Source organism: Sphaerodactylus townsendi, linkage group LG01 (genome assembly GCF_021028975.2).
Source record: "Sphaerodactylus townsendi isolate TG3544 linkage group LG01, MPM_Stown_v2.3, whole genome shotgun sequence".
In the NCBI taxonomy this organism is placed as follows: Eukaryota; Metazoa; Chordata; class Lepidosauria; order Squamata; family Sphaerodactylidae; genus Sphaerodactylus; species Sphaerodactylus townsendi.
Window position 1 is genome coordinate 171,795,531 of NC_059425.1, and position 286,527 is coordinate 172,082,057.

The 286,527-nt window shown below is 49.3% G+C and overlaps 4 protein-coding genes across 13 annotated transcripts; 2 read left to right on the forward strand and 2 right to left on the reverse strand.

Moving 5' to 3' along the window:
• Positions 1-3,723: 3,723 nt before the first annotated feature.
• MATR3 (matrin 3) lies at positions 3,724-36,337 on the reverse strand. Of its 6 annotated transcripts, none has more exons than XM_048499874.1 (16): positions 36,215-36,337; positions 28,529-28,630; positions 24,405-25,463; positions 20,283-20,344; positions 16,434-16,475; positions 15,253-15,356; positions 14,522-14,568; positions 13,813-13,938; positions 13,170-13,295; positions 12,813-12,983; positions 11,797-11,928; positions 10,513-10,556; positions 10,057-10,426; positions 7,218-7,581; positions 5,950-6,071; positions 3,724-4,767 (listed from the first exon to the last, which is right to left on the reverse strand). In XM_048499874.1, exons 3-16 carry the CDS (start codon positions 25,299-25,301, stop codon positions 4,717-4,719), a joined length of 2,658 nt encoding a protein of 885 aa, XP_048355831.1. In that variant the 5' UTR covers positions 25,302-25,463; positions 28,529-28,630; positions 36,215-36,337; the 3' UTR covers positions 3,724-4,716. The 6 variants fall into 6 exon arrangements, with proteins under 6 accessions (XP_048355831.1, XP_048355825.1, XP_048355838.1 ...); XM_048499868.1 differs by lacking the exon at positions 36,215-36,337 and adding an exon at positions 35,585-35,722; XM_048499881.1 differs by lacking the exon at positions 36,215-36,337 and adding an exon at positions 35,240-35,260.
• A 59-nt stretch (positions 36,338-36,396) lies between these two features.
• Positions 36,397-126,226, forward strand: SIL1 (SIL1 nucleotide exchange factor). 3 transcript variants are annotated; one of them, XM_048499922.1, is made up of 12 exons: positions 36,397-36,542; positions 38,191-38,317; positions 41,670-41,780; positions 44,362-44,503; positions 45,376-45,496; positions 58,181-58,289; positions 62,985-63,176; positions 65,494-65,615; positions 97,580-97,676; positions 101,530-101,618; positions 105,070-105,268; positions 126,059-126,187. In XM_048499922.1, exons 3-11 carry the CDS (start codon positions 41,676-41,678, stop codon positions 105,230-105,232), a joined length of 1,140 nt encoding a protein of 379 aa, XP_048355879.1. In that variant the 5' UTR covers positions 36,397-36,542; positions 38,191-38,317; positions 41,670-41,675; the 3' UTR covers positions 105,233-105,268; positions 126,059-126,187. The 3 variants fall into 3 exon arrangements, with proteins under 3 accessions (XP_048355879.1, XP_048355885.1, XP_048355895.1); XM_048499928.1 differs by lacking the exon at positions 105,070-105,268 and having other exon boundaries at positions 126,059-126,226; XM_048499938.1 differs by lacking the exons at positions 97,580-97,676; positions 101,530-101,618; positions 105,070-105,268 and having other exon boundaries at positions 126,059-126,226.
• A 50,490-nt stretch (positions 126,227-176,716) lies between these two features.
• CTNNA1 (catenin alpha 1) lies at positions 176,717-261,438 on the reverse strand. Of its 2 annotated transcripts, XM_048499958.1 has the most exons (19): positions 260,862-261,438; positions 256,663-256,793; positions 251,600-251,706; positions 250,924-251,119; positions 247,747-247,913; positions 246,684-246,803; positions 246,047-246,313; positions 241,002-241,205; positions 209,797-209,877; positions 209,060-209,212; positions 200,403-200,495; positions 199,311-199,467; positions 195,729-195,929; positions 194,100-194,251; positions 187,931-188,041; positions 186,659-186,840; positions 185,398-185,503; positions 179,996-180,130; positions 176,717-178,151 (listed from the first exon to the last, which is right to left on the reverse strand). In XM_048499958.1, the coding sequence occupies exons 3-19, from the start codon at positions 251,702-251,704 to the stop codon at positions 177,864-177,866; spliced, it is 2,718 nt and encodes a 905-aa protein (XP_048355915.1). In that variant the 5' UTR covers positions 251,705-251,706; positions 256,663-256,793; positions 260,862-261,438; the 3' UTR covers positions 176,717-177,863. The 2 variants fall into 2 exon arrangements, with proteins under 2 accessions (XP_048355915.1, XP_048355906.1); XM_048499949.1 differs by lacking the exon at positions 256,663-256,793 and having other exon boundaries at positions 260,862-261,437.
• LRRTM2 (leucine rich repeat transmembrane neuronal 2) lies at positions 221,414-224,279 on the forward strand. Of its 2 annotated transcripts, none has more exons than XM_048499970.1 (2): positions 221,414-221,833; positions 222,076-224,279. In XM_048499970.1, exons 1-2 carry the CDS (start codon positions 221,830-221,832, stop codon positions 223,620-223,622), a joined length of 1,551 nt encoding a protein of 516 aa, XP_048355927.1. In that variant the 5' UTR covers positions 221,414-221,829; the 3' UTR covers positions 223,623-224,279. The 2 variants fall into 2 exon arrangements, with proteins under 2 accessions (XP_048355927.1, XP_048355935.1); XM_048499978.1 differs by having other exon boundaries at positions 222,504-224,279.
• Positions 261,439-286,527: the final 25,089 nt, after the last annotated feature.

Below are 286,527 nucleotides of genomic sequence, written 5' to 3' on the forward strand. Positions count from 1 at the left end.
AAATAAAAAAACATTCCTGCCCCAGCACAACGCAGCAGCCAATCAGGTTAGCCCCTGATCGGATCGCGTGTTTGATCCGCTGACAGTGGGTACTCTTGCCTGGTTGCTGCGTTGCTGCCACTTATGGGGCAGAAGCTGCAGTGGGGACATTGAAACCGTGCTCAAAAGGCATGTGCTCAAACCTACCCGGTTTGTATCTAGTTTCATTTTTGAAGTGGGGAATTGACCTTTCCCTTTCACCTGCTCCTTTATAATACCCAGACTGCCCTTGGGTGTTTGGGAGCTACAGTTTAGCCCGACTGCAGTTACCAGGTTTGTTGAAGAGAGTAGCTGGCTCCAAAGAAGTAGTCCTCCATACTGGCTTCCAGTTGCCTTCCAGGCTCGATTCAGAGAATTGGTTTTGAATATAATAGCCTCAAATGATCTTGGGCCTGGTCTACACGTGCAGCAGAGTTGTAAAATGGACTGTACTGCTACAGACCTCAGATGCAAGATAACATTTTTCCCAGTCCTCCTACTTAGCATCAACAAGCATCAACAGCAGGCTCTAATAGAAGTGCCTATGCCGGATCCTGACGATCCGGTATTATGACCACATCACTAATGAAGAGGCGCTCCAAAGGAGTGCCATGTGCAGACCCCATAACCATTGATTATTAATTAATTATTGAATTTGTTATACTGCCCACCCCCGAAGGGCTCTGGGCTGTGTACAGAAACACATATTAAAACAAATAAATCACACATTAAAATTTTGAACCATACCAAAACAACCGATAAACCAAGATGGCAATTCAATACATTGTCTATATCCCTTCACCCTGGGCAGATGGGACACGATGATGTTGCATGGCCCTCTATAACAGTGTACAGGGGGTGGCACCTCAATGACCGCCCTCCCCAAAGGCCCAGTGGAAGTTTAGTTTTGCAGACCCTGCGGAACTGCTCAAGGTCCCGCAGGGCCTTGACGATAGTGGGGGAGAGTGTTCCACAAGGCAGAAAAAGCCCTGGCCCGAGTTGCACACAGAAGACTTCGATTGGCTGGCCACATCCTTTGCATGGAGAATAGTTGGGATACCAAAGAAGCAATGATGTGGACACCTCCTGATGCCAAACATCAGTGAGGATGCCTCCAAACACCTGGAGAACATTCAAGCAAGACCTGAAGGCACTGAATATTGCATGGGAAGAGGCTGAAACACTCGCCCAAGACCGGAACAGCAGGAGAGCAATTGTTGCCCGGTATGCTACTTAGCATGGGAGGATCTAATGAACTAAAAAGTTCTCCTATGTTCGTTATATCTTTTAAGTGGAAAAAGAGCACAGTGTGCATAAGATTCTCTACAATGCACACAAGGGGAGGACTAAAAATCTGACTCCACCTGCAGCTTGTTCTCCCATTTCATTTGTGCTGCACTTGGTGATGATACCTGCATACTCAGGTCAGCTTCAAACGCTTCTTTTCCCTCACTATTGAGGTGCAGCGGTTTGTGCAAGCGATATCGCCTTTTTGTAGGAACACTGAAGCCGAGAAATTCTTTAGTTCAGGTGTTTCACTAGGGCTTTTTCATTTCCTTTTTTTGGCACAAATAGCTTTGGTTCAGAAGGTCTGTGGAGGCAACACTGCTGAAATTTTATTAGGCTTTTTCCTCTAATGCTTTGTTAACACTGAAAAACTGCCTTATATGATGGCTCAAGTTTGCACTGAAACTACCTTCTGGCTCCACTGGGGAGGAATGGCAGGCTATGCTTTAAAATAAAAACAAAAGCACGCATGGTCGTCTTTCTAGGCTATTTTCCCAGTGGAGGGGTTAGCACTGTGACTGTCGTTTCTACAGATCTGTGTTTTGTGCATCCATAGGGCTCAGGTTGGCAGCACGCGTGTCTTCCTTGATGGTGTCCATCCATCCTTTCTTTGGCCGTCCATGTGGTCGTCGTCCTGCTGTCTCCAAATGTAATGCTGTTTGAACTGCTGATGTTGGTTGTCTTCTCAGGACACGACCATATCACCGTAGTCTGGCTTCCTGCATTTTCTTGCTAATTGCTTTTATTCCAAGTCTTTGACGGATGTCATCATTTGGCACATGGTCAAGAAATGTCAGGCCAAGTGTCCATCTCAGCATTTTCATTTCAATTGTGTTAAGGGCTTGTTCGTCATCATTTTGGCACATGGTCAAGAAATGTTTGCTGCTGGCCACCACTCTGCCCCATAGAGGGCTACTGGGCGAACAACTATAGTGTAGATCTTAGCCTTGAGTTTTTCAGGCATTTTAGAGTCACTCAGAATGCCAGTAGTTTGCCGCCATTTCAACCATGCTGCAATTATTCGTGACTGTACGTCTGGCATTGTGTCGCCATCTATGGAGACCAGGGACCCTAGGCATTTAAATTGGGTGGCCTTCTTCAGTGTTTGTCCATTAATTTGAATTATTGTTCTAGTTTGAGAGCCACATTGTAGCTACTCTGTTTTGGGTATGTTCAGGTGAAGTCCATTTTCACTGAGTTTATCACTCCATGCCTGCAGCTGTCGTTGAAGGACTGCATGTTTTGTGACCAAGTGCAATGTCATCTGCATATAGGAGTGTCCAAGGATCAAATGTTTTTTCGAGATCAAGGAATGCAAAATGCAGTGGTTTCTTTTCCCCCCCAATGAGTAACCAGGCAGCATATATTGCATCTGTTGTGCAGCACCCCCTGACAAAGCCACACTGATTTGGTATAGCAGCTGTGTGGCTTCTTAGCCTTTCATCCAGTATTCTTTCATTTCTTGTTGTGACTTATTAGAATTGTTTTGTTTTGACTTATTAGAATATTGATCTCACTGAATGACTGGCAGTAATTCTGCATCTCCATGGGGGGGGGGGGGGCTTTTCTTAGCCACCTAGGAACACTATCTGTGCAGAGGGGCTGAACATGGAAACTATTGAATCACCTTCCGTCAAGCTTCTGCCTTCAGCAAGTTCTCAGTCCTTGGTCCCTCTACTCTCTCCCTGTTGCTTAATTTCTTCTTACCTATGTGTGGTCTTCTCCACCCCCCAGATCCAAGCCTCTTTGTTGCCTCTTCACCTTGAGACTTACAGAGCAATTACCAGACTTGCAGAGAAAAGATTAAAGATTGTTCATCAACCGAAGCTTTAATACCGAAAGAAATATTCTATGTCACAGTGTTTCCATATTCTCTTATTCCAGGAATTTTTGCAGACACAGTCCACAATTTGCAGTTTTTATGTTTGTATGGCTCTAATTTGGAAGGCTACAAATATAAAAGCTAGGAGAATTTTCAGACCTCTACTGGAGAGTTCCCTGAATTTATAATAACCCAATTTTAAGACTGAACTGTTCAGATGAGAATCTCAGGATTATAATTGCACAAATATTTGTCATGTATGTTCACTACATCAGTGTGATAACTGACCTCAGCTTTAGTCCTCAAGGCTGGGCTATTAGTACACAAGTGTAAGGGGCTGCATATGGGAAAGGAAAAACTGGAACCCTTCATTTCAGCAACACACCAAAACTCTTTGTATCTCCTTGCAAGCAGGAAGATTGGCTATAAAAGGCATTGTTTTAACCATGCTGTAGGTTTATGAACAGCCCCAGAAATCAATGAGCTCCATGACAGAAGGCTAGGAATGACTTTAGGCCCAGTCAACATGGCTAATGTATCAAAGCTGCCACACATGCAAGATGCACACATTTAGAAGCTCACAAAAATCCCACAAATTTTGACCCGGTTTTTTATGGTTTATTGTTTTGTCACCATAACAAACTGAATCCACATATATGTAAGCTGTTAAATCATTAACAAACTACATGAAACAGGCTACACACACAAGCTCCCGTTCACATCAGCCACATGAAGGTACAACAAAAGCACAATCCTAGGATTAAACCAATTTGAAGTTGTCTGCCCCCAATTCATAAACATGTTACTTTGAAACAAAACCCAACAGTTCCAGTGGTACCTTTGTCACAAGGTTTAGATTCAGAATTGGAATAGTTAAAAAAGTCACAAACATAAAAAGGTAACTATTTACAAGTCAGGGTTCAATGCTGCTTTTGCTTATACTGGAGATGTATGCAAAGTACTAAATTCGAGCAGCAAGCAAGAACAACTCCGAAAAATAATACTGGTCAGGGGAATAAGAATTTATTTTACACTACGGCCATGGAACAGAAACGAGACCTAAGGGGAAAGGGTCACAAGAGTTTTTGTTTTTAAAAGTTGGCTATCGGCTTTCCCGTTCTCGAAGTATCACATCAACACTAAAAAGAGGCATATCCAACCGTTTCTTTTCTTTTTTAAAAAAAAAAACCATGTCAACTTTCATGTACAGAATTCTCAAAAGTGAACTGAAATCATGAAACCTTTTAAAAACAAAGTATCAGCTGGACAGAATGGAATGTTCCAGAAAGTAGTAACCACTACTATTGAACGGAACAGAGTAAAAGTTTACAGATTTGCTCAGAAGCCTGGAAAGATCAATAAGGTGAACTCTAATGTTCAAAATATTTCGTTTCAAGGTTCAACCTGCACAGAAAATTCTGTTTTTCATGAAACAAAGATTGTGTTGATTTAAATGTGCCATAACATTAAACACACTAACAGAATTATACTTCTATGGTATTCCACTAAAAGCTACTTAACATAGCATATCCCTAATTGTACTGTATTAATAAAAAATAAAACCATTTTTCCTCAAGCCTTTATTGCATTTAAGCATCCTTTTTCTGCTTTTGTTCTTCAGCCATTTTCTCCATGTGTTTCTATAACGAAGGGAAATAGCAAAAAGTTAAATCAAAGTTGTGTCAAGGAAAGTCTCAACAAATTCAGAAACTTAGAAACTCAGGCCAATTTCTCTTTTCAGAGCACTGTGCTCTGAATTGAGATTCGGCCATGACGAGAATTTAAGGGTTCAACACAACTGCCACACACAACTCCATGAATACAACCTGTTCCACAAAGATATGCTTGATGTATCTCTTGAACTAAGTGTTACAGGCCACAGCTGAGTGCTTTAAGTTCCCCTGATTTCAACTTCCTCTGGCTGAAGTCAACTAGATTACCAACAAGATCCTAAGCACATCTACTCAGAAAAATTGTTACATTTGTCCTGTTAACTCTTGTAGGACAATTATAACAACCACAATACACATGCACATAAATTCCTGCTCATCAGTCCTTGCACTAGATGGGATTACTGGATAAGGTATGCTACTTGTTTTTCAATCCTTGTTGGCATCCTTCTAAAAGAACCTTTTCAAGAAGAAGAGTTTGGATTTACACCCCATTCGTCCTCTCCTGTAAGGAGACTCCAGGCAACTTAAAAAGCCCTTCCTCTCCCCACAGGAGACACCTTGAGAGGCAGGTGGGGCTGAGAGAGTTCTGAAGAACTGTGCCTAGCTGAAAGTCACCCAGCAGGCTTCATGTGGAGGAGTGGGGAAATCAAACCAGGTTCTCCGATTAGTAACTACTGTTCTTTACTACACCACGATGGCTCCATAGTGTGGTGTAGTGTTTAAGAGTGGTGGACTCTTAATTTGGAGAACTGGGTTTGGCTCCCCACTCCTCCACATGAAGCCTGCTGGGTGACCTTCAGTTAGGCCCGTGGTGGCGAACCCATGGCACTACAGATGTTCATGGACTACAACTCCCATCAGCCCCTGCCACCATGGGCTGATGGGAATTGTAGTCCATGAACATCTGGAGTGCCATAGGTTCGCTACCGAGGTAGGCACACTTCTCTCAGAACTCTCCCAGTCCCACCTACCTCACAAGGTGCCTATTGTGAAGGTAGGACAGGTGATTGTAAGTAGCTTTGAGATTGCTTTTGATAGAGAAAAGCAGGGTATAAATCCAAATCCCTCTTCTTCAACCTATACTTACGTTTTTCAATATCTAGGAACTACACAGGGGACAAAACAACACCCTACATAGGTTCACCATACCTTCAACTTTTGGTAGTGGGAAAGACTGCTGCAATGGGTCTTTTTTGCTGTCTCTTCATTGGTGTAGAATAAAGAACACAATCGGCAGTAAAATCCAGATCTGGGCATTACAAAGTTGACACCTAGCAGGAAAGAGAAACATAAGATAGCTGTTCTGCTCTACAATATTCAGTTACCTATGTGTGTATTTAAGCTGCTTTTGCACTGAACAAGGGGTATATTCCAAGTTAATCCAGTCATCTTATATAAGCTACAAACATCTTTTTCGTTATATATTCTTTAACAATCTGAGATACGCAGATGATACATTACTGGCAGAGAACAGTAAGACTTGAAATTACTGTACGATCACAGTTGAACATCAAGAAAACTCAAGTAATGTCTGAGGATAATGTTAAGGTTGATGATGAAGAAACTGAACTTTTTCTCTCCAATATAATTAGAGTCTTGTTCCTCGTATAATGCAGATCAAAAAACTGAAATGGTTGAAGATTTTCTATTCCTGGGCTCTATGACCAACCAAAAGGGAGACTGCAACCAAGAAACCAGAAGGAGACTGAGAAGGATAGCCATGAAGGAGCTAGAAGGAATCTTTAAGTGTAAGGATGTGTTACTGGCAATCAAACCAAGATAATTCACACTACAATATTCCCTATTTCTATGTACAGGTGTGAAACTGGGCAATAAAGGAAGCTGGCAGGAGGAAAGCAAATTACTTTGAAATGTGTTGCAGGAGGAGAGTTTAATGGATACCATGGACCACAAATCAATGGGTTCTGGACCAAAACAAGTCTCCTACTTTGAAGCTAAAATGACTAAACTAAGGCTGTTGTACCTTGGTTCCATTACAAGAAGGCAAGAATCACTAAAATGCTAGGAAGGGTTGACAGCAGTAAGAAAAGAGGAAGACCCAACAAGAGATGAATGGACTCTACACAGCCCTCAGTTTGCAAGACCTGAGCAAAGATGTTAATGATAGGATGTTTTGGAGGGCATTAACTCATAGGGTCGCCATAAGTCGGAAGTGGCCCGATGGCACTCACACACACACAAATTAAAATCAGGAAGTCACTCTACTGCGAGCTTTAGTGTTAGCTCTACCAATATTTGTGCCCATAGTAAAAGTCCAATGAGCGAGCATGCATAAATTATTGATTCTGTCTCCTTATGGAATTCATGCAAGGAAACCAATAAAAGAACACAATGAAAAGGTAGGACTGAATAACGCAGACTGTGCTGGAGGAGGAGGAGGAGGAAGGAAGTCTTACCAACAGGAACATTTGGCTGATATGGTCCAATTCTGTATTCATCCGGAACAGCGGGTTTCTCTTGGGCAGTTTCTTGCACATCTGTACTTTCTTTTTTCACTTGATCCAATGCTGCCGTATTGTTGGTCTCGTCAGAGGTTTCCTGGTTCAAGTTCTCAGTTTTGGCACCGTTCTCCATTGCTTCATTTTCTGTCCCGCTTTCTTCAGTTTTAACAGCTTTGCCCTCAGCTGTGCCGCTCTCGCTCTTCAGAGCAGATTTCAGCAGGCCAGCTTTCCGTAGCTTCTGATCGGAATCCTCCTCGTCGCCAACTTCGTCTAGAGTGACAAAACCTTCCATGCTTCTCGGAAATCCACCTACGTGTCTCTGTTGACACAAATTTAAATGACTATAGTCACAGCATACTAAAATGTCCATATCTCAAGTCCAATTGTGTTATTCTACCTGATGCTCAGCCACAAGCACCTGCAGAAGGGGTAGTGGTGGTTAGTCTGTGGAATTCAAGAATGCGGAGGCCACAGATTATCCCACTGCAGCAATGGGGAAGGGGGGGAGAGATCTCTGGGGGCTTTGTTCTTCCGTTGCTTAACAGGGATGGGCTTCTACAATACGGCACAATCCACCAGAAGGGGGACACATTCTCAAGGGGTAGGTTAGTGGTCTACCTTGCACATGGTTCCTTATACCATTAATAGTTACTATTCTTAAGGTGACACAATGTTCAAGGAGAAGTCCATTCACCAGGGTGTGGGTTTGAAGGTTCACTTCTATAATTCTATTCTACTCCCCTTTCACAATGCTTTGCCCCCCACTTAGTCTTCTCTAAGCCCTACCTTCCTTAGCTTTACCTTTTCTTAACTTTACCTTTCATAAATATTGTAATGATATATATTTTGTTAAGGGATCAAAAGGAGACTTTTAGAAAAGGGAGATACAGAAGAAGAAAGAACTAGGAATTATATGTACTATGTATTATCCCCAAAATTTCTATATGTTCCCATGAGATCAGGTCTCAGCAACAGTAATGTTGTATCTATCATTATGTTATTGTTGTATTCTTTTTTGTTGAAAATTAAATAAATGATTTAAAAAAAAAGTTACTATTCTTTAGCAAGGGTGCCTGGATAGACCCCAACAACCAGGTATCTTCCCTACAAGCAATTGTGTGAATTGTCCTACCACTACAATGAAAGAAAGGGGATCACAATGAAAGGGGATCTTTAAGGGCAGGTGTAGAAAGTCCATTCTGTGCTGATTTATTTTTCTTGCTGCCTTCTGCTCTGTTTAAAGTATGGTTTAAATCATGGTAAGTATGACAAAACAAGGCACGTGCCAATCGGCCAGTCAAAGGGGTGGGCAATTTGACCAGGCGCAAAATATTCCATTGTCAAAAATATTGTTACACATTAGATGGCCTATCATTGCTGTTCAAACACTGTTGTTGTGGGAGATGCCCAAACTATAACATTTTATAGATTCCACCCCACCCCCACAATGAACCAAATACAAAACGTGTTGAGATTTTAGCATGCGATATGATTAATTCTTCCACTGTGTTGACTGCTTTAAAGGGTTTCCTTGCTCTCCAGTGCTGCTGAGGCATGCCCTGTGAACAAAGATTAGCTAAAAAAGACACCCTCGGCTCTTTGCTGCAGCCACAATCTTAAATTTCATGTAAACAATACTGGTCACCACAGGGGCTATCCATAAGATTCCAGGTGCCCAAGAATTCTTCTAATTTTTTTTGTAAATGACAGATATTTATGTTAGCACAACCATGTTATTTGTATAGTAGAGGGAGGGGGGAAAAGGGAGGGGTGGAATGCAAGGGAAGGGGAGGGAGTAAGGGGTGGCATGCAAGGGGAGGGGCCCCAGCATCTCCACACGGCCCACCCACCCTAGCAGAGGGGGAGGGAGGGGGAGGGGTGGCATGCAAGGAAAGGGGAGTGAGGGAGGGGAGGGAGTAAGGGGTAGCTTCGGTCATCGTTTCAGAACCATTACCTCATTTCAGCTTTCCTCATTAGAATAAATCCCTGCACTTTTTGTTACTTAATGCTTTAAACCTTCAACTGGTCTATTTTTCCTATAAGAGGCTTTTGCTTCCAGAGGACACATCAGGATTGGCAGAACAGGTGCTGGGACAAGAAGCAGCAATATAGAAGCTTCTTTTTTCCCCATCACATTACATGTACAGACACTACATGATGCTCCGCTTTTTTCCATATGCCTCTGGATTTTGGCAGCAGACCTTCCATGGACCCTCTATTTGCCTTAATTTGCACATTGTGATGAAAATGCAGGCTAGGAAATATTACCATGGACAGAGAGGTGAATTATTTTGTTCCCTGCTTCCACCAACAACATCCATGACCACAATGTCTCCGAATCAAAACTGTACCTACAATACTGTGACCCTTTTCTGAGGGGGGAAGCAAACAGGGATGACTCTGAAGTCTCAAGGATCTGGAAGTCTATTGCGTGCCAACTGGTGCCCTATATACAGGACTACCAAGGGGCAACGTGACAACTGTGAGCTGCTGTGTGAAAATGCCAAGCCAGCTTTCAATTCTGTCAAATGCTTGTCCTACCAGAGAGGAAAGCACCAGACAGGCTATTACGGCTGACTACATACACCCGTGACTCCAAGGCACAGCCACTATACTTTTCCACACTATTGCCTACAGGCCCTCCTCCTCTCAAACCCCAATCGTGATACCCAACTATTCAATAGTTGCTTTTCAGGAGGAGAAACATGAAACTTTCCCCCTTACCAAGTATGTGCAAATCTGAATGTTGCTGTGCTCAACCCAATTTTCCCTGGCAACATTCTCTGAGCCATACCTTTTTGAGTTTCTTTCCTGGTGTTGCAGTTCCAGCATTCCCTTCTGGTTTGACACTACCATCAGCGTTAGCCGTTGTGTCTTCTGTTGTTGCTACATCGCCCAAGTTGGCAACGTCAGCATCCTCAGCTGCTGAACTGCCGCTTTCTAGTAATGCCGCCGCTTCCTCCTCGTCTACTAACAACTCATCTTCCGATTCAAGAATTAGATTGGAGTCGTCCTGGTCTGCTTGCTCGTCACCTTTGGTATCTGACTCTTCTCTCTTCTTGTCTTTATCTTCAATACTGCTAGTTTCATTTTTATCACTGTCGTCGGTCTTGGATTTTTTTTCACTTCCAGAATCTTTACTGTCTGGAGAAAGGCCTCTCTTTCTATAAAAAGCAAAAAAAGAAAAGCTTGATTTCCTGTTGGAAATTTTATTTTTTTAAAATTAAATGAAATGATCAAAAATTATTACCGGGGTTTATCTTTTTTCAACAAATCTGCTCCTTTGTTAGGAATCTGAAAAAAAGAAAAGAAAAGAGCCCACGGCTTTCAAAATTATACAGGTCTTCTGGATTTCTGCATTAGGCTACTCAAAGGATGCTTTCAATCTTCAAAACATCTCAAAGGACTGTGGTCAAATAAAGAAAACGGAGCATCTTGCCACTGTAAAGAGCAACACATACTGTAGCTGAACCTTTTGGGCCCTACTCCACTGAAAACCGATCTTAAGACATAATTCAGTAAAAATAGAATGCATGACGAGGACTCATTTCCAACCAATTGCCATGAGTTCCATCAGGGCCTGGTGTCCCAGTCCCCCACCTGCTTTTCCCCTCCCCCGTGAAAGAACAAGCAAAATTCTACAGATGCTACTAATTCCCTTGACAGATACTCCATTGCTGAAGTATCTTTAGTTCTGTTATCAGAAGCAGGGACCTGAAAAATTCATGAAGAGGGAAATCCTTATTAGATACCCAGAGCAGAGTGGCATAGCAGGTGCACTCTACTCTGGAGAACTGGACTTGATTCCTCGCTCTGCCACTTGAGCTGTGGAAGCTTATCTGGGGAATTAGATTAGCCTGTGCACTTTAACACACGCAAGCTGAGTGACCTTGGGCTAGTCACAACTCTTTGGAGCTCTCTCAGCCCCACCTCACAGTTTGTGGGGAGGGGAGGGAAAGGCGATTGTAAGCCCCTTTGAGTCTCCTACAGGAGAGAAAGGGGAGATATAAATCCAAACTCCTCCTCTTCTTGGACCAGAGGACCAAGCAGAACCCCCCTTGCTGAACTGTCCCAATCCAAAGCCATAGAAAGCCAGGCTAATTCGATGCTGGCAACCTGAATTGCCATCCCCCAGGGAGTTGGGTCAGACCTGAAAGGGCACTCCTATCTCCAGGCTACCGGGTATCCACATGGAATCGTTGTCCAAAGCAAGGGGGACTTGCCTAAAAAGGCTACAATAAAATTATTTGAAATGCCTAAATTTACACAATATAAGAAGTGGCAATTGCCAGAGGCATCAACAGTCTTCTAAAAACCAGCCCTGCTAAACTTAGCTTAATCTGTACACCTTTCTGTAGCAAAACCCTTCTCAAGTTAACAGTTATAATCCTCAAATTCCTCACAAAAAATATTCTACAATGTATCCGTAGAACAGGTGTGTCCAACTCCGGCACTTCAGATGTTCTGAAGTGCCCGAGTTGGACATCCATGCTATAGAGTAGTAAGCAAAAATTTATGTCCACATGATACTCACCCTTAATACTAATTTCTTGTATTTTTCTGACAAGTCTACTTTCACACATCTGCCCTGGAACCAAAGGGCTTTGTCGGTGCAGTTCTCCATCATGGCAACAGCAGCTTCTCTGGAATCCATCTCTATGAAAGCCTAGAGACGATCGACAGGAGATTTCACTATGCAGTGTTACGGAATGGCTCTCAAGTCCCTCCATTCAAGGGTTAACTCCTAAAATTACCAGCTGGACAGGCCACAATCATTCACTTATGTCAGGAGGCTGTCGAACAGACTTTAATGAATCTGTCTCACTGCTGCTAACACTTTTCTGCCCTGAAACTGAGCAAGAGCACAGAGAAAGAGCAGCTGAAAGGCTCTAGACATCACCGAGTGACGACCCCAGTCAAGTGCTCACCAAATGGTGAAACTGCATACCAAAAGGGGATCAACAAAGATGAGTTACGGAGGACTGGGCATGAAGATGTCCCCACCCCTTTCCTCCATTCATCTCCCCAGCTTTCCTTATGAGCTGATCTACACATGCCACATAATGTGGTAGAATCTGGCAGTGGCAAAATGGCCTGTACCACTTTGGATTTAAAGAAATATTCTCATGGCTCTCTCATGTAAAAACTCCCTGCAAATAAAAAAAAGTGTCACTATATCAAGAAAACAGCACAGCATGCATGCCAAAGACTATTAGAACCTGGTTTTCTAGTTAAGAGAATTATTAATGTAGGGCAACTCTGAAAAGTATAATTCCTCACCTGCAGTGCCCTCATTACCCCTGCACTCTCTTGCGTGTCAAGCACAATTCTAAGCCCTCCTACTGCCTTTCTAGCCACAGAATGATGCACATCCATACAAATAAAAAAGGAAACACGATCAGTTCAAATATATAGCAAAATAAGGACTGACACAAAGCTTCTTACATCTACGTTAGTTTTTGTGTGTTGTGCCCAACCCTTGGGGACTAAGGCCTGATTTCCTGAATCCCTGCACTGTGACCCCCTTTTGTGACTGACCATATACACTACCTGGCTCTTCATTCTCATCAGTATGTAGTTCTTTATTTTGCCATAGGGCTCTGCTAGTTTGAGTACGGCATTATCAGAATATCCCGAATGAGGCAAATTGCTGAGATGGATCACACGGCCAAGCTCTTGCTTGGGAGGTTCGAATTTTTGGTCAGGCTTCACTTCCGGTTTCTTCAAAAAACAGAAAAATGGGTGGTGGGAGTTAGAAAAAAATCATTTTTTATTATTCCATTATACCAAACATAAAGCCTTAATTTAGCGTTGCAAAACCAGATCAAGAATGAACCAGTTAAATGCTACAAAAGGAAATGACAGGTACAAAAGAACGAGACAGTTCATAAATAAAGCTGATTTTACCTTTATTCTTTTATACTTCTGTGATAAGTGTACTCTCACAGGCTTGCCAAATACTAATGCTGGTGTTGAGGAGTAATATTCCACTACAGCCTGAGCATCTTCAGTGGTAGACATTTCAATGAACGCCTGAAATTGCAAGATAAATAACTCATGCATTCTTCTAGGCAGGAAGAAATGTGCAAAAATACAAAGGTAGAGAACAGCCTTAAAATCTTCAAGGGAGCATCACTTTGGGGTAGATTAAAGGATTCAGCCCAATTACAAAATGCAATGGTACTAGTATAAATTTTAATCATCAGGCACATGCTGAATGTCCAAGTATGCTTCCTCACAGCATATGCCAATTATATGATGCTAAAACTGGTAATATTCAACAGCAAGCTCTTGCCAACCACAATGGCAAAAAACATACTATTTTTTGACATCATGAAGCACAGGACTCTCCAGAACCCAAAAAAGATCCCAAAAGGATTTTTATGCCCTTGCATCATAAACTCCTGCTTAAATTCTGTTCTCTTGAAAAGGCATGGGAAACTAGTTTGGGAAAAAGGAATGATAAATTGTTTGCTGAGGCACAATAAACATTCCTATAATTCAAAATAATTTAGAAAAATGTTAGTTGGACAAGGTTAAGAAAACATACCTCATTAATTTTGTTTAAGATCAGGTGATTTGTGATTATTCCAAAAGGTTCAACAAGCTGCAGAAGTTGGTATCGCAAGTTTTTTCCTCTCTGAAAATCCATAATGTGAACAACTCTGCTTGTTTCCTAATAGTGGCAATAATAATAGTCAACAAATTAACAAAATAAGCAGAAGAAGATGATTAAATGTCCATCATAGTCATTTTGGTAGTGGATCTTTTAATTAGTTTTGAGAAGAGCTAGTCAGCACAAGCATTTTTAAAAAAAGGATTGCAGAGTCTTTCATCCCAGATTAAATCCAATTACTTTGAAAACAGTCTGAGAAGAGAGTTTTGTGTCTGTTTTCATCCTTTAGGCAGTTCTGACACGTTGTCCTGAGTATATGCTTAAGGCAATATGCCAAAAATAATGGCCATCTTAAAGGGCACACACACCCCTTTATTAGGCATAGAGGGAAGTTAATATACTAGTGAGAAAACTACATAGGAACTCTTCTTCCTAAAATATTAGTTTATCTCAGTATGAAAGGAATTGCATGTTATTGAAGAACATTCTGTCTCGTAAATCCCCCCAGTTTGCACTGTTACAGTACAAACACAGGTTTACAACCTCAGTGACAACTAAGCCATTATATTACTTCAGTAAATTACCATCCAAAGCAAAGGGAGGCTCAATGTGCATATCTGCATTTTTGTAGCCCGATACTAACCAGTCTTCCCTTCTGCATGTGTCTTGGTCCTTGCATACTTCCATTTCCTTGATACAAAGTAAAGCAAATACATAGTTACATAATTAGAAGGACTGTCAACACTAATAAACGAAAGGCAGAGTCTAATCATATTACAACACAGAACTCTTAAAACTTCAATGGAAAGTCGCCAAAAAGAGAGTGTTAACAATCAGTTTAAGGCTTATGAGGTAATACAGCCTTATGTTCTAGCATTACAGACACTTACTAAAGTAGCCATCTTTAGCTGGTGGATCAGAACCCTCATAAGAAAGGGCTTGCTGGATCAGACCAGGGTCCATCTAGTCCAGCACTCTGCTAACTCGAAGTGGCCCACCTTTGGGACCTCACATGCAGGAAGTGAAAGCAATGGCCTGCTGATGCTGCTGCTCCCGAGCACCTGGTCTGCTAAGGCATTTGCAATCTCACACAAGTCATGGAGTCACTCCTGCTGGGTTGCAAGCTTTGACAGAGCTACCCTTTTTAACTGCCTTGTTGTGTGAAAATAAAGGGGCCAAGCCTCTCAAGCCTCTTGCGGTCAGTTCACACAGGAGTGAACAGCACTCTCTGGTTCTGTTCCTTAGGTTGTTCCGCAATTCAGTACACCTCCTGGTACTTGTGTTTCCTGTCCCCAGCTCTTCTGGCCGATGGCCCACGATCCCAGCCTTCACACATCAGTAAGGCTGCAACTCTGATATGTTCATTCCCATTACCTCTTGATCCAATTGGTGGCCCTCCGAGATGAAAAGGAGGTGGTGGGGGTCCCAAAATCCCTGGGGCAGGATTTGTAGACTGGTGCAACATGAAGGGATCACTCCTGGGAACACACAAATGTGACGTTACGCTTTTTTAAAATGTAAGTAATAAAAGATCAGACCAACGATACACAGGAAATAAACAGGATTTCCACCCTAGAGTTCACTTCCATGTACATTTACATAGCATGGATTGAACAAGGCCTGCTTTTGGAATTAACAATGTATTTACTGAAGCTGAATTATCTCCAAAGACACTTCCAAATGTCATTCCAATGGCTAATGGCAGCAAGCCAACAGGAAACTACATTAAAAAGTTGCTTCCCATTGGGGGATTTAAGGATACTCTCGCTGGTTTTGTGCATACACTTTGCTGTTGCATTAGGATGCCTGGACAAAGTCACAAGGCAGACATTTCAATATGTCCACTCAAACAGTGAGGACTACTAGAACTGTTGTAGAAGAAAGGAGAAGCATATTGGGAAGTGAATCTATTTTCTTTGATGGAAAGACCCTCCCCTCTGTACAACTGGTTGATGTGTAAGACTTGACTGAAATGGTTTCCCTTCTGCTATGGGTACTCAAAGTCTGGTTGTTCCTGGTGGCTCAAGTCAGAGCTCTCTCAGCCCTAAGCTCACAGTCTAGAATGAGGAAGAAGATCTGCTAGCAGAGGGAAAAAGACAAGCTTTGCTTTCAGAAGCCTTTGCTCCCACTTTCTCCTGTTTGGTCCTACTCTATTTTCTATAATGTAAGCTGCCTGAAGAGAATTGCTATTGGAGAGCAGTTTTTAAACACAGGAGTAAGAGGAGTTTGGATTTATATCCCCGCTTTCTCTCCTGTAAGGAGACTCAAAGGGGCTTACAATCTCCTTGCCCTTCCCTCCCCTCACAACAAACATCCTGTGAAGTGGATGGGGCTGAGAGAGCTCTGAAGAACTGTGACTCGCCCAAGGTCACCCAGCTGACATGTGTTGGAGCGCACAAGCTAATCTGGTTCACCAGATAAGCCTCCACAGCTCATGTGGCAGAGCGGCGAATCAAACCCGGTTCTAGATTAGAGTGAACCTGCTCTTAACTACCACACCACGCTGACTCTCACAAGCAGGCATTTCCTTCCAATCTGCCAGCCATTTTACTTACAGCCCATGTCCAGAATCGCTATCAGGGTTCCACTCCGGATATCTATAAAGATAAAAAAGAAGTCACCACACAGTTCCTTGCAGCTCCAGTATTATAGTTGAAGAGGCACTGTTCAATTAAGACTTTCATCCCAGCAGCTAAAATCCAAATACCTCAAGTGGAAAAATTCCTGACTATTGCAGCTATGGGATCAAACAGGAAAGGACACTAGCCGCTTTGATATTAGCTCCTATTTTTTGTGTCTGAAAACATGTGGTTCATCTGGTCTGATGCTGCTTGATGCGTTTCATGAACAATGAAGTCTCTCTTATTAGCGAGCATATAAATTACTTCAGTTCCAAAATGGATCCCATGCTGACTTGAAAGTACCACTGAACTCAATAATGTGGCTTACTTCAAAGTGAACATGCTTATGATAAAATTGAAAGAACCGCAGCAACATACACACATTATTCTCAGCGTGGTCCTCTCTGTTAAAACAGGATCAAACATTCCAGTGTTGTCAGTATTGCCCCACACCTAGACATTGTATGACCATCTCAAAGACTATTTTTGGTCTGGCCAAAAAAAAAAAATTATGATGAGGGAGAAGAAAGGCGTGGGAGATTTAAATGTGAATGTTATCAATATTTAGAGCTATTCTCACACATTCCAGAAACATCTAGAACTCTGAGTCACCAAAGTACTATCTACTCCCAAGAAGATTAAGGATGAAAAAAACAAGGTTGTTCTTTAAATATTCTGTGCCAAGATTTCAGATTAATAAAGCATACTAAGAAGGCCACTAACTCAAGGTAGCTTAGAGGAAATTTAAAGAAGCCTCATCAAAGTAAATGTAACTCTTACTTTTCTGCAATTCCTCCCATTCTTCTGGACCAGGGGTATGGAACCTGCGGCTCTCCAGATGTTCAGGAACTACAATTCCCATCAGCCTCTGTCAGCATGGCCAATTGGCCATGCTGGTAGGGGCTGATGGGAATTGTAGTTCCTGAACATCTGGAGAGCCGCAGGTTCCCTACCCCTGTTCTGGACAGAGTTCATGGATTGGATTGCTGCACCCCCCTTGAAGCCCCCCTATGACCCCTCCCAAGGTGCTCTTGTGAAGAGGAAGACCTCAGAACCAGCGGGGGGGGGGGGGGGCTGCCAGCTAGGGGGAACTGGCAAAAATTGGCACTCCCCTGCTGCGGTATGAGTGGGATTCCTGAGGGGTGATTTCTGCCAATTCTGTCCTTCTAGTGCCACTGCAATGCCACATCTGAGGGGATACCAATCAGCAGATTCTTCAGGGAGCACCCAGTGCTGTGCTAGGAAAGTGAGACTCAGCCCTTCTGCAAACATGCCCCCTTCATGGAGGATTTGAATCCAACATTTAGAAAGATAGTTATTGCTACACTTACCCCAGGAACAAAAAGTACAACAAAAAAGGAGTTACTTATATTATTATACTCCCTTCCCCAGAAAACCATTTAGCAACAAGCTAACATTCACTTAAAAAGTTCTAACTGTAATAGCTTTAAGCAGGATGGAGCCAAGATCCCATTAAAAACCTTACCTTGAACTACATATTTTATACGTTCAATTGTTAAATATTGTTGGCAACACTACAGACACAGCAGTTTAAAAACAGCTAAGCACATTATTTGAAATGTGTAAAGGCAAGTGAAAAATTATTCAGCAAGAACAGCTAAGTTCATCATTTTAAAATGTAGTCTTTCAGCAAAAACATTTACTGCAGCACCATCGATTTCATCAGCCCCAGATAAATAGATACTGAAGATTGTGCAACTTGCCATTCACACAACTGTGCAGGTTAAGTAAATAAGTATAGTGTGTAAGTCTTCTGATGTAACATTTAAATGTGTTCAATTTTTTCAGACAAAAAGTTGCAATTCTTGTTGGTGTAAGATTGGAAATGTGAAATATTTAACTGTCTTAAACAAGCAATAGAAAAGGTACAGTTTAAAACAGTGGTTCTCAACCTTCCTAGTGCCGCGACCCTTTAATACAGTTCCTCATGTTGTGGTGACCCCCAACCCTAACATTTATCCATTTTACAGATGGAGAACACTGATGCAGAGAGTCTTAGGCGACCACTGTGAAAAGGTCGTTTGACCCCCAAAGGGGTCGCGACCCACATGTTGAGAACCACTGGTTTAAAATGACCTGATCAAATCCGAATAAGTGTTCTAAGCATAGTCCACAGTGAGGAGGTAGGGGAAAAAAATCAATGTCACCAGTACAGACACTGTGGCCTCAACTTATGAGTGTCTTGAAAGAGGGGCATGGGATGGACAGGTCAGGCTCCACCTCTCCCTAAAAGCAACCAATAAGAGCTGATGGAATTTTGGGGGAGGGAGAGTTGGAAAATCCGATTAAAAGAGCAGTTGAGAGTTGACACGTAGGGAGTCAAGAGGGTATAGAGGATGTGTGAGTGAAATTATGGAGCAGAGCTGCTTATTGTTGGCTGAAAATAGTCAATTTGTAACAAGGAACACAACAGCGGGAAGAGGACAGTTCAAAAGTTCAATGGACATGAACTGTAATTTCCACCTTACTTTCTTCAGTTATGTCCAAACAAAAAATAACAGTTCTCCTTGTTTAAATCTGCAGGCTGTGAGACTTAAAATAAATACCAATGCAGACATGAAGACCTTTGTCTGTATGTATCAGGAAATGAATAAACAGTGGCAGCATGGGAAGAGAACAGTGTATAAGCCCCAACCCCAAAAACTCTGTGTGAGAGAGGGCTTGTTATTAAAAAGGGGCTAAGCTACTCTGTCTGCTGATGTCTTTGTAAGTGAGAGCAAGAGGACCTTTTGTGTGAAATGATCATGGCACTCCATATATTACAAAAGAGATGAGGGCAGCGAATGAGATGACCTGATGTACTTGTATCTTGGAATCTAGGAGAGCTTGCTGAGGGTGGTAGGCACTCTACACAAGAAGAGTCACACATGGTTTCAGAAATTTTGGGGATATCAACTTGAATTCTGAGATTCTGTAATATCATTCAAGTTCTAACACGGATCATAAAAAATATCACGTTTGAAGCAACTGACGTCAGAAGCCAAAACAGCACAAAGAGCTTTAGCACTCCTGCTCGAGGGGGCAAAACTATTTCTGAGAACTGTGGTAAATACTACCAAGAAAATGACTGTATATATTATCCAGGAAAGTCTGACGTCTTTTTGGTCTTTGTTGGTTAATCAAAATGCAAATTCACCAGTAATGAAAGCCTTTGGTCATCGTTCTCCTAGGCACCTATCATTTTTTGGCGGGGTGGGGAGGAGGGAGAGAAGAAGAAAGAAATTGCTCCTTCCCAAGAGCAAATTTTCCCCAAGCCTTTTAAAAATGCTGTCATCAATAATTTGTTCCTTTAAAAAACCAACAGCAGCTTTTTAGGAAGTCTAAGTCTACAGCACTGCTAAAAGCATTTTTAACCCCCCCAAGTAAATAGACAGATGGGTTTGTAACTTTTCTGCTTTTATTTGCACGACTGGTATTACAGATGGTATTTATTTAATATGACTGAGTTACGAAGCTAATGAGAAGCGATAGTCTGAGGCACTGCGCTGCCACGTGTACTGCTTGCAGTATCCCGCAAGAGGAAAAAATGGCTTAATGGACTTTTTATGAAATTGGTTAAATCAATTTGATTGGGCTTCAAAATGGTATGCAGACAGCTTGAATACACAGTGCATGCTTATTACTAACACTTAAACTGAACACAGAATAAGAGATAATTGTTTTAAACTTTTTAAAGGGAGACACTCGTGTTTTCTGAAACAACCACCTAAGATATCGCGATTATAACAAAAAAGAATCATTTAAAAAAATTTAGTTCCATACATTTCAAGGAGAAGTTGACAACGTCGACTATGTGTTGCTCCATTGATATGCTGGCCCCACTCCTGCAAAGCACAAAGTCAAAATTATCAGGTACTCAAAAGCTGACTTTTTAAAAACCACGCATGTCAAAGTTACAACACCCACAGAATCATATGCATGTCAATCAAAATCTCAAGGAGAGTCACATAGGGGCATTGAAATGTGTTTTTCTGACATCAACCAAGGGAGCTGGCTTGTTGCATTTCTGAAAGGGGGGGGGAAGAGCAGAATACTGTGGTGGTTGTGAACATGGGGCAAAATGAAAGTGCTATGTGCAGAAAGGGGTATCTCCTGCCCCTTAGTTTTAGGGATTTATTAATCAAAAAGCATTAACAGTCTGACTTCTCATTCCATGACTGAAGTTAATATGAGATTCAATTAACCTGATGTGAAGCTTGTATTTCAAGACTGTAGAAAAGAAGCAATAAGTCCTCCTTTGCAGCGACTGCTTGTGTCTGTCTGCTTCGTCCAACTCTGGCAGCATATGCCCTGTCTGAGCAACCAGCCCATTCTACCTCTAACAGCTATGGCTTGTGCAAACGTAACCATGGCTAAAGGACTGGGAAAGACAACAGTATCTTGCTGTCTCTTCTCCCCCTTGCCCTGGTGCCAAAACCTCTCAATAGCTTTAGTGAGGTGCTAATATTATACTTAATTTAAACTGTGATTAAGTAACCCTTCTAAAGCATCTTTAAGACCTGGTTAGCATTACATGTGATTGGCAGCCATGCTGATGTCACTTTTCATCACTTCTAGCAATGAAATGGGTGGAGAAGTGAGGACATGTTCCCACAGCCCATCCCCAGCACTTACCTACAATTATAGAACAGGTTGGCTCCAGAGGCAACAGCTAAAAGTACCTTAAAAACTGAAAGCATTTCTAATTCTGCTGTTCCTTCTTCAGGTTGTGCAGCAAAGTAACCATTTTGCAAGGCTCAAGTTAGCGTCACAAACAAACCAGTTTGCTCGTGTTGAGAACAAGCTGGGGCTTACGATTCATTCCTCCCTTGGCTGCAGAGCCAAGACTGAAGTCTTCTCCCTAACTATTTCAGCTGTGACATATCAATACAATTGCTATGAGGAACTAGTATCTCCGCTCCACAAACTAAGATTAATCTGGCGTTCAGAATCCTGATTTGTAGGCAAGAAATAAACTCCTGATCAAGTTGTACAGTAAGCTGTGGTTAGTCTTGACAGGTTTCTAAACCAGCAAGTCTTCAATTTCCTTGGACAAGTAGAAAAGAGATGAGGCACGTGAACTCAAAATTAAACTGGGTTTATTCTCAACATGAACTTCAATACAGCCCTGGTTTCACTGCTAATTGTGTGATGGCAGAAATTAAAGAAACTTGTTTAGCAACCCTCATACTGCTGCTTTTGAGCAATTTTTTGAGTATTTTCCACAAGCACAGAATTAGTCTTCTGAAAACTACAGCTTTGTCCCTTACAAACAAATTTGCAGGCTTGCAGTTACAAAAGGATGCTTGGAAAGCATGAACAATGCCTGGTGAAATTTAGAGCCATAAGGGGACCCAGTAAAATTTCCTGGAAACAGATTCCAGCCCCTCCCATGGTCTCCAATACAGAATTATTCAGCTTAACATCAACATCTACCATATCAGTATGACAGACGTAGGTTGAAGAATTCATTTCTTGATGCAGGATGAGTTAAACTGAAATTACTTTTAGGATATTCAAAGTGATTTTGAAAACCATAAGGCACTGAGAAAGTCAACAGAACTGTTCTTTCTCAAAAGCATAAATTAAGGTTACCAGACTTAAAATTTTCAATTAGCCCATAGTTAAACTACTGGCAATATAAAGAGATGCTCTTTCCAACTGTATAAAAATCAGCCTACAACACAGCATTGAACATTTGCTGTCCTTTACTGCCAAGCAGAGAGCCTCCAAATAGACAGGACCCTAGCTGCATGGGAAGTCAGACAGATTTCCCTGGCTCCTTTCTTAGTTGGGAACAGAACCCCAGCAACAATTGCCTAGGCATAACCAGAGATTATCTTAGTTTTCATCTATGGCTGCCAGCAGGAAGCATCAAGTGAATAAAACTTCCCTTAGTGACCCAATGCAGAAGAGGGAAAGGTCATTCCAAAATTAACAGTCTCAAAACGAAGCTTCCATTCAAACCTTTTAAAAATGTGAACATGAAACTGTGTGTCTCATGCCAGCTATCCTGAAAGTTCAAGTAGCTGCTCTGACTTGTGCTGTTTGATCACTCTAAACTGAACTGTGATTTTAGAATATAGGAGAATCTGAGTTCGCCTCAATCTGAAGCAAAGCACACTTTAAAAACATGCCAATTTAAAACGATCTTTAGGAGGGTGCCTTCTTTTTAAAGCACATTTCCTTTGCACAGTATGGTCCAAATGTAAGGGCCAAAGCTAAGAACGGCTCTCATTTGGCAATCTGGAAAGCATTTCTTACAAAAACACATTTAGGACCAGAAAGAAAAAAACTGTAGAAAGTAGAAATCTCAAACGGGGGGGGGGGGGGGGGAACCTACCAATGATACAAAACAGGATCCTAATATCCACACTCCCCCATCCCATTTCTCCCGCAGAACTATTTGGGTTATAGGGGGGAAATGGCAAAGTGGGAGCTGTCACAACTCAAGGGGTATTTCAGCATGTTTCTCAATTAGATGCGGTTCTAGATGAAGACTCCATAACACTGCACATGCTTTCTTCTGGGATGAGTGTAAATCTCACTGCAGTGATTGGTTCCTTAGAAATTCTGGGTTTAGAATTCAGGCTAAATGAAAACTTCGCATGAAAACGCCTCAGCTACTTGCATCAGAATGGTCAAAGCATAATCTCAAATGCATGCATTTCAACTAAAGATGCTAAAAAGTAAAATGCTTAACTTTTGAAACAGGTTGGTCACTTAACATTTGCTCCTAAAAGATTACAGATTTTAGTTTGCTGAAAAGACAAGATGTTTTGAGAAGATCTTCTGTGCAAAGCAGCAGAGCAGGATTTGTAAATGCCTCTTCCCAGAGAGATTAAATCTTATAAAAGTGATTTCCAATACTGAGATTCTATATTGCTGTTTTCTTTTTAAAACTTATATTAGTGTTTTAAGAACAGCTTTGGGTCACTGAGATATTTCCCAAGGGTAGATATGCACAGGACTCAGCACCTTACAGATGTTACTGTGAAGGAAGTGTTAATGACAAAACAGAGCATTGTAATGACAATAAAGCACAAAACAATTTTAGGCTTACAATGTGTGCTCTTACCTGCAATATTTTTGTAACATGTTCTGAAACAGGTAAAGGACAGAGACACCAATAGCCAGTTTTAATAATCAATTGACAAAATCAGAAAACCTTGAATCAAGCCACACTTGCTACACTGAGAACCACGTCATGAAGAGAAAACTGGCCAATGGCTACTCAAACAAGTAAAGAATGCTACTGAGAGCCCGCCACTGGGGAGCAACTGGCTGATGTTTCTGAGATTCTAAAGGGGCAGATGCAACATACAATAAAAAAGTGAGCCTGAAGTGTTTTAAGAAGGTTGAGAAAGGGGAGGGGAGAAATGAGAAGTTTCAGTCATAGCATGAAAACAGTTCAAGTGAATTTCACAAAAGCAAGAATGAATTTAAAAACATGAGCTACGTCGTTGCCACTGTTTCTCCAGGATTCTACATTAACTCTTGGGCCATAAACAAGAAAGGGTGGGTGCAGACCTGTGCAAAGATGCACCTGATCTACACATCAATCGGCAATCAAGACAGATGGGAAGGAATGCTGAATCTAAACCGCCTGGATAAGTGGAAAACAAAATGACAAAAAAACCTGCCCCAAACTAAGTTAAGAGAATATGTAGATGCAAAATATAAATTGACTAGATGACAACGGACGGCCTTAAGCCAGGTGAGTGAAACAGTTATCAATAAAGTCTGGTTCGGCAGGTTTGCTAACAATGCCTTGAACAATAAACCAGTCTTTTCTATTTCTGAGACCATAGTATTATGTATAATCAGAACACAGAAACTGAAGCAAAGAAACAGGCAACAGGGACTACAAAGTAAAGAAAAATAAGCATCTGATGCTTAACTCACCTTATTAGAATGAACGGGCAAATCACAGATAGAGCACAGATGGGGATAACCCTTCGGTAAGAGTCCATGGAAGTCTTCAACATTGCTATTTGGAGGAGCACCTCTCTTTTTCTCAAAGAGAGATCTCTCAGGGCCACGACCCCCTCTGTCATACTCACTGTCAAATTTACGATATTTATGCGATGTCTCACCATAGTAAGAGTCATCCCTACACCTTTCTTCATCTCTTAATCTGTCCTCTTCGTAATCCAGTCTGTCATAATAAACAGAATCTTGAGACCGACTTCCATGATCATAATCAACCACTGGGTTGAGACTAGAACCACGTTCGTCAAAGCTATCTCTTCTAAAATGCCTTTTCTCTTCCCAATCATCCCTAGGTACTCTGTACGGAGGATCCCGTGCAGCTGATCTGCCATCTCTACCATAACTCAGTGAAGGGCCTTCTTCAGCTCTCCTCCTTTTAAGTTGCAGAAGAATTTGAGGCAAGTTTTCAGGAGTGATCTTGTCCTCAGGATAGCGACTCAGTTCATCTAAGTCTCTAGCAGTCAGACCAAAGCTGGCCAGAATGTTAGTGGCCTGCTCTGCATCTCCACGGTGCTGAGAAGACAAAGGGAGTGGGCCTCTATTTCCAAAGTTAAATATAGACTGTAAAGTATGGGAAGATGCACTAGCAGAAGACAGTGCACTATGAGATCCTTGTTGATTCAATGAAGAACTCATTCCAAGATTCATTAGGCTAGCAAGCCGAGCAGTACCCTGGTTCATCCTTCCAAGAGATGCTGGCACACTTAAAGACTGGGTAGCAGCGGCAAGAAGGCCTATTCCGGCAGTCAGGTCACGCCCATGACCTTGGGAATCCCTACTTAGAGATGACTGCTGGAACGACTTGGACATTGCTGAGCTATAGCTTGTCTATTACCGATCAAACGTTAGAGATGTCTGAAAAGAAAGCTCACGCTAGAAAGCTAGGTAAACTTCACTTCAAAAAGGTAACGCCAAGAAAAGGGATCAATAATGACCGGAGATCTTCTTCAAGCTGAGAAACACCAGACAGGTCTGTAGAAAAACAAGCAGTTTTAGTCATAAATCCCTTTATGCAGATGCAGTTTTAAATATTATGCATCGTGTCAGCTTACATGGCTTTTGTTATGTAATGTCAACAGACTGAAGATGCACCCAGAACTACACATTCCCTCCCCCAGATATGCACCAATTTCTTTGGGCAGTAATGTGCAATTTTCTGTAGAAGATCAGCGGTATTCAGGTACTAGATGGCTAGAATCTTCTTCTATTCTCAAGTTTCATATTAAATAGTAGGGTGCATATACCATGTTACTGTTCTAAACTCTAGAAAAAGACCACAATACAACAATCGTGGAAGCAAGAAGTGTAACTCTCATTTCTTGGAAGTTAAACTTGTGCCACTTAGGGGAAAGGATAGAAAGAACTTAAAAGTATTTGATGTTTGGACAGTGTCTTGTGAAAGAGATATTTCTATTCAGTAAAACAGAATTACTGATAAGACTTTTGTAAGGAAAAACAAGGTAATAGTTTAACAGAATCCCACAAGACCTTATTCAAGGCATGGTTTACATTCTGTTAGCACCACATACCGTCTGTATCTGCCTACGCTATACTGTGCACAAGGCATAGTTTATTGCAAGATCTCGAGCCAACCAAGGTTATACCTCATCAGTACTTGATCAGGGAGACCCTACTATTTGCTTGAAGAAGAGAAAACCTAAAATGCTACTGGTGAAGGGAATGTTGACTCCTGAAAACGTATTATCACAAAAATTTGGTTTGTCTCTAAGGTACCACTAGACTACTGAATCTAGGTCTTCTGTGGTGCTATTCCAATTAATCTAGGCATTCAGGGATCTGTGCTGGTATCTTTGAGATGGGACCTGACATTTATACTAAAACCACAAGTAGTCATAAGATTCCCAAGACCATATGACGTGAATATTCTTTAATCATCCCTTCAATCCTTGCACTGCTTATCTGCATCACTGTGCATTAAACCATAAGTCACCTTAAAAAGCCCAATGCACCTCTCTGGAGTGGCCTTACAAGAACCGAAGAGCTCATGAGATTTTGCTAAAGTACCCAAGAGGGTAAGCTCCAATGAAAATTGAAATCTCACTTAGGCACTTTTGAAAATCCCACTAACTAACGTCTCCTAGTACCCAGACTGCTAGAGAGAAATAATTTAGGATGAGATAGCAGCAGTGGCAGGCCACTACAGCAGGAACAGTGGAAGAAAGGAAAAAGCCTACTAGAACATATTAAAGCACACACCCTTTTTGTCGGCAAGTAAAACAACAGTTGAAGCCATTACTTGATGTTACCAAAAGATCATTGTTAATTTCAATTTTTGCACTGATAAGATACTGTATGAGATGCATAATGTTATCGTCTGAGAACTTGTGTAATCTACCCATATTACATAAAAATAACAGAACGGGGCTATTTCAACATGAAGTTCTCAGATTTGATGTCTCTAATAATTGCTGACTGAGAATTGATTAATCTGTAGCCAGTTCTGTCTAGCACAAAGACAAGTTCCGCTGCTAAGTTTTTTATAAAGTTAAACAACACGTGGATGAAGAAAAATGCAGAAAAGCATCAATGGAAGGGTGGAACCAGAAAGATGGTCCAGACACTGCAGACCTAGAGCAGGGATCAACAGAAGGGAAGAAAAGGGCAAATGCCAAGTAACAAACATAAAAGCATCCATAGCATTGGCTGAATATACAACTGTTTAAAGCAAAATGGTAATTTAGTAGTCTACAATTGAACCTGGCAGCCTCATGCTCAGCAACAACACTGCACAAAACTTTGTTAACAGGAACATGAAGGAATTCCTTTGCCTGCAAGCACCTCAACCAGGGAATGTAACCTGTCCCCAGACTAGCAGGTACTGACTCAGAAACATATATTCACAGATCTTCACTGTGAATTGTGACCATATTAAAGAACAGTACAGGACTGCTTATGTGTATACAGACAGTTCATTTAGTGAGGCAGAAGATTTCCACCGATGTGCAAACAACCTTTGCTTAGGGTTTTTTTCCTGCCCAGTTAACTACAATTGGTAGAGATCCACTGCAATATTTGGTATTCTAACCAGTTTTTATGTCCTTTTCATTACCTTTAGACTCCTGCTTGCTTGCATATTGACAGAGATTGGACCTGTTAAATTCATGCAAAAATTCATGTATTTGTACTTAACAGAGGGCTGGAGGAGACCATATAGTGAAAATTGCATGTGGTTTATTCATGAGCTTTGCAAGACTGCCCGCTTCACAGATGTGTAGGCTGTGTATGATTAATTAGTGGTGGAGAAAGGATGTTTGCAAGCACTCTTTGTCAAAGCAAAATTCTTAGGCTGAGACCCTTGAACTGAAAAAAATGGATGCTCGGACAGTGTCCAAAACTCTACTGGGATTCCCATGATGCACTGCAAAACTCTACTATCAACAGTGATTATAATACAGGTGAGTGGGAAAAGAACATTGGTCCACTTTACCAGCCATGTGGATACATGGAAGGGAAGCAACAACCTATGCCTCATTCAAATATGGTCATAGCCTCAATTTATACTTTCTATTTATTTTATAGTTTCTATTTATTTTAAAGGGCTAATACTAGAGTATTTTAGAAAATCTATTTCCCAGATGTGTGTTCATGCAGCAGGAAGGTTGCTCAGTTTCAAAGCTATATGTTCCAGGGTTGATTCCAGGCAGGGCGAAGTGGTTCGGCACCAACTGAAACACAGCACTGAATACTGGTGGTAGAAGGCACAGAGATTCAGCGACTTAAACTGCCAAGCCTTGACAAGAACAATTCTTACTGTGTCCGCTTGCACTTATTAGCATTCTTCCACATGTTCCAGCAGGCTGATTTTCATGTATGCTTGGCATGAGCTTCTCTAAAGCTACAAGGCAGGGAAACAGTAAAAATGGGTGTTTTTGTTCTTATTCTTGTAATCTCACAATAGTTGCTTTTAACTTGTGGATTTTAAAGTATTGATCATAGCATTTATCTAGATTCTGAAAAGCATTCCATCTATCTACATCTTTTGTACAATATCAGCCCCAGGAGCATCTGAAGAGTACCTCCTGATACAGAGATGGCCTGTACAGTAGATGGTTTCACTGCATAGCCTGGTTTCCACACAAGCTGCACCAGCTCTGGCTTATTATGAAAGCGATGAAAACCTACAAGGAAAAGGGAGATATCAGAGAAGCATGTCTTAAACAAAGATCACTGAAAAGAAGAAAGACTTGGAAAATACCAAATGTGGGGTATTAAGAGATGAAAGAACAACAGCAGTATTACCCCACAAAAGTAGATCTTAACATTACTTAACTATAGTCCCACTAGTTCTGTTTAACTTCAACAATATGAATTTGACAGACAGTAGAATGAATACCTTCTGTATTTGATAGAAATTCCCTCCTTCATGAAGAGCATAACGTTAAAAGTCAGAGCCATCTTTAACCACAGACATTAGCATGATCCTCAGAAAAAGAGTTTGGATTTAAACCCTGCTTTTCTCAACCATATGGAGTCTCAAAGCAGCTTACAAATGCCTTCCCCTCCTCTCCCTACAACCGACATTTTGATGTAGGTGGGGCTGAGAGAGTTCTGAGAGAACTGAGTGGGCCACTGCGAGTAGCAGAGAGCTGGACTAGATGGACTCTGGTCTGATTCAGCTGGCTTGTTCTTATGAGACTAGCCCAAGGCCACCCAGCAGGCTTCATGTGTAGGAGTGGGGAATGAAACGGTTGGCAACACATTCATAAATGTTTTAAATAACTAAAAACAGCTCAACATGTTAGGCATTCAAATTTCCCCTCAAAATCCTGACTTTCTGCAGGTTTTTGGCTTAAACCCTTAATCCAGCATGGCCAAGTGGCAGGGCTGATGGGAATTGTAGTTCATGAACATCTGGGGGGCCATAGTTTGAAGACCCCTGCTCTAAAGTAACAGACAAGTTCTAGCATGTACAACTGCATTCACCCTTCTTCATTCCTTGTTAACATGAGAGTTTCTCCTTCCTCTCCTCCTACTGTCTTCCTCACTACTAACTTCTGTTAGTAAGCCCATGCAGGAGCAGGAACCATTACTTGTTGTAAAAAATTCTAATGCACCTTGTATACTTACGGCAGTACATAAACAACTAATTGCCCCAAATAGACTTTATAAAATTAAAGTTTACAAGCTTTAAGCATTTGTTTCTATACCATGCACTGATGTATTTTTCCCCCATAGTTAATTTGACATTTTGGATCACACTGCAGATCCATGTCTACTGATAATATGTTCTGTTTGTTCCAGGGGCACACATCTGCAGTACGTTTTTGGTTTATGGCACAAGAATTAAATAAACACTTGTGTAACATTCAAAAAGTAGGATGCCATGAAAGCAGGGCCAATTCTGTGGATTTTGGTGGTGTTCCGGGCTGGACCAATGTATGGACCAATATGGCTGGGAAAAGCCCGGAAAACCCATCACAACCAGTTGAATCCGGTCGTGAAAGCCTTCGAAAATACAATTCTGTGGATGTTTACTGGTCAAGATGAGGGCCAATTAGATGGAAAGGATCCCTTTGATCACAAGGATCCTTCTTACTGAACTGTTCCTTCCGATCCTGGCTAGGTAGCACTGACCGTTAAAGACACAAGTAATTGGCTATGCCGACACACTGTCTGAACTTTCAGCTCTCACCACAGAAAAAAAAAACCCACCCATGCTGCTGCTATAACACCTAAAAAGCACCATACTGAGATATGGGCTGTATTGTTTGATTCAAAAAGCCAGACAGGAATACAATACAAGACTGAAAGACTAGCTAGTCTATTCTTTCAGCTCATGAGTAGATCAAAAAGTAGAGTCATTTTGACTTTGGGAAATGGAGAATAGCAGTTATAGAACTTTCCCTCAGTGTTCTGTAACTCCAAACACTTATATCTCTTAAGTTTAATGAGATCAATTGCCCTATAATATCCTATGACCCCTTGTAATTTATATGAATTGCATCTACTCTGACAGCTTTGGGGTTATTTGTATCTTCTTCTGCACTGGACGTAAAATCAGCACAATGGGTGAAATGAACAAAATTGTATTATCTTTTTATATTTTCTCCCTGGTGCCTTTGTTCTGTTCTTGAACTGCTAAAAGGTAACATTCACAAAATGTAGATTTTTTTTCTTGACAACTGATGACATTCAATGAACCCTCTGTCCCCTCCATTTCTAGCACTTTCTCTGGAGTCCGCTCAGCCTCCCAGATCAGCACATTTTTGTTTGGTGATGTTAAACACCAAATTCAATCTATGCTGGCAACTGTTAGAACCAGGTCACTCCTGAGGTGTGACTCAACACCTCACCAATCAAGTAAAGCTAACTGCTTGCTTCTCATAGGGGGTCAATGCAAGATGAGACCTTAAACAAGAGAACCTTATATGCTCCTATCTTTTTAAATTTTGTAATAGCGAGCCTAAGGAATAGTTCTAGTGAGCTTGAAAGCCTGTACAACATTGTGCCAATTTGGTTGGTCCCAATAAAAGGTGTTACACATACTTATTTTTGGATTATGTGTGGACTAATATGCTTTACATTTTTTCTATAATTAGACAAAATAAATTATGTATATAAATATATATATTAAATTGTTTACATGAAAGGTAACTGAGAGATGAAGCCATATATATTGACTTTTAATCCCAAGGTCAAAACAGTTAAAAATGAAATTAACCTCAAACTAAGCAACTTAGTTTGAGCATCATAAATTTAATCTGGGCATACATAAACTTTGACAGCAGGGTGGTGGGTGCTTTTTTCCTAAATGATGTTCATATATAGCTAGAATCCTGAAAGATAAATGATTCACTTCTGACATTGCTATCAGATAATATTGCCCAATTAAAAAGGAAGGTTATCACTTTCACAAAGGCATTCTTTGTTCAGGGAATGTGTGATTATGACCAGATAGTAGACAACTGAGAGCTAGTGAATATCCTAATGTCAAAACTATATAGCCATCCAAACGTTATGGTTTGTAAACATTCCTTATATGCAACAGATGCCAGAATCAATATTCAAATAAAGGATATAATAAAGGCTGGATAAGATCTGTGGTAACTGTAAATACTGCAGAATGGAGAATTGATTCAGAATGGAGAAGTTTTTGCTATATGGGCTAATAATCTGTATAAAGTTGCTTTGTTATGTCATTCTGTAAGAAGTCACTGCAAATAATGGGAACAATGAGATCAGCACAAAGAACGAGGTCTACAAAGTTGGTGATGGATTACACCTAAATGTCTCCACGAGCAATTTACATTTGCTGAGTTTCATTTTCCTATATATCGATTAGACATGCAAGGTCTGAGTTTGAAAAACTGAGTTTGAAAAAATCAGCTTTGTCATGATTGCTACTTGAAGTGGTCCAGGTGTGATAGCAAAAGCTTCCAAAAGCCCAGAGCAGCAAGTAAAGCCATCCTGATATCAACAGCAACAATGCAATCAGTCATATAGCCTCATTTCAGGAAAAATAAGCAGCAGGTTGAGAAAATTAGTAACAAAAATGCCAATCCCAGCGGCTGGCAGACCCAAATTCTCTTTACTAACCTACCAATTGCCAAGTCATATAAAAAAATCAACCACTTCATGTATCTAGGAGGTAAGCATAACGGCACTGAGAAAGACAGCCAGAATTTACAAGGTTTCATTTCTTGAAACGTTCCATTCAAATGCATGACAGTTGGGGCAGGTACTTTTCAGTATCAGCAAAGCTACAGCATGAAGAGATAAAGGCTACAATAAACGGCCTTTGAGCCAGAAATGGTTACACAGAACACCTGTTAGTATAAGTAGAACACCAGAATCATGAAATTTAAAATTCAGTCAGATCTCCAGAAAAACTGTTAAAAGGCAGAAGCTGCATCTTGCAAAAAAAATAAATTTCTGAGATCAAATTGGCTCTATGAGTTTAATAAGGAAAAAATATAACCAGGGTTGTGACTCATCTTGTTGGGACCCTCAGGATAATAAATCAACCATAATATTATCTTCTCAAATTCATTCTCTGACAAGCCAGAGCACTTGTTTTCAAGTCCGTGCAAGACAGTCTCTTGCCCACTTCAACTCTCTCAAGCTTTTCATCATTCTTCTCCTTTGGCACTCCTCCCAGTAGTTTAATTTATTTCCAGGAACAGACCAAACAGAGAGTCAGGCATTTCAATAAGAGTAGGCAAGCAATATTCCCAGAAAGATGGATGTGAAAAGGAGCCATGACAATTTCCCCTCAAATATGGAAAAGTTGAAAACATTGGATAAAACTCCCTCCATATCTTGCAGGGCACAAGACTCTGAGATCCTAAAGGAGTGTGATCTGGGGTTCTTTCAAGTGTGTTGCTTGAGCCACATAATAACAAGGCATCTGCCACTGGGGGAGGGGAGGCATCAAATCGCAGTTAACCTGTGATGACTGTGTAGGGCTCATAAGGCAAGAGATGTTCCGAGGGGGTTTGTCATTGTCCCCCTCCATGTCAAGACCCTGGCATTAATTGGAAATCTCCTATTCAAATACCTGCCAGGGTCGAGGCCAAGAGAGTATGACTGGCCCAAGGTTACACAGAAGGCTTCCATGGCCTACATGGGAATCTGAACCTGGTTTCCTAGGTACTAGTCCAACAGCTTAAAACATTACATCATACTGGCCCTCCCAACTGATGGAAACACTAAAACTACTCTGGGACCTCAAATAGATTCTGGACTGTTAACTTTTAATTCGCATCAAATGGCAACTATTGAGGTTGAAATTACACCACTTAGTTTTAAGCATGAAGAACTATCACTACTGAAGTCACACCAGACACTCCCCACCCCATTTGGTACCCCTTAATGACTTGATTCTCTTTGTCTTTTCTATTAGTGCAGTCCTTTGCACTGTGACCTCAATGGGCTGGGTTTACATTGTGGAAGATTGTACTGTTAAGTCTCAAGCTCTTTTATAATTAAAGTGCTGCAATGCCACTCCTTTGAATAAATTTACCGGAAAAAATTGAAGAATTCAAAAGACACAGAAGCAAAAAGCACCTTATTTCATCAAAATGACAATATAGCTGTCACTGATTTGAGTTATCATCTGAAGAAATACAGCAGATGAATGATCCACTTCATTCTTCTCTCTGCCGGCTGAACATCTGGAATAACCATTACTAAACTTTTGACCGCTTTCACAACATAGGCATGTTGTAGAAAAGGGAACTCATTCTGAAAAAAGAAGCATCTTTTAAAATGGAATACAACTCAATTTGATGGAAAGATGTATTTACGATCTTAATTGTAAAGTCAGCAACTATCTCCTGCACAAACTAGAAAGGACAGCTCCAAAATAAAAGAGTAAACTTATTAACTTATGGTAAGCTTTAGATGTTTTGCCTGAATAAATCCTGATTAAAGGTACGTCTTGTCCACATTGGAGCACAAGAAAAAAATTACAATTCAGGTAAAACTGAACAGTTGTTTAACTCACAGGTCTTACAAACACACAGGACATGCAGATAAGCAAACAACTACACCTCACTCATCTCCATTTCCCAACTCATAACTGACTTTTAATGTAACACATTCCTTCTCACATAAGAGATGCATTAGACTTTCCAATCTTTTCACATAAACAAGGATCCGAAAGGATCACACGATGAAGTTAACACTGCTATATTATAAAATAGCCTTAATGTATTCTCCTACATAACTCCTCCTTCATTTCAAGATCCACTCAATCACTTCAACACAGCTTCACCAGACAGCTAGTTAAGTGATTCCAGACAATAGTTCACACACCTGTTGCTTGGTTACTATGTTTATCTTCTATGCATAAATAGTGGTTTTCTCAGTTGAAGTATTTCTATCTGATGCCTAAAAACAGAAGCCTGAAATATTAGACAGAGATTATAGTAACGCTTCAAATCTAGCTGATATTAACCTGTTTTCATTGACAGACAACCTATGTCTTGCACCACTGTCATTACAGTGTGCGGGCTCACAGGATGGAATACTTCTTTAAGCAAAATAATGCCTTTTATATTGAGAAACAAGGGCTACCTGAGAGAAGAATCCTTGCCTAGAATAATGAAGATTTACACTTTGTTTTTATTAAGTTGATAATTCTCTCTTGCAAGAAGGTGCATTCCATTGTGTGAGCCCTCTTCTGAGCCTTAAATAGTAAAACCTGGATACAAGTAAACCACCTTGGCGAGAACAAGACAAAGTTTACTGGAGCAAAGCATGTTACAAGCTTAACGGGCCACTTTGGGAAGCTTCTTGCTTGTGAACTAGTTTATCTTAAGTCCCATGTAAAAGATCTTATCCTGCACCGCCACAACAATAGGAGACAACGCAGCAGTAGACACTCCCACTCTGCCAGATGTATTTAATATTAATAATGTGTCTGGGAATAAGCCCCAGTAATTCTTAAGCAAACATGAATAGGGTTGGGCCGTAACTGCAGGCAATTCCCAGGAAACTCATTCCAACAAACATAGTTGAACTTACAACTGAAGTCCTTCCACAGCAACCAGCTCTAAAGTCCCTGTCTCAGTAATCTCCACTTACGAATGGTGCCAACAACTGAAATAAAAACGTCGTGTGGCAGTGGGAACATGAAACTTTTCAAGGCGCTAAGGTAACCAACGTGATTCCAACAAGCCTTTATGGAAAGGGCAGGCTCTTCTTTTCCCCCTCCAGTTTGCTCGCAGCCCTACCACCTACTCCCAACAGAAAAACCCTCAACGCGAAATCAAGCCTCAACGAACCAATTAAACTCGCAGTCTCAGGCGCACCTCAGGGAAATCATGGCGGACACCGAACGGGCCGAAAAACGCCTCATCTCCTCCGTAAGCCCCCGCATGCGCACGACCACTCAGTCGCGGGGGGGTTTGGCTCGCGCTCCCACCATCTACGCATGCGCAAGGCCACCCCTCTCGCTTCAGGGCCACACGCGCTTACTTCCCCCGTTTGCGCACGCGCAGACCTACTCGTCCTGCTCCTGTACCGCTATCTGCCCCTCCCCCCGTTTCCAACGGTCCAGGCCACACACTCTCAAGGTGCAGAAAACGACACTGGAGCGACCCAATACTACCTCCATATGTCCGTCTTACCTCAGTCGCAAAATGAGCCTCACGCTTTCACGCCGACCCCTTCACAAAGATAAAAGGAAAAATTGCGCAGATATCGGACGCCCACGGCTCCTCTAGCAGATCTCTAATCTACGCAACGCATGCGCGCTTTGCCCAGCGCAGACGTGTTACATGCGCATGCGCATCCTCGCGAGAACATACGCCTTACAAAGGCGCCAACCTTACCAATTACCGGGGGGGGGGGGGTATTTGATATCGCGAGACTCCAGTTGGTTTTTGCTGAAGCAGACTTGGTGTTATCCTAAAAACACATTCTTGGGAACAAGCCCCATTAAATTAAAGAACAGCTTGCTTCTGAGTAGAACTTTTACGGTCTGGGCCCTATTAGAATCCTGCTTGTATAAATTTCATGGTAAAAAGTAACTGTGCTACAGTGCAATCCTATGCATTGTTACTCTAATTTTAGCCCTTTGGGTTTACACTAGATGAAATCACACCGTTAGTCCCATTGCAGCGAAATTAAAAAGGAATCTGGCGGCCCCTTAAGAGACTTAAAAACAAACAAACAACAAATTGGCTTTTGGCGCACGAAAACACGCTATAATTAGTAAAAATCGTTATGGTACCATTCGAGTCTGTTTATTTATTTACCTGAGGAGAGGAAAGAAACCGCTTCGCAGTTTGCAAAACAGCCTTGCAGGACTACTACACGTGGTCACCACGCCCCCCTCCGGTTACAGCATCCGGGAGCCGCGGCAAGGACGTCACAGCGTCACAAAGCAGCGTGGGCGGGGCGTTGCCGAGAAACGCTTTTTGACGCAGCCATAAAGCCCAGGCGTGGGCGTGGTTACTATTCAGTGGGCGGAGCAAGAGCTCTGAGCTTCTGAGGAAGGGAGGAATGTCGCGGCCGTACCTGATTGGTCAATCGCTTTCCTTGCTTGGCGGCGGCCTCTTTGCTGTAGAGGTCTCCAGCCCTAAGGTAGGAGTTGAGAAGGCAGCGGTTTTGGCCCGTCCTGCTTCGTAGGTAGCACCCAGTCGTTTCACCCATCGTTGCTCTGCCGGCTCTCTGTGCGCTTCCGCACCCACCGTTGCTCTGCCTCTTGGCCTGTGCAAAGGTAGACAGGGGCACTTGCTTCTTGGTCGGGTGAGCCCACCTGTGCTACTTGCAGGCTGTCACCAAGAGCGAGAAGAATACGCTCTGCACTAAAAAAAAGTTATCTGCATGTTGGAAGCCTGCCGATCTGGCAAAGAAATCGGAATAACGTGCATATAGGTGTCAAACTCGCGCCCCTCCAGATGTTATGGACTACAGTTCCCATCATGATGCTGGCAGGGGATGATGGGAACTCTAGTCCATAACTTCTGGAGGGCGCACGAGTTTGACACCCAGTTAAACAGCTTTCTTTTTTTGTAGCCACAAAATTTCTGTTGGGAGTAGGTGGTAGGGCTGCGAGCAAACTGGAGGGGGAAAAGAAGAGCCTGCCCTTTCCATAAAGGCTTGTTGGAATCACGTTGGTTACCTTAGCGCCTTGAAAAGTTTCATGTTCCCACTGCCACACGACGTTTTTATTTCTTGGAGAGCAGGGATGGTGCTTGTATAAGCTCTTGAGAACTGTCATAAAAAGGGTCATCCTTGCCCCAGTCTTCAGAGAATAACAAGTTGTCATCACTACCCAGTCTGGGGGACCCAGCCTCTCCCTCCCTAGAAGAGGTATTAAAGGGATCTGTGATGGCCACTCCCTTCTTGCCTTGTGAATGAGTGTGGCATGTGAAAAAGACTATCCATTTCTTCCTTATGTATTTCTGCTGCCAAGAATTTAATTTCAAACGCCTTCTTGATTCCTCCTAAAACAGTGGGTCTGAGCTCTAAAGCAGGACTACATGGTCAAAGGGCAGTGTAGTGCAGAGAAAGAAATCCACATAAGTTATCGATGTAGGATTCCAGGTTAATTTGAACAAATTAAAACTTTATTTGTATATTTTCTTTAGCTTAATGGTAACAAGAAATAATTTATCTTATCTCTACAATGGGTAAAACAATCTGATGCAATAATTTCCAGCTGAGGTGACTTTCACTTCATATTAGTCTACTCTCTCATTCCTTTATAAGAAGACGAATTTGGATTTATACCCCACCTTTCTCTCCTGTGAGGGAACTCAAGGTGGCTTACAAGGTCCTTTCCCTTCCTCTCCCCACAACAGACCACTTGTGAGGGAGGTGGGACTGAGAGAGTCCCGAAGGACTGTGACTAGCCCAAGGTCACCCAGCAGAAATGTACCTCTGTGATCGTATTAGGATTTGACTTCATTTCAGGTTTCCCAGCGTCTTCTACCTATTTATTTTGCCAGTTTTGCACATATTTAACACTTGGAAGGATTCTGATCAGAAATCTGATTTTGAGGTTGTTAACATCATACTGTTCTCAGTTTGTTTCAGTCCCTCCTCCCTCTCAAATTATGACAGATGCTCTCTTTAAGACAAAAACCTTTTCCTACCTCTCTCAAGTATCAACCAGTCACCTCACTTTTTCATTCCCCTTTCATCTCCCTTCCTTCCAGCACGTACCTCTTGTTTAAAGAAACATGTTTTAAATTGTTACAGGCTCCTACTGTGTTCATTTTTACAGATTCATGTTTGGCCGCGTCAAAGCATCTGCGAGAGAGAAGAGAAGGAAATATTTGGAAAAACGAATGAAAGAAGAAAAGAGCAATAAAGAAGGCATTAAGGAAGAAGACATTTAGGACATTGGGAAGGTATGGAGAGAAGGAAGGGACATGATGGGAGAGCCAGAGTGGAAGAGATGGAGGAGGGAAGCGTTTGCAGGTTTTGCCACTCTGGGAGTTTGGAGCGTGACTGGTACAGTTTCGGTGGTACCGTAGAAAGTGCTGTCAAGTTGCAGCCTGCTTACAGTGACTCCTCGTGGGACTTTCAAGCAAGAGGTGTTCAGGGGTGGTTTGGCATTGCCAGGCTCTTCGTAGGACCATAGACTGCCTTGATGGTCTCCCATCCAAGTACCAACCAGGGCCTACCCTGCTTAGCTTTCGAGATCTGATGAGATTGGGCGTGCCTGGGCTGTCCAGGTCAGGTCAGGTCAGGGCAATCCATCCATCCATCCATCCATCCATGCATCCATCCATCCATCCATCCATCCATCCATCCATCCATCCATCCATCCATCCATCCATCCATCCATCCATCCATCCATCCATCCATCCATCCATCCATCCATCCATCCATCCATCCATCCATCCATCCATCCATCCATCCATCCATCCATCCATCCATCCATCCATCCATCCATCCATCCATCCATCCATTCCACTTCTAAACCGCCCTACCCCGGGAGGGCTCAGGGTGGTGTACATACTCATAAAACAATTCACATTCACATAAAACAATCAATACAATAAAACCACTTAATATAATTTAATTCAGATCAATAATTCCTATGTTAACTGATGGCGACCTTCCTACCCTGTACCCGCCCACGGGAGACCAGGATGGTATGAGGGTCTGGTGGTCACCCCGGCTGGCCAAAAAGCCTGGCGGAACAGGTCCGTTTTACAGGCCCTGCGGAAGCTCTGCAGATCCCGCAGGGCCCTAGGCCCTTTCCCCACTTACCGTTTGCTGCGCGCTACTGTCCCCAAATAGCACGTGGTCCAGCGGCGCTCCCCATGAGTTTGGGCAGCGACAACGCAGCCGCCCTGACTCTGCACTCTCACGTCCCCTCAGCACGCGTCATTTCTGACGCTGAAGAAAAGGCACCTTCTGCAGTGGGGAACACAATCCCCCGGCGGAAATCGCTCTCGTTGAGAGTAGCGCGCAGCAAACCATAAGTGGGGAAAGGCCCCTGGTCTCCTTAGGGAGCCTGTTCCACCAGCCAGATCTGATTTGGGCCAGGGATTTCCAGCAGGCGCTCCTCCGTAGAGCGGAGGGCCCTATTAGGACAATATGGGGTTGTGTACCCCTATTAGTTGTGATTCTTTTTGTTTGCCAGATGCTTTGACCATCTTGTGTGGCAAAACCAAGCATCCCAGGCCAAGTCCCACTGTCCAGGTTAAGCAAGACTGAATTGACCCTCTTTTGCAAACCTGGCTTACCCGGTTATGATTCGAAAAAGTCTTTGGTAGAATTTCTGCATTAAAAACCTTATACTTATGCTTCTTGAAAAAGATTTATGTCGTCCTGAAAGATAAGTATACCCTTGAGTCTCCATTTTCCTCCCTCCATTTATCCACCAAACCCAAGTTGTCCGTCAAATCTACAAAAGTTCTCATGGATTTGCCTCGGTGTTTTTAATGTTATTCTCAGAAAATCTATTCATTTGTGGCGGTACCATTCCAGTCTTCCAGCAGGCACCAGCTTGTGCATGGAAAGTCTATAAGCTTATCAGTAAGATGTTTATAAAATGCTCCTTTGTTCTCATTTGGAGCATACATTCCCAATTAGCTTTAAAAGGGGCTTGGACAGATTTATGGAGGAGAAGTTGATCTTGATCCTCCTTGATTTGAGATTGCAAATGCCTTAGCAGACCAGGTGCTCAGGAGCAGCAGCAGCAGCAGCAGGCCATTGCTTTCGCATCCTGCATGTGAGCCCCCAAAGGCACCTCGTGGGCCACTGTGAGTGGACTAGATGGACTCTGGTCTGATCCAGCAGGCTCTTTCTTATGTTCTTAATTCTATAGTTTTAATTCCAAGTAGATTAACTTCCACCCACACAAATCTACTACCATCATTAGTTAGTACCAATACATATACAAATACCAATACAATACAAATTTTCTTTTTACTACTGGCTGAAATAACATCTTCCCCTACAGATTTTTGAGACTTACGCCCTTGTCATGGCTTTCCGGTCTTGATTCCACCACAACATTGCTTGTTTGAGCAGCCTGGTCCCACAATGGGTGCACCTCTTTGCAGTGATTTGCATTTCTGTCATTTGCTGTGCATGGTATTCTGAAGCAGAAAGCACTACTTGTGGCAGGCAGAGGAAGCTGATTATACCCTTGGCCAAAATCCCCAGAGGGGGATCATTCATATATTGCCATTTAGAGAGAAGTACACTTAAGTGAGGAAAATCCACCTTTATAACCAACTACGGAAACATTACCCTCACCACACACACAGAATCACACTCTGTCTTTCCAAACGAACAAGGAAAACAATACATTAAACCACTCTTTGGGTCAGCATACATATTGTACAAAGTGCACTCGGCTAGCTGCATTGGCTCTAGATCAAGTTCAAGATTCTGGAACTAACCTTCAAAGCCCTAAATGGTTTGAGGCCTGCATACTTATGGAACTGTCTCTCCTGGTATGACCTCTGAAGATAGTTGTTTTCAGCAAATGTAAACCTACTGGTTGTCCCTGACCCAGAAGAGATCTAGCTAGCTTCAACCAGGGCCAGGGCTGTATCTGCTCTGGCCCCAGCCTGGTAAAATGCTCTGCCTGGTGAGATCAGGGCCCTGCGAGGTCTGGTGCAATTTCGCAGGGCCTAAAAGATAGAGCTGTCCCAACAGGCATATGGTTGATGCAACTATGGTCTCCCATCATTTTGGCCTCCCTCTCTTTCATTTACCTTTATTTTCCTTCTGTAGGTTAGTTTTATATTGTGAGGTGTACTTGCCATCTGATTTTAAATTGTTTCATTGTATTAATTGAACTTTTGGAAGCCGTCCTGGGCCCATGAGGGGAAGGGTGGCTTAGCTTGTGCGCTCCAGCACATGCCAGCTGGGTGACCTTGGGCTAGTCACAGTTCTTTGGAGCTCTCTCAGCATCACCCACCTCACAGGGGGTTTGTTGTGAGGGAAGAAGGGAAAGAAGTTTGTAAGCCCCTTTGAGACTCCTTACAGGAGAGAAGGGGGGTGGTGTAAAAATCTAACTTTCTTCTTCATTCTGTAATGCTTAGTGCATGTTTATAACTTATTCCTATGAGATTTACTCACTTTTAATTGCCTTGAGAAATGCATCCTTCTGATATAAGCTTTGGAGGGGTCATATTTACTGCTTAGTAGCGTTTTTAGGTGCTGTGAAGCATTGCTAGCTAGTAAAACGGTAGAATGCGGGGACGATAATGTCATTAACCAAATGTCATCTTGCAGGTTGCGATGTCTCCCGGCATCTGTTTGCTGTCTGTTGTGTCCAGGCTCAACTTGGTGGTCTTGCTGTTTTCTGCAATAAGCTTGCCTTCATGCTTAAGCGACAGAGTCGCAGTAAGTGTCCTTAATGATCGCACTCTGAAGGAGGTTGTGCAAGAGAAAGTTCAACCATCAGCATGATTTCAAACTGGCAGGATAGGTTGACTCTCAAGTTTTCTCCCTTCTGGAGTTAACCAGGAGTTTTAGCACAGCTTGCTTAATTTCTGGATCATTAAGTGCAGCTGTCCCCCTGGAAAAAAACATTGTTTCAGCGATGAAGCTGATTACAGTACTGTTTTTTTTCCCCTCTACATATTTTGAACTTTTAGTAAACTTGGGAAAGGAGAAATCCTTTTACGCTTAAAATAGCTGCCGGCTCATTTAAGAAGTCAAGGGGAAAGAGGTGAAAAATCTAAGACACGTTTCAGCTTTACTGCTCGTGCCATGTTGTTGTTGTTGGGTAATGATATGGTTCCTTTTCCCCATCTTATTTCTCTGCTCCAAATCCCTCCCCCACACGTGACTTTTCCTCCCACCTGTTACCAATTGCGTGTCTTCGGGCAAAGGAGAAAGTCTCTGTGTGCAGCTTGAATATGGGGCAGAAGAAAGCATCAGTAAAACATTTCTGCATCAGATTAGAGATAAGCCTCCATTGCCTTCCAAGTTTTATTTTTTGAGGGAGCGGTTGTCAATTTCCCCGTTCAGACAATAACTCACGATGGGTCAAGGATTTTATTGCAGACATGAGAAAGACAGAAGAAGCCAGTTCTGGCGAAAAGATGCCAAAGCAGCTGATAATATGTTGCAGCAAACCTCCACCCCCGCATGTGAACCAAGACAGTTAGCAAAAGTCCAGCCTGAAGGCTCGTCCCAGCCGCTGAGCTCCAAGGCCAGGGAAACAGATAAAGCAGCACCTGCAAAGCTAAAGCTCTCCCCAGCAATTCCCCCCTCCCAACAATGGCATCCTGACAGAGATAAAACAAGTGTCAGGTTCTGAGTTTCATTTAAAGAAGCAAGCATGTGAAAAGTAACGAAATTTCTGTGGGTTAATTTAGAACATGGAGATGGGAGGTACCAGTCATGTATTATCAGGAGTATGCTGAGGGCTGGGGGAGGGTCTCCTTTTACCCTCTCCCACTATTGAAAATTGTTTGTACAGTTTGCAGATTGTTATGGGAAAATCATTGAATATTTTATGCTCTGTTGGAGTTTCTAATGGCTCTTGGACTCCAGTTAAAGAGATCCAGTGGTAGGTAGTGTGAGAGACCACTGTCTGGGACCCTGGAGATCTGTTGCCAATCTAATTAGCCAATACTGATCTTGACGGATCTTCTCAGAAACATCCACTCCCTTCCCCCAGCCTGTGTTCCTCCTGATTTGCAATGGGAGTTTGTCTGCCACCCCCCTTTGCTTCTGCAGATTGGGTTAGCACAGAAGTGGATTGGGTTAGCGCAGAACTCATTCGAGTGAAGCAGGGAACCGGCTGCAAACAGGCACTGGGCCCTGTAAGCTGTCAGAGCACATTGTCACAAGTGTAGTAGAGCCAAGACACTTTGGAGCTTGGTATGGAACGGGCCCTTGCGCCGGCCAAACCCACAGTGTCAGGTAGCAAGGACAACATGAAAAGGGCTTGATTCATCCTGAGAGAGCCGTGTCCTGTGGCTGATAAACCTGGCATTACCCTGAAGCCTGGAAGCCTTTTGAGGTATTTCCCCAAATCTGTTTCAGACCATGGACCTTTGCCCGAGATTCTAAAATAGGGCCAAGAGAATGGCATCACGTCCCTGCTTGAGCTTCCCCCTCTCCCCAGATTCTATTCTTTCCAGGCTCCGCCCCCAAATACGGAACATCCACATAGGTCAATGGGCTACAGTAAGGAGGGCAAAGGGCAGAGGTGGGATCCAGCAGGTTCTCACAGGTTCCCGAGAGTAGGTTACTAATTATTTGTGTGTGCCGAGAGGGGGTTACTAATTGGTGATTTTGCCATGTGATTTTTGCCTTAGTTACACCCCTCCTCTCAGTAGTAGCACACAGAACTTGAAGCAGTCTAGCAGGAGGTGCGCCGGCATGCGTGGCAGCCTGCGCCTGCGTGCATTCGTTTCCTGCCCAAGGACCAGCGCAGTGGCTGCGTCCTTGCCACAGCCCCACCCAGGAATGCCCTGCCCCAGAATGCCCAGCCACTCCCCCATCGTGCCCCACCCAGCCCCATTAGTGCTACGCCACAGTTTGAATCCCACCACCATGGGAACCTGTTACTAAAATTTTTGGATCCCACCACTGGCAAAGGGAGCATAAAAATGCCCATCTTCCATCAGTGGAATGGCACTGAAAGAAGATAAGGGAAGGGCATAATGTCTCTGTACCCCCCTCCCCCCCTAACCCCGTGGCTGTTACTCCATTCAGATCCCACAACCCTACAAATCTGCTTTCCCAGCATCAGAAACTACTGCTGTTGGAAGGGAAGGTTGGGAAAGATCCGCAGCCCTCAGTTCCTCCCCGGCAGATCAGCGGATCCATTCCTGAGCGTCTAATTAGGACTATTTAAAATACTTTCTAATTTACGTAAAAGTTTGTAATGTGGGGGGGGGGGGTGTTAACCAGCAAATAACCTGTAAGCATTTGCAAAACAAAAGCTGTATTTTATTTTATTACCAAGGAGTTTGCGCTCACCACAAAAGAAGAGAATAATTTAAAAGAACAGAACCAGGAAGAGGCAGCAACGGTGGAGGAGGAAGAGCTTGATCTGGAAGATCTGGAAGCATTTCAACCGACACATCAATGGCAAACAGTCCGGCCAGGTAAATTAAAAGTGGCTTTGTACAGGTCTTTTGAAATGATATATTGCATTATTTTATTTTATTCAACTTAATATCCTGCCCTTTTGCATCTCCAAGGCAAGTTCAGGGCAGCTAACCACATTAATCAGAAACAGTACGGAAACAAGACGAGGCTGCAAAGATGTAACTGTCATACAAATACATTTCACTTCCAAACCCTGATGTTCTGTTCAGGTCGCCAGGTTGAGATTTTCCTTGTCTGTAAGTAAAGCCAATTGCAAAAGCCAATGACTGAGCTGGAAAGAAAATTTATGAACATATACCAAATGGGTAAAAAAAACAGAAGTTATGAAAAAATAAAGGGAAGTTATAAAATATGAATAATTTCACATGCTGTATCGCAGTGGTGGCGAGCCTTTGGCACTCCAGATGTTGTGGACTACAATTCCCATCAGCCCCTGCCAATTGGCCATGCTGGCAGGGGCTGATGGGAATTGTAGTCCATAACATCTGGAGTGCCAAAGGTTCGCCACCACGGCTGTATCATCTGTTCAAAAATCACACCATAATACCAAGTTCTCATGGCCCTGGCAAGCGGCACCAAAGGGCTTTAATGGTGCTAAATGTAACTACATAAGTAAGTAAGCATATGCATAATTTAGTTAGCTGTACATCCTGCTTAATTTAAGAGGGTTTAGTTCTGGGGCAGCATTCAGAGCTGTAATTTTTGTAACGCTGAAATAAAAAGACTTGTGCCGTAATACAAATCCTGAGAACAACAGCACCATAATCCTAGGCAGAGCTATACCCTTTAAAATCAACCGAGTTAGGGGTTTGACTCTGTTGAGGATCGCACTGTAAATACATCGTATCGTTCATCCTGTTGTTTGCAGGTCAAGCTCTCCCTGCAGGATTACATGTGCAATTAAATCTTCAGACGGGAGAAAGATTAGCCAGGCTCCATGAGAATGACAATGAGAAAAATGATGTGAAAGATCCTCCAAAAAATAAAAGGTACAGTAGTTTAAAAGAGGTACTCGTTCTGGTCTGTTTTTTAGATTGAAAGTTAGACAATTTCTGATTCCCTTGTCTTTATTTGAAGACACATGTTGCATAACTTCTTTACACGGTTTGGTGTTCTGGAGTTGCTGAATAACCTGATTCTCCCTGGTTTTATTTTGAGTTTTCAAGGTTCCACCCTTCTTTGGGCTAGGGCAGTGATGGCGAACCTATGGCATGGGTGCCAGAGGTGGCACTCGGAGCCCTCTCTAAGGGCACGCGCACACAAAGTTCGTTATGTGGGGGCGGAAAATCACCCCCACCCCCCCACCCCACACACACATATCTAGACTGGCCTGGGCAACTGAGCACGACGTGCACGCACTGCGGTGAGCAGGGAGAACTTGGCTGGCAGGCCTGGTGCCTGTGCTCCGGGTGGTTGCTGTCCGAGGGGGGTGGGTGGTGCAGAGGAGGCAGAGATGCTTGAGAGGCACAGAGCGGTGTGCGCGGGACTTGCTGCAGGCTAGAGCAGGCTAGAGCAGGCTGGTCCCTGCTCGAGCAGGTGGGGCGGAGGAAGAGGGAGCCAACCAGTTTTTTTCTAAACTAAAACCTCAGCATTCAGGTTAAATTGCTGGGTTGGCACTTTGCGATAAATAAGTGGGGTTTGGGTTGCAATTTGGGCACTCGGTCTCAAAAAGGTTCGCCATCACTGGGCTAGGGGAAACAAACTTTAGTTCTAAGCTACAGTGGTAACAGCATTTTATTCTTTGTTATTTAAGAATCCCATGACGTGTCAAACAGATACTGTTTATTTCTAGAAAGCCTCTGCGTTGATTGGTTTTTCTTAACTTGGCAACCTTATTGTTTAACTGACCTTCAAGCTTGTTACTGATGGAATCTTATTCATGTACTTTAATCCTGGGAAACTCTAATGAAAGGACCAGGGAGTATAAGAGTATATATAGGGAGGGTTCTGTGGTAGAGCATCTGCTTGGGATGATGAATATCCCGGGTTCAGCCCCTAGCATCTTCACTGAAAAGGTTCAGATCACTGGAAGATCTCTAACTGATATGGAAGATCTCTAATGGAAGATCCTGGAGAGCCTACCAGTCTGAATAGGCAATACTGACTTTGGTGGACCAGTGGTCTGATTCAATATGAGTCAGATTCATGGGTCCTCTTTCCCATAGTCCTCCTTGCTCTCTTTCTTCAGTCCCTTCCATATCGCTGCCCCCTCCCCCTGGCCACTCCCAGTATGGCTTCCTTGAGTTGTACAGGAAATAAGTGTGTTCAAGATGGTGCTCGATCATGGGAGAATCAGTGTAGTGAAACGGCCAGACACTGTAGTCCAGTTGCATCTCAATCAGAAGTGAATAAAGTGAATACTCAACCGGAAGTGAATACAGCAGTGCCGTAGTGGTTAAGAGCAGGTGCACTCTAATCTGGAGGAACCGGGTTTGATTCCCCGCTCTGCCGCTTTTGCTGTGGAGGCTTATTTGGGGAATTCAGATTAGCCTGTGCACTCCAACACACGCCAGCTGGGTGATCTTGGCATAGTCACAGTTCTTCTGAGCATTCTCAGCCCCATCCACCTCACAGGGTGTTTGGTAGGGGGGGGGGAAGGGGAGGGAAAGGAGATTGTAAGCCCCTTTGAGTCTCCCTTCAGGAGAGAAAAGGGGGATATAAATCCAACTCGTCTTCTTCCCCATTTCCCATAATTTCCTGTGGACAAAAAAATGGTGTCTGTCTGCTTCTTGAAAGAACATGGGCAAGGGATATGACCCTTTGTACTATCCCATACGTCCAACCTGAGAAGCCACTGGTATATGAGATTGGGATAAGTCAGTGCCTATGTAGGTAACTGTTGTGGATTGGGTATATGTGATGACACCCAGACCTAAAAAGTAAGATCTCCAGACCTAGAAAGTAAGATTTCAAATTTCATACCTTACAAACTTCTTTTATCCCCCCCATTCTTTTATTTTTGTTGTTTGAAGTTGTTGGGCATAGCTATAACTACCTAATTCTGCACCCAGGGTTCGAGTATAATATTGCACTCGCTATATCTTCATGGGAGGGAAGGCAGCATGGTATAGTTCAGTCTCGTCCAATCTTGGAAACTAATCAGGGTCAGTACTTGGAAGGGAGACCTCCAAGGAAGACTCTGCAGTCAAAGTCACTGGCCAACCACCTCTGCTTCTTGTTTGCCTTGAAAAGATCTTTGCTGGAGTTGCCATAAATTGGCTACGACTTTACAGCACTTTACATAACGACTATTTTTTTTACAATGATACTTTTTGTCCTTTCAATGACAATTGAACAAAATGTAGTATGTTTTTATTTTTAAGCTCTGTTTTGTGCTGTCATATTTAATTCTGTTAATGGAGAACTAATGTGATCCCTGCCTCCTCTTCAGAGACAGAGTACTGGGGGGGTGCGCATTGCACCATGTGCGTGCCTGGAGGCGGAAAATCACCCTCCCCCCCGCAGCACCTCCCACACACACACTTACCTTCATGAAACAGTACAGACTGGAGAAGTGGCCTGTTCCCTTCAGGCTGAAAACAGCCTGGTGGGAACTACACTTCCCAGGAGACCTTGCGAACCCCAGGGTGTCATGGGAAGTGTAGTTCCCACCAGGCCGTTTTCAGCCTGAAGGGAACAGGCCGCTTTTCCAGGCTGAACTAAGGTAAGGGGTGGGGGTGGGGGCAGACGCCAGTGGGGGGGGGGGGCAGAAAACAGAGTGCGCACTAGGCGCACTCTGGCCCAGCTATGCCTCTTCTCCTCTTCCAACCATCTTTAGCCACCACTAGCCACACGACTATTTAGTAATAGCACTAGTTAGGCTTGTCTTTCAATTTTGTACTTTATTTCTTTTATACCCACAACAGAACAAGCTTTGTTAAGTGAACGAAACGTACTGGACAGTTGAGAACAGAAACTGAACTGTTATAACAAAGCCTGATGGACTTTCGGGAACTTCTGTGTAAAAAGTTAAAAAGGAAAAGTCAGACCTACGTAGATTGTCATGGGTTGTCTTTTTTGACACCTGTCCTGGAAGCCTGCATCAACTCAGTGTCCCCCATCTTCCAGTTGATTGCAAACATCACCCCAAACCCCTCTTTTTATCCTTGGTCAGGCCAAATGAGCCAAGAAAAAAATCAACCCCACAGATCATCAACAACTTGAGTTCCCAACTGATGGTGGGCAGTTGCCTGCCGATTGGGGATGCTGCCTGCCAACCCCCAGCTGGTCAGCGGGCAGGAGCAGGCTGGCTGAAGGGGGGTAGTGATCTATATCCGCTATGCAATGATGTCACTTCTGGCTTGATGTGGAAGTGCCAGCATTGCCCCAGGAGGATGCTCTATCCCCAGAAACTCCATAGAAACCAGGGGGAAACTATAGAGTTTTGAGGCAAGTGCACCATTTCCCCCAGTATTTTTCAGGTTTGAGTTCACTGGACCTGAAAATGTTTTCAAAAATGAAAGGGGAAAAAAAAGCCAAATACCCATACTGGTAAATAGTTTTTTTTTTCTTTCAGATATCTGAAAATTTTCAGCTCCTTTAAAATCTATGGGGATTTTTTGTTCTGGGCTCTGGAGGTGGGTGGTGTTTTTCAAAGTCAAGGGACCAAATTTGCAGCATAGCTTCACGTGATTCACCTAAGAACCCCTAAACTTTGTACTGAACGCTTTCAAACCTGTATCTAGAATGAGATCTACTGGAAATAGATGTTTTTTTTTATGTTCTTTGGCCAATCTCAGGAAAGTTTGAAAGAAATCCAGGCAAAACATCTTCTGTGATTGGCCAAATAGCAGTGTGATCCGTAACCTGAAATCCTATTGGCCGCTCTAACTTTCTGCCCCCACTTCCACCCTTCCCTCTCTAGAGATTGTTTTAGTCCATGCTAGGACTGCAGCAGCCTAGCAAAAATGCAGCGCAAAATGCATTACAGCCATTGACCAAATAGGAAAGCTCCAGTGAGCTCTCCATTTTGTTCCTTCAAGATGCTTCTCTCCCTTTCTCCTGTTGCCCTGGAAACTGGGCAGAGCAGGAAAAGGGCGAGAGGAGATTGCTCTTTCCAAAGCAATCCAGCAAAAGGGAGAGGGCCCCTTTGCGAGCCCAGCAGAACCTACCTGGAAGCCAATTGCCATTCTCGTGAATGGGCTTTGAATTTTTAACTTTTCCTCCCAGTGCCCTAACCTAAGCCATGGGAAAAAACCCCAAAGCCAGTTTTTCTCAGCTTTTTGGCTTTTGGTTTTTTAGCATTATTTGGTTTGTTATAGCTGAACTCATGCCCCTAAGTCAGTGGTGATGTTCAGCAGGTTGAGGTTCGCACCACTTTGGCAGAATCGGTTGTTAAAATGGCGCTTGTAAACAACCAGTTGTTAAATTATTTGAATCCCGCCATTGCCCTAAGCGCAAGTGGAAGAGTGTCTCCCCAGTATGATGCTTCTGCATCAAGCTGAAAATGACATCATTGCACAGGGGATGCAGATCGCCACCCCTAAACCTACCTCCCTAGAGCTCCTCCTGCTTATATGGAAGGACCAGGCAACCCTATCAACACCAACAAACTCCCATTTCTTCCCTCTTCCTTACCAGACAGCACGGCAAAGACCTGGGCTCTTTCAGAGAAACGCAGCAAAAGCCCCCGAGCAGCAGCCACATCCATTGGCTGAACTTTCATTTTTCTTTCCACTGCTACGGTTGGGCAGATTTTGCTACCCTTGTGTGTCTCTGATTGGTCCACAAATTCTGTAAGTCTCCATTGACCAAAACCTGTCAGTCTTTCCTTATTTTAATATGCCTTAACCTGTTTCTGTAGTTTTGCATTGAAGTAGCTATGAGCTTTGGCCCAGAAAAGATCCTGTGTCTTTAAGAAGGGTATGTGTTGGATTGGTAGTAAGTTCCATAAAGTTTACTTTTACTTTTACTTTACTTTTACTTTTTAAATAATTTTTATTGTATCATTTGAATATTACATTTATATTAATGCTTTTCTTCATTCGTTTTCAAACAATACATTTTCCCCCTTTTTTCCCCTCCCCCTATATTTTTTCATAGTTTTATCAAACAAACCGCAGTAAGTTCATTCTTTGTAATCTCTTCTCCCATTTCTCCTCATTGACTCCAGCTTCTTTCATCCAGTCCGCGTATATGGTCCATATCTTCAAGATTTCCCTCTGTTTATCTTGCCACAGTTTGTTATTATTTCGAAAATGTCCAGTGTCACTTGTTCCCAGATGTATTCCAACCATTTCTGGATTGTCCATTTTTTCTTTTCTTTCCAGCCTACATCTATTGTTGCATGTGCTGCTTTGATCATTATTTTATACATATAGCTATATTTTTTAAATCTACCCTTCTATCCTCCATTACACCCATGAACATTAAATCATTATTTATCTCAATATTAATCTTCACTAGTTTCTCGATATATAACATTACGGTTGTTCAAAATTTTTTCACTTCTATACATTCCGTCCACATATGGCTATAATGTGCCTCCTGATCTCCGCAATGCCAGCATTTAGGACTGAGTCCTTTAATCATATATGTGAGTTGTTTTGGTGTTCTATACCATTTCAATATCACTTTTCTTTCCAATTCCATATATTTCTTCTTTTACTTTACTTTTCCAGCAAAGAGCTGAGCTTGGTGGGTGCTGCCTCTTTTCTCCTAATGGACCAACCACCCCTGCTTAGTCGGTTTGTTCAAGTTTACAGGAATGTGCCCATTTCCCATTGGCATGGGGGCTTGAAATAGTACATATTTTATATATTTTCCTGCCCCCCTCATGTTTGTCAGCCTGAGTCAGTTGCCCCATTTGCATTCTCCTTGTTACGGCTCTTTGTTATCGCTTTTATGGTTCCGTTTTGGGGCCTATTAGTCCTCAGTGAGGGCAGTGCCTAGCCTCTGGGACCTACTTGGCCTATTATGAGGAGATTATAGGCTTGAAAGAACCACACTGCAGGCTTGATGAGAACAGCTAAGAAACAGGTTTCTTTCAGCGGCCTGGGTGGCTCGGTTGTTTCTTTGTTTTCCTCTTCTGCAACCATTCACAGTAGCAGAGTCACTGGAGCTCTTAGGCCCAAGAAAGCACAACAATTACCAAGCAGGTTTCTTGTTCAGCTGATTTGGACTTAACGACACAGAAAATAAAGGCTTTCAACTTTCAAGTGTTTTGACAGGAACAGCACCCCAAATCCCGCCTACCTTCATAAGACCTAAAGACTCCCTGCCTGGTAGAACTTCTGGCCCTTCTCCCACCCAAAGCCAACAGCAGCCAACTCTGTCTGCTCTGTTGAATTCCTCCTGCCCCCCTGCCCCAACATTGCAAGCCCCCATTGCAAGCATTTGGCTGAGGCTCCTGGTTGACAGAACTTGAAACCGTCCCTCACAGTTTACACAGGCAACACAAATGATGGCTTGGTTACAATTGACAATCTGAGGTTTTATTGTTAGTCTCTACGAAGGATGTGGAGCTGTTGTGGCCAAAGTGCAGCTCGTGAGCCACATGTGGCTCTTTGCCACGTAACGTGCGACTCACAGCCGGGGAGACTTTTTGGTAGAGTGGGTATCCCCCTCTCCTGACCTGTCTCCTTCTGTGTGTGTCTTTGCCCCCGGCTGCGCTGCCATACTTTGCTATAGGACAGCAAGACTGGAAGGGGCAGCAAGAGTCTGGGTGCAGGGATTGGAGACAAAAGTGTCTTTCTTTCAGAAATTGACTCTGGGAGATAGCAGTTTATGAAATTGACTCATCTGGACCATGGGGACGGCGGTTCTCCTGGGGCCATTTCAGGTCAGAAAAACAGCATTCAGGGTAAACTCCGCCTCCACATCATACCAAGGTCTCAGTACAAATTGGGCTCCCTTGTACCCCAAATTAAGTTTTCCATTATTGCTGCGAGGCTGTAACACAACATTTTGGAGCATGTCTTGTTTGGTTGTGAAACCCCAAACCAAAGACCTATTTTACATTTTCCCAATGAGCTTTTGAATATTTTTCTTCTTCTAAAACAGCCGACTCTTTAGCTTTAAAAGTGGTTTACCATGTAGCATGTGTAGGTAGAGGGATTAATGTTTCAAAAACACAAGCCCCAAGTCCCTGATGGACACACAGAAGGCATTCTAGTTACCATCTACTCTTTACAATGCAGCTCCTTCTAAATAAAGCCTATGGCCAAATTGTGATTGCAAGCCGCTTTGGATCTCCTCAAGGTTGAGAAGAACAAGGTCTAAAAACCAGCTCTTCTTCAAATTTAATTTATTCCCATCTCTGCTTCTCACTCTAATGATGATACATACAGAAATAGAAAATGCAAAAAGAAATTAATTTTATAAACATAATTTCTGTGAGGTATCATGGCAGAAAAGGTGTTCCTTGAAAACAGGAATCTCTGGCAGTCTGTTTTATAGGGCCTTTCCCCACTTACCTTCTGCCCCGCGCTACTGTAGGCAAGTAGCGCGGGGTCCCCTGGCACTCCCCACTACAGGGGCGGTGACAACGCAGCCACCCCGACGCTGCTGCTGTTGCGCCCCCTCAGCGTGCGCCATTCCTGGCGCTCTTCCAAACGGCGCCTTTTGATGACCCCGTGGGGAAGCCCAGAGGCGCGGCAGAAATGGCGCGCGCTGAGAGCAGCGCACGGCATAGGGGGGTCGTGGCAAGTGGGGAAAGGCCCATAGAGTCAGTTCCCAGCGTTCAAAAACCATCCAGCAGGGGCTCCCAACATTTTTGAGCCTGCAGACACATTTGGAATTCTGCCACGGCACAGCAGGTCCAGGGAGAAAGTGGCAACTGCAAAATGGCTGCTGCTGGAGGCGGAGCCCACAAAATGATTGCCGTAGCTTAACTTCAACAACACAATACAAATCCTTGTGCTGTGGTGGCACTCAAAGCACCATTAAAAAAAAATCTGCACCAACAATTAAATCCCCAGTAGTCAATTAGAAGCCTTGCTTGCAGCAAAGATGGAGACTCCAATATTTCTAATAGCAGTAATCTGGACATGGCCCACTCACCCTAGTGGAGGGAGGGGAGGAAGGGGTGGCATGCAAGGGGAGGGAGGGAGGAAGGGAAGGAGGGGAGGTAGTGAGGGGTGGCATGCAAGGGGGGAGGGAGGGGGCAGGCACCTGTACATGGCTCACCCACCCTAGCAGTGGCAAAGTGGCTAAGAGCAGTGGCAAAGAGCAGGTGCACTCTGATCTGGAGGAACCGGGTTTGATTCCCAGCTCTGCCACTTGAGTTGTGGAGGCTTATCTGGGGAATTCAGATTAGCCTATGCACTCCCACACCCGTCATCTGGGTGACCTTGGGCTAGTCACAGTTTTCCGGAGCTCTCTCAGCCCCACCCACCTCACAGGGTGTTTGTTGTGAGGGGGGAAGGGCAAGGAGATTGTAAGCCCCTTTGAGTCTCCTGCAGGAGAGAAAGGGGGGATATAAATCCAAACTCCTCCTCCTCCTCCTCCTCCTCTTCTTCTTCTTCTTCTTCTTCTTCTTCTTCTTCTTCTAGCGGAGAGAGGGGAAGAGGGAGGGGTGGCATGCAAGGGAAGGGGAGGGAGGTGAGGTAGTGAGGGGTGGCATGCAAGGGGAAGGAGGGGAAGAGGTAACTGTAATTAGAGGTAACTACCGTGTTTCCCCAAATATAAGACAGTGTCTTATATTAATTTTTGCTCCCAAAGATGCGCTATGTCTTATTTTCAGGGGATGTCTTATTTTTCTGTGTTCTGTTCGTCGGGCATGCTTCCAAACAAAAAACTTTGCTACGTCTTACTTTTGGGGGATGCCTTATATTTCGCACTTCAGCAAAACCTCTACTATGTCTTATTTTCTGGGGATGTCTTATATTTGGGGAAACAGGGTACCTCTAATTTACATACTTTTCTCCACCTTCTTACTCCACCTTCTGCAGCTGTCTCCCTTAAAGCGCTTGCTTTGATGTGGCTGAAGAGTTAGGGCACTAATTCTTCTTGTTAAGCTCGGTGTGAAGGACTTTCCTTCATGCATCTGATGAAGTGGTTCTCCATTTCACCAAAGTTTATGCTGGAATGAAAACTTGTAAGTGTCTCAGGCTGCCCCCAAGCTCCTGTTTGTTCAGCTGATTGGTTTCGCTGGGTGTGACAGAAGTGAAGGAATGTTCTCTGCTCTGTTCAGCCTATGTGTCTATTGTCCTTCTGTTTGTTTTAGCGAGAGCCGGGGTAGTGCAGTGATTAGAAACGTGGATTAGACTCAACTTCCTCCTCAGCGATGAAGTTCATTACATGAATTTGGGCTAGTCATCTTCAATCCCCCCCCTTCTTTTACTTTCAACCTAATCTAGCTGAGGGTGGTTCTGAGGATAAAAATGGAGATGGGAGAACCATGCTGTTCGTTCTGGAGACGGAAGGACCGTGCCATCTCTTCATTGGCAGAAGGGTAGAATAAGGAGCAATCCTTTCCCTAGTCAGTGGTGGCAAACCTATGGCACGGGTGCCAGAGGGGGCACTCAGAGCCCTCTCTGTGGGCACGCGCAAACACAGTGCCCCCCCCCCCAACGCATGAAGGCTGGCTTGGGCCACTGGGCTTGATTATTAGCATAAAGCCTAAGATTTAGTTTTCGGGAAGCAGTGTAGGTAATTATGTTAAGCGCTGTTAAACCCCACTGATTTTCATGCGAAGAACTAAAGCGTGATCCTTTACCTGGGAGTAAGCTCGGTTGCTGGCAATAGGGCTTGCTTCTGAGTAAACCCTCCTAGGGTCATGATTCACCCATTGGAAGAGTTGCACGGTTGCTTCAAAGCAAAGCCACCGACTACTACGAAGCTTCCTCCCAAGTAATGCACGCCTCGGAGCCAATAGTTTTTTCTAAACGAAAACCTCAGTATTCAGGTTAAATTGCCGTGTTGGCACTTTGTGATAAATAAGTGGGTTTTGGGTAAGGTGACCAGATGGTCACCTTTGTGAACCGGGACAGGCGGGCGGCCACGCGCATGCGCAAGTGGCCACAGGAGCGCACTGCCTTCTGGGGCACTCCCGTTTCCCGCCCCGTGACAGGGCAGAAAACGGGAGCGCCCCAGAAGGCAGTGCGCTCCTGCGGCCGTGCGCGGGAGGCTGCCGCACTGCCTTGCACCCCAGAAGGCAGTGCGGCAGCCTTCCAAAAACCGGGACACTTGAAAAAACCCGCGGGATGTGGGACAAGTTGTTTTAAGGCAGGACTGTCCCGCCAAAAGCGGGACGTCCTGTCAGCCTAGTTTTGGGTTGCAGTTTGAGCACTTGGCCTCGAAAAGGTTCGCCATCACTGCCCTAGTGGTATTTAACCTCTGTATGCACCCTTTGGCTCAACTGGGCCAGATTTTCAGACTGGGTTGTCATCAGTATGCTGATGACACCCTATTGTATCCATTGATGAGCAGCCATCCAAGTCTCACCTTGGATAACCAGACCAGTTGTCCGGAGGCTGGAGGCAAAATGGAAGAAACAGAACCCACTGAAGTTGAATCCAGGTTTTTATGTACAGTCATAAACAAACGATCTTAATTTTCGCTCTGTATTTTATCCTTCAATCTCTGTATTTTATTTTAAACCCTGTAACTCATGCCAGTAAAGGTTATCTAAAAAAAAAGTGTGATGTATATGAAATATAGTTAAATTAGTTCATGTATGCTGAAACTGTTGGAGATTGATTGATTGACTGATTAATTTACTTTATTTTTCCTTTATGTGAACAACTTGCATAATTTTCTTCTTCTCCATTTTGAACAGATTTAAACTGCAACGTAAAATGATTTATTAACCTGAGCCAAGTTATTTATGATTCAGCTGTCTCAGAATTATTCATTACATTTTTTCTTTGCCGTCATATCACAGCTGACTTGTGGTGATCCCTAGGGCTTTCAAGGCAAGAGACTTTCAGAGGTGGTTTGCCATTGCTTGCCTCCAGATCACAAACCTGGTTATTCCTTGGTGGTCTCCCTTTGAAATACTGACCAGGGCCAACTCTGCTTAGCTTCCAATATCTGGTGAGCTCAGGCTAGCCTGGGCTATCCAGATCAAGGCATTACATAACATAACAGATGAGAAAATGATTGTTGTATTTTAATGGTATAGGTCAGGGGTCAGCAACCCGCGGCTCTGGGGCCGCATGTGGCTTTTTCGTCCTTGTACTGCAGCTCCGCAGCAACGACACCAACAATGGCAAGTTGCACTTGGGACGCGGCGAGCGTGCCTCCTTCCCTGCCCCCTCCTTTCTTCCTTCTTCCCTCCCTCTGGCGTCCTTTCCCCTCCTTCCCTCGTCTGGTGCCTGGGAAGGAGAGGAAAGGACTCCGGAGGGAGGAAGGAAGGAGGGGGCAGGGAAGGAGGCGCGCTTGTTGCGTCCCAAGTGCAACTTACCGTCGTTGGCATTGCCGCCGCTGTCTATCCCGCCCACTTGGCTGAAGGCAGGGCTTGGGGAGGCCAGGGGCGGGGCTTGGGGAGGCAGGGCCAAATGGCTCTTTGGGTGCTAAAGGTTGCCGACCCCTGGTATAGGCCAAGGGTCCTCAACTTTGTTAAACCTGTGGATACTTCTGGAATTTTGAGAACAGGTGGTGGGTGCCATAACCAAATGGCTGCCATGGGGAACAAAATGGCTGCCATCATGGTGACACCAGTCACGAAATGACTTTTTATTGTGGGGTAAAAGAGACTTCAAAATGGAAGGAACAAATGGCATCATGTCAATCACAAGAGCCACATTGGAGATCACTAGTATATGTCATAGTCAGGTTGGGAGTCATGAGATTGTCTTCATTCTCGTGTTCCTCCAGCAGTGGTGTGATTGTTATTACTGAGGAACTCTTTTTGTGGAACTGTGCTTGTGTACTGAAACAGAATTCACACCTTAGCAATTATCGCTGCTTCTGCAAGTTACAATAGGGTGTCTGCTATTCGTTATCTGGCGATGGCCATGATCTCTTTTGTGTCCTTATGCAAAAACATACGCTGCCAGGTCAAGTTTTGGACTGCTCCTCTTCGCTATATGAGCAGCAAAGGAACCTAAAAGAAAAGAAAAACTGAAGCTGTGTTACCCTGTTTCTCCGAAAATAAGACATCCCCTGAGAATAAGACGTAGTAGAGATTTTGCTGAAGTGCTAAATATAAAACATCCCCCGAAAGTAAGACTTAGCAAAGTTTTTGTTTGGAAGCATGCCCGTCGAACAGAACACCAGAGCATGCAGCTGCGGAGCGGAAAAATAAGACATCCCCTGAAAATAAGACATAGCGCATCTTTGGGAGCAAAAATTAATATAAGACACTGTCTTATTTTCGGAGAAACACGGTACAGATTGAAAATGCTTACTGCAGGTCTCAGTTTTAAATGTTCTGTGACACTGACAATGTTGTGAGAACAGCTGGCTTTTGCTGTAGAGGTGTGACTTCAGTGTTATATATTCCCAGAAGACAGTGTGAGAAAGGGATAGAATTGGTATGATTTTAGCGTACTCTCCGTTTCTGTTTTTGGATTGTAAAATCCCAGCTTTTGCCCATGCGAGTAGAAGAAAAAAAAATTAAAACGTCAGTTCTAAAATAAATGCCAGAGTGCAGCATTGGCTTTGTGGCTGGGGTTAAGTTAAATAAACTGGGCAGGATGGATGTTTGTTGCTAGGCAAATGTTCTTTGTGCAATCTTTCAAAGTGGAAAAGTTGTTCATCGATGTAATGCACATTTTATTTTCTGCAAGGTTGGGCCCAATTGATCTCGACCCGAGTTCATTTACAGCGCAAGAACTCAAAAAGGCATTGGCTAAAATGAAGGAAAGCGTGAAGGCGGATGATATGCTGAAACAAAAGGTATTTTTCATGTAGGAAAACATTACTGAAAGCATAGCAATTACGCATTTGGGTCAGCTTGTGGAAAACAAAATTTAGGAAGCCTGTGACGCAGATTTGGATTGAGAAGAGAGCCCCAAGTTTAGAAATATGCAGCAAATATTTCCAGCTTAAAAGCTCACATTAGGTTTGTGTAATTGTCAATGGCTACTAAAGTGGATTGGCTTCTGTCGAATCCAGAGGTTCTTTGTTTTTAACTTCAATGTGGTTACCTTTTCCAAGGAGATAAACAACTTCTAGCTTTAAAGAACAAATTGCTTGTTAGCCTGTAGATATCTTAATTTTCTTCTTTCCGTTTCGCTGTGGGTTGTCAATAGATAGACCTTTGAATGTATCCATTCACTGTGTATTAATGGTGAGTTTTATGAATCATGAATGTCAGGATGCTTAGAGCTGTGGATGTTTTCTACCTCCCTCTTTCTCTGGTAGCCTCCTGAATGCTCCCCAAAGCTGGTGCTTATGGCCAAAATACATGGTACACATGGCACAAGTCAGGTCATGGGGCTCCGTACCAGCTTGTATGATTGATGGCACTTACTTTCAAAGCAGCAGTTGCTCTGTTTGGCTTGGGAGTACAGCATTGGGGTGGAGGGGCAAACAACCCCCAAGGCCATGTCTGCCGGTGAAAATGGTGCAGAAGGGAAGGCTCCCATAACACTGAGGCCGTTTATGCATGCACTACTTACCTTGCAACTGTTTGCTTCACAGTGGGTTTTCCCATGGGTTTTTCTTTGCATAGAGATTCTCCCCCTGTGAAGTATCCCTAGCCAATCTGATCTGCCATTTAGCCGATAATCTTCTTCCTTGTTCTGTCCATGCAACCTTCATTTGTTCTACCATGTTTCCTCGAATATAAGATAGTGTCTTATACTAATTTTTGCTCCCAAAGATGTGCTATGTCTTATTTTCAGGGGATGTCTTATTTTTCCTGTGTTCTGTTCGTCGGGCATGCTTCCAAACAAAAACTTTGCTACGTCTTACTTTCGGGGGATGCCTTATATTTCGCACTTCAGCAAAACCTCTACCATGTCTTATTTTTCGGGGATGTCTTATATTAGGGGAAACAGGATAGCATTGCTTTGTTAGACCTGGTCAATTCCATGTCAGTTTCATGCGTTAAAACAAACAAAAAGAAAAAAAGAACACCCTTCTGATCATTCTAAAACGGTGCTCCGAATAGTGGGAAAAGATGCTGTTATATGGGCGAGGGAAGGTGGGGAAGAGCAAGAAACCCTGAAGAAAGCTTAACACACAGTGATCTCTGTTGATTTCCCTGCGTAGAGAGAGTAAAAGTCGCATTTTATCAGCGTTCGGAAATGATGGGGATTCTCTGGTCTGAGGGCGCTGTAAGTTGTGAAGAGGGGAAAACATGTGCGAATGTATAATCAATGCAAAGGAGACCACAAGTGCAAAAATGGCTTGTTCATTAGCTTTACTGAGGAGTCTGCTGGGCTGGGGGAATCTGTGATTGCAATCTATTCATTTTTTCTCATATTTATGATGGAAATAACTTCTTTTTTTGTAAAATTTGGGGAAGAGTGGTCTGAAAGAGGGCTGTTCTATCCCTTGGCCAGTTCCTACCCCTAGAATACCTTACAGTAAAGTTTCTGGGTGCTTCTCAGGAAAACGTTCTGTTGTTCTGCAGCTCTCTAAAAATTATTGGACCAGCCAAGTGGCACTGTGTAGCTTTTTCAGAATGTGTCTGAGCTGTTCTTTTCTGAGTTAGTTGCTGTTCAGCCCAAGAGAGTTTGGGATGCTAGACCCGTGGAGTTACAGAACAAGCCTAAAGAGAGTTATGCTCTTCTGCGGCCACTGACTTCATTCATTCATTCATTCATTCATTCATTCATTCATTCATTCATTCATTCATTCATTCATTCATTCATTCATTCATTCATTCATTCATTCATTCATTCAACTTGTTATAGTGAATTTTGAATGGTGTATCTTTATTTAGAATTACACTAAAGGTCATTATTCAGGGCTCTGCTAAGGAAATTAGCTACCCCTCCTATTTTGGTGTCATCTGCAAATTTGATTAGCATGCCCTCTGTTTCATCCAAGTCGCTGATAAAAAAATTGAATAGCACTAGGCCCAGGTCAGAACCCTGTGGCACCGCACAGTAGAAGAGGGGAAGTGGGAAAGATCCATTCCTCAAGAGAAGAATACATTCAAATGGTTAGATCCTGACTGAAGTCCTGCTTGTGCAATTTCCTCCTGGTTTGTAAGTCAAAGCCCCTCCTGAGGTTTCATTTGCAGAAGCTTTTGAAGGAGGAAAATCCATAAAGGGCGATGGAAAGGGGAGGGGATAAGGGTATGATTGTCGGATAACTATCTGAAGTGTTTTAAACTGTAAACCGTCTTGGCTGAGCTACAAATTAATGGAATCTAAAGAACAAAACTGGTAAGCAACGAGGACTGTCCTTGACGGTGACTGTAAATCACACTCTCCCAGTTGCTTAAGTCAGCACTGCAGTGATTTCACCCTGTCTTAAGGTTAGCGCTGCCTCTTGAATCAATCTTAACTACTCACAGAGATGACCTGTGCATGTTGACAGTGTGACACGTTGGTTTGGGTTCCCTGAAGCATTTCTAAGGCTGGGAGGATTTTCATCTGCAGAGCGTGGCTGTCTCCCCTCCATCCCCCCTACTGCCACAACCCCAAATGCCCCCTGAAATTCTGCTTCTGGTGAGGTGGGGAGTCCCTGTTCCCAAGAGGAGGGGGTAGGTAAGGAATTCACACTTGGCAGGTGAAAATCTTTCTGTCTGCAGAAACGCTATGGCAGTAGTTCTCAACCGTCCTAATGCCGCGACCCTTTAATACAGTTCCTCATGTTGTGGTGACCCCCAACCCTAACATTTCTCCATTTTACAGATGGAGAGCACTGATACAGAGAGTCTTAGGTGACCCCTGTGAAAGGGCCGTTCGACCCCCAAAGGGGTCCCGACCCCCAGGTTGAGAACCACTGCGCTATGGTGAATCCCATATTGGGGTTTTTTGGCCCCAAGTTGAAGATCTGTCATTACAAACCGGCCTGCTTCCTGAGCCACTGACTTACTGGTTCCCATGTGGCGGCTTCTTCCGTCCTGGTTCTCCCCCCCCCCCCCATCATAGCTGGTTCCTACTGCTAAATGCTCTCCCATTTTACAATCTAACACTGGGGGAGCTGACTTTTAAGTGATCGTTAAATAATTTCTAAATGGGGGAACATCTGCCACATTGGTAGATTTAAAAGGTTTTAGATGGTTTTCTTGGGTTTTTACATTTATATTATCTAAGAATGAAATGCTTTAAGTGGTTGTATTTTATATCTCTTGTTAGCCGCACTGAGCCCTGCTGTGGCGGGGATGGGGGACGGTGCACTGGCGTAATGCCCATTGGGCAAGGTAGGCAGCTGCCCAGGGCATCACCTTGTGGGGGGCATCAAAATGCTGGGTTCATTTTTGGGTATTTTAGTGGTTTTCCATTTTTGGCCTGCAGGGGGCGCAGTTTTTAGTCTAGCAGCACCAAAATTTCAGCGTATCATCAGGAGACTGTCCTTATGCTACCTCCCATGTTTGGTGAGGTTTGGTTCATGGAGTCCAAAGTTATGGACACCCAAAGGGGGTGCCCCTATCCCCCATTATTTCCAATGGGAGATAATAGGAGATGGGGGCTACAGTTTTGAGGGTCCATAACTTTGGCCCCCCTGAACCAAACTGCACCAAACTTGGGGGGTATCACTAGGGCAGTCTCCTGATGTGACCCTGAAAGAGACCGTGCCTTCAGAAATGTGCCCCCCACAGCCTGCAACCCCCATTGACAGCAATGCAGAAAACTCAATGCAGAACAAAGATTCTTGGGCAAATTTCTAGGATGTTCCTGCAGGGGGTGCATTTTTGGATGTATCGGCACCAAAATTTCAGGGTATCATCTGGAGATGATGGCACCCCCCCAAGCTTGGTGCAGTTTGGTTCAGGGGGGCCAAAGTTATGGACCCTCAAAACTGTAGCCCCCATCTCCTATTAGCTCCCATTGGAAACAATGGGGGATGGGCACCCCCTTTGGGAGTCCATAACTTTGGACTCCTTGAACCAAACCTCACCAAACTTGGGGAGTAGCATAAGGACAGTCTCCTGATGATATGCTGAAATTTTGGTGCTGATATGTCTAAAAATGCACCCCCTGCAGGCACCAATGTCCTGGTGCAAAAAATTTTTTGGTCATGGTGGAGTGGTCGCCCATGGGGGCGGGCATCCAACTCAGGTTTTGTCCAGGGCTACAGTTTTCCCAGGGCTACCTCGTTACGCCCCTGGGACGGTGGGAAATACATTGAAAGAATAAAAATAAATAAGTAAATAAAAATCCCTGTTCCACCAAGCCAAGCTATGGAACAATGTCATTTCCACCCCAGTATTTAACAGTGTTTTCATCTGAGAGGGTAAATGTGCAAATCAGAGATGCAAGATAATGCTAGGCCTTTTATCTGACTACATAATTACCTGCGTAATTAAAACCACTCATGTTTGTGTCTGGCGGCAATTACTTGTGTATCCTGAAAGATGCTACTGCTTTGAAAGGATTTTTTTTTTCAGAAGCGAAATATTGGTAGAAATTGGTGTTTCCTCTTTTTGGAGAATGTGCTGTTCTAGCTTTGCTTTTCCTTCTTTCTCAGGCTCACCAGGACGATGTCAGACGGAGGTTCCGCCCTATTGAAAAACTCAAGGAAGAGTTCAGGGAGCTCAATATGCAGCTGGAAACAGATTTTGAAATTATGTCTAAACTAATCAACAGATTCAACAGCACCGCTTCGACGTTGGAAGAGAAAATAGCGGCACTTTACGATCTCGAATATTACGTTCATCAGGTAAGAAGTTTTTTTTAAAGCACCAGCAGCTGCTGTGCTATATTCTGGGAAGGAGGAATCATAAAAAATATAACGTTGTACCAGATGTTACGTAATTGGGGCACTGTTTATTCACACTTGACACTTTGCCAGCACAGCTGTGTGTGGTCATAAGGGGACAAATGTTGTTGCATATGAAATTGTATTTGGAAGTTGTAACCAAGTGTGGAAGCTTCAGTAATCTCCAGAATACCGCTTGAATACATGTTCAAGAAATCTTTATGTTCTGTGGAAGTTGACCCAGGCTTTCCAGGGATCGGCCGTACTCGGGCTGGATGCTAGAATCTGATCCAGAATTGCATTGGTCTAGGGTTCTAGTTCTGAACATCTTTTATTTGAAGGCAAGGTCTACTGAAGTTCAAGTACCTTATTGTCACGTAAGGATTTCAAATTTGAGTTATCACCAAAATTTCACTTGGAAGTTTTTCCGATTGCACGAAAACATGTATCAAGAAAAATCCAGAGTTGTAATAGAAACAGTTTCAAGCAGGGGAGGTTTTGTATGCCTCTAGATTTGACCATACTTTGCGTAAAGGGAATACAACTTGTATTGGAAGTTCCTCTTCAGATAAAGCAACTTGAGAGTTTTGATGCGACTTGCAAAATTTCTCACAGCAAACAGCATCCCCTTCCCAGTAATGACCTTCTAAAGAAAGAAGAACTTTATTTTCTTTTGCTATGTTGTTCCTTCTACTGCAAATTGATTATCTGGGGAAGGTTTTAATCGCATTCTTTGAATTTTCAGTGATTTCTTCGGTATTTGATGGTAGCCATAGTGGTTGCTGTTATATGGTTTCTGCAAATGTGAAGTATTGCCTGTGGAAGTGAAGCAGTTTTGTATCCCTGGAGGAAACAGCTCTTTTTTGCTTTTTGCCTTCTGAAGGTTTTTAAAGTTAGATAGTCTTTTGGGTAGCTAGAAGGTATGATTGGATTTAGTGGCCTTTCCTTCCTTCCTTCCTTCCTTCCTTCCTTCCTTCCTTCCTTCCTTCCTTCCTTCCTTCCTTCCTTCCTTCCTTCCTTCCTTCCTTCCTTCCTTCCTTCCTTCCTTCCTTCCTTCCTTCCTTCCTTCCTTCCTTCCTTCCTTCCTTCCTTCCTTCCTTCCTTCCTTCCTTCCTTCCTTCCTTCCTTCCTTCCTTCCTTCCTTCCTTCCTTCCTTCCTTCCTTCTCCTCCTCCTCCTCCTCCTCCTCCTCCTCCTCCTCCCTCCCTCCCTCCCGGCCCACACAGAATCTTGACGCAGCCTGATTGCAAAGGGGGGTGTTGATCCTGCAGCTTTCATGGGTGCACCCTAAAATGGTAATATTAAGGAGAAAGCCATTTTGCTTACAGGGCGAGGCCACTAAATATTTTACCTGATGATTTCACCTATTTGCATGTTGAGGTTCTGTGGGTGTCAACCTGCAAATGGGCAAAATTAAGAAATGTCTGTACACATGTTTTCTCTGTTGTGGCACTCACCTTATGGGATGGCCTGCCCATTCTCCCAAGATTTCCACAAATATGAAAAGTAATTATTCAAGAGGGCTTTTCATTGAAAATGCTGGGGGGAAGAATTAGGACTAATAAAAGGAAACCCTTCTTCACACAACGTGTGATTGGTGTTTGGAATATGCTGCCACAGGAGGTGGTGATGGCCACTAACCTGGATAGCTTTAAAAAGGGCTTGGACAGATTTATGGAGGAGAAGTTGATGTATGGCTACCAATCTTGATCCTCCTTGATCTCAGATTGCAAATGCCTTAGCAGACCAGGTGCTCAGGAGCAGCAGCAGCAGAAGGCCATTGCTTTCACATCCTGCATGTGAGCTCCCAAAGGCACCTGGTGGGCCACTGCGAGTAGCAGAGTGCTGGACGAGATGGACTCTGGTCTGATCCAGCAGGCTAGTTCTTATGTTCTGTGCAAGTAATAGGGCTGCACTGTACAAAACAGTTCACAAACTTGGATAAATGATTAGGAATGGTGGTCTGTACTGCTGTATATAGCATATTATGAGTAGGATCCTAGTGTATAATCTTTGTATGCTTCATGTGTGCTTTAGCTCTTTCTGGTGTTTCCATATTTCTGAAATCCTAATGCATTGGTTGTTGCATGACCCATATTTGTTCATTGTACTGACTCATTATGTGTAATCCACCTTGAACCCCTATGAGAAGGGTGGAATATAAATAACATAAATAAATACATTTGTGGTGGGGGTGTATTTGTAGGGTGGCTTGAAGGCCATCTCTCTCTTGAATCAATAAATATCTTTTAAAATGCCATTTTCATGCATCTTTGTAGGTGGATAATGCCAAAGATCTGCTTTCCCTTGGTGGCTTACAACTCTTGATTAATGGGCTCAACAACACGGAGCCGTTGCTGAAGGAATATGTGTCCTTTGTGCTGGGTGCAGCCCTCTCTAGGTGAGCCTCTTTATTCTGTGCGCGTGTGTGAATTCTGTGGCAGAACTGGAAGACCGACTTAACAAAGCAAACAGTATTGGGCCACCTCTAGGACAGAATGGGCATGGCTTCTGGGGGGAATGCCACATGGCCAGCTGTTCGAAAGCCCTACTGTCAGAATAGGTCAACCCAGAAAGGACTAGGCCTGTCCTATGGTTGCTAGGCAACCTCATGGGCCTTCTCCTCTCCTTTGGATTGAGCTCAGTGGCTCTCCAACAACTGTTGTGTGGCTGCAGCAGGAATGAATTAACCTTTCCCTGATATCTAGAGAGAGGCTTTTGAGACACTAGAGTAGAAATGTGGTCTTTGCAGATTTCTGTCCATCCTGCAGGAAGTATCGACACGAAATACCAGCCAGCTCATGCATGCCTCTCCCACACTCTTCTTTTAATCATGCTACAGATGCCTAAGAATAGGGCATACAGAATTAATCTCTTGCAACTTAAACCAAGTTTAAAATAATTGTATAAATTAGAAACCACAGTAAATTTCCTTTGTCAGGAGATTGACTCTATCAGACCAATTTGGGGGGTGGGGGAGGGGAGGGAGGCAAAGTGGTTCCTGGAACCGACGTGGGGCTGCGCCGGTGCATTTGCCCACCCCACTGACGTAAGTGGCACCTCACCAGTGGGGAGGGCAATTGCGGAGACGGGTTGGTCCCGCGGACGCACAGCCTGGAAGAGGTTGCCACCTGCAATGCTGTGGTGGTCTAAAGGAGTACTCCGTCGTGGCGGGGGGTGGTGGTGGACTGGGGGCATTCCTGGAGGTGGAGTGACTTTAGATGGCTTCCACCAGACTTTTGGCCCAGGAATGTCCTCGGTGCAAGCCTCTAACCTACGCCACCTGAAAGAGTGGTAGAAGTCCATTTTTGGCAATGGGGGCTTTTCAGGTGGCAGGGGATTCTCTGATTTTTGCTGCCGTCCTCCGTCGCCTGGAAGTCCTCTGGAGGTGGCGCGGCTGTGGTGCTGTCCCCAGCCATGGCGGCCTTTGTGTCAGGCTGTATAAATCCTTCCCCACTCTCATTATTCCTCCTGAGTGGGTTCACTCAGAGCAGCAGTGGGTTCACGGGAGCAGCAGCGGGTTTACGGAGGTCAAGAGCTCGTGTATCTGATCTGGAGGAACCGGGTTTGATTCCCAGCTCTGCCGCCTGAGCTGCGGAGGCTTATCTGGGGAGTTCAGATTTGCCTGTACACTCCCACACACGCCAGCTGGGTAACCTTGGGCTAGTCACAGCTTCTCGGAGCTCTCTCAGCCCCACCTACATCACAGGGTGTTTGTTGTGAGGGGGGAAGGGCAAGGAGATTTTAAGCCCCGTTGAGCCTCCCGCAGGAGAGAAAGGGGAGATATAAATCCAAACTCTTCTTCTTCTTCTTGTATGAATTTGCCAATACAGGTTTCTCTAACATAGTTGTCTGTCTGTCTGCTTATATGTCATCTTCTCCCCACTCCTCTAATGCACCAAAACCAAACATACTGATTTGAGCAGGTTTCTTAAAATGCTTTACAATAATCGTATATTATGCCTAAACTTGTATATCTTTTTATGCTACACATAATCTGTTTCTGTCATGGTCATACCAATATGTATTGAACCACAATTCCAGGCGTACAGTCTCTGAAAGCACTTTAATAGTGTACAGTTGAAAAACTCTTAACTGTTTTCTTGGTTGTTGACTAGTTTTTTTGTTCTGCTAGGTTGGATATAGCCATATCATTAGCGGCATAGTGACCTAACCCCAGCAGACAATACCGTAGACATTTTCTTTACCATTCTAGTCTATGTCCTCATCAGTTGTAATGCATAGCTATGTGTGAAGCATTCCTAACGAGCTTGACTGAGGCCCCTTCCGCACATGCAGAATAATGCACTTTCAATTCACTTTCCCAATTGTTTGCAAGTGGATTTTGCTATTCCGCACGGTAAAATCCAGCTGCAAAGTGCATTGAAAGTGGATTGAAAGTGCACTAAATTATGCATGGGGTAGAAAATGTTGACAGAGAGAAATTTTTCTCTCTTTCTCACAATACTAGAACCAGGGGGCATTCATTGAAAATGCTGGGGGGAAGAATTAGGACTAATAAAAGGAAACACTTCTTCACGCAACGTATGATTGGTGTTTGGAATATGCTGCCACAGGAGGTGGTGATGGCCACTAACCTGGATAGCTTTAAAAGGGGCTTGGACAGATTTATGGAGGAGAAGTCGATCTCTGGCTACCAATCTTGATCCTCTTTGATCTGAGATTGCAAATGCTTTAACCGTCCAGGTGCTTGGGAGCAACAGCCGCAGAAGGCCATTGCTTTCACATCCTGCATGTGAGCTCCCAATGGCACCTGGTGGGCCACTGCGAGTAGCAGAGAGTTGGACTAGATGGACTCTGGTCTGATCCAGCTGGCTTGTTCTTATGTTCACTATTCTGCATGTGCAGAAGGGGCCCTAGTTGCATATAATTCCAGCTTTCAGACAAACCATCCATGTTTTCCCAAACAAAAAATGATATCTTATGCACGTGTCATAGTACAACGGGAGTAGTTGAATAAGAAGAATATGATGGATTTTGGCATTTAAGGCCATGCATACTCTGATTCTGGTATTTCTGTCACTGAAGTAGAAGATTCGGCAATGGGATATCTGTTCATCTAGTGGTGGTGGAAAGTACAGTCAAGTTTCAGCTGACTTATGGTGCCCTCACAAGGTTATCAAAGCAAGAGACTTTCAGAGGTGGTTTGCCATTGCCCGCTTCTGCATAGAAACTGTTGACTTGGGTGGTCTACCATCCAAATAGTAACCAGGGGCAACCCTGCTTAATTTTTCTGATGAGATCAGGCTAGCCTGGGCCATGTAGGTCAGGGCAAGAGTGATACGTCTAATGCCAAATCTCTGTTCATTCCTGATCCAAATCAAGTGTTGCCAGATTTAAAGTGGCACTGTGCAGATCATACTTCTAAAAAACGTTGTACCTTTTGGAATGACACCACCCAGAAAATGAACCTCTTACTGTGATATCATTTGAATTGTATGGTGGCTGGATCAGGTTTTTAAGGGGCACAGTGTGAATTTTCTCGGTCAACCAAGTAGCCCATACTTTGAAGTTCCCAAGTTTGGTTGAATCCCCCCCCCCCCCCCCCGACTTCAGCAAGCGACTACTATTAAAAATAGCAGCTTTGGGTAAGAAGATGAGCATCCCTTTTTCTTTTGGACCTAATCTATAAATGTTTGGAGATAGAGTTTAATTTGGCCTCATGGAAGCCATTCCTGGGATTTCACCTACCTGTGGTGGCGACCCTTTGGCACTCCAGATGTTATGGACTACAACCCCCATCAACCCCTTCCAGCATGGCCAATTGGGAATTGTAGTCCATAACATCTGGAGTGCCAAAGGTTCGCCACCACTGAAGCTGTAAGGTGTCATGGAGCCTTCCTGCTCCCATTTTGGCAAGGAATTCTGGGAAGAAGCCATGTGTTTCTACACTCACCTGGTAGAAGCTGCAATGTCTACCGAGAAAAGGAACTGGAAAGAAGACCCAGCAGGGGGACGACAAGTGGTCAGCTAGATAGGGCTGTAAGGTTCGAGACCCTTCCTTCCTTTTGTCACCTCTTGTCTGTCCTTAGGGCTGATACTCTCAAGCCTGACTTCCTCCTCCTCCTCCTCAGTTGTTGTGTCCTCTCCCCTCCCCTAGCTAGCAAGAGAGCTAAAGAGAGCTATCCCTGTCACCTTCCCTATCTGAAATGTAGTTGCCGGATAAACATTTGCCTTTATCTTTTCATCGCAGTTTGGCTGCGAAGAAAATAAATGCATGTTTTCTTCAGTAGTGTTTCTGTTCAGGAAATCACGTTTTATTTTGTGATGTTATCCAAGTGGGAAAATAAGATTTCCCACCTATATGAATCATGGCAGTTCTCCACCAACTGTGTCAAACCAGCTTATGTTTCCAGCCATCTGGTTGATATTATGCGATTGGGGGTGGGGGGAAGAGGTTGGTAAAGAAGCTGTTCTTTACTTCACGGGCTTTAGATTCTGGGGAAGAACACCATCCAGGCCTCCAGTATGCCTTTCCACCAATCTACCTTAACCTTGCTGTGGTTAGTTTTTTTTAAAGCAAGCACAAAAACTAGGGCTCATTCCGCACATGCAGAATAATGCACTTTCAAACTGCTTTCAATGCTCTTTGAAGCTGTGCGGAATGGCAAAATCCACTTGCAAACAGTTGTGAAAGTGGTTTGAAAACGCATTATTTTGCGTGTGCGGAAGGGGCCTAGGTTTTCTCATTTTAGTCAGAGTAGGTGTACTCTAATCAGGAGGAACCGGGTTTGATTCCCCGCTCTGCCGCTTGAACTGTGGAGGCTGATCTGGGGAATTCAGATTAGCCTGTGTACTCTAACACATGCCAGCTGGGTGACCTTGGGCTAGTCACAGTTCTTCTGAGCTCTCTCAGCCCCACCTACTTCACAGAGTGTTTGTTGTGGGGGGGGGAAGGGAAAAGAGATTGTAAGCCCCTTTGAGTCTCCTTATAGGAGAGAAAGGGGGGATATAAATCCAACTATTATTATTATTATTATTATTATTATTATTATTATTATTATTATTATTATTATTATTATTATTACCGTATATACTCGTGTATAAGCCGACTTTTTCCAGCACATTTTTAATGCTGAAAAAGCCCCCCTCAGCTTATATTCAGGCCGGCTTATACTCGAGTAAATATGGTATTTGTATACAACTGTATGTGCCCTAGTTTGTGCTGATAACCTCACACCAGTTATAGCTGAACCTCTGTTTGGACATACAGATGATGATGAGGAATCCAGTTTTGAGGGATTTTAACTCTTGTGTTTTAGCTTGGCTGCTGAGTGAGCTAAGGTTTTTGTACTTTTAAAGTTATTGTTGATACCATATTGTTTTTGTTGACCCTCTTTTCCACTTAACAGAGCTAGTTTACTGTTTTTTCTTTGAAATAAATATTCAAAAACCTACTGATGCCTCAATTAATGTAATTTTATTGGTATCTATTTTTATTTTTGAAATATACCAGTAGCTACTGCATTTCCCACCCTAGACTTATACTCGAGTCAATACGTTTTCCCAGTTTCTTGTGGTAAAATTAGATGCCATGGCTTATATTCGGGTCGGCTTATACTCGAATTTATACGGTATTTGCTTGTGGTCTTCCAAACCCTCCATTACCGGTATATTTCTTTTGGTTGTCAAGAAAAAAGTAAGCAAGAGCATTGACTTTCTGATTGTCTTCCGATAGCAGTGCATTTACCAGAATGCTTATGGGTGTGCCTTGCTCTAAGAAAGCTATGTCCCATTTATGGCTGCGCCAGAGAGATCAGACCAATTCACTACATCAGTCTTGACCCCAGAAGGATTGTGTCTTTTTAATGCATGGCTGGGGTTGCCTCTCTGGGTTGCCGTCTTCACTTTAGAAAATGTACCTAGTCAATTTTCCCCCATTTTACATTTCACATTTTTCTGCTTTCCACCGCGCCTTTCCGCACAAACCTGGGGGGGAGGGGCCCCCCTGTGCAACCGCTGTAAAGGATTCAATGGTGTTGATGAGAGGGGCAGCCGCCTGGCCTTGATTACATTCCACAGCTCGGGCGATGGGCCAGCTTCTCCGGCGGAGACCTTATCTCTGCGAGGGAGATGAGACCTCCGTTCCCATGGGAATCCGGGAGGGGGGATGGGATGGACAGAGTTATAACCTGTGTTTCTGGCGGGAGATCTTATTCCTGCCACTGCGTGTACTTGAGCTTTCTAAGATGTCTGAATAAACGGTCTTTACACCAAAGAGCCTTTTATTTCTGCTTCTATGGAATTCCTTACATTGTGGCAGGAATCCTAATTCATCTATATTCCTAGTGCAGTGGACCTCTGGTGTCTCGGCATGGAGAGGTTGGATGTTTCTGGGGAAGGTGCGGTAGCCCCCAAAGAGGGCTCCGACCTTTCCCTTCTGGACCTGGAGGAACCAGCGGGAGAACGGGTCTCGCTGGTGACTCTTTCCCGCCCCTCATATCAGCACGAGTCTTCCTTTACTCCGTTGGAACGAGGGACGTGAAGAGCGACCATGGGGACTTACATGAGTCGTTTGGGGCGCTGTCTATGGATCGAGCGCCTGTGGATCGGATATCTACCCGTTTTCGTATGGATTACAAACCTCAGATGCAACCTGTCACGGAGGAGACGGGCCTGACCACCTTTCATGCGGCAACCCAGGAGTCCATTGAACGATTCCTGGACTCGTATTTTGGTGATGCTCCCAAAGAACCACCGTGGCACAGCACTGGGGCCCGTCCGAAGACCACCAGTGACACTGGGACTATACCAGGAATTGGGAGGGGTATCCGTACCGTCTTCCGATCGGACCCCCCTGATCCCGGACCAGCAGCTGCACCTGAGATGCCCCGTGGAGCCACCGGTGGGCACGATGTCTCGCGTCCAGACGACGAGGAGTCCGGAGAAAGCCTGCACTCCCAACCGGATCTGTTCCCTCTCCCGTCGAAAGAGAGCTGGGATGAGGAAGTGGGCCGACTGCGAGATGCCCAAGAAGCATGGGCCCGTGAACGCCAACTATGGGAAGAGGAATGGGAACAGCTGCAGCAAGAGCGTGAAAACCTGCAGAGAGACCGGGAGCAGCAGCGCAAAGAAGTCCAACTCGAATTGGACCGGGCCAAAGAGGCGCTCCAACGGCAATATGCGCAGAATCTATCAGTCCATGATAAAGTCCTGGAACACTCCAAACTGAACTTACAGCGTCAACACGAGAGTGTTCAGGCCTTGCGTACACAAAGTGAACTTACTGCAGCTGTACAACGGGACGAACTGGCTAAATTGGAACGGGAGAAAGCAGCCTTGCATGCGCACCAGGATGCATTGACTCGCAAGGAGAGAGAGCTGGCTGCCTTGGAGAGGGAACTGAAGAAGCAGCAGACCAGGACAACCCAAGTTGGAGTCTACGCTGTCACGGGTACAGCCGGCGCCAGAGGGGCGACGCTGCTGGGTCCAGCCACCTTCCAAGGACCGGCTCCCACCGGAACACCAGCGGCACCGGCGTTGATACCTCCACCGATTCCGGCCCCCCCTGTGCAACCGCTGCCTCAACCTGCTCAACCTGCGCAACCGCCGCCCCTGCGGGCGCCAAGGGCCGTGGAGAGGGGTTACTACAGACCTCCAATACCTGCCCATTTCGATGGGACCGCTTCCAAACTTCCCTACTTCATCTTGCAACTCGATGCCCACATGGAGGACTATGATGATTTATACCGGTCTGAGCGCGAAAAAATACGGGACATCGGCTCAGTCCTGGATGGGGCAGCAGCCGACTGGTTTGTAACTCTTTTGAACCTGCAGGATGAAGATACTCGCACGGTACCTGCATTCCTCCAAGCCTTGAGGGCTCGCTTCCAAGATCCGGGTGCGGAAAATGAAGCTATCCGCACCATCAAAACTATTCAGCAAGGCAACCACTCGTTTGCAGAATTTGCCCGCGGAATTTCGTGCGGCGGCTGCTCGACTCCCTCCTGAGTGGCCTGAGCGCATGAAATGCGAATACTTCTCGGATGCTGTCGACGGCAAGCTGCGTGAAACGGTGTTTTTAATTCGGGTCCCCGCACTATTGCTGATTGGATTGAATTGGGATCCCCAAGTGGCGTCTCGCTTAGATGCACGCTGCGTGCCGGAGGCCGCCCACGCCCGAAGCCGGCCACCGCGTCCACCAAGCCCAGCCCAGCCGCCCCTACCGAGACCACCTCCGGCGCCGTCGCCGACTGGGATTGTGTCTTTACTGCGGAGGTCCCGGTCATCTAGCCGCCAACTGCCCTAAAAAACAGAAGCCAACCACTCCGGCCGCGCGCACCCCATCTGCCAAGCCACCACGCCAAATCAGGGCCGCCCCAACGGGCTCGTCTAAAGCAGTTATCGAAGGCGACCCGGAGGAGGGGAAAGCAGCTGTTTGCCTTTCTTCAGCCCCAATGGACATGGGTTCGACTCCAGACGCGGTGAGTGAAGGCAGCGCTCCCATTACAATCCAAGCGTTTCTGGCCAACCCCGCTAAGCATACTCAGATTATAGCCTCAGCCCTTGTGGATTCTGGCTGCTCCCATTGTTTAATGCGGCCCCAGGTGGCGGAGGAGCTAGGTCTAGACCAAGTCCCCTGGCTAAGCCCATACCTTTCACCCAGATGGACGGCAGTCCTCTCGGGAGCGAAGGACCGGCCCAGTTCAAAACGCAACCGGTTCTCCTCCGCTCGCCGACCATTGGGAGAAAATTAGTTTTATTCTGGCGCCAGTGGCCAAACACTCCATAGTTCTGGGCATGCCATGGTTGTTGTTACATGAACCAAAATTCCTTTGGAAAGAAAGGATCTTGGAATTCACTGACCCTCCCTGCGGGGAACACATGAATTGGGGAAACTTCGACTTCTCCTGACACGGCTTCATCAGCGATTGCTCCCGATTCTACGGCATCCCACCGGCGCAAGATCTAGCCAGAGTATTTCAGGAGCAAGAATGCGATCAGTTGCCACCCCATAGAGACACTGACTGCAAAATCGTAATACAGCCAGAGCAACTGCCCAAAGGTAGAATCTACCGTGATGAGTCCCAATGAGGAGAAGGAACCCGTGCCTTCTTAGACAAGAACCTCGCTTGCGGGTTGATACAGCGGGCTACCACACAAACACATGCTGCTCCTGTATTGTTTGTAAAAGAGAAAGATGGGCCTTTACGGCTCTGCACAGATTACCGAGGTCTCAATGCAGTCTCCTGTCCAATAAATACCCTTTGCCTTTGATCAAGGACCTTTTAGACGCATTAGGCAAAGGACGCATCTTTACTAAGTTGGACTTGAGAGAAGCTTACTACAGGGTCAGAATTGCTGAAGGCTATGAACACTTGACTGCATTTAACACAAAGTTTGGACAGTTTGAATACTTAATAATGCCATTCGGGTTAAGTGGGGCCCCCGGAGCTTTTATGGCCCTTATCAACGAAGTTCTCCATGATTTATTGTACAAGGGAGTAGTGGTGTACTTAGATGACGTTTTAATTTATTCACAAACCATGGAGGAGCATGAAGCATTAGTTCGGGAAGTATTGAAACGCTTGCTCAACAACTCCCTCTTTGCCAAACTTTCCAAGTGCTGTTTCCACCAAACCTCTATTGACTATTTGGGTTACCGGATCTCGCCCGAGGGCCTAAAAATGGATCCTGCTAAGATTGATGCGGTCCTCCAATGGCCGGCCCCCACCAACCGAAAAGAACTCCAGTCTTTTCTAGGTTTTGCTAATTTCTATCGTGACTTTATACCCCAATTCGCTGAACTGACTCTCCCTCTCACAGACCTCTTACGCACTAAGGGTAAAGATCCACTGACCGCCAAGCCCGGGGCCCCCCTTTCCTGGTCTGAAGAATGTCAGACGGCCTTTCAGCTTTTAAAATCTGCTTTTACCACGAACCTATCCTAAAGCACCCTGACCCAGATCTCCCGTTTGTGGTTCACGTGGATGCCTCGGACAAAGCGCTTGGGGGCAGCCCTGTTGCAGAGAAATAAAGATGATAGGCTGGTTCCGTGTGCTTATTTATCAAAGAAATTCTCGGTGCTGAACTCAACTGGACTGTAGGGGATAAAGAGACTGCAGCCATCAAAGTAGCACTCTCCACTTGGCGCCACTGGCTGGAGGGCTAAACACCCCTTCCAAGTTTGGTCGGATCACAAGAACGGCCGCCCTCTCCACCCCCCTCAAGATGTCCCGCGAAGCAACTTCGTTGGGCCGATTTCTTTGCTCGTTTTTTCTTTCACGGTCCATTTTCCCCCCCCCGGAAAAAGCAATAAACTGGCTGATGCGCTTTCGCGCCTACCCGGGGAGGGGGGTGGAGCTGCCTTACGGGACATTCCGCGCACTGTTCTCTCCCCCTCCCAATTGGGGCTGGCTGTCACCCGATCTCAGACATCCGCTCCTCCTCCTCCGCCCATTCCCAGCCTGGTCTCTCCTTTCCTACGGGAACTCGAGGAGGCGGGGCTGCGCGAGCCTCCGGCGGAGGAAGGTGACTCTCAATTGCGTTTGGAGAATGGCGTTTGGCGGCGGGGGGATTGTTGGTACGTGCCTCCCCTCCGTAAGCAGGTTCTCGAGGCCTGTCATGATCCCCGCTCGGCTGGACATTTTGGCTTTCTAAAAACTCTGCATTTGGCCCGCCGTCAGTTCTGGTGGCGCGCGATGCGCAAGGACATTGAGACGTATATTAAAGGTTGCTCTGTTTGTGCAGAAGCCAAGACCGTTCCGGGAAAACCCCATGGTCTGTTGAAACCTCTCCCGGTGGCCTCCTGCCCCTGGGAAGTCATCTCCATGGATTTTATTACAGATTTGCCAGACAGTCATGGCAACACGGTCTTGTGGGTGGTGGTGGACTTATTTTCTAAACAAGCCCATTTTATTCCCTGTGCTTCCATCCCCTCCGCTCCTAAGTTAGCTCGTCTGTTCATTCAGCATATTTACCGTCTGCACTCCGCCCCCGTTAAGGTGGTCTCCGACCCTTGACCCCAATTCATTTCAAAGTTCTGGAAAGCTTTTCTAGGATTGTTAGGGGCCGCCCCGGCGATTGCCGCCCCCTACCACGTTCAAAGTGACGGTGAGTCGGAGAGAACGAACAGAACCCTAGAGCAGTATTTACGTTGTTACACCAACTACCACCAAGACAATTGGTGCGAGCTAATTCCGCTTATGGAATGCGCCTATAACAATGCGGTTCATAGCAGTACAAAAAAAACCCCCTTCGAAATTGTGTCTGGTCGCTCCTTCCCGCCGTTGCCGCAACTACCTGCGGAAGCATTGGATCCTCCAGAGTTTCAACAATGGATTTCATCCCTGGCCGAGGGGTGGAAAACGGTCCAGACTGCCTTACAACAGGCTAAAGACTCCCAAAAGCTGCAAGCGGATAACCACCGCTCGGATTTCCCTCTGCGTGTGGGCGCCTGGGTGTATTTGTCTACCAAAAATCTCAGAGACGTGCATAAATTTTCTAAACTAGGCAAAAGATTCGTGGGACCTTTTCAGATTACTAAAGTGATTAATGATGTCACTGCCCGATTGGATTTGCCTAACTCTCTTAGTAACATTCATCCTGTCTTCCATTCCAGTTTACTCAAGGAGGCTCCGTTTCCGATGCCTGGCACGACCACCGGAGAGGCCCCCACCGACTATTATTGATGGCCACAAGCATTCACGTAAATTGACGCCATCCTGGACTCTCGCTTTAATCGCAAACGCTTACAATATTTAGTCTCTTGGGGGGGGTATTCCTCTGGGTATAATCAATGGGTTTATTCCGAAAATATTGACGCCCCGCCCTTATTTCTGCTTTCCACCGCGCCTTTCCGCACAAACCTGGGGGGGAGGGGTCTTCTTTAAGGGAGGCAGAGTGTAAAGGATTCAATGGTGTTGATGAGAGGGGCAGCCGCCTGGCCTTGATTACATTCCACAGCCCGGGCGATGGGCCAGCTTCTCCGGCGGAGACCTTATCTCTGCGAGGGAGATGAGACCTCCGTTCCCATGGGAATCCGGGAGGGGGGATGGGATGGACAGAGTTATAACCTGTGTTTCTGGCGGGAGATCTTATTCCTGCCACTGCGTGTACTTGAGCTTTCTAAGATGTCTGAATAAACGGTCTTTTACACCAAAGAGCCTTTTATTTCTGCTTCTATGGAATTCCTTACACCAAGCCTATGCAAAGGGTCTTTGGGGCAAGGATATATTAGGCAAAGATTGAGATACGCAGGTGGGCAAATGAATCCTGCGTTCCTTAACAGGAAGAGGTCTTAGGTTCACAAACTGAGATGGACTTAATGCTGCAGGTGTTGCCCGCTCTTGTTCTTATATCTCTGCGTCTTCCCACTTTGTACCCAGCAGCTGGGCTGGGGACTATGAATGGGGCTCCTGATTATATTGATGGCTAATTGTTATTTTCTAGTAGCAAACTGTGAAGTCCAGTCCCACAGCGATCAGGTGTGGATAGACTTTCTTGCCTTTGAAAGGGAGATGTGGGCTGGCCTTCACAATGACTTTGCAGCAATGGAAAGGTAGGAGCTCAATGTAAAAAAAAAAAATCAAACATTATGAACTTGATTGTAATTTGGGCAATTTTTTCTGTAGGTGGCAAGCACCATTAGGTAGGGGTTACTTTTGTGCGAGTATGTGATTGCTGTGTTGAGTTGAACATCGAAAAAGTTACATTATTTTCTCAGGCTCGTTGCTTCTCCCAGTGTTCCCCCTTCACATATTTCCTATGCTTGCTTATTTAGAAATAAGTCCCATTGATTTCTGTGGCGCTTAGTCCAAATCAATAGTGTAGTAGGCCAGGAGCCTCTCAGCCTACCATGATTGGGCCCATGAAATAAAGTGTGTCTCACTGTACAGATTTCTCATACAAAAGGCTAGAACTTTATGTGACATTTTTGGCCAAGTTCCTGTTGTGGAGTGGGGGAGAAACTGTTTCAACCACCCACTCACAAAGATCAGAAGCTCAACTGCTCATTTTGACTGTACCAGTCACCTGCCAGCTGTACCAAGGACAAAGAGATGTAAAGGATGTGGACAGAATGGAGCAGGTGCCGAGGGGAGTGACGTGGATTTGGGAATGTTAGTCTGGAGAATAGAATATTATAGAATCAAAGAGTTGGAAGAGACCTCAAGGGCCATCAAGTCCAACCCCTTTGAATTCAGGAACACACAATCAAAGCACTCCTGACAGATGGCCATCCAGCATCTCTTTAAAAACTTCCAAGAAGGAGACTCCACACCACTCTGAGGTAGTGCATTTCACTGTCGAACAGCTCTTACTGTCAGGAAGTTTTTCCTAATGTTTAGGTAGAATCTGCTTTCCTTCACCTTGAACCCATTACTCCTGGTCCTAGTCTCTGGAGCTGCAGAAAACAAGCTTGCTCCCTCACCAACATGACATCCCTTCAAATATCTAAACATGGCCATCATGTCACCTCTTAACCTTCTCTTCACCAAACAAAACATTCCCAGCTCCCCAAGTCTCTCTTCATAGGGCATGGATTCCAGACCTTTTATCATTTTGGTTGTCCTCCTCTGGACCCATTCCAGCTTGTCAATATCAAGGAGGGGACATGATTCCTCTCTTGAAGTATTGGAAGGCCTGTTGCTTAGAGGAGAGCAGGGAGCTATTCCTGTTGGCAGCAGAGGATAGAACTCACAGAAATGGGTTTAAATTACGGGCAGAAAGGTTCCAACTGGATATTAGAAAAAAAATTGCAGTAAGAGTTGTGCAACAGTGGAACCAGCTTCTTAGGGAGGTGGTGAGCTCCCCCTCACTGGCAGTCTTTAAGCAGCGGCTGGCCAACATTTGTCTAGAATGCTCTAGGCCAGTGTTTCCCAACCTTTTCGAGGTCAGGGTACCCTTGACCTCACTCTTCATATCTCACAGCACCCCTGCTGCCACCCTCCACCTTCCCCTCCCATTGCCCCTGCTTGCCACACCCCTCACCTTCCCCTCCCAGGGTGAAGGGTAGCACTGGGGGGGGGGGGGTGGCTGCTGACCTTGTGGGCCAGCTCCATGTCCTTGCTGGGTGGTGGTGGGAGACACCACAAAAATGAGGGGGGGCAGTAGTGTTGCCGCGGTACCCCTGGGACATGCTCACGGCACCCCAGGGTACCACTGTACCCTGGTTGAGAATGGCTGCTCTAGGCTGATCCTGCTTTGAGCAGGTGGTTGGACTAGATGGCCCCATCCAACCCCATGATTTTATGATCTTATGATTCTAAGAACCCAATTGGCAGCTAGTCGACACAAACATTTTCTGACATGTCCTTCATCAGACCAGTGATCCCTCTGGTGAAGCAGCCTCTTCAGCGCAATGGCCAACCATTTGCCTTGGAAGACTCAGAAGCAGGATGTGAGAAGCCAAGGCTTTCCCCTGATGTTGCTTCTCGGCATTTATAGGATTGCTGCCTCTACATATGGAGGTTCTTGCAGTCACCATGGCTAGTAGCCACTGATGGACCTCTGCTCCATGTGTCTGTGCGGTCTTTTTTAAGGCCATCTGGGCAGCAAGTGCCCATCACGATACTCCATCATGATGGAGAGCCAGCGTGGTGTAGCAGTTAAGAGCAGGTGCGCTCTAATCTGGAGAACCAGGTTTGATTACCTGCTCTGCCACTTGAGCTGTGGAGGCTTATCTGGTGAACTAGATTAGATTGTGCTCTCCAGCACCTGCCAGCTGGGTGACCTTGGGCTAGTCACAGTTCTTTGGAGCTCTCACCTACCTCACAGGGTGTTTGTTGTGAGGGGGAAGGGAATGGAGTTTGTAAGCCCCCTTGAGTCTCCTTCAGGAGAGAAAGGGGGTATAAATCCAACTTGTTGTTGTTGTCGTCGTCATCATCTTCTTCTTCTTCTTCTTCTTCTTCTTCTTCTTCTTCTTCTTCTGCTGCTGCTGCTGCTGCTGCTGCTGCTGCTGCTTCTTGTCAGTGAATTCAACAACATACTTTTTGAGTGAAGAAATATTTCCTTTTGTCTGTCCTGGATCTATTGCCCATCAACTTAATAGAGCACTCTTGAATTCTAGTATTAAGGGAGAAGGAGAAAGAGTGTTCAATATCCACTTTCTTCACCCCGAGCATAATTTTATAAACGTATATCATGTCTCTCCCGCCCAGCCATCTTTGGCTCTAAATTGAAAAGCTGCAATCTCTTGGGAAAAGATTGCAATCTCTTAGGCAACTGCAATCTTTTAGGCAACCCCTTAATCATCTTTGTTTGCCTCTTGTGCACTTTACCCGGCTCTGCAATACCTTTTCTTAAGTTGCTTCAAGCAGGGCTGTACTCCGTATTCCAAATGAAACTTCGCTGTAGATCAATATAGGGGCATGACTACCATGGCTGTTTTATTCTCAGAACGGAGTTTGCCTTTTTTTCTTTCTTACCATACGTGTGGAGTCGACATTTTGATTGAACTGTTTGCCACAGTCCCAAGATCGTTCAGTCCTGTTTCTGCCAGAAGTCTAGGATTGCTAGCTCTGGATTGGGAAATGCCTAGAGATTTTTGGGCTGGAGCCTGAGGAGGGTAGAATTTGGCGGAGGGAGGTTCTTTAATGAACTATAATTTCTTTCTTTCATTTGTATCCCGCCATATCTCCAACGACTCAAGGCGGCTCATAGTAAAACATACATAATAAATACAATAAATATCATAAATATATAAAACATTCAAAACATCAAAATTACATCAGTTTAAAAACCAAATACAGAGATAGCATAAAAACCCCAACGTGGGGGCACAAAAGAAACAGATGCACGCGCCATATCCAATGAGGTCCAGAGATGGTTTAGAATAAGGTGACCAGATGGGTGGGCCGCCATGCACGCACGCACGCACGCGCGCAGCCGCAGAAGCGCACTGCCTTCTGGGGCGCTCCCGTTTCCTGCCCTGTGACAGGGCGGGAAACGGAAGCTCCCCAGAAGGCCGTGCCCCTGCGGCTGCGCGGGAGGCTGCCGCACTGTCTTGCGCCCCAGAAGGCAGTGCGGCAGCCTTCCAAAACCCGGGACATTTGAAAAAACCTGTGGGACGCGGGACAAGTTGTTTCAAGGTGGGACTGTCCCGCCAAAAGCGGGACGGTCCCGCCAAAACCGGGATGTCTGGTCAGCCTAGTTTAGAAAGAAAGGGAATGTTCGGCTGGCTCAACCGAGAAGGGCTGGCGAAATAGCTCAGTTTTGGAGGCGCTGCAGGCTCCACAGGGCCCAGATTTCACTAGGAAGAGTGTTCTACTAGGCCAGGGCCAGGGCTGTAAAAGCCCTGGCCCGTGTCAGTCAGCCGAACAGTTCTAGGGTCTGGGACCACTGACAAATTCCCCTCCATGGTCCAGAGGGGCCTCTGAGGGAAATATGGGGAGAGGCGGTCATGCAGATATGATATAATATCATAGAGTCCAACTTTCAGAATGGCCATTGTCTCCAGGTGAACTTTATCTCTGTCACTTGGCGATCAGCAGTAATAGCAGGAGATTTCCAGCCACCTCCTGGAAGTTGGCAACCCTACCGCCAGTGTTATCATCCCACGTGTGATCTGAGTTGTGCTGCTGGATTAAAACGTGCAATCACATTTGCCCCAATGCATTTTTTTGGGTAATAAATCTTTACTGAATTTCCACCAACATATCCCAATACATCTCAAATCCGTTCCACTCTAATCTGGAGAACCGGATTTGATTCCTCGCTCTGCCACTTGAGCTGTGGAGGCTTATCTGGGGAACTAGATTAGCCTGTGCGCTGCAACACACGCTAGGTGGGTGACCTTGGGCTAGTCACAGTTCTTCGGAGCTCTCTCAGCCCCACCCACCTCACAGGGTGTTTGTTGTGAGGGGGGAAAGGCAAGGAGATTGTCAGCCCCTTTGAGTCTCCTTACTGGAGAGAAAGGGGGAATATAAATCGAACTACTCCTATTACCTTCTCCTTCTTTCTTCTTCTTCACCACCAAGCAACCTATACATCATTCATAAAACCACTATATACAATTCGCACAACCATAAAAAACAACAAAACAAACAAAAGCAATACACATCTGGTTCACTTTTTATTAGCCTCGCATTTCATCGTAATGTCATTGCTGTCAATCCTTATTCTAGATTCTTACAGTTTTCTAAATTAGTATGTAAACTATTCTTAGCAACTATTTTTAAATTACTCCTCCTGTACCACTTTATATTACACTATATTACATTTTGTGGCCCTCCCATTTACGGTGCTTTGGGGCCTCCTATCTTCCAAGCTGTTTGGAAGTCTTGTTGTTTAGGAATCCCCATGAGCTGTCCTCAGCAAAGCACGGTAGACTGCCTCTGAAGTCTCCCTCTTATCGTCTCATGGGCATGTTCATTCTCATACCTTAAGATTTCATGATATGACCACATCGCTGCAAACATCCCAGTGGCGAAGCTGCAAGGGGACAGGGGTGTGTGCCATGCACCGGGCGCATGCCTGGGGGTGCAGAAAATTGCCCCAAGGCCCCTCCCCCTTTCCCCTTCCGTGGTGCCCCCCTTCCCCCACTTACCTTAGTTCCTTTCCTTTTTGAGAATTTTTTCAGGCTGCAAAAGGCCTGTTCGCAGTAAAAACGCCCTGAGGAACTACAGTTCCCAGGAGACCTTAGGGCTCACAAGGTCTCCTGGGAAGTATAGTTCCCATCAAGCCGTTTTTACTGAGAACAGGCCTTTTGCAGCCTGAAAAAGTTCTCAAAAAGGAAAGGAACTAAGGTAAGTGAGGGAAGGGGGGGCACGGAGGGGGAGCGGAAAATATAAAATGCGCACCGGGCGCAGTTTGGCCCAGCCATGCTTCTGAAACATCCTGCGATTTATTTTACCTAAGAAAGGGGACGCCACAGTGTTGATGCAAGGGAACATTTGTGATTTCTTTTTTTTAATTTTTTAGCTGGGAAGAGTTATCAAGCCACTTGATTTTCCCCCTGGAAATTAACCGTGGTTGAAGATTAGCAGATGCAGATTAATGAAGCAGGAATTAGCAAAGGTTCTACTCAATTGTGTTGTCGCTTAATGAAATGCCAAAAGCAATTTAAAGTTGAAATATCTTCCGCGGTGCCGTGATGGTTTTTCATTATTGCGTGATTTGGTGTTTCTGGAACGGCTGGATCCAGTTTTCTGTGGGCTTTGCATGTTAATAAAATGGTGATGTGCTTAATATGGTGCAGTCATGAAAACATAATTTTAATTGTTGCAGCCCTGAGTAAGTGAATTGGGCTAATTAACTGGAGAGTCAGCGTGGTGTAGTGGTTATAAAGTGTTGAACTAGGATCTGGGAGACCCGAATTTGAATTCTCCCATTGACTTTGCAGCTCAATTGGTTACCTTGGCCCACTCACATACACTCCGCCTGACAGGATTGTGGTGAGGATAAAAAATTTAACATGTCATTAAAGAAAAACCTTTACTGAACAGACCCAGTAACTGAATGAACATGTTATAAAAGCAAATCTGTCCTTCCCCTCCCGCCCATTCTTAGTTAATCTTAAAAATTAAGCATACTCAGCGCTGTAAATATGGGGTTTAGGGTGTTATTGCTTTGGAAACATAAGTGCCCATGAAACTGCTTTATAAGAGTATTAATGTGCTGCCAGCAGGCAGGGGCGTGGCCAGGGCTGACTCCACAGGGCCCAACTGGCGGCAAGCACAAGTGTTTTCAGATCACAGTCCAATAGATCAAGGCAAGTAGCAGGCAAGGCATTGTCTAGTCACAGTCCAATAGGTCCAGGCATGGGAGAACCGAAGAGCAGGCTGGGAATCAACAAAGAACCAGACACACAATGGCAACAGGTAACACACTTGTTGCACCCAGGCCGAAGCAAGCTCACAGCAAGCCTTATTTAGGGGGCTGGGATTCTGCAAGGAGTTAATCCTCATCAGCTCCGGAGACTTCTAATCTCCCATATCATGCTGTCAAACGAGCACTCCTTCTTGGCTTCTGCAGCAGCAGCCTTTGCTTCTGCTTCCTAAGCACAGCTGGCTCATCACTGGGCTCCCTAGGACACAGGTGTCAAACTCGCGGCCCTCCAGATGTTATGGACTACAGTTCCCATCATCCCCTGCTAGCATGATGCTGGCAGGGGATGATGGGAACTGTAGTCAATAACATCTGGAGGGCCACGAGTTTGACACCTGTGCCCTAGGAGGATCTTCAGAGAGCACCAGTGGTGTAGTGATTAAGAGCAGGTGTACTCTACTCTGGAGGAATTGGGTTTGATTCCCCACTCTGCCACTTGAGCTGTGGAGGCTTACCTGGGGAATTCAGATTAGCCTGTACACTCCAACACATGCCAGCTGGGTGACCTTGGGCTAGTCACAGCTCTATGGAGCTCTCTCAGCCCCACCCACCTCACAGGGTGTTTGTTGTGAGGGGGGAAGGGAAAGGAGATTGTAAGCCCCTTTGAGTCTCCTTACTGGAGAGAAAGGGGGGTATACATCCAAACTTATTTATTTCCTCCTCCTCCTCCCCATGCATGCATGCATGCATCCATCCATCCATCCATCCATCCATCCATCCATCCATCCATCCATCCATCCATCCATCCATCCATCCATCCATCCATCCATCCATCCATCCATCCATCCATCCATCCATCCATCCATCCATCCATCCATCCATCCACCTGTATGTCTTCAGGCAGGAAAGGGCTGGGCATTGGCTCTGCTGCCTGGTCTTCCTCAGGAGCAGCCAGCTCTGGCTGTACTGTGTCCTCAGGTTCTACCTCAGAGTCATAGAATCATAGAGTTGGAAGAGACCCCAAGGGCCATCAAGTCCAACCCCCTGCAATGCAGGAACACACAGTCAAAGCACTGCAACATATGCTGATCCAGCCTTTGTTTACAAACCTCCAAAGAAGGAGACTCTGTGTCAAAGAAGGAGTCCTCTGTGTCCTGATAAGTACCCATGGGCTGGCTCATGACAGTTGGTTTATGTGGACTGTTATCGTCTACTCTGATAAGCTGTGACTCTCCAGGACTTTGGGCAAGATATTTACCAGGTGTGCTACCTGAGATGTCTCATCTTGAGAAGCCAGGGGTATTTGGTGCAGTCATAAGTGTGTATGGTCTGAATTGAATTCACACTGCTCTGACAGTGTGCTCAGGATTGTACTCTGAACCTGGGATCTTCTGTGTGCTGAGCATGTGGATGGATGTCACTGTGTTTTGATTTTGTCACACGCTCGCCCAACTCCGACATCTATTACCTCTTTAGTTGCCAGAAACCAGATGAGACAATTTCTCTTTCAGGATTTTTCCTCCACAATGTAAGTTCTGCTGACTCTCCTGAGGTTCTCTTTAGTACACGTCTCTGATGTACAATGAGGAATTGACCCTTTCTTTTCCCGATTCTCCCATGAACCCACAGGGGGAAAAATAAAATAAAAGGATGTCGCTCTGATTCATACATCTGTGGGAGGTAAACATTTTTCTTCCCTTTGAACTAAGAACAAGCTGGCTGATTTTCTTCGGCGATGAGTGCATACTCCTAGTTCAGGTAGCTGCTTCAGTATATATTGTTGGTTGCTTTTGACAAGCATTTGGGCTGTATACCAGTTAAAATTAATTATATCTGCATGCCTAAATGTGCTCGATGCTGTGTGGAGAAGCTCTCAAGTAAGCACGTTGCAGTTCTGGGACACGCACGGGTCACCCTTGCTTGTAAGTGGTGCCTGACCGTTGCTTAGAGGATGGGGGTTGAGGAGAGAAACGGGGCCCCTTGCTGTCTGTGAGTAGCCACAGTTGTGGCTGAGGTATCTGGCAACAAAAGTTCCAAGGTTTTTTTTTTAATGAAAAAATCAAGGCCAGCTTCCTTCGTTTTAAAAAGCACAACCTGTGGTAGCTACCGGAGGAGCTCTCCATGGTTAGTGGTCTCAGATTATGCCAGTGGTGGCGAACCTTTGGCACTCCAGATGTTATGGACGACAATTCCCATCAGTCCCTACAATTGGCCATGTTGGCAGGGGCTGATGGGAATTGTAGTCCATAACATCTGGAGTGCCAAAGGTTCGCCACCACGGGATTATGCCATCAGTTACAACCAAGGAACAAAGTATTTGAGGTGTCTTTCCCAATTTTAAACTGACCCAATCTCTGATTGGGGATGTGCTGTTCCTTGTTAGACCTGGCCAGGAGTCTTCCCCCTATTTTATTGTACTCTCAGGTTTGGCTTTGGTTTACGGTGTCCGTCTCCCCTCCCAGATGTATTATAGGTACGTGGCTTAGGGCAGGGGCGTACCACCCAGGGGAACATATGTCCCCGGGCTGCAGCCATTTAGTCACATGGGGGTGGAAAATAACCCCCACACCCTCCTCCTCCCCCCAGGTTCTATAATGTGATGGTGACTTTGAGATGACCTGGTGCAAAAAAATGTTGTTTGGGGGGGGCGCCAATATGGGGCAGGGTGGTGGTGGAAAACTCAGATTTTGCACTGGGCTACATTTTACCTAGATACGCCTCTGGCTCAGGGGAGCGTAGAGGAAAATGTCATACAGATGCAATATGGAACCACTTACTGTGCCCAGGAACAGTATTCATCAGGTTTGTGTTTTGCCCTGTTATGACCTTCGGCAACTGACTGGCATGAGAAGTGGCGGTTTCCCATAAAGGATGGCTTTGAATATAAGTTCAATTTTTAGATAAATGCTTTATTCCCTTTAGAAAGCATTTGTTCCCCTACACCAGGGGTAGGGAACCTGCGGCTCTCCAGATGTTCAGGAACTACAATTCCCATCAGCCCCTACCAGCATGGCCAATTGGCCATGCTGGTAGGGGCTGATGGGAATTGTAGTTCCTGAACATCTGGAGAGCCGCAGGTTCCCTACCCCTGCCCTACACGCATTTACCCTTGTTTCTACTGTAGAAACAGTAATCTGGCGCAGACCGGAAGGTGATTGAACGGAACAACAAATAGCAAGAAAATAGTGCAGACCACTGGCTTCGATAACCAGTTGGGCCATTATTTATAACTGCGGCCACATAAATAATAGCCACTAGGACCAATCCCGTCTTCGCGGGCCTCCCTTTCACAAATGCACTGAAGAGTAATAGCCATGGCAACAGTTGCCGAGGGCAGGCCTTCATAAAAAGTAAAGATAGAGTAATGCTTTGCAGGGAACAATAGGACCTACTTTGCAATCAAGTTGCATCACACTTTGCTGGAGGAAGGAGGAGAGGGGAGATGGAATCCGTGCCGAGCAAAAGCCGAAAAATCGGTGAGCCGAAGCCGAAAAGCCAGTGACCCGCTATGCTTCGCAGGCCCCCCCCCTTTTAGAATGCTTTGATTGAGGTCGGTCTCTATGATCCCATTCATAAAACGATTTGGAGGCTGAAGGATGTAACGTTTATTTGTAAAAGCACGATTGCAAAAAAAAAAAGGAAACAAAACTCATCCATCACACACGTCTCTGCGTGCAGCTCGAGGGAGGAGCTCGTCGAGAGGCCAAAGTTCTCGGGAAGGAGGTGGAATCGTCTCACCAAGGCAAGGCTGAGTGGAATGGCAAAGCAGATCGGATGTACCTTCTGGCTGTTGATGCAAATCACAGGTGGAGCTGCTGCAAGGCAGGCAGAGTGCAAAAAAGGGGAAGCTGGTTGGCGGAGGGTGTGCCAGGCAGTATCCCTCTGTGGGCTGTATTTGTACACGTAAATCGGCCTTACGCTGAATCACATCATCGTTCCATCGTCATCAATATGGTCTGCTCAGGCTGGCCGCTGCTTGCCTGGGTCTTTTCACATCACCTACTATCTGGTCCTTTAAAACTGGGGATTGAACCCGGAACGTTCCGCGCTTCCTCTGAGACTCTGCCCCTCCTCACAGGGTACAGGGTACTTTTCCTTTGGAACCATCGTGGTATAGTGGTTAAGAGCCATGGATTCTAGTCTACAGAACCGGGTTTAATTCTCCACTCTTCCACATGAATGGCAGACTACAATCTGTTGAGCCAGGTTTGTTTCCCTGCTCCTACGCATGACTTTGGGCTAGTCACAGTTCTGTCAAAACCACCTGCCTCACAAGGTGTCTGTTGTGGTGAGGACTGTGGTGGGATCTAAAAATTTTAGTAACAGGTTCCCATGGTGGTGGGATTCAAACTGTATGTGAAGCCAATGGGGCTGGGCCCGAGGGGCAACGCGGCGGGCGTGACAGACGGGCATTCTGGGGGCGGGGCATTCCTGGGCAGGGCTGTGGCAAGGACGCAGCCGCTGCGCCGGTCCTTGGGTGGGAAACGAATGCACGCAGGCGCAGGCTGCCACGCACGCCGGTGCACCTCCTGCTAGACTGCTTCAAGTTCTGCGCGCTACTGCTGAGAGGAGGGGGTAACTAAGGCAAAAATCACGTGGCAAAATCACCAATTAGTAACCCCCTCTCGGCACACACAAATAATTAGTAACCTGCTCTCGGGAACCTGTGAGAACCTGCTGGATCCCACCTCTGGGTGAGGGGAAGGGATTGTGATTGTAAGCTGCTTTGAGAACTAGGTAGAAAAAAGTGGGGTATAAATCCAAAGCCATTGTCATCTTCTAAGAATCAGAGCAAGGAGGGTGACTGCCAAAACTGAATCTGTCAGATAAAAACATTCCAACTCAGAGCTGTCTGACACATTTTTATCCGTCCCATCTTCAGTGAAATCGGGTGTATGGTTCTCCCATCTCCTCTCCTGCCCTCACAACAACCAATGGAGGAGCCACTTATAATCAGAGGAAAGACGTCTTAGGCTGAAGGAAGGTTTCAGATATAAGAACATAAGGACAAGCCTGCTGGATCAGACCAGAGTCCATCTAGTCCAGCGCTCTGCTACTCGCAGTGGCCCACTCCCAGAGTGACATCTCTTCAGATGTCATGGAGAATGAGGGATGGAGGGTGCCAGCCTGAGGCGGAGGGTGCCAGCCTGAGGCACCTCTCAGCAGCACCACCTCTCAGCAGCCTCAGCAGCCCCCACCTATCAGACATTGCTCAGTGGGGTGGTCAGATAAGGGATCATTGCGGAGGGGTAGCCATATTGGCCTGTCTTCGCTAAGTAAAGTCAAACGGCACCTTAAAGGCCAACAACATTTATTTCAACACATGCTCTTGTGAAGTGAGCTCTGACTCACAAAAGCTCATGTGGAAATAAATGCTGTTAATCTTTAAAATGCTACTGGGCTTTTTTTGTTAGTTTCGTTTTAGCAGGTCGGGGATATCATCTACCCCAGTATGTGTGGAGGCAGGGGTGGTCCTTGTTTCTTTTCTTTGGTCGCTGCACATTGCCGTAACCCACAGCTCTGAGAGTACTTAGTCGGATATAGGTTCCATTAAGCAGATAAGGCAGAAATCGTTCTCCTCCCAAGAGGCTGAACTGTGCATTTCAGCTCGTTCTTTTCTTTTTAAAGGCAAAAAGTGACAGCGCTAATTATTCACGCACCCACCCCAATCTGTTGTGCATGAATACAGTTGCATCTTGTTGTTCCTGGAACAGAGTGGGCAAGAATACTCTGCCGGGGACAGATTGCCACTGGGATGTGTTTAGCTCAGTCATGTGAAAAAGATCCTAAACATCCCTCGAGTGGAAGGTTTTCTATGGACCATGTACTTTTGCAGACAAAAATAACTTCTGTAATAATCTCTGCCAAGGAGCTGTTGGAAACGTAGTTAAGGGAAGGAGCGGATTCTTCTCACTTTGTCCGCTGCGTTCTCGCCGAGGCTTATTTTGAGCCGGCTTCTTGTAGACTAGATGCAGCCCAAGTTGAGCTATGTTCCCCAGGATTGTGCAACTAAATGTTTGGTCTACAACCCATCAAGCCGTATGATTTTCCTCATGGAAGCACTTGCTTGAATGAACTGATGGGTCAAATTGGGGGGCTGAGGCGTTCTCAACAGTTGGGAGCCTGGCCTTCCTCATTCCAAACCCCAATGCTTGGACATTTCTACAGATTTTTTTTGAATGTTTTGGTTTTTAATATTCAATTTATTTATTCAACTTAAAGGCCTCCCTCCCCCTTGCAGGCTTAGGGCAGCTTACAAAATCGAGTTGTAAACAATAAAATCAATAGAACATCCTCGTCCATATCTGGGCACTGTTAACCTCCATTGAGGGATTTAAAAAATCAATTAACTATACCCTCAAAATCTACATTCATACTATACATGGCCCTCGGGGGCATGACCGCCTCCCCGCCCAGCTCCCGCCCCCCCCCCCCGCGCCCCACTTATGGGAGCCAGCAAGGAGGCCGGGGGAGGCTGGGGTCAGGGGGTCAGCTTGGACTGGTACTACAGGCTCCCGGAGTCCTGCTCCCCGGCCTGGGGAGGGCAGGAGCTGGCCTGCAGGAAGGCCAGAGGGGGCAGAGCTTGACGGCAGGCAGTTCGGGTGCATGCCATTTCATCATGAGGGGGGTCGCCGGGTGTGACAAAACGATGTGTGCCCGGGAACATGGGACACCCCATGTCCCCATTAGTGGTACACCACTGCACTAAGGAAGAGGAGGGGAAATGTAAAAAGATAGGGATAGTGGAAGGAAAGGGAAACCAGCTAGATGAATGCTGTTTCTATCCTGAACCTCAGGCCTGGCAGAATGGCTCCGTTTTCACAGGCCCTGCAAAACTGTACTGTGTCACGCAGGGCCTGGGTCTCACTTGATGGAACGTTCCCCAATAAGCTCTTTTCCTGGTTGAGGGTAGCCAGACAGATTTTAAGCCAGGGACCACCACTAAGTTGTTACTTGCCAAACATAAAGCTCTGTGGGGAACGTATTGGGAGAGGCTGTCCTGCTCTTACTTATTGGGGGGCGGGTAGGGAAAAGAAAAGCACTGCTGTGCACCATAAATACATTTGCACTATCCACTGGCCAAATCTTGCCACAGGAAGCAACTGTGACGTCTGCAGTCCAGGTTCTTTTCCTTCGCAGTTGAGAATGTACTGCAAATGTGTCCAGGGGCGTCAGGACTGGCTGGCTACCCTGCTGCTTGGCAAATGGCAGCGTGTTGCCTAAACATTGAACCTCCGTTGAGGGATTAAAAAAATCAATTAACTATACCCTCAAAATCTACATTCATACTATACATGGCGCTCGGGGGCATGACCGCCTCCCCGCCCAGCTCTCGGCCCCGCCGCGCCCCACTTATGGGAGCCAGCAAGGAGGCCGGGGGAGGCTGGGGGTCAGGGGGTCAGCTTGGACTGGTGCCACGGCCCCCCGGAACCCCGCCCCCCGGCCTGGGGAGGGCAGGAGCCGGCCTGCAGGGGGGCCAGAGGGGGCGGAGCTCAGCGGCAGGCAGTTCGGGTGCATGCCCACCTGAGCATGACTGTTGGTTAACTTGAGCCACTGCCGTGGTAGCCTATTAATTCTTCTTGTGATGGTCTCTTCTTATGGGTGTCTGCACTGTGTATCAGGAAAGTAAAGTTCAAGTATGTTGCCCATTTCACAGTAGCCAATTAATTAATGCATGACCTGGTAAACAGTGAGTCCCTGTCCACGTAAAATTAAACAAGATGTCAGTAACATCTTTAAACACTAACAAACATTTATTTCAGCAAACACATTCATGAGTCAGAGTTTACTTCTTCAGATGCGTTTAGGGTGACCAGTCTCCAAGTGAGGACTAGAGTTCTCCTGGAATCGTAACTGATCTCTAGACTATAGAGATAAGTTCCCCTGGAGAACATGGCTGCTTTGGAGGGTGAACTCTATGGTATACCATAGAGACTAGGAGAAACAGAAGCCCTAGAATGACATCATGTCATTGCTGAGCTCCCTCCCCAAACTCCCTCCCACAGGCATCACTCCCCAAAATCTCCAGGGATTTCCAAAGCTGAAGTTGGCAACCCTAAATGTGCTAGGAGCATCTCACAAGTCTATGCTGAAATAAATGTTAGTCTCTGAGGTGCTGGTGGACTCCTAGCTAACTTGTGGGCTAACTCACCTGCTTCACTGGGATTTTGTTCCTATGGAAATTTAATTCTGCATTCAAAATGCATGCCTTGCTTTGGCCTAAGTCCTGAACCGTCCAAACGTGGATCGCTTTGTGTGGAGATTTGCCCGTGTCTAATCCTTCCCGAAAAAGCTAAGGCGTGACAAATTCAGAAGCGAGCACCAATTCTCTGTGAGCCAAAGCCCGGTCCTTCAAGAGAGGCTGTGCGGTAATGGATAATTGTTTAAATAAATCGCCGTGCTAATAGAAACAGAAGAGCCAGGGGAAAGTGGAAAAATGAAAGTGCTAATTAAAGAAAAATAAGGAACAGCTGTGACATAAAGTGAGCAGATTATTCCATTAATCTGTGTGAACGAAACTCAAGGGAGGAGACGGCGCAGGGAGAAGAACCTTCTTGCGAAAGATGCACCCGTAGGAGGCTGTTCCATCAAGTCACGTAAGGATACTCGACAAGTCCAGCCAAGATGCCTCATTCACCCCTCATGTCCTACTCTGTATCTGCCATTGGTCCCCGTTACATTAGTCACATCCCGCTTCGCCACTGCACTGCTGATTTACACTGAAGTTTTTCAGCTCCCATCTGTCATTTCCACAGCATCCGTCCTGAAATGTTTATTGCGGCATGGTATTAAGTTCACATATTAGTTGGCATCAGTAGCTAAATTAAAAGGCACGCTTTCTCCATGCTGTCATTTTTTTCCCCAGATGTCCCGCCCCGCAAAGCTTTTTTTTGAAAATAATTGGGCACGTCGGCCTCATCTAACAGGAAGCCCAAAGTTGCAGAGGAGGGGGGCGGGGTTTGCTTCCTGTTCAGTGAGATCCTACGTGCTCACCTTCTGTCTCTGTTGGCAACACGCTTTTCCACAGAGGCTTTGCCAAAAGCATCGCAGAAGAATTCTCCTTTTGCCCACGGCACAACGGAAGCTGTAGTTGTGTGTGCTTAAAATACTTAGCTAACTACATAGAGCAAAGATCCCTAAACTTGTTACACCTGTGGGGAACTTTGGGATTTTGAGAACAGGCAGTGGGCATCGCTGAGAACCAGCGTGGTGCAGTGGTTACGAGCAGTGGACTCTAATCTGGAGAACTAGGTTCGATTCCCCGCTCCTCCACATTTGCAGTGGACTCTAAACTGGTGAACTGGATTTCTTTCCCTGCCCCTCCACATGAAGCCTGTTGGGTGACCTTGGGTTAGTCACAGTTCTTCGGGACTCTGTCAGCACCACTTACCTCACAAGGTGTCTGTCGTTGGGAGAAGGAAGGGAAAGGAGTTTGTAAACTACTTCGAGACTCCTTGTGGTTGGGCAAAGTGGGGTATAATGTATTTTTGAAGGCGTTCACGGCTGGATTCAACTGGTGGGTTTTCCGGGCTGTGTGGCCGTGGTCTGGTGGATCTTGTTCCTAACGTTTCGCCTGCATCTGTGTCTGGCAAAGTGGGGTATAAATTCAAACTCTCCTTCACTGTGAAATAACTGACTAGGTCATGAGGTCAACCATCAAAGGAGCGGAATGAGGTCAACCACCAAAGGGCTTATGTGGGAGCAGGGGGCCATCACACGGTGCTGTATACTCTGTCTTAGAAAAAGATGTTAGTACAGTCAGTTGAGGTGCAGCGGTCGAGAAAATTGTATGCTTCCACATTAGTCCTGAACGAATATGAGAGTTATCATTCATTTTTACGTGCTGCCTTTTGTCAAAACCATTATTGAGCTGGGTACTGTGATAGAAGAACATTTATAATTCATTGAATGCCAACGTGTATTTTTACTTTCAAATGGATGGGGAGGAAGACAGGCACTAGGACCCATGCAGAGCATTCTACAACAAAGAAGGTCCGGCATGTTGAGTTCTGTGGCGGAGGAATATACAACCCTACTAACATCATTTTCTGAGACAGGCTATAGGAGGTTCTAAGCCAGTCGTGCAATGGAGGTGATGTAGTGGAAAGTGCCATCAAGTCACAACTGACTTAGGACTATCCAGTAGGGTTTTCAAGGCGAGAGATGAACAGGAGTGGTTTCCTGTTCCCTTCCTCTGTTGTAGCAACCCAGGACATCCTTGGTGGTCTCCCATCCAAACACTAGCCTGGGCCAACCTTGCTTTTAGCTTCTGATACCTAATTAGATGGGGCTTGCCTGGGTCAAACCGGTCCGGGCATGATGCCAGCAGCTGTTTCCGCAGGGGTGTGTTCATCAAATCTAGAGCTGATGTTTCCTGGAGTTGTCTGAAGCCATCCCTGGTCCAGTGAAGTGAAGAAAAGCCAGAACTGGGATTTTGCTTTGGAGAAGAAGAGAGGCTTTGGACAAGAAGAGTTACTGGAAGTCCCGGCCCTTCAATGATGCAGCTGGCCACTACCCGGGCCAGGGCCTTTACAGCCCTGGCCCCTGCCTGGTGGAACGCTCTCCCTCCAGCTGCCCGGGCCCTGCGGGACCTTGGGGAGTTCTGCAGGGCCTGTGAGACCGAGCTGTTCCACCGGGCTTTTGGTGAGGCTGGCTGCGGACTGGCTGCCCCCTTGTGAGGCTCTGCCATAGTTTTGTCATCTCTGGCAGTGCCCCCGCTGGTTTCATCTTTGGGCGCCGCCAGCCCCTCCCAGCCTTAAGGCCGGCCTGAAGACCGGGTGCCACCAATATGGTTGAACCGTTACTATCGGAATCGATGCTGCATATTGAACTTAAATGTTTTTAGATGTTTTTAAGTAATTTATTGGGTTTTTATTGTATTGTGGACCACCTAAAGCCCTCTGGGGATGAGGCGGTCTACAAAATCTAATAAATAATAATCTATATATATATAAATCTATCAGTTCGTTTTTCTGCTGACAGGTAATGTCCCAAACTACTGGATCGATTGCTTTAAATTTTTCACACAACGTTGCATTCATGTGCAGCCAGATTTTCATACTGTTTCCACACCTCCTGTTGTGTACATGTCACAACTGTGCCAGTTATTGTATACATGCCACACCTGTGACAGTTGGAACCACAGTTCTGTTCCGCAACAGCGCCATCTGCTGGCCGTCAAAGCAACACCCTCTAATACAAGGGAACCAACCATGCCTTCTTTGAAAACCATGGAGTGAAAGGGATGGGGCAGGCCATCTGCACATGGCCCACCCACCCTAGCGGAGGAAGGGGAAGGTGAGGGAGGGTCCGGGGGTGTGCTGGACCAAACGCTCTGAAATTTGAACACAACGTAGCTCATGCCTCTCAGCGTGTTTTAAGCTAGATAATTCGCCTGCAAAGGAAGGGAGTGAAAGGGACAGGATCAGCCCACCTGGACATGGCCTACCCACCCTAGCAGAGGAAGGGGAACGTTAGGGAGGGACCTGCAGGGTTGCCATGCAAGGGAACGGGAGAGAGGGAGGGGAGCGAGGGGCCCCTTGCCTCTCCCCTCCCTTGCAATCATTGTGCAATGACACATGTTCGAACCGTTCGCTTCCCCTTTTCTTCTTTTTCCACTTCCCCCGACTCAGCCACAGCAAAGCGTGGCTGGGCCCGCTAGTAATAAATAAATAAGAAGGAGACGAGGGCCAGGAACGCTTGGTGTCCATAGGTTACCATGCTGGGGATCACTGATATAAAGCAATTCCACAATTCAGCTCAGGAGGAATATTGAGACTTTGGGTTGCCCTTGGCAGAACGAGGGTTATTGGAGGCTGAGAAACCTGCACAGCGGCAGGGAAGCAAATGCTAGCCCTGCCAGTGGCAGTCAGTGGGCGGGACAGCTGGTAGGCCAGAGTTATAAAAGCCACGTAACATAACTCTTAGCATCTAGCTTTTGGTCTCCAAGAGAGTGCAGGCTTGGTAGTTTGCTGGATGACTCAGTCTCCGAATAAAAGCTTGGTGGTTTCCAAGATGACTCAGTAGAGCTAGACCGAGGGGCGAGTGACTTGTGTTTATTGATAGAGCTCGGCATACCGTCACGGATTAGTCACACCACCGTTTCGTGCCAGTCTATGCCATGCAGGGGGTTCTCGCAGGAAGCGGCTTCCTGTAATTGGTCTTTGTGTTCTGTTCTGGGTTAAAAATGATCATTACCCAATGTGCCATGTATTCATTAAACAAAGGCAAATGCTAAACCGTCCTGGATAACTCGATTGCAAGTTCAGGAGCTTAGAACTTGTTCCAGGCGGGTATACCTCTAGACTTGGGTCACAGTTCTAGATCCTGGTGTAATCTGTTCTTTCTACCTCCTCAAGGGTGGGCACTTGTGCCAGAAACCCCTTGGATCTGTGTATCGTCAAAGGCATGAAATACATGAATTCCATTTTCTTGCAATGTTCTCAGTGGCATGAGTGTTATAAGATACAGAGCTGAACAGCTCTGATGTGCTCTTTTGTGAAACAGTTGCAAATTTTATACTGGAAATTAGTAGTTTTAACTGCATTTCTTAACCTTGTTTTGTTTTAAAATTTTGTCCTGTTTTATATGCCAATAAAGGCTTGTGTTGTTGTATCGTCAAAGGCTTTAATGGCTGGAATCAACTGGCTGTTGTGGATTTTCTGGGCTGGGCGGCCGTGGTCTGGTAGTTTTTGCTCTTAGTGTTTCACCCGCTCCTAATGCTTCATCCTCTGAACATACCAGCCATAGATGTGAACGAAACATTGGGAGAGGAAAAAAACTACCAGGCCAAAGCCACACAACCCGGAAAGCCTGCAACAGCCACTTTGGATCTGTTGAGAAGCCCATGCCCCTTTGTGCAGCAGTACTAGAAGAAGGAGGAGGAGGACGAGTAGTTTGGATTTATATCCCCCCTTTCTCTCCTGCAGGAGACTCAAAGGGGCTTACAATCTCCTTGCGCTTCCCCCCTCACAACAAACACCCTGTGAGGTAGGTGGGGCTGAGAGAGCTCCGAGTAGCTGTGACTAGCCCAAGGTCACCCAGCTGGCGTGTGTGGGAGTGCATAGGATGAATCTGAATGCCCCAGATAAGCCTCCACAGCCCAGGCAGCAGAGCTGGGAATCAAACCCGGTTCCTCCAGATTAGATACACGAGCTCTTAACCTCCTATGCCACTGCTGCTCCACAGTGGCGTAGGTACTAGGGCTACCAAGACCTACAGCCCAAATCCTGCTCCTGGTACTAGGGCTACCAAGACCCACAGCCCAAATCTGTCTGTGAAAAAAACCAAATCTTTGCAGTAAAGAGAACTGGTGAAACCTGTCAGGTTTCTTGTTTTCGTTGGAAGGTTCCTGCTTGTTTTCTTTTTGTGCACGGAATTTGAAAGAAAAGACGTGGGTCGAAGTTTCACCAGCAGATGGCGACACGTGAGGCAAAAATTGAAGCAGGCTGCTGTCGAGCTGTGCGATATCGCCCAAGCGCTTCATGCTCACTCAAAAACCTTGCAGTATTGTTAGCATCCTAACAAACAATCTTCTCCACCACCCCAGGTCTCTTCCATGGAGTCCTTAGCAGCCAAGTTGAAAGGACATCAGTGAGCCTTTGAGCCTAACGCATTTATTTTCCCCTCTTTTCTCAGCAACCCCCGGGTACAAGTAGCAGCCTTGGACGGTGGCGCTTTGCAAAAACTGCTGGTGGTTTTGGCTACAGATCAATCACTGGCTGTTAGGAAAAAGGTAAGGAGGCAGCAACGAGAATCTGACTGTCTTCTGGGAGCGGTGTGTTTTCCAGAATGCTTACAGGCGGGCCTTGCTGTGAGGCTGTGTTCCATCCATGGTGGTGCCACAGAGATCAGGCCAATCGCTGCATCAGACTTGGCCCCAGAAAGACTGTGCCTTTCAAATGTACAGCTGGGTTTGTCTCTGGCTCACAGCCTTCCTTTTGGAGTATGCACCTAGTCCTTTTCACACTGTGCAACTTTGCAGCCAAATCTATGCAAAGGATATTTGGGGGCAGTAATACCTTTACTGCTGTCACAGAAGGAAGGCAAGGTGTCCTGCCCGTCTATGATTTTTATTAAACAGAGGGATGTAAAGAAAACAGAGAAGGGGCAAAGACATGTTGGTTCTTCAGGGCCTCTATCTCTCCCGCCCATCTCTCCCAAAACAGTTTTTTTTTTAAAAAAAGAACAACATTGGAACTCTGTTACATGCATTTGCACACAATGCAGAAGTAACTGCTGAGTGAAACGATTCATGGGTGTGTAATGAGCTCTTGTTTTCCAGATCTATGAGGAGAAAGTTCTAAGCATGCTGTGCTAGACACGGCCGGCTGAATCTTGCATGCCGTAGACAAAAAAAGCGCTAAATAGTTAAGAAGGGTCTATATTAATTGAGTTCACAAAGTCATGCTGTACAATCACAGAGAGCAAATTCAGCGAGAAACTGTAGAGGCTATATAGCATTTGCCTAACTTTGGTGCCGCTTTAAAGCCTCACGTGACTTTCTCTGAGAACAAGTAAGTTGACCAAGCTGGCCTAGCAAAGCTGAGGCAGTTGATCAATTTGGGTTCATGGTGGAGGATATTACTTAGTGGATAAGGGGGTTGATGCTGTGCCTACTGAACCAGTTCAGATTTTTCAGCCTTTATACAAGAACATCAAAGATTCCATGTTTTTCCTTCTGCCACAGCATTTCCCTCTTGATTGATGAAACAAAATGAAAAACAGTGACTGTGTGCCAGAGGCGGCTGGGTCAGCTCGGTGGCAACACCTGCTCCAGGCGCCCCCCCATCGTGCTCCCCCCTGCACCCCACTTAACTTAGCCCCTCAGCTTGAACCCGCCAGGCTGCTCTTTCAGCCAGTAGAGGCTCCGCCAGCTGAAGGAGCAACCTGGCGGGGCAGAGGGGAAGGGTGTGTGGGGCTATTCCCCGCCCCCACGTGACCAGCTGGTGTGCTTCAGGGACAAGTGACCGCACATGTCCCGTGACCGCTCCGCCTCTGCTGTGTGCATCTCAAGGCTTGAGTGTAGGTTATGAGTAATCCCCCCCCCCCGCCCCAATACTCTTTCTTTGTATTCTGTAGTCTTAGTGTGTTTAGTGCTCAAATAATTGGGGATATTTTTACCAGTTACAAGACCTAAGAGCAATTGCAGTTTGCTCTTAGGTTACTAATTGAATTCATCCTTGAGTGAATTTCTAGTAACGTATGGCACTGATACATCGCTGTTTGAAGAGTTAAAGGTCCTTCACGGTTCAGAACAGAAATTGCCTGGCTGCCCTGGTCTGTGATCTGCTGATCCTTCATTTGTTTGCTTTTTTCATTTTGACAAATCAATATTGCTTACACGCATCAGCCCCCGAATCGTGTTATGAATGGGATCGTTGGCGCAGCATTTGATTGACACCTTCTAAAGCTGGAGCATAGGTGACGACCAGTTTGACTCGGCACGAATTTTGTTTCCTTTTCTTTCTCTCCCTTTTTCCTGCATGGCGTGATAGAACTTGTTTGCACAGTAGTTCCCATTATTCCTGCATAGCATTACTGTTATAACAAAGGCCTGTCCTCAACAACTGTTGCCCCAGAGGTCGTTATTTTGTGCCTCTTGGTAACATTTGGACTCTGGGCTGTTACGCCTTTCTGTAACTGCCTGGAGAAGAAGAAGAAGAGTTTGAATTTGTATCCCCCCTTTCTCTCCTGTAGGAGACTTGCAATCTCGTTTCCCTTCTTCCTTCACAACACACACCCTGTGAGGTGGGTGGAGCTAAGAGAGCTCCGAAGAGCTGTGACTTGTCCAAGGTCCCCCAGCTGGCATGTGTGGGAGTGCACAGGCTAATCCAGTTCCCCAGATAAGTTTCTATGAAGCTCAAGTGGAACAGCCTCCCACCAAGTCCGGTTCTCCTGTCTAGCCTGCACACGCCCATGTTTGCACAACGCTCTGCTGCTCCTAGGTGGGAGCTGGGAGTCAGTTTTTCCCACACCAAGGGTTAGTGTTGGAGAGGGGCGGTGGGTAACCGCTGCCCCAAAGTACAGGATTTGATCTGTGGGCAGCCTGCTTTCTGCATTCTTCAGTATCTGTAGGCAGCCACTCTGGGAAAGATGATTTGGGGGGAGGGGGCATTATTGTGGTTGTCGTGGGTAAGCTGATGATACGGAGCTGCACCTTTTCTTTTTCATTTGCGTCCAATACAGTGGTTTGGGCCCTGAATGAATGCTTGGGGTTTTAAGCTTAACTTTGGCGAAACAGAGATGGTGGTCAACTGGGGAGGTGATGGTTTTGGCTGGGGAGGGGGGGATAACGTTCAAAGCTTCGGGATGCTTGTGGAACTACTGAAATCCCACAGCCTCTGACAGATTGTGGGCAGGTGAACTGGCAGCAGCCTCTTCTCTCGGCTGGAGATCTCATCTCTCCAGTCCATGCTTCAATAACCTCTTGTTTTGACTTGCATTCCGCACACCTGTCCATGACGGTCATTTGGAAGGTGAAGCTCGTATAACATGTCGTCACCCCATCTCCTGATAGGTCAGGCTGTAAGGAGCCTGTTACCCCTGCTGTCAGAATGCACTGGCTGCCCGTCTCTCTCCAGGCCTGATTTAGGGTTGACCTTTTGGAGCTCAGAACGATCTGGAGCCTGCATACCTTGGAAAATATCCCATTCCATAATACCTTCTATTCTTGTTAGATAAAGTGAATAAATATGGCTGCAGTGAAATGCTTTGCAGTCCGTACTTTAGGGAGAACAGGGCTTGTGAAGGCAAGGAACGGGGTCTTCTTGGTGGTGGCTCCCCCGCTGATGGAATGTTCTTGTCAGTGGAATTTGCTCCCAGCTGATGATGATCTTCGGTCACTGTACACTTCCATGCTGGCTGATGGGATGAATGTGACGAAACAGCCGCCTTGGATTTTTCAGTTCATCCTTGAAGTTTTGTCTGGCTCTTTTGATGCCTCCTATATTAGCTGCTGGAGAGCATGAATGAAAAGATGCTGTCCTGCTTGTGGACTCCTTAGAGGCAGCTGATTGGCCCTTATGTGAACATGCATCTGGACATGGCCCACCCGCCCTAGCAGAGGGGGGGAGGGAGGGAGAGGGATGGCATGCAAGGGAAGGGGAAGGGGGGAAAGGAGGGAGGGGTGGCGTTCAAGGGAGGGGAGGGAGGGATGGCATGCAAGGGAGGGGAGGAAGCGGGAGGGGACTTCTTCAAGAACCTTTGCTCTCCTTCTGTCATTGTTTAATATTTTATGCATTGTGTTTGCGTTTGTTTAAAATATGTACATCCTTTTGTGTGCCATTTAACAGTCGAGAATACAGTTTCTGAATGCCAGATAAACGTATGTACGTATTCAGCAGAGTACCTCATATCAGCTTTGACATGAGATAAGGAAGAACAGCAGAGTTCTGTGATCTATTACAAGATCTTTGGTAAAGTGAAATTGGAACTCAGGTCAGCTTGCATTCTTACCTACCACACCAGCGGTTGTCAACCTTTCATATCTTGCATCCCCCTGAGTCACTCTGTCAAAGAATCTGAGTCCTGCCGTGAAAAGCAACATGAAGCCTCCTCTTTCAGAGTAGGCTGTTATTCGCTTACAGGGATTCTGTTGTTACTGCCACCCTGCCAAAAGGACACGGATAACTGGTGGCAGGCAGAGTCAGCAGGAGACAGAACGTCGCACTTGCAGGTAAACTTGGGGGCTGGTGGGAGATTGAATTCCTAGCTGTTGTTCTGAAAACCCTGCGTCTCATCTAGATGACTTCCATATCCCACTGATGGCGTACGAGAGCATCTCTGCTGTAAATAGGTGCCACCTTCTCTTCTACATTTTCACAGGTTCTTACCCATAGAACAGTGATGGCGAACCTATGGCACGGGTGCCAGAGGTGGCACTCGGAGCCCTCTCTGTGGGCACGCACGAACAGAGTTTGTCATGTGGGGGGGGCAGAAAATCACCCCCCCACACACACATCTAGGCTGGCCTGGGCCACTGAGCACAACGTCCCCACACCATGGTGAGCAGGGAAGACTGGTGCCTGTGCTTCGGGTGGCTGCTGCCTGAGGGGAGGCGTAGAGGAGGCAGAGATGCTAGAGAGGCACAGAGCAGTGTGCGTGGGACTTGCTGGAGGCTAGAGCAGGCTGGCCCCTGCTCAAGTGGGTGAGGCGGAGGAAGAGGAAGCCAACCAGTTTTTTCTAAACTAAAACCTCAGCATTCAGGTTAAATTGCTGGGTTGGCACTTTGCGATAAATAAGTGGGGTTTGGGTTGCAATTTGGGCACTCGGTCTCGAAAAGGTTCGCCATCACTGCCATAGAAGCTCAAGCAGCAGAAAAGCTGTTTGGCTTGTAGATGCAGCACTAGGCTTCGTTGTCTTCTTCGTAAGAGGAGTGTACTCCTCATCTGGAATAAAGACGAGGTGCAACTGCATGTGACTTCGGAGAGCATGTTGCCATTTGCTCGGCTGGGCTTTTGGCCTGGAATTGTAGCACGGATGCCTTTGAAAGAGAAAATGGAATCCATGCAGACGGGCTGAGGGGACTGCAGGGCAGTTTGGGCGGTTGTGATCATGGGGAAGGAAATCGGAGCGATTGAGCTGGCAGCCCTGCAGATCAGTAGCTGACAAACACAGGAGTAGACATTTGGGAAAGAGGTAATTGCTTCTTGCGGCTGAGTAACCTGTCTCCCAACCGTGACCGATCTCTGATGTTTCCATGAGGGACGAGGCCTAGATAAGGCCCCTAGCAAGACATTCTCCGCTGACTGACTGGGCTGGGGGTCGGTTCTTCGCTGGCCCTTCAGCGGTCAATTTTCTCCTGGATGCATGAGATCCATTTTCTCTCCTGTTATCGCGTAGAGTTACAGCTGTTGTTATTCACCTGGAATGTGCAGAGCTCGTTCATAAACCCCAGCCTCAGGAGCCTTTGCACTAGTAAATAGGCGTCGCATAAATTCACAAGGTACTTTTCTTTAGTACCTACTGATCTGTGCTGCCTGGGCTACAACCGGAGCAGCTAGGAAAATACTGTCTTTTAGTCTGTGATCAACCCCAGAGTTTCTCTGTGTGCCACAGGACACACACACACACACACACCCAAAAGGAAGCAAGGGACTGCTGGATATATTCAAGTAAAATGATTTGGTGGGTTCAGGAGCTTCCCTCATTGGATACAGATCTTTACAGAAAGCTGCACTTGCAGAAAATTTTTTATTGCATAGTCCTAAAAGCTACAGTGTTAAATTCCACAAACTGTTCAGCCAGCGTCCTAGGTGGAAATGAGGCAGATGGGAGCCTTTGGCCCTTTGTGCCCTCACCATCTGCCGCTCAGCTTCTGCTTTGCAGCAAGAGCTCCTTGCATTCCCTGCTACTTCTCTCAAACCGAGCCACCATTTTCCTTGGGCCATTGTTTCTGGGCTGGGAAGCTGTTTGCTGCCTTTTCCCTTTAATTTTCAAAAATTTTGGACACCGTTTCAACGATTTGTCGCAGGGGCGATAGATCAGAAGTCTTAATTTTGAAATTTGCAATTTCAGGGTATCTTTAGGAGACTCTCCTGAAGGTACCACCCAGGTTTGGTGAAGTTTGGTTCAGGGGGTCCAAAGTTCTGGACCATCAAAGGTGTAGCCTCCATCTCCTATTAGCTCCCGTTGAAATCAATGAGGGATGGGCTCAGCAGGATGAGAAGAACAACTGTCTGGCCACAGAGCAGTTGGCATGTAGAATAAAGCATTATCATTTGGGCCTGGGAGGACTGGCGAGATCAGTCCTGGAGTTGGTTGCTCTCTCCCCGCCTAACCTTCGTTCTTGCTAGACACCAGGCAGCAAGTCTAGAGGCCACTTCGATCCCACTCCTGGTCCCCTGAGTCCTCCTAGGAGAATTGGTGGGGTATAAATGCGAAGGAAGGAAGGAAGGAAGGAAGGAAGGAAGGAAGGAAGGAAGGAAGGAAGGAAGGAAGGAAGGAAGGAAGGAAGGAAGGAAGGAAGGAAGGAAGGAAGGAAGGAAGGAAGGAAGGAAGGAAGGAAGGAAGGAAGGAAGGAAGGAAGGAATTAGAAGGATTTCATTTATTTGTGGCAACATTCAAACTTTGGTGCTTGGACCCCAGGGTTTCCAGTCCCCATTCAGCTCTGAGGTTAATCCTGTTTGTATCCTGGCCACTAGTCAATACTGTGTCCAGTATGCATAGGAACTATTCTGTTGCTTTTCCTTTTAATAGCCTTCGAGGTGGGTTAGGCTAAGAGAGAAGGTGGCTGGCTCAGGCGCTCTCTATCCAGTGAGGGATGAGTCCAAGATCAACAGCCCATCCACTTGTGCCATTCTGGAATTTCAGGCTGGCCTACCTTATAGGGTTATAGGTGTTAAAAGTGATAAGCCCAAATATGCTTTCTTCTGAACTCCTTGGAGGAAACATGAAATGCAGAAGATCTCAAACTCAATAGCACAAACTTCTACCTCTTTTGGTAACATCCCCTTGGCCCCTAGAGGAGTAAGTCCCTTTTCCCTGCTTGAGCATGTGTGTTTCATTTCCTTTCTATTTGACCCATTAGCAAGTCTCTCCTCAAATGTATAAAAAAGTATCCAAGCCAGCCTTCTTTGCAATTGTTTAATTCCAGTTCACCCTTAATGGTAGTTTTACTCTTCACCCGTTACTTGTGAAGACATACATAAATCTCTGCCCCCCAAGCAAGGTAAGTACAGTCTTAATTCACGCCATTATGCCCCATATATATTTGATGGAATATGTCTAGGGTTGGGAGAGAAATACCTCGAGGATCCTGCTTTTTCTGCTCCCCTTCACAACGGAAGAATTAATCAATATATGGTTACTTCGAGTGGCCATGTACAAAAATAACTTCATTTTTAAAAAAATTAAGAACAAGTCTTTTAGTAGCGAAGCAGGAATAGTGTGAGGTAGCGGAGGAAGCTGTGAGACGTCTTGAGTAATTGGGGGAAAGGTTTGTAGGTCCTCAGTGTGGTATGAGATCTCAAGCAAAACTTTTTTTGTAAAAAAAAGCCCCCAAAATCTGGGGGTTGCTAATCAGTGCTTAACCTGGGATGAAGTACTCTTTTATCAAGAAGTCATTAGCGTGAGGAACTGACTGTCTAGACAGATCTGAAGAGCCCCTGGGCATATTTTCTTTCCAGCCCTCCTCCGAATCAAAGGAAGATCGGATTAGCACCAGCTGGAATGCACTTTGCATTAGCATTTACCGAGGAGAAGGAGAGCTGCTCGCGCTCGTCAGAATCCTGGCACTGTGGAAATATGATAGAAACTTTATTCTTCGCTCCACTTGTGATGCAGTGGTAGCGGAAGCCATCGCAGCAGGCCTTTGCGTGCATTCAGGTAAAGGAGATGAATCATCTTAAGAAGGCGGCCATGTTTGTCTATAGTAGAATGGCTAGATTTGAGTCCATTGGCACCCTAGAGATCAGCAAGGTTTCTGTGGGTGGGGAGGTATGAGCTTTTGGGAGTGAAAGCTGCCTTCATCTGATACAAGCACGAATGCCGTTGTATTGTCGAAGGCTTTCGTGGCTGGAATCAACTGGCAGTTGTGGGTTTTCCAGGCTTTGTGGCCTTGGCCTGGTAGTTTTTGCCCTTAACGTTTCAACCGCATTCATGGCTGGCATCTTCAGAGGCACCTCACAGGAAGATGGAAGAGAAACAAAGGGAACTTGGACTCTCCAATGCTCATATCACCCCCTCCTCCAAATGTTATTGCTGTCTAAGGTACTACTGGACACGATTTAGCTCAGTGATGGCGAACCTTTTCGAGACCGAGTGCCCAAACTGCAACCCAAAACCCACTTATTTTTCGGAAAGTGCCAACATGGCAATTTAACCTGAATACTGAAGTTTTAGTATAGAAAAAACGGTTGACTCCAAGGCGCGTGTTACTCAGGAGTAAACTTGGTGGTAGTCAGTGGCATTGCTTTGAAGTCAACTGTGCAACACTTCGAACGGGTGAATCACGACCCTAGGAGGGTTTACTCAGAAGCAAGCCCCATTGCCAGCAACCAAGCTTACTCCCAGGTACAGGATCACACTTTAGTTCTTCCCATGAAAATCAGTAGGGTTTAACAGTGCTTAACAGGGTTACCTACACTGCTTCCCCAAAACTAGGTCTTAAGTTTAATGCTAATAATCTCCTTGAAATAATTACACTATTATCACATGACAAACTCCGTGCACGGGTGCCCACAGAGAGGGCTCTGAGTGCCACCTCTGGCACCCGTGCCATAGGTTCGCCACCACTGATCTAGCTGCTCACAGAAGAGTACAGGAAGAACGTCCCTCCATTATACCCAGCGAGGCAGTTAAGATAGAACAAGTGATATCCCCAAGTGGGCAGGTACAGATATCTGTACAAAATCAGATTGGCTGCCTTTTCCCCTTCTCCTGTGTCTCAGGCGGTGCATGCTCTTTCCTTTGCAACCCATTTGATACGAGCACTGGCCAATGAATCCAAACATTGGTTCTGTAGAGTACACCTTGCTCCTGCCCATGCTGTTAAGCTTCAGGCGGGGCCGGCCTTGCCTTTTAGTTTTTATAACACCAGATGGACATTTCAGTACAATGTACACTTTGGCCCTTTATGCACACACTGCTTACCCTGTGACTGTTTACTTTGCAGTGGGTTTTTCTCTTTTTTTGTTCGTTTGTTTTGCACCTGGGGTTCTCCTGCTGTGAAATGTCCCTAGCTGAGCCGAACTGCAATTTTTGCCCGCCCCCAACTTCCTTGTTTGCTCCCTGCAACCTTCATCTGGGGAGACAGCCTGCTGCCTTATTTTGTTTTTGGTGTCATCTGTGGTTTAGTGAATTAGCATGTAAGTTTATGCCAATGTCCTCAGTGTAAAAATAAAGCAAACAACTCTTTGATCCTTTGAAGGAGTGGGAGAAACTGTTGTTATGTGGGTGTGGGACGGTGGGGAGGAGCGAGAAAACCTGAAGAAAGCAAAACTCGTGCTGTTTCCCTTTGGTCTCCCTGCAAAAGGAGAAGAAAGGTCATACTTTCAGATCTTTCGGAAACTGCAGAGATTCTTTAATCTGAGAGCGCGGGGACTGCCAAAGAGGGCAAACGTGTGTGCAACCAAGAATCCAACCTGAAGGGAATGTGCTTTCAGTGTGAAGGAGACCACAAATGCATAAATGGGCTTTGGTTTGAGTCATCCCTTTTTAAAAGTGGACAGAATCAATTTTTGTGAGATGTTTCAGAAACTGTTTTGGGAAGGGTGAAAAAAGTAAGTTGGTAACAGTAGCAAGTAGAAGGTAGATTCTCAGTCACTTAGAAGAAGAAGAGTTTGGATTTATATCCCCCCTTTCTCTCCTGTAGGAGACTCAAAGGGGCTTACAATCTCCTTGCCCTTCCCCCCTCACAACAAACACCCTGTGAGGTGGGTGGGGCTGAGAGAGCTCCGTAGAGCTGTGACTAGCCCAAGGTCACCCAGCTGGCATGTGTGGGAGTGTACAGGCTAATCTGAATTCCCCAGATAAACCTCCACAGCTCAGGCAGCAGAGCGGGGAATCAAACCCGGTTCCTCCAGATTAGATACGCGAGCTCTTAACCTCCTACGCCACTTAGTGCTGGGCATAGCTGGTTTCTTCAAAATGAGCTTCCCCTGAGCACATCCCAGAAGCAGTGTGGGCCCTTCTGCAAGGGACTCACTACTAAACATTAGATATTCTTGCAGCATCCTTAGCCGTGGCAGCTGCTGTAGGCATTCCAGAGAAAGGCACTAAACTCCCTCAAAACCTACTCCTGGGGGAGATGCAATTCTCAGGGACGAGGGGGGAGCAGACAAAATGAGGACCTGAAATGGGAGGAAGAAATTGACAACAATCCTTCCTTTCACTAGTGGAAATTCCTTGTGACTGGAGAAAATGTTCCTTGGGTTCACTACCAGTGGTGACAGCTGTAGTTTTCCAATCTTATAACCGTTGTCCAGTGTGAGGCCTTCCCCCTGGGCATTTCAATGGAGAGAGGGGGGTCTCAGGTTCTTCATCAGTCCCTTGTTCTGTGAGTTGGCCTCAGAAGCAGAGCTGGACGTGTCCTCACTGCCTCTGGTCGTCTGATTCTCCAGCGCTATGGGAATCGAGATGCTGACTTCCTCCCTGGCTGCCTCGTTCTTGCCTTCTATTGGGGGTTGCTCCCCCCCCCCACAATGGCACCCTACGTGCTTCCCTGCATCTCTCCTTAACCCTGCCACCTGTCCCCTGAGAGACCGACCTAGCTGCCTGTCAACCCACAACGCCCATGCCAGGACCTGCAGGCATGGCAGCTGCTGACTGACTGAGCTTGGATACTGTAAATGCTAGGCCACCTGCCCCGGTTGGATGGGAGCTGTTGGAAGGAGGAAGTGTTGGGGCTCCTGGGTCTCTTCCTGCTCTTCGGTGTGGACTTCAGTTGACGTAGCTTAGCTTTCTAGGCTGGCCCGGGAGGGGGGGGGCTTGGGGGGTTGCCTCGCATGTTGCGAGGCCCAGGGCAGCGCTTTTGCGGTGGCGCTTGTTGCCACAAAGTTTTCCTGAGCTGCCAGCCCTCCTGGCACCTCTCTTTTTTGCCTGCTGCCAGGCAGGAGCAGCAGTGGTGTAGTGGTTAAGAGCAGGTGCACTCTAATCTGGAGAACTGGGTTTGATTCCCAGCTCTGCCACTTGAGCTGTGGAGAGGGCTTATCTGGGGAACTAGGTTAGCCTGTGCACTCTAACACATGACAGCTGGGTGACCTTGGGCTAGTCACAGTTCTTCAGAGTTCTCTCAGCCCCGCCCACCTCGCAGGATGTTTGTTGTGAGGGGGGAAGGGCAAGGAGATTGTAAGCCCCTTTGAGTCTCCTATAGGAGAGAAAGGGGGGATGTAAATCCAAACTCCTCTTCTTCCTGGGGCCCCTGGCTTGGGGCCTGTTGATAAGTAGGCAGCCAGGGTTGCAGCATGGGAGTTCCTGGAACTCCTGAAGGAGTGAGGCCATTGTGTCCCAGGCAGTGCCCTTTGCCCCCTACTCTGTCCCAGGACACCCAGCGATGGGGGTAAAAAAATTTCCTCAGAAAAATTCAGTTTTCTATTTTTGAAAAGATCTTATGTTTTTCCTGAGGAGAATTTTTGAGGAGAATTTTTTTCCTGAGGAGAATATTTTTTTTTTTTTGAGGAGAATATTTTTCCTGAGGAGAATTTTCCGTATATGTCTGGAAAATTTTCCTAATTCAATTTTTTCCCCCAAAGCCCACATCGTGGCTGTTACCCAAAACTAGTTTTATGTGTAGACACTTTGGTTCCCTGGCTGGTGGTCCCTGGCCCCAAGGACATCCAGTTTGGCTTCAGCCAGACCAAGGGGGTTTTCAGCCTTGGCTCCAGCCTGGCTGAACTCTCTGTCAGCTGACACCAGGACCCTGCGGGAAAGTAAACTAGTTCTGTAGGGCCACAAGACAGAGATGGCTACCAATCTTGATCCTCCTTGATCTCAGATTGCAAATGCCTTAGCAGACCAGGTGCTCGGGAGCAGAAGGCCATTGCTTTCACCTCCTGCACGTGAGCTCCCAAAGGCACCTGGTGGGCCACTGCGAGTAGCAGAGTGCTGGACTAGATGGACTCTGGTCTGATCCAGCAGGCTCTTTCTTATGTTCTTATGTTCCGCTGGGCCTTTCTTTGGCTGAGGCTGCCCACCAGCCTGCTTTAAACCAACTCATAAGCTGGTCTCCCTCACCTCCCACATTTCCAATCTTGTGCACCCCCCCCCTCCCCCCGATAAATAGAGAAGGAGCTATGTCGAAATGGGGGTTAGAACATATTTGTTAGGCTGGGATCTTTTTTAAATCCCATTGTTCGGTGTCATACTGCTAGGTTTCATTGCTGATTTTTATTACATTATTGAAATTGCGGTTTTTAACTTCATTGTGAACTGCCCTGATTGGAAATGGGCAGGGTCTAAAGCTAATAAAATAAATGTTAAAAAAATAAATTGTAACTGATGGAAGCTTCAACCACAGTCTCTCTTTGTCCCCTTCTGCCTAGCCAACACATTGCTCTTCATAATGTACAGTTCAAACACAGCAGTGGTCAAAGCCGTTCCAAATACCTGTGGTCCTCTGGTTATGTTGCGTGTGTAGATAACGATGACAACTGGGGAGTTCTCATCTATGGAACTGAATCCCTCTGATGGTTTTAATGATCTTACCAGAGAAGCCAAAGTACATAGAGGACAGTTCTGCGGGCCTCCGGTCGTATTTCCCACTGTAAATGCCACCCTGAAATCACATCTTAATGAAGGTATTTGACAGAAGCCTTGCAGGATCTTTCCTAAGCCACCGAGATAATAAGCGCGGTAGCTTAATTAAATCTGAGGACGGCCAGAAAGCCTCACCTCTCCATTTACCACCTTCAGTCACAGGGGTCTGTTCCCTCGCACGTTAATCCCAGGACGGAAATGAAAACAGACCTTGGCTTATCTCTGCTTGCGAGTTAGGTGGCCCAGGAATTTAATTAGAGCCGCATCTTGTGTCCTCAGCACATCCACTTTGCTCCTGACAGTGAATACAGAGAGACAGTGGCTGGCGTGAGTTCTTCTTTTGCTGGCAAGCTCACATCTTTTACCCAGGTCGTCGTGTAACCCCCCAAAGAGCCAGTGTGATGTAGTGGTCAAGGTGTCTTGACTGGGACCTGGGAAACACAAGTTCTTGTCCCCACTCTGCCACGGAAACTTGTTGGATAATCTTGAGCCAGTCACACACTCTCACCCCTGACCCTGGCTAGTATTTGGATGAGAACATAAGAAAGAGCCTGCTGGATCAGACCAGAGTCCATCTAGTCCAGCACTCTGCTACTCGCAGTGGCCCACCAGGTGCCTTTGGGAGCTCACATGCAGGAGGTGAAAGCAATGTCCTTCTGCTGCTGCTGTTCCCAAGCACCTGGTCTGCTAAGGCATTTGCAACCTCAGAGAGACCTCAAGGAATACCACGTTCGTGACACAGAGACTGGCAATGGCAAACCACCTCTGAACAATTCTTGTCTCGAACACCCTTCAGGGTCACCATGCATCAGCTGTCATTTGACGGCAAAAGAGCGTAGACCCCAGGTCATGTCGCAGCCCAGCCCTAGCAGAAGGAGCAATCGTGGGGGTGGGGGAGGGTTCAGTAGGCTGGGGAGGGGACGGCTCTCCCTATCCCTTACCAGAAGTCTCTCTCATACCAGTAAGTCTCCAAACTAGCTTTATTCCATTGAGGAGGAATAAAGCTTCTGTGAAGGGGAGTAACTGGCCTTCCCTGCAATTGGTTAGTTGGTTCCCTCACCTAGTTGCATGCCATTGAGTTTCACCTAGTCCTAGACCACTGGAAGAAGAAATGGAGTTTGGATTTATGCTTTCCCTCCTGTGAGGAATCTCAAGGTGGCTTAAAAACTCCTTAACTTCCTGTCCCCCACAACAGACAAATTGTAAGGAAGGGGAGGGGCTGAGAGTTCTGAAAGAGCTGTGACTAGCCCAAGGTCACCCAGCAGGCTTCTTATGTAAGAGTGGGGAAACAAATCCAGGTAAGAGTCCACCCCTCTTGTGGAGGAGTGGGGAATCAAACCCAGTTCTTTAAAGTCTACTGTTCTTAACCACTACACCACACCGGCTCTCTAGATCCCTTATTACCCTCACTATACTCTTCCCATCTCCTGACTACATCTGTTTAACCTGCCCCTGAGGCCTGCCTTACACCTGGAAGCTGGGGAAGGTGTCCAAACAGCACCTCTCTCTTTGCCTCCACCAACCCTACTGAACTGTTTCCTGGATAAATCTTCTCCTAAGCCTAGGAGCCACCCTGACCCAACTGATAATCTTCCAGCCGGACTTATGTAAGTGGTTTGGACCTGCCTTCTGCACTATCTGGCTACATCCTCCCTGGGTTAGCTTTCTCCAGCCAGTTCCCTGCTCCATAGGCAGACCCCCTAGAAATGCATACATTGCGCAAAGTGTGATGCAGCCATTATTTGGTTCAACATCCTTGACTGACCTTCATTCCAAATGGGTAGTGGTTCCGTTGCTGCAAAAAGTTAGACTGTAGCCTACAAAAGCTGACACTAGAATAAAAAGTGTATTCGTCTTCAAAATGCCCCAAGATTCCTGACCCTTCGTAGCTCTTGGTATCGGGTACTGTGAGCATACCAGATTTTCTATCTATTTAGCACCAGGAAACAAAATATTTTTTTATTCATTCATTCATTTTATTCATTCATTCAAAATATTGATACCAAGATCTGGATTTGATTGGGGGTCACTTATGAAATGAGGTTCGGGGAAGGCAGCACGTTTCAAAGAATTAAATATAAATGTTATCCTTAGCAGCACAAAAACGTGTTGCAAGAACAGTTGTGCTTTCCTGCTTGTTAAGCAGACTTGCCAAAACTGGCAACACCCCCTGGCCAAAGTATTCACAGTATGCAAAAAATGTAACTGCCAGTCCAAAGACAATTCTCAAATACTTGTGTTCGTTTTCCTTCTCCGCTCCTTAAAAGTTCTGAAAAACCTAGAAAGGGGTACAATAGATTGCAGGAAATCCCTGAAACCCTTGGTAGAAACTGTTCCATGAAGCTGCCTTAGGCTTAGATTGAATCAGACTATTGGTTCATCAAGATCAATATTGTCCGCCAGACTGGCAGCAGCTCTCTCGGGTCTCAGTCTTTCACATCATTTCACATCATTTTCTACCTGATGCTTATTTTTTACTGGGAAGGGAACCTGGGGCCATCCACAGGCCAAAGAGATGTTCTACCACTGAGCAATAGGCCCTCCCCACTTGTTGATGTCTCGAGTTTACTGTAATTCCAGGAGCCTTTCTTGATTTTCGCAGGTGAAAAATAAGGGGTGGGAATATATGTCCACAGTACTGCGGGAATTGCTTGTGGGTTTTTACTTTTACTTCCACTGTAAAGGTAGTTCTCAAGATATAGAAAGTTCTCAAGATATAGGAAAAACAATAGTTGGGATGTCGAAGGTTTTCACGGCCGGACTCAACTGGTTGTTGTGGGTTTTCCAGGCTGTGTGGCCGTAGTCTGGTAGATCTTTTTCGTAACGTTTCGTCTGCATCTGTGGCTGGCATCTTCAGAGGTGTATCACAGAGGGAAGTCTGTTACACTGTCATTGAAGATGCCAGCCACAGATGCAGGCGAAACGTTAGGAACAAGATCTACCAGACCACGGCCACACAGCCCGGAAAACCCACAACAACCAATAGTTGGGATCCTTAATGAACGTCTGAAAATCTACCCTCTGACTTTGGTCAGTTATGCCTGTCAGGTAGCACCCCTGATATCAAATGGGGCTATGGTTCTGCAAGGATAATGTGCTTCCCTGAATAGTGACTTCCTGTTGCCTTTGTACTTTGTAACCTGTACTGTGTAGATCGTGCCCAAGTGCCAGAGGGACTGGGAACCCTTCCTGTCAGCTTGAGAACAAATTATTGTCACCTTCTTGCTTTGTAATGTTTTGCTTTGATGTTTCTGGGGATGGAAGGGAGCATTAAAAGGGGTGGTGGAATAGCCAGTGTCAGAACTGTCTTCTTCTAGGGCTATGCCTCTGTCTGCCAATAAAGACTTCCGATTGTAGTCACTGAGTCTGGTATTGGTCAGGTCAGGGCTTGACAATCCACTCCCACTGATCTTCATAGGCCACAACCCAAACTGAGTTTACAAGGTGATGTACAAATTATTGGTATGGAACATGGCCCATTATGGAAGAACATAGGAAGGCATTTTGTGAGGAAAAAAGTTTACAACATAAGGAGACATCTCATTTTAAACAAATTCACATTTCCCAACACTCGTTTTGTGGTCTTGACAACAGCAACTCTGCCACGTTTCCAAGGGCTGAGCTGTCATCCATCTTTTGTGAGCCAGGGTTGATCGAGGGGAACTGGATTTAAGTGTTCAATTGGAGGACCTTTCAACTAGCGGAGCATAAACCTGAAATTCTTCACGATATCAAATCTTGAGATTTATGGCATTCAGATTTCATAAGAAATCACTTTTGCATTCAGCTGAAGTTGCTGAGTGTGGATTTTGCTGCTGCAGTTGGTTTGCCCAGTTCTTTTCTTGGCTCTTCTTTACCAACGAGTGTTACCCTTTGAAACTTCTCAACAGCTCTTTCTGGACTGCCAGTTTCTTTCTTTGCCACGTGACCTTCCCCCCCTCCCCCCCAAGAGCATTCATGGATTACCAGCTGGCCTGTGTTGGGGATCAAGGACAATGAGCTCTTTTATTGGTTCGTAGCAGGGTGTTCTTCTTTGAAGAGCATCATCAATCTTGAATAGATGAGGCCAAGTATAATTCAGCCTTTTCCTGTCTGCAGTACCATTTCATTTGAACTTTGGCTTCGGGGCCAACTGATTGTTATTGGTGTAATGCCTTTTTGGAAGAGTTTCCAACCTCATTCTTCATCACTGTAAGATCAAAACAGTTTCCTGGATTGCTGAAAAGGCGTAATTGATACCAGTGTTCTGCCTTCACAGAAAAAGTGAAAAAGCGTGCCTTTCATTTGAGCCAAACTTTTAGAGTTGACATGGGGGCAAGATTGTCGTGAACACCGGTGTATTTGCTTTGCTGTGTTTGAGAATGTCATTCTTTAGGACCCTGAATGAAGGGCCTGAGAAGTTATGAAAGTCCATGTGATCCATCTGTGCTTATCTAAACCCATTCTATGCTAAACATAGCAATGATCTTCCAAGAGCTAACACTACAACTTACCTGTCTAAAGGAGCAATCCTAAGCAATTCTGCTCAGAGTTGAGCCCCACATAGTGCAATGGGACTTGGTCCCAAGAAAGTATCCTGAGGATAGTCGACTTCAACTCTTGGTTCATTTGCCTGTATAGGGAATTCCAGAAGCGTACCGAGGGAAAATGGAGCCCAGTGCAAAACCTGAGTTTTGCACCCCCTCTCCCCACCCCTATGAACGGCCGCTGTGATGCTGGAATCCACCCCCAAACAGCATCACTTTCAATGGTATTTAGGGAACCCAGATTCTCCTTTTAAATCCACCTTAAAGGGAGAATCTGGGGTTCTAAGTTAAAACGACATTGAAAGTGATGCTGTTTTGGGATGGATTATCCCCCACCCTGAAACAGCATCACTTTCAATGTTTAAACTGGGGACCTCAGATTTGCCCTTTAAATCCATGCCAAAGGGGGTGGATTTAAAAGGAGAATCTGGGCAAATTTGGGGGGTGCCTGCTGTCAGTGGTGCAATTATTAAGATAGCAGCACCAAAATTTCAGAGTATCTTCAGGAGACCCTCCTGATAATACCACCCAGGTTTGGTGAAGTTTGGTTCAGGGGGTCCAAAGTTATGGACCCTCAAAGGTGTAGCCCCAATCTCCTGTTAGCTCCCATTGGAAACAATGGGGGATGGGGACACCCACTTTGGGAGTCCATAACTTAGGACCCCCTGAACCAAACCTCACCAAACCTGGGTGATATCATCAGGAGAGTCTCCTGAAAAATCCCTGAACCTGCTAGCTAAAAACTGTGTCCCCTGCAGGCCAAAAATGAAAAAAACCCACTAAAAATACAAAAAACCCAAATGTTTTTCTTGTGCACACCCGTCCACAAGGGGGCGCCCAGGGACATTTGACTCCCCATGTCTCCATTGCAGGTATGCCACTGGGGAATTCTATTTTGATCTGAATGCCTGAAAATATTCAGCAAACGTGGCAGACCTAAATGTGTAAGCATCAGCAAGCTCAACCTAATAAACTGGGCATTTTAAAGTATTTATTTGTTGCATTTATACCCTGCCCATTGATTGCATTTATGCCCCATCCATTCCTGACCACAGCTGGGCTCCGGGCAACTTACAAACCTATAAAACATTACTTATAAAAATATCGTAACTCTGCAATAAAACTAATAATAGCGCTAAAACCTAAATTGTGTCAATAGACAAGTAATATAATAACATTATTTAGCATATAGTCTGTAACTGCTGGTCTTTTGATAATCCTTTACTAGATATCATCATTAGGATAGAGAAGACTTGAAGCCCACTTGACAAAAAACAGGAGTGCATGGAATGGGGGGAGGTGCTCGATTGACCGGGTCTGCAGTGGGACAAGGAAAAAAGCTTTAGTGCACTCCCTATTAGTAGACTAAGCAGTGAATACTGAGCTCATGTCATGCAGGCGCATGTTGCTTGGCCGTAGGTACATACTTACAGAGCCAGCATGATATGGTGGTTAAGAGCAGACTTATCTGGAAAACCAGGATGGTTCCCCCTCTTCCACGTGGACTCTTATCTGGTGAACCAGATGTTTTTCCCCCACTCCTGCATTCCTGCTGGGTGACCTTGGGCTAGTCACAGTTCATTCAGAACTCTCTCGGCTCCACCTACCTCGCAAGGTGTCTGTTGTAGAGAGAGGAAGGGAAATGGGTTTTATAAGCCGCCTTGAGTTTCCTCCTCATCCTCTTGGCACCCTTCCCAGTGGTGGGATCCAAAAATTTTAGTAACAGGTTCCCATGGTGGTGGGATTCAAACAGTGGCGTAGCGCCAATGGGGCAGGGCGGGGCACAACGGGGGCATGGCATTAATAATTTCTCTGTTACTGTAAAAAACTCTTACTGTAAAAAAGAAAGTTCCTAATTTCCCGCTGGTATCTTTCTGTCCATAATTTGAACTCATTATAGCAAGTCCTATTGTCTACTGCCAACAGAAACAACTACTTCTCCTCTAATTGACTGCCTGTCAAATACTTAATACTTTCAAATACTTTATTTTGTTTCTAGAAATCAAAAGAAGGATACTTTCCTTAAACAAGGAATTTACCATATTTCTAAAACATGTTTTTAAAACAGCCCAACAGGGAGAATTATCCCATTTTCTACCTTCGCTAACCAGCCACATAGAAAACAACAGGACTTTATGATTTTTGGACCCAATGGAATTTCTAATGGAAAAGCAGACCCAATTAGTAAGCCCCTCTCGGCACACACAAATCATTAGTAACCCACTCTCGGGAACTGGTGAGAACCTGCTGGATCCCACCTCTGACCCTTCCCCATGCGGCCATGCAGAGAAGCTGCTGAACAGGCGTTCCAACTCAAAAGCCATCCAGAGCTTTTCTGTGGAAAACGAAACCAAACAGTGTCTCGTTCCCTGAAGCAAAGAGCCAATCTTGACTCTCCTTTGTGCCATCTTGTAGAAGGACATGTGTTTTGGGAGCACAGTGGCTCTGTGGGGCGACTGGATGGCTTTTGTGTTGGAATGGCTGTTTAGTAGCTTCTCTTTCACTCACGAGGCAAGATGCTGGATAAAGGCTGTGTTGCTCTAGTCTAGTCTGAACAGTGGACCCTGCCCATGTTGACTCTGTCTAGCTGTTGCCATGGCACAAGATGAGGTTGTTTGGAAAAGAGAATATTAACTTTGGTGGGGGCAGAAACATTGGGGAAAACATGCCCTTTCACTGAAATGTTTCACCTGGCTGTTTACAGCCAGGAGAACCATCTGCCACATATTTTTTTGGTATTCCAACCGCTTTGTGGCTGTTGCACGTGTTCAAGTTCCTATTCATATTGATCTTGTCTCTTAGCTTTCTAGCATTCTTTGCTTCTGCTAAGGTGTTGCACTATTCTAGTGGAAAAGTAAACTCTGCTGTCTTGGTAAACAAATGCTTTTCTCCATAACCAAGTGTTTTTATTTCATTGTTATGCATTCGTTTTGATAGCCCACCCCTCCCCTTTTGGGCTCAGGGCAGCGTACAACAAAATTTTAAAGCAATAAAAGCACTGACATTTCTGATCTTTTCACAACAACCAAATAGAAAGTTTATTCACTCTCTTCTATTGAACAGAGAGTTGGAATTCAAGAATCTTGGTCCCTCAAGTACTAGTTAGATTGTAGATATGGTAATTCAGCAGTGTGGATAAGGCTTTGCCAGAAGCAAAAATCACTCAAAGTCTTTTGTCTATTCAAACAAATGTACAATATTTATTGTAGGAATTCCATTTCTGAATCGGACAGAGTAAATATAATTTTTAAATCTAGTTTAACTCACTAGATGGAGGAAGATATATCACCTGCTTCCTGCCCCCATGCTGGCAAGATGGAGAAGTATGTGGTTGTGAGTGGAGGAATGAGAAGCAGCTGGAAGGAAGTGTTTCCCGTAAGGTAGCAAACTACACCTCAAAGGGATCGGGTCAGAACAGCAAACAAAGGGTGCCCAGTGTCTTGACCCCTCTATCTCTTCGACTCTCTAGTCAAGTCCCCCTCTGAAGTCTGAGGTGAAGAGAGAGCACAAAATCTTTCACTTCCAACATAGAGGCTATGTCTTGGATCATGTATGTATCAGCTGTGGTGGTTTTTAATGTGTGTGGATAGCATTAAAGAACGAATCCTCCTCAAGTCTCCTGGACCACTGGGAGTGATGACGTTTGCTATCTCTGAAGGTAGCCATGACAGTAAGAATTGCCAGCCTCCTGTGGGGACCCAGAATTGAATTACAGACGTAAGGGTCTGATACTCCAGTCAATGATTAAGACTCATGGATGGTTCGAGAGCTTTATTGAACTGCGTCAAGACCTTAGCTGCAGAAAGCCACAGCTGGGGGCTCAATCTTCTGCAGCACATATATATCTTCAAACGTTGCCACTTCGGGTGCTCCCCCTCCCGTTCCCACAATAAGTTGCACAAGAAAAGACCAGTGCAGAAAACAGGGTTGTTACGTGTTCCGACTCTAGGATAGGGCTCATTCTCACCTCCGGGATGGGGGAGGAATGAGGCCTGCATATTTCACTAGTTACAGGCAGCAATAGAAACAGGATGAGCCATTAGGCCGCAGATAACAGCAAACGCAGGTGTGGCCTTGGCTCCAGATCATCTACGCCAGGCCAGGCAGGAGCCGGGTCTGACAACAGGGGAGCTCCAGACACAGTGGCCAGTTCCCCTGGAGAAAATGACAGCTTTGGAGGGGTAAGCTTTATGGCATGTTGCCCCCAAATCTCCAGGATCTTCCTAACCCAGAGATGGCAGCCCTCATCGAAGAAGGAGGAGGAGGAGGAGTAGTTTGGATTTATATCCCCCTTTCTCTCCTGCAAGGAGACTCAAAGGGGCTGACAATCTCCTTGCCCTTCCCCCCTCACAACAAACACCCTGTGAGGTGGGTGGGGCTGAGAGAGCTCCGAGAAGCTGTGACTAGCCCAAGGTCACCCAGCTGGCGTGTGTGGGAGTGCACAGGCTAATCTGAATTCCCCAGATAAGCCTCCACAGCTCAGGCGGCAGAGCGGGGAATCAGACCCGGTTCCTCCAGATTAGAATGCACTTGCTCTTAACCACTACACCACTGCTGCCCTCTGTATTTTCCCAGGCCTTTGCCTGAAGAGATGGTTTTCCTCAGAGGTGGGATCCAGCAGGTTCTCACAGGTTCCCGAGAGTAGGTTACTAATTATTTGTGTGTGCCGAGAGGGGGTTACTAATTGGTGATTTTGCCACGTGATTTTTGCCTTAGTTACGCCCCTCCTCTCAGCAGTAGCACGCAGAACTTGAAGCAGTCTAGCAGGAGGTGCACCAGCGTGCGTGGCAGCCTGCACCTGCGTGCATTCGTTTCCCGCCCAAGGACCGGCGCAGTGGCTGCGTCCTTGCCACAGCCCCGCCCAGGAATGCCACGCCCATGGAATGCCCGGCCACGCCCCTGTCGTGTCCCGCCCAGCCCCATTGGCGATACTCCACAGTTTGAATCCCACCACCATGGGAACCTGTTACTAAAATTTTTGGATCCCACCACTGGTTTTCCCCCTTCTGGTAATATGAATTTTTAAATATGTTTTATGACTTGTAAATGAGTTTTTATTCATTTTAATACTTTTTGTGAATTTTGGTAGCTTTTAATAGGTTTTATGGATTTTAAAAGTTGTTGTAGTGTTGTGTGTGGTATTTGTTTTTTAGGGGTATCCCATATTTTATTATTTTTATCTTGTAAACTGCCCTGAGACCTTCGGGCATAGGGCGGGCTAAAAATACATATAAATAAATACACATGCCATCAGCATTTTCAATTATAACGGTGATTACAGTGAATTTGTAAACAGCTGGTTCTGGAGAGTTGTGCATGCTCTTGGTTTTCGCAATAAATTATATTTAAAGGTATCACTTTTAGAACAAATTGAGGCAGAGATGAGAGGCAGAAAACTTTCCGGGGATTTTTTTTCCTCGCAGGAAGTTTTCCGTTTCTTAACATTCATTTCCCCCCCTTAAAACTGGTAGCATCGAGTAGATACCATTGCCCATTCAATATTGGGCATTCTTGGCAATTTCCAAGTTTCCTTAAGGTAATGACCCCTGGAAATTGCATGAGACAATTGGATGTCTTTATTGATTTGTAAACTGGGAGACGGGGGAGTAAAAATACATATAATGATCCAAATAAGTTGTGGATTCACTTGATTTGTCATGCACGGCCAACGAAAAGCGAAGCTGGAATTCTTATTTAGATGTCTCTGCTTGTGCGGTGGAAAGGATATTGCTGTCATCCCTCTGATGTGGAACTAATGCAAACCATGTGGTGCCAGTGACCTTTATGGCCAAGAGTTAAATTATGCTCAAAGGCGTTTGGACAGCCGTTTCTGTGGCTTCCACGTATCATTTGCAGTTCTTTAGGTGTGCAGTAATTACTGTCTCAGCACTCGTTTTTAGTGCCTTTTGCTTTATTTGTTAAATACAAACCTTGTACATTCCATTAAAATTTGCAAAGGTATTAGTCCAATAAAAATAATTTCTACAGAAAGCTTCAGCACTGTGGGAATACAACATTTAAACCACGCCGAATCGGCGTTCTCTTTTTTTTTTCAGTTTGAATTTTCAGTTCATATAGCTGTAGCCTTGAGACATGAAATTAGCATGAGATACTTTTTGCTGACTAAATGCCGGTCGTAATGAACGCGCTAAATCAAATCACGCTCTATTCAGAGCATCAGATAATTTTCTGGGGAAAATATTTATTTATTTTGAACATTTCCGTGCTGCTTTCCTACCCATTTTAGGGTTTTAAGGTGGCGAACAGGCAAAGCCATTAAAACAAACTTTTAAAAACAGTATAAAACCAATTATGCAGTGACTATAAACAGTAAGGGTGGTCAGTAGGGGAATACTGTTCGAAACAGTACGTTTTTACCCATGGGTGGGAGACAATGACTGAAGGAGGCAGGTGAATCTCCCTGGAATTTTTCAGTTCCCTTTTTTCTGGAAAACTCAGATCACTGGAAATGCACATTATTAATACAAGTAAAAGTTGCCTTACACAGAAACTCTGCTTGAATTTCTTTTTTCGGCAATGGTGTATCACTCTTTCTACAAATAAAATATGTGAATATGCAAGGAAGTTGTTTGGAAAAGAAGTAGAGGTTGTATGCAGACATTACCACCTAGGGTGTGTATGAATGCATCTTGTCTTGATTACATGGACACCCCTTTCTTCATGCAAAGAAACCTCAGGGTAGAAACTAATTCTGGTGACATACAAATTCAGACGTCTACTGGTTAACTGGAACTGTTTTCCCAACCCCACAACCCACAGATATAAACCACAGATGGTTAGAACCCAGAGTGCAAGGCAGAGAACTGCTTCCAGTTAACCTGAGTGCTTACATTCATATAGGTTAACTGGTGTGCATTTCTAACTGGAGTTCTCTGCTCAAGAAAGGAGGACAGGTGTGCTCATTCTCAGGTTTGTATACATCCTGAATTAGAGGGCTTAAAGTGATGTCTGAAAGTAGCCAGACATACCGTGATCATTGTGAGCCAGGTTTATGATAACATATATTCAAAACAATGAAGGAAATTCCAGGGAATCTTTTGCCCCTTTTATAGTTCAGATGACAAACTGTGCCATGGTCCACTGGCCGCCACCATCTCCTGTTGGATGAGCACTGATCAGATTGTCAGACTAGGATCTGGGAGATTAGGTTCAAATTTCTACTCTTCCATGTGTAAGGATCTCAGTCGTTCTTGTTTCCATTACAGCCTAAACCTGACCTTGAAGGAGATTCTTTTGGCCGGGCGTCCGGCCAGGACCTGCACCAACGTTGTGAGAATGCTTATCTCGCTGTTGCATAGTAGAATTCCGTTCTCATGAGAACGGGACAGGGGGGATGGGTTAGTCAGCATTATAACCTGTTGTTCGAGCGGGGAAGCTCATTCCTGCCATGTTGTGTGTGTGTGCTTTCCAGGATGTCTGAATAAACGGCCTTATAATCAAAAGCCTTTTTATTTCTGCTCTTTGGAAGCTTGCTGGGTGACCTGGGGCCAGACTCACACTCTTAGCCTTCTTCACAAGATTTTTGTGAGGCTAAAATGGAGGAGGGACAATGGTATAAGCTGTTTAGGTCCATAGAATCATAGAGTTGGAAGAGACCACAATGGCCATCAAGTCCAACCCCCTGTCAGGCAGGAACACACAATCAAAGCACCCCTGACAGATGGCCATCCAGCCTCTGTTTCAAAACCTCCAAAGGAGACTCCACCACACTCCGAGGCATCATATTCCACTGTCGAACAGGCCTTACCATCAGGAAGTTCTTCCTAATGTTTTGGTGGAACCTCTTTTCCTGCACCTTGAATCCATTACTCCCTGTCCTATTCCCTGGAGCAAGCAGAAAACAAGCTTGCTCCCTCTTCAACAAGACATCCTTTCAGATATTTAAACACGGCTATCATGTCACCCCTTAACTTTCTCTTATCCAGACTAAACATACCTCCCTCCCTAAGCTGCTCCCCATAGGGCGTGGATTCCACACCTTTTACCATTTTGGTCATCCTTCTCTGGACCCGTTCCAGTTGGTCAGTATCACTATTGAATCGTGGTGCCCAGAACTGGACACAGTATTCCAGGTGAGGTCTGACCAATGCAGAATAGAGTGGTACTATTACATCCCTGTTGGTGGAAAAGGTAAGCTATAAACAAAGCAAAATAAATAGACTTTGTTTATATGAGCAGCATTATGGGGTCCTCAGTACAACCCCTGCCCACCCCCTCGCAATCTGCAGCAATAACCTTCTTGCCCTTTGTTCTCATTATGCTGTGTGGGATGGGGTTAAGAAAAAGAAATACCCCCCTCAAATGCTGGACTCATCCAACACTGGCTTTTCCTGGGAAGAGTGATTAACTGAGATACAAGGTAGATGGGAATAATGCACAGTGGCTTGTTCTGTTCACTAATCAAAGAAGAACAAAAGCCACGAAATAGCTCTTATTTATTTAAGGCCAACCAAACTCAAAACATTCTGCAAGCTTTTGAGTTCACCAGAGCTCTTCATCAGTCTGGATGTCAAAGGCAGGTTTCTCAGATCACGATCTTGCCTTCAACCCTTCTCTGTGTGTTTTTGTTTTAACATTTCTATAACATCCAGATTGATAAAGAGGTTGGGTGAGCATGAAAGTTTGCACAATGTTTTGTGTGTTTTTGGTTGGTCATAATGAACAGCAATACATGGATTTTGTTCTTGTTTTTGAATTTTATGTAAACCAGTTAATGTATTCGACAATACATTAAACCAGTTAAGTCTGTACATTCTGACTTGGATGGGCCAGGCTAATCCGATCTCATCAGGTGGGCTAAGCATAGCTGGCCCTGGTTGGAATCTGCATGCGAAGAAGAGGAGGATTTTGGATTTGTGCCCCCCTTTCTCCTATAAGGAGACTCAAAGGGGCTTACAAACTCCTTTCCCTTCCTCTCCCCACAACAGACACCTTGTGAGGTAGGTGGGGCTTCGAGAGTTCTGAAGAACTGTGACTAGCCCAGGGTCACACTGCAGGAATGTAGGAGTGGGAAAACAGATCTGGTTCACCAGATAAGAGTCTGGCACTCATGTGGAGTAGTGGGGTATCAAACCCGGCTCTCCAGGGGCCACTCCCCACTTACCTCTTCTAAGTGCAACGCCGCAGCGACCCCGCGTAGAAAAGCCTCCGCAGCTTTTGACCACGGAGACATTTGTTCCCCACTCATTTGCCATTCAGGAAATAACACGGGGGAGCAAGAGGAGGAGTTCCGTGGCAATTCGAGCGTTCTGATTGACTGGCACGCGTGTGCGTCATGGACACGTGGAAGTGGCGGCCAGCCGAAGGCAGGCCTCCATTTTGATTGGCTGACACGAGAGGTTGTTTTTGATAGGCTTGCAACCCGCACGCACCTATCCGCAGCGAATTGATTGGGCAGAAAAACGAAAGTGAAAATCAGTTTCGGTTTCTACCGCCCACAACCTCGTGTGCTCAGCGGCACTTTGCTGTGAATGGGCGCTGCCAAGCCGCAAAGCTCAAGCAAAGGGAGCAATGTTGGCACGTCGCGTTGTGCACACGTCTCAATTTCCGCGAGCGTGCATTGTAAAAGAGGATGTCGCCTCGTGTCTATGTCATCACGTAGCTTCATGTCGCCCACTTTCTGACCGGGACACCCTCCCTAAACAAAATGGAGGATCCTTTTTCCTGATTGGCCGGAAAGCTGTGCGTCACAGCAAATCAACCGCGCGTAAACAGCCAAGGTTCCCCACCACCCCGCGGCAACCGTGGGGTTTTGGAAAATGTTGCTCTTTGAAGAGGACCTAATTTGACGCGCGCCAAGGAGATGGGAGAGCGGCAAATTCTGGACAGCTGCGCAGTGGCCGCTGGTGATGTGGGGAACGTCCAGGATCCCCGTGTCTTATCAAGAGGTGACCCCGCGGCTTATGGTGAGTGGGGAGCGGGCCCAGATTAGAGCCTAGTTGCTCTTAACCACTACACCACGCTGGCAGTCTCATGCTGGCTCTCTAAATGGGAGACCACCAAGAGATACCAGAGAAAGGCAATATATAGATGAAGGCAGTGACAACCCTGCTCTGTAAGTCTCTTGCCTCAGAAACCCCACGGGATCAGCATATGTCAGCTGTGTCTTGATAGCACTTTATACACACACACACACACACACACACACACACACACACACACACACACACACAGAGTATAAAACAATACATTTTTTCCAACAGTCAGTGGAATTTGGGTTCCAATTTTCTCTCCCCCCTCCCCCAAGCTGTGACAAAATAATATTTAATGGAATCAATCTTCCTGTTACTCTCTTAACATAAGCTAGTGCTACTGATCAATACGTTGCTGGGACTTTTTAAAGACTGTAAGAGCCTTACAGACCTTTTCCCCCAAAAAACAATCTATGCAATTCTGCCACTGGATGAACTCTTTGAAAATAGCTGTGGGTAATCTGCTCCTATCTTTGTTTCAGAGGCCTAGCTACAGAAAATGTTTCAGAGGCCTAGCTACAGCAATCTCTGAGGGCAGCAAAGTCTGGGGGCAGGGAGCAAACCACCCTAGTTGTGCTAAAAGGGAGGAAGAAACTGTGGGAGGGAAGGAGGGAGGACAGAAAGACGAAGACAGACACACACACACAGGGACTGGGAAGAATGGGAGGAAGAACAATAAAGAAAGACACAGACATAAAGAAACAAGGGAGGGAGGGAGGGAGGGAGGGAGGGAGGGAGGGAGACAAAGACACAAAGAAAGACAGGCAGACTCTGGGGCGGTGGGTGGGGGAGGCACTTCGAGCCAAGCACCCACCAGCTCAGGATTCCCTTTCCTGGACTCTGCCATCCCAGCTCAGCCTCCACAGCCCTCCCTCAATGAGGAAGAGCTGTGAAGGCCATGATGGGGCACCAAATTCTGGTCAGGGGGGGTCTCTGCTTGCACCCCCATCCAAGGAGCATCCAGGGCTCAGGTCCCCTCTTGCCTCCCTAGTTGTGTCCTGCCTGTTTTGTTTGCCTTCATCATCGAACCAACCCCTGTCCAATCAAAAGGAAGAAGGAAAGAGGTGCCTAGTGTCCCTGCATAAAGAGGCTGCAAAACATCTAACAGCATTGTGAAACTCTGCATCCTAAGTGGCTTCCCCCTTAATTCCAGAAGGGAATTTCCACAGATTCCATCAGCTGAGCCTCGCCCTGTCGTCTGAAGTAGCACATCCCGGACCAGATTGACCACCAGTGAGAATTAGGCTTTTGATTCTGCCGATCCCTGGAAACAAAAGGGTGGTGAAAATGAAATAGTCTGATATATTTAGTTATTGAAGAAAGGCTGAAGTTGTTTTGGGAAGACACATAGGCAGAGCAGAAAGATCATAAACTCACAATGGCATGCTTCTGTTTATTTCCAGGCTCTCTTTGCTTTGTCATCAATGCTACGAAACTTCCCCTATGCCCAGCAGCAGTTCCTCAGGCTTGGAGGACTTCAAATACTCAGAGATCTCTGCACAGAGAAAGGAATGGAGACGCTACACATTCGCATCGTGACACTCCTCTATGACCTGATAACAGAAAAAGTAAGTGGCGGCGATTCACCGCAGACTTCAGAACCAGAGAGCCAGTGTGGTGTAACAGTTAAGAGCAGGTGGAGTCTAATCTGGAGAATTGGGTTTGATTCTCCACTCCTACACCTGGGTGCCAGAGGCTTATCCGGTGAACCAGATGTATTTCTGCACTCCTACATTCCTGCTGGGTGACCTTGGGCTAGTCACAGTTCTTCGGAACTCTCTCAGCCCCACCTACCTCACAATGTGTCTGTTGTGAGGAGAGGAAGGGAAAGGAGCTTGTAAGCCACCTTGAGTCTCCTTACAGGAGAGAAAGGTGGGGTATAAATCCAACCACCGCCGCCGCCGCCGCCGCTGCTGCTGCTGTGGATCAGTTATCAGTGGTGTCCAGACCCTTCTTTCTGGAGAGCGTTCTTTTTCTTCAGGGGACCATGGGGAAAACTAGACCAATGGAGCTTGAAGCATCACATTTTTCCGGGGTGTTCCCTTACAGCAGCACAATTAAGCATCTTTTTCTTCTGCTGCCAACATGTCTCTCAACAACACAGCAGAAACTCAGATGCTAAATTCAGAGGCAAGGAAAGAAGTTTGGATTTATATCCCCCCTTTCTCTCCTAAGGGGCTTACAAACTCCTTACCCTTCCCCCCTCACAACAAACACCCTGTGACTAGCCCAAGGTCACCCAGCTGGTGTGTGTGGGAGTGCACAGGCTAATCTGAATTCCCCAGATAAGCCTCCACAGCTCAGGCAGCAGAGCAGGGAATCAAACCCGGTTCCTCCAGATTAGAATGCATCTGCTCTTAACCACTACACCACACTGGAAGCAAACATGTTTTTAAAGATACCTTGTCAAGTTGTTGAGTCCCCAATGGCCATGCATAGCTTTTGCACAAGCGAGCACTACTTTTTTTTAAAAAAAAAACACCTTTGTCTCTCGATGTGACCATTTCTGCAGGTTCTCTTTAGCACCTCAGCCTTACAGGGTTTGTGTGGTTTGTGGGAGGCTCATAAAACTCTGGCAGGCTCATCGACCCACAAAGAGCAAGTTCTGGAATAAATTTATACCTGTTGGAGATAGACAGTACACCTGCTCTTAACCACTACCTCACTGCATAGAGAGGATTTAATCTGTCCACCCCTCCACTCAATTTCACAATTTGAAATCAGCTCCCGTGCTCTGTTAGCATTTTTAAGCAGAAAGGGCATCCTTAAAAACATCTATTTTCTCCTTTAAAGTGATAATTTAAATGAGAGAGCTGGTTTCAGAGAGACTGTGCAGAGGTTAAAGGGTTAACTTTCCTCTCCTTTCCTGCACACCCTTAAGACAAATTGAGGCTACGCTAACCTGCAGTTTGCATTTTATGGACTGACTGAGATGCATGGTCCTCATCTGTTTGAGCTCTGAGTGACAGAGCCATCACAGGGTTGTCACGCATCTTCTTCCCCTCCTCTTGTTTTGCTACTTTCACGTAGGGAGTGAGGAAGCAGTTGTCTGGCAAGTGCCAAGATGCCGCTTCCTGGCTGTGTTCAGTCTGGCGAGGACGTTAGAGTGTTGCTGCAGAACTGTCAAGGGCTTGTTGTCCGCCCTGATAAGCTCCATCTTGGATCACTACCTCAGGAAATGCTCTGTCTTAATTAGTTTGGCATGAGTGCGTTGCCATTCCCCAGAATTTCCCAAGAGACAAATCCTTTGTGTGGGTCATCGATAGTTGTGTTTCGCATAATACTCCCGTGGCAAAGTATAAATTTATCCTTCCCCCGAATGCATGTTTCTTTTTATAGAGTCCTGTTTACTCAATTCTCACTAGTACACACACAAACAGTATCTCTCAGTTTTGTTTCCCAGTCAATAGTTCCCCACTGAAGTTTCATGCAACTGTTAAGGTGAAAAGAGGTAACTGCATTGTCAGATGTGACTGTCTCTACCCATGTCCCTCTAAACTCATCGTCTAACTTTACCATGCAGTCCTCAGTAGAACTTGGTTGACGTCAGTGGCCGTTTCCCCACTTTTAAAATGACGTCCGTTTCGTCTGGTTCAGGACCTTTTTAGCACGAGGGTTGTGTTCCCCGGGCTTCCCCACTGCCCCGCACTTTGCGCGGGGTCATCAAAAGGTGCCGTTTTGAGCAGCGCCAGAATGACCCATGCTGAGGGGGCGCAAGAGCAGCAGAGTCGGGGCGGCTGCGTTGTCGCCGCCCCTGTAGTGGGGAGTGGAGTTGGACCCTGCGCTACTCGGCGAGAGTAGCGCGCAGCAAACGGTGAGTGGGGAAAGGGCCAGTGGGCGTAGCAGATATAACTCTGTTTGGGATTGTACTGTGAGTCTGCTGACATCATTGGTTCATTTTATCTCTAAAGGAGTAGCGTGATTTGGTGGTTAAGAGTGGAGGACTTTAATCTGGAGGATTTTGAGCAGCAGACAGGGGCGTACATACCAGAGGGACATGCCAGGGGCGTACATGCCAGAGGGACATGGGGTAACCCATGTCCCCAGGCATCACCTATCTGATCATGTGGGGGGGTGCAAAATGGCCCCCCACAGACCAAAGCCTTCCGTAGGCCCACTGGGCACCCCTCGTCCTCGTCCCGTAAGAGGCCGAAGATGAGGCAGCAGGGCCACCGCCAATGGAGGTTGAGTGGGGGGAGGGGCTACAGCAGTTGGTGGGTCGCAGCAAGCCACAGGCCCACTGGCTGCTGCCACCCCCGGCTCAAGTGGGCCGCGGAAGGGAGGGCCCCCAGGCGCCATTTCCCCCCGATACGCCTCTGGGCAGCAGACTCTAATCTGGAGAACTAGGTTTGATTCCCCGCTCCTACACATGAAGGCTGCTGGGTGATATTGGGCGAGTCCACGTTTTTTCAGAACTCTCTCAGCCTCACCTACCTCATAAGGCGTCTTTTGTGGGGTGGGGAAGGGAAGGGGATTATAAGCGAATTTGAGACTCCTTATGGCTGAAAAAAGCAGGGTATAAAAACGAGCCCTTCTTTTCCTTCCTCATCACTTCACTCCATACACAGGGCTTGTGGAGTGAGCGCACAAGAAAGAGGAGAGAACTGTCAAGTGTTGTAACTAATATTATCTTCCTGCACCTGACTGGGGCCTCTAGGTGTGCGCTGCCGTCTGGTTCTGCAGAACGCTGTCATCTTATCCCGCCCGTTCATTAAATCAGGCACCAAATTCATTATCTGCCGCATTTTGCAAGACGAAATTTCACAGGCAGCAGCGGCGACTCTCAGAAACGGAAAGAGGGTTGCTAAAGAGGCGAGGGAGCACAGCGCGTTCCCCTGGTGGCATCCCACTATAATTTTGCTGATTTGACTCTATTTCCGCGACTTGCGAAGAGCAATCTTCCTTAATGATAATATAGTAGTAAAGAAGACTCTTGTGATTAAGACCTAATTAATGAAGCACATATCTAGCAATTAACGCAGGAGGCTGCCGAGTTAAAGCAAAGGAATTCAAGAAAATACAGGCCCCCATTGTGTCTCTGGCAACAATGTGCAGTAAGTAAACTTTTTTGCTTCGTGAGCTGAGCCAGATGGCTAACTTGTGATGCCCATTTGGGAGTTCTGTTGATTGAACCAAGCTGCTCGGCTGTGTTCAGGCTGCGGGTCCCACAGGAGAATCTCACAACAACCGTTTTCTATGTTAGCGGCGTGAGACACGGAAACGAAAACTGAAGTATGCAAAGCAAAAGACTTTTGAATCTGCGAACAAAACACGGGAAACGGTTGGCATGCAAACTGAGAAAAGAGAGCGAAAAGAAAATGGCCCTGGAATTGCAAGGAGACCAAGTTTTCACAGATAATGTGACAATTCAAAAACATTTTGTAACCATCCTACAAATTTATACAAGGGCCCAGAGGTTTCAGTGGAAAAAAATAGATGAATATCTTAGAAAGCAAAAGCTGCTGAGGTTATAGAAAAATATAGACTTCTTATGAACTGGCAGCAAAGCCCATTGTGGGGGAGATGCAATGGAGATTGTGGGGGAGATGCAATAGGCCCCACAGAGGGGCCCCTGCTTCCCCCCCCCATTCCCGGTGTGACACTTGCCACCTACCTGGTTCTGGGTCCGCGGCTTGGGGATGGGAGAGGTTGGGGAGGTGTGGCTTGGGGTAGGTAGGAAGGTGAGGATAGGGGAAGGTGGAGAGGAGTGGCTCGGGTTGGGGAAGGGCAGTAAGATGAGGCTCAGGATGGGGGAGGGTTAGAAGGTGAGGCTTGGGTGACGGGAAGGTTGGAAGGTGAAGTTTGGGGCGTGGGGAGAGTGGAATGTGAGACTTGGGCTGGGGGAGGGTAGAATGGGGAGGTTAAGGGTGGGGGTAAGGTTGTAAGGTGTGGCTTGGGGTGCGGGTAGGGTTGGAAGTTGAGGCTTGGAGGGACGCAGCAAGGAAAGTATAGACGGCTATAATTGGGATGGGGGGCAAGATGGCAAGGTGATTCACAGGGTGGGGGAGGGTGGAATTGGGAGGGTAGGGTTGAAAGATGTGAGTTGGAAGTGGGGGTACAGTTGGAAGGTGAGTATTGGGGTGGGGGAGGGTGGAAAGGTAAGGTTTGAGTGAGGGGAGGGTGGAATGGGGATCCTTGGGATGGGGAAACGGGAGGGCTTCTGGGGCCCCCCCAGAGCAGTGGTACCAGGGGCGTAACGAGGCAGCCCTGGGCAAACTGTAGCCCTGGGCAAAACCTGAGTTGGATGCCCCCCCCCCCAAGGGCGGCCTCTCCACCACGACCAAATTTTTTTTGCACCAGGACATTGGTACCTGCAGGGGGTGCATTGTAGACATATAAGCACCAACGTTTCAGCATATCATCAGGATACTGTCCTTATGCTACTCCCCAAGTCTGATGAGGTTTGGTTCAAGGAGTCCAAAGTTATGGACGCCCAAAGGGGGTGCCCCATCCCCAATTGTTTCCAATGGGAGCTAATAGGAGATGGGGGCTACAGTTTTGAGGGTCCATAACTTTGGCCCCCCTGAACCAAACTGCACCAAATTTGGGGGGTGCTATCATCTCCAGATGATACCCTGAAATTTTGGTGCCGATACATCCAAAAATGCACCCCCTGCAGGAACATCCTAGAAATTTGCCCAAGAATCTTGGTTCTGCATTACGTTTTCTGTATTGCTGTCAATGGGGGTTGCAGGCTGTGGGGGGCACATTTCTGAAGGCTCAAAACTTTCAGGGTCTCATCAGGAGACTGCCCTAATGATACCCCCCCAAGTTTGGTGCAGTTTGGTTCAGGGGGGCCAAAGTTATGGACCCTCAAAACTGTAGCCCCCATCTCCTATTAGCTCCCATTGGAAACAATGGGGGATAGGGGCACCCCTTTTGGGGGTCCATAACTTTGGACTGCCTGAACCAAATCTCACCAAACCTGGGGGGTATCATAAGGACAGTCTCCTGATGATACCCTGAAATTTTGGTGCCGCTAGCCTAAAAACTGTGCCCCCTGCAGGCCGAAAATTGAAAACCACTAAAATACCCAAAAACGAACCCAGAATTTTGATGCCCCCCACAAGGTGATGCCCTGGGCAGCTGCCCACCTTGCCCAATGGGCATTACGCTAGTGAGTGGTACCAAGGCTCTGCTGCTCTGGGGAGGGGATGGAATGTCGCCCACCAATGGTGGAGGGCTCGTCACCGCAGCATTCCATCCCCTTAGCCATTTATTGTCTAGGATGGCACTGTACCCATAAGAGAAGTGGTAGAGGCTATAAAAAAATTAAACGAGGAAAGGTTCCTGGTCCAGATGGTTTGTTGTATTATAAGTGCTCCCGTGGTGGAGCGGGGAAACAGATCCAGTTCACCAGATTAGAATCCACTGCTCATGTAGAGCAGTGGGGAATCAAACGTGGTTGTCAAGATTAGAGCTCACTGCTCCTAACCACTACACTCCTCTGCCTCCCTTCTCATCCCAGACCTTGATCTGTATAGTCCAGAAAGACGCTCCATTTCTTTTTAAATTCTGTGGGTGATCTGCTGTGTATCAAAGATGTTAGCTTTGCCATTGTTGGGTATTCTGTTAGTTTGCTTGCCTGTTCTGTAAGATCTGGAGGTTTCTCTACTTTCCATTTTGCGAGGGGCAGCTATTTTTAAGACTTGGGGGGTTTGCTTGAGATAGAATGATGCTATAACCCAAAGCTACTGCACTTTTCAGCATTTTTACGATACTATAAATCTATCACTGACTGCCGCGGAGATGGGACGGGCCTGCTCTCGGTTGTCTCCCACTAACCTTCTTTAATGTACTCTGCCACCCCCAATGGTTGTAAATGGGTTTCAAACATTTTTCTTCCTTTCACAGCCCTGACTGTCCCCCGCCCCCCTTGGACTCCTTGTGTTTTCCTTCTGGATGAGGATTTTTTATTTAGTCGTTGGCAGTTACCTCCCAAAGAACATTAACAACAGGAATATCCTATCTTTAATAGAGGAACCCTGCCCCCAATTCTACGTTAACGGTGGAGATTCTGAAACAGCAACTTCGGCCATCTCCTCCATTGGCAGTTCTGTGGTATTTCGGATGTTTGAATAGGTTCTCAGTAAAGAAGAAGAGTAGAAGAAGAGTTTGGATTTCTATCCCCCTTTTCTCTCCTGCAGGAGACTCAAAGGGGCTTACAATCTCCTTGCCCTTCCCCCCTCACAACAAACACCCTGTGAGGTGGGTGGGGCTGAGAGAGCTCCGTAGAGCTGTGACTAGCCCAAGGTCACCCAGCTGGCATGTGTGGGAGTGTACAGGCTAATCTGAATTCCCCAGATAAGCCTCCACAACTCAAGCGGCTGAGCTGGGAATCAAACCCGGTTCCTCCAGATCAGAGTGCACCTGCTCTTAGCCACTGCTCTTAGCCACTACGCCACTGCTGCTCCCTCTGCTTCTAACCTTTGTCCATAGAGGATTGGATAGATTGGAGAGTGGGAAAAAACCCCACTATTGCTCCATTCCTTACTTCTAAGTGACCCCTGCTATGACACGCTGTGCTTCTGGCAGCAAAGCTGCTAAGATCCCCTTGCTGGATCACAGCGCTCACACTGGGCCACGGCTAGAGCAGCCCACGTCATGCCTTGCAGCCTCTTGCTTGAGTTGGCTGTGCCGCTTTTCGCAGAGTAGAATTGTTGGGGGCAGGGGGATGCCAGTGCTGCCTGTGGCTGATCCCAGCTGGCAGAGAGATTCTTCTCCTAGCAGACCCATTTCACCTACTGCCGGATCCTATAATCAGAGATGCTGGGGATCGAAACCGGGACCTTCTGCGTGCCAAGCAGATGCACTGCCGCCGAGCCACAGCCTTTCCTCTGACTAGAGGCCCAGGGGTCTGCCACTAGGTGGGGGGAGGAAAGTAATTAGTCACTCCTTCCTCCCCCCTCTGAGCATTTTCTGCAAACTTAGAATCATAGAGTTGGAAGAGACCTCCAAGGGCCATCAAGTCCAACCCCCTGCAGTACAGGAACAATCAATCAAAGCACTTCTGACAGATGGCTATCCAGCCTCTGTTTCAAAAACCTCCAAAGAAGGAGACCCCACCACACTCAGAAGTCGTTCATTCCACTGTTGAGCAGCCCTTACTGTCAGGAGGTTTTTCCTAATGTTTAGGTGGAAATCTCCTTTCCTTCACCTTGAACCCATGACTCCTGGTCCTAGTCTCTGGAGCCACAGAAAACAAGCTTGCTCCCTCACCAACATGACATCCAAATATCTAAACATGGCTATCATGTCACCTCTTAACCTCCTCGTCACCAAACAAAACATACCCAGCTCCCTAAGCCTTTCTTTGATCACATTATGGGAAGTCAAGAGTCACTGCAAAAGACAATAATGCTAGGAAAAGGTGAAGACAGCAGGAAAAGAGGACAATCTAACAAGTGATGGGTGGACTCTATGAAGCAGGGCTCCCCAACCTACAACCCTCTAGATCAGTGGTGGCGAACCTTTGGCACTCCAGATGTTGTGGACTACAATTCCCATCAGCCCCTGCCAGCATGGCCAACTGACCATGCTGGCAGGGGCTGATGGGGGGGGGGGGGGGTGGGGGGGGGGGGGGGTGGGGGGGGGGGGGGGTGGGGGGGGGGGGGGGTGGGGGGGGGGGGGGGTGGGGGGGGGGGGGGGTGGGGGGGGGGGGGGGTGGGGGGGGGGGGGGGTGGGGGGGGGGGGGGGTGGGGGGGGGGGGGGGTGGGGGGGGGGGGGGGTGGGGGGGGGGGGGGGTGGGGGGGGGGGGGGGTGGGGGGGGGGGGGGGTGGGGGGGGGGGGGGGTGGGGGGGGGGGGGGGTGGGGGGGGGGGGGGGTGGGGGGGGGGGGGGGTGGGGGGGGGGGGGGGTGGGGGGGGGGGGGGGTGGGGGGGGGGGGGGGTGGGGGGGGGGGGGGGTGGGGGGGGGGGGGGGTGGGGGGGGGGGGGGGTGGGGGGGGGGGGGGGTGGGGGGGGGGGGGGGTGGGGGGGGGGGGGGGTGGGGGGGGGGGGGGGTGGGGGGGGGGGGGGGTGGGGGGGGGGGGGGGTGGGGGGGGGGGGGGGTGGGGGGGGGGGGGGGTGGGGGGGGGGGGGGGTGGGGGGGGGGGGGGGTGGGGGGGGGGGGGGGTGGGGGGGGGGGGGGGTGGGGGGGGGGGGGGGTGGGGGGGGGGGGGGGTGGGGGGGGGGGGGGGTGGGGGGGGGGGGGGGTGGGGGGGGGGGGGGGTGGGGGGGGGGGGGGGTGGGGGGGGGGGGGGGTGGGGGGGGGGGGGGGTGGGGGGGGGGGGGGGTGGGGGGGGGGGGGGGTGGGGGGGGGGGGGGGTGGGGGGGGGGGGGGGTGGGGGGGGGGGGGGGTGGGGGGGGGGGGGGGTGGGGGGGGGGGGGGGTGGGGGGGGGGGGGGGTGGGGGGGGGGGGGGGTGGGGGGGGGGGGGGGTGGGGGGGGGGGGGGGTGGGGGGGGGGGGGGGTGGGGGGGGGGGGGGGTGGGGGGGGGGGGGGGTGGGGGGGGGGGGGGGTGGGGGGGGGGGGGGGTGGGGGGGGGGGGGGGTGGGGGGGGGGGGGGGTGGGGGGGGGGGGGGGTGGGGGGGGGGGGGGGTGGGGGGGGGGGGGGGTGGGGGGGGGGGGGGGTGGGGGGGGGGGGGGGTGGGGGGGGGGGGGGGTGGGGGGGGGGGGGGGTGGGGGGGGGGGGGGGTGGGGGGGGGGGGGGGTGGGGGGGGGGGGGGGTGGGGGGGGGGGGGGGTGGGGGGGGGGGGGGGTGGGGGGGGGGGGGGGTGGGGGGGGGGGGGGGTGGGGGGGGGGGGGGGTGGGGGGGGGGGGGGGTGGGGGGGGGGGGGGGTGGGGGGGGGGGGGGGTGGGGGGGGGGGGGGGTGGGGGGGGGGGGGGGTGGGGGGGGGGGGGGGTGGGGGGGGGGGGGGGTGGGGGGGGGGGGGGGTGGGGGGGGGGGGGGGTGGGGGGGGGGGGGGGTGGGGGGGGGGGGGGGTGGGGGGGGGGGGGGGTGGGGGGGGGGGGGGGTGGGGGGGGGGGGGGGTGGGGGGGGGGGGGGGTGGGGGGGGGGGGGGGTGGGGGGGGGGGGGGGTGGGGGGGGGGGGGGGTGGGGGGGGGGGGGGGTGGGGGGGGGGGGGGGTGGGGGGGGGGGGGGGTGGGGGGGGGGGGGGGTGGGGGGGGGGGGGGGTGGGGGGGGGGGGGGGTGGGGGGGGGGGGGGGTGGGGGGGGGGGGGGGTGGGGGGGGGGGGGGGTGGGGGGGGGGGGGGGTGGGGGGGGGGGGGGGTGGGGGGGGGGGGGGGTGGGGGGGGGGGGGGGTGGGGGGGGGGGGGGGTGGGGGGGGGGGGGGGTGGGGGGGGGGGGGGGTGGGGGGGGGGGGGGGTGGGGGGGGGGGGGGGTGGGGGGGGGGGGGGGTGGGGGGGGGGGGGGGTGGGGGGGGGGGGGGGTGGGGGGGGGGGGGGGTGGGGGGGGGGGGGGGTGGGGGGGGGGGGGGGTGGGGGGGGGGGGGGGTGGGGGGGGGGGGGGGTGGGGGGGGGGGGGGGTGGGGGGGGGGGGGGGTGGGGGGGGGGGGGGGTGGGGGGGGGGGGGGGTGGGGGGGGGGGGGGGTGGGGGGGGGGGGGGGTGGGGGGGGGGGGGGGTGGGGGGGGGGGGGGGTGGGGGGGGGGGGGGGTGGGGGGGGGGGGGGGTGGGGGGGGGGGGGGGTGGGGGGGGGGGGGGGTGGGGGGGGGGGGGGGTGGGGGGGGGGGGGGGTGGGGGGGGGGGGGGGTGGGGGGGGGGGGGGGTGGGGGGGGGGGGGGGTGGGGGGGGGGGGGGGTGGGGGGGGGGGGGGGTGGGGGGGGGGGGGGGTGGGGGGGGGGGGGGGTGGGGGGGGGGGGGGGTGGGGGGGGGGGGGGGTGGGGGGGGGGGGGGGTGGGGGGGGGGGGGGGTGGGGGGGGGGGGGGGTGGGGGGGGGGGGGGGTGGGGGGGGGGGGGGGTGGGGGGGGGGGGGGGTGGGGGGGGGGGGGGGTGGGGGGGGGGGGGGGTGGGGGGGGGGGGGGGTGGGGGGGGGGGGGGGTGGGGGGGGGGGGGGGTGGGGGGGGGGGGGGGTGGGGGGGGGGGGGGGTGGGGGGGGGGGGGGGTGGGGGGGGGGGGGGGTGGGGGGGGGGGGGGGTGGGGGGGGGGGGGGGTGGGGGGGGGGGGGGGTGGGGGGGGGGGGGGGTGGGGGGGGGGGGGGGTGGGGGGGGGGGGGGGTGGGGGGGGGGGGGGGTGGGGGGGGGGGGGGGTGGGGGGGGGGGGGGGTGGGGGGGGGGGGGGGTGGGGGGGGGGGGGGGTGGGGGGGGGGGGGGGTGGGGGGGGGGGGGGGTGGGGGGGGGGGGGGGTGGGGGGGGGGGGGGGTGGGGGGGGGGGGGGGTGGGGGGGGGGGGGGGTGGGGGGGGGGGGGGGTGGGGGGGGGGGGGGGTGGGGGGGGGGGGGGGTGGGGGGGGGGGGGGGTGGGGGGGGGGGGGGGTGGGGGGGGGGGGGGGTGGGGGGGGGGGGGGGTGGGGGGGGGGGGGGGTGGGGGGGGGGGGGGGTGGGGGGGGGGGGGGGTGGGGGGGGGGGGGGGTGGGGGGGGGGGGGGGTGGGGGGGGGGGGGGGTGGGGGGGGGGGGGGGTGGGGGGGGGGGGGGGTGGGGGGGGGGGGGGGTGGGGGGGGGGGGGGGTGGGGGGGGGGGGGGGTGGGGGGGGGGGGGGGTGGGGGGGGGGGGGGGTGGGGGGGGGGGGGGGTGGGGGGGGGGGGGGGTGGGGGGGGGGGGGGGTGGGGGGGGGGGGGGGTGGGGGGGGGGGGGGGTGGGGGGGGGGGGGGGTGGGGGGGGGGGGGGGTGGGGGGGGGGGGGGGTGGGGGGGGGGGGGGGTGGGGGGGGGGGGGGGTGGGGGGGGGGGGGGGTGGGGGGGGGGGGGGGTGGGGGGGGGGGGGGGTGGGGGGGGGGGGGGGTGGGGGGGGGGGGGGGTGGGGGGGGGGGGGGGTGGGGGGGGGGGGGGGTGGGGGGGGGGGGGGGTGGGGGGGGGGGGGGGTGGGGGGGGGGGGGGGTGGGGGGGGGGGGGGGTGGGGGGGGGGGGGGGTGGGGGGGGGGGGGGGTGGGGGGGGGGGGGGGTGGGGGGGGGGGGGGGTGGGGGGGGGGGGGGGTGGGGGGGGGGGGGGGTGGGGGGGGGGGGGGGTGGGGGGGGGGGGGGGTGGGGGGGGGGGGGGGTGGGGGGGGGGGGGGGTGGGGGGGGGGGGGGGTGGGGGGGGGGGGGGGTGGGGGGGGGGGGGGGTGGGGGGGGGGGGGGGTGGGGGGGGGGGGGGGTGGGGGGGGGGGGGGGTGGGGGGGGGGGGGGGTGGGGGGGGGGGGGGGTGGGGGGGGGGGGGGGTGGGGGGGGGGGGGGGTGGGGGGGGGGGGGGGTGGGGGGGGGGGGGGGTGGGGGGGGGGGGGGGTGGGGGGGGGGGGGGGTGGGGGGGGGGGGGGGTGGGGGGGGGGGGGGGTGGGGGGGGGGGGGGGTGGGGGGGGGGGGGGGTGGGGGGGGGGGGGGGTGGGGGGGGGGGGGGGTGGGGGGGGGGGGGGGTGGGGGGGGGGGGGGGTGGGGGGGGGGGGGGGTGGGGGGGGGGGGGGGTGGGGGGGGGGGGGGGTGGGGGGGGGGGGGGGTGGGGGGGGGGGGGGGTGGGGGGGGGGGGGGGTGGGGGGGGGGGGGGGTGGGGGGGGGGGGGGGTGGGGGGGGGGGGGGGTGGGGGGGGGGGGGGGTGGGGGGGGGGGGGGGTGGGGGGGGGGGGGGGTGGGGGGGGGGGGGGGTGGGGGGGGGGGGGGGTGGGGGGGGGGGGGGGTGGGGGGGGGGGGGGGTGGGGGGGGGGGGGGGTGGGGGGGGGGGGGGGTGGGGGGGGGGGGGGGTGGGGGGGGGGGGGGGTGGGGGGGGGGGGGGGTGGGGGGGGGGGGGGGTGGGGGGGGGGGGGGGTGGGGGGGGGGGGGGGTGGGGGGGGGGGGGGGTGGGGGGGGGGGGGGGTGGGGGGGGGGGGGGGTGGGGGGGGGGGGGGGTGGGGGGGGGGGGGGGTGGGGGGGGGGGGGGGTGGGGGGGGGGGGGGGTGGGGGGGGGGGGGGGTGGGGGGGGGGGGGGGTGGGGGGGGGGGGGGGTGGGGGGGGGGGGGGGTGGGGGGGGGGGGGGGTGGGGGGGGGGGGGGGTGGGGGGGGGGGGGGGTGGGGGGGGGGGGGGGTGGGGGGGGGGGGGGGTGGGGGGGGGGGGGGGTGGGGGGGGGGGGGGGTGGGGGGGGGGGGGGGTGGGGGGGGGGGGGGGTGGGGGGGGGGGGGGGTGGGGGGGGGGGGGGGTGGGGGGGGGGGGGGGTGGGGGGGGGGGGGGGTGGGGGGGGGGGGGGGTGGGGGGGGGGGGGGGTGGGGGGGGGGGGGGGTGGGGGGGGGGGGGGGTGGGGGGGGGGGGGGGTGGGGGGGGGGGGGGGTGGGGGGGGGGGGGGGTGGGGGGGGGGGGGGGTGGGGGGGGGGGGGGGTGGGGGGGGGGGGGGGTGGGGGGGGGGGGGGGTGGGGGGGGGGGGGGGTGGGGGGGGGGGGGGGTGGGGGGGGGGGGGGGTGGGGGGGGGGGGGGGTGGGGGGGGGGGGGGGTGGGGGGGGGGGGGGGTGGGGGGGGGGGGGGGTGGGGGGGGGGGGGGGTGGGGGGGGGGGGGGGTGGGGGGGGGGGGGGGTGGGGGGGGGGGGGGGTGGGGGGGGGGGGGGGTGGGGGGGGGGGGGGGTGGGGGGGGGGGGGGGTGGGGGGGGGGGGGGGTGGGGGGGGGGGGGGGTGGGGGGGGGGGGGGGTGGGGGGGGGGGGGGGTGGGGGGGGGGGGGGGTGGGGGGGGGGGGGGGTGGGGGGGGGGGGGGGTGGGGGGGGGGGGGGGTGGGGGGGGGGGGGGGTGGGGGGGGGGGGGGGTGGGGGGGGGGGGGGGTGGGGGGGGGGGGGGGTGGGGGGGGGGGGGGGTGGGGGGGGGGGGGGGTGGGGGGGGGGGGGGGTGGGGGGGGGGGGGGGTGGGGGGGGGGGGGGGTGGGGGGGGGGGGGGGTGGGGGGGGGGGGGGGTGGGGGGGGGGGGGGGTGGGGGGGGGGGGGGGTGGGGGGGGGGGGGGGTGGGGGGGGGGGGGGGTGGGGGGGGGGGGGGGTGGGGGGGGGGGGGGGTGGGGGGGGGGGGGGGTGGGGGGGGGGGGGGGTGGGGGGGGGGGGGGGTGGGGGGGGGGGGGGGTGGGGGGGGGGGGGGGTGGGGGGGGGGGGGGGTGGGGGGGGGGGGGGGTGGGGGGGGGGGGGGGTGGGGGGGGGGGGGGGTGGGGGGGGGGGGGGGTGGGGGGGGGGGGGGGTGGGGGGGGGGGGGGGTGGGGGGGGGGGGGGGTGGGGGGGGGGGGGGGTGGGGGGGGGGGGGGGTGGGGGGGGGGGGGGGTGGGGGGGGGGGGGGGTGGGGGGGGGGGGGGGTGGGGGGGGGGGGGGGTGGGGGGGGGGGGGGGTGGGGGGGGGGGGGGGTGGGGGGGGGGGGGGGTGGGGGGGGGGGGGGGTGGGGGGGGGGGGGGGTGGGGGGGGGGGGGGGTGGGGGGGGGGGGGGGTGGGGGGGGGGGGGGGTGGGGGGGGGGGGGGGTGGGGGGGGGGGGGGGTGGGGGGGGGGGGGGGTGGGGGGGGGGGGGGGTGGGGGGGGGGGGGGGTGGGGGGGGGGGGGGGTGGGGGGGGGGGGGGGTGGGGGGGGGGGGGGGTGGGGGGGGGGGGGGGTGGGGGGGGGGGGGGGTGGGGGGGGGGGGGGGTGGGGGGGGGGGGGGGTGGGGGGGGGGGGGGGTGGGGGGGGGGGGGGGTGGGGGGGGGGGGGGGTGGGGGGGGGGGGGGGTGGGGGGGGGGGGGGGTGGGGGGGGGGGGGGGTGGGGGGGGGGGGGGGTGGGGGGGGGGGGGGGTGGGGGGGGGGGGGGGTGGGGGGGGGGGGGGGTGGGGGGGGGGGGGGGTGGGGGGGGGGGGGGGTGGGGGGGGGGGGGGGTGGGGGGGGGGGGGGGTGGGGGGGGGGGGGGGTGGGGGGGGGGGGGGGTGGGGGGGGGGGGGGGTGGGGGGGGGGGGGGGTGGGGGGGGGGGGGGGTGGGGGGGGGGGGGGGTGGGGGGGGGGGGGGGTGGGGGGGGGGGGGGGTGGGGGGGGGGGGGGGTGGGGGGGGGGGGGGGTGGGGGGGGGGGGGGGTGGGGGGGGGGGGGGGTGGGGGGGGGGGGGGGTGGGGGGGGGGGGGGGTGGGGGGGGGGGGGGGTGGGGGGGGGGGGGGGTGGGGGGGGGGGGGGGTGGGGGGGGGGGGGGGTGGGGGGGGGGGGGGGTGGGGGGGGGGGGGGGTGGGGGGGGGGGGGGGTGGGGGGGGGGGGGGGTGGGGGGGGGGGGGGGTGGGGGGGGGGGGGGGTGGGGGGGGGGGGGGGTGGGGGGGGGGGGGGGTGGGGGGGGGGGGGGGTGGGGGGGGGGGGGGGTGGGGGGGGGGGGGGGTGGGGGGGGGGGGGGGTGGGGGGGGGGGGGGGTGGGGGGGGGGGGGGGTGGGGGGGGGGGGGGGTGGGGGGGGGGGGGGGTGGGGGGGGGGGGGGGTGGGGGGGGGGGGGGGTGGGGGGGGGGGGGGGTGGGGGGGGGGGGGGGTGGGGGGGGGGGGGGGTGGGGGGGGGGGGGGGTGGGGGGGGGGGGGGGTGGGGGGGGGGGGGGGTGGGGGGGGGGGGGGGTGGGGGGGGGGGGGGGTGGGGGGGGGGGGGGGTGGGGGGGGGGGGGGGTGGGGGGGGGGGGGGGTGGGGGGGGGGGGGGGTGGGGGGGGGGGGGGGTGGGGGGGGGGGGGGGTGGGGGGGGGGGGGGGTGGGGGGGGGGGGGGGTGGGGGGGGGGGGGGGTGGGGGGGGGGGGGGGTGGGGGGGGGGGGGGGTGGGGGGGGGGGGGGGTGGGGGGGGGGGGGGGTGGGGGGGGGGGGGGGTGGGGGGGGGGGGGGGTGGGGGGGGGGGGGGGTGGGGGGGGGGGGGGGTGGGGGGGGGGGGGGGTGGGGGGGGGGGGGGGTGGGGGGGGGGGGGGGTGGGGGGGGGGGGGGGTGGGGGGGGGGGGGGGTGGGGGGGGGGGGGGGTGGGGGGGGGGGGGGGTGGGGGGGGGGGGGGGTGGGGGGGGGGGGGGGTGGGGGGGGGGGGGGGTGGGGGGGGGGGGGGGTGGGGGGGGGGGGGGGTGGGGGGGGGGGGGGGTGGGGGGGGGGGGGGGTGGGGGGGGGGGGGGGTGGGGGGGGGGGGGGGTGGGGGGGGGGGGGGGTGGGGGGGGGGGGGGGTGGGGGGGGGGGGGGGTGGGGGGGGGGGGGGGTGGGGGGGGGGGGGGGTGGGGGGGGGGGGGGGTGGGGGGGGGGGGGGGTGGGGGGGGGGGGGGGTGGGGGGGGGGGGGGGTGGGGGGGGGGGGGGGTGGGGGGGGGGGGGGGTGGGGGGGGGGGGGGGTGGGGGGGGGGGGGGGTGGGGGGGGGGGGGGGTGGGGGGGGGGGGGGGTGGGGGGGGGGGGGGGTGGGGGGGGGGGGGGGTGGGGGGGGGGGGGGGTGGGGGGGGGGGGGGGTGGGGGGGGGGGGGGGTGGGGGGGGGGGGGGGTGGGGGGGGGGGGGGGTGGGGGGGGGGGGGGGTGGGGGGGGGGGGGGGTGGGGGGGGGGGGGGGTGGGGGGGGGGGGGGGTGGGGGGGGGGGGGGGTGGGGGGGGGGGGGGGTGGGGGGGGGGGGGGGTGGGGGGGGGGGGGGGTGGGGGGGGGGGGGGGTGGGGGGGGGGGGGGGTGGGGGGGGGGGGGGGTGGGGGGGGGGGGGGGTGGGGGGGGGGGGGGGTGGGGGGGGGGGGGGGTGGGGGGGGGGGGGGGTGGGGGGGGGGGGGGGTGGGGGGGGGGGGGGGTGGGGGGGGGGGGGGGTGGGGGGGGGGGGGGGTGGGGGGGGGGGGGGGTGGGGGGGGGGGGGGGTGGGGGGGGGGGGGGGTGGGGGGGGGGGGGGGTGGGGGGGGGGGGGGGTGGGGGGGGGGGGGGGTGGGGGGGGGGGGGGGTGGGGGGGGGGGGGGGTGGGGGGGGGGGGGGGTGGGGGGGGGGGGGGGTGGGGGGGGGGGGGGGTGGGGGGGGGGGGGGGTGGGGGGGGGGGGGGGTGGGGGGGGGGGGGGGTGGGGGGGGGGGGGGGTGGGGGGGGGGGGGGGTGGGGGGGGGGGGGGGTGGGGGGGGGGGGGGGTGGGGGGGGGGGGGGGTGGGGGGGGGGGGGGGTGGGGGGGGGGGGGGGTGGGGGGGGGGGGGGGTGGGGGGGGGGGGGGGTGGGGGGGGGGGGGGGTGGGGGGGGGGGGGGGTGGGGGGGGGGGGGGGTGGGGGGGGGGGGGGGTGGGGGGGGGGGGGGGTGGGGGGGGGGGGGGGTGGGGGGGGGGGGGGGTGGGGGGGGGGGGGGGTGGGGGGGGGGGGGGGTGGGGGGGGGGGGGGGTGGGGGGGGGGGGGGGTGGGGGGGGGGGGGGGTGGGGGGGGGGGGGGGTGGGGGGGGGGGGGGGTGGGGGGGGGGGGGGGTGGGGGGGGGGGGGGGTGGGGGGGGGGGGGGGTGGGGGGGGGGGGGGGTGGGGGGGGGGGGGGGTGGGGGGGGGGGGGGGTGGGGGGGGGGGGGGGTGGGGGGGGGGGGGGGTGGGGGGGGGGGGGGGTGGGGGGGGGGGGGGGTGGGGGGGGGGGGGGGTGGGGGGGGGGGGGGGTGGGGGGGGGGGGGGGTGGGGGGGGGGGGGGGTGGGGGGGGGGGGGGGTGGGGGGGGGGGGGGGTGGGGGGGGGGGGGGGTGGGGGGGGGGGGGGGTGGGGGGGGGGGGGGGTGGGGGGGGGGGGGGGTGGGGGGGGGGGGGGGTGGGGGGGGGGGGGGGTGGGGGGGGGGGGGGGTGGGGGGGGGGGGGGGTGGGGGGGGGGGGGGGTGGGGGGGGGGGGGGGTGGGGGGGGGGGGGGGTGGGGGGGGGGGGGGGTGGGGGGGGGGGGGGGTGGGGGGGGGGGGGGGTGGGGGGGGGGGGGGGTGGGGGGGGGGGGGGGTGGGGGGGGGGGGGGGTGGGGGGGGGGGGGGGTGGGGGGGGGGGGGGGTGGGGGGGGGGGGGGGTGGGGGGGGGGGGGGGTGGGGGGGGGGGGGGGTGGGGGGGGGGGGGGGTGGGGGGGGGGGGGGGTGGGGGGGGGGGGGGGTGGGGGGGGGGGGGGGTGGGGGGGGGGGGGGGTGGGGGGGGGGGGGGGTGGGGGGGGGGGGGGGTGGGGGGGGGGGGGGGTGGGGGGGGGGGGGGGTGGGGGGGGGGGGGGGTGGGGGGGGGGGGGGGTGGGGGGGGGGGGGGGTGGGGGGGGGGGGGGGTGGGGGGGGGGGGGGGTGGGGGGGGGGGGGGGTGGGGGGGGGGGGGGGTGGGGGGGGGGGGGGGTGGGGGGGGGGGGGGGTGGGGGGGGGGGGGGGTGGGGGGGGGGGGGGGTGGGGGGGGGGGGGGGTGGGGGGGGGGGGGGGTGGGGGGGGGGGGGGGTGGGGGGGGGGGGGGGTGGGGGGGGGGGGGGGTGGGGGGGGGGGGGGGTGGGGGGGGGGGGGGGTGGGGGGGGGGGGGGGTGGGGGGGGGGGGGGGTGGGGGGGGGGGGGGGTGGGGGGGGGGGGGGGTGGGGGGGGGGGGGGGTGGGGGGGGGGGGGGGTGGGGGGGGGGGGGGGTGGGGGGGGGGGGGGGTGGGGGGGGGGGGGGGTGGGGGGGGGGGGGGGTGGGGGGGGGGGGGGGTGGGGGGGGGGGGGGGTGGGGGGGGGGGGGGGTGGGGGGGGGGGGGGGTGGGGGGGGGGGGGGGTGGGGGGGGGGGGGGGTGGGGGGGGGGGGGGGTGGGGGGGGGGGGGGGTGGGGGGGGGGGGGGGTGGGGGGGGGGGGGGGTGGGGGGGGGGGGGGGTGGGGGGGGGGGGGGGTGGGGGGGGGGGGGGGTGGGGGGGGGGGGGGGTGGGGGGGGGGGGGGGTGGGGGGGGGGGGGGGTGGGGGGGGGGGGGGGTGGGGGGGGGGGGGGGTGGGGGGGGGGGGGGGTGGGGGGGGGGGGGGGTGGGGGGGGGGGGGGGTGGGGGGGGGGGGGGGTGGGGGGGGGGGGGGGTGGGGGGGGGGGGGGGTGGGGGGGGGGGGGGGTGGGGGGGGGGGGGGGTGGGGGGGGGGGGGGGTGGGGGGGGGGGGGGGTGGGGGGGGGGGGGGGTGGGGGGGGGGGGGGGTGGGGGGGGGGGGGGGTGGGGGGGGGGGGGGGTGGGGGGGGGGGGGGGTGGGGGGGGGGGGGGGTGGGGGGGGGGGGGGGTGGGGGGGGGGGGGGGTGGGGGGGGGGGGGGGTGGGGGGGGGGGGGGGTGGGGGGGGGGGGGGGTGGGGGGGGGGGGGGGTGGGGGGGGGGGGGGGTGGGGGGGGGGGGGGGTGGGGGGGGGGGGGGGTGGGGGGGGGGGGGGGTGGGGGGGGGGGGGGGTGGGGGGGGGGGGGGGTGGGGGGGGGGGGGGGTGGGGGGGGGGGGGGGTGGGGGGGGGGGGGGGTGGGGGGGGGGGGGGGTGGGGGGGGGGGGGGGTGGGGGGGGGGGGGGGTGGGGGGGGGGGGGGGTGGGGGGGGGGGGGGGTGGGGGGGGGGGGGGGTGGGGGGGGGGGGGGGTGGGGGGGGGGGGGGGTGGGGGGGGGGGGGGGTGGGGGGGGGGGGGGGTGGGGGGGGGGGGGGGTGGGGGGGGGGGGGGGTGGGGGGGGGGGGGGGTGGGGGGGGGGGGGGGTGGGGGGGGGGGGGGGTGGGGGGGGGGGGGGGTGGGGGGGGGGGGGGGTGGGGGGGGGGGGGGGTGGGGGGGGGGGGGGGTGGGGGGGGGGGGGGGTGGGGGGGGGGGGGGGTGGGGGGGGGGGGGGGTGGGGGGGGGGGGGGGTGGGGGGGGGGGGGGGTGGGGGGGGGGGGGGGTGGGGGGGGGGGGGGGTGGGGGGGGGGGGGGGTGGGGGGGGGGGGGGGTGGGGGGGGGGGGGGGTGGGGGGGGGGGGGGGTGGGGGGGGGGGGGGGTGGGGGGGGGGGGGGGTGGGGGGGGGGGGGGGTGGGGGGGGGGGGGGGTGGGGGGGGGGGGGGGTGGGGGGGGGGGGGGGTGGGGGGGGGGGGGGGTGGGGGGGGGGGGGGGTGGGGGGGGGGGGGGGTGGGGGGGGGGGGGGGTGGGGGGGGGGGGGGGTGGGGGGGGGGGGGGGTGGGGGGGGGGGGGGGTGGGGGGGGGGGGGGGTGGGGGGGGGGGGGGGTGGGGGGGGGGGGGGGTGGGGGGGGGGGGGGGTGGGGGGGGGGGGGGGTGGGGGGGGGGGGGGGTGGGGGGGGGGGGGGGTGGGGGGGGGGGGGGGTGGGGGGGGGGGGGGGTGGGGGGGGGGGGGGGTGGGGGGGGGGGGGGGTGGGGGGGGGGGGGGGTGGGGGGGGGGGGGGGTGGGGGGGGGGGGGGGTGGGGGGGGGGGGGGGTGGGGGGGGGGGGGGGTGGGGGGGGGGGGGGGTGGGGGGGGGGGGGGGTGGGGGGGGGGGGGGGTGGGGGGGGGGGGGGGTGGGGGGGGGGGGGGGTGGGGGGGGGGGGGGGTGGGGGGGGGGGGGGGTGGGGGGGGGGGGGGGTGGGGGGGGGGGGGGGTGGGGGGGGGGGGGGGTGGGGGGGGGGGGGGGTGGGGGGGGGGGGGGGTGGGGGGGGGGGGGGGTGGGGGGGGGGGGGGGTGGGGGGGGGGGGGGGTGGGGGGGGGGGGGGGTGGGGGGGGGGGGGGGTGGGGGGGGGGGGGGGTGGGGGGGGGGGGGGGTGGGGGGGGGGGGGGGTGGGGGGGGGGGGGGGTGGGGGGGGGGGGGGGTGGGGGGGGGGGGGGGTGGGGGGGGGGGGGGGTGGGGGGGGGGGGGGGTGGGGGGGGGGGGGGGTGGGGGGGGGGGGGGGTGGGGGGGGGGGGGGGTGGGGGGGGGGGGGGGTGGGGGGGGGGGGGGGTGGGGGGGGGGGGGGGTGGGGGGGGGGGGGGGTGGGGGGGGGGGGGGGTGGGGGGGGGGGGGGGTGGGGGGGGGGGGGGGTGGGGGGGGGGGGGGGTGGGGGGGGGGGGGGGTGGGGGGGGGGGGGGGTGGGGGGGGGGGGGGGTGGGGGGGGGGGGGGGTGGGGGGGGGGGGGGGTGGGGGGGGGGGGGGGTGGGGGGGGGGGGGGGTGGGGGGGGGGGGGGGTGGGGGGGGGGGGGGGTGGGGGGGGGGGGGGGTGGGGGGGGGGGGGGGTGGGGGGGGGGGGGGGTGGGGGGGGGGGGGGGTGGGGGGGGGGGGGGGTGGGGGGGGGGGGGGGTGGGGGGGGGGGGGGGTGGGGGGGGGGGGGGGTGGGGGGGGGGGGGGGTGGGGGGGGGGGGGGGTGGGGGGGGGGGGGGGTGGGGGGGGGGGGGGGTGGGGGGGGGGGGGGGTGGGGGGGGGGGGGGGTGGGGGGGGGGGGGGGTGGGGGGGGGGGGGGGTGGGGGGGGGGGGGGGTGGGGGGGGGGGGGGGTGGGGGGGGGGGGGGGTGGGGGGGGGGGGGGGTGGGGGGGGGGGGGGGTGGGGGGGGGGGGGGGTGGGGGGGGGGGGGGGTGGGGGGGGGGGGGGGTGGGGGGGGGGGGGGGTGGGGGGGGGGGGGGGTGGGGGGGGGGGGGGGTGGGGGGGGGGGGGGGTGGGGGGGGGGGGGGGTGGGGGGGGGGGGGGGTGGGGGGGGGGGGGGGTGGGGGGGGGGGGGGGTGGGGGGGGGGGGGGGTGGGGGGGGGGGGGGGTGGGGGGGGGGGGGGGTGGGGGGGGGGGGGGGTGGGGGGGGGGGGGGGTGGGGGGGGGGGGGGGTGGGGGGGGGGGGGGGTGGGGGGGGGGGGGGGTGGGGGGGGGGGGGGGTGGGGGGGGGGGGGGGTGGGGGGGGGGGGGGGTGGGGGGGGGGGGGGGTGGGGGGGGGGGGGGGTGGGGGGGGGGGGGGGTGGGGGGGGGGGGGGGTGGGGGGGGGGGGGGGTGGGGGGGGGGGGGGGTGGGGGGGGGGGGGGGTGGGGGGGGGGGGGGGTGGGGGGGGGGGGGGGTGGGGGGGGGGGGGGGTGGGGGGGGGGGGGGGTGGGGGGGGGGGGGGGTGGGGGGGGGGGGGGGTGGGGGGGGGGGGGGGTGGGGGGGGGGGGGGGTGGGGGGGGGGGGGGGTGGGGGGGGGGGGGGGTGGGGGGGGGGGGGGGTGGGGGGGGGGGGGGGTGGGGGGGGGGGGGGGTGGGGGGGGGGGGGGGTGGGGGGGGGGGGGGGTGGGGGGGGGGGGGGGTGGGGGGGGGGGGGGGTGGGGGGGGGGGGGGGTGGGGGGGGGGGGGGGTGGGGGGGGGGGGGGGTGGGGGGGGGGGGGGGTGGGGGGGGGGGGGGGTGGGGGGGGGGGGGGGTGGGGGGGGGGGGGGGTGGGGGGGGGGGGGGGTGGGGGGGGGGGGGGGTGGGGGGGGGGGGGGGTGGGGGGGGGGGGGGGTGGGGGGGGGGGGGGGTGGGGGGGGGGGGGGGTGGGGGGGGGGGGGGGTGGGGGGGGGGGGGGGTGGGGGGGGGGGGGGGTGGGGGGGGGGGGGGGTGGGGGGGGGGGGGGGTGGGGGGGGGGGGGGGTGGGGGGGGGGGGGGGTGGGGGGGGGGGGGGGTGGGGGGGGGGGGGGGTGGGGGGGGGGGGGGGTGGGGGGGGGGGGGGGTGGGGGGGGGGGGGGGTGGGGGGGGGGGGGGGTGGGGGGGGGGGGGGGTGGGGGGGGGGGGGGGTGGGGGGGGGGGGGGGTGGGGGGGGGGGGGGGTGGGGGGGGGGGGGGGTGGGGGGGGGGGGGGGTGGGGGGGGGGGGGGGTGGGGGGGGGGGGGGGTGGGGGGGGGGGGGGGTGGGGGGGGGGGGGGGTGGGGGGGGGGGGGGGTGGGGGGGGGGGGGGGTGGGGGGGGGGGGGGGTGGGGGGGGGGGGGGGTGGGGGGGGGGGGGGGTGGGGGGGGGGGGGGGTGGGGGGGGGGGGGGGTGGGGGGGGGGGGGGGTGGGGGGGGGGGGGGGTGGGGGGGGGGGGGGGTGGGGGGGGGGGGGGGTGGGGGGGGGGGGGGGTGGGGGGGGGGGGGGGTGGGGGGGGGGGGGGGTGGGGGGGGGGGGGGGTGGGGGGGGGGGGGGGTGGGGGGGGGGGGGGGTGGGGGGGGGGGGGGGTGGGGGGGGGGGGGGGTGGGGGGGGGGGGGGGTGGGGGGGGGGGGGGGTGGGGGGGGGGGGGGGTGGGGGGGGGGGGGGGTGGGGGGGGGGGGGGGTGGGGGGGGGGGGGGGTGGGGGGGGGGGGGGGTGGGGGGGGGGGGGGGTGGGGGGGGGGGGGGGTGGGGGGGGGGGGGGGTGGGGGGGGGGGGGGGTGGGGGGGGGGGGGGGTGGGGGGGGGGGGGGGTGGGGGGGGGGGGGGGTGGGGGGGGGGGGGGGTGGGGGGGGGGGGGGGTGGGGGGGGGGGGGGGTGGGGGGGGGGGGGGGTGGGGGGGGGGGGGGGTGGGGGGGGGGGGGGGTGGGGGGGGGGGGGGGTGGGGGGGGGGGGGGGTGGGGGGGGGGGGGGGTGGGGGGGGGGGGGGGTGGGGGGGGGGGGGGGTGGGGGGGGGGGGGGGTGGGGGGGGGGGGGGGTGGGGGGGGGGGGGGGTGGGGGGGGGGGGGGGTGGGGGGGGGGGGGGGTGGGGGGGGGGGGGGGTGGGGGGGGGGGGGGGTGGGGGGGGGGGGGGGTGGGGGGGGGGGGGGGTGGGGGGGGGGGGGGGTGGGGGGGGGGGGGGGTGGGGGGGGGGGGGGGTGGGGGGGGGGGGGGGTGGGGGGGGGGGGGGGTGGGGGGGGGGGGGGGTGGGGGGGGGGGGGGGTGGGGGGGGGGGGGGGTGGGGGGGGGGGGGGGTGGGGGGGGGGGGGGGTGGGGGGGGGGGGGGGTGGGGGGGGGGGGGGGTGGGGGGGGGGGGGGGTGGGGGGGGGGGGGGGTGGGGGGGGGGGGGGGTGGGGGGGGGGGGGGGTGGGGGGGGGGGGGGGTGGGGGGGGGGGGGGGTGGGGGGGGGGGGGGGTGGGGGGGGGGGGGGGTGGGGGGGGGGGGGGGTGGGGGGGGGGGGGGGTGGGGGGGGGGGGGGGTGGGGGGGGGGGGGGGTGGGGGGGGGGGGGGGTGGGGGGGGGGGGGGGTGGGGGGGGGGGGGGGTGGGGGGGGGGGGGGGTGGGGGGGGGGGGGGGTGGGGGGGGGGGGGGGTGGGGGGGGGGGGGGGTGGGGGGGGGGGGGGGTGGGGGGGGGGGGGGGTGGGGGGGGGGGGGGGTGGGGGGGGGGGGGGGTGGGGGGGGGGGGGGGTGGGGGGGGGGGGGGGTGGGGGGGGGGGGGGGTGGGGGGGGGGGGGGGTGGGGGGGGGGGGGGGTGGGGGGGGGGGGGGGTGGGGGGGGGGGGGGGTGGGGGGGGGGGGGGGTGGGGGGGGGGGGGGGTGGGGGGGGGGGGGGGTGGGGGGGGGGGGGGGTGGGGGGGGGGGGGGGTGGGGGGGGGGGGGGGTGGGGGGGGGGGGGGGTGGGGGGGGGGGGGGGTGGGGGGGGGGGGGGGTGGGGGGGGGGGGGGGTGGGGGGGGGGGGGGGTGGGGGGGGGGGGGGGTGGGGGGGGGGGGGGGTGGGGGGGGGGGGGGGTGGGGGGGGGGGGGGGTGGGGGGGGGGGGGGGTGGGGGGGGGGGGGGGTGGGGGGGGGGGGGGGTGGGGGGGGGGGGGGGTGGGGGGGGGGGGGGGTGGGGGGGGGGGGGGGTGGGGGGGGGGGGGGGTGGGGGGGGGGGGGGGTGGGGGGGGGGGGGGGTGGGGGGGGGGGGGGGTGGGGGGGGGGGGGGGTGGGGGGGGGGGGGGGTGGGGGGGGGGGGGGGTGGGGGGGGGGGGGGGTGGGGGGGGGGGGGGGTGGGGGGGGGGGGGGGTGGGGGGGGGGGGGGGTGGGGGGGGGGGGGGGTGGGGGGGGGGGGGGGTGGGGGGGGGGGGGGGTGGGGGGGGGGGGGGGTGGGGGGGGGGGGGGGTGGGGGGGGGGGGGGGTGGGGGGGGGGGGGGGTGGGGGGGGGGGGGGGTGGGGGGGGGGGGGGGTGGGGGGGGGGGGGGGTGGGGGGGGGGGGGGGTGGGGGGGGGGGGGGGTGGGGGGGGGGGGGGGTGGGGGGGGGGGGGGGTGGGGGGGGGGGGGGGTGGGGGGGGGGGGGGGTGGGGGGGGGGGGGGGTGGGGGGGGGGGGGGGTGGGGGGGGGGGGGGGTGGGGGGGGGGGGGGGTGGGGGGGGGGGGGGGTGGGGGGGGGGGGGGGTGGGGGGGGGGGGGGGTGGGGGGGGGGGGGGGTGGGGGGGGGGGGGGGTGGGGGGGGGGGGGGGTGGGGGGGGGGGGGGGTGGGGGGGGGGGGGGGTGGGGGGGGGGGGGGGTGGGGGGGGGGGGGGGTGGGGGGGGGGGGGGGTGGGGGGGGGGGGGGGTGGGGGGGGGGGGGGGTGGGGGGGGGGGGGGGTGGGGGGGGGGGGGGGTGGGGGGGGGGGGGGGTGGGGGGGGGGGGGGGTGGGGGGGGGGGGGGGTGGGGGGGGGGGGGGGTGGGGGGGGGGGGGGGTGGGGGGGGGGGGGGGTGGGGGGGGGGGGGGGTGGGGGGGGGGGGGGGTGGGGGGGGGGGGGGGTGGGGGGGGGGGGGGGTGGGGGGGGGGGGGGGTGGGGGGGGGGGGGGGTGGGGGGGGGGGGGGGTGGGGGGGGGGGGGGGTGGGGGGGGGGGGGGGTGGGGGGGGGGGGGGGTGGGGGGGGGGGGGGGTGGGGGGGGGGGGGGGTGGGGGGGGGGGGGGGTGGGGGGGGGGGGGGGTGGGGGGGGGGGGGGGTGGGGGGGGGGGGGGGTGGGGGGGGGGGGGGGTGGGGGGGGGGGGGGGTGGGGGGGGGGGGGGGTGGGGGGGGGGGGGGGTGGGGGGGGGGGGGGGTGGGGGGGGGGGGGGGTGGGGGGGGGGGGGGGTGGGGGGGGGGGGGGGTGGGGGGGGGGGGGGGTGGGGGGGGGGGGGGGTGGGGGGGGGGGGGGGTGGGGGGGGGGGGGGGTGGGGGGGGGGGGGGGTGGGGGGGGGGGGGGGTGGGGGGGGGGGGGGGTGGGGGGGGGGGGGGGTGGGGGGGGGGGGGGGTGGGGGGGGGGGGGGGTGGGGGGGGGGGGGGGTGGGGGGGGGGGGGGGTGGGGGGGGGGGGGGGTGGGGGGGGGGGGGGGTGGGGGGGGGGGGGGGTGGGGGGGGGGGGGGGTGGGGGGGGGGGGGGGTGGGGGGGGGGGGGGGTGGGGGGGGGGGGGGGTGGGGGGGGGGGGGGGTGGGGGGGGGGGGGGGTGGGGGGGGGGGGGGGTGGGGGGGGGGGGGGGTGGGGGGGGGGGGGGGTGGGGGGGGGGGGGGGTGGGGGGGGGGGGGGGTGGGGGGGGGGGGGGGTGGGGGGGGGGGGGGGTGGGGGGGGGGGGGGGTGGGGGGGGGGGGGGGTGGGGGGGGGGGGGGGTGGGGGGGGGGGGGGGTGGGGGGGGGGGGGGGTGGGGGGGGGGGGGGGTGGGGGGGGGGGGGGGTGGGGGGGGGGGGGGGTGGGGGGGGGGGGGGGTGGGGGGGGGGGGGGGTGGGGGGGGGGGGGGGTGGGGGGGGGGGGGGGTGGGGGGGGGGGGGGGTGGGGGGGGGGGGGGGTGGGGGGGGGGGGGGGTGGGGGGGGGGGGGGGTGGGGGGGGGGGGGGGTGGGGGGGGGGGGGGGTGGGGGGGGGGGGGGGTGGGGGGGGGGGGGGGTGGGGGGGGGGGGGGGTGGGGGGGGGGGGGGGTGGGGGGGGGGGGGGGTGGGGGGGGGGGGGGGTGGGGGGGGGGGGGGGTGGGGGGGGGGGGGGGTGGGGGGGGGGGGGGGTGGGGGGGGGGGGGGGTGGGGGGGGGGGGGGGTGGGGGGGGGGGGGGGTGGGGGGGGGGGGGGGTGGGGGGGGGGGGGGGTGGGGGGGGGGGGGGGTGGGGGGGGGGGGGGGTGGGGGGGGGGGGGGGTGGGGGGGGGGGGGGGTGGGGGGGGGGGGGGGTGGGGGGGGGGGGGGGTGGGGGGGGGGGGGGGTGGGGGGGGGGGGGGGTGGGGGGGGGGGGGGGTGGGGGGGGGGGGGGGTGGGGGGGGGGGGGGGTGGGGGGGGGGGGGGGTGGGGGGGGGGGGGGGTGGGGGGGGGGGGGGGTGGGGGGGGGGGGGGGTGGGGGGGGGGGGGGGTGGGGGGGGGGGGGGGTGGGGGGGGGGGGGGGTGGGGGGGGGGGGGGGTGGGGGGGGGGGGGGGTGGGGGGGGGGGGGGGTGGGGGGGGGGGGGGGTGGGGGGGGGGGGGGGTGGGGGGGGGGGGGGGTGGGGGGGGGGGGGGGTGGGGGGGGGGGGGGGTGGGGGGGGGGGGGGGTGGGGGGGGGGGGGGGTGGGGGGGGGGGGGGGTGGGGGGGGGGGGGGGTGGGGGGGGGGGGGGGTGGGGGGGGGGGGGGGTGGGGGGGGGGGGGGGTGGGGGGGGGGGGGGGTGGGGGGGGGGGGGGGTGGGGGGGGGGGGGGGTGGGGGGGGGGGGGGGTGGGGGGGGGGGGGGGTGGGGGGGGGGGGGGGTGGGGGGGGGGGGGGGTGGGGGGGGGGGGGGGTGGGGGGGGGGGGGGGTGGGGGGGGGGGGGGGTGGGGGGGGGGGGGGGTGGGGGGGGGGGGGGGTGGGGGGGGGGGGGGGTGGGGGGGGGGGGGGGTGGGGGGGGGGGGGGGTGGGGGGGGGGGGGGGTGGGGGGGGGGGGGGGTGGGGGGGGGGGGGGGTGGGGGGGGGGGGGGGTGGGGGGGGGGGGGGGTGGGGGGGGGGGGGGGTGGGGGGGGGGGGGGGTGGGGGGGGGGGGGGGTGGGGGGGGGGGGGGGTGGGGGGGGGGGGGGGTGGGGGGGGGGGGGGGTGGGGGGGGGGGGGGGTGGGGGGGGGGGGGGGTGGGGGGGGGGGGGGGTGGGGGGGGGGGGGGGTGGGGGGGGGGGGGGGTGGGGGGGGGGGGGGGTGGGGGGGGGGGGGGGTGGGGGGGGGGGGGGGTGGGGGGGGGGGGGGGTGGGGGGGGGGGGGGGTGGGGGGGGGGGGGGGTGGGGGGGGGGGGGGGTGGGGGGGGGGGGGGGTGGGGGGGGGGGGGGGTGGGGGGGGGGGGGGGTGGGGGGGGGGGGGGGTGGGGGGGGGGGGGGGTGGGGGGGGGGGGGGGTGGGGGGGGGGGGGGGTGGGGGGGGGGGGGGGTGGGGGGGGGGGGGGGTGGGGGGGGGGGGGGGTGGGGGGGGGGGGGGGTGGGGGGGGGGGGGGGTGGGGGGGGGGGGGGGTGGGGGGGGGGGGGGGTGGGGGGGGGGGGGGGTGGGGGGGGGGGGGGGTGGGGGGGGGGGGGGGTGGGGGGGGGGGGGGGTGGGGGGGGGGGGGGGTGGGGGGGGGGGGGGGTGGGGGGGGGGGGGGGTGGGGGGGGGGGGGGGTGGGGGGGGGGGGGGGTGGGGGGGGGGGGGGGTGGGGGGGGGGGGGGGTGGGGGGGGGGGGGGGTGGGGGGGGGGGGGGGTGGGGGGGGGGGGGGGTGGGGGGGGGGGGGGGCGGGGGGGGGGGGGGGTGGGGGGGGGGGGGGGTGGGGGGGGGGGTTGGCGGGGGGGGGGGGGGGGGGGGGGGGGGGGGGGGGGGGGGGGGGGGGGGGGGGGGGGGGGGGGGGGGGGGGGGGGGGGGGGGGGGGGGGGGGGGGGATGGAAGGGGGGGGGGGGGAGGGGTGGGGGGGGGGTGGGGGGGGGGGGGGGACCAGCATGGCCAATTGGCCATGCTGGTAGGGGCTGATGGGAATTGTAGTTCCTGAACATCTGGAGAGCCGCAGGTTCCCTACCCCTGGGCTAGCCCAAGGTCACCCAACTGGCGTGTGTTGTAGTGTACAAGCTAATCTGATTCACCAGCTAAGCCTCCACAACTCAAGCAGCAGAGCGGGGAATCAAACCCGGTTCCTCCAGACTAGAATGCACCTGCTCTTAACCACTACGCCACTGCTGCTCCTAGATTACTTAGGTGTGCTTCCTTGTCCCCCCTGACCAAAACCAGAACAATAAATTATCATGTTTCATGCTTGTACCAAACATTTTTATGTGGACATTCCTTGGCGAACGGCAGAAGGTCTGAGTGGTACTTCTGGGTGTCATAACCTCGCATTCTGTGTAACTCATGTGCTTCAATTATGCCTCATGACCGAATCTATGGATGTAGGTATCGCACTGTCAAACCACTGGGCCATCTAGTTCAGTATCTCCTACTCTGAGGTTACAAGCCCTCAGCTGGCAATCATGAGGACGATTGGGGAGAGCCCAGACACAAAAGAATGATCCCGCAACATCCTTCCCAGCTCTCCTCCAAAAAACACCTGAAGAGATGCCATGGTGTTGCATGGCACTCTAGGAATCCTCCTGGGGTCTGTGGTAAAAACCACAGATATCTAAATCGTTGCAGAGCGTCATTTCTTTGTTTTTGGCTGTTTTTGTGGCTCTCACGCAACTGTATTCCCCCACTTCACTGAGCACCAGTGAGAGACAGTCTGCCAGTGGCAATTCCCAGTAGCTGCTCCCTGTGGGACTTTCACCGGCAACAGTCTGGCTTCTGTAGGCCAAGCATACGCTCTACCAGTGAGCCACAGCCCTTCCCCCAATAGAAGGTATATGAATCCAGACAGAACAGGAGCTGTACACACTGTACCGATGCATACAGGACCTTTACACTGTCACCGAAAAACAATTTAGCAAAGCAGCAGGAAAGCAGAGACAAAACATGTTCTGAATAATTATATACCCACAGGCATTTCCTTTTGCAACTACCAATGGAACAGAACCTGTACAGAACAAACAGGATGTTGCGAGGAAACCAACAGCAGCTCGGGCTAGCAGAAAAACGCTCGGAAAAACAAACAGTTTCCCAGATCCAAGCTCAATTAGCGGCTCTTTCCCCAATTACTTTTCCCTGCGTGTGTTGGAAAGAGGTTGTGGGAATGTCATTGAAATGTGCCTATAGAAGACTCAGGTTAGCTTTTCCCCTCCTTTGTAGCTCTGGAGGAACGAGGTAGGGCCTACGCTAAACCTGGTGTGTCTTTTGCCACGCCCACCTTCTTTGCTGTGCCAAAGGCAAAGTTGCCATTGGCTCAGTAGGAGGAGGAGGAGGAGGAGGAGGAGGAGGAGGAAGAAGAAGAAGAAGAAGAAGAAGAAGAAGAAGAAGAAGAAGAAGAAGAAGAAGAAGAAGAAGAAGAAGAAGAAGAAGAAGTTTGGATTTATATTCCCCCTTTCTCTCCTGTAAGGAGACTCAAAGGGGCTTACAATCTCCTTGCCCTTCCCCCCTCACAACAAACACCCTGTGAGGTAGGTGGGGCTGAGAGAGCTCCGAGAAGCTGTGACTAGCCCAAGGTCACCCAGCTGGCGTGTGTGGGAGTGTACAGGCTAATCTGAATTCCCCAGATAAGCCTCCACAGCTCAAGCGGCAGAGCGGAGAATCAAACCCGGTTCCTCCAGATTAGATACACGAGCTCTTAACCTCCTACGCCACTGCTGCTCCTTCTGTGACTTCCTTTTTGATTGTGTCAATCCATCTCATGTTGGGTGTTCCTCTGTTCCTGCTGGCTTCAACTTTTCCTAGTATTCTGGTCTTTTCCAGTGAGTCTTGTTTGCTCATGATGTCACCAAAGTATGGTAGCCTCAGTTTGGCCATTTTTAACCTCCAGAGAGAGTTCAGTCTTTCCTGCTGCTTTCCACCATTTTGAAGCAGTAGATTCCTCAAACTGAGTGCTAGGAGGAGGAAATATCTTTGCAAGGTGGAATCCAAAAATTTTAGTAACAGGTTGCCATGGTGGTGGGATTCAAACTGTGGTGTAGCACCAATGGGGCTGGGCAGGGCATGACGGGGGCGTGGCCGGGGAGCATTCGGGGGAGGCAGAAGGAGCATTCCTGGGGCGAGGGCTGTGGAAAGGGCGCAGCGGCAGCTGGCAGTCCTTTGGTGGGAAGCGAATGCCTTGAGCGCAGGCTGCCCACGCACTTAACGCATGGTGCACCTCCTGCTGGACTGCTTCAAGTTCTGCGCGCTACTGCTGAGAGGAGGGGCATAACTAAGGCAAAAATCACGTGGCAAAATCACCAATTAGTAACCCCCTCTCGGCACACACAAATAATTAGTAACCTCCTCTTGGGAACCTGTGACAACCTGCTGGATCCCACCTCTGCCCTGTTTGTTAACCATCTGGGTGGTTTTTGTGTGAACCCTGGTCCAGATTGATACTAGGTTTGATCCAACAGATCATCTTTCCTGTTCTTACATCTAATTCACAGAGGAACCCGCATGGATTGGTTCAAATGAGGGTTCCCTCTAACCTGCCACAATGTTCATAATGGAAATTAATCTATCACCAATCTATCTCCGGGTGTCAGGGTCTGTTACCCCAGTCCACAACAAGACTCAAGGAAGGTTCAAGGGCTGTATTGGAACAATGTCAGCCCAACGGCCAGATAGCCGAAACTGGGGTTTGGCTCTCTGGCCTCTGGTATATACCTGTAGGTTACAGTTTGACTCAACCCACAATCCCCCCACCCGCGCATTCCCATAATATCAGCATGTGAAAGGACAGTGGGAAACCGACATTGTTTTTAGGACAGACAGTTTACTCCCTCAGGAAGGCAGATAAGGAGAAACGGTTAAGCACTATTGAGCTAGTTACTTGTGAGCAACAGAAAGAGGCCCCATGGCCTTGAGCGATGATGGCGACGATGATGGCGACGATGATGGCGGCGATGGCGGCGATGATGATGATGATGATGATGATGATAATAACAGTTTGGATTTATATCCCCCCTTTCTCTCCTTTAGGAGGGGCTTACAATCTCCTTGCCCTTCCCCCCTCACAACAAACACCTTGTGAGGTGAGTGGGGCTGAGAGAGCTCCGAGAAGCTGTGACTAGCCCAAGGTCACCCAGCTGGCATGTGTGGGAGTGCACAGGCTAATCTGAATTCCCCAGATAAGCCTCCACAACTCAAGCGGCAGAGCTGGGAAACAAACCCGGTTCCTCCAGATCAGAGTGCACCTGCTCTTAGCCGCTGCTCTTAGCCACTACGGCACTGCTGGTCCTGGGCCATCTGCTATGGGGCAGGCCTGACATCGGGGGAGTCTGGAGCAGGTGTTGCCCTGGGCGCCATTTTCCCTCCCTATGAAACTGAGCCACCAAATGTGCCCTTCCAGGCCATATGCTGAAGCAACACACATTTTCTCTCTGTTAGATGCAGGGTTCCCAGCTCTGGATTGGGAAACAGCCGGAGATCTTGAGGGTGGAGACTGAGGAGGGTGTGGTTTGGTGAGGGGAGGGACTTAAGGAGGTATCATGCCATAGACTCCACCTGCCAAAGCAGCCATTTTCTCTGAGGGAACTGATGTCCATCTCCTGGAGATCAGTTGTAATACCAGGAGATCTCCAGCCACTATCTGTAGGCTGGAAAACCTGGACAGATGTGCATTATCAATAGAAGCCTAGTCCTGAGGGAGTAACTGGGTGCAGGAGGGGACTCACTTAAAGGAACAGTCTTCCTACCAAACACATTCCCCACACATAGATGACTAAACAGAAGGGCAAAGTATTTAAACTGCACTTTCTCGCAAAGAGGCTTTCGTTTCTGTCAGACCTTCAGTCTGAAGTGGTTCCTCCCTGATCTCCGCTTACTAGGGTTACCAGGTCTGGGATGGAAAACTCTTGGACTTTTTGTGGGTGGAGCCAGAGGAGGGTGTGGTCTGGGGAGGATGAAATGCTGTTGAGTCCACCTTCCAAAGCAGTCATTTTCTCCAGGTGAACTGATCTCTATCGACTGGAGATCAGTTGTAATACCAGCAGATCTCCAGTTCCCACAGGGAGGCTGGCAACTCAACAACTCACCCCTTGTGAGACCTCCAGGCCAAGCGTCCCCAGGATGTCTCCTAACCTGAGGGATAGCTTGGGGATGAAACAGATGACCTGCTCTTCTCCCTATGCTGCATTACGCATTATATCATAGCTTGTGCACTCAAAGAAGAAGAAGAGTTTGGATTTGTACTCCGCTTTTCTCAACCGTAAGGAGTCTTCAAGCAACTTATAATCACCTTCCCTTCCCCTCCCCCTCCTCACAACAGATACCTTGGCCATGCTGGAAGGGGCTGATGGGAATTGTAGTCCATAACATCTGGAGTGCCAAAGGTTCGCCACCACGGGACTGAGAGAACTGTGACTAGCCCAAGGTCATCCAGCAGGCTTCATGTGGGGGAGTGGGGAATCAAACGTGGTTCTCCAGATTAGAGTCCACCACCCTTCACCATTACACCACACTGGGATGTATGTGTGTTGTTGTTGTATACTCCAACCTTTATCTAGTCCTGGAAGCCACAGGCAGGGCAGTGTTGTTAGGATCTGCTGAAGGGGACACACATCTAGTGCCAGGAGTTAATTTGATGCTATAAGACCTGAGTGCACATCATAGTGGGCATTCTGGCCCCAGAAGTGGTTGGTTGGAAATAACTGTTAAAAATACAAAGATGATTAAATGTCAGATGATTTTCTGGTGTACTCGAAGTCAGTTTCCCAGAAAACAAATACATTAATCATTCAAGGGATGTTGGAGAGGGGTCTACGTAGGAGGAATCACTGATGTGCGTGCTGCCGCCAATATTTCTTGTAGGCACATGTAGGATTCCCAAGACCCACACTGAAGTCGATGCTTGGCCGGGCGCCTTAATATGCAGAGAGCGAGGGGGCCACTTAGCCGATATCATCCGGTGGAGAGAAGCCAGCGGCGGGCTAGCGCGATCCGTGGATCTGGCTAATCTGCTGTACCGTGGTCCCTGGCACCTTTTATTAGGGTTTGGGGAAGGCGGGAGAGCGGGAGAAAGTTGTGCAATTCATGGCCTGAGGGGGCAGTGTACGTGCAGGAAGAAATGTCTCCGTCTGGGTCAATTACACATCTGGGGGTCTTGTGACCCATGACTCAGGCATCTGGTGACCTGTGAGTCAGGGGGATCTCGTGATGTTGGTACATGGGAGCCCAGGAGGGCACAGATGGCGCAGGCATTCCTGTGCACTTTCTGAGGCTCTACTGGGTCCGCTGACGCACCCCTACACCACACAGACATGGTTTTTTACTGCAGCCACATCCATTGAAAAATTCTTTGTTTTCAGCTGGGGCCCTGAACCTTCCAAGTCACCTTGTGTTTATCTCCACTTATTACCAGCTTCTGCATAGTTAGTGCCAAAGAAGAGAGCTTGGCTTTCCTCAGTCAGGTGAAAAATGGTGCACAGGTTAGGCGCAAACAGGACCTATAATCAGAGGTGGGATCCAGCAGGTTCTCACCAGTTCCCGAGAGTGGGTTACTAATTATTTGTGTGTGCTGAGAGGGGGTTACTAATTGGGTCTGCTTTTCCATTAGAAATTCCATTAGGTCCAAAAATCATAAAGTCCTGTTGTTTCCTATGTGGCTGGTTAGTGAAGGTAGAAAACGGGATAATTCTCCCTGTTGGGCTGTTTTAAAAACATGTTTTAGAAATATGGTAAAGTTCCTTGTTTAAGGAAAGTATCCTTCTTTTGATTTCTAGAAACAAAATTAAGTATTTGAAAGTATTAAGTATTTGACAAGGGCGATGAATTGATGGAGAAGTAATAGTTGTTTCAGTTGGCAGTAGGCGTTGGGACGCTAATGGGAGTTCAGTGGGTGGACAGAAAGATACCAGCTGGAAATTAGGAACTTTTTTTTTTACAGCAAAGAGTTTTTTTACAGTAACAGAGACATGATTAATGCCCCGCCCCTGGACTGCCTTGCCACGCCCCGCTTCGATTGCCCATACCAGCCCCATTAAGCCATTGCTGAATCCCACCACCATGGGAACCTGTTACTAAAATTTTTGGATCCCACCACTGCCTATAATAATAATTATTATTATTAAAAAACCCAAAAGCATTAGCTGTGGGAGAGGCTCAATATTCATGTCTCATTTCTTCTCATTTCCTCTCATGTCTCATTTCCTCTCAAAGCTATCCTAACCTGGATAGTTTTAAAAGGGGCCTCTCCGCCTCCTCTTTTTCAAATCACAGCTCCGTCACCATCTCTCCCTCTCTTGTTTTAGGGACTTTCATCCCTCCTGTAAACCAAAACTAAGGTCCCATAACAGCAGCTTCAAAAGTCAGCTCGTTCCTTCCCACACCACGTTTGCACAGCTTCATCAAATATAGATCTCCTGATATTTTTGAACAGATTGATATTTACAGCCCACAGAAAGTTCATTTTTAAATCCCCGCATTGGAGTCGTGTGCTGGAAATGAGAACCGATCTGGGAACCTGGGGCCGATTGATTATGCAAGCTGTATTCCAAGTGGAAAGGTTATGCTGATAAGGTTGGCTCTTCACTAACGTCTTTCTTGCTCACATTCACCAGAAGCTCGCAGGGGAGGTGTTCGACCCCAAAACTGGGTCATTACAGTCATTTATGAAGAACAAGCTCAGCCCTCTGCTTTTGCTGCCTCTCTCTATCATATCTGATGCTTTTCAGCAGCCCTTTGCTACTGGCAACACAGTCTGAGTCTCAGCCGTTGACTCCATGAGAACCCAAAGAAGGCCTCTTGAAGAAGGCAAAGGAATGTTCCAGAGAATTCCCAGGCCAAGCCTTGCAACCCCAAGAGGGCTGGGGGCGAGGACATAGAAGGAGTTTGTAATGTCAGCTGCACTGCCACATCACGTCCTGAGAAAACTTGGAGGGGACACAACAAGGTAGCTCTAGGAATAGACAGAACTAGCATAGAGTTTTCAGGGATTTCTAGAGATTTCCTCCGTAACTTCTGGGTTTCCCAGAACTGAGGCAGCAAGAGAGTTGCAACTGTATTGTTTTTTTCCCTTCCTAGTGGGGGCAACTGGGGCTGCCTGTGGGAGGCCTGGTGGTCTTGGCACTTGGGTAGGACTCACTGGCTTCCTGTAAAGGCACAGGGCTTTCTCTCATTCTTGCCACTCCTAAAATATCACACCAAATTAAGCTGTAGAGTCAGAGTCATTAGGAAGTTATTTGTCCTGATTATGGACACCAATTTATTTTACTTATTTACGTGGTATATTTGTATGCCATTCTTCCCAAGTGGGGACCCCAAAATAGCTAACATTGCAGAGAAAAACACAGCCAAAAAAATAAAATAAGAAGGGGAGAGAGTCTTCGACTGATGAGGGTCTTACCTTTAAGGGTGCCCGGTCTTGGTTGAGAAATAACTGGAGATTTGAGGGGTGGAGCCAGAGGCGTAGTGGGGGGAAATTGGTGCCCTCTGCACCCCACTTACCTGAGTTGGTGGTGGTCCTAGGCAGCCTGGTGGGGCCTGGTGAGGCGGGGGCGAGGGGTGCTCGGCTGCAGCCTCTGCCAGGCCTAAAGGGGCCAGGATGGGCCAAGGAACACCCTGTGGCGCCCCCGCTTGGCTGCTCCTTCAGCCTCCACTGACTGAAGGAGTGGCCTGATGGGGCCGGGCTCAGTCAAGGGGGGAAGCTATCCTAACCTGGATAGTTTTAAAAGGGGCTTGGACAGATTTATGGAGGAGAAGTCGATTTATGGCTACCAATCTTGATCCTCCTTGATCTGAGATTGCAAATGCCTTAACAGACCAGGTGATCGGGAGCAACAGCTGCAGAAGGCCATTGTGTTCACATCCTGCATGTGATCTCCCAAAGGCACCTGGTGGGCCACTGCGAGTAGCAGAGAGCTGGACTAGATGGACTCTGGTCTGATCCAGCTGGCTTGTTCTTATGTTCTTAAGGGGGAGGGGTGTGGGCGGCGATTTTCTGCGCCCCACGTGACTGAATGGGGGACCGCCTGGGGCATTTGTCCCCACCCCGTCCCATGGTAGCTACGCCACTGGAGGGCGTAGCCTTAGGAGGGCACAGTTTGGGGAAGGGAGGGACTTCCATTGTGGTATAATGCCATAAATTCCACCTTCCAAAACAACCACTTTCTCCAGGTGAACTGATCTCTGTTGCCTGGAAATCAGTTGTAATAGCGGGAGATTTCCAGCCACTACCTGGAGGTTGACAACCCTACCACCAGTGGGGGATGGGAGGTAGGGTTGCCCTATCCAGGCTGGAAAACTCTTCGAAATTTGGAGATGGCGCCTCGGGGAAGACAGCAAACACAGTGGGGTACAATGCCACAGAGTCCACACTTCAAACCATCTGTTTTCTGTAGGAGAAATTATCTGTGCAGTCTGAAGGTGAGCCGTCATTCTGGGGGACCCCTGGTCCCACCTGAAGACTGGCATTCCTATCTCTCCGCCAGCTGGTCTTCTGCCCAGCTCTGGGATCTTTTCCTCAGAACCTGAGCAGAAGAACCTTATAACCCACAACTCTGGGCAGGCCCAGGCCTGCGTGCAAAGACAGATCAGCGAGTTGTTACTCAGAGCCTGCTCGCTAGCAGGATCTTCCGTATCTCCTCCCCAGCCGGCTTTGTTTACTTACCTCACGATTTTCCTAGACAACGTTTTCTTTCACAGATTTTCTATAACCGATAACAAAAATAAAAGCCTTTTCCTTGTTTATCTGTGTTGTTCATTGACTTCCATCTGTTCTCTGCCATTCTTCTCCCCTTTGGGCCAATCTCTTTATCTCAGATCAACCTACTTCACAGGGCTCTTGTGAAGATAAAAAGCAAGGGGGAGTCTCCTGTACACTGTTTGGAACTCCTTGGAGAAAAGGCAGGGATAATAGTGTGAGAGACCGGCCATTTTTTCCCCCCTCAGATGCATCGCCTGACGATTTGTACAGGGAGCATAGAAGAAATTTGTGTCAGAAAATTAATAGCTTTCTAAGGACACACGCTGTTTTCAGAGTGATGGTACAGTACAAAATAATGGAGTAGAAAGGGACTAGCGATATTTTAAAATGTAGGGAGAGAAACACACTGCACAGGCACGCGGTAAAAGTCACGACATTCTGGTAAACCGATCATAAATGTTGTGGTTATGTCATTTAATAAATAACCCCTTTGGTCTCAAAGGAAACTGTAGGACACACGTAGCTCTGGACACCTGACATAAAGTTCCTCAGTGCTTATTAGGGGAGAAGCTGCTGCAATCTGTGAGTTGCTGATCAACGAAATACGTTGCACCGCTAAACCGCGGAGCAGATGGTCCTTCGGTAGCTCTGAATTTATGGCCGTGTAATCTGGACCGAAGCGCCCACAAATTAGAGTCCCCAACTCCAGTTTGTGGAATTCCTGTAGTCTTGTGAGCCATGCCTGGGGAGGGGAGAGAGCTCAGCGGGGATGTGATGTCATATGTCCACCCACTTATGCTGTCACTTCCTTCAGGGAAACTAATCTGGAGATAAATTGTGACTCTAGGTCAGTGGTTCTCAACCTTCCTAGTGCCGCGACCCTTTAATACAGCTCCTCATGTTGTGGTGACCCCCAATGCTAACATTTATCCATTTTACAGATGGAGAACACTGATGCAGAGAGTCTTAGGCGACCCCTGTGAAAGGGTCGTTCGACCCCCAGGTTGAGAACCACTGCTCTAGGTCATCATTTAGAATACACAGTTTGAGATGCAGCTGTCATTTTTTCTGATTTATTTTGACACCTTTCTGCCTAATGGGAACCCAAACCGCCTTACATAGTTCTTCATTTTATCTTCACAAAAACCCTGTCAGGTAGGTGAGGCTGAGAGTTTGCGACTGCCAAAGGTCAGCCAGCAAACATTGATGACAAAGCGGGGATCTGGATGTGGGCCTCACAGATCCTAGTATGGTGCTCTAACCACTAGACCACACTGGCTGTGGGTTAAGTCTTGCAAACTGGGAGTAAAAGATACAGCAAGGAAGGAGAATTGGGCTAAATCACTCCGGCATCCCATCTCCACAGACAAAGCAAGCTATCCATTCATAAAAGAGAAAGAGGGATAATTTTGGTTCTTGATACCCAACAGTGGGTTTTCGGGGTTCATAGTGGGTTTGTTGGGGAACACCCACCTCTGTAAGCGCCTTCCACCTGCAGTGTGAACCTGACCCAAAGTTTCTTTGAAAGCCAAGTGAATTTCATTCTATTGGAACCACCCATTATGGACTGCATGGAAATAATACAAAATGTAACTTAAAGATGTTGACACAGCTAATGGATTTTTGCTTGGCTGTGTTGTTTAATTTAGTACCAGTAATTACAGTGAGTCAATATGCTGGATATTTCAATTACTCTTCCTTAATTACTGTTTGTTTACAATATAAAATATATTGTTATCTCACACAGCATATGTAAATGGGGACAGGTACATGATTCATAATGGTCTAACTAACTTGTTCCTTCTACAAAAAATAAACACAGAAGTGTGCTCCCAAGCAAAAATCTGTCCAGATCTTGTCACTATCTCTTTGGCAAGGCTGTTAAGAACCTAGCAGCAACTGTGTGCTACATATAGGACAAACTATGGTTTGTTGTTAGGGGAATAAACTTGGGGAAATCCGTTAACTGGTGTATTCTGTCCTCCTCTTTCTGACCTTAAGATGCAGCTTAGAAATTAAACATTTCCTTCATTGCTGCAAATAATAGTTTGTTGTTTTGCCCAAATCACAAACTATGGTTTGATATCTGCCCTCTAAAGCAGGCTTCGATTGGAAGCTTGGTTTGGAGGGCAGAAAACAAACTATAATTTGTGATTCCAACAAAACAAACTTTGATGTGCTGTAGGAGTGTTTAATATGTTTGCAATGTGTGAGGAGAGAGAAGAGGAGGAGGAAGAGGGGGCGAAGAATCCTAAAGCGTTGCCAGAGTCCTGATACAAAAAACCGTCATTTGTTCTTAGAAGTGAATCTAGCCAATGACCTGTGAAGTTAATAGCTGTGGATAGACCTGTCGTTCATGAATGTGCCTTGTCTTTTTAAAAAGCCATCTTGCAGCAGTGAAATCTATAAAGTAATGAAGCAGTATGTGGAAATATTTCCTTTTTTTTCTGTCACGAACTTCCTGCCAATCGATTTCATCGTGCTATGAATCAAGGAGGATAATTTTTCTACCCACACACTCCAGCCTGTTTATTATTTCATAAACCTCTCTCTTGCCCCCACGCCAGTTCCCTTTTCCCAAAAAATTTCCCCAGAAATTTAGCCTTTTCACACAGGGAAGATAGATCCACACCAGAGGCATAGCTAGGCAAAGCTGCGCCTGGGGCGGCCTCTGAGTTTTGCGGGGGGGGGGGGGGGGGGGGTGGGGGGGGGGGGGGGTGGGGGGGGGGGGGGGGGGGGGGAGGGGGGGGGGGGGGGGGGGGGGGGGTGGGCGGGGGGGTGGGGGGGGGGGGGGGGGGGGGGGGTGAGGTCGGTGGGGGGGGAGGGGGGGTGGGGGGGGGGGGAGGTGGGGGGGGGGGGGGGGGGGGGGGGGGGGGGGTGGGGGGGGGGGGGGGTGGGGGGGGGGGTGGGTGGGTGTGGGGGGGGGGGGGGGGGAGGCGGGGGGGGGGGGGGGGGGGTGTGGGGGGGGGGGGGGGGGGGGCCGGGGGGGTGTAGGGGGTTGGGGGGGGGGGGGGGGGGGGGATGGGGGGGGGGGGGGGGTGGGGGGGGGGGGGGGTGGGGGGGGGGGGGGGTGGGGGGGGGGGGGGGGGGGGGGGGGGGGGGGTGGGGGGGGGGGGGGGTGGGGGGGGGGGGGGGTGGGGGGGGGGGGGGGTGGGGGGGGGGGGGGGTGGGGGGGGGGGGGGGTGGGGGGGGGGGGGGGTGGGGGGGGGGGGGGGTGGGGGGGGGGGGGGGTGGGGGGGGGGGGGGGTGGGGGGGGGGGGGGGTGGGGGGGGGGGGGGGTGGGGGGGGGGGGGGGTGGGGGGGGGGGGGGGTGGGGGGGGGGGGGGGTGGGGGGGGGGGGGGGTGGGGGGGGGGGGGGGTGGGGGGGGGGGGGGGTGGGGGGGGGGGGGGGTGGGGGGGGGGGGGGGTGGGGGGGGGGGGGGGTGGGGGGGGGGGGGGGTGGGGGGGGGGGGGGGTGGGGGGGGGGGGGGGTGGGGGGGGGGGGGGGTGGGGGGGGGGGGGGGTGGGGGGGGGGGGGGGTGGGGGGGGGGGGGGGTGGGGGGGGGGGGGGGTGGGGGGGGGGGGGGGTGGGGGGGGGGGGGGGTGGGGGGGGGGGGGGGTGGGGGGGGGGGGGGGTGGGGGGGGGGGGGGGTGGGGGGGGGGGGGGGTGGGGGGGGGGGGGGGTGGGGGGGGGGGGGGGTGGGGGGGGGGGGGGGTGGGGGGGGGGGGGGGTGGGGGGGGGGGGGGGTGGGGGGGGGGGGGGGTGGGGGGGGGGGGGGGTGGGGGGGGGGGGGGGTGGGGGGGGGGGGGGGTGGGGGGGGGGGGGGGTGGGGGGGGGGGGGGGTGGGGGGGGGGGGGGGTGGGGGGGGGGGGGGGTGGGGGGGGGGGGGGGTGGGGGGGGGGGGGGGTGGGGGGGGGGGGGGGTGGGGGGGGGGGGGGGTGGGGGGGGGGGGGGGTGGGGGGGGGGGGGGGTGGGGGGGGGGGGGGGTGGGGGGGGGGGGGGGTGGGGGGGGGGGGGGGTGGGGGGGGGGGGGGGTGGGGGGGGGGGGGGGTGGGGGGGGGGGGGGGTGGGGGGGGGGGGGGGTGGGGGGGGGGGGGGGTGGGGGGGGGGGGGGGTGGGGGGGGGGGGGGGTGGGGGGGGGGGGGGGTGGGGGGGGGGGGGGGTGGGGGGGGGGGGGGGTGGGGGGGGGGGGGGGTGGGGGGGGGGGGGGGTGGGGGGGGGGGGGGGTGGGGGGGGGGGGGGGTGGGGGGGGGGGGGGGTGGGGGGGGGGGGGGGTGGGGGGGGGGGGGGGTGGGGGGGGGGGGGGGTGGGGGGGGGGGGGGGTGGGGGGGGGGGGGGGTGGGGGGGGGGGGGGGTGGGGGGGGGGGGGGGTGGGGGGGGGGGGGGGTGGGGGGGGGGGGGGGTGGGGGGGGGGGGGGGTGGGGGGGGGGGGGGGTGGGGGGGGGGGGGGGTGGGGGGGGGGGGGGGTGGGGGGGGGGGGGGGTGGGGGGGGGGGGGGGTGGGGGGGGGGGGGGGTGGGGGGGGGGGGGGGTGGGGGGGGGGGGGGGTGGGGGGGGGGGGGGGTGGGGGGGGGGGGGGGTGGGGGGGGGGGGGGGTGGGGGGGGGGGGGGGTGGGGGGGGGGGGGGGTGGGGGGGGGGGGGGGTGGGGGGGGGGGGGGGTGGGGGGGGGGGGGGGTGGGGGGGGGGGGGGGTGGGGGGGGGGGGGGGTGGGGGGGGGGGGGGGTGGGGGGGGGGGGGGGTGGGGGGGGGGGGGGGTGGGGGGGGGGGGGGGTGGGGGGGGGGGGGGGTGGGGGGGGGGGGGGGTGGGGGGGGGGGGGGGTGGGGGGGGGGGGGGGTGGGGGGGGGGGGGGGTGGGGGGGGGGGGGGGTGGGGGGGGGGGGGGGTGGGGGGGGGGGGGGGTGGGGGGGGGGGGGGGTGGGGGGGGGGGGGGGTGGGGGGGGGGGGGGGTGGGGGGGGGGGGGGGTGGGGGGGGGGGGGGGTGGGGGGGGGGGGGGGTGGGGGGGGGGGGGGGTGGGGGGGGGGGGGGGTGGGGGGGGGGGGGGGTGGGGGGGGGGGGGGGTGGGGGGGGGGGGGGGTGGGGGGGGGGGGGGGTGGGGGGGGGGGGGGGTGGGGGGGGGGGGGGGTGGGGGGGGGGGGGGGTGGGGGGGGGGGGGGGTGGGGGGGGGGGGGGGTGGGGGGGGGGGGGGGTGGGGGGGGGGGGGGGTGGGGGGGGGGGGGGGTGGGGGGGGGGGGGGGTGGGGGGGGGGGGGGGTGGGGGGGGGGGGGGGTGGGGGGGGGGGGGGGTGGGGGGGGGGGGGGGTGGGGGGGGGGGGGGGTGGGGGGGGGGGGGGGTGGGGGGGGGGGGGGGTGGGGGGGGGGGGGGGTGGGGGGGGGGGGGGGTGGGGGGGGGGGGGGGTGGGGGGGGGGGGGGGTGGGGGGGGGGGGGGGTGGGGGGGGGGGGGGGTGGGGGGGGGGGGGGGTGGGGGGGGGGGGGGGTGGGGGGGGGGGGGGGTGGGGGGGGGGGGGGGTGGGGGGGGGGGGGGGTGGGGGGGGGGGGGGGTGGGGGGGGGGGGGGGTGGGGGGGGGGGGGGGTGGGGGGGGGGGGGGGTGGGGGGGGGGGGGGGTGGGGGGGGGGGGGGGTGGGGGGGGGGGGGGGTGGGGGGGGGGGGGGGTGGGGGGGGGGGGGGGTGGGGGGGGGGGGGGGTGGGGGGGGGGGGGGGTGGGGGGGGGGGGGGGTGGGGGGGGGGGGGGGTGGGGGGGGGGGGGGGTGGGGGGGGGGGGGGGTGGGGGGGGGGGGGGGTGGGGGGGGGGGGGGGTGGGGGGGGGGGGGGGTGGGGGGGGGGGGGGGTGGGGGGGGGGGGGGGTGGGGGGGGGGGGGGGTGGGGGGGGGGGGGGGTGGGGGGGGGGGGGGGTGGGGGGGGGGGGGGGTGGGGGGGGGGGGGGGTGGGGGGGGGGGGGGGTGGGGGGGGGGGGGGGTGGGGGGGGGGGGGGGTGGGGGGGGGGGGGGGTGGGGGGGGGGGGGGGTGGGGGGGGGGGGGGGTGGGGGGGGGGGGGGGTGGGGGGGGGGGGGGGTGGGGGGGGGGGGGGGTGGGGGGGGGGGGGGGTGGGGGGGGGGGGGGGTGGGGGGGGGGGGGGGTGGGGGGGGGGGGGGGTGGGGGGGGGGGGGGGTGGGGGGGGGGGGGGGTGGGGGGGGGGGGGGGTGGGGGGGGGGGGGGGTGGGGGGGGGGGGGGGTGGGGGGGGGGGGGGGTGGGGGGGGGGGGGGGTGGGGGGGGGGGGGGGTGGGGGGGGGGGGGGGTGGGGGGGGGGGGGGGTGGGGGGGGGGGGGGGTGGGGGGGGGGGGGGGTGGGGGGGGGGGGGGGTGGGGGGGGGGGGGGGTGGGGGGGGGGGGGGGTGGGGGGGGGGGGGGGTGGGGGGGGGGGGGGGTGGGGGGGGGGGGGGGTGGGGGGGGGGGGGGGTGGGGGGGGGGGGGGGTGGGGGGGGGGGGGGGTGGGGGGGGGGGGGGGTGGGGGGGGGGGGGGGTGGGGGGGGGGGGGGGTGGGGGGGGGGGGGGGTGGGGGGGGGGGGGGGTGGGGGGGGGGGGGGGTGGGGGGGGGGGGGGGTGGGGGGGGGGGGGGGTGGGGGGGGGGGGGGGTGGGGGGGGGGGGGGGTGGGGGGGGGGGGGGGTGGGGGGGGGGGGGGGTGGGGGGGGGGGGGGGTGGGGGGGGGGGGGGGTGGGGGGGGGGGGGGGTGGGGGGGGGGGGGGGTGGGGGGGGGGGGGGGTGGGGGGGGGGGGGGGTGGGGGGGGGGGGGGGTGGGGGGGGGGGGGGGTGGGGGGGGGGGGGGGTGGGGGGGGGGGGGGGTGGGGGGGGGGGGGGGTGGGGGGGGGGGGGGGTGGGGGGGGGGGGGGGTGGGGGGGGGGGGGGGTGGGGGGGGGGGGGGGTGGGGGGGGGGGGGGGTGGGGGGGGGGGGGGGTGGGGGGGGGGGGGGGTGGGGGGGGGGGGGGGTGGGGGGGGGGGGGGGTGGGGGGGGGGGGGGGTGGGGGGGGGGGGGGGTGGGGGGGGGGGGGGGTGGGGGGGGGGGGGGGTGGGGGGGGGGGGGGGTGGGGGGGGGGGGGGGTGGGGGGGGGGGGGGGTGGGGGGGGGGGGGGGTGGGGGGGGGGGGGGGTGGGGGGGGGGGGGGGTGGGGGGGGGGGGGGGTGGGGGGGGGGGGGGGTGGGGGGGGGGGGGGGTGGGGGGGGGGGGGGGTGGGGGGGGGGGGGGGTGGGGGGGGGGGGGGGTGGGGGGGGGGGGGGGTGGGGGGGGGGGGGGGTGGGGGGGGGGGGGGGTGGGGGGGGGGGGGGGTGGGGGGGGGGGGGGGTGGGGGGGGGGGGGGGTGGGGGGGGGGGGGGGTGGGGGGGGGGGGGGGTGGGGGGGGGGGGGGGTGGGGGGGGGGGGGGGTGGGGGGGGGGGGGGGTGGGGGGGGGGGGGGGTGGGGGGGGGGGGGGGTGGGGGGGGGGGGGGGTGGGGGGGGGGGGGGGTGGGGGGGGGGGGGGGTGGGGGGGGGGGGGGGTGGGGGGGGGGGGGGGTGGGGGGGGGGGGGGGTGGGGGGGGGGGGGGGTGGGGGGGGGGGGGGGTGGGGGGGGGGGGGGGTGGGGGGGGGGGGGGGTGGGGGGGGGGGGGGGTGGGGGGGGGGGGGGGTGGGGGGGGGGGGGGGTGGGGGGGGGGGGGGGTGGGGGGGGGGGGGGGTGGGGGGGGGGGGGGGTGGGGGGGGGGGACAGCCCGGAAACCACACAGCACCCAAGTGATTCCGGCCGTGAAAGCCTTCGACAATACATTAAAATGAATGTCTTACCCAAGTTGAATTTTTTTGTTTCAAGTGTTGCCTATACATATACAAGAAAAAACTTTGAATGAATGGCAAATGCATATTTATAAATTTATCTGGGGCAACAAAAGACCAAGAATAAGATTCAAAGTTTTACAAGATATAAAAAAAAGAGCGGTCAAGTCATTCCCAATATCAAATTATCCCATCAAGCAGCGGGACTTGTGTGACTCTCTGATTGGATACAAAACCTGTTTCAGAGCCTTATGAAATCAGTAACAGCAAATAGTTATTTATGGACAGAAAAAAGCCAATCAAAAGACAGATTAGAAAAGACTCCCATGTAATAAGAAAATGACTTTTTGTAATCTGGGGAAAAAACTCACTTACACTTCGTCCCTGGCTTTAAAATCTCCCATTGAAGCTTATTGTGATAAGGAAACACAGAAGAAGAATGATAATATACTCTGTAAGGAAATGATCAACAAGCAAGGGAAAATTAAATCTTGGCAAGAGATAAAGGAAGAGGGGCAAGAGAATAGAATGGTTCAGTTGGCGTCAAGATATATTTTCAGTTGGTGTCTAGACTCAGGAAAGAATTAAAACTACAGGGAGGAATATTGTGTGAGATGACAAACTTTGACAAAGAGATTACTTCACAGAAACAACGTCTGATAGGAACAATATACAAGATCTTGCTTAAACACGAAACAGAAACGGAACTGCATGGAAAAATGGATGCAAACCAGGGGCGTAACAGAGGGGCAGCCCTATGAGCAAGAGCTGTAGCCCCCTGGGGCAAAACCTGAGGTTGGATGCCCCATGAGTAAACAGCCCAGCACTCCACTGCGACAAATTTTTACTGCACCCAGGACATTGGTGCCTGCAGGGGGCGCAGTCTTAGACATATCAGCACCAAAATTTCAGCATATCATCAGGGGACTGTCCTTATGCTACTCCCCAAGTTTGGTGAGGTTTGGTTCAAGGAGTCCAAAGTTCAAGGAGTCCAAAGTGCCCTATCCCCGATTGTTTCCAATGGGAGCTATTAGGAGATGGGGCTACAGTTTTGAGGGTCCATAACAGAAAACTCAATGCAGAACAAAGATTCTTGGGCAAATTTCTGGGATGTTCCTGCAGAGCATTTTTTTTGGATGTATCGGCACCAAGCATTTCCAGGGAGTATTATCCTGGAAACTGTCCTATATGGGTACCCCAAGAGAGTTTGGTGCGAGTTTGGTTTAGGGGGTCCAAAGTTACTTGGACCCATCAGAAGAGAGTGCCCATCCCCATTCTTTGCCCCCACAGGAGATGGGGGCTACCCTTTTAAGGGAGTCCATAAATTTGGACCCCCTGAACCAAACTGCACACCAAACCTTGGGGGGTGCCATCATGACAGTCTCCATATGATACCCTGGGGAAATTTTTGGTGCTTATTATCTACAAGAATACCCTCCCTGAAAGGAACATTCCGGGGGGTGATCGAGAATCTTTGTTCACTACGATGAGTTTTCTACACTATAATCAATGGGGGTTGCCAGGCTGGGGGGGGGGCACATTTCTGGAAGGAACAGTCTCAAAAGGAGATTTCAGGAGTCTCATCCACAGGAGACTGCCCTAGCCAATGATACCACCCAGGTTTTGGGTGCAGTTTGGATTCAGGGGCCAAAGTTATGGCAAGACCACCACACTCAAAACTGCCCAGCCCCCATGCTCCCTATTAGCTCCATTGGAAACAATGGGAATAAAGAGCACTCCAACTTAGGGAGTCCATGGCTTTGGACTCCCTGAACAAACCTCACCAAACCTGAGGCTAGCATCAGGACAGGAAACCTCCTGAGTGATGCAGCTGAGCCATTTTAGGTACTGATAGCCCAGTAGGGTATTTGGGAACCTCTGCGGCTCTCTCCAGATGTTCAGGAACTACTATTCCCATCAGCCTCTGTCAGCATGGCCAATTGGCCATGCTGGTAGGGGCTGATGGGAATTGTAGTTCCTGAACATCTGGAGAGCCACAGGTTCCCTACCCCTGTGATAGCCTAAAAACTGCGCCCCCTGCAGGCCAAAAACGGAAAACCACTAAAAATACCCCAAAACGAACCCAGCATTTTGATGCCCCCCACAAGGTGATGCCCTGGGCAGCTGCCCACCTTGCCCAATGGGCATTACGCCAGTGATGCAAACCTTCAAAGAAGAGAGAACTTTTCAACAATGGGAAACGTTACAGTCCAAAAATATTAAACTTACTGCATTCCAAAAGTTACAAAGGAATTGGTATAAAATTGTTCTATAGATGGCATATAACACCTGAAGTTAAGATGAGTAAATTTAGTGACAGTCTGTGTCAAGAAGTTGGATCTTTCTTTCACATGCGGTGGACTTTGAAAACATGGATAAAGGTATATATGAAAAAGTAAAAAATATATTGTCGAAGGCTTTCACGACCAGAATCACTGGGGTGCTGTGTTGTTTCTGGGCTGTATGGCCGTGTTCTAGCAGCAGCGCCATACAGCCCAGAAACAATACACCACCCCAATGTAAAAAATACATTAAAATTCCCCTTTACTGCTAAAACTATGCCATTGGGCATTTTACCTGAAAATCTTCCAAAGAAGCTTAATTAACTATGTTGGCACTTATGAACAGCTGCAACGGTAATAGTTGCATCCTGTTGGAAAACTGACTGTAACACAGAACTCTGGGAAGATAAAGTTAGAGAATATGCTGCAATGGCCAAAATTAACAAATCTTATAAACAGGCAGTCAACACAAGAGTTTGATGAGAAATGGGAACTGTATTCCTTATTTGAGGCTGAATTGATTATGTAAGAATAACAATAGTAAGAATATTAATTTGTTATTGACTAAGATATAAGTAACTGATTATTAGATACTTATTGCTGTTTATGAATTAAAGGTTAGAAGGTAATGAATTTTAAAACCACGTAACGTTTTCTTAGAATGATATTAGTGTTGCGATATTAAGGTCTAATGTGTTAGAATTAATATGTATAGCTTATGGGTAGCTGTCATTTCCTTTTCCCCCCCTGCTCTATACTTTTTTTCTGTTCTTGAATTATATTTGAGAAAATTTATAAAAATATTATAAAAAGTAATGGTACCTGTGTTCAGCATGATCAAGTTTCTAGTGGGAAGCAGAGGCGTATCTAGGGAAAACGTAGCCCGATGCAAAATCTGAGTCCCCCCCCCCCCTCAGTGGCCGCTCTCCTCCCCCCCCACGACCAAACTTTTTTTGCACCAGGTCATTTCAAAGTCACCATCACGTTATAGAACATGTCCCAACTCACAAATCTGAACACAGCAATGGGGGAAGGAGGAGAGGTGGAACTAAATGGCCACAGCGCAGGGCCATTTGAACCCATATGTTCCCCTGGGTGTAGAAAGGGTAGTAAATATTTGGTTATGCTGAGTACCTAATGTGTGATTTCGCAAGCCACCTGGGGACAGTGAAATGCCTAAATACAATCAACATCACCTTCTCCAGCAAAAACATATCCAAGTTTACCAATATGTATGTGTGTGGGTTGGGAAAGGAATTCGAGGTGGAAAAAGAGCAGAATGCAAACTCTGGGCCGACACCGAAACCTACCATCTTCTCCCCATCCCGCTGCTCATTTCCTAGCTATCACTTCTCTTCACCTAGAACGCTTTGAAATAAAAAGGTCTTCGCTCAAAAGCCCATTCGAGGCACTTGCGTTTTGCTAACGGCCATTTACGCAGCTGAATGAATGGCCTTTCATCCAGGGTCCCGGCTGCTCACTGTACTCTGCTCTATTGTCCCCTGCCTTTGGTTCGTCTTGCAAGGCTGGGTAATTTCAGTCGTCCGGAATGGCTCTACAGAATAAACGAGGCTGTGTTCTTTTCCTCCTCCTCATAGTCTCCCCATTTGTCTATTACATCATTTGACTCAGAAGAAATCCCTTGAGGGGCATTGTCAAGAGCTCCCTCTTACTCCCCAGTTAGCTTGAAGGCGGGTGGCCCCTGATTCGGACAGGCGGATCAAAGCAAGGGTGATCTGGTTTAAACAAAGATGCAGAGGAACCGGTTCAGTAAGCCGCACATTTGAGATACCTCCTTCCTGTCAAACCATCCATTTAGGTCTCATTTCTTAATTCGGTTTGTGCTGGTTTAAAGCAGCAGAAGACATAGTGAAATCGAGGTTTGTCGATGCCTAAGAATGCTAACACACTGTCAAGATTAAATAAGACACTTTCTTTCTCCAGTTATCTTGTCTTTGATTGAAAAGCTTCAAAGACACTGAAAGCAAACTTTCAAAGTATCTACTAAAAAAATCTGCGCTCCCCACTTTTTGGGTCTAACTTATTGGTACAAGAGCTCAATGCCTTACCTAGCTTCTCTAGACATCCCTCTTCACTGATGAGCATTTACGCCAGCCCAACTTGACATTTTTCCATCAAATGCTACAAGTGAAAGATACAGGTCCCATTCCACCAGTAATTACGCTTATCTGGCTGCAAGACTCCAAATTATTTATTACATTTATTGCTCAATTGCAAACAATCTGTTTGTCAACGTTTGCCACTGGGACAATTCACGAATGAGAAGGGCGCCAAAAGTCTAAAAGAAGATAAATAAAACTTCTGAGACGACGACGACGACTCACTTTCAACAGATATTGTGGCAAAAATGTTAACAGCTGTATTGCCCCAACTTATAGCAAAATGCAGCATTTCCTGATTATTTTTATTTGGCCTAGGCATGCCGGTTTTTAATCTCTTTCGATTTTTTAACCTGAATACCTTATAATATCTGTACTGACTTTTCAACTTAATGCCAATAAAGGTAAAGTTGAGTTGAGCATAATGCACTGGAATTCTCTGCATTCAGATTTGCAACACCAGCCTGAAGATATTTTTGGACACCTCAAAATGTGAATGGATGCCCTTAGAAGTACTCTCACATAAGCACAGGACAGACAACATTACAAGTAAGTGAGGAACTGCCCCAGTCTGTTTATCTGATTTAGTATCTGACCACTAAGTGGTCAGTCTTTACCGCAGCTTCTATCTGCTGTTGGCACCACGTAATTTTTGGCTTGGAGCTTCATATGTGTATTGAACATGACAAGATGCGATGGACTCCCCTTGCTGCCCCCCCTTCTGGGAATGGAACCTCCTATAACACTATTACTTACTTCTTTGGGTATTCCCATGAATATCCTTCAGGTTGGGAACCAGCACTTCGTCTAGAAGAAAAAGAAGAGTTCGGATTTATATCCTCCCCCTTCTCTCCTGTAAGGAGACTCAAAGGGGATTATAATTCCCCCCCCCCCAACAAACACCCTGTGAGATGGGTGGGGCTGAGCGAGCTCATAAGAACTGTGACTAGCCCAAGGTCACCCAGCTGGCATGTGCTGGAGTGGACAAGCTAATCTGGTTCACCAGATAAGCCTCCAGAGCTCAAGTGGCAGAGTGGGGAATCAACCCCGGTTCTCCAGATTAGAGTGCTTCTGTTCTTTACTACTACACCACTCTGGTGTACCTAGAGTATGATCAGAAAACAGCAAAAAAAAAAAAATCAACAGACTTTCTGTGAATCAAGATCTCTGGTGACTGAATCTAGCTTAGCATCACATTAGGCTGAAGGGTACGTAGCCCAGAATTTCCAGCCTACTTGAAGGAGACTGACGATGACTTATTCAACACCGGTTCATAGAAAGTTGGAAAATTGGATTTGTGACCAGTTTTATTTGGAAGGACTCTGAAAAAACCCAAACAAGTAAACGCTGAAGCAAACATTCCCATCGGTTGCCAAGAACGCAGTTGATTAACTCCTGAATTTCTCTCCCCCAGCTAGCAGTCCCAAATCCATTTTAAGAGCACAATTCATTCATTACAGAAGCCCTCTTTTAGTGCACTTCAACTAAACCAAGGAAGTGGATCGGGTGTCGGTGATCACGGACACAGCCAACACAGCCAGGACCCTTTCTGGAATTCTGAAACATTCTGAAGAGTAATGAAAGCTCCGACCTGTGGCACCTGGATTTTATACTGGACTTTATTGGAAAAAAAGGTATAAAAACAGAAACTCATTAAATTTAAAACAGCAGAATTATGCCGCGAAGCTCCAGTTATCACAAACAATGCTGCCTAAATTGCAGTCTGAATAAACGCTATTTGCTACGATTCTTTTAAAACCTAAGGCAGGATGCATAGCAATTTTTTTTTTAGAACACAATGGTGAATTTGCCTTTGAATGCTGAGGGGGGGAAAACATGCAGCCACTTACAGCACAACACGCTGGATGGTACAAGCAAATTTTATCGGAGTCCTGTGGCCAAGTACACCAGGAATGTAACCAAGCATTAAAATTCTCAGGCCGGAGAACAATAATCAGTTCTCTTCATGGCGCACCAGGCGTTCCACCCAGTTTCTTTTGTGCTGCCTTCCCCCAGGCACCCGTGGAAATGCTTACAAAAAGGCCGACTGGTGAAGGCGGGGAAACATTCAAAGTGCAAGAGCAGGCACATGACTTGCCTGCCTCTGCTATCGAACTCCAATTTGCACGCTCTTCAGAGGCAACCTGGAATCCAGCCATCCAGACAAACGCATCAGTGTGTTCCGTTTCAAACAAAGGCAAGGCTGCTTAAATTAAAAAGGGATGCTACAGTATATTACTTTGTCCAATCATTCTTCTACAGTTGTCTTAGTGTCATAAACAGTAACTAGCGTTTTTCATTTTCATGGTCATTTCAACATAACAAAAGTCACCTCTTTATACCCACCCGAAAGCATGTAATATACTAGAACAAATCCCGCGTGTTCCATTTATTTCCGACTCGGGAAGACTCGCCTTCCTGCACTTTGAAAGGAATGACATGATCCGTCGACACGAATGATTAATGTTGCCATAAATTCATTCTTTGGTTATACGATAAAATTTAAAGCAGGATTCGTTACTTTGAAAGTCAGCTAGAAAAAGTGGCAGATCTGAACAGCATTTTTTATACTAAAATCAACACACCTGCAGACTTAAAAGTTGTACTGTCGCGCGTCACAGATCCGATTACCCTCTCTTTCGCTCTAAATGATTCTTTTAATAAAAATATTAAGGTAAATTCATTTTAACATTTAACGCATAGAATATTGGAAGAAAACAAGGAAAGAAGCAGCCCGGAACCCCCTGCTTAAATGCTCTCCATTGCTTTGAATTCGCTGAGCGCTTGCACCGGGTTCACGTGCTTCTTCTGGGAGGCCCGCTTGATTTTGGTCTGTGTCTCATCTTGCTTCTCACGCTTGACCAGCGGCTTCTTCTCAGGGGCCTTCATTTTCCAGGACACTGCCGGAAGGTTCAGAGATGCCATCCCTTGCGATTTCTGGTACTTGGTGGATGCCACGTAGGAAGCCTTCACGGTTTGGACCACGGCGTTCATCAGGTTCTTTGCCGCTTGGATCAATGACATGGCACTATCCACCTAAAACCAGATAGGGGGAAGAGTGCTTTGATTTAGACAGTGCCTGTAACACAGCTTAAACAAGAAACTGTACACGGAAGTGGCTTCAAATAACTGCATACAGCAGATGCAAGAGTGGCAAAATAGTATTTTTCTATGTTTTTTCCAAGATTTTATTTATGTTATGTATGGTCCACCTTTCTCACTGGGACTCGAGGTGGATTACACGAAGAAAGTCAATATAATCGACAGCATGGGGCATTCAGTAAACAATGAAACAGGATTGGAGTTTTAGATCCAGCATAAAAAGGAAGAAAAGAAGAAGAGTTGGATTTATATTTCCCCCTTTCTTTCCTGTAGGAGACTCAAAGGGGCTTACAAACTCCTTCTTCTTCCCCTCCCCCACAACAAAACACCCTGTGAGGTGGGTGGGGCTGAGAGAGCTCAGAAGAACTGTGACTAGCCCAAGGTCACCTAGCTGGTGTGTGTTGGAGTGCACAGGCTAATCTAGTTGCCCAGATAAGCCTCCACAGCTCAAGCGGCAGAGCGGGGAATCCGATTAGAGTACACCTGCTCTTAACCACTACGCCACTGCTGCTCCCATCCAAATATAGAACTTGAGAAAGGGATCTTGAAATGGTAGAGCACTATTGGTGGGGAGCAGGTAGCCTGGCTTTCCCCTCAGTTCTTAAAAGAGCCACATATCAATGTATTGTCGAAGGCTTGCACGGCCGGACTCAACTGGTTGTTGTGGGCTTTCCGGCTGTGGTTTGGTAGACCTTGTTCCTAACGTTTCACCTGCAACTGTGGCCGGCATCGTCAGAGGTGTGTCACAGAGAGAAGTGTGTGGATATCCGTTTGTGTTCTCATGAAGTGTTTATTTTATTTATGCCTCGCTTCTGTCCCCAAGGGGAACCTCCCATGCAATTAACATCGCTCTCCTCTCTTTCAATTTATCCTCACAACAACCCTTCAAAGAAGGCTAGGTTGAGCAATGCATGACTGGCCCAAGGTCAACCAGCAACCTTTCAAGGGAAGGAGGCAGCACCTAAGAGCAGAACAACTCGGGAAAGCTGAGGGGGGTGGAGTTTGAAAACAACTGTAGGCTGGAGCTCAACAGGAAACAGCGGCCTCAGGAGGATGACACAAGATGGGTGCAGGAAGAGATGAACAGCAAGAGGAGGGGTGTCACAGAGCTGGACCACGTGGGTGGTTTGGATAGTGGAGGTCAGGAAATGAGATAAAGTTAAATTTCTGCACACAGCACAAATCTACCGCTTCAGGAACTGCAGCATCAACTCTGGTGAACTGAAAAGACCACCAACTGACAAACCCACCGTGTTTATCTGACAGGAATTCAGGAAAAGCAATGCGGCGCACTTGCGTGAAAATGCAGAGCAATGTAAATAGTCAGCATGGGAAAACATTTGTGATCTGGGGTGTTGTGGGGTTTCTGGGCTGTACGGCCGCGTTCCAGTAGCATTTTCTCCTGACGTTTCGCCTGCATCTGTGGCTGGATCCTCTGAAGATGCCAGCCACAGATGCAGGCGAAACATCAGGAGAAAATGCTACTGGAACATGGCCGTACAGCCCGGAAACCACACAACACCCCAGTGATTCCGGCTGTGAAAGCCTTCGAGAATACATTTGCAGCCTGCTCCCCGCTCAAGCGCAAAAGGAAAAACAAAACAAAACTGGAGGTACCCTGGACACTATTCAAAGGGAGAAACATATAGATTGGTTTCAGAACAGAAGAACACAGAGGGTTAGGTTTGTTACTCTACAAAGAGTAACGACAATCAAGTTTGTTTCTACACTTAATAGTTTATATGAGCAAAAGAGAACAGTTGCCTCATCTTGCATACCCCAGACACAACCAGTTCTCCGCCAAGGTTCTGCACTTCTGCTTTCACTTTACTGCAAATGTTCAGCTGATGGCAATAGAGAGCGATACGCTGCAGGTAAGCCAGCAGGTCCTGTTTGCAGGCAGAATCGGGACACTGTCGAGAGAGAGAGAGAGAGAGGGAAAAAAGCGTTTAATTCTGAGAAGCTCAAAATGGGATTAGGGCATTACTTGCAGCTCAAATCGCACTAGACAGAAATAAAATCCTCCACAGGACTCTCCGAGACGACATTAAGTACCTTCCGTTTATGTGACACGTACATATGATTTAAAGCCCGTCACCCAACTTGTACCAACAAGCTGTCATTCAAAGAAATGAGAGTATGGAGAGCTTACATCTTTAAACCAACTAATCATTCATATACCCATCAGCCCTCGATCCGTGAAATCTCTGCCTGCTCAGGCCCAAAGTGACAGTAGGGTGGATCAGTCCAGTGGCAGCAACAAGCGAGGCAGGCAAAGAGTTTGGAAGTTGAGGAAAATGCAAAACGACAGCTCTTAAAAGGAGAAGCGTTTGGATTCATATGCCACCTTTCTCTCCTGTAAGGCGACTCAAGGTGGCCTACAAGCTCCTTTCCCTTCCTCTCCCCACAACAGACACCTTGTGAGGTAGGTGGGGTTGAGGGAGTTCTGAAGAACTGTGACTAGCCCAAAGTCACCCAGCAGGAATGTAGGAGTGCGGAAACACATCTGGTTCACCAGATAAGCCTCTGCCACTGAGATGAAGGAGCGGGGAATCAAACCCGGTTCTCCAGATTAGAATCCACCTGCTCTTAACCACTACACCATACTGGCTCTCAGAAACAGAGAGACACTGAAACAGGCATCCTGGTCACTGATGAACGTGCATTTTTAAAAAATTCTATTCCATGCCACGTCTGAAGTGGCTTATAAACGTAAATTGAAATACCACAATAAAACTGAGGCATAGAAAAGGAACCAAGAACAAAACCAGGAAGAACAGTAAAATAGCACCGAAATCACAAAACCACAGCAACCTAAACACTAAACGATGAAAAAGACTGCTGGTCACCTTTGACCGGTTTTCACAAGGCAGGAACAGGAAACACTCATAGCTCCTCATCAATCAATTTTTGCGCTTGCTGTAGAATTGTGAAGTCAATATTTGGCCTCATTTTCTCAAGGATTAGAAGAAGGGGGGTTTGGATTTTGAGGGGTTTATAATCTCCTTTCCCTTCCCCCCAACAAACACCGTGTGAGGTGGGTGGGGCTGAGAGAGCTATGTAGAGCTGTGACTAGCCCAAGATCACCCAGCTGGCATGTGTTGGAGTGCACAGGCTCATCTAGTTCCCCAGATAAGCCTCCACAGCTCAAGTGGTAGAGTGGGGAATCAAACCCAGTTCTCCAGTTCAGAGTGCACCTGCTCTTAACTGTCAAGTTTTAAAAATCTTTCCTTTTTGCTCCACGGTGCTGGAGGTTACCCAAGAAACAGTTTATTTTGTTTAAAACTGATTACTTTTGGAAGTTTTCCCAGCAAGAGTTTCTACTTTGGAATGGACATTACTTGTCCTGAACTGTACTCATGAATGAACGTATTAATGAACGTATAGATGTGAATGAACTGAATTCGACTGGCCATTACACTCCAGTTACGGAGTATCATTTAGTTTATTGTTGCTTTTCATTGCCTTTATTCATGATTGCATAAGTGGGCTATTAGTGCTGTTGCACTATATTTACAGAATGACGTCTGAATTTATATGTTTATAAAACTGCCTTGCCAGAGCCCAGTGTGTGTCACGTTATATTGTCCGCCTGCTCTTAACCACTACACCACTGCTGCTCTCTAAACTACCTCTAAAGTACCCTGAACGACCTCAGAGGTTTGTTGTGAGAATAAAACAGAGGTGGGGAAAGCCATGTAAGGGGGGGAAAGGATGGGACAAAAATGAGAGAGAATTGATCGGCGGTGGAATCAATGTTCTGATGAAGGGCTGCGACAAGGAATTTCAGTTAATACTGGAGAAGACATTCACTAGAAGAACCCAGGGATCTGCAACCTTTCCTTAAGAAGAAGAAAAGGGTTTGGATTTATATCCCCCCTTTCTCTCCTGCAAAAGATTCAAAGGGGCTTACAATCTCCTTTCCCTCTCCCCCCTCACAACAAACACCTTGTGAGGTAGGTGGGGCTGAGAGAGCTCCGAGAAGCTGTGACTAGCCCAAGGTCACCCAGCTGGCGTGTGTGGGAGTGCACAGTCTAATCTGAATTCCCCAGATAAGCCTCCACAGCTCAGGCGGCAGAGCGGGGAATCAAACCTGGTTCCTCCAGATCAGCATGCACCTGCTCTTAAACACTACGCCACTGCTGCTCCCACGGATCACACAGCAAATCTCTTACGGCCCCGTGCCTTCAACTTTCCCCCAAATGTGGCTATGGGAGGGTAACTGATCACTGTTACTAAGTTCCATGTTATTTCAAAGCCGTTTGAATAGTTTCCTCTTTGGAGCCATTTTCTACCTCTTTTGGAGCTATTTGCACTGAAACAGGATTTCATACTGTTTAACAAAGACCAAAAAAAAATCTTATCTATTATGCACTTGTGATTACCCAAATCATCAGTATGAGGAGGATATTATGCTGCATGCTGATTGTGGCTCATTGTTCTTCTAAAATAGGGGAAAGAGGCTTTAATAAAAAATTTTTCAGAGAGTACAAAAACTAGTGGAATTTGAAAGGTCCACTTCAAGCAGCTCTCAGCGGCAGAGTGCACAAGGTAGGAGGGAAAAGCAGAGCACGGACAGACTTTCCTGTTCCAATTTAACTAGCTACAAAATACATATGTGCTCCTACTTTCGGGGACAGCCTGCAAGTGCTGAGAAACTAATCAAATGTCACAGGTACAAGCGTCAGAACAAATCACGGCAACAAAGGGACAGCGTACTACATTAATTTCATTCTCAGAAAGGGTGAAATGTGTGCCTAGTAGCCAAGAAGATACCTCAAACTGCAAAGTGAAATTTATTTAATATAGGGTGTTGTGGGTTTTCTGGGTTGTATGGCCATGTTCCCGTAGCATTTTCTCCTGATGTTTTGCCTGCATCTGTGGCTAGCATCTTCACAGGATCCTCTGAAGATGCCAGCCACAGATGCAGGTGAAACATCAGGAGAAAATGCTACGGGAACAAGGCCACACGACCCAGAAAAACCATAATACCCTAGTGATTCTGGCCGTGAAAGCCTTTGACAAAACATTATTTAATAGACTTTGTTTATACCCTGCTTTTCTCCCCAGTGTGGACCTGAACTGTTGTACGTTGTTCCCCATCCTCTATTTCATATTCACCACCACCCTGTGAGGGAACTTAGGGTCGATAGTGTGTGACTGGCCCAAGAACACCCAGCAAGCTTTCATGGTAAAGAGGAGATCTGAACCCAGGGCGCCCAGATCCCAGTCTGACACTCAAACCACCACAGGCCACACAGGCCACATTTATTGGGCCCACTGTCAGAGACAGCCACCAGAGAGTCAAGGTGGAGTAGTGGTTAAGAGCGGTGGTCTCTAATCTGGAGAACTGGGTTTGAGTACTCTGCTGCTCCGGTGAACCAGGTTTCTTTCCCTGCTCTTCCATATGTAGCCTGCTGGGTGACGCTGGGTTAGTGCAATACAAAACGAAGCCTGAGACAGTATAAATGTCAATCATAAACAACAAATCCCCTGTCTGGCTCTAATACAGAATTAAAAACTCCATTTTAATATAAACATTTTAAAATACATCAATGAACATAAAAACTATACATACAATGGACAACAACAACAATAATTCGAGACCCCACATACGCTCATGCACAAAAAGGGAGACAGATTCTCTGAACTAGTGTATACACAAGTCTCTACCATGAGAACATCATATTCAATGAATTGTGCACGGTTGTGAGGTGAACAAATTGGCTGGTAGTCAATCTCCGACGGAGGTGGTAGTATTGACCCGGGATGAATTCAATACTTTCGACTAAAAAGTCTTCTTCAGCCACTCACATCATTCTGGTACAAGTTGTTAGCCTGATACAATCCCAACTCCTACACATAAGGCATTACGCTCTGGCCTTAAGCTCAACTCCTCAGATCTGCTCCAGTCTCAGTATGTATAGTTTATATGTTCATTGATGTATTTTAAAATGTTTATATTAAAATGGAGTTTTTTATTCTGTATTAGAGCCAGACAGGGGATGTGTTGTTTATGATTGACGCTGGGTTCGTCCCAGTTCTCTCAACCCCACCTAGCTCACAAGGTGCCCACTGAGAGGATGGGAAGGAAGGGGTTTGTATGCCGCTTTAAGACTCCTCACAGCTGAGAAAAGCAGAGTATAAATCCAAACTTCTCCTCTTCTTCAGATTCAAAACCCTAACAGCACGGTTAGTGAGAGGGTCAATGTCTAATTCTGCCGTGGATCAAAAGCATGCACTGTTTATCACCCCGTGACGGCTTCCCACCAAGCCCATTTCCCAAATGGTCAGCCCATGCAAAGCCCTTGTTCTCTAAGCAGTTGGGAGGTCTGCCCATACAGGACTCCACAGCACGTGAAACATTAATTTGCTGACAGAGTGAGATATTGAGAAGTTGAAAAAAAAATCATTAAAAAACCCCTGAATTTCCGACCACCGGCAACAGGTGGGGAGCATCCTTTAAAAAGGAGGGGGCATCCAGGCTGCTACACACCAGGAAACTACATCTGTAAACTGATGAGGAAAAAAGGCAACGTGCAGGCGGGTGACTTTGTGAATGCTGTTGCCTCTTCCTCCAGAAATGGCAACCTTTACAGCAAAAATGGATCAAGAAAATTCAAAGCAAAACCAGGCAAGAGTCTGTGCATATCACACGTTAAGAATAAGGAATGAGGAGCTGTAGTTGGAAAGATGCTGTACGAAAAAAGTAGATAGTTACAAAAATTCTCTTCGGTGACTCAAGAAACCAAAGGGAAAGCTGCACTGAAGACCTGTAAAAATCCATTACGACTGGCATCGTCAGCAGTGGCCCATCCTACCTTGCCCATTTTTTAAATGAAAGAATCAAAATTTGAACATCTCATTTACATCAAGGAGAAACACACTTTCAGCACTAGTATAACACTACAAACATATATATTACCTGTGACACTCAATTAATTAATGAAACCCGCAAGGCATCAAGGTGAATGACGCAGTTCCCTCTAGTAAGCTTACACAAAGATTTTCCTTCAATTTTTCTAGCCAGTCATGGATATTTGGGGCTATATTCTATTTCTAGAAGCTAGGAAAGTCCATCCTGGCTTCTTACATTGGCTAAAATAAAATTACCCCAAACCTCTTAGGAAATCTTCAGTACCGGTAGACTGAATACATGCAAAAATCCATCACGACTTACATGATCTGCAATTGTCCGGCCTAGTTTGTCCATTCTTGACCCAGCTTCTGCAATTTTTTTTGCAGCACTGATGACATCGGATGTATTCTTTAAAGGCCCTTTACCTCTGCGAAAAGAGCACAGCTTTAATCTTCCAGAGTCAAAACCACAAAGCAGACGTCTTTTTCCTAGCCTGCTATTCTCCTGTTGTGTAGCAATTGCATTTAGTTTGTACAAGAGCTAAGCTACATATACGATACTAAAGATTCATGCCCGGTTCTCCAAGCACATAATTTAGCAGCAAGAAGCAGCAGCTCACTTAGGGGGAGGGGAGGAAAAGAGAGAACAAACATGGATTAAAGCAGTGGTGGGATTCAGAACCGGTTGTTAAAATGGTGCTTGTAAACAAACAGTTGTTAAATTACTTGAATTCCACCACTGGATTAAAGCCCAACGGGGTGGGGTTTACCTATATTGCCTACTCCCCTCCTTAAGGCTCAGGGAGGCAAAAGGATAGCCACAATACGGGCATCTGTAATTTTTCTTCCCCAGTTCCCTATTGTGGTTACTTTTTGCAGCTAAATTTGCACATCGTATCTATTCTACGTACTGGCAAAGACCTATATTGCACGCTCAAGGTGCGCTCAACACTCCAGCCTGGCCTCCAACCGTCGACACGACGACTACTTCTGAAACTTAAAAGGAGTTTTCAGAATAGTGTGATGTGGCGTGGGGACTTGCGGGGAAAGGATTCCACCTGTACATGCCTGAGGCTTAGCGGCAGCACCTCTGCCACTAACCTATAACCTCCCTGCCCACAAATTCAGACAATGAGCCCGATTAAACCATTGCAATACTAAGCAAAAAAGTACTTCACATTTAAGTTTCTCGGTGCCGCAAAAACGTTGCAGCCGTTTCTATTTTACTCCAGCTTTCACAACTACCTCAATTACAGTTCAGAATGAGAATGCAGACCAACCGCAGCTGCCGCACACAGGTTTTTTTTACCAGTTTCTGGGAAGCTGCACATAAATTGCCGTAATGGATTTTGGGCAGTGACGCTCTAATCTCTAGAAAATGTAGGGATTTCAAATAACTGTATATTTAGGTTATATATTCCACTAATGCACATGTAAGGCAGACAGTTCCTGACAAGACTGAGAAGCTGCTAAAAGAAATTCTGATCAGCATCCAGTAGGGACCGATGCCATATAAAACCACTTCCCTGGACCAGTTATCCCTGGAATGTTGGCTTAAGGAAGGTGGCAGGAAGACCCATTACCTGGTGAAGTCGGTCATTTCCATCATGATCATGCACATTTGTTTGGCCAGAACAATGATGTCATTGCCACTGTCGTCCCATTTGGACACTTCCGCATCCAATTTGCTCTTTTCCTCCTGGAAGCTGGCTACTTGCTCAGCAATTTTTGCTTTCTGCTCCTGTGGAAGCTGAGCCATGATAGCCTGGAAATGAAGAGATGTCCCATGTAATTCCAGCCATTCAACAGCGGGGGATCTTTTTTGCACCGGCCGACCTCACTCGTGGAGGCAGGATTAAATTGTACCTGAAGGGCTGACGAGATCCGTTCGTCCCCCTCTGATCTAAAGCTTGTGACTAGGTGAATTATCTAGGATCGCCGTAAGTAAATACTACTAAGGAATAAACCTGCTGGTACAAAGGCTGATTTTCTGAAGCAGTGCAGTGAGGGAACAAAAATGCCACAACACCCCACCCCCCAACCAAAGGGTTGCTTCGATTTCTTCTTTCCTGCTGCAAAGAATAGCTGCTTTCACAGCAAAGTATGTACTATTTCAAATGGCTGCGGAGTTCACAGAACAGTCATCATGCAACCCTTGAGGCAGACAAATGAAGTGGGCAAGTTTAAGTATTTGTTTGTTGCACAAAGGGTCCTGTTACTCAGGGAGCCCAAAGTTTTTTAAAGCACAGGTACGTTCTGTTTCGGTCATTGTATATCGTACTGGTCTGTAAACAGACAGAATTAGGGGTTCAACCAAAGATCTTAAACTTACTGGAGTAACCAACATGGATGGGTGATGCCATAAGTACCATTCTCTGCTGGTTAAACAACCTTATGGCTAGAGATGAATTGATGTGAGTATGATGGCAGGGGGTGGGGAGGGAGTGGCAGACTGACGCTGAGCAGTAGAACATCTGCTTCTCAAGTCATGCTATTATCCAAGATCGTACCGATGATGCAGCACCTGTTTTGGGCCTTATTTTTAAAAAGCAATGGAGAGGCTGTAAAAGGAAGCCCAGCATATGGTATTTCAGGTCAGGGCTGAAGGAGGATTCAATGTTTCAGACTGGGATGACTGTACAAAAAATACAGCAAATGTAGAAGAGGACAGTGGGTTCTTCACAGTTGAGAATCTAACGCTCAATGGGCAAAGACCTATATTTCAATAATCCCCAGTATAGACTTTTCTACTTCTTAAAATAAAAAGTAGCCTGCTGATTTGATTACGATTTTTGTGCCGCAGTTCAACATTTCAAATTAATTTCACTAGTGGCGATCAGCATTGTTTGTCTTACTCTTGCGCTCTGGCCAGCAATAAGTTGATCATCTTCAGTCTGAACGCTCGTTCTGCTTCGAACATCGAAGTCCTCGGTCTCAAAGTCGGAATCATCCAATTCTTCGGGAGTCTAAGGAGGCAAATTTAAACATAAGCCAACTCCAAGGTCAGCAAAAGGGAATGCTCTTCTCCAGAATTAGGTTTACTTTGGAATACAATGCAACCTTTCAACTAAACAAACTAATAACTTATGTTTGGGGCTAGAAACAGAAAAGAGTCCAGCATGGGACCACTCTGCAAGCTAAGCCATCACTGCAGGTATTTTGATGGAAAGTTGGGATGTAGAAGCTTTAACTAACCAAATGACCATCACCAGTAAGAGGTGTGGACTTTAGATTTATAATTTAGAAAAAATGATAAAACTAGTCTACAAAGGCTTGTATGAAATCCATGTGTTTCTGTCCACCAAAGGCAATTTTTGGGTTTCTCCAGCAAGGACTGAAGCATTCTGGTCTTGCATTGTGAACAAGGCTAGAATGGGAACACAACACTTAAGAGAATTCTCAGAATACCATTAACCTTTCAAGTACAGGCAAAAGTTTATGCAATTATGTGCTTTATTCAGACCTTGGCCTATTATAACCACTCTGAGAAATAGGAATTTGCAGAAATTCAGCCAAGTAAAATAGGAAGGAAGGTAGGAAGGAGGCGCTACGGAGTGAGCACCAGACAAAACAAAGAAGTCTTTGCCACTGGCGATGATAGAGAAGAACCACAAATATCTGACGTACAAGGAAGCTGCCACATGGCTACTGCTCTTGCTCTCAGCTTTCCCTGCGGAAAGCAAGAGCACTTCAGGAGCATCTGATGGAGCAGGAGAAGGGCAGAGAGGAGGTAAGCCCCTCCGTCTGTAATCAACATGCGTAACCACCACCACCACCACCACCAGGGCAGAGGGACAACAACAATTAGTGAGGGGAACACCAAACAAAACACAGAAGTCTTCATCGGTTAAGGGAAGTCCATCAGATGGAGACAAGGTAACCTGTAATGCTGTTTCCCTCTTGCTACGGCTGACTTCCCTCCTTCCCCATTCAGACTAGCCACCTTGGCTCACTGCTGCTATATTTAGGGGCAGTGGTCCGCTGCTGTGATTTAAGGGCTCTGGTCAAACCGCAATAGCAGCAGGCAACAGGGTACCACTTCCCTTTTCTCCAGCCAGTGCCCTTCCTGGCAACCAATGTGACATAGTGGTTAAGAGAAGGTGTATTCTAATCTGGAGAAATGGGTTTGATTCCCCACTCCTCCACCTGAGTGGCAGAGGCTTCTCTGGTGAACCAGATGTGTTTCGGCACTTCTACGTTCCTGAACTCTCTCAGCCTTCTCTCTCAGAACTCTCTCACTTACTTCACAAGGTGTCTGTTGTGGGGAGAGGAAGGGGAAGGAGCTTGTAGGCCGCCTTGAGTCTCCTTACAGGAGAGAAAGGTGGAGTATAAATCCAAACTCTATGGCTAAAACCTGCCTACTAGCTTTGGCTTTGGAGAGTATCCCAATTACTATAGATTTGCCATGAGTGACAAGCGTGCGTACTCTTGACCAGTCTTAGGCAAACCCCTTTCATGAACATGAGGGATACCTATACATTTATGGCAGGGGCACAAATTGATATGAGGCAAAGGTGTTGGCAAAAGAGCTTACTGCTGTGGAAACCTGGAGTAAAATACATTATGTTTCACTTTTAATTGATTCTCTTATGGATAAAATACATATATCTCAAGGGGAAAGGTCTGTGCCTAGACTGGATATACAGAAGGGATCTATATCATACTCTAAGCTGGGGTGGGGGTGGGGATCACCATTTGGAAAACATTTTTCATGCTAAAACAAACACAAAGCAATCCTCAGCGTCCCTGATGAAACTGCACTAGAGTCCACATCCCCGAAAGAAAATAACAGTGTGTCCCAGCAAATTACTTTAATCTCACAGTGATCTTTTTAATCTAGATTGATATTTCAATATACAAGAAATGGGAAAAGTCCTCAGCTGCCCTGTAGTTGATCTAAGAAGACTGCAGAGTGTCTGTTCAGACCGGGAGTAGTTCTTCAGGATCTCAGGCGAAAAGTATTTCACGTCACCTATTACCTGATCCTTCTGGCAGGAGATGCTGAGATTGATGCTAGAAGGGTGTAGTAGCTAGAGCAGGTGTCCCCATCATGGTATCTGTGGGTACCATGGTACCCTTCCAACACCTTTCTGGAGACTTTCAAGGGGGGTTAGGAGGTAGGTCGGGCTTTTGCCCAGCAAGTCTTCTGATTGACTGTGCATGTAAAAAAATGTCACTTTGGTAGCAGCTGCCACCACAGCACAAGGATCTACACTGTTACTGAAGTTAAGCCACGGCAATCATGCTGAGGCTGTCTCCGCCTCCTGCGGCAGCCATTTTGATGCTGCGCCCACCATGACGTGTCAGAATTCCAAATGGCGATCAATCAAATGTGCCAGTGGGCTTAAAAAGTTGGGTTACCCTGGCTTAAAGTATTTTAGCGTAGTCTGTATTTTTATTAGGCACTTGTTTAATTCAAAGTGCACATCAACTGCAGAATATTCTTGTGCGCCATGTCCCAATATTCAATTTTACTTTGATGTTGATCCTTTCTACCACTTCATGGATATGGGCTTTCAACTTTAGATGAAGAATATTAAGAGGCACTTAGATTTTAAGAGCCGATGCATTCACGAAAATCTGAGTAAACACTCCACAAAAAGCAAAAAAAAAAAAAAAAAGGGGGGGGGGGCTTTTCAGTTTGCTTGCTGAAGGGCTAGATCTAATCTCGTTTTAGAAGGCTGTCTCTTCACTCGGCTATTTCTCCTTGTAAAAGCTGGGCGTCTTCTGCTCTTTAACACAAGAGTCATTAAGTGGTGCTTTATCACCTTTGATGCCTGTCCCTCATTCATCAACGCTGAAGTCACTACCATGATATTTATATCCCACTCTTAAAGAAGCAAAGAAACTTACAATAAAGAAGTTATTAGAACAATTATCTAACTAAACAAAACTCTGGCTGGCATCTGGTAAAGCATACAAACTACTAAAAAAGAAAGGCTAAAAGAAGGACTTGGAGAGTGCTCTTCCCAAGGAAGTCCTGCCTAACACAGGAACCAAAGAGATTTTGTTCTACTCTCTAATCCAGTATATGCCTGAAGGTGATGTCCCTAGCAATACCCTCACAGAATTTAAGAGGCATGAGGGTTTGAACACAGAAAAAGAATTCCTTAGGTTTACTTTGCCAGGGTATTTATGGATTTACAGCACCTTAAACTGAGATAGACAAACCACAATAACTCAATACCATCCCCAGAATCATAGGACTGGAAGAGACCCCAAGGGCCATCCAGTCCAACCCTCTGCAATGCAGGAACACATAATCTGATGTTTAAGTGGAATCTCTTTTCCTTCACCTTGAACCCATGACTCCTGGTCCTAGTCTTTGGAGCAGCAGAAAACAAGCTTGCTCCCTCACCAACATGACATTCAAAGTCTCATGATGCCTTTTCGGGGTTCCCATAAAGGGACGAGGCAGCATACTATACAATAGCTGCAACTCCTGAGCACTCAAGGTCAGCCCCAACTGAAACACTGGATAGCAGTCAATCCTCAGCAATGGAGAGCAGATAAACTAAAACTCTCCAGCCAACAAATGAACCGAGATACTGTAGATTGCCAGCAGGGGGTTAAGGAACAATTCCTTCAAGATTTCTTTTGAAAGTGTTGGGATCTGCAATATTGGTGGGAACACTCTCAGTTTCTAGCATGGGTCTGCAACTTGCGGCTCTCCAGATGTTCGTGGACTACAATTCCCATCAGCCCCTGCCAGCATGGCCAATTGGCTATGCTGGCAGGGGCTTGATGGGCTAGTCCATGAACATCTGGAGAAAGCACTGGAGACCGATCCCTGGTTTCTTGGACACGACAGCTGCCTTCAAGGAGGGGGAGATACAGGTAACTCACCATAGAGGCCTTTCGGGCTAACAGTTATTTACCTATACAGTGCTGAGGGGGCTTTTAAGGGCACCCCTACTGGGGCGTGGGGTGGCAGACAGCTGGTAGAGACACTGAGAGAGAAGGATATCCTGTGCCTTCCTTTGCCAGTGTCCCAATTCTCTGCACTGCAATGTAGATTCTACAGTCACTTTTCCTTGTGTAAGAGATGAGGAGAGAAAGGACTAAGGTCCCTCAACCCCAGCCCCTTGCATAGCTACCAAGGGCAGGCAACTGGCAAGCTGCTGGCTTCTCTTCAGTTCCGCTGCCAGCTGACAGTCTCGGCATCTGCCTGCTCTCTGTCCTCAGGCTGCCAGCTTTCTGCAGCAGCATGAAAACCACAGATCCGCGCAGTCCAGTTCTGTTCCTTCCTTTGGGGGTGCCAGTGGAGGAATGGGAGTTAGCTGCTTCATGACGGCCATCATGCTAGGAAACAATATCATCCTGTGTGACGGGGGCTTCAGCAGCAAAGGGGACAGTCACCTCACTATCAGAGGGCAAAAGAAGGCACTTGCAGAAGTCGCTCCTAAGGCGCCCCCTCGAATCACGCTGGGCTGAATTTATGAAGCAAGTGAGGAGCACGCTGAACACAACAGATGTTCACTCGCAGGCCTGATTTCCAGCGCGTATGGATTTACTGCTATCTCTGAAGTGGGGAAACCGCAGGATGGATCTTAAAAACGCTCCAATTCAGCCTTGGAGAAGCTCCCGCATTGGGCTTGGCTGGGCGAACAGGAAACAACTTGCCCTTTATCAACACACCGCTGCCTGCAGTGGGTCGGCTTTTAGAACTCCGGGTTCCAAAAGTGATATTTTACTATTCTTCACCTCAGTAAAAGCTCCTTCGAGCTCCTGCTTATTAGAAGACTAAACCTTGGGTTCAAATCATCAGTCTTCAGGTGATCAGATGACTGGGAGTTGTTTGGTCAGAGGGGAGAAAGGGTTAGCAGCCCCATAAGCACATTTGTTAAGGCTGAATGCAAGCAAAGAGCTTGGGGCTGCCCTCCTTTCGGAGGGGAATAGGACAAGGGAAGAAGAAGAAGAGGAGAAGAGTTTGGATTTATACCCCACCTTTCTCTCTTGTAAGGAGACTCAAGGTGGCTTACAAGCTCCTTTCCCTTCCTCTCCCCACAACAGACACCTTATGAGATAGGTGGGGCTGAGAGAGTTTTAAAGAACTGTGGCTAGCCCAAGATCACCCAGCAGGAATGTAGGAGTGCAGAAACACATCTGGTTCACCAGATAAGCCTCTGCCCCTCAGGTGGAGGAGCGGGGAATCAAACGAGGAACAGCAGTGGCGTAGGAGGTTAAGAGCTCGTGTATCTAATCTGGAGGAACCGGGTTTGATTCCCAGCTCTGCCGCCTGAGCTGTGGAGGCTTATCTGGGGAATTCAGATTAGCCTGTACACTCCCACACACGCCAGCTGGGTGACCTTGGGCTAGTCACAGCTTCTCAGAGCTCTCTCAGCCCCACCTACCTCACAAGGTGTTTGTTGTGAGGGGGGAAGGGCAAGGAGATTGTAAGCCCCTTTGAGTCTCCTGCAGGAGAGAAAGGGGGGATATAAATCCAAACTCCTCCTCCTCCTCCCCCTCCTCCAGATTAGAATCCCCCTGCTCTTAACCACTACAACACGCAGGACAGGTGACCGAACTGTGTTGCTTTCACGACTGGCATGGGAGCCAAGCATTGCTATACTTGAAGCTTTAAAAGGGGGCTTGGACAGATTTATGGAGGAGAATTTGATCTATGGCTACCAATCTTGATCCTCCTTGATCTGAGATTGCAAATGCCTTAGCAGACCAGGTGCTCAGGAGCAGCAGCAGCAGGAGGCCATTGCTTTCACACCCTGCACGTGAGCTCCCAAAGGTACCTGGTGGGCCACTGTGAGTAGCAGAGTGCTGGACTAGATGGACTCTGGTCTGATCCAGCAGGCTCGTTCTTATGTTCTTATGAAGGAGCAACAGTTGCTCAACTCTAGGCAGAAGTATGGACTAATGAACTTTATCTGATACGATAATTAAGAGCACCACGGCTTGCGGGGATTTATGCATGGATTCATTATTTAGCGCTATGTGCCTTTTTTTTTAAAAATGTGATTTTTAAAAAAGAGAATACAGTTCCAAGCAAATAGAGGCTCGCTCACTTACTCTGATCATTAGCACAGCTTTTCTGATGTCACGAATTCCATCATACACCAACCGGGAAGCATCGATGAATTCATTTTCATCCATTGGCTGAGCAGGGTCACAACTCAGCGCTTCCACAGCGGCTTCTACTTGTTCCGTAAAACGTGGCATAACTGGGGAACACACAGAACACACAAAACATTCAGAAACAGAAGGCAACAGTGGGTTTTTCAAGCAGGCAAGGGGTTCTGTTGCCTCATTACACAGTAAACAACCATAAAACATTACTTGGCCTAGCATTCAATCTATGTCCTCCTCACTAGAATTAAAGAATTATTAAGGGATGTTAAGCTGAAATAGGCTGTAGGTTGAATACGACAGAGAACATCTCTGCAGAAAGAATCAAGGAATTCTGGACAGGTTGTACGAGTCACCTGTACTTACCTATTGGTAACGCTGTCAATGGATGGTGTAATCAATGTTGAGTTCAATTAAACTGGAAACCTATCAACGCGCTGCTGGCCAACTGCTTAAGAATCTTACACGGGTTGTACCAGGTATACCCTAGTGCTGCAGGGCACTGGGAATTGGCACAATTACCTTGCAGAATGGGACCAGGTAGGTCTTATCTGTGCAAAGTTTTGCTTAATGTTCCCTAAGGATGCTGGAGCCAACTACAGAACTGATTACAACCTTCTAAAATAGTAAGGAAACAGCATGCAAACACATTTAATTTATGTAACCCTACACAATATAACGGCCACTGCACAAAGATGCATTAGTATGCTCTTATACGTTTATCTTATATCCAAACAGAGCCCTTGAGAGGAATATAGAAGTCAGTGCCAACAACAAATTATTCTGAACTAGGGTATTCATTTTACAATTAATTCATCTTAATTCAAGGTCAGAGGGAACTAAGTGCTCACGGTGGCTTCTTGGGAAGATGGAGTGGTGAAGCTGACCTTTCTAATAAGCTTTTACATTATGCTGATAAAATGACAGATGCTGGCTGGCGTTTGTTAGTCCAATAGTTCAGGCTCATTTCAAGGCTAGAGATGTAGAAGTGTATGTTAAAATGCATGTTTTTAATGCACCATTTGGAGTCCCAGTTCACTCTTCTCTGCCTTTCTACTCCTAAACAGAGAAAACCATCCAAATAGAATCATAGGCCCCTTCCGCACACGCAAAATAATGCGTTTTCAAACCACTTTCACAACTGTCTGCAAGTGGATTTTGCCATTCTGCACAGCTTCAAAGAGCACTGAAAGCAGTTTGAAAGTGCATTATTCTGCATGTGCGGAATGAGCCATAGAGTTGGAAGAGACCACAAGGGCCATCAACCCCCTGCAAGGCAGGAACACACAATCACTTGTTACAAGCTGTCTCCGCAAGTTAGTCACTTGCTGATGACTTCATTTTCTGTGTTTTGAATGGGAAACACTAACATCAGATTAAAGCCAGCTCTCAAGCCAACATTTCAGGGAAATACACTGAACGTAAGCTGACAAATCTTGACACTAATATACTATAATCACACAGAGAATTTCTGTAAGCACACAGCAACTGCTAATACAGGTGCCATACCAATATCTGCGCCGAGTGGAATTTAAAAAGGCTCAGACTGAGAAACGGGATGGAAAAGTTTACCTGTGTTTGTCAGCAGCTTGGTCGCTTCCAGAACCTTTTCTGTGTAGACTCCAGGTTCATAATTATCCATTTCAGAAGTGACAACATGAATTACCCTGGCCGCACGGCCACGAATCGCACCGGCAGTGCGATCTAAGCCGTCAACATCTTTTTCTTGAAGAGCGATGACACACTTGTTTACATCTTCCAGGATGTGATTCTCTGGTGGTAAAAGAAGGGAGTTAAGTAACGTTTTGCCCTGCTGTCTGCAGCAGTGTGAGCGTGCTTCAAAGCGTTAATGTAAGAGGAATGGTTAAGGCTGTCAAAAGCCACACGCACTCGATGTCATTCAATGAACCCAATCGATTAAAGAGCTCCCCGTTCATAAAGAAATCCTTTACTTCCCTTTTTCAATTATAGATGACTGTAACCATCCACCAGTTCAAAGTCTTTTATGTGATACGTGGGTATAAAAATGTGACCGTGTACCGATCAATATTGCGAAATGTTTTATAGATCAATCAGGCAACCGAATATGCAGTCCAACCGAATACCTGAACACATACTTAATAACTATTTGATTAGAACAGAACACTTGTCTTGCTTCATCTTTTTTCCATTGGAGAGGCCAAGGTGCTTTGTAGATGTAGATGCTCGAGTTCCTACTGGCAATATGTTTCTATTCCTCAGGTAGCTTTTGACAATCTCAGGTTTTACTGTACAATGTTTTTCCAGGTACTTCAAACGTGACAGTGAAGAAGTTAAACATTAACTCAAAAGACAAACGCTTTTTAATGTAAAACTTGGATTGTTATTACAGAAGAGATGTCCCCGTCCTGCTGTTTTCTATGGTTTGGCATGCACTCCTAATATTTTATTCATAGTTTATTAAAACATTTATGCACCCATCTATCCCTTGTAGCTCTGGGCAGCTTACAATTCCAAACAAAACAAAACACACACACACAACCCCCCCAATACAAAAACAACAGTAAATTCTCCCATGCTTGATGTTTAAACAGCATTAAATGCAATTAAAAGAGCATTATGGTGTATTCTGAAAACTTCTAAAGTTGGTGTTCCCCATTCTTGACAAGAAAAGCTATTTTGAAGTAGTCTAATAAAGGCAGACTCTGGAAAGGTCTTGACTCAAGATTTCTCCCCCTTCCCAAATACTGTTTTGTAGAGAACAGATTCTTAAGGCATGATTAGCCATATATAATAGACCAGAAAGCTAGTAAAAGACACACACACACACGAATAAAAACCAACAACCAACCAACCTAAGGAGATCAGAAGAATTACCACAGAGGTTGTCCAGATAAAACCCACAGGCTACAGGACGACCCAAGTTAGCCCTAGGCGGTTATCAGAGGCATGCCTGCTAGCCTGTTGTTAACAGAATGCTTTTGCAAGCTAGAAACAGCATGCAAGTCTGCACTGCTGATCCAAGTTCACAAGGCCTCTGCATAATTAAGATGACTTTGGAAAAACATTCTGTAAGTAAATCCCAACAAATGGGAGAATGTCAACCGCTCTACCTGCCACCTCTCTCTCTGAGACCAGGGCACAGAGTACCCTTCCGGTGCCTAAGCTGTGTGACAGAGATTCTTCCAGCATCACTTTTCCATAGGCTGCCACCTCCCTCTCTTCTTTCAAGACGTCTGGGGAAAACTCCAGAGCTGCCAAAACAGAAGAACTTGCGGAGGCTAAAGGGGCTGTGCTGTGAATGGTACGTGTTGCGGAGTGCTTAGCTACGCAGAGAGGAGAAGGAAAGAGGAGATCGACTAACGTGCGGCAATATGGCATCTCAGCAGGATCCCCCTCCTCTCAATGGCTCCAGTATCATTTCTGGAAAAGAATAGCAAAAAGCCACTAGGTAGCATCCACAGCAGTAAGGGGCGTGGCTATCATGACAATGGCAAGAGACATCCAGGGCACATGCATTATCACAAGGATCCATTTGGAGCATGGCCCGTTGAATGTGGATAGGTTCAGAAAGCTAGGTTCACACGGACAGCACGCTGTGCACCCTCCAAAGACGAGAATTTCCACACAGGGAAAAGTCAGCTGTGCATGAAGTGGCCCTAGACGGCTGGCACTCTCTCCTCTGTTCTCTCTTGCAGCATATGTGCACTCAATTAAGCTCAGAGCCTCCTAGCCATATGTACGGAATTACTCCACTTTTGTTGACAGTTCTCCGCACTGACAACTTGCTGGGAAATTCACAGCGTCCAAAGCAGAAAAGAGAAGAAAAGAAAACCCCAACAGGTTTCCCTAAATATAGTTATCTATCATTAACTGGGAGTGAAATGAACAGAATACTTGCTCAGAGTATTTTTAGCAAAGAGTAGTCCCGGTTAAGCATAACATTAAATCTTAACAAAGCACAGTGTTTAGGTCGATGCAGAATGACTAGTGAGCCAAAGGAACACGTATAGAAACGGGCAACGTGATGGGGCTGAAGCCAATGGTGATGCAGCCAAGGTCTGGGAGCAGCAGTGTAGTGGTTAAGAGCAGGTGCACTCTAATCTGGAGAACCGGCTTTGATTCCCCGCTCTGCCACTTGAGCTCTGGAGGCTTATCTGGGCAACTAGATTAGCCTGTGCACTCCAACACACACCAGCTAGGTGACCTTGGGCTAGTCACAGTTCTTCGGAGCTCTCTCAGCCCCCCCCCCCACCTCACAGGGTGCTTGTGGTGAGGGGGGAGGGGGGAAGGGAAAGGAGATTTGAGTCTCCTTATAGGAGGGGGGGGGCAATCCAAACTCTTCTTCTTCACTCAAAGAGGAGGACTGGGGTTCTGCACAGTGCAAGGATTTGAGCTCCTCCTGCCAGCGCTGATTCTTCTTAGTAAGAGGTCACAAGACCTTCCTTGCCATTATCTCCTTCAAAGTGCAAGTGGTAACCAGGTGCTTTAAAGACCGAAAACAGAGCCCTAGCTGCAGGCCACAGAATAAAATACATTATTCAAGACACTGCCTGTAAGAAAGAAACATGCAAATGGACATTCGGCAGAAGCTAGATCTGCTATTCATTTATCCAAAACGATTTGTGTCAGCGAACAAGCCAACTAGCATGAATAGATTACCTTCTCAGGAATCGGTAAGAAAAGCAGTTGTGCATTAAAAGTCAACTTATTTTACAAAACTGGTACCGCTCATCATGGCCAACCATAATGAGCCTCGCCATATTGAAGCATGGATAACGTAACCACTGCTAGTAGCATTTATATTTACTGCGTTCAGCCAAAGGCAGCGGTGGGATTCAGCCGGTTCGCACCACTTCGGCAGAACCGGTTGTTAAAATGATGCTTGCAAACAAACAACCAGTTGTTAAATTATTTGAATCTCATCACTGATCAAAGGCCATGACGACACAAAACAAAAACTAAAGATAAAACAATCAGAATAGAGCATAACCTATATGAAGATAAAATTGGTCAGCTGCTCAAAAGTACGTTTTCCTTGCAAGCACTTTGGCGCTGATCCTTCTGGCCGTGAGGGCAACAAGAGCCACGCTGCACAATCCAGAAGGATCTGCATCAGTTAGCAAATCATGGCTACATGATGCAAAAAGAAAAATGCCAGCAAAAGCCCATTACCTGATACTGCCAGGAAGTCATCAATGGAAGTGATGTCATCCACTGCATCTGTTAACACCCGGACTTGCTTTTCCCACTGCTCTTTAAACAACTCCATGTTCTCTTGAGCCAGCTTGCTTTGCGGCTTGGCAGCCAAAGCTAAGGCAGCATTAATTACCTGTAAATGCAAGGCAAGGTCCTTGGGTTTTATCGGTGAATTTTGAGAGTGACGTTTTTATGAAACCGAGAAGACAATTCATTAGCAAAGCTTGAGGAAGAAGAGGAGTCCCCTAAGATCCCAAAGGCAAGATTTAAGCTGGAGGCTTACTAACTGTAGCACCATTTCTTGCTAAGCCAGTTCTCAATATTTACAAAAAAGGAAGGAGAGGCCAGAGATTTTTCCCACTCTTAATCTGAAAACATTTTCAAGCCCTACTTGCATATTATACCTTGGTGTTGGCTGTTTTACAATTTACATTGTTGTCTGCTCTCTTCAAGAAATCCCAAGGGCAACAAAAGACGACAGAGGATATATTGCCGCTGAACGCAACTCACAAGAACATCTTGATTAACTATGTTAATGACTTCAATGTCATGCCAGGGGTAAGGGTTTCGTAGATGTCTGAGTTGTTCATAGACTTCAACAAACAGCTATCTCTTTAAGCTCTCTGAACAAAGAACTGACTTTGCCAGAGTTCACGCTTGAAAGACAGTGGAATTCACCGCCTCGAGTGTGGTGGTCTCTCCTTCTTTGGAGGTTTTTACACAGAGGATGGATGGCCATTTGTCAGGAGTGCTTTGATTGTGTGTTTCTGCATGGCAGGGGGCTGGACTTGATGGCCCTTGTGGTCTCTTCCAACTCATGTTTCTATGGAATGACATTTCCAGTCATACACATCAATAATGTCAACATACCTCACGTTTTTAAGTTACATCAGGTAGCTAGTATCTTTCATGTACCCATCTGAAAAAGCAACCGACACACCCTACTGATGTGACCACAGCAGTGTGCAATCTGAGTAGGTACAAGTTTCTCATCTTTCACAGAAGACAATATTTCACAGAAGACAAAAGCATAGAACTGATGCACACATTAACTTGCTTGTAATTTACCTGAGGACACAGTGCTTCAAGCTGGCTTGCTGACATGTGAACTAATTTCACACCTTCTTCGTTATTTGAGATGGAACAGGCCAAGTTGGCGACCTACGCAAAAAAAAAGAAAAAAAAAGAAAGGAGTTTTAAGAAAGCAAACTTGTCTGAACGATGCTTCTGGAGTCAAAACCAACCCTGTACATTTATTACTCCCAGTAGCTTTCCACAAGGAAAACTAATGCAGTTGACGTCTCTCTTCCAATAAGCATCATCAATTCTCAAGGCAGCAAAATTAAAAAGAATAATTTATTTGGGAAGCAGGCTTAAAGCTCTCGTTTATTATAATTAAGCGGTAGCCGCCAAACAAATGGCCAAAGGCATTGTTAGCAACACTTCGCTGAGCAGAAGCGGTCTTTTCTTACATGCGTGTCATTCTGGGTGCGCATCTGCAAAAGACCGAAGAAACGGATTGCTATCTGACAGCAAAACCCCTGTCAATCCTTTCCTGAAAGTCACCACTTCTCACGTGCAAGTCAGTTCACCCAGCTAATCTAAACAGAACACACACACACACACACGCACTCAAAACTGAAACTGTGTCCCGGACTCCAGCCTACTGCTTCACTTAACCATTTGGCCTCTCAAGAGCACAGCCTGGTGCAGGAGCATCCTCCACTAAGTGCGAGCAGTTTCTGTGCATCCAAGAATTCTACAAAACACATTTACGCTGCTGCCAACTGGTGCAGAAAAAAGATGACAACTGGATGCTTCCAGAGATTTGCTGGGAGCCTTGCACTGCTAGCCAGAGACAAGTTCTTCCATTTGCTTTCTGGGAGAATAATGAAAGGCCATACAAAGCAACATTATTTTTAAGTGAAAACATTCCATATTTTGGAATTCATTCTGAGAAGAGGGATTCTAAAATGGTTCATAGCTATTAACTGACAGGTGAATGACAGCTTGTTATTTAAAGCCTATATTTTGAGTGTGGAAATATGTAGAATCAGTACGAAAAAGACAAGAACGCTGGGTTCTATCCCAGAGCTGGAGTGGAAAAGGGCGGGGGGGGGGGGGCTCCTTTCAGTGGAAGTTTCCCAAATGATGGCAAAACTGTGGTAATGAAACTAGGTGGTTTTTCTGAAGATTTCTCTCTCAGGAGCAGCAGTGGCGTAGTTAAGAGCAAGTGCATTCTAATCTGGAGGAACCGGGTTTGATTCCCTGCTCTGCCGCCTGAGCTGTGGAGGCTTATCTGGGGAATTCAGATTAGCCTGTGCACTCCCACACCTTCCAGCTGGGTGACCTTGGGCTAGTCACAGCTTTTCGGAGCTCTCTCAGCCCCACCCACCTCGCAGGGTGTTTGCTGTGAGGGGGGAAGGGCAAGGAGATTGTAAACCCCTTTGAATCTCCTTCAGGAGAGAAAGGGGGGATATAAATCCAAACTCTTCTTCTTCATCATCTATGAAAAAAGAAATACTCTTCACTGCTTTGTTGAACAGCAAGGGGCAGGAGCCAGCTTTTCTGTTAACACTTCATTATTTTTGCTATAAAGGGATCTGGCTTCCAAGCTTAGCCCATGAACTTAAATCAATATTGCTTTTGAACATCTTCTGCCGTCCACATTCCTGTATCTACACCCTCACAAGCATCACACTGTACAGACGGGTTATTTTTTTCTGTGATGAAAGTACATCTGGGACCATGCCAAGTCCACAGCTGTGTGACTCATAAATAATGTTTCTGTCAAGGTATACGTTAATACATATTTATGTCCATTTACACTTACTTGAAGGAAATGATGATAAACTTCAATTGAACAATTGTCACTAGCATCATTAACACCTGCTAAAACACACAGCTCTGCAAACCTAAATATAGTTAAGGCTTGTTAGATAAGGACTAAAATATACCAGCCCCACTGAATGACAATTTAATGATAACTTGGAAGACAAAGAAAGAGTAAACTGGACCTAAATATAAATGTCAAAGTTGTTTCATTTGTTGTTTGCCCTTATTATTCAGAGGTGCAACAAGACCCAAGAACTTCATGCAACATTTTTCTTCACTTATATTTGAATGAAAGCTTTGTTAAACTTGCAAAGCCATCTGATTAACAGAGATCACTAATTTAATTTATTTAAATCAACTCTACATTGGAAAAGGAAAGGGAAATATTAACATTTAAGAAGAAGAAGTTTGGATTTATATCCCCCCTTTCTCTCCTGTAAGGAGACTCAAAGGGGCTTACAATCTCCTTTCCCTCCCACTCCCCAACAAACAGCTTGTGAGGTGGGTGGGGCTGAGAGAGCTCCAAAGAACTGGGAGTAGCCCAAGGTCACCCAGCTGGCGTGTGTTGGAGTGCACAAGCTAATCTGGCTCACCAGATAAGCCTCCACTGCTCAACTGGCAGAGCAGGGAATCAAACCCAGTTCTCCAGATTAGAGTGCTCCTGCTCTTAACCACTACACCATGCTGGCTTTAAGAACCCTATTAAATGGAATCACTTTAAAAATTGTGGATTAAAATTAAGTGATAACACCTTTGCAGCCAAAGGTCTGTTTGAGCAGATGCACTTAAGGCAGAATAGTCAAGGAGCAAAGGATAGCAGCTTTTCAAATACAAAAAAATAATAATCATGTTCTTATAACATAAAATATCATCTGGCTAATAATGTATCACAATAGGTGAATGGAAAGAAGATGGAAGTTTAAAAAACCCCATCTGGCAACCCAAGTAAGAGACCAATTGCAATGGCTACCAGAAAAGAATATTCGTTACATGAAAATGAAGAGCTTTCATCAAGGCCACTATTCGCTTTAGCCAAAACAGGCAAAAATAATCCTGTAAACAAACATAACCAGACCTTCTAATCCAGGGGTCCCCAAACTTTTTAAACAGGGGGCCAGTTCACTGTCCCTCAGACTGTTGGAGGGCCGGACTAAAAAAAACTATGAACAAATTCCTATGCACAAATGATTGTAAAATGTTTGATTTCACCTTTCAGCCTTCTGTCATGGTCTATTTTTAGAACAGTGACCAAAGTATGTCAAGTACAGGGTGGGCTCCAAATATTGTTGGGGAGGCTGTGGAATACCTTCCCCTGTAAAAAAAAAAAAGCAGAACTTTCCCAGTGAAGCATTCCATCTAACCCAGGATTAGGTATCTTCCTGGGTTCTTCCTCCCTAGCAGCCAGCGAGCAATTCACCAGCCTGGCTGATGCCAATGGGAGTGAGGCCCGGAGACAGAAAGCCCGCTGAGAGCAAACACACACATGGAGTAGCCGAGAGGGAAGGGCGGAGCAGGAGTTGCCATGTGTAAGGTTTCCAACTCTGGGTCAGAAAATTCATGGAGATTTGGGGGTGCATCATGTAATTGCAATCAACAGCCGTTGGGGCCGGTTCCTCCTCTCCCTCGAGCCCCCACTGCACATGAATGGAGACATCGCCACCATGCCTGGCGGGCCAGATAAATGCCTTCAGGGGGCCACATTTGGCCCCTGGGCCGTAGTTTGGGGACCCCTGTTCTAATCTATTGATAAGGCACTGGGGGATCTCTGTCCCATATTTCACAAGCTTCCAACCCCAATAATTGTTGGAGGGGGTGGGGGGAGGAACAAACATAGGAAAATGTTTCTAAGTATGGAGATACTTGCCCATTCCATCAGAAAATAGGATGCTCTACAGGACAAAGGGGTCTCTGTGGCGATCTCTCATTTCTCAATTAAAAAGCTATCTTGTGGTAGATGAGGGAGCAGAGCAGCAGCTTAAATGGGCCTTGCCAAATTAGACTCTTCTGTTTGAGAGGCTGAATCTTCCTCAGCAAGGTTCATCAACTGGTCACGGCTGGCCTCTCCAGAGGCTTTCAGGCCTCCTAAGCAGTTTGACTAGGGGAGAATATCCTTGAGGAAGCTAACCATCCTTGCTAAGCATTGTCTGAATTATACAAAGGGATAAAGATTCTTCACTGTTCTTATGTCAGGGCTCAACTGCAGAACAGCAAATTGCACATTTATAGAGGGGCAAAGTTGCTACATCTGATGACTGCTTTGCACTCGGCAAAAGAGCCAATTTACAGAGCGGCAGTGGCCTAGTGGTGCACTCTAATCTGGAGAACCGGGTTTGATTCCCCGCTCTGCCACTTGAGATGTGGAGGCTTATCTGGGGAACTAGATGAGCCTGTGCACTTCAACACACGCCAGCTGGGTGACCTTGGGCTAGTCACAGTTCTTTGGAGCTCTCTCAGCCCCACCTACCTCACAGGGTATTCGTTGTGAGGGGGGAGGAAGGGAAAGGAGCTTGTAAGCCCCTTATAGGAGAGAAAGGGGGGATATCAATCCAAACTCTTCTTCTACATATTCATGGCCACAATACCATTCTATGAGACAAATCCTGACATAATAACCACCACGGTATCTATTAAAGCATAGAAGTGGCAGATTTGCCTTTACGTGGTTACCCAGCCAATGAGTTACTTCAGAGTTTAGAAATATTTCTTGCAGAACGTGGAAAAAACCAGATTAATTCTAAATCCAGTTATCAGGGCAAGTTCTTTTGTGCCAACTTTGTAACCTATCTCCAAGAAGCTTCCCTTGTCTCTCCTAAGAGGCACAGATGGCCCCAGGCTGCCTACTGGAACTGCCAGAATTGGGATGAACAAGTTTCTATTTACCCTCCAGTGACAATCCTGCCAGATACAATAGTGACAAATGTACCCATACAACTAATTCCCGAGCACTCTTTGCCACAACTTGAGTTAATGTGCTAGTGACAAATCAAATAGCTGGGTAGCTCCTTCTAGAAGGCTGTCCATTCTGAATGCGGATCAAGTCTGAAATCTGGCTTTGAAATTAATTAACGATGGCAATGGAGGGAGAAATTAGGTTGATGTCTCAACTGAAGCATTCTTTACTCTGAGAGGAAGTTTACTTGCAAAGAACAAGCAAAAAGTCTCTCATTTGAGATCAGGATCAGTGACAGACACTTCCCCAGCTGGAGTTCCAGCCCATAATTTCCTTCAGTTTGCTCGTGAATACTTTAATTTCCCAACCAACAGATCGTGAAAAAAACAAACCTCAGTTTTCTGTCAATACCGCTGCTCCTGACTACAATGGCTGTAAAACTTTTGGAATGATTTAAAAAAAAACTGCTTCAGAAAGCAAACCATATATTTCGGATCCAAGGATATGTCTGAAAGGCACACAAAACAGCAACATCGCTGAAGGTCAGGAGGTCTGAAAATGGCTGGTGCGCAGAGGGGAAGCCCCATGGGAACCCTACAACCCACGGTCACAGAATTCATGGCAAAACATAGGTTATAAATGAAATAAATACTGCCTTCCGGTTGATATACTCAGTTTATTTCAACACTATAAATCAATAGCTACTGCAGGAGGGTTTTTTTTTAAAAAAAGAAAAGGGCAGGTTACCTCCTCTGCAAAAGGCTCAGCTTTGTCCATTTTCTTTTCTAAAAGCCTTCAGCTTCAACCTATTGACTTAAGGTCAAGTATATGCTTCCTCCGAGAGAACAGGATTTTTAAAAAACTGTGTTCAAAGTCAAGAAATGAGTGTAAATTAGTGGCTCCCTAAAAATTCTACCACAGTGGATATGGAGTTTTACGTTTTCTGATCTCCCGGATGCTTTCTGTGTAATGATTAGTTCAGTGGTTTTAATTGTCTTACTCCCGTGGTGGCGAACCTTTGGCACTCCAGATGTTATGGACTACAATTCCCATCAGCCCCTGCCAGCATGGTCAATTGGCCATGCTGGCAGGGGCTGATAGGAATTGTAGTCCATAACATCTGGAGTGCCAAAGGTTCGCCACCCACTGTCTTGCTCCCTCAACATCTCAACTGTGTATATTAATCGCCACCACTGAAAAGCCTGGTGTGATTCAACACTGGATGATATCAAAGTTAAGGAATCTGTGAATAGTGCATTGACGTATGCTCCCTGCTCTCCCACAGAAGCTTTCTGGTGACCCTTGGGCCAGTCACACATGTAACACCCGGCCTACCTCACAGGGATGTTGTGAAGCTACAATGAATAATGCTGGCTGGTTTGGGTCCTCACTGAGAAGAAAGGCAGGGTGTAAATGAAGTAAATACGGAAACTGCCTCTCCCCGTATTGCCCCACTAGGTGCCTCTGCTCATCGGAGGGAAACCTACTGGAGATTCCTGGCCCAAAGTTGGTCCAGCTGGCTTCCACAAAGGCCAGGGCCAAAAAGGCCTACCTGGTGGAATAAGCTTCCCAATGAAATCCGGGACCTGCGGGACCTGAATGAGTTTTGCAGAGTGTTTGGCATATGCTGCCACAGGAGGTGGTGATGGCCACTAACCTGGATAGCTTTAAAAAGGGCTTGGACAGATTTATGGAGGAGAAGTCGATCTATGGCTACCAATCTTGATTCTCCTTGTTCTGAGATTGCAAATGCCTTCGCAGACCAGGTGCTTGGGAGCAGCAGCAGCAGCAGGCCATTGCTTTCACATCCTGCATGTGAGCTCCCCAAGGCACCTGGTGGGCCACTGTGAGTAGCAGACTGCTGGATGAGATGGACTCTGGTCTGATGCAGCAGGCTTGTTCTTATGTTCTGTAAGACGGAACTTTTCCACCAGGCATTTCCATCTAGCCAGCCAGCCTGACCGTTATCACCAGTCTCCCATGGGTGTGGTTTGGAGGTGGGTGGGTTTTTAAACGTCATTTATCAGTTCTTTTAATTGTTATTGATGTTTTGTAGCTGTTTTAATTTGTAATTTTATCGTTGCCCGCAGCCCTGAGCCCAGCCGTGAATAAATATAAATGTGAATATAAAATAAAAATATGCGGAGATTAGACTGAGACAAATTTCTTCCTTTGAAAGAGCTATGATTTCAGGTAGCTATGAACTCCATAACAGTGAGGCTCTTTTTATAGTTGAGGCTTTAAAAAAAGCAGACTGCAGCTCTGGTAGAACAGTTTGTAACCCTACATTACTGAGACCAAATTCTAGGCTAAGTTCTATGCTCAAATGTTCCGTTTTTTAAAAATAATCGAAATAAACATCTTGTACAAGAGCTAAGAAACCTGATGAAATAGAAATTTACAACGTATTCATTCTGGCCCATAAGTGCTGATGTATAGAACATTCGATTCACTGGCATTTGGTTGTTTTTTTATCTTCAGCGTTTACTCTGTCACGTTTCCAAACTCTTACCGTTTCTTTTTTGTTTAGCTTGCCATTAAAAACAAGCAGTGAATCAGAACAATAAGTAGTGAGTTGGAACAGCCTGTTTCTAGAGAACCGACAAGACAGTTAAAGCAGATTTTACAAACCAAGATCCCACAGACGAGGTGGTTCCATGGCAGTTTAAAAAATCAAGCAAACTTCAGCAAGCACCGCAAACCGATCGTGTTTGGGAATTGTAATTTTCTTTAGGGGCTGCTTAAAAAACCAACACTACAGCTGGGATATCCACGGTTATTTGCCAGGTGACCAGCTTCCCAAAGCTTCTGGATAGAGGGGGGAAAGGCAATAGCTGCTGGGAACTGGAGAGTCTGCCTGGAAAACACCACGGGCTAGCAAAATGTAGAACACGGGCTTGTAATGTTTTACATGCCTCCGATAGTCAACACAGCACTAGTCTTGGCACTTCTGGCAAAATGGCTTCCACGCTACAGCTGCTGCCTCTCACTCACTCTCCCCTAAGACTTCAATTACGTATACTACTTGTCTTTCCCATCGGCATTAACCATCCAGCCATTTTTAATTTGAATGTAAGAACTGAAGCAGTCGTACCACACAAATTATTCAGCAGAAGATTTTCAGGCGTATGGTTGATGGTTGAAATGGTATCCCAACTAGCGGGCCTCTCTTTCCCTGTCCCATTGTTGCTCTGATTTGTACTGTCGAAGGCTTTCACAGCCAGACTCAACTGGTTGTTGTGGGCTTTCCGGGATGTGGCCGTGGACTGGTGGATCTTGTTTCTAACATTTCGCCTGCATCTGTGGCTGGCATCTTCAGAGGTGTATCACAGAGAGCAGTATGTTACACAACTGTGTCTCTCTGTGATACACCTCTGAAGATGTCAGCCAGAGATGCAAAGAAGCTTTACGTTTCAGGAATACGTAACCAGACTCATGGCCACTTCCAGCCCAGAAAAGCCCATTGCCGCCAATCAACCATTTGTTCTACTGTTTTCGTAGTTGCTTTGCCACAGTTTATTTATATCTATTAGTGTGCTCCTACCCCTTTGACTGATTTATCAGTAAATAGGGCACTGGGACATTGGACGAAATTTGCTGTTTTATTGTGCTGATTGCTATCAGCTGCCCTGAGTTTGCTTGGGGGAAGGGCAGCCTAGGAATCTAATAAAAAAAATAAATCTTACACATATTGATATATTCTATGCACTTAAGACATGCCTCCATTTTCGTAGGAAGAATTTATACATGGACAATTCTTCTCTGAACCGACACACAATTTTTTGGGGAATGATTTTGAGAGAGAGTACCTAAATTACGACATCTCGGGTCGAAGGGAATCCTCTCTCCTTCAACAAAACCAGTACTTGAATAATCTGGTGAACTGATTGGCAGCAGGTTCTCGACATGCAAGTACTTATTTGCACCATGCATAATTAATTTATGGGACTCACTGAAACAAGGTAATACCACTAGCCAAGTTGAGCTTATATCACATTACCTCAATCAGCTTGTTTGCGTGTTCGCGGAAGACTTGTGCGTACTCCTTGACCTCTTTCTCATTCCCGTTCTTGGCAGCTTCAATCAAAACTAGAAGCGGGACGTTGGTTTCCAGAAAGGAATCTGAAACATGGTCCATCACAGCTTTGCGGAGCTAAGAATGGATGATAATTTTAGTCTCATTGAGACAAATGGTCACTTTTCATCACTGTGTCAGCAATAACCAACAATAACGAGCATTTTACTCCATCTCACTTCCTTCACCCTTCCATGCAGTTAGAACCGCTGGACGCTAACGATTTTGAAAACACTCCCTTCAAATCAAACACTTCAGCCTCAAAAATTCATTTAACGGAGATGGATTATGAATCCAGTTTTAAACAACCTGTCTCTTGGGATGCTGCCAAGAGAAAGAGGCAACATTACCTCAAATAATGGCCCCTTATGGCCTCTTTTTACCAATAGGGGTCATTGCAGGGACGACATATACGTGCAAAAGATGATGTGGTAAAGCTCCTGATGGAGGCCAGGGCAAGCTTCTCAAATTCTCATCCTCAGACAAACTCAAACAGGTCCCCGTTCTCCCAAGGCCTCTGTGACAGCCCCCCACCCCGGTTTGCTTGACCAAGCCCCAGCCTATTCCAAGCATTTTGCTTTCAGGGACAACTGGCAGGACTAGGGAGACGACTGGAAGGGAGCCGAGTGCATTAGCATGTTATACATAATTTAATACTATACCTGTCGACGTAGATCTCTGGTCTTTTTTGTCATTTTGTCGATGGCGGAGTTTAAGGCATCGCTTCTTTCCTTGCGCCCCGCCTGGAAAATGAGATAGAAAAAAGCTCATGAAAAATAGTTTTCATGCTGCTTTTGATACTCGCTCTCCAACATGACCAAACAATTTACCAACAGTACTGGTATACGGCACTTGCTGCAGTGGCCCTGATCTCTATATGCTCCAGCTTCCATCTTCTACTTCAGGGACATCTCCACGAGAACAATAGGCCAACACTGAAACCAGCAGGGAATGCAGTGCCCATGGGTGCTGAGCGTATGAACCAGTAAGTACACTGGCTGCACTGGGTTACCCAAAATGATCCCAGCTTTCTTGTGCTTGCAATGTTATAAATACAGGAGCGATGAATACTTAAAATTAGCTAAATGAAAGGACAATACATTAACACAATTGAGATCTGGATGAGCATCTCTGAATTAATATGGGAAGTAGAAGAGCAGGAGTTTGGATTTATATACCCTGCCCTTTTTCTCCTGATTCACAGAGGCTTACAAGCTCCTTTCCCTTCCTCTCCCCACAACAGGCACCTTGTGAAGTAGGTGGGGCTAAGAGAGTTCTCAAAGAGCTGTGATTGGACCAAGATCACCCAGCAGGTTTCATATGTAGGAGCAGTGAGGAAACATATCCAGTTTACCAGGTAAGACTCCATCGCTTATGGGGAGGAGCAGGGAATCAAACCCAGTTCTCCAGATTAGAGTCCACTTGCTCTTAACCACTACACCTATCCATATCAGGGACAACCACCCCAGGGAAATGCACCTGGCCCCATTATTTCTATCTTTAGGAGGAAACTGAAGGCAGTTTTTATTTAGGACACCATTTACTAGCAGTCCTAAAGTGTGATTCATAATTTGTATTTTATGTAATCTATTTTTATGTATTTTATCTATGTTGTAAGCTGCCTTGAGGTATGTAAGAAGGAAAGAGCTCATAAGTGTTTTTCATTAAAATATGTATGTTTTACATAAAAAACTATATTGATACAGTAGTTGAAAATGATTAACAGTTGTTAAAGATAGCTTTACTTTAGTTTTAAAAGAATAATGAATCGTGAGGGTTTCTAAAATGAAAGCTTAAAGAAAGTTATAGGCTTATTTCCTGCTGACTCTAAACTTCGAATGTTAAAAGTTTAGATCCAAATAAATTTGGAAAATTTAGATCACCTGTAAAAGTCAGATCACCTGTATGGTTTGGTTTGGTTTCCTCTAACTGTATACTATTATCACAAGTTAGGTTTCCTCTAACTAATAGCAGTCTGTTAAACACCAGAGCATCACAAGAAGATGAACACAAAAAGATATTTAAAGATGGATGGATGTAATGGCTAACAACCTCAAAGTCAGGCTAATCCTGGAACTAAAGGAAAAATGCAGGAGGTATATTACAGTTTGAAGGAGCAGTGATAAAGCACATATTTCTCCACTCCCCTATGAAATCCATAGAAGAATGCAAACACACAGAGGTGGTGCAGCTCTACGTGGAAACGAATTAACAGGTTTAGAACATAAAATGAAAAGTTATGCATATTATCACTACAGACCGAAATGCCAGCGCTACATTTGTAGTTCCCTCTGCTGATCTTCAGGCATAGAAAACTGGGATACTTTATCTCCTACACAGTATCTACAAGAGATCAAGGAACCCTTTGTTTTTTTTAGGTTTTTTTTTCTCATCCTGCCTTTACCACAAAGGGCCCCAAATGGCTTATAGAAAACTTGGCATACAAATTCCATTAAATAAAAGAGTCAAAATTACCGAAACCCACCCCAACGTACAAACACACTCCAGGATCAAAAGCTCACAACAGACAAATCTTTCAACATGAGAAAGAACCTTCATATCAATAACATGTTCTCTGGACTAAGATTGTTTTATGCTTTTTTAAATGGCCGATATGCACACCCACACTTCCCCTTAGGGTTGTCAAAGAAAGAGACCTTCAGAGGTGGTTTGCCATTGCCTGCCTCCATGTCATCATCCTGGTATTCCGTGGCAGCTTCCTATCCTAACACTTTCCAGAGTCGAGGTTGAGAGTGTGTGACTGGCGCAAGGTCACCAGCAAGTATCCATGGCTGAGTGGGGGTTCGAACCCGGGTTTCCCAACCCCCAGTCTGACACTTTAACCGATATACCTCACCAGCTCCAAAAGTCACTAATAGCAACAACTCATAACAGTAATCTCCTGCTTCTCTTCTGATCAACTGATGATTAATGCAGGAAAGGCGAGCCGAGAAATAAATCTACTAGTTGTGGTGGGTTTTCTGGGCTGAATGGCCGTGGTCTGGTGGATCTTGTTCCTAAAGTTTCGCCTGCATCTGCAGAAGTGCATCATAGAGGGAGGTCTGTTACACACTGTGTCCAGTGTGTTACACACTGTTTCCCCACTCTTAACACACAAAGCCTGATAGGTCACTTTGGGCTAGTCACAGTTCTAAAGAACTCTCTCAGCCCCGCCATCTCACTAAGTGTCTGTTGTGGGGAGAGGAAGGGAAAGGATCGGTTCCCCACCCTGGGACATGGATAATATATACCCCACTAAACTTTCCCTTCTCACTGGACAGACTTTTCCCTATAATACACCTCTGAAGATGCCAGCCACAGATGCAGGCAAAACATGAGGAACAAGATCCACCAGACCACGGCCACACAGCCCAGAAAACCCCCAAGAACCAGTTGAATCCGGCCGTGAAAGCCTTTGACAAATCTACTAGTTGCTTACAGCTGTGTCGGTCCAGAAGCAAAACACGAAAAGGATACACAATCCACAGCATACCTTTATTAGAAACAACCTGATGATTTGCAACATCATATCTTGATGTTGAAAAGTTTGAAAAGCTTCCTGGAAGTTTGAAAAGCTTCCTGGAACTCTACATCAGGGCAACGGCAACAAGAGGCCTTTTAGATCAGGGTCTCCCACAGTGGCCTCCACTCCGCCTCCTTTAAAAAAAAAAAATCCAGATACCTGGAAAAGTTCTGCAGGAAAGAGCTGACACTTGGCTTTGTTCCCTGGCTGTTCTAGTGAGGGTTACTGAATAGTTTTCATCTTTGGATTTTTTGTTGTTGAATCAAAGCAAGTCTCTAATCCCAGAATGATACTTACTCTTCCAAACACTTGAATGTATGCCCTCATCACTCAGACTGCTGGGTGCAAGAGATCCATCCGTTCAAGAAGCTCAAACTTCTCTAGAAGCTCAGCTGCAGAATTCAGAGTTTATGAGCGCTGCTTCATTGTCAACAGGCATATTTGTAAAACTAGACTACACATGAATGGAATCCAACTGTTCCTGAGGATAATTTCAAGGTTTAAATCACACAGGTTCCCATCACCAGGTTAAGTCTCCACTGGCCAGAAGGTGGAACCACAATGCCACCAACAAAAGGCAGCCTCACGGTGACATTTGAGAGAGACCAATCAGAAGTAATAGGGCATAGCTGACACTGCCATAAATCCTAACATACCTTTAGTGCAACTGACTGAAGGTTTCAATGAGTTTTTCTGGGTGGTTAAACCCTGTTCAGATCACGCCAGCATTTGAAGTTGCAATGAAATATGGCCAGAGGAATGAAGAGAGTCCAGATAGAACAGCTACTTTTTCTACAGGACTACTGTTTGAATTCGGTGTGCCACTCACTGTTCCTCAAGGCTTTGCATTTCTGTGATAATTCTCTCCTTGATCGCGCAACAATCCGGCTTTTGATCTACTCGCTCTGCTGAAGCTGTTTCTAGCCAGATTTCAAATTCTCTGTGTTAAGATCTCAAAGCCTTTGACATCTTCGTGGTGGTCCCTTTTCTCTGAGGTTTTGGTGTTTGTCTTGGCTCCAGTTTTATCATTCTTGAAACTCTTAATGGTTCTCTTCCCTTTTCAAACTCAGCTGACATTTGTCCTCCATTTTTCTGCATCAGGCATTCGTCGTCTGTCTCACTTATTCCTTTGGCTGTCAATAATATTTCTGGGCTGATGACCTTCAGCTTAAACTGTTCCTTGCTTGATTTCATTCGTTTTAAGTTTCCTGGCGCTCTGTTTCTTCCTGGATGGCTACCCAGACTGCTGATACTCAACATCAACTCTCCTGATCAATGCCATTTACTTTTTATCCTGTTTATTCTGAAGATACCAGTTTATTCTGATATATTTCAGAAGCTTTTTTTCTACCCTTTAAGATCAGGACACTGGGGTTCGATCCTTTCCCACACATTTACTTCTTCACTAACCTTGCTAATTAAGTCTATAAAGCAACCCCTTTCTTGACGAAAAAGTTCTTATTCACTAATCATTTCTTGGCTGAGCAGTGGAGCATGAGCTCATTATGAATAATATAGCAGGGGTATGAAGTAATGTTGGGGGGGATATCCACTGGGGAAACGGACTACATTCCACCACCACCACCACCACCACCACCACTTTAACCAGCTCTTCTTCACAGATCTTGTGTAGATATGAAAGGTTCTGAACTATACTATATCACCCAACCTGGTGACACTGGATGAAGAGGGTCACACCCATAGTCCTCTGTGAGAAGACAGAAGCTCCCAAGTGAAAATAACACAAAACTAACTAATAAAATGTCTCTCTAACACCAAATGGAGTACAATACCATACCCAACTATATCACCAAGTCCAGTTCTAAATCACTTCATCACAAAAAATTATATCACAAAAAAAAATGGCATCTGGCAGGACAAATGCTTGGAGAAACCTTCACTATGAGGAACTACCGTATTTGGGGCTTTCTTTTTAGAAACAAAAAGGATTAAGTAAGAGCGAATGCTTACAAAAGGATGCAGAAAAGTTTTCTGCCTTGTCTCGAGAACCTGAGTTGTAATAGCCCCAAAATTATTCTTCTGGATTATCCTGTAGGACTCAATCACAGATTATTGCAATGGCAGAGACTGCTTTAAAATATTAGATAAATTACCATGAGAGTAAGCCAAGAGCAGACATCTGGTGGTAATAAACTGAGCCTTCGTAGGCAAACGATCTCCCTCCCTGCTTCCATTTACCAAGTGCTGGGGATGGCTGTCACTAGCTTACCCTGTTTGTGAGCATCCCTAAAGCATCTGACTGTCCACTGTGACACATTGCTAGGTTAACAAGAACTGTACAGTCTCACACAGAACTGCTTGTTCTTCGGAAGAGGTTATGACTTGAGTTAACTACAGAAGGCTTCACCTACTTCGGAAGGGAAAAGAATATTCTGCTCTAGCTCCGTTCTGAAATCCTACACCTCATCTTAAGGTAAGGATTCCTACAGCTACTATATAACATTTCTGGGAAACCGACAAGCATGCGCAGCATTAATAAGCGTATTGTTTATTGTCAAGTCACAGAAGCTAGGAAAAGGTGTCAAGTTTTTGAGTTAGTGATCCTACAACTTGTAAATATTTCACCTGATGCTTCCTCTTCCAATGTTAATGACAGGATACAGTCCGATACAAACTGATTCTTTAAAAAAAAGCACAGGGCTATCCAATGCTTTGAGAACTGTACTCTGAAAGTAGCTCGCAGCTCTTTTCTAGGGGAAAAAACCATAGATTGAACAGCTGAAGATGCAGCAACGCAGGCGGTGCACCATGGTCACCAAGAGATTTATGGCAGAACAAACATTATCGCTAATAGCATGAGAATTGTTAAGAGGCCCAGAAATAGGATTATACTTGAGCTTCTTGTGCCAGACTGGCAAAACCAGAAAGGGCGCTGCACCAATGTAGCACACCTGGGTATATAACATTACATCAGCACGAGTTGATGCAGCGGAAAGGGACAAAGTCCCCTGTCAGATACAAGAGGGTAGGTGTGAAAAGGTGACCCAAAGCTGGGTGCCTTACACATACTGAAACCAGAATTCTTTATCCAGGTACTCTCAAACAGTTGAGATTTTAAAAAGTTATTAAAAAAAAAAAGAAATAAGATCAGTTCTCTCGCAGCTCTAGACAGTTCCACATATAAAAACAATACAATACAAGGCTATTCAGCCTAAGGGAGAAGAATAACAAGAACAACCAGAAAATCTTAAGAAGAATCTTTATGAATGAATCTCTTCAGAATGAATCTCTCTAAAACGGTGTCAGGGGTTTTAAGGAATGGGCTCATCTAGATAATTTGACCAGTAATTAACCAATTGGGTGTTGAACAGAGTCGATGAGGGAGATGACCCCCACCTGAGCATTATGGCAATTAAGACCCATCTGTCTGGTTTAGAATGTGGCCTTGTAAAAGCCAATTCCGTTAGCTAAAGAATAACACCACTTAAACTGCACACAAACATAATTTACAACTTTAGTGAGGCCAAATGGTTGTACTGTAAACGACCTAGCAAAACCAAACGGTTTGCCTCGTAAAAGACCCAATATTCAGGACAAATGATCTCTAAGCAAATTTAAAGGAATATTTACACTTTCTTCACAGTAGGGAATGGGAGAAAAGGATCCTACCTGAGCAGTGACAGTGTATTAACCATTTACCACACTGTTAAGTCACAAGCTGCAGACACTCATGCAAACCACCAAGAGATAGCTAGGATATGTTTACTTTGCACATTTACCTTTTATTTTCTAACATTGCAGTATGTGTGCAGGACACCAATTTCCATTAAATGTTTGCTAAAAAACGATGCAGACTTTGGGAAAACTACACGGTCTGCCCTCCCAATTCTTTGCTAGCTTCCATTTCTGCAAGGGAGAGGGGTAGAGATCGAGCGGCAGAACCCTGCTCTTCCCCATGAGTGGGGCTGCCCGGCTTTTCAGCAGATCCATAATCCTTGTTGAGTCTATAGTCCAGGGGTCTGCAACCTGCGGCTCTCCAGATGTTCATGGACTACAAATCCCATCAGCCCCTGCCAGCATGGCCAATTGTAGTCCATGAACATCTGGAGAGCCACAGGTTGCAGACCCCTATACATTTCTCAGCCAAATACCCAAAATAAATTTATGAATTTTACCAGGTAATGGCAGAAACTTGACACAACAGGAGGACATGTACAGATCAAGTGGGGTGTTGTGACAGGGGATGAATGATATTCTGCCTTGAAGAAGAAGAAAAAGAAGAAGAAGAAGAGTTGGATCTATATCCCCCCTTTCTCTCCTGAAGGAGACTCAAAGGGGCTTACAAACTCCTTCCCTTCCCCCCCCCCTTACAACAAACACCCTGTGAGGTAAGTGGGGCTCAGAGAGCTCAGAAGAACTGTGACTAGCCCAAGGTCACCCAACTGGCATGTGTTGGGAATGTACAGACTAATCTGCATTCCCCAGATAAGCCTCCACAGCTCAGGCAGCAGAGTGGGGAATCGAAACCGGCTCCTCCAGATTAGAGTGCACCTGCTCTTAACCACTACACCACCGCTGCTCACATTACCTTGAGCCCAAACACACTTGTACAATTCATAGGGACAACCCTAGCAAACAAATGTTTAACTGCTGTATTTCCAGACAGAAATCCTGTCTTGGAAATGTTCATCTTCAAAGCAGCTGTGACCCGCTTCTTATTGACCAGGCCATTAATATCCTCATCACATTTCAGATTCGCATGATCGATGAATGCAACTTCACAGTCATTTACCGAAGCTTTTAAATGATGGGATGGAGCACTCCAAAAAAGTGACTTGGATTTCCCGAAGCTATTCTCCTAATTAAAAAACAACAACCCTGCGTTAGGGGCAATAGATGCCAATTATCTCCTTAGGACGATTGGATTTTGCACAAAATTGAGACAGACTTCCTGATATCTGTGAAAAGCTGGTTCACTTTATAAAGATGGGCTCTGTCCTAAAGACTACCTTTTCATGATGGCAAGCAAACAGACCGGAACTGATAAGACAAGGCTCCTCCAACCTGTCACAGTTGCCTAGCTAGGGTAAGCTGAGAAACTTCATTCAAAAGTTTAAAAGTGTTAACATTTGACAATGTGGTCTCCATGAATAGAAGTATGAACAAGAGGAGAGATAAAGAATGCGGTCCTTCCTATCCAATGACTGTTCTGCCTTGTCCTTTTTAGCCATTTCTCTGCTATAAAGAAGAGTCCCCCCCCTTTCTCTCCTGTAATGGGCTTTCTCCTTTCCCTTCCCCCCAAAAAACACCCTGTGAGGTGGGTGGGGCTGAGAGAGCTCCTAAGAACCATGACTTGCCTAAGGTCACCCAGTTGGCACATGTTGGAGTGCACAAGCTAATCTAGTTCACCAGATAAGCCTCCACAGCTCAAGTGGCAGAGAGGGGAATCAAACTCGGTTCTCCAGATTAAGAGTGCACCTGCTCTTAACCACTACATCACACTGGCTCCTTGTTCAGACCACTCTGGCAGCCCAGCTGGAGCAAAAGAGCAGCCTTCTATCTTCCCCACCCCCACCATGTAAAACACCTGGAAGCATCCAGTTCCCTTTTCACCTATGCCCAAGCTGGGAATATTGCCTGTGTCCCTGCTGTTGTCAATAGCCACCTGCTCTCCCACCCGGTCCTGGCTGCCAGGCCAAGGTTGGGCTTTGGCACTGAAAGCACATCTTCTATGTGACCTTGTTCTGCCTGGAAAGCACTGAGGTCTGTGGCTCTCCCTGGACACCCTGCTGCTTCCAAGTGACTGGCTGCACAGCTTTGCAGGGTTTTCCTGCTCCATGGGTTAGGGATCTCAAAACCCACTCCAATGAATGTCTAGTATCTGATATCTTGCCTATGAAGCTAAATGTGGATAGTGCTGCTGCAGCTAGCAATGGGCTGGTGCCAAAGCAGCAGAATAAAAGGAAAGGAAGAACATGTTTTTTCTCTAAGGGCCTGATGTGGGAGAGAAACAAGAGAATAGAAGAAAAGCGAGGGGGGGGCATACACCGGGGGGGGGGGGGGGGGGAAGACTGCAACCAGACAGCTCAGCTGAAGAACCTAAATGGAACTTTCAATCCTGTTCAATCACTGTAAAGAGGCAGGAAGGAAACTGAAGGCACAGGGCACTCCCCAGTGGTAGAGATGGGAATTGCAATGTACTTCCTGCCTCCAGGAATGATGGGAAAAGGAATACTGAATTGTCAGAATGTGTTCTCCATCAAGTGAAGATGGCTTACTTTCTCCTACTGTCTTTGTGCTTCTTGGTTCAAAAGGTAACGTCTACTGGAGACAAAAAACCACAAGCATGTTTTGCCCATCTCATCGTGCATGTCTAGGGTTGGGGCTACGAAGGAGCGGCGTTCAAGCCATTGGCCTCCTTTCAGATGAGACTCCGGTTGCAACTGAACTGAGGTCCTTAAGTTCTAGCCTTTGCTTCATTCTTGCTGTTTCCCTTTGGTGGCCAATCCTCATTATTTTGCCAAGGGACACAAGGTTAATTACTATACCAGAAGCAACTGTTCAAGCATGTTTTAACTGTACTATAAATGGAGTTTGCGTAGGTGCTTCATGCCCTCTGTGGAATATGTGAAGAAACTGTTGTTCCTGTGTTTGTGTTACTTTAAACTTATTAGTAAGCTGAAATAGTGGTTCTGGCCAAGCATACGATCTTGCCTATCTTGGAACAAAATTTCTGCCCAGGCTTTGTGTACATGCTCACATAAATGATTATAACTCTGGGAATCAGTTGTCATTAAAAGAGATATGTCCTTTGAGTCTCATCATCTCATTCAGACAAATTCTTACAGAGTTTTTTTGGAGGCATGCCTCATGTTTCCTGCCATCTAAGGTTTGAATGACAGGGCCTTCGCAGTAGTGACCTTTAGGTGCCAGACAAAGACAGCTTTATTCCAAAGGTAGATAAACTTTTTGGTGCAACAGTCTGGTTCAGCTACATCACAGGTTCACACTCTGCAACGAAGGGCACCATGGGAGCATGGTAATTTCTACTTGCACATGTCCTTACACCTTGCCCTCTTTGGTATTTGCTAGATATGATTTTGGATGGGATCACTGGCATTACAAAGTGATACCGGGGGGGGGAGGGGGGGGACGACACAGCTTCCCAAGAATGATCTAAATGACATCCTGACTGCTGAAAACTCCAATGAACAAAACACACACACACCTTTTACAATATTTGGCCACTCCTTTTCCCCCGAGATTTTGCAGAGTACAGCTGGACGAAAGAAGCATGTAAGGCAAATGGTGAGACTGATCCTTGAAAGCTTTTAAAAAGGTAGTGTGCGTGTGCGCTAAGTGTGGTCAAGTTGCTTCCGACTTAGTGCAACCTTATGAGCCAATGTCTTCCAAAATACACTATCACCACTTAATTCCTGGGAACAGTTATGGCAACCAGTATAAAAATATACCTGAAAAAAAATTGGGTTTACTTACACTGCCTTTATGAGTGGCAGATGACAACAATGAGCAAATCATGCCAGTAAACTTTAAAAGTGCCAGATTTACATCCAGTCAGTATTAATTTACTAGAACTGAAAATTAAGTCTGAATAGCGCCATGGCCTAGTTCAGTCTTAGATTGAACTTCTGTAAAATTGAGATAACAGTGGATTTAAATCAGAATTTCACAACCGTCAATTAGGAACAGCTAACGTTCAAATTCACACTCTTGCCCAACCAGTAAGTAACATTAAACTAAGTCACCTCAGTATTTACAAACTTTGACAACCTGTGAAATTTATGTAAAAGCACATAACTAAACTTGAATTATCAGCACAAACATCTGAATTGCAACCATTGCCAACAGCTGGAATTACAAGTGACACATCTTAAATTAAAAAAATTCTGATTAAATTTAACAAGCACGCACTATTAGGCATTGAGATTAAGCAGATTTACCTGTGAGGACTCCATCAGAGCAAGAAATTAACATTTACAGCCTTTGCCAGGTTCTAATAAAGTTTAGACAGAAATTCTGCATTTCTATAAAAAAGACAAACTCTGCTCAAAAAGAAAAAAAGGAAAGTGAATGGGGAATCCTTACAAACTGACCAAGTCCCCCCACCCCACTACTTAGTTCATGTCCTTATGATGACTTCTTTGCTGCCCAATTTCACAGGACTCAGATCTAAGCGATTGGCGTCCCTTCTATTGTTCTGCTCATTTGAGTTCTATTTGGGGGACCTGAAAATGGAAACGAAGCTCGGTTTTCTGAAACGGTTTGACAGCATTTGGTTGAAATCTTTGTCCCTGGTTAAGAGTCCCTCAAGTGGCCGAGCAATAAACACATTCCCCTCCTTGTTCACTTTAACTAGATTTATAGAGGAATTAGATTTTTTTCAAGCAGTGCCAGTGTCCTGGACGAACTTTTTAAACAACCTTTTTCCCGTGCATACAGATTACATTCTCACGTGTAAGAAGAATCAAATAAAGCCACGGACCCCCCCCCCCCCCACACACACACCATAACAAAGCCAGTAGGCTAACTACAGTTCACAGTACAGGCTGCAGGAACACCCAGTGCCTGTAAGGACACTCTTGCAATGTCATTCCTATCTCAAGGAAGCCAGAAGAAGAATTCCCACAATTAGTTTTTTCCTCTTAGTGGTAGTCTAATATCACAGTTCACAATATGCACTGCCGTGCACCCAACTGCAAAGCTTCTGGAAAACCCAAACAAAAGGAACGTCACCGGGTGACGTCAGCCTATATAGAGTTGTGTGGCGGCAGCGCATAAGCCATCGCATTCCTGTACCGAACCCCTGAAAGCTTTCAGCAGATGCATTCAAGCGACTACGGAAGCTTCCCTCGCAGCAATAAGCCCCCCATCTGCCATCAACAAGTTAAAGACAAAAAAGCCATAGCTGTGGAAAGCGTTGCCAATTAAAACAGCTGCACAGTACAACACAGAGAACTTCGATCCGGCAGTGATTTCAGGAATTATCGGACCCCTTATCACTGGAAGGCAAGGAAATGAATTTAAAAGGGATATCTGAGAGAAGGGATGTCAAGTCGTTTTTGCTCTAATATTGGAGGACAATAGAAAAACAGTAAATTATTCAAAGGTTGTCTACATTAGAGCTTTTAACAGACTCACTGCGCTGAGTCTAATACTACGACTGAATGCAACCTCCAACGTCCTCAAAAGAATGGGTAAGTTCGTACCCTTTTGATTCGTTGTACGATTTGCAGCCAATCTTACTTATACTTCAGAAATACTAATTTAGGTTATCGATACATTTTAAAACATCCGTCTTTTGTTTTTAAGTGTAAAAACTTGAAACATTTTAATGCATGTTCTTGAGCTGCAGCAAATCTTTCTCCTTTCTGTTGTAAGCAAACACCATCTGATGAGAATATCCTATTTTGTTGTTTCCCCGAATTATATTCTGCAGGCTTACATTTCAAGTGGCCATTAGGGGCTCCTATGCTGGCAGCAATATATGCAATGAGTGTTGTTTTTAAAATGCTGCCTGCCTTGGGCACGGCTTGTCCGCCAAAATGCCGTTGCGAGAAGCTGCTCTTTTACTGTGACTCTCAGGGGTTTCACTCAGTGCCAAACACCACAGACAAGGGCTGTCTAGGGTTGTCTTTGAGGCACAATTTTATTATGGAACTTGAAGGGGATCAGTTTGCAAGCTTCAGTCAACTTACTTGGCTCCATTTAGATCATAATCAGATTGACAGTGTCAGAGAAGATGCTTTTCAAGGACTGTATAAACTCAAGGAATTAATTTTAAGCTCAAACAAAATCTCTTATTTGCCAAACGCAACTTTTAGCCAACTGCTTAACCTGCAACATTTGGACCTCTCTTTCAACCAGTTGTCTGCTCTGCATCCCGAGCTGTTCTATGGCCTTCGCAAATTGCAAACCTTGAGTTTACGTTCCAATTCCCTGAGGACGATGCCAGTCCGCCTCTTTTCAGACTGCCGTAGTTTGGATTTTTTGGATCTGAGCACAAATCGCTTGCGAAGTTTGGCACGCAATGGATTTGCTGGATTAATCAAACTGAGGGAGCTTCACCTAGAGCACAACCAGCTGACCAAGATTAACTTTGCTCATTTCCTCCGGCTAAGCAATCTGCACATGCTCTTCTTGCAGGGGAATAAAATTAGCAACCTGACATGTGGGATGGAATGGACCTGGGGCACCTTAGAAAAGATAGATTTGACTGGGAATGAGATCAAAGCCATTGATATGACAGTTTTTGAAACAATGCCTCACCTTAAAGTACTTCTAATGGATCACAACAAGCTAACCACCCTGGACTCCAAGGTTTTGTATTCACTTACAGACTTAACTACGGTGGGCCTCTCCAACAACCCCTGGGAATGCAGCCCCAAAATATGTTCACTAGCCACGTGGCTGAGTGGCTTCCAAGGTCGGTGGGAGCACTCCATACTCTGTCATAGCCCAAACCACACCCAGGGAGAGGATATTCTAGATGCAGTTTATGGTTTTCAGCTTTGTTGGAATTTATCGAGCGCTGTTACGCCCGCGGCGACAAGTTACAGAGCTCCAACGACTGAGTACACAAAAAGAATAAGCTCCTCCAATTTCCATGTAGGAGACAAAGAAATCTCAACTACGACGGGCATCGCCATGACCACAGAAGAGCAGCCACCTGAGCCAAACAATGCCATCTTCACCCAGCAGGTAATTACCGGAACAATGGCTTTATTGTTTTCTTTCTTTTTTATCATTTTTGTAGTGTTCATCTCCAGAAAGTGCTGCCCTCCCACATTAAGGAAAATTAGGCAGTGCTCAATGATTCAAAGCCACAGGCAACTGCGATCTCAAACACGGCTACATATGTCAAACATGTCAGACCAAGGACCGTATAATGAGTTTGAACCCACCCACGAAGGACCCTTCATCATCATTAACGGCTACGGACAGTGCAAATGTCAGCAGCTGCCATATAAAGAATGTGAAGTGTAATCTCGACAGGTAACGGAAAAACAGAGGCTTAATTTTAAATGGCAGGGACCCTGTACACCAATCTGATTTTTACAAATGTTCACAAAGCCTAGATTTTTTCCCCCCAGACGACTTGACTATTCTGAGTGATGCAGTATATTCTTTTAATAAACCCATAATATGTTCAGTGTTAAAGGAGCAATGTTTGCATTAAATTTACACTCCTGATGTTTGGAAGTCTAAATATGCTCACCCCCCAAAACATGTAAGCTGCTTCATGTAATGTAATTGTATGTATAAAGATTTTTATTCTCAAACCTCCAGGCTGAAATTCAGAGTAGTCTGCAGAAGAGGACTTAGGTGTATGTATAGGACGCAGTGATGGAAGGGCATTTTTACCTGTTACAGTGCATTAGTTATCATCCCAAACATTTCAGTTGATTCATATTTATTTGTAGAAAGTTTAACGGGATTTTTGTTCACTTTTCACAAGATGATGCTCAGATTTATGATCTTCAGTTGGAAGGCGCTAGAGTGGATTTTTTCAATATACTGAAACATGGAAAAAGATTTCCTAGCTCCATACTGAGAGTTTAGCTTACTTTAATGTGTTCTAGATTCAAAATGTAGCTGTTGATATTTCTTAATAAACCAGAATTATACTCTTTTTAAAAAAAATCAAACTTGTTCTGTAGGTATGTGTAGAATACAGTCTGGTCCAGAAGATATTAAACATATTTCCGGCTTATCAGATCTGCTTTGACTCTGACAGGATATGTTAAAAAAAACTCTTATCAGTGAAGTTGAACAAAATTTTAAGCACAGATTAACAGCCCTCAACCCCCCCGCCCCCATCTGCAGGGCAATAAATCTAGACCAGAGAACTATTTTGTGAACTACTGGTTTCTCTGGAGACCAAAATTAGTCCTCGCAGTACAAATTCATGAACCACTGTGAAATCTCAATCCTGGAAAATGTATATACTGTCCTGAATCTATTCATTCAGAAGAGAGACTTCAGCAGGAACAAGAGAGTTCCAACAAAACTGGAAGGGCACCTTACTGAAATAAAATATGCCGGGGCCAAACCTTCTAGGCAGTAAGGCTATTTTAAAATTCAAAGATGGATTCCAAAGCTGATAGCTTTTGCGAAATGCTGTTTGGCTTGCCACCTATAGAATGTTAATAAACAACATTTAAGGTAGCATACAATGACTGGAAAACAAAAAAATGGTTAATGTCTGGACAAAAATAACTTAAGATTGTGTTGTGGAATTATATTTAAATGATAAAGATGCACAGTAATAGCTTATACGTGGGGAAGAGAAAGCATTTAATGCAACTGCTCAAAATCGTGATAACCAAAGGTATAAAATTAGGAAGAAAATGTACATATGTAGATCTTAGAGTATCATGCCAAGTTCTGATGCGACAAACATTTCCAAGTTCATACTGAGAGAAAGAAACCTCGGTGCTTGGAGACTGTAAGTCAGTATAGTGTCAACTGTGTGTTTTACTATGCTGCAAAAATTTCAGGCTAGTTATTACTGGCTCAAAATTCACTTTTACATATGTAGCCTCTCTTAGTAACATCCTTGGATAAATACTGCAATGCTTTAACATGAATGAGTAGTTTGGAGATGTGCCAACGATGTGCCATAAGCTCCACTTTTCATACTGGGCACTATCTTAACCTAACAAAAGGGTTCCCCCAACGGTATTTTTCTATTGCTGTTAAGTCACGGAACTGTTTGGTGTCTGGGTGAAACCGGCTGGATCAATATCCACGGATCTCTCATGTAGTAAGCCATTATTTTTAGCCATATACAGGACCTTCTATGCATCTGGACAAGGGGGATTTTTTTGCATCCAACACACTGCATTCACTATGAAGCCACAGTTTGGCTTACGCTAATGACCACGTACATAGGCTGCCTCTGGTAGTTTATTCAGTTTCAGGAAGATTAATATCTTTCACGATAAACTCTTGTGAATTTCTGTGGTTCAGCTTCTCCCCTCCCCACCACATGCACACAGTTTTCATATCTCGCTGAGAATCAGGGATTACATATAACTATACAAATGCATACACAGGTAGACAAGATGTGTATACACCACAACAAACTGCATAGCAGGATCAAAATTCAAAGCAAAGTATGTTGGCCTTCTATGATTAACCGATTCAGGCAGAGCCACCGGACAGTTCTCTGCAAACCAGTATAAACTAGAAAACACCTATTCCAAAATTGAAACCCTCCGAGCCATTTGCAAAATGAAATTGTGGTTTCAACCATTCAGTATCCTGTAGAATTGTCCAACACTGTGTCACCAGTTTTCAGAACCCACTCCTCAAGTCTTACTGGACATCTCTGGTATGCTATGGCTGGCAGCCCTAAATTAGATTTAAGGCAGGGATCCACAAAACCTGCTAGGCTTACTCATTCCTATCACGGGCCCATCACCAGTCACTAACGCAGGATGGCTATCCTTGTACATGCCAAGCATTAGCAGTTCACTGCTGATGCTACCTCCCCGCTGCTGCAGAAGCCGTGCAGCAAGGAGACCTTTGCAATGCATTCAGGGACACTGGCTGGATGGCTTATGGAGCTCTTGATGTAGTTTGGCATGCTCTCATCTTCCCCTTTAGCAATTCTCAGTGTCCAAGCACTGTCTGTCTGCAGCGTCAAACAAACTCCTTTTCCTCTGAACCTGCAGCCAGCTGGCCAACCACATCCTCTGACATTTATTTCTGTGCTCATGCCAGCTTGCGACAGATATATTTATCTTTACACAGACCCCTACTTTGCTGAAGTGGCCAGATCTACAGGATGCTTGGATGCTTTCACTAGACCAGGGGTAGGGAACCTGCGGCTCTCCAGATGTTCAGGAACTACAATTCCCATCAGCCCCTAGCAGCATGGCCAATTGGCCATGCTGACGAAAACTGATGGGAATTGAATTCCTAATTTATCAAACACACTGGAATTATAGAACAGTATACTAACTAGCCCGGGGTCTGCAACCTGCGGCTCTCCAGATGTTCATGGACTACAATTCCCACCAGCCAATTGGTCATGCTGGCAGGGGCTGATGGAAATTGTAGTCCATGAACATCTGGAGAGCCGCAGGTTGCAGACCCCTGAACTAGCCTGTACAACTTCTCCACCACTCAAAGTGCAGGCCAATAGTAGTCATCCTAAGCGTAATGACAAGACTCCCATGCTAAACTGTGAACAGGCACGAAAACAAAATTCAGCAACAGTGTGGTATACAGCACAGCAAACACCCTAGGAATAGCTCAACTAGTAGTTAATATTTGTTACAATTCTAATTTTATTTGCTTTTATTTGTCCCTCATGGAAGAGGAAGGTATTCTTTTGTGTGGCATACTGCTGTTAAAAATGAGTCTACATCTGGATTGGTAGTAGCAGGGATGCTACGAGTATTATTAGTCAACGAAAGGAGTACTATGAGGGCAAATTTAAACATGCATGTTCACTTGTTAACTATTAAGACATGACTTGCTTTTTAATGACATGACTAGCTTTTTAATGAGCCCTCATAGATATGAAGTTGGTTTCACCCAATGGCAAATCCTTTCTATGCAGACAACATATCAATATCCATTGGGCCAAGGCTAACCAAATGTGGCCAGACCCGGTTAGCTCTGGACAAGCCCTGATCTTGTCAGATCATGGAAATTAAGTAGGATCAGCCTGGCCAGTATTTGGAAAGAAGACCACCAAGGAATACCAGGGTCATGACATGGAGGCAAGCAATGGCAAACTACCTCTGAGCGTCTCTTGCCCTGAAAACCCCATGGGTCTCCATGGGTCAGCTGTAACTTAATGGCAACCCCCCCGCCCAAATTAGAAGTTATTCCATTGAAAACACTAAGTTGTCAATTATAAGAACACTGATAAGTGATCAGGAGGTGCAAATACCTGTGAACCAACCAAAAGAGCCACAAAGCTTCATGCATCCGGAGCCCCCCATCCCCGGACACCTCCCAAATCACTGCCACTAACCCACAATTCCTGACTTAAGTGAAACAGGATTTCTGCTAAGAACAGTAAGACAACAAGTTTAGCACTTCAACACTTTTTACATTTGGTACCGAAGACTATTTTTTACACAGCTGATACAGACGGTGGTAGTGTGTCAGCTTTTCATTCCTGAAGCTGCCCAACCAATTCCAAATCAAATGAATTACTGTCATTAGTCAAGAAAATCAGAGCCCCTCCAAGCAGAACTGAAAATGTGTTTCTTGCACACGGGGCTAAAAAGACGACGAGGTTGAATATATTGAAACATTTAATTCTTTGCACTGCAACAGCAAATACAGGGAGTTTGCTTTTGGTCTGAGGAGGATGTTGCTGGAGCAAGACTGAATATTTGGGAATTATACGGATACTGCAGTGATCACTGTTCTGGCAAATACTATTCTAAAGGGTTATAGGAGTTTAGGTGAATTTCTCATTTCCCCGACATAACGCAAATTCATGTCAGCCAAGAATGGCAAAACATACATGATGTAAACTTATGAACATCTGTCTCTTGTACTTCCAGTTCAACATTCTGTGATAACAAGAACATTTTTCTGGAGCTTTTCCAGACATGCTGAGTATTATTAACAGACATTCCAAATGACTTGTGTTAGTAATGTTTCAAGATGCATTTTCCGGTGGAGGAGAAAGATTCATAAGTACAGTGTAAAAAAACATTAAAATGTGCATATTGTAAAATAGAAGTTGCCTTTTTTTTGGGGTGCCCTTTCAAACAAGAGAAACATTCTTCAAAACAGTTGGCAGCTCTCTTCTAGCTGTGCTGTCGTACAAGCTACCTAGGAAGGTCTCCTTGAAGCATAGCCAAATCATTGCATTGTTCAAATCAATACGGTATCTTCAATCGTATCTCAGTGAAATGCTACTGACGAGCAACTTCCCAATGGACTCGTGGACTATTTCTGTACTAAAGGAAAAGTCAAGTTGAGGGAGCATCTGTAGCATACGTCAGATTCTCTTAGATTTCAGAGACTGAACAGACTCGAGCATGTAAAGGATTAATCTAAAAACATGAGTTAACAACGTGTAGAGGAATGCTTTCAATCTCGACAACATTTTTTAAAATCTGAGTTTTCTTGGAGAGGAACTGCCCAGCGGCCAATATTAGAGGCCTAGATCAGGAGTCTGCAACCTGCGGCTCTCCAGATGCTCATGGACTACAATTCCCATCAGTCCCTGCCAGCGTCTGATGGGAATTGTAGTCCACGAACATCTGGAGAGCCGCAGGTTGCAGACCCCTGGCCTAGATGAAAGTAACTTGCTATTTCTACCCAATAAGATACTTAAGAGAATGTCCCAAGATAACAAAACAGGAGTTCCTCTAAAGCAGGGGTGGCCAACCTATGGCTCTCCAGATGTTCGTGGACTACAATTCCTATCAGCCCCCGCCAGCATGGCCAATTGTTTGTCACCCCTGCTCTAAAGACATAGGTTTGTCACCCCTGCTCTAAAGCAAACCAGTTTGATAAATGGATTCTAATCACATAAAAAGATTACTGTTCGATACTAGAGGGAAAGACAAAAAAAAAAAAACTGTTCCAGTTACTGAGGTGGAAGATAATTGTTAATTGCAGCCTATGCTTATGAAGCATATGAAAAATTCAGTGAGGATTTTATTTAGAAAACAAGCATATTTAGGACTACAGCTTAACGTCTTTAGCTCATGAATACCACAAAATCAAGTTGTAAAAACTGCGTAGTTATATATACTGGAATCTACTGAAGATGCTATAGTTCTTTTCAATTTGTGGGAAAATGCATTTGACATTTTGTTATCAAACAGAAGGCTTTCTGTAGAATTTATGTGGTACACATTTCAGCAGAAAGACAGACAACAGCCATTGTGATGAGTCTGACCTACACCAGCCATGATTGCTATAGCCAGCTTATTATTAGCATTTTCTCTAGCAGTGAAACACACTTTTGGGAAGCAGCCAGCAACAAAAGATTGACGGATGATGGGCGATTTCCACCCCCTAAAAGATCAAAAATCAGATCCAGCTTTTTAAAAATCAGATTAATTCTCTCTTTTGAAAACAAACTGGTTTAAATTAACTGAATGAACTGAAAGGAAACAATCTCTTAAAACTACCCCCCTTCCCCCAAATTATGACCCTTATAAAAGTCTGCTTCTCTAGGTGATGGAAGCACTGTTAGAAAACATTGACTTTGAACAGCACAATGGTTCCATATGTTTATATTATGATTTGATACACTGTGTCAGAAACTAGCAAATAACTAATGGTAATAACCCACTAATTCATCTGGTGACTTTTTTACTCCTGTTTTCTGCTTAAGAACTACCTAATCTCTGCAGTTGGCTCGGTATTTTAAAGTATTTTGTAAGTATTTTTTAAAAGTGGACATTTATTTCCCATGTCATGGCAAACAGTACAACCATGAATTGTTGATATTGCTGGCTTTTGGATTAGATTGTCTGCTTCTGAGGAATGAGACAAAGGCAGTTCTATGACAAAGTAGTGTGAAATAAACACAAAATGAATGGTTGAAAGAAACACTTGGGCTGTAGACTATAAAAGTAACATAGGTCAAATTACCTAAAAAATAAGCAATGCAGTATGTATCACTTTCTAAAAACAGTAAATTTAAGAAAAATTAGCATACCTCCAAGAATATATGAAGAGACAACTTGAACCTCATGATTTAAGGCTGTAACTAAAATTAGTCTGCAAGGGCATTTTGATAAAGTGTTGAAATGGAAAATTTTGTTCTGTCATAATTTAAATCACCTTGCAACAACAAAAATGTGAATCCACAGTAACATAAATGTGTCATATAGCCAACAAAATATCCAGTCTTTTCTATGCCTAATAGCTACCCATTCACCTTTCAGGACCCCTAACAATGGTGAAATGTTGGTCTTTTCAGATGGGCTTTCCTGACCAATCTACTGTAAGGCATAAACTGGTCATGGAGCCAGCATGGTGTAGTGATTAAGAGCAGGTGAATTCTAATCTGGAGAACCCGGGTTTGATTCTTCACTCCTCCACCTGAGGGGCAGAGGCTTATCTAGACCAGGGGTAGGGAACCTGCGGCTCTCCAGATGTTCAGGAACTACAATTCCCATCAGCCCCTGACAGCATGGCCAATTGGCCATGCTGACAGAGGCTGATGGGAATTGTAGTTCCTGAACATCTGGAGAGCCGCAGGTTCCCTACCCCTGGTCTAGACTAAGGACTCTCAGGACTCTCTCAGCCCCACCTACCTCACAAGGTGACTGTTTGTGGGGAGAGGAAGGGAAAGGAGCTTGTAAGTCACCTTGAGTCTCCTTACAGGAGAGAAAGGTGGGATATAAATCCAAACTTTTCTTCTTATCACAAGGAGTGGGTTGCCTGGTAAAGACCATTAGAAAGGATGCCGGTTGTCTAGGCCAGGCAGAAATACTTCTGTTGTAGAGTGGACTGTGGTCTTATTTCTTTCATAGTAAACAACCTGTCTACCAGACACTTGGGCCTAGCTTTATCAACAGTCTCCTAGAAGATAGGTAACTGAAGAATGTGCGTTGCTTTCTTTTGACGAACTTGGTGTATGTTTTCTTTAGATTAAAAAAATATTAAATTCTATGATAACCAATTTCCTAACTAAATGTTTGATCAATTGCACTCTGAAAAGTTTTAGGGTTTGAACTTCTGCATCGGTTTATATGCAGAAACACTGCTCAGTTACATGGTCCTGGCAAACAGATAGCTTAATCTGCCGCCGTTCCAAATGGGGACGTAACGTTTTTGTTTGCCCTCTTGGGGTTTCTCATTTTTCTGTAAAATGAAGCTACGTTGTACTTGCACCACCTGCTTACGCGGACTTCCCAACTGTAATAATCTGACAGAAAAACCATATAATTCAACATTATTAGAAGTATAAACCTGACACAAAAGTCTAGGCAAGTGGCTTGTGTCACCAAAACTGCCCCAGCTTTGTGAATGCAGCTCCCCAGACTGTTACAAACGCTAGTCCCACAAAGGACTTTAGAAACAGTAACTCATAGTTCAGACAAAAAGAGAAACCGGACGCATATACCATACATCAGCAGTCCCAGAAAATTGGTTTGCCATTGTCAAGTCACACATGTTGACACCAGACACGTATTTGCTGCAAATATCCTCTTAAGGCTCTTCCCACCTGCCTCATCCAAACTCCGGAGAGTATTACAGTAGAATCTTCAAATAAGTCTTCTAAACTTCAAAAGTGTAAATGAAATGTCAGTTTTCTTGTGTGCTCCAGCCACATTAGAAGACTGTGGGCACAATGTGCTCTCTACTAAAGGATTTTTTTTCCTTGACAGCATCTCTCCAAAATCAATGCCCAGAACCTACTGAACTGGCCAACACTTTCCCTCTTCTTGTTGAAATTCCATGCCTAACTGTCATCTTACAAAACAAATTATCTTACTTCCCACAGATACCCACCTAGGGCAGTCTCCATTCCTCCCACCACATAAACACAATGAGAAGAGAGAAAGAGGACAACTGGTCAACTACCAGAAACATAGCATGGTGCTAATAATGCTTTCCCATTCACTGAAAATTTATAATAAGCCTAGTTGCATCTTTATGCTGGGCAAACAGCAAGTCCTACTAGAATCAAACTGGCAAGCAGAGTAGTACAACAGAAGCATGCTGGGCCCATAACCCAGAGGTCAATGGAATCAAATTGGCACATCATCGGAAACTCTTAAGAACATGCCCAAAGCTATAGTAGCACACCAAGACCAAGGTGTGGAGTACTAACCACAATAACTTCTTCGCTTCTGTGCGCTGCCACATATACACCATTGTTTTCAATGATACACAGCTAGCGCTCATGGAAAGTTATTACAGGCAGAACTTATTCATGGAATATGTTTCTAAAGAAGTTAAAGGACTGTTGATTTAGGAAGCCCCATTTAGAGGAAGATTAAGGATTCTTAAATTGGTTAACCTCTTCTTCGGGACAGAATATGTACTAAGCTAGCACAGCAGAATTTTTGGGGGGCACAGCAGCAGTTCAACACTAAGGACAAACTCTAGACCACATCAAAATTCCAGGTTAACTTGTTCCTGTTCTGAAGACCGATAGCTGCTTTCATTATTACAAGTCTTGATGGGCTATGAGAACTGGCAAGAATCCTAGATTTTTTTTCTGGGTCGAGGGAAAGAAGTAAAAAAAAAGCTAGAAAGTACAAGAGCTTTTTTTTCTAAACTACCCCTTTACATATGCTGCAAGCCAGAACTTCCAGAAAGTCTGAGTGGGGGAACTCCAAGCTTTCTACAGTCTCAAGGAGTTCAATAAAGTTCTGTATTGTGTTCCAAATTTACCAATAAGTTGTTCTAAACTAACCAAAATAACTGAATTACCACAAGGTACCAAATCTACAATAAACCTTCCCTAAACATACAAGTGTTAAAATTTAGTAAAATTATCCATCTTGCCCAGATCCAAAGAACCAATACCAACCAGCTGTTTGTTCAATGAAGGTCTCGGTCTCTCAACAATACCCCCCCCCAAAAAAAATTACATGAATTATTTTTGAAATTGAGGGGACTATGATAAACAGTTACAGTTTGACATTCTAAGAAAGTAAAATTCTTCGGGGCTTGCTCATTTCTAGAACAATCTGGCCATTTTATTGTTAAAAACTGTGTTGATTACTAATGCCTAATTAAATATTTGACAAAACCACTTAATTTTTACTTCCTCAGAAAGGGAATCAACACAAATACTTTCAGGTATTATCAGGTGTCTGACAAGCAATGAATGTATCACATTCATCCAATGCCTAACATAAATTTGCTATGGATTTACCAGCTGGTATTTTAAGACATTTAATCGAGATACTTTGTTTAGCACCACTTCCTCGAGTGTGCTTTTTTGGAGAAGTATTAATATCTGAAAATTTTATTCACCTGAGACCTGTCATAGGAGAACAAAAAGTAAACAACTTTGCCATGGACTGACTACATTGGCCAGGCTCCAGAAAGAGCTGTACAGATCCTAGCTTACAGTGCTATATTTCAAGACTGTCTTATAAACCACTAATTGGGAATGCAGAAGAATTTCTGACAAGTGGCTTTTAGAGATGCCAGCTCCTGTGATGTCCACATTTGCAGTGTTTCATATTTATAGTAAATACAAAGAATGAGTGTAGTCAAGAGTGGTGCTCTCCAATCTGGGAGACCAGGTTTGATTCCCTGCTCTTCCACATGAAGCCTGCTGGGTGAACTCAGTTCTCTCAGAACTCTCTCAGCCCACTTACCTTATGGAGGCGGGTGAGGATGCAATTTGGAGAGAAAGTCAATGTGATTGTGAGCTGCTTTGAGCTTGTTTACGGTAGAGAAAAGCAGGTTACAAAACTCTTATTCTAAATTACTATTGATGGTAGACTGTAAGAGCTATGGGGCAGGGGACCCTTTTTGATCTTGATATTCTTAAAAAAAAACCACAAGTCTCAACTGTGGTCCTACCATGCAGACATTCTATAGCCATCCAGGGCTACAACAGATAAAAAGAAAAAATTGAGTTAATATTCCTTTGGCCTCGGTGGCCAGTGATGTTATAAAAAACCTAGCTAGTATCTTGGCAAACCAAGATGCCATACCTGCCTCTTTGCAAACATTAGAAAAAGCAGGGTATTGGTTGGGGCGGGGGGGAAGAGAAAATACAAGCCAATGGACAGATGGGCAAACTGAGAACAAGACAATAAATACGGGGGGGCAGGAGGTTCTTGAGCAGTGGTTTGGGGCTCAGACTGTAGCCGTAAGGCACTGGAGTTTTCCTAGCCAGCTGCTCACTATAATGCAGGGTTCAAGGGCGGGAAAAGAGGGTTTATCTTCCCCTATGAGTTCCCTGCTTGTAGAATGAGATTCTCGGTAGAGACCACTGTTTATTCTCCACCACTGTCACCACCATTTATTTCTACCCTGTACATCCTAAATGACAGTCTTGCAGAGCCTTCAATCTCAAAGGAAGAATGATTGCTTGGGAGTTAACCGTTAAGCCCCTACCGAGTCCAGGTTCGTTGGAATTCATATGGTGCTTTGTTACTAACAGCAGTTTCTTACTAGAACTTGCCTTTTAAAAATTCTTCTGCTTAAGATGCAACCTTCAAGTCTATTATTGTTCAAAAAAGCTGAAGTGCTCTCCCACTGGTTTTTGAGCATCTCCATTTCTAATAAGCCTCCTTTCAGGTTTATGTACACTATTCAGATTCATCCTACTTCACCAATTCATCCACAGTTGGGAGTGGTCCCTACCGACTGAGAACCATTTACTCTTGACTAGATCTCATTTTCATCTGTACTCTGCCATGCAGCATGCCTAGGTACTCAGAAACCAGGACTTCTGAGCTCTTCATAACGACTTCTCCCCCTAACCCCCAGCCATCTGAAAAAGAAGGCTCCAGCTTACAGAAGCTTATGCCAAAATGAATTTGTTTCAAGGTACTGCAAGACTTACTTTGGCTACAGCAGACTAACCAAACTCTTTCATGGAAACTGCACTTGATGTTTAACTGTTGTGCCATAACAGGGTCTATTATCTTACCCCATGGAGGCCAATTTCCTGGAAGCATTTTGTTGAGGAACAGTGATGAAAGCTTTTTAAAAAGCAGTTTTGAGAGCCAGCGTGGGGAAGTGGTTAAGAGTAGGTTAACTCTAATCTAGAGAACTGAGTTTGATTCCCCACTTCTCCACATCAGTACATGAGTGACACTCTTATCTGGTAAACCATATTTGTTTCCCCACTCCTACATTCCTACTGGGTGACCTTGGGCTAGTCACAGTTCTCTCTGAACTCTCAGTCCCACCTACCTCACAAAGTATCTGTTGTGGGGAAAGGAGTTTGTAAGTCAGAAAGGGGGGTTATAAATCCAAATTCCTCATCTTTAACAATATGTACTTTAGAATGAAATGGTATCAGGGATTCCTCTGAAAGCCAGCTGGTTATTCCTCAGCAAGGCCTATATCGGTATATTTGACAACTCTAGCCTTTGTAGTGTTTTCTACTCTATACCCAAGATTGGAATTAGACAGCACCATTTCCTGGAGCTTTCCGCCTTCTATAATTCAGTTTCAAAACTGTTTTCTACTGATCTACTGCTCAGCCTGCCAATAAGAAGCTATAAGCTATACTTCACAGTTAAGGGGCATAATATCATATTCTTTTATTTTACACAGAGCATTTGTATGCTGCCTTTCTAACTAATTAGATTTGTCCCCTTTGGAAATTTACTTTTAAAATTTCATCTCTCGCCATAATCTCTACCTGATGTGGTTTTGTCAAGGCACCCCTTCCCCACAACAAGTGCTATTTTAACCATTTTCTTTCAGTACCTCTTCTACACAGGACATGTGAACAAGCCTCCTGCTTATTATTCATTTATTTCAGCAATTTTATTCTTAAATTTGTTCTCCGATTGCATTTAGTCCTGTTCAACCAAGGAATCTGTGCTCTTTTTCCACTTGAGGAAGATGTCCATTTTCTTTAAGGGAAGACTCCTTACCTGTTATATTCATGCAGCATTACAATTTGCTCTGAGCCAATCATGAGCAACAATCCCTTCTGGGTATGAAAGCCTTCCAAACATCCTCCTCAAGCTGTTCTGTGACACAGATATAAGCTGGCAGGTAAGCTTTTAATCTCACAAGGCCATGAGTCAGGCAATGATGAAAGGATTGTAAAGCAGAGGGAACGTGTGTGTAGGCAAGCAGTGGCAAAAAGAAGGGGTTATGGCATACATCGTAGTCTGTCACCGGCCCAGATGCTCAAAAACCACTGGATTAGAATATTCAACTGTCTTTCCTTTAGATGGAGTTATGATGATTTTTTTTAGCATGAGCTACAGGTATTTTGGAACGCATCTTTTAAATGTCATGCTGAAGGTTTGCACATCCTAATAGGACAACACAAACAGTGGCTCAACAGAGAAGTCCAAAAGGTGTTAAGAAGCTATATTGGCATTCCTGATGTTTTCAAACTGTGCATGGCTTCTCATGCCTATCGTAAAGCAAAGTTTAATTTCTCATGCAGGAAGCCATGATTTAGAATTCTGGGTTTAAGTATACCATCAGCTCTTAAAAGTGTGAGACTATAAAGTGTGCCAGTTCTCATGATGAGATTCAAGTACATTCTCAGCAGTACTTGTTATGGATTGGAGTATAAAAGCAAGAAATTGATTAAGATTTTGTGGGCTTTCTGGGCTATATGGCCATGTTCCAGTGGTATTTTCTCCTGACGTTTCGCCTGCATCTGGCATCTTCAGAGGATGCAGGCCAAAACACCAGGAGAAAATACTACTGGAACACGGCCATAAAGTCCAGAAAACCCACAACATCCTAGTGAAGTGGTGGTGAACCTTTGGCACTCCAGATGTTATGGACTACAATTCCCATCAGCCCCTGCTGGAGTGCCAAAGGTTCGCCACCACGGTCCTAGTGATTCCAGCTGTGAAAGCCTTCAACATTACAAGAAACTGATTCTCCCCCTCCCCTGCAGCTTTATTATCTTAAGCAATTTATAAATATGTGGAAGTGATGCATGATAAACTGGATGTCTGAGCTTTAAGTATGCAAATATCCAAAATATCGAACAGGTAACAACTGGATTATGAAGCTCCTGTCTTTAAAAGTAAGAATACAACACTCCTTGCCAGCCTTCACACTCAAGGACGTGATGCTTCACCTTTCCTTCTTATTCAACCTTAGTAACAGAGTTTGCGTGCCAACCTTGCTTCTGTGCTCTTCTATACCTGCTAATGTTTAAGAGTTCTAGACCAGGGGTCTGCAACCTGTGGCTCTCCAGATGTTCATGGACTACAATTCCCAGCATGCCATGCTGGCAGGGGCTGATGGGAATTGTAGTCCATGAACATCTGGAGAGCCACAGGGTACAGACCCCTGTTCTAGATATTAGAGTGTTTAACTTCAGATACTTAAGTTCAGTCCAAAAGTTACTATGAAGGGGCTGTGGGGCACAGGACAAACCCCTCAATCTCAGTTCCCCTACTTCAAAGAGAGTATCTTACCTACCTCACAGGACTATGGGAGAGAAAATGCAAAGGCTTTTCTGTCAATATACTCCAGAGTTACTGTACTTGTAACTGATTTTGTCCTCCTCATTAATCTTTGTTTCTCCCTTCTTCCTTCCTTCCCTTCACCCTTCTATAACTGTTTTAGCATTTCCCCTTCTTCCTTTGGTCTTTTCCTCCTGCCACCAGCCAGTCTAACACAGCCATGAATGCCCTCTTATGATGGGAAACTATTTTATGATTATGATTTCCAATGCCTCAACCTGCACATTGTGGATAGCAGACCTCTCTCAATTACAGTTGGATGAAAAGGAAGATGCCTGCTTGAGCTCATAGCCCAGATGTTCCTAGTCAACTATTCCATCCATCTTACTATCTACACTTGCTTTGGGAGGAGATGAACTCAGCAAAGACTAACTGCACATAGCTGGCTGCAAGAAGCAACAGCAAACCTTTGAGCAAAGTGTTATCTTGTGGGCTGAACATCTGATCAGCTGTTTAGCAAATCCTTCCTTCCCAAATGCAAACAGTAATGCACTACAACACATGGCAGCTGAGTGACCTTTGGCTAGTCACAGTTCTTCGGAATTCTCTCAGCTCCACCCACCTCACAGGGTGTTTGTCGTAAGGGGGTGGGGAAGAAAAAGGAGATTGTAAACCCCTTTGAGTCTCCTTACAGGGGAGAAAGTGGGGGGGTATAAACAACAACATCCCCTCCTTATAAAATGAACCACAGCTGTGGCATAATCTCTACCCCTTAAATGGTCATAAAACTCAGTTTTCACAGCAGTACCCATTTCTTCTAATACATTATATTATGAAATAGTTTAAGGACCTGTTCTCTTAAAAGAGGCCAGAGGCCAGAAAGCTTTGCTCTAGTGCAGGGGTCTGCAACTTGTGGCTCTCCAGATGTTCATAAGCTACAATTCCCATCAGCCCCTGCCAGCATGGCCAATTGGTCATGCTGACAGGGGCTGATGGGAATTGTAGTTCATGAACATCTGGAGAGCCACAGGTTGCAGACCCCTGCTCTAGTGGAGGTCTTCATAATGGAGTTCCACATATTCAACTACAAAACCCTAACACACCACTTTTGTTTTGCTGCCTTTTGGAACAGCCTGCTGGTAGTGAACATGCATGGAGGATAAACCACGCCTCCTGCCTCTTTGTATGCTGAAATAGCAGGATGATAAGGCCTGTATAGCCCAACTTAACCTGATCTCATCAGATTTCAGAAGCTAAGCAGGGCTGACCCCGGTAAGTAATTGGATGGGAGACCATCAAAGAACTCCAGGGCTGTGCACACAAAGGCTATTGCAAACCACCACTGTTAGTCTCTTGAAAACCCTACTGGATCGGCTGTGACTTGACAGCACTTTAAGCACATCCAAGGAAACATTATTCATTGGCTGAAAGGGATACTTCCAAGGCACTGATTATTTGTTCCAGCACTGCAGGGAATTGGACTTGATGGACCTTGCAGGTCTCTTCCAACTCTATGATTCTGTGATTCTCAATATGATGTATCTCAAGCATCTCAATGGACACATCTCATGACTTCAGCTCCCTACCCCCGTTGATCGGCTATCCATGATTATAGCTGTCACACCATTAATTTCATGAATCTTGCTCCCACTCTTCCTGTCATGTACTCGCAGTTTAGTGGGTCCCAATCCATAAAGACCACTGGTCTAGCAGACACTAGTTCTCCCTTCCCATCACATCACTGGTTTTCAAGCTAAAGTGCTCATATTTTATTTCAAATACGTTCTTCCCACCCACTTGCATGGATTTAAGACAGGATGCTTACTGTTCATCAGACCATTTTTGGAAAAAAGGCCATCTTCCTATAAATTTTTTCAGATACCCAGCCATCCAAGAATGCTGACAAGTAGCTGCTGAATTCAGCTGGTTCTCAGGCAGAGTGCCTGTCTCCTGTTTCACAGGCAAGAGCTGGATTCTTCACATCACAAGATTATCACAGTCCGACATATACTGTGGACATTCCATTGCAATGATACTCACTGCACTTACGACAACTCTCAATCCCCTGCCTCAAACAGAACAGTTACATAATGACAGAATGGGGAAGTCATCTTTACACACGATTTAAGCTTTCCAAGGCTGCAGCTGTTCGACTCAACATTGTGTTCGTAAACTCTGAAGGAGACATCACCATGACGGAAGGCGAAGAACACCATAAAAATTTTAATACTGCTGAGAAGAACCTAGCAATTACTTTATTTAAAATATGTATAACCCATATAACACTGGAAAATCCCCAAGAAAGCTTATGAAGTGTATCAGTAAAATAGAAAACATTGACTATAATTAAGAGCAACATGTAGCACGCTGTTTAATAAAACAGTATCTCAAACCACAAAAGCAGAGAGGAGAATATACAGTAAAACAAGGAAAGGAATAAAACAGTAGCAGAATTAATAGTGTGGGGGGTAGTGTTTGGGGGGGGGTACAACTCAACTTGTGGAGGAGGGAATCCATCTAATGTCTAAAGCTTCAGCTTGTCACCAGTCAAACTGATGAAGAGAAGGAGCTGAAGTCAAGGTGCCATCGCACACAATGCTCTCTGTCTGGCTGACACCCACTTTACCGCTGAAGGTGGGGGGGTACAGAGAGCAAGACATTGGCTCATTAGCTGACAGGCAGTTATGCAAGTCACAGTGCAATTTTCAACAGAGAATACGTCAATCCAGGTTGCATAACAAAAACTGTGGCATGACAAGGATTGTTGACACACTGATTTCTTTTCTGTATTTTCTCTCTCCCAACTACTGCCACATCTCATGGAAGACACAGGCTGCAAAGTTCAGGCTGAAGGCGAAGGCTTGGAAAGCAAGCCACATGAACCTTCAAGTAGCAGGTTTGGTTTATGTGGAAAAAAGACTGATGAGAAGGGGAAAATGCTTTCATGAAACTAAAAGGAAACAGCAGCCATGATTCCAGGCTGCAGTCAAGCAAATTTAAATTTAGAAAAGTTCTCTAAGGGCAATTTAGGCCACAAAATAAGGGCATCCAGAGACATTTTTAGTATAAAAATCCACTCTACCCATTGACAAACCCTTAAGTTAAGAGGTCTACAATAAAGTAGACATTAGTGTATATGTTTTTTTTTAAATCAACCCAGCCAAAAGGAAGAACAAGATGCTAATGGATTAATTCCCTATTTCGATTATATTTGTAGGGGTTCTGTGTTTAAATTCCAGCCGTACCGTTTCACTGCTTCTCCTTGAAACCTCACAGACGTGAACGCTAAAACTTAATTTAGAAAACACGCACACACACTTTGGCTACTCACATTTCCCATGTACTCTGAAAGGAGATCTTGCAAGGCTTGTCGCACAGCATTACACTCTGCAACTATGCGCTCCCGTCGGTCATCACGTGTGCAAGATGAATCAGCCATCAGGGCTGCACCACTAATGATGCTCTCCAGGCGCTCTTCCAGGGAAGGCCTAAAACGCTCCTCGCTGAAGTTCAAAGGATCCACAATAATTTGTTTCTGGTAAAGAGAAAAGGGGTTTCAGTGCTTAATAAATAATTTGCTTATCTGGACCAGCGCGATGAAAGTATGCTAGAACTCCGAAGGGAAAATTAAGAGTGGCAATGGCTATGCTTTGACAAGCAGAAGACCGGCACGTTTATATTAAGCCTTACCCAGAATTATTCAGTTTCACTGAATTAATCAGGAATGGCCTACCGTAATAAAAGAATCCAAATGGGTACCAACATTTTGCATTCAGTAAAGGAAAAGCTTCCAAATCTAGAGGGTTCTAGGCACCCATACTTAAAATATTATACCATAAACTCAATTTCTTCAGGTATAACAGAGTTTCAACTGGGCATGTGTTAGCACAGTTCATACCTAATTAAAGATACCTCAGTGATTCCCTTTCTTTTAAAAAAAATGGCTCCCTGAAAAGACTGGTTTCAAGCAAGGTAGCCATGGCTGTTAGTAAAGGAATATTTTAAATGCTTTTTGTTCCTTTTACCGGTTTACTGAAAAATGCAGCCGCACCTGACTTCCTGACTAGTGAGCTGGTATTACATACCCTCTCATGTACATATCTCATTCATTCACACTAACAGTCGTAACTTGTTACAAACACTGTACCTGTAAAACAGGGGTTCTAACTCCGGCGCTTCAGATGTTCATGGACTACAATTCCCATCAGCCCCTGCCAGCATGGCCAACTGCAGTCCATGAACATCTGAAGTGCCAGAGGTGGACACCTCTGCTGTAAAGTCTTGCAATTATTTTAGAGACATTTTCAACAGTTCATACACCTTGACTCAAGCCAATTAATTTCTAACTCCTCAGCTAAGTTTGTCAATTCATGTCAGAGAGATCTCGCTGGAAATATAAAGGGGAAGATAAATACCTATGACCTTGTTACTCACTATGCGCTCCCTTCCCCCAAACAACCCAACAGCTTTTCTAAAGCCGTCCAACACAGTAGCCTGTGGTGCCTTTGCAATATCACCAGCCAATCCCTGCATTTCTCTCAAAGCGATTTGCCTACTTCCATTCCACAGCGTTAACCAACAAGCATTTCAGTGCTGCCAATTCAAAATGCCTAGCAGCCAGCACAGCTTACATTCATGCATGCAGGGAAGGAGGCATTTTGAGAGTTCTTCTGAAGTGCAAAGTCCCAGGGGAAACGAGCACAGGCTAATAATCTCATTTACTTACAAAACTCATTACTCTGCCTGACATCAAATACTCAAGGATGTTTAAAATAAAATCATGGTGTAGAAATAGTAGTAGTAATACTATTAGTAGTAAGTTGTAGTAATACCATTAATAATAATAATGCTAATACTACTAACACTGGCAATAATAATGCTAATACTACTAACTCTAATAACACGCACATTTAAATTATTCCCAAAAGGAGTATTCTAAGGTAGAACCTGAATATTGGCCTTTATTGCCACATGGAAAATCAAGTGAAGAATTTGGTCTTCTTAAGGAGATTGCTCGACAGATGAAGGGCCAGTGAGACAACCTGCCCCAGAACTTATACCAGATCTACAGAGAAAGTGACTTAGAGAAGACCCATATGCTTCTCCAGTAAAGTTTTATGATTGGATTTACACCTATTAACATGGCCCCTCCCCTAATTTACACTTGGAATGTTCAGGATGTGATGCTTCTTAGTGTAAGATGGTATCACACATATGTCTGGTCATTTAATAGCTTTAAAAACAAGACCAGTTCCCTGACGCAGGCGGAGAAAAACTGATGGCCCTAAATAGAGAATGGTGGGTGCTGTCAGTACCGAACAGGGAAAGGAGTGCTAGAATGCAGATGGGGAGGGTCCATCTTCTGACCCCCACTCTGCCACAAAATTTGCTGGCTGCTCTTGGATCTGTCAGGCTAACCCACCTTATGGTGTTGTTCTCAAGGTAAAAATGGAAGGAAGGGGAAACAGGTTGCCCTGAGCTCCGTGGAGAACAGACAGGATAATAAATCTGTTTCCTCAGGGAGTTCACTTAACAAGACAAAAACCCAACCTCTCCAAAAAATAAGTTCATGCCAGGATTCGCATATCCCCCAGAGCAGGGGTAGGGAACCTGCGGCTCTCCAGATGTTCAGGAACTACAATTCCCATCAGCCCCTACCAGCATGGCCAATGATGGGAATTGTAGTTCCTGAACATCTGGAGAGCCGCAGGTTCCCTACCCCTGCCCCAGAGCCATGATCCCATTCACATTTTAATGGTGAAAGAGGTATGAACAGAAAAAATGCCAAGGGAATGGGATAGGGAGAGGAAGTGGAAACTTCCGAACTGCAAGAAACAGGGGGAAAAATGACACAAGTGAGGAGGGGAAGAGAAGAGCTATCGCTCATATATCTAATGGCAACATTTCAGCTATTTGATTGTCTTCTCATTAGTCTGGCCACAAGCCAAGAAGAGGTTGTTTACCTGTCAACCACAAAAAACTGCTCTAACAATAAGGACAACTGCTGTGACGCCACACAATATTGACAATAATTCCAACTACTAACAGAATGCTTAGAAAATTGAGTAGCTTCTCTGCTGGGAAGAGAATTGGGCGAGGAAAATGCTTTACGCGAGGACAAGAGAGCTATGCAGTTGCCCTGGATTAAGTGAGCAGTGCTGTTGACAAGACTTGTGGAGCTTATTTTACCCGTCAACCATCCCCCCCCACCAAGGAGTGCGAACAAAATCCCCTTCTCCGTGGCAGCCTGTTTGAGTCTAACGAAGCACTCTGAAATCCCCCCAACCTTTGACCAACTTGGGAGGGAAAAAATATCTTGTAAAATATTCCGAAAGACAAAAATGAAATGTTTTAAAGCTGTCTAAAGAAAATACTAACGGTCATGTCATACCCCTACAAATCTTTGATCCAATCATCAAAGGCAATATGCTAGCGGTCATAGCATTGCTGCTGCTGCTTTCAACTAAATAACGATCACTCTTAAGACCAATGTTCAAACATTGCAGAATATGGACAGGTATATTAGAGCGCTCAGGAGGCCTCTGAAGCAAACATGGAACAAAATACATACACGAGGTAAAGCTCCAAGTTCATAAAATCTTTCCGCTGAGCTCAAAATGGAAGTTCATAAATGAAAGCTGGGCATCTGTCAGTTTAGAGATATTTATTATTCTCCCCCTCAATAGGGATTTATGATAGCTAATTTTATTAGTGTGGTGTTTGCAGCCTAATCCCATCCATGATTAATCGGAAATAAACGCCACTGAGTTCCACATGATTTATTCCCAGATAACTGCAGAGTTATGGTTTAACCCAATGTCCAAATCTACTGCTACTTTTGTAAGTTTCTCTTCTAAAATGTTCACGCCGAAGTCTGCATTCTTTCTCTACACCCAGATAAACAAAACTTTCTTTTTATTTACTTCCAACGCTGGGGGTCTCTATCTTCAAAATATTTTTTCTAGCTAAGCCCCTCCCCCCAAAAGAAGGAGATGCATCCAGGTATCTTTTAGCACACTGGCTGCAACTCCATGACAAATGCCAGTTAAATTTGGCACTGTTTCTAGTCAAATCTGAAGGCGATTATACCTTCAAATTTCATCTACTGAAGTACAAATTTGTGCTTAAGTTACATACTATATTTCCCCTAATGTAGTAACAAATTTACAGTTGATTACAAGCTGGCCCAGATAGAACTACCTTGTTTAGTAGGTTCCCCTACCTGAACCCTGGGGCAGAAGGGTGGCAGGAGGAGGAGGGGGGAAGAGACAGAGGCAGTATGTAAGCAGGGAATTTTTGGTGTGGAAAGTGAAGAGACCAAGACTAGGTTAAGTAACAGGACTGAACAGCAGATTAAAGAAGATGTTCAGCCTCAAGGTGGGAACCTGTCTTTCCCTTCCCTTCTGTTACTCTGTTAAAGCACCGTGTAGGCTGGAAGCAATATACCAGCACTGACTTCTGGAAAGAATGGGTGGTGGCAGTAAATGCCTGAAGGATTGAAAGCACAAGAAACAGGAGGAAGACGGAAATTATCAGGGAGTGATGCTGGAGGAAAACCTCACCAAAGTGTGGACTGTTGGCAGGAATGAGGGGAAGCAGGAAGAGGTGGAGAAGACAGGTGAGAAGCCAGGCATCCTCGGACGTTGGCCTGTCTTAACATCTGGCCCAAATCTGTACTTCCCAAGGAAGGGGAGAGGCCTGGTTTGACAACCCATAACTGCACTGAAGATGGATGCAAGCCTCTGCCCTCCTGAGGAGTTTTTTTTTGGGGTGGGGGGGTGGGGGGGGGGAAGAGCCAGAAAGAATGTTTTTTATTATTTCCCAAGTGCTGCAGTTCAGATCTATATCATATAGAATCCACATTTTTCTCTAGTCTTTAAGAAACAGACAGGGAATCTGACAACCTGGCAAAGATCACTCATCACCATCCTCAAGGGCAAAGAGTGGTTACTGGCAGGCTGCCTTGGTGGACACGGAATCTTTAGTTGTGGGTCCTTTCAAAATGAAACTGTGTTCTATACTTTGTACAGGCCCCTTATCCAATCACACTTTCACGACTGAAACCAATAGTCTTGGGACGTTTCTTGCCTAAAGCAAAACATCAGCCTGGCTGTCTATAAATTTCCAGGTGATGTAATCTGTATTTTAATCATCTGTGCTTACAAGGACCATCTTTTGACAATGCAGACTCAAGGTCTATAATAAACCCAGAGATGTTTTCGCACTGACACCATAAAGAAAGAACGGGTTCACAGGCTTCCAAAGTGATCTACAGACATCTGAGCCACCCTTCCTGAGGTATATCATTACTGGCTGCCCTCCAGAAGGCTTACATATTATGCACATATTTTTTTTCTTGTGAAATGTAGTACTTACATCGAAGTTGTTAAGTGCATAAGCCAACTCTCCCCCACCGCTGTGCTGCTGAACTGAGTCCTCAGAAGCTGTCGCCTGGGCTGCGTTAGAGATTCCTGTAACTGCCTGCTGCAGTTGCTTGTAGATCAAGTCCCTGTTGGCTTTGTAAGCAGCTACATCGGGATGCTGCAGGCATGCTTGAGAAGCGGTGTACAGGATAGGAATGTTTTTCTGAAGGATTCCTCTGGCTGCAGCCATCTGATCACGATGACCTATATCTTTTAGTTCCTGCAGGGAATACATTCAAATGAAAATGAAGGTTCGTGCTTCCATACAGCTGAACACTACATGCAGCTATAGCTATAGATTTGCACTCTATATTTGGTAACTTCTGCACATGATTTTTTTGCCCTTCTCCTTCATTCCCAGATTTATTATTCACCAATGGGCAGACTGCCCACATGTTTTCTCTAGTTAACTTCTGCTTTGTGACCAATGCTCCCACTAACCATATAGATCATACTTTACCTGTTCTTTAATACAAGATGATAAAAATTGCCAGATTGGAACTACTGATCAGTTTTATAATATTGACCAATATGCATTCTGTCCAAACATTATCAGCCAGTTTGAAAAAGATACAAACTTTGTACCATACCTGTTGTCTCTTGCCGGCCATTATATTAAGTTTATCCACCTCTGGTTTAAGGGCTTTGTACTGTATTCCTAGATCCTGTTCAGTACCGGCATTCCGGAGTTTCAAGATACCTTCTTCCACCTAGAAGAATTAGTGCAGGTTTTAAACTACGTCGAAAATAGGGAGGTTTTACAGCTTAATAGAGATTCAGAAAAAGCGCTCACGAAGCATAATGCAATGTTACCCCATCCCCAAAGACATGTTTGGTTTGGTGGAAAGTACCGATTGTGAAGTATACAGATTTCAGAAAGCCATTAACACCTTTTAAGGCATACAGCACTAGACACTGGATTGCCCCCTAAAGAACAGAGAAAATTCATAGAAAGATTTTTGTCACTACTTCCTTCTGACTGTAGTTCCCTAGCTACACCCCTGAAAGATTCTTGGAGGACCAAGATGACAATGTAGGCTGTGGCACAGGGGGACTAAACCACAATGGGGGAATCAGTAGGAATCAGCTCAACAGCACATGACAGGGCATGCATGGCTCTGGAGGGTTTGCCACGAGAAAGAAAGTCTACAAAAATCCCTTCATTTTCCATAAGATCTGACGCACTTGTTGCAAGATCGTTAATGCAACATGTTCAAATTACAGACTAAATGTTATTGATGAACAGCAGGGCACTTGGTTGTATGTGGGTTTTTTTCGGGGGGTGGGTGGGTTAGATGGAACCTGACAGCCAAGAGACATTAAAGAGGGCATCATACTCCTGAGGGATGCAACAGTCCTGCTGGATCAGACCAAGGCATCCTGTTTCAGCAGCACAAAGACGCTTCTAGGGCAGCGGGGGCGAACCTATGGAACTCCAGATGTTCATGGGCTACAATTCCTATCAGCCCCTGCCAGCATGGCCAATTGGCTATGCTGGCAGGGGCTGATGGGAATTGTAGTCCATGAACATCTGCCATAGGTTCGCCGCCACTGTTCTGGGGAGTCTACAAGCAGGGAGTGAAGGCAGATTCCTTCTGTGATATACCCACAACAACACAACAGACAAGAAACCAAAGATGAATGTCTACTTACAACTTTAAGCTGGACAAGTAGCTTGTACACATCTGCCATGTCAGCCAAAATAAGCAACCGGGTAACGGCTGACAAAAGGGCCCGGGCTGCTCTCACCATGTTCCCGCGCTTCACAGACGAACAGGGGTCATCAGCAAATTCTCCAGAGGCGCTCTTCATTAAGTCCCCTGTGTACACACCAAGTTAGCAAGGAAGCGATTACTGGACATAGTTGATATGAAAACTTGGAGAAAATTAAGTTTTATATTCCTATTAGAAGAGGATGATAAATATGATAATATAATGTAATTATACAATAACTTGTTTATATTCCAGCCTCCCGCTGGCAAAGCAGGGTTCAAGCCAGTTCACAACCCAAGATTTTTTTAAAAAATAAGATCAATAACAAATATAAGTTGGATAAAAACATAATGTAAAAACAACTTTAACATGATAGTGCAGTGGTGGCAAACCTTTGGCACTCCAGATGTTATGGACTACAATTACCATCAGCCCCTGCCAGCATGGCCAATTGGCTGTGGAATTGATGGGAATTGTAGTCCATAACATCTGGAGTGCCAAAGGTTCGCCACCACTGTGATAGTGCCTAATCATCAACATGATCCCCACTGCTAAACAGTGCCTACATGATGTTACGAACAGTATGCTGGAGAGGTAAACAACCAGATTAAAAATGAAGAAGGACTGGTTGGAAAAGGAACGGGAACAAAAGGCGCAAGCAGGGGAGGTTAAAGGTCCAGGCCAGCTGAAGCTACTGCCCGAGGAGCTGTATTCTGGACCAACTGCAATTTATGGAGCCACTTCAAGGGTGGCCCTGAGTAGAGCGAGTTACAGTGGTCCAATCTGCAGGTGATGGTTGCATGGATGGCTAAGTCAGGGCAGGATAAATAGGGCACACGTTGCCTGGTCTAACAAATACGGAAGACAGTTGACCTGGCAACAGTGGTGACCTGAGTCTCCAAGGAAAGGGAGGCACCCAGGATCATTGCCAAACTCCTGATCGAGGCCAAGGGTTGACCGTGAGTTCGCCTGATCTGGTCCACCCCAGCTGAGCCACAAGGACCTCCATTTTTGATGCATTTAATTTCAGATGGCTCTGTTTTAACCATCCCATCAAGGCCCCCAGGAATTCAACCGTCACTTCAGGGGGAGCGGGGGGCGGGGGGGGAGGGTTGTTCGGCCGGCTGCCCATTAGAAAGAACTGGGTTTCATCGGTGTACTGCTGACATCCCAGCCCAACGCTCCAAACCAGCTGGACAAAGGGGCACATATATAAATGTTAAACAACACTGGGGAGAGGATGATGTCAAGTTTGATCTGTACATTTGGAAAAAAATATTAAGAACTGCTTAAAGTTAGAATATTCAGGGCTGGTTCACACATGATGCAAGAAAATCAAACAGAGGCTTTAGGTGGACCCCCTTCAAAAACCAGAACAGCAACTGAGGAGGCAGACACTCTCTCCCAACCCTACTAATTTTCCATTTGAATGGGACAGTTAGATTTCAGTCCAGTAGCACCTTAGAGACCAACAAGATTTCCAGAGTATAAGGTTTCAAGAGTCAATGGTCCCATTGTCAGACACCAGTATTTGAATGGCTTTTATGTAAAAGAATATTCAAAGCGAAAATCCACCACATGCATGCTGTAGCTGTACAGTCCATTCCACTCCATTCTACCACTCCAGAGCTCTGCTACCTCATTACCACCTTATTTGCCTGCGTGTGTCAGGGTCAATCAGGCCTCTGAGAACAGAACTAGAGAACGTCACAGTTAATATTCTTCCCATTTCATAACAACTGTTCACTTCTGCTTTAGGAATTCAAGTTATGAAACTAATGCCCAAGCTTGGTAGCAATAACATTCAATTGTATCACATCCAATCTGAGATCATTCAATTTCCATAAATATTTCCTCCGAGGCTATTGTGTAAATATTTGTACTGCCTCAAAATGCCCATCTCCATAAAGGACTAAATTCAACCCTACAAAAATATGAAAAAAGACATGTACTGGGGTTTTACTGCTTTCTAGACTGAAAGACCGACATTTCTTCCAAATAAAAATATGAGCAGGTTTCCCTCAGATTCCAAATCAAGTAAAGCTATTTTAGGTTAGGTAGTCCAAAAGTCTGTTTAAGTTGAACAGGAATCCAACTTCACAGAAGCTCAGACCATCACTGAATGAAACATGGTTTATAAGGAATGCTTTGGGGTTCTAAGTCCCTCCCACAAACTGTGCCTGCCCTTTTCCACCCCAGCCCAATTAATCCCCTGTGTTTTTGAGAAAAAAAATGTGGTGGCAGGAAAAGGAAAATGCCGTTTTTCCATCTCATTCTTTGCTCTTAGGAACAAAGAGGAGGAGGAGAGAGTTAGGATTTATATCCTCCCTTTCCATCCTGTAAGAAGACTCAAAGGGGCTTACAATCTCCTTTCCCTTTCCACCCCCACAACAAACTAGGTAGGTAGGTGAGGCTGAGAGAATTCCGAAGAACTGTGACTAGCCCAAGGCCACCCAGCTGGCATGTGTTGGAGTGCACAAGCTAATCTGATTCACCAGATAAGCCTCCACAGCTCAAGTGACAGAGCAGGGAATCAAACCCAGTTCCCCAAAATGTACCTGCTATTAACCACTTCACCACGCTGGCAAGAGGATGTTCCAGGATGTATGTCCAAAGTATATTAACTATAAGGTGCTTTGGACATTACAGTTCCCAGAATGCATAGAGACAGTAAAGGAATAAAGACTGAAGGAAGACTCGACTAGCATTCTCTTCCCTTCCGGCTGTTTCTCACTGTCACCACAGTGCAAACAAATAAAAGCTCAGAGCCATAGAAAACAATCTGGCAAATAGTCTTGATGGGAGACCTCCAAGAAATACCAGAGTGATGTAGAGGCTGGCAGTGGCAAACCACCTCTGAATTTCTCTTACCTTGGAAAGCCCACAAGGGGTCGCCATTAAGTCAGATGCGACTTGACGGTAACACACATGCACAGAAGCTCATCTTACTTTAAAGATGGGCTTTCCAGCATCTATTCTCAGTTAAAGGGAAGGGTTATGTGACAGAAACGGACATCTTTGCCATTCCTTGGTGTAAGGCAGGGCACAAATGTTAGTTTAAAAAGTCAACTGAAGTTTTTTTTTAAATCACAGATTCCCATAGGTCATAATATATACCTTGTTTGCGAACATCTTCCACAGCAGCCAACAGCTCTTCTTTAAGAAACTGACTCTCTTTTGCAATTTTTTCTCCTTTCTCCAGGAAGTTCTCTGTGGCTTGCTCAACTGACGCAGCTAAAACATGTGCCTTTTTAGAGCGGCCTCTCTTCTTGTTGGAAGGACCCTTGTTACTAGTATTGACAAGTGTGGTAACCTAGGGAAAAAACCCACAAACATTTTCACACACATGAGAGAAGTTTCTGACTAATCCCCTATATCGGCATCTTTCATAACTCAAGAGCTTACTGCTAAATTAAAATTTCAATCAAGAGCTTAGACAGTCCCCCCCCCACTTTCACACTGCTTTTTTTAAATCCTCAGAAGTAATTTCTCCCATGTTTTTCCTAGCTTTCTCCTGATCCAATAGTTCAGTGATTTCGCATGAAAAGCCTCCCATTTAAACTTCACGCATTTCATGAGCAGAAATGCATGCTAATTGCTTGATACGCCTGTTCAACCTGCTAATCTACAACATAAGAACGCTTTGTCCTACCTAACAGGTTATATTACACCTTCGATAAGCACAAGGCAGATCCTACTACTGACCAATGATACAAATGCAAGAAAAACCAGTAGACTCCCAGTGCGACACTGTGGAGCCAAGACAATAGATTAAAAGTTAGCTTTTCTTTACCTGTGTAACAAGGGGTTCTAACAATCTCTCCACTGCCAGGGTTCTTATCTCCAGGCTCTTGGGATCCCATTTGAAGTTAACATTTCCTGCGTTAATGGTAGTCATCTCTGAGAAGACAGAAGTATCTGGTTATTTCTCTCTCACGTGCAGAACAACCTTACTCCTGTTAATTAAGACATTAATTCCACAAAGGCTTATGCCCCCCAAAAGGTAAGTATGAGGACTGTAGTCTCTGACTGAAAAGATAAGGCTGATTCCTGTTTTTCCATGCAAGAGTAGTAGAAGCAAAAACCAGTTTGCCCTTATATACATCAAAGAGCAATCAGGTGATTCCTGGGATCAGCAAAATGGGAAGGGAGGCAAATCTTCACAGTTGAATGAGTTGATCAATCGGATGTCAGCTGACTGAAGGTCTTGCCTGAATGGCAACATGGACTGAAGGGACACCTAACTGAGTTATACAACTGAAATCACATGGCAGTGGTTGGCACTGTGGCAAAAGCCTAGAAGGTGGATGCTTAGCAACCACTCCCCCGCCCATTTATAACCGACAAAATGAATGCCTACCTATAGTAAGCCTCTGCCCCCCATCACAGAACTCCAGCATCCTTCTAAGGGTTCAAAAAAAGGGAATTTGGGCTCCCAACCCTCCTTCACACGGCACAGTTTTACATCACAACTCAGAAGTTGAATTATCATAAATATTGGGTTTAGTGGTGAGGGGGGAAATGTCATGAACTGCTTTGAATCTCCACTGAAAAGAACGGTAAGGTATAAATATTCCAAATAAACGAAGCCAATATTGTATCCAACTCCTATATCTATATTAAATGGAGAAAACCAAATATATAGCAAAAACCAACTGCTGTTATCAGTGCTTTAGTGCCGACTATCACAATGCTTTCATCTTGTGAGGTGATCAGTTTATGATCTCTGACCTATATATAAGTAAGGACTGACTCCTATCCTCTTACTGAGGTAGAGAAACAACGCTCCCACCCCAATATCCTGCCGTAAAAAGAATTACAACTTTTGAAGCCATAGCTAGCATGACTAAGCCACATAAGACAGCCAGGTAAGAGCTCCATTTTCAAGTCTTGGCATTCATGTGCATTTCCAGTTATCATGGTTACCAAGATACTTTCAAATTCATCAGGAATTTGTCCAAATGAAATCAAAGACTTCAAGTTTTGATCATGAGTATATCTCAATATAGAACTTAACACATGATAAGAGAGGTGCAGCAATTTGTATAAATGTAACTGAGAATTAGAACAAATGTTGAATCTCAAATTGCACCTGAACACAGTTACCAGGAGGCACTTGCAAGGCAAAAACAAGATCGTCTAGAGTAGTTGCAGACACCTTAATGCCCAAAGGCACCTTGATGGGGGACCTGCGAACTAGAGATATTCTTATCTAAGAACGTATCAAATCATAAGTCAAATAACACCCCCCCCCCCGGCAACCTTCCATCAAACACACCCTGTGGCACAAATATCCAAGAGATGGGCAATCAGATGATACCGCCAAACGTGCTCCCTGGTAGCACAGGATTTGACCACAGGAAACTGCTCTCAGACAGTTGTGTTTTTGAACTATTCCAGTCACACAGGAACACTAACATGAGAACCAACATGCAGCACTTGAGTATCGCTACAATGCCATTTACATTATGAAAATAAGTATTCTATTATGTAGAAGCTAAAATACGAGGCTAATCCATCACAATTATGGCTTGCTTAAGACTCCCAGAAACATGGAGTAGAATTTTTTCAGGGTTGTTTTTTTTGGGTGGGGGGTTGTGGGGGTGGGGTTGGAAAATGTTCAAGTTCTAAAAATTGGTTTCAGAAAATTAACAATGGGCGAATGCCATTTTCAATACACATTTGAAAAGCTTGGTAATTTCAAATTGTAATTAGCATTTTTCCAGTTGGTTATTCCCTATGAATTACACAGGACTATACACACATTTCACTGATTTATAAGTGAAGGATAAGGGGATAAAGCCAAGTACACACTGCAATCCAAATTACAAATCTACAGATTCACTTAATGAAGTGCCACCGTAACCTTAAATTCAGACGCAACAGATGAGTGGACAATCACGTGCACAGCATATAATTCCTAGCTCTCTGGGTGTTCTACAGTTAGTGTTTTAAGTTTTCACTCTTTCAGTTTCATTCAGTTTATACAACGGAAAAGACGAACATGCTATGTCATCTTCTTGTCTAAGCAGTATTCCAACAAAAATAATTTACACATACAATGTTGAATTGGTCTGGATATAAAACCTTTGAACCACTCTGTCTTAATTATATATTTGTTGATCTTCTATATATATAAAAATCTAACAGTGTGTTTGTCCCTGATGGTGTCTCTCAGAAGCTGCTGGACGGATCGCCCCCAAATTTTCACAGGACATCCTTCCCTGTTGCTGGCAGGTACTCGGACCTTCAAACCGCCGAAAGTCCATACCTGAGCCAGGTAAAACGTCTTTTTCCTGGCGCACCAGGCCATGAAGCTGCCTCTGTTTAACTGTCACCCTTAGAATGTCCGTGCAGCCTGTCTGTCTGTGGACTGAGGGTCTCAGAATGTTCCAAGGCGAGAATGGGCAGAGAGACGAAAGCAGTAGAAACACAGTAAATAGTGTTGGGGCATATACTATTAGATAATACAAGTGGAAGTGAAACACATACACACTTTGCCGTGTGAGACGTCAGGTAGGGTTCCCCCCCTTCACACGCAGGTAACTTTCACTCTCTGTGCCTCACCCACTGCTACCACACAACACACATCCAGATCATTCTCACACACCTCACTCTGCCCTCCCTCACATCCAACCACCACTTACCCACTTCCTCACCCATATTCGCCACAGCTCTCTTTTACTAAAAGCGAATTGGAGTTTGCCTTTTTCTTTCTAAAGAAAATCCATGGGTGTGGGGGTGGTGAATCCAACACTACCGGCTCCTCGCTTCTTTTGCACATTAAGCCTTCATTTACGAACTCCAGGGAGCTGGCCTCCGATCCTGAGCGCCTCACCACCCCTGCCTTCTGCTGCCTGGACTGGGATAGCTCTGGCACTTTGCCCCAGTTCCTGCCTTACCCAAGCCAGGACTCTGCGTGTCAACCAGCCTCATGGACAGCGGGATTCACACTCTGGACAGTTCCGTTGTGGAATGGGAAGGGTTACCTTATACTAAAAAAACAAGACAGCACCATATAACGATGTGCATTGAAAAGGGAAAGAGGGATTCCATTTGATCACCCCAAAAGGCTATGCTGCAGATCATTGGACCTGCATGGACATCTGTGTGGGTTGCGGACTGTGATGAGAAGGACAATTGCCACAGCAACGCGTGGCTGGGCCTGCTAGTAATAGTATAAATTGCTTTCTACTTCCTTCCTAATTTTTGCTTTCTACTTCTTTCCTGCCAACTTGCCATAGAATATCTAGACTATCCTTTAGAGACCTACACAAGCTGTCTCCAGAGCTCACATTTTATCCTGGCCCCTTCTTCCCCTAGCTTCCTGTCTACTCTGACCTTTTCCTCGGGCCATTATCTCCTCCAATTCTTCCCCAGGGTTCTCTCGACCTGCTGCCCATTCTACCCCAGCCTTTCAGTCACTTTGCCTTTGGGCTTTTATCACATTATTCCCAATATGCTGACCAAATGAGGAATGCATTATCTGCAAAACCTCACACGGGAAATATTATCACCTACCCCGAATTTCCTCCACAGATTACACAATGAAAACAGCCTTAGAAGGAAAACGGTTGCTGAAAAGAAGTAATTGCCCACTGATGTCATGTCATTCCATTTTAGAGGCTCAAAACTTTTGTTCTTCTCCGGGTCACAGTGAGTGGCTACAGAACACAAACCAGATACTGAACAGAGCAATGCATCAGTTTTGGCATGAGGCCTAGATGACAATTAAACTTCTGCATTAATAGAAGTACTGTACTCGCCTGGCAGACCACATACCAGACATTAATCATCCAATAGGGAGATCCTTGACTACGCAACGCATACTGGGCAGAGTCTTCAACAAAATGAAAAGCAGCACGCACTCTTAACATTGCTACACGTTGCGCCAAGTGCAATGGGAAGATTCCATAATAAAACAGCTACTAGAGGAAGGAGGGAAAGAACACCCTACTAGACAATCCTACTGGAAAGTGCATGCAGCAGCTCACTAAAAATCACTATTTATGATAGAAATGTGTTACTGATTCTTCCCATTTTTTTCAGAAGGAATAAGACCATAGCACTACATTTCACTGAACAAGATTTTATAAGAATGCCACTGGAAACTTTCCCTGGACTAGCACGTCTATTAGGAACCAGGTATATAACGAGGACGATTTTATCATTAATAATATAACTGCAGTATGGCAGTTATATAAAAAGAAACTGGCTCCTAGCAACCCACCACTGTCATCTGTAGTGACAGATCTAGATAACATCCAAAATTATCAGCTTCAGTTGGTAAAAAAATGGGAATGCTGTAATAGACACACCTACAAAATCAAGTTAGGAATACTCTCATGATTAACTTCAATAAAATTATCTACTGAAGCATTCGTGAGATAAAAAAATCAACTATTTCAACTAAATTTCAAATTAAAAACTTCCTTGGAAAAAAGCTACAAATTACAGATGCATTCATAATTACAAATGCCATTACAGGAAACATTCTCATTTACTGACAGAAACAGTGTCCTTCGTAATGCTGATGTGGCAAGTAAGCAAAGTGTTTAGATAAAATGGGAAAGGGATTTGGGCCGGACTATTTCCAGCAAAGGAAGGAATTCCATAATAATAATTGGTTCTAATTTTACTATATCAACTCAGTTTGAGGAAAAAATCATGAAAATGTTACAATGGTAGTATCCCATCCCCCATAAATTAGCGAGCATCTATGGTAAGTCACCTGATTTAGACTGGAATTGTAAATCACAGAGAGCAGGTTTCTATCACATGTGGTGGACCTGCCCATGAGCAAAAAATTACTGGAAAAGTTGCAGATATAATGGTAGATGGCTTTGGACAACATACCTCTTTGTCAATTTAAGCCTTTTCGCTTTATGTCCCTAAGGTTCTGAAAGCTTTACACCAGGGGTGGCCAACCTATGGTGCTCCAAATGTTCATGGAATACAATTCCCATCAGCCCCTGCCAGCATAGCCACTGGAAACAAGAAACAACCCATCAACTCAAGAATGGATTCAAATACATTTAAAGACCTATCAATTGATTTGAGGAATAGGAAAGATCCAAGTAGACTGAGATGATTTGGACACCTGTGTTAACAGAAGTTTTGTCACTATATTTAGTAAGCTTTGGGCACTTGTTTTAGTTATGCTGAAAGTGTTCTTGGCACTCTTCTCTGTAAATAAATACATTTAAGCAATAACTTTAAAGGGGGGGACTGCATTTCAGAGACCAGGCAATTCATAGCAGGGATGGGATATTAAGATAATCCATAAAATTATTGCATTATTTAAGGCAGCAATCTAAAACATGCACATCAGAGTTAAGTCCAAGTTAATGCCATGAGATTTATTCGAAGGTGATGTTGACCCAGGTTTGGCCCACGTTGCCTCATGGCTGGATACATGCAAACTTAACATTTTGAGAGATTCTCAAAACAGAAAGTCATGACTGAAGATCCTGCTTCTGGTCACTACTATTCTCATCCCTCCCCCCACCTCCAAAGAAAGAAAAACGTCAAACCCAACCACTAAATAGACTGGACACAAGGAAGAGAAATTGCAGTGGTTCGCTTCACTCTGGTTATGTTAAAAGATCTTCACGACATCAAGGAGAAAGCTGCAGGAAACAGCAAGACAGTCTTGTCTGAGAGCCTAGAGATAAGGAACAGGAAACTTTCCCAAGGCCTGAAAAAGAGAATGACGATATCTTTCCCTGCCCTACCCCCTTGCTCGCAACAAACCAGTCAGAATACTTTTATGCCTGGTAATTTCAATCTAGGATACAGAATAGTGTGTTTGTGTGTGATGTTTTAATCACAATCTATCTATGAAAAGCAGATCTTATCATCAATGAAAGTGGTTTTTCCAGGGAAAAAAATTCTGGAAATTTTTCCAGTTCAGGTAGGTAATTTAAATATTTCATATTAGAAAAAAGGCAGAAGCCCAAGTACAACACCCACGAGGTTATCCATGCTTTATATTCTACCATCTAACATGACTGGTTCACAGCACAACAGTCCTGACAAATATAAACCGATTATATTTACAAATGTGCAGCAGAACATTTTCCATAGAAAATATAGCATTGGAAAATTTTCCACCTCACATGACTACCCAAGACTCCTTTTCCTACACCCAATGTCATGCCTGCAAACAGAAATAAGCCAAATAAACCTAAGTCATTTATAATGAGTGTTCTATATTTTGCAAAGTTCACTATGGCCTAACCAAGTATTCCATGCTGATTTTGGACCATTTACCTGGTAAATACGTTTGAACTAGTAACTAGGGAGAGCCAGCGTGGTTAAGGACAGATGCACTCTAATTTGAGAACCAGGTTTGATTCCCCGCTCTGCCACTTGAGCTATGGAGGCTTATCTTGTGCACTAGATTAGCTTGGCCACACACCAACTGGGTGACCTTGGGCTAGTCACAGTTCTTTGGAGCTCTCTCGGCCCCACCCACCTCACAGGGTGTTTGCTGTGAGGAGGGAAAGGAGTTTGTAAGCCCCTTTGAGTCTCCTTACAGGAGAGAAAGGGAGATATAAATCCAACTCCTCTTCTAACATATATTGCATTCCAAAACCTTGTCCATCAAGGCCAGAGCAAACTGTGCATAACATTTTCAGTCATGTGGTTAAGACATTTGAGTGAACAGGATAGAGCAGAGCAAAAGAATCCCCCCCCCCAATGAACACAGATACAGCAAGAACCAAACTTTCAAAGATTAAAAAAAAGTTAAAAGCTGAAAGTAGAAGTTTGTTATGTTAAATGGTGGAGAAAAGAGTCAAGAGGAGCAACCAAGGAGAGGATTCCAGGATTGGTAGTACTTGTGTATTACAACTTTCTTCCCAAGAATAAAAGAAAAAGTTAGAATTAATACAGTTACCTAATATGGAAACTAATTATGGCTCATTCCGCATGGGTCAAAAACAGCGGTGTGAAAATGGTATAAAAGGGTTTAAAGCGGTGTAAAAGGGTTTATACCATTTTCACACCACTGTTTTTGGCCCATGCAGAATCAGCCTATGACTCTGATAACAGTAGCAAGCAACCACATTATCAATGGCCCCTTCCGCACACGCAAAATAATGCGTTTTCAAACCACTTTCACAACTGTTTGCAAGTGGATTTTGCTATTCCGCACAGCTTCAAAGAGCACTGAAAGCAGTTTGAAAGTGCATTATTCTGCATGCGCGGAATAAGCCAATGTTTCCCAAGAAAATGCTGCACCCTTCCTAGAAGCAGGTGATGTGGCCTTAGTTCAGATTAACCACATAGTTTCTTTTGGTACATGGCACTGCCAGTACAGCTTCGGCAATGTATGAACTATCCTGACTTTCACTGAAACAGTTATTAATTTCCCATGACAACTGAGTCATAATTCCCTGTCACCAAGATAAACCTGTCTAAATCAGTGTCTACAGACGGCAGTTCCTTCCTGAAATCTTTCTCAATCACTTTGCTCTCAGTATGAGTACACATAACTTTAAACGCAGACGCTGTGGTTGAGTCCGGTGTTCCTCCAAAGGATACCTTAGCATTCAGACAGCACAAGGGTGTCTCTCTCTCAATATGACCAACACTCTACACAGCCCTTCAGATTCCACTCAGTGTATTTCGAAGAAAATTTAAGTCAAATACTGAATCAGCACTATACTTATTTTATAGAAGTAGTTATGTGGTAAGCAAAAATCGTAGCTGCACTGGTCTGAGAAACCAAAAGGATTTTAGTAATTCAGCTAACTATGGCTATGTTGTCAATTACGGCACTCACCTAGTGGCCTTATACCCTAGTTTGCCTCACCACTATGTTGCACAGATTTGGTAACTGACTCATCATTGCCAAGGGGAGTGGGGGGAAAGGCCCAAATTCAGCAGGATTTACTTCCAAGTGAGCATGAAGAAGACTGGCCTATGATGATGCCACTTGTTCCAACAAAAAGTTAACATAACAGGATAACAAGGAGGCAAGGATTAATGCAGAAACAATGAAAATCATCTCATCCACTGGAAGACAAACTGGATATATGAATTTTGGGATGTGTGGATGTTAGGTGATAGCCACAAATACAAACCAAACATGGTAGACTTAAGGTAGTTTGAGGCGGGACATTAGCAACATAGCTCAAGCACCACGATTTGCTAACATCAAAGACGGTACCACCCAATGGGTAAGTTTATACTATCTGGAATATATTGAAATATATGGAGAAGACTGAAGGATTTTACTGAGATTTTAAATTGACTGCACACAAAACCACGACGTGTTGTAAAAAATGAATGAGCAGAGTAAGGGAATACATCAGGACACCTTTCCACACCTACCCAATCAGACCTTAAGGAACAGTGAGTCAACTTCTAAAGTTGCATCAAACTTTTCCCTAGTAGTACAACTAAGTCTCTGAAGACTCCCACAAAAGTTTAAACAACTTTTTTAAAAAATGGGTCAGTCAGCCTTCTAAAATAACTTTTTAGTGGCTTTAAAGAAAAGCTTTGTGACGGCTGGAAGGAGCCGACAGCTACCCCCTCCCAAAAGCATTTTTACACACTCGCCTTCCACCATTAAATACACCCACATTTTCACCACCCCCCCCCCCAACCGGCCCAGCCTCCTTTTTTATTTCCAAACAGAGGCTGGGAGTCCTAGAGAAGAGAATGTGAAGGAACCAGGAAAAAAAGAAAGAAATAACTTTTTTATAGGGGTGGGGGAAGGGAGGGGGACATGTCACCACTTTAATAAAAGGGAGAGGGAAGCAGATTCTCTCTCCTGCATGAGCTCCCCTCCGTTGGAATTCACCAGGAATGAGGACACCGCCCAGGGCAGGAAGCAACCCGGGGGTGGGGGAGAGGAAAGCCCAAGCGCTATTGTGGGGGGAGTGGAGGACGACGAGGACCCCGAGGAGAAGGGACATGGCGAGGGGGTGGGGAGAAAGCCGGTTTGTTTCTCCCCCTCCCCGCCTCAAACTTTCTGAGTCGGCCAGAGGAGGCCCAAACCAAACCCCTCCGCCCCAACGTCGCCCCCCCCCCCCGTGAAAAGTTACCTGCCGCTCCTCTTCCTCCTCGGGGGGTGCTTTCGACGCCGGGTCAGCGAATCCCCGGAGCGCGAGGTGACTGTTTCCGCCTCTCCTTCCCTCTTTCCGCTGGGCCTCCTCGCCGCCGCCGCGCCCTGTCCCAGCCCGAGAGCCTGTGAGGGAAACCGGAGGGGGCGGGGAGGGGAAGCGGACTCTTCCGGGCACCTCCCGCGGCAGTTCTTCCTGGCTCGCTCTTCCACGCGCCGCCCTCCGCGCGCCGCCGGCTCTTACACGGCCAGCTCTCGCGCCCGCCGCTCACTGATGGCTCTTCCCAGCACCGCCCTCTGCTCACAGCCGGCTCTTCTCAGCACCGCCCCCTAGTCACTGCCGGCTTTTTCTGTTCAACTCTTGCGCCCGCCGCTCACTGATGGCTCTTCCCAGCACCGCCCTCTGCTCACCGCCGGCTCATCCCAACATAGCCCTCTAGTCACCGCCGGCTTTTCTGTTCAACTCTTGCGCCCGCCTCTCACTGCCGGCTCTTCCTAGCACCGCCCTCTGCTCTTCTCTAGCTCTTCCCAGCACCGCCCTGCAGCCTCTGCCGGTTTTTCTGTTCACAGCCGACTTTTGTGCCCGCGCCCTCCGCTCTTTCGTGCACCGCCCTCTGTTCACTATCTGCTGTTCCTAGCACCGCCCTCTGGCGATTACCCGAACTCTCTCCCCAGCAATGTAAAACAAAAGGAGACAGCACGGGAGGGAAAGCACCTGCCTTCCCCGTGGCATTTAACGGGGAAAGAAAACATAATAGAAGAGTAACGACAACAATAACAATGTCGCAAGCAAAAATGTTTGCTGCGTTGGTTTGAGGATTTCAATAATTCAGCTGACTCTAGAGGATGACTACGTTGTCAATTGCGACAACAATAAAAATGCAATAAAAAAAGGAGCAAGGCAGGCAGCTTCTGCCACAGGGAGCAGACGGAGGGGAAGTGAGTAAATCAGGGACGTAGTTTCAGGTGAAAGTGCAGTGAGAAAATAGACACGTGGGTAAAGGTGAGGTTTCTTTAGCAAGGCTTTTTTTTAAAGCTCTCGCACCTACAGGGCGTGTGCTGTAGTTACACTTCACCTGTATATTCTTCCATATATGGTTGGATCTTCTTGGTTATTGAGAGGTGATCAGATAAGAGTTGATAACTCTAGATTGGGAAATTCCTGGAGATTTGGATGCAGTGGGTTGGAAAATGAGAGTTTTGGGAGGGGAGAGGGCTCAATGGGATGAGGGTGCCATAGAATTGGCTCTCTGAATGTGTTATTTCGAGCCTCCGTAGGAGCTAATTTCTGTAATATTTAAGCAGTTGTATTGGGGGAATACCAGGTGCCCTCTGGATGTTGGCAACCCCAACTGTCCCTGTTAGTAAATTTTAACTTACATTTCTTTGCTCTGTCTCCTGGCATTGTTGGGGCCTAAGATTGCCATTGATTTCTATTAATTGAGATGGGAATAAGAGCACAGAATTGCACTGTAATATAACTATTATAGGAAAGGGTGGAGCAATCTCAAGCACCTATTGGGTGGCATGAGAAGCAGTTCAACTAAAGATAACTAAGCACCTTAAAGGCTTCAATGGCATACCTACAGGGTGCATGAGGGGGGTCGAGACCTAGGGACCAATTGTCTGAGTCATGTGGGAGGCTAATTTGATTGCTTGCTGCTCGCTGCCCTGCTCGCTGCTTGCCCACTCCACCTGCTGCTCACCCACTTCAATTTGGGGCAGAGGATGCAATGGGGGGGGGGGGTCAATCGGTACGTGTAACTGGGCACCATTCCCTGAAAGGCTTGCAAAAATTTAATCCAGCACAACCCTTTGTGAAGTGTAGCTCACATACTCAAGTGTATGTACTGTGTATTTACTAGGCCAGGGGTCCCCAATGTTTTTGAACCTGTGGGCACTTTTGGAATTCTGACACTGCATGGTGCCACAATTCACCTTTTGTCACACAGTTAAGATCCTCGCACAATGGTGGCAGGTAATGCCAAAACAATGTGTTAAAAAAATCTGTGCAGCCGATCAAATCTCCAGTGGCCAATGAGAAGTCTTTCTGGGCCTATTTGCCCCCACCCACTTTCTAAAAGCACTTGGTGGGCATCCCATTGGGGACTCCTGAGTAGACAAACATTTATGTGCGAGTTTATGGGGGAAGGCATAAATGGCAGTGCCCAAGGGTTAGGAAATGGGCCTTAGTACAAGGTGAGATGTAGTTATGTTAAATTTAAACGCAAACATTAAAAGTACAGAGGTCATTTGTAAGAACAGTTTGTTATTAGTCATTTCTCTAATTTTGCTAAGCCAAACACCTGTAATGACCAAGGAGACCCAGGTGAAGAGCAACCCATACTGCTAGTTCCCTCTTGTTTTTCACTTTGATTCTGACTCTGAAAATGGTACTGATATTGGGCTGGCCTCTACAATCTGAGTGCTGGTCAGGTGAAGTAGCATCTGTTTATATCTAGTAGCATCCCATCTTCTTAGAAACAAAATGAAAGTAGATGAAACTTAGAAGTCTGGACCCAAATACATTTGGGAAGATCTTCTGAACCTGATGTTTCAGAACACCCCCCCCCCCCCGCAGACATGTCAAAGAAAAGTCACTGGAAGACCTTCTTTCCCACTCCAAATGTGTAGGTTATGGAGTTACACATGGTTTTGTCATCAAAACTACTGAAGAGCTACCTAAAATTGCTCTTTATTCAAGGCTTTGGGAGGGGGGAAGCATCACAAACGTGCCCTGACCTGTATGGTTCATGCTTACCTGATCTCATTAGATCTCAGAAGCTAAGAAGGGTCAGCCCAGATGGGAGACCATCAAGGAAATCCACATTTGCTACACAGAGACAGGCAATGGCAAGTCACTTCTAGTTGTCACTTGCCCTGTAAACCCTAAGAAGTTGCCATAAGCCAGTTGTAACTTGATGGCACTTTCCACCACTACATCACCAATATACTGGCGCCACCCTCTCTGTGCCACCATTCTAAGTAGGTCAACAGTTGGCCTGAATAAATGCCTGGGCACTCTGTTCAGACACGTCAGAGGTGTTTTTAGTAAGTGATTCAGCAGACAGTCCTGTTCTGGATGGGGCTACCCTTCCCCTTAAGGGTCCTGATTCACAGCTCTGGGGTGCTGCTAGATCTGGTGCTTGCTTTGGGAAACCCAAGTGACCTCCATGACATGAAATGCCATTTCTCAGCTTATTTATTTATCTCAAAGCTTATATCCCACCTCTCCATTGGAACAGAGGCGTAGCAAGGGGGGGAAGCGTCCGGTGCACTGGTGTGTCCTCCGCCCCTGCCCCGGAATGCCCCCTCCCCACCCTGGAATGCCCCCGGACCACTGGGCTGCCTGCCACTTATGGATGTCCTTTGGTGCCAGGCTGCCTCACTGACGATTTTAGACTGTCGGCGATAAGCCACTAAAAGAAGAAGAGTTGGATTTATATCCCCCCTTTCTCTCCTGTAAACAATAATGAAACAATCCAAGAACAATACAGATTGTTGTATATAAAAACAGCAGCTTAATACCCATTCATCTGCAGAGGAGAAATGGGGGAAATACCAACCAAAAGCTAGGAAGACTGAGGATTGATTACCTGGTCCAAAGCTTAGGTGCCAGGGAAATACCTGAGCAGAAGGCACTCTACAGTCAAGGTGCTGTTGCAGAGATGTCTCTAGTGACTTCTTATATTTCTCAAGGGTAGGGGGAGGATATAGAGAACAAGATCCCCAAAGAATATTGAAATTGCCAGGCAGGTTTACATGAAACCAAGCTGAGGGTGAATCCCAGCCTAGCCACAATTATTAGTGCTCTGCACTGTATCTAAGTTACAGTTCCCAAGCTGCATGTTTTCAGCTGGAATACACCTCTAAAAGAAGTAATTCCATAGTTGCGGAGATTTATATGACCCCCCTTCTAAAAATTACTCTCCTGTAAACAATTCACTTACAATGAAACAATAACCTCCCAAGAATGCATAAATTTTACAGAATCTTGCTTAACACTGAAAGTATATAAAAAAACAGCAGCGTTTGTGAAATGGTTTGTTGAACGATTTTAACTTTCTGCCGGAGACCCATTCATCTGATGATGTCCCGAGAAGATGGCGCTTGCCCTTTTAAAGACATTCAAACATTTTTTAAAGTCCTGAAAAGACTGAGGATTGATGCTACCTGGTCCAAACTGCTTAGGTGCCAGCGCGGAAAGCAGGGATGGTGAAGAGATCAAAACTACTCTATGGGCTTGTGGCATTTTAAAATATCTTTTAAGATAATGCTCCGGAGGGGCCATGAAGGCACTCTACAGTCAAGGTTGGTCAAATATTGGTGCAGAGATAAGTCTCCTTTAGTGGACTTCTTAACAGCCTATGGTTCAGAAGGGCTGTTAGGGGGAGTGCCTGTCTCCTATAGAGAACAAGATCCCCAAAGAATATTGAAATTGCCAGGCAGGTTTTACATCTCACTGAAATTTCACCGCTCTTGAAAGTTTTCGAGGGTGAATCCCATCTGGCAGCTCCCAGAATCTTCTTTCCTCTTCTGGTCTCATGACCTTCACTTGGCAAATTGTGGCTCATAGCTTTGAAATATCCCCTGCTCCTAAAACCAGGGTCTTCAAACTATATGGCCCTCAGATGTTCATGAATTTACAATTCCATGAGCCCTACTTCCCTTGGCCACTGCTGGCAGGGGCTGATGGAACTAGCAGTCCATGAACATCTGGAGGCCATTCTTACTAACATTTAGAAGCTTCAGGAAGTTCAGCCAGGTTGATGGCTACCACGTGATGATCTGAACATATCTTCCCAGAGCTCCAAGATCTTCATCGGCTTCCACTCAGAATGATTGAAGATGCCTTATACCTGAATTAGATCATTCATCTGTTTTTAGGCACAATTCAAAGGGTTGTTTTTCATCTGCAGAGTCCTCAACGGCTTTGATACCTGAAGGACTGCCATCTTCCATATGGAACTGCCCGATATCTAATGTCACCTTCTGGGGCCTGCTCTAGGTGCTCCCCATCTGCATTTAGGCAGGAAGTGATCGTGGAGTAAGGATTCCATGCACTTTGCAATGAACATGTTCACTAGGTTAACATACCATATTCCAGGGGTGCTGAACTCATGAGAGTCAGATATGACATAAATGTGACTTGGTTGAGCTGGGCCCTCCGGGGTGGGGGCTGCCTTGGCTGGTCCCAGAATGGCACTGGGGGGGGGGTCGTGCCTGGACTGGTGAGCCCACAGTGAGGTGGGGGTGGCTGCCTTGAGAGGGCTTATCAGGCCTGCTGGCCAGTTGATACAACCCCCTCCGCCACTCCAGCCTGACCAGGTTTCGCCAGTCCAGATTGGAAGAGGAGGGGGGACTTGACTCAGCTGGCTTGTGAACCTGATAAGCCCCCTCAAGGGGCTGGATCCGGCCCCGGGCTGCATGTTTGACATTTATATTGGACACCCATGATCATCAGTATACAGGGACGTACCTAGGCAAACTGGTGCCCGGGGACAAACCCTGAGTTTGGCGCCCCCCCCCCCGGACCCGGCGTATTGGCGGCCACCCTCCCCCACCATGACCAAACAATGATTTTTTGTACCAGTTCACAAAACACCTCCCACTCCCAGCAAAACATACATGGCTCTCTCTCCACCAACTCTTTTCCTAATTTCCTAATCACAACAACCCTATGAGGTAGGTTGTTAGCCTGAGAAACAACTCCAAGCCAGTGCAAGTGGGTATTAAGCATGTAAATCTCTCACAAATCACCCCCAGCAAAACATTTACCAAACAAATGTCAGCATCATCTCTCACAAAACACCTCCAGTAGAATCCACCCCCAAACAGCATCATCACTTTCGATACAGAATGGTGTTTTAAACTAGGGAGCCTTGCAGGATTCTTCTTTTTTTAAATCTACCTTAAAAGAGGGAGAATCTGAGGTCTCCGGTTAAAACAAAATTGAAAGTGATGCTGTTTGGGGATGGATTCTCCCCCACCCTGAAACAGCATCACTTTTGAGGGTTGGAGATTCAGATGAAACAAATAGCAGATTCAGCTGGAATCTGGGCAAATTTGGGCACATCGGGACAAAAATTGTCTGATTATGTCCTGCCCAAATATGAACAAATGTGAATGCAAGGTATTTGGGCTTTTGGGGGGTATTTTTGGTGTGTGTTTTTGGCCTGCAGGTTGCGCATTTTTAAAGCTAGCAGCACCATGATTTCAGGGCATCATTCAGAGACTGTCCTGATGATACCACCCGAGTTTGGCGATGTTTGGTTCAGGGGCAGCAAAGTTATGGATGCCCAAATGGAATGCCCCCATCCCCATTGTTTTCAATGGGAGCTAACCTGAGATGGGGGCTACCCATTGGAGGGACCATAACTTTGGTCCCCCGGAACCTAACTTCACAAAAATTGGGTGGCATCATAAGAATAGTTAACAGATGATACCCTGAAATTTTGGAGTCACTAGCTTTAAAAATACATCTCTTCCAGGCACCCCAAGAAATTTGCCCAAGATTCTTTGTTTTGCAGTGACTTTGCTCCATTGTAGCTAATGAGGAATTTCTGGCTGCACATTTTTGAAGATAGAGGCAGGCTGCACATTTTTGAAGATAGAGGCACCAGACTTTCAAGGTGGCTCCAGGAAGCCCTCCTGGTAATAGCATCCAGGCTTAGAGACCTTTGCTTCTGAGAGTCCAATTTTATGGGCCCCCAAAAGGCTTATTTTGTTTCCCTGCTCCTGCACATGAAGCCTGCTGCCCGAGTTCTCTCAGAATTTCTCAGCGCCCCCACCCACTCCCAAAAGCAAAGCTCACCAAGCTTGGATGCTATTACTCAAGGCCTCTTGGAGCCACCTTGAAAGTCTGGCGCCTCTATCACTTCAAAACTCCATTGTGTGCCGTCACTGCTTACACACTCAGAAATTCCCCAGAATCTGCTAGGCTTTTTCAGCAAAGTTCTGTGGTGGGAAAAAAATATTTTTCCCACCATATGAACTTCAATCAGGGGCTTTTCTGTTATGCGCCCAGCTCTGTGGTAGCGGTTTCAACAGGGAGGAGGAGGCACTGTATGGTAGTGGTCTTTCTCTGGACTCACACAAGCAGCCCTGCAGGAAATAAGTACTCGCACTATTTCTCTGCGGGCTGCTTGTGTGAGTCTAATCTGAAAGGAACCAGCCAACTTTGCCAAAGTTTGCCTGTGATGGCCAAATGCTGTGGGCATCAGGTTCACCTTCCAACTCGGTGCCCACAGCATTTTCCCTTCTTCCACAATAATATTGCTTAGCAAATTTGGCTGGTTCCTTTCAGGAGACTCACACCAGCAGCGCAGGGAAATGCCCCCCACCCAGAGCAAAGATCCTACCACAGTTGCCTCCTGTTGGAAACCTCTACTACCACAGAGTCATCTCGGCATAACAGAAAGCCCCATTGAGTCTATGGTGGGAAAAGTAATTTTCCCACCACAGAACTTGCTGTTTGCCTGGCAGATTCTGGTCTGAATGCCCGAGGTGTAAGCGCTGCCTGCACATTTTTTGAAGATAGAGGCCTAAGACTTTCAAGGTGGCTCCAAGAGGCCTTGAGTAATAGCATCCAAGCTTGGTGAGCTTTGCTTGAGTGAGGGGAGTTGGAGAGGTTCTCTTGAGAGAACTCCAGCCCACAGGCTGGCGTGCGTGATTGCCGGGAAACAAAATAGCCTTTAGGGGCCCATAAATTGAACCCCCAGAACAAAGGTCTGCCAAACCTGATGCTATTACCTCCTGGAGCCACCCTGAAAGTCTGGTGCCTCTATTCTTCAAAATGTCAGCCCCTTGCCTACACACTGGTAGAAATTCCCCATTGGCTGGCCGTCACCGCAAAACAAAGAATCTTGGGCAAATTTCTTTTTTAAAGTGCTAAAACTGGAAGTATATTTTAAAGCTAGTGGCACCAGATTTCTTTTCAGGGAAAACACCTGTTGGCCCCATTATGATGCCATTCTGTGCTTCCAGTGCAGTTAAGGTTCAGAGGGACTGAAGGATTATGGTCCCTCAAATGGGTAGCCCCCATCGGGATCAGTTAAACAATTCCGCTGTTCAATGGGGATAGGGGCACCCCTTTGGAGGGTCTCATAACTTGCTTCCCCGTAAACCAAACATCACCCTGGTGGTATCATCAGAAGCCCAGATGGTACCCTGACACATTTTGGTGTTGCTAGCCTTAAAAATGCTTGCAAGCCTGCCAGGCCTAAACGCGGAAAAACATTTCAAAAACTTTTAAAACACACAAACGACCCTGAAATGCTGGCTCCCCATGCGACCAAAGTTATGCCCGGGGACAGAGGGTACCCCCTGTCCCTAGGCAGGAACGCCACTGTCTGTATGTACTCAAACATCATGACAAACGTTCACCATCTTTTGTAAAATGGCGAGTCAAAACAATGAAGCCAGTCCTGCTTGAGCTGCTAGGCAGAGGTATCCGGTTACAACAGGCCGCTGAGTCCAGTCTGAGAGTCAGATTTCAATATCAGAACTCTGATCCAAAGGTCCGAATGCACAGAATTGACTAGTCAAAAGGAAGTGTTGCAGCAGTCACATGCTTTGTTGCGTCCAGACTGGTATACTCTGTGAACTTTGATACAGGGTCTTCCAGCATGTTCGGCTTCATCCTGTGAAGACTCTGTTTCCCCCTGCTGCAGAAGTGCCCTTCTCTGAGCAAGCAGGTGCACACTTTTCTGTTTAATTTGCAACCACTCCCAGCATCTCTGCCTTTGTTGACACCTGGGCTCAGGTTAGCTAAGTGCTTGAGTCTCTGCAGCTGGAGAGCCGAGCTGGATGCCCCGCCTGCTTCGGCAGACACTTCTGGCTCTAAGTCTTGTGACCTTCCTTAAGCTTGCTCACCCTGTGCTTAAAGCCTGTATGAGTTCATGGTTCCCAAACCTAGTCTGGGCTTGGGACAGGTTCTTCATTCCCGAGGGACTCATCATCACGCCCAGGGGGATGGCTCAGTTGTTTCAAGTTGCAATCACACCGTATCTCAGAGGTGGGATCCATACGGAGTTCTCGCCAGGTTCCTGAGAGCAGGGTACCAATTATTTGTTATTGTGCCGAGAGGGGGTTACTAAACGTTGGTGATTTTGCCATGTGATTTTTGGCCTTTAGTTATGCCCCTCCCTCTCAGCAGTAGTGTGCAGAACTTGAAGCAGTCTAGCAGGAGGTGCACCGGCATCGCGCGGCAGCCTGCGTGCATTCGTTTCCCGCCCGCGACCAAAGCAGCAGCGCGCCTAGTCCTGCCACAGCCCCGCCAGGAATGCCCGTTCCCTGGAATGCCTGGCCACGCCCCAGTCGTGCCCCGCCCAGCCCCATTGGTGCTACACCACAGCTTGAATCCCACCACCATGGGAACCTGTTACTAAAAATTTTGAATTCCACCACTGTTGTATCTGTAGTGGTAGAGTTTTGTTTCCTTGAGGCAGTGGTGGAATTTCACTTTCCTTCCCTCATCAAGGCTTTTGCATCTATGCAACAGGGGAGATAATTCCATCTAGGGTCATGGATGGTGGGGGAAAGTAGTTAAGCGACTTAGGGGGGAACTGCATTTCCCATGAAGCTGTGTGTAAACGCGCAGACATGTAATAATGGCGATAACAGGGACTTGATGAACTCCAAACAGTAAGCCTTGGGGATGGAATATTATAAATAATTGCTGGCTAACTGATTTGCTCATTGTATATTTATAGGACTGGCTTTATTGTGCAGCCGATGGAGTTCTGTTGTGTTGGTTGTGTGAGAGTGGGCATCTGTATGTTTGCCAATTCTTGGTGGAAATATTTCTGGAGATTTTGGGATACAGCTTAGTGGAGGGCAGGATTTGGAGAGGGGGAGAATAATGCCATAGAGTCTATCCTCCAGAGCTGCCATTTTAATTCGGGGAGTCCATCTCTGTAGTGTGGAGATCAGCTATAATTCCAGGTGTTCCTCCTGGATATGGACAACCCTATCCATGTACAGCACAGGTGTCAAACCATATTCAGATAAGCAGGATTACAGCCTCCACATCATCCCCTGCCAGCATGATGCTGGCAGGGGATGGTGGGAACTGTAATCCATAACATCTGGACGGCCGCGACTTCAGCATCTATGAGTACAGCGTAGCAAAACCCTCTGACTACAAATATGTCTCTCCTAAATATTTGTTTTTCCAACTACAGAATTGCGGCAGGGGGTGGGGGTGGGGGGCGGATTCGAGTCAATAAATGACATCATCCTTGTGGTTTGGCAAGCAATTAGGAAATTGCTTCAGAAAGAAAACGTTCCAGGTATTATCATTCATTTATCATAAACCCAACAACTTTGCAACTACAGGTAAAACCGGATTATAATGGCTATGAACACAGCAACAGTCACAGAGTCAGAATTTTCAGTGCCCTTCAGAAAGGCATTCTTCTGAGCAAATGCAAGTCCTAGCAAATGGAGCCCAGCAGCTCAAACAAAAGAATAAGTCCAAAATGTTAACATATAGAAGTGCAGGCCTGCTTCTTCTGCATATGCTCTTCAGTGGCTTATCCTTCTGCGGCTGCAGCTCTTGATGCTTTATTTTGTTGGCTTGGGCCTGCACAGAAATTGGCCATTCCCTCAAGAAAGTCTTCCTCCTCTTGCTGCAAGCCAGACTAACTGAGGGTGATTGTCTTGCTTTTTCAAAAAGTTTGTGCTCTGATATGTGTGTGTTTTGATCCAGCCTTTCATGCTGTTTTATCTTTTCTCTAAGCTGATGTGTGAGATCTTTTTGAGTGCAAAGGGCGTGACACACATTTTCTAAATAAATTCAGAGGAGAAAAGTCAGACCAGGAGACATTTGTAAGTCTCTGCTTAAAAATGAGTGACCAAAGTTGAACCTCCAAATGGGTATCAAATGCCCAGGCACTCCAGATGTTCATGAACTACAATTCACATCAGCCCCTGTAGTCCATGAACATCTGGAGTACCATAGGTTCGCCACCACGGTATGGTGAATCAGATTTGTTCCCCCCCCCCCACACACACACATTCCTGCTGAGTGACCTTGGGCCAGTCACAGCTCTCTTGAAACTCTCTCTCTTATCGGTTGTGGGAAGAGAAAAGAAAAGGAGTTTGCAAACCCCTTCGAGTCTCCATACAGAAGAGAACGGGGAATATAAATCCAAACTCTTCTTCTTCTTCTTCATAGATCATAGAACAATTCCAGCTGCAGTGGGGGAAATGGGCTAAAGAAACAAAAGATACCAACTTTCAGCTGCGAAAATCACCAGTATACAGCAAGAGTTTCCTCCGAGTTTTAAATTCCCATGGTGTTGCCCTAGGGTGTCATGGCGGTCATCGATGTGCTTCCTCACACCCACTCATTTCTTCCCCATCTTTTCTACAAAGCAAAGAGCCTAGCTGGGCTGTTTTATACTTCACTGGAAGAACAAATGTTTCAGAAGATTCCAGAAGGCCCTGTGTTTGAAGGAATCACCCATTCAGAAACTTCCACCAAATCATGTTTGGAACCTCGTAACATCTTGTGGAAACTCTCAACACTTTGTGATTAAAGGCCTAGTCCCAACGGCAGCCATTTTCTGATTGTTTCCCTCTACCTGCCCCATAGCAGCTATAAGCAACTTTATATCCTGTTATACCAGATGTAATTTTAATTTAATTTTTTTATTTAGAAATTTTCTATGTCGCTTCTCCAACGAGCCTTCTGGAGGAAGCTTACAAAGGAAAACATAACAACATAAAACAGATAACCAACTATTAATAGACAAGCATTAAAAAACACAGCTGGAGCACAACAGCAGCATCAAACACCTGAAAACAAGTCTCATATAAGAGTTCTCAGGCTAGAAGCAGACAATAAAAACAATGTTAAATGATGGTTAAACATCATGAGGTGGGGGATAGAAGATAAATAAGGAAGATGCATGAAGGGGAAAATAATGAGCCTGGATTATTACTCGGTTATAAAAGTTGCAATGTGATAAAATAATTTATGAAATTATGGAATAATTTATAAAGCTTAAATGAAGTGGAATAATTTATAAAGTGTAAATTTAAAATCCACTTTCTTGCCTATCCATATACAGGCTGTTTCCATGTTTCTTACCGGATTCCCTCAGGGTTAAGAAATTCCTGGTGATCTGGGGGTGAACGATGGGGAAAAGGATGTTTGGGGAAGAGTGGCACCTTATCAGATAAATTGCCACAAAGTCCACCCTCCAAAAGAGCCATTTTCTACAGGGGATCTGGTCTCTGTAGCCTGAAGATGACCTGTTATTCCAGGGGATTCCCACACAACCTGCAGGCCTAACCCACACAAATGTAGCCCATTTGCAGAAACACTGAGGCCATAGGATCCCTGTGCCCCTGGATCTATATCTGTTCAGTAATTACTTCCTGCCAAGCCTAAACATAATCTACCATTTTAAGAACACAGGACACATTATGAATAACTCAGCAGTTAGCACCTAAAACTCTACCATTTGGTATTTTTATGAGGTAAAAACAGTATACGGCTTCAGCAGTTATTCACACAATAATTACGAAGCACACCCAGTGTTAAAGATGGAGCCACAAGCTGCTTCTTCTTAAGGCACCTAGAAGTATATCTTTTTGCCAGCTGGCAGACGGTGGGAGGGGGGGAATCCAGTACAACGGAAAAGAGAGAAGACACCAAGACTGTAGTAACCAAAAACGAAGGTGATATTTGACAGCTCAGAAATAGGATCTCACGAAGAACGTCTTTCCAGGAATAAAAATCAGATATTAATATCTCCGTCTATAATACCACAAATGTCATTTTGCTATTCTCGCAGAGAAAACATTTCGTATAAGTCTCTTTCTCTTTTTGAAATTATTCCCAACATGTCGGCCAGCCATTCCCAAGCATCTCTGTAATGTAAATATTTGTGTGAGTGAGCTAGGGGCCTTTGTTGAGCCTGCAGGTGGTTTTTGAGAAATGATAAAGGATGTCCCCACAAAATGGCTGCTATGGGAAGGGCTAATCCACCTCATACTTTGAACAGAGTTCCACCAAAATCAAATGTTTTAACGTAAAATCCTCCATTCTTGTTTCATCCAGCCTTATTGTCTTTATTGTGAGTAGGGCTGCCAGAGTGAAAAACAAGAAGAGTGTGCTTTACCGTATTGGGTCGGCTGGCTTTCAAGGTCGGGATTACTTTGTGTGCTGTGGAGCTTTCCGGGCGCAACATGGTCGTGAAGCTTCTAGCAGCATTCTCCCCGGACGCTTTGCCTGCATCTGGCTGGCATTTTCAGAGGAACTGGCATCTTCCTCTGAAGATGCCAGCCACGGATGCAGGCGAAACGTCAGGAGAGAATGCTGCTAGAACACGGCCATACAGCCCGGAAACCACACAGCACCCAAGAAATGTGTTTTCTACTAGGAATGAGGAGATGAGTAATAAGGGAGGATGCTTGGGGCAGGACAAGATAAGACCACGGGATGACTAGGCTGGGCAAGGCTTGTATCAGATTGTACGTATTGAGCATGCTTAATAGGCTAATACATATTAACTTATCCTCCTACTCTGACGACAAACTGTATAATAATGAACATACAGGAAGAATATGGGAGGGGGCCACATATTAAGGAGGAACATGTAAACAGGCGGACCGGAAAGTTATGACTCTTAAGTACCTTTAGCCAATGGGGGAACAGAGAGGGTGTGGCAAATTCGAGAGACGGAAATAAGCAAGCTGTAGATATACAGTTTCGGCAGAGTCTGCCCATGTGGAGACAGCTCCCCTTTTTTCCCAAATAAAGCTACGTGAAACTCTCTTTTGTTGGCTTGATATTTGGTAAAGAAATATTGGGCACCGCACCAGCCTCCAGGTGGGGCCTAGAGATCTCCTGGAATTACAACTGATCCTCAGGCAATTAGTTCCCCTAAAGAAAATGGCTGCTTTGGAAGGTGGCCTGTATGGAACTATGCCCTGCAGAGATCACTTCCCTCAAACTTGCCCTCCCCAGACTCTACCCCCAAATCTAAATGGTCTCTCTCCCTTCCTAGTCGCTCATTTCTTCCTGTTGGTGGCACCACCTGAATTTCTTGTGAAGTGTCTCAAGTTTGGTTCTCTAGACATCCCTGCCAATCCCATCACCATCAGTATAATCTCTGCATCTGTCCCTCACCCTTACCATACGGAGAAGAGGTGTGGAGCGTGGGCTAACGGCAGAGAGTCTCAAGAAAGAAAACCACAGAGAGGATGCAATGGGTTGAACAGAAAGGCAGGAGTGCAAAAAGGCCATTTTAAGAAGGGCGGAGAGAAGAAACGAGTTTGGAGAGGGAAAAGAAAGAAGTGTAGGAGGAGTCAGAAAGCAGGGGCAGCAAGCAGGCACTCGGAACCATATTGACGGGTGCTATGTTGGTGATTGCTGATCTGATAAATATCAAGGGGTCATCTCGAACGTATTCGCTCACACTCAGCTGCGTTCTGCAAGGCATGGGAGAAAAGGTGACAATTGATGCAATCCTTTGCTAAACTACTCCAGACTTATCTGATTGAAATCTCTAGGCTTAGACCGGAGTCTCTCTGCCCAGGACTGCACACAGCTTTGCCTTCTAAAAGTGAAGAGTTAAGGAAGATCTGGGAAGGCTTACAGATGGTAAAAGTGACAGTATATAAACACTTGCACTTTAAGTATGGAACAGGGAACCGTATGCAAAATGTGTGGGTGCCAAAATACCAGAGAGCTTTGTATAGCGTTACATATGGCAAACGTGAACAGGAGGGTAGATAGACAGCTAGAGAGACACACCAAGTAAATTAAAACTTGCCTTCTGCCAGCATGGATACTGTCAAGAAACGGAGTCCCTTAGCGCAGTTTCTTGTTTTTTGACAAATCGGTTTTGACTTCAGGCCTGCAATATAAAAGTTTAAAATAACTGTGCCGTTTGCTTGAGCTCCAACAAGCTGTGACCTTTTGCAATTGAGATAAGAGCCCGATTGCAGGGAGGAGGCAGTTTCTATCCTGACTCGCCTCTAGCCTCCAAGGCCAAGAACAGTGGAGCCGCATTCAATGCACTTAGCCAAGATGAAATCATGAGTCTCAGCACCATGAGGAGGACTGGGCGGGCTTAGCTGCAGATAAGCTCCTACCACTCCATCTCACTCTGATCTTCCCACATCAAACGGCTAGGAACAGGGTTACATAGTCAATTGACATCACCAGTCTTGGTTCCCATTGGTCACATGAGCTCAGGCTAGCTCAAACCCTCAGCCATAAAGGTCAGTGTTTCCAACCTAGTTTTGCTCTTGGTGCCTGATTTATGGCTCCTTGATCCACCTTGGACCTTTTGATGTCATGCATGCTTTATGCTGTCTGTCCATGCTGACACTTGGAGGATTTCAGACCAAAAGGGTAATAATGTCTGGTGAAACTGAACCAACGCTTTACTGCAGGGGTGGGCAATTATTTTTTCCATGGGGCTGCATAAGAAACAGAAAATACTGTGGAGGGCCTGGCCAGCATGAAAGCGAAAGCCTCAAGAGAAGCAGGCAGCCAAGGCAACCCGGCTTCTGCGGGCTTTCAAAGCGCTTTGCTCCAGCAGTAGGCGGTGAAAGCCCCGCAGAAGCAGGCACAAGGCAACCGACTTCGGGCGGGGCTTTTTCAAAGACGCCTTCCAGCAAGAGCAGGGGGGGGGGCTAGTCAGGGTCATCCAGCGGGCTGGATGTGGCCCGCGGGCCGTATAATGCCCAGGTCTGCTTTACTGGGTAATTAGACCTTTTGATTTAGTCTTTGTTGTTTGAACAACACTCACTGTTTTAACAACTCACTGTTTTAACAACTGCTCACTGTTTTTAACAATGTTCTTATACAATTTTAATAAATCACGTCAACTATATATTGTGGCATTTTGTCTTCAGGTGGCTTCAATCAGATTTCAGCACCTAGACCTATGTGGCTACTACACCTACCAGGTTAATTGTTTGTGAAACTCCTACTACCTTGCAGGGGTGACTTTCTTGACTTTTATCCTGTCCAATATCCAGATTGGTTTGCTAAGATAAACTGTATGCATATTTGACTGTCAGATATTTAAAACACATCCACTTGAGAATTCAATTTGCCTTGGAATAAATAGATACCAGTTTCAGCTTTCCAAGGCCCCTTCCGCACATGCAGAATAATGCACTTTCAGTCCATTTTCACAATTGTTTGCAAGTGGATTTTGCTATTCCGCACAGCAGTGCATTGAAAGTGGACTGAAAGTGCATTATTCTGCATGCGCAGAAGGAGAGAGCTTTGGATTCCTCTGACTTGGCCTGCCATGCTGTTTCTCCTCTGCCCCTTGTCCTGGAGGAGGACTTTGGTCCTTTCCCCCACTTCATTTAAGCCCCGGCTGCCATTTCCTCAAGCAGCTGGCCGGTCCCCTCGCACTCCCCACTACAGGGCGGTGACAATGTGCCGCCACGACGCTGCCGCTTCAAGATATCCTCAGCAGCGCTGCACCCTGGCTTCCTCAAAATGGTATGCTTTGATGACCCCGCTGGCGAGAGCTTTCGGGTTGTGGGGGGGACAATCTCGGGCGCGGTAATTTGCGCAGAGATGGGCCGGACGTGCGCTGAGAGTAGCGCGCAGCAAAGGGCAGCAAAGGGAAGTGGGGAAACGCCCTTTGTGTCTCGATGCTGCTTCAGCACTCATCCAGTGCTTTTTTGGGAACTGCAGCATCAACACTGGGAGCTCCTTCGTGATCACATCTCCTTGCCAGCCACTTGCTCTAAAGTTGGATCGTGACCTTAGCTTAGATGGATGTTCTTCCTGCTGATTCCCTCCACAGCTTTCTGTCAGCGTAAACATGGGATTGGTTTAGATGCATTATTTACAGGTTGCTTTTCCTTCCAGATTGCTCAGAGTGGCTCAGAACCAAGTCTTAAGTTGTTGCCTCTTCCTTCACACAACATGAATAAGCCATAAAATTGGAAGGGCACATTCAGTTACTCTAATCCTTTCCTCAGCAGAAGGTTACTGACACCTAAAACTCCCCCCTTCCCCGCCGAACACAGGTGCTTCTAAAGTCTTTCTCCTATCCGATAAAGAATTTTCCCCTGGCAAGCTGTTTCATTACTGAGCTGTCCTTGTCGCTGGCGAGTTTTTATTATGCTGAGCCTAAATTTGCCTTTCCTGCAATTTATTCTTATCACGTTGTTCTCTCCTTAACTGACATGTTATTTTCCTGACTGCTTTATGTATTTGAAACTGTCACCGTGTCTTCACCTCAGACTTCTTTCTTACGGATTTGCCTATCTCTTTTAGACTTTGTACTCATTACGGGCCCCAGATCTTCCATTGACAGCATCCTTCTTGAATAGGGGTGTACAGAAACGGATGCCGTTCTCCCAAAGGAGGCTTTTGACCACAGTCTTAATTGGATCATTCCTGGGGTCATATGATACCTCCAACTTTGTAGAAGCTAAGCACACCTGGATTTGGCTGACTGGGAAAACTCCTGAGAATGATATGTACATTGTTTTGAGTCCCCTGGTTGAAGAAAGGTGGGGATACAAGTGCAGTAGATAAATAATGGAAGTAACTTAGGCTGATGACTTGGGGAAACAACTGTTTCCAGTAGTTGCCAGCTAGGTTTTTCAGGGGATCCTGCAAGCAGGGGAGGAAGGCAGCCCTCTCCCTATGTTAACTCCTCCTGTTACCACGCCGCCTGGGTAACTTTATTTCACATGAATCTGCCAGCTCTCAAGCAGCGCAGAGAGAACAGAAACAGGACCCAACAACAGGCGAGTATAGTAAATAGTAAAGATTTTATTGGAGATGCTGACCTCACGTCAGCACCTCCACACCACCGACAAATCGCCAAGCCTAGCAGTGCTTTACAGCATCTTAAATACACTCTTTATCCCTACTGAGTCCGAGAGAATACAGGACAGCCCTACAACCTATTCATTCACACAAAATACATGATCGAACCAATCATACATCTACAAAGTACATGGGAACCAATTAGGAGTCCAGCTGGCAGTCCCTTTCCTTGAATTCTCAAGGGCGCAGGCAGGATGGTATGCGATGACGTAGGCACTGGCGGGAAGAACACAAAAGAGTCCTTTGGGTGCTTGGGGTCAGGAAACGGAATTTAACGACGATGGCACCAGTGGTGGGATCCAAAAAATTTAATAACAGGCTCCGAGGGTGGTGGGATTCAAACAGTGGCGGCGCCGCACACACACACCTCCAGTCCTATTGGGCAGGGAGGTTGCTTTAGTAACCCCTTCTCGGCACTCAGAAAAAATTAGTAACCACTTCTAGAGAAGTGGTGAGAACTGGTTGGATCCCACCTCTGGATGGCACCCTTATCTGCCTGCTGCGCACTGGTGGGATTAAGGCAGAATGAGATGGCGCCCGGGTCCCTTTGTCAACACTCCATCCAGGGTTTTAAGCAGAATGAAAGAGACGCCATGCCCAGGTGGAGCAGGAGTGGATTCTCCCTGCTGCTGAAGCAAAAGGAGGTTCCATGCAGACACAAGTACAAAAGTTAGCTATAATTCCTACTTTCTACCTAGTACAGTGTGTTTCTACCTAACTTACACAGAAATAAAACATAGTTCCAACTTTATTTAAAAGCAAGATCAGAAATCGAATAAAATCACTTCTGACTCCGCTACCACTCCCAATAGCAACAGGTATTCAGAAGTGTGTGTCTGTACAGTGCTTTCAGATCGCAGACTGATGGCAACCCGGTAGGGTTTTCAAGGCAAGAGACTAGCAAAGATGGTTTTCCATTGCCTCCTTCTGCATAGTGACCCTGATATTCCTCAGTGGTCTCCCATCAAAGTAGTGGCCAGGACCAGTCCTGCTTAGCTTCTGAGATCTGAAAGTATCAGGCTAGCCTACGCCATCCAGGTCAATGTATTCAGCAGCATACTGCCTTTAAGCATAGAAGTTCCATTTTGATTTCATGATGCTTGTCCGCATTAACTTTTTGATCCCGATTGGCTTCTTCACTACTTTGGAATTTTCTCTCCCTTACACACAGTAGCCCTGTTCACATATTACAGAGAACGTACATACATCTTGCATGAATATGTATACATCTGTTGTTTGTTTGTTAGAAAGAGCTGTGGATTCACTTTCAGCTTTTAAAAAAAGCTGCTAAAGAAGTGATTGTGGCTCTCTGCTGAAGCAAAAATTAGTAGGATCAGAAGAAGAAGCAGAGTGGGGGAGAGAGATCCAAAGAGGGTGTAGTAAAAGAAAATGAGGAAATCCTTAAAACCAACAGAACGTCTCTGAAATTGAATGTCTGCGCTTGTAACTATCTTCATGTAAATGAGTTCAAATCCTTAAAACCAACAGAACGTCTCTGAAATTGAATGCCCAGCTTGTAACTATCTGCGAAATCAGTCTGAAATGAATGCCCCTTTAAAATATGCCTGTTAAAAACTCAGAATTAAATGCTAGTCTAAAACAAATTGACTCCTACCCCGCACGCTTTGCTCTAATTTTAGAAAGAACACGATAAATATTCTGCATGACAACCGATCAATATAACGACAATGAAAACAATAATTTAAAAATAAAGAGAAATAAACAACATTCTGTTATTGAGTCATTATTAATCCAATAAAACAACAAAAATCAATGTACCTAATTCTCAACACAACCCCATCTGTAGATACTTAAATCCAGAGACTGGAGCAAAGAACAAACAAGGCAGATGTCTCTAAACCGGGGAAAGCCCCAGGTGTGCAGAGAATTTCTCTCTCTCTCTCTCTCTCTCTCTCTCTCTCTCTCTCTGGGGTTAAAATATCCCAAAATAATAGAAGCAGCACCTGTACTTTTAAGAAGTGAATGTCCTCTGTGTTCTCACTGGCTATTGTAGAGGTTGCTTGGCAACCACAGTATTGATGGCCTTCAAACATTGGTTTCTATCAGTAAAAGGTGAGAAGGGGTTTTCTTCAGAACAGGTCTGCGGTCCACCCCTATCAGCTGTCAGCATGGCCAATTGGCCATGCTGGTAGGGGCTGATGGGAATTGTAGTTCCTGAACATCTGGAGAGCCGCAGGTTCCCTACCCCTGCCCTAGAACTATTTTGACCTCCCAGCCTACCCCTGCTCCCTTTACTTTTGCCTTGGATGGAGGACTCATTATGGTCAGGTTCAGTAGCAACCACCAGATAAATCATTATCACACGACTTTCACAACACATCCAGGCACTGGCTACTGGATGACTTGATGCCACACCCATAGTCAGATCAGCTAGGCCCTGCAGTGGCCACTGAATAATTCATATAAGTGATTTGATATTGTGCCAGACTTTTCCCAGGGAGAGGCTGCCAGGGGGGAGAGACAGAGGAAGCTTGCTGAGTGACTTTGGGTGAGTCATATAGGCTCATTCCGCACATGCAGAATAATGCACTTTCAAACTGCTTTCAGTGCTCTTTGAAGCTGTGCGGAATGGCAAAATCCACTTGCAAACAGTTGTTAAAGTGGTTTGAAAACGCATTATTTTGTGTGTGCGGAAGGGGCCATACTCTCAGCCAAACCTATCTCAAAGGGTTGTGGGGTATGGTATTTCAGAGGAGTATGATGTCAGCTGCCTTCTATCCCCACTGAGGAGAAAAGCAGGGTACAGATTTATTTGTTTATTTATATTTATGTTGTGCCTCATACTAGCATCTCTAAGCAGCTTACAAAAGTTAAAAAAAACCACACAAATAAAACCACAATAAAAATCATGAATAAAATCACATTAAAATATCCCCACTCCCCAGGACCAGCAGCTGTAGAGTGGGTTTCCAGGGAGGCTAACCAAAGGCCTGGTTGAAGAGGGAGGGCTTTGCAATGCACCTAAACCTGTGGTGGCGAACCTTTGGTACTCCAGATGTTATGGACTACAATTCCCATCAGCCCCTGCCAGCATTGGCCATGCTGGCAGGGGCTGATGGGAATTGTAGTCCATAGTGCCAAAGGTTCGCCACCACTGACCTAAACCCATAAAGAGTAGGTGCTTGGTGAATCTCTGAGGGAAGACTGTTTCAGAGCCTGAGAGCAATCACAGACAAAGCCCGCCTGCATGCCCCTCCCATGCCCCTTACAGTCAGGATGGGCAGCTCCGTCCAATGAGCCACTGGCTTGCAACTGGAGGGATTCCAGGGCTGGGATGGGGGCATGGGTGTTGCCATTGACAATGGTGTTAAGTTGTTTCTGGGTAAAACTTGGAAGTGATGCCATACCCCTCTAGGAACCACCAGTATTTCTATGGAGAAACCATAGTTGGTATCTACTGCTAGAGGGGCATGATGACATTCGAGATTTTTCCCAGAAATGATGTATCTAGTCACCCAACTGATTTTTAATTTGTTTCCCTCCTGAAGAAGGAGGAGAAGAAGAGTTTGGATTTATATCTTACCTTTCTCTTTCCTGTAAGGAGACTCAAGGTGGCTTACAAGCTCCTTTCCCTTCCTCTCCCCTCAACAGATACCTTGTGAGGTAGGTGAGGCTGAGAGAGTGCTGAGAGAACTGTGACTAGCCAAGGTCACCCAGCAGCCATGTAGGAGTGTAGAAATGTAACCTCAGCTTGTAGGTTCTGTGGGGCAGTACTTGGAAGGAGTTGCAAAGAAACAAATTTAAACAAAACAATTTACTTCTCTTTACAAATAACATTAAACATCAACATTTAACATTACAATTCAAGGTCCTGTTCAGGTTGCATTTCAAGTCCTTCTAGTTACAGTCTACTGATACTGCCAAGTCCAATTCTTCTTTGCAAGTGGGTTGGCTCCTGAAGACTCCAAGGGCTTGATGAACAGGATGCAACATGATGAAGGTTTCCAGGAGAACTCTCACCCATTACAACCACAAAAAGAAACCCTGAAACAATAAACTCCAACATTTACAACATAGCAAAAACAAACAACTACCTTCCCAGTAGTTCCCAATAATATTGCAGTTTACCTTAACAAGGTGTTAAGGGCTTATAGAAATCAAGGTCCGAGTCTGGTAGCCTTGTCTTCTCCAAAGAGCTCTGCAGCCTTTCTGCTGCTCTGAGTCTCCACCCCCTTACTGGTTCAACCCATTCTGGGCATGGGGGTTACAGAAACACACCTGGTTCACCAGATAAACCTCCACAGCTCAAGTGGCAGAGCGGGGAATCAAGCCCAGTTCTCCAGATCATAACCCACCTGCTCTTAACCACTACACCACACTGGCAGGCAACTAGAGGTGAGAGGCAAGAGAGCTGCTTCCCCCTAGCAACCCAGATAAAGGACACAAACCCAAGGTTGAATTCTGAGTGGGCTGAACCTATCTGGGTGTACCAAGCCTGGGATTTCATTTAACCTTTTAATTTCATTAGGGCCTCAATATTTAACCTTTCACTTGTGTTAGGTTAACGGAAAGAAATATTTTGAAAATTAAATGTCAGGGGTTTGAAATTTTAATCAAAATATGATCTACTTTAATATAGTACAGTATGTGGAGAGGGTTGACTATGAGTTATTGGCTCTGCATATATTTCCAGGTCTTGTTTTATGCTTGTGGTACACTGTACTAGTCTGGGTTATGAAAGATTGATGGCCGTAGCTTCATATCATCCGTGGGAGGAGATGCACAGAGTAATTTGTTTCTGCTCAGTCTTTCTTTCTCGCCCCCCTTCCACCCCAATATGCATGTTGTATTAGAAAAGTGCTCTTGGGGGCTGGGGGCAGGGGGTAGAGCCCTTCTTCCTGAGAGTATGCGAGTCTGTGCATGTGAATGTTTCTTGATCTATCAAAAATAGTTTTTCTTTTATATTCATAGAGCAGGTGTTGTAAAAACACCTGTTCCAGTCCCTGTTCTTGGAACGCAAGTTTTGTACCTTAACATTTTTGACAGGTTTGTTTTTTTAAAAAGACAAAAGAACAAAGTCTTGACTTCAAACAGATTTTCTTAATAAAATTGCAGGAGACAAAAAAAAAAAGAAACGAAGAGAAAAAGCCCTACTGAAATATAAAATAGCTGTCACCCTGTGGGAACGTGAATGAGGAAGACTTCAGAATGTGATGCACGCTATTTGAAATATCTCATTGACTAACGCAGTGTGAGAGTCTTAGTCAAAGGAAATGCTTCACTTAAAAAAAAAAAGTAAGGAAAAGATGTATAGTTAATGCAATCGAGGCAGACTTGAGCGGAGATATCTTTGAATAGAAGATTTCTCCCCAAAGTTTTTTCATGAAGAGACAGACTTATTCTTTTGTTGGGATCTGACCTTCTGTTTTTTAACAGCCCTAGATTTCTTGGTGCTTTTTCTGCGTGGCGCTCTTAGATGATACTTTTGAGACAATAGCAGACAATTCAGCTTGGCCACAGTGACTGGATTTAATTAATGTTTCATAACTCTGAAACGCTGGCAAATACATTACTGATTTCAGCTGCTCGTCTTTATTGTCTGACTGATGTCAAAGTTGGAGAATGTGGGGAAATCCAGAATAAAGGCCACAGATGTGTAATATTACCAGAAAACGGCCACGGTTTAACACAGCTGCCATTGCCGGTTGGGAAGGACATGGCAAAGAGGCCCCGCTGTGCCTGCCCTTAGAAGGGCAGGAACAGGAAGTGGCCATGCCCATTTTGGGAGGGCACATCATGGCGCTGTGTGGCATCATGATGTCATCAGGAGGGGTGGGTCGGGGGCCTTTATAAGGCTTCACCAGGCCCCCAGGCCCTCCATTTGCAGTGTGGCTGGTGACGAGTTTCCCACTCACCTCTTCCCTTTTTTGACAGTGTTAATGCATGTATTCTTTGTCATAGCCAAGCATGGGAACTGATCTGATGGTGAGGGGAGCTGGGGAGCCAGGGGTGGGATCCAGCAGGTTCTCACAGGTTCCCGAGAGAAGGTTACTAATTATTTGTGTGTGCCGAGAGGGGGTTACTAATTGGTGTTGTTGCCATGTGATTTTGGCCTTAGTTACACCCCTCCTCTCAGCAGTAGTGCGCAGAACTTGAAGCAGTCTAGCAGGAGGTGCACCGGCGTGCGTGGCAGCCTGCGCCTGCGTGCATTCGTTTCCCGCCCAAGGACCAGCGCAGTGGCTGCGTCCTTGCCACAGCCCCACCCAGGAATGCCCCGCCCCTGGAATGCCCGGCCAAACCTCTGTCGTGCCCCACCCAGCTCCATTGGCGCTACGCCACAGTTTGAGTCCCACCATCATGGGAACCTGTTACTAAAATTTTTGGATCCCACCACTGCGGGGAGCTACCCCTCTTTGGTGGAACCTCCTTAGGAGGTTTGGGGGCGGAGCAAACTACGAGTCAGGACGCCCAGGCGTGGGCTACTGAGGCTTGCGCCCCTTAGCAGTAAAACGGATCTCCAGCAAGCGGCTTTCCATCCAGCTGATTTCCACTATTGCGCACGGTTAACATTTTCCTCTAGCCGGGGGGTTGGAGGAAAGTTTCACTGGGGGACAGCCCTTGGGGGCTGCCCAGTGTACAGACCAGATCCCATCCCATGCTGCATCTCTCACTTCTTTTCATCCTTTGCCACTAAAATGGTTTGGCTACGGCCAACATTTTTTACCCCACAGATAAAAGCGTTGTGTTTATTTTTTGTCCGGGGATTCTGAGCAGTTCTGGTCCCGCCCTCGGGTGGCAATGACATTTCTATTCACATGCCACCCTCTGACTTGCAAGCTGTATCATAAATGTATTGTCGAAGGCTTTCACGGCCGGAATCACTAGGGTGTGGTGGGTTTTCCGGATTGTATGGCTGTGTTTCGCCTTCATCTGTGACTGGCATCTTCAGAGGATCCTATGAAGATGCCAGTCACAAATGCAGGTGAAACGTCAGGAGAGAATGCTACTGGAACATGGCCACTGAACCCAGAAAGCCCACAACACCCTACTGTTGGAATAAGCGACTTCTGCATGCCTGGACACTGCCGGGTGCTCTGTATCTCACTCTGTGTTGTTGCCTCTCTTGTTTGCCCTCCTTGTCTGGGCCACTAACTTCCTTTCTTCCCCATGCTGGTCTCACTTCTGTCCTAGCTTTTGACCTGAGCGCATGGTCAATGGCAGCCTGCCACAGTGCGGCTTTCCCAGTGGTGGGATCCAAAAATTTTAATAACAGGTTCCGATTGTGGTGGGATTCAAACAGTGGCGCCGCCACACACACGCACCTCCAGTCCCTATTGGGCAGGGAGGTTGCTTTAGTTACCCTTTCTCGGCACTCGGAAAAAATTAGTAACCACTTCTAGAGAAGTGGTGAGAACTGGTTGGATCCCACCTCTGGTTTCCCAATGTAGCACTCTCTCACTTGCACACACGTGATGGTGCGGTAGAGTGCCCACTTGTTCATAGGGAAAGTATTCCTTAGACTAGGGTTTCTTTCTATCTACGTTTTTCCTGGGACAAAGCTGTGAACTGGAATTGCTTGAATAAAAGGAAGTTTTATCTTTTACATTTGATCTCTTGAGAAGTTTCTATGAACATCACTCACACACACTACTGGGCAGATTCATAATTCTAAACAAAACCTAACACCTACTGTATCCTGATTCCTCTTTCCTTTTAAGATAAAAGCTGCAGGAAGCCATATGGGTCCATTAGAGAAAAATCCAAAACTAACAAGAGGGTATTGCCATGATTACCACTTTGCACACCCAAATGTACTATCAACCATTTAGAGCTTAAAATAATACCTTAGAAATAATGC

Bases quoted from the DNA above. Each gene is read 5' to 3' on its own strand.
- MATR3 (XM_048499874.1), bottom strand. From the start codon at position 25,301: ATGTCCAAGTCGTTCCAGCAGTCATCTCTAAGTAGGGATTCCCAAGGT. The intron at 20,345-24,404 runs GTGAGTTAAGCA...TGTGCTTTGCAG, and splicing joins TGCCCGTTCATTCTAATAAG to GAGTGGGGCCAGCATATCAA. The intron at 7,582-10,056 runs GTATGGCTCAGA...TTGTGTCAACAG, and splicing joins CAGGAAAGAAACTCAAAAAG to AGACACGTAGGTGGATTTCC.
- SIL1 (XM_048499922.1), top strand. From the start codon at position 41,676: ATGTCTCCCGGCATCTGTTTGCTGTCTGTTGTGTCCAGGCTCAACTTG. The intron at 41,781-44,361 runs GTAAGTGTCCTT...TTTATTACCAAG, and splicing joins GCTTAAGCGACAGAGTCGCA to GAGTTTGCGCTCACCACAAA. The intron at 101,619-105,069 runs GTAAACTTGGGG...TTTTCTTTCCAG, and splicing joins ACAGAACGTCGCACTTGCAG to CCCTCCTCCGAATCAAAGGA.
- CTNNA1 (XM_048499958.1), bottom strand. From the start codon at position 251,704: ATGACTACCATTAACGCAGGAAATGTTAACTTCAAATGGGATCCCAAG. The intron at 241,206-246,046 runs GTAAGTACTACA...TCTCTTTACCAG, and splicing joins ATGCACTTAACAACTTCGAT to AAACAAATTATTGTGGATCC. The intron at 194,252-195,728 runs GTAAACTTTTCC...TGTGTTCCCCAG, and splicing joins CAAGCTGCTGACAAACACAG to TTATGCCACGTTTTACGGAA.